We start from the raw sequence: 288,358 nt of genomic DNA on the forward strand, positions 1-288,358 counted from the left end.
AGCATTAAATTGGGGAGGGGAGGGCGGGGTGGGTAGGAGGATATTTGGGGTGATACTTGGCACAGGAACAAGCTCCCATTCCTCTTAATATGCTCGTCACACAGTCCAAGCTCATGGAACTTGTTCCATCAACACTTGTTCAATGAAAGAATGATGGGTAGGATAGCGGTTTTATTGGTGAATTATCATGACTCTGAAACGAATGGGTGGGCAGAAACCAGCTTATTGGAAAAGAATATCTGTTCCTTTTCTATGGAGAGCTGGACTCCCCAGGGGCATTTTACAAGGAGTTTGAGATAGATTTAGTGACAAATTACTCTGACAGGTCATATATGCATGCAGAAATAATAGGAAAAAAATGTATTTTGGAGAAAATCAAACTACATAAACTCAACCTTTATATAATGCAAAAATAAAAAGGATAGGAGACGCTGGGTGAGTGAAAAACATGCCATATCCTCAACATATCTTGGGATAAAAATTTTGAGAGAGGTAGGGTGCTGTAAGGAGCCAGCCATTGGAGACAAGGTTTGAAAACTGGCTTGGCAACTTCCTAGTTGGATGCCTCTGGGTACGTTATTTAACTTTTCTCAGACTTCTTTGTCCTTGTATATAAATACATGCCTATTTATAGGCTGTATCCAGGCACCTCCCCAAGAGTCTAGCATATTAGTAGTCATAACTAAATATTAGTTCCTTACTTCCATACATGTAGGTAAATTCACCTTAAGGAAGTAACTCAGGAGTCGCAGTGACCCATCTCCCAAGTTCCTGTCTTCTGCTAGCTACTGGAAGCCACTCTCTTCCGATTTCAGCTGCAGTGGCTGCCTGATTCTCACCTGTTTCTCATTCCCCAGCCCCAGTTTACATATTGTAGACACCATACTCTAGTGTTTAGCTTACCCCATGAAAAGACAAAATCTCCGTGTGGATATCTGGGTGGCTGCCTGCTCAGCCCAACATCCCACTCCCCAAGGCGACACGACCCTGACAGCAGCCACGGCGTTTTCCCACATCCTTGCCACTCCATACCATACTCAAAACATGGCAGCCGGCCTGCCCTGGAGTGAGTGATCCAAGAGAGTGAGACACACACAAAATGGAAGCTGCAAGGTCTTTTATAACCTAGGAAGTGACGCACCTGGGCATAATCCTGGACTCCATCTCTCTCCCTTCACACTGTCAGGACTACTGATTTGGTTGGCCCAGCTCCTCTTCCCTCCATAAACCAGGCAGCAGAACATCCCAGCCCTGAGACTTTGAATCCTGGGTGAATGTATCTGAGAGATTTGAAATAATTCGAATCAACTAACTTGGGGCATCATTCTAGATAAAACGGCCCCTTGGGCTCTTGAAGTCTCTGAAGACAGGCAGCTCTCTGATTCCTGAATCCTGGGGCTGGTTGTTCAGCTTGCTCTTTGCTTCTGTGACTGTCCCGATAGCCTTCCAAGAAATCCCTTTTTGCTTAAGTTGGCTAGAGACACTTTCTACTGCTCTCTAACAGAACAGAGAAAGAAACACCAACTTAATTAACTCAACACTCAATGAATCCCCAAGTCCTGTCAGTTCTCCCTCCAATATCTCTAGGGTTCATTCACATCCTCATTGTCACTATCTTTGTTCAGGCCACCATCATCTCTCACAGAGCCACTATTATAGCTCCATAATAGGTTCAGTCTGTGGTTTCCTCTTCTACTCTACACGCAGCTCAAGCGATCCTCCTAAAACTAATACATAATAAGGCTACTCCTCTGCTTAAAATCCTTCAGTAGTTCCTCATGTCACTTGATGTAAAGTCCCAAAACCTCACATGGCTCACATGGTCTTCATGGTCTAATTATCTTTGGTTACTAAGCTCCACCCCATTGCACACCAGCTATCAGCCACCCAAAGGATTTCCAAGTTCATTGTGGTCTCCATTCCCTCTGCCACCCCTGGGCATTTGCACTTACTTCCTCTGCTTGGGGTTTTCTCCCATTTACACAAACTCTATCTGATCAATCACCATAGATTCTTCAAGTTTTATCTTAGATGTCACTTATTCCAGGAGCCTACCCTGACCCTACAAGTCTGGGCTTTGTCCCTTCTGTGTGGTTCCATGATGTTCTGCACGTCATGGTATTTCTCAAACTATGTTGTAATCACTTAATTGCTTATATGAAGCCCTGTTTTGATTCTGAACTCTGTGAGGTTGGGCATCATCTCTGTTCTGGATCCCCAGTGTTTGACTCAGCTCCTTGAAACATAGAGGGTACATAATAAACATTGCTAAATGCATGAATGAATGAGTAGATATTTTATTCTTCTTGGATTTGTTCTCCATCATCTAAGGAACTGTGATATCTAAGCATCTTCCCAAGTCCCCATAATGGCAAATACATGTGCAATAGGTTTTCTACAACTCAGCATTAGCAAATTCTATGTTTCAATGCTAGAACTTGAGGAGACCCATTTATAATTCTAAGAAGCTGAAATATTTTGTCACAGGATGTAGGAAAGTGGGTGGCCTCTGAGTGGAAGAGGGCAACTTTCCCACCAATCTCCCTTTGGGATTGGTAGCCACACACATCTGATGGATTGTATATATGCTCGGACAGTAAGATATGGGTGTTGTTATTAAATATTTGAATAAAATCTCAGTTTATCTTTTTTTCCAGAAGATTACTCCCCATCCGTATTGTAAAAAGTTGTGCAACATTTTCTTTTTTAACATAGTTGGCATATTTTACATATTTATAATCTGCTTGATTATAGATATATTTTACATACATATATAAGTAAAGTAATAGTACAAAGGACAAGCAAATATCCATGGAAAATGCTACCACATTGAAAAGTCTGAGGGGAATGGGATGGACCAGAGAAGAGTTAACGTTTGTTACCTGCTTGTCACGCCAGCTGCTGGCATCATACTCAATCGTTAAGTCCAAAAAGAGTAAGACTTGAACAAGGCATCAGCACTCAATTCTGGACCTAAGTGATAGCTCTCTGGAATCTTGAAAATTTCAGAAATAATTTTTCAGTGACCACAGATGGACCAGATCACAGTTTTGCAACATCCCTAAAAGATGATCTCACTTTAAACACTCATAGCTACCACTTCTCCTCTAGGGAACAAATTAAGCACCCATCTAACTAGCTATGCATCCCTACACCGGTTCTGGCAGCCCTTGTTTTTCACAGGAAAGCAATTCAGATAGTAACTTAACTGGTCCAGGTTCTGTGATGAGATCTTAATTAAAACTCTACAAAGCAATCTTTCTGAATTCCCTAAGAGTTCCTTTCTTGGCAGTAGGAGACAATTCGGCTTCTTTAATACAGGTGTGCAATATTAAGCACTCAGAGTGTGTAATCAAACTGTCCCCAAACTTGAGCAATAGATCAAAATGCCTGTATGTACCCAGAATGCAGGCTCCTCACAGCCCATCAATCTATCCAATGAGCAGGGTCTCCGTTTATCTCAGTGCAATTTTAACATGACTGTAAACAATTGTTTTAACCACCATGGATGGGCCTTTATGAGCTCATGAATCAAAACACACACTAGTAATCAAAGAAAATCTTCCCGAGTGGCCCATCTTTCAAACAAGACTATTGTACATGTTACAAAGTGCTTCACAAAAGAAAAAGAAACAAGACCAGTACAAAACACACCGTTTCATCAAAAGATTAATATGAAGTAAAAAATAAAGCTAATTACATGTTGAATTCTAGAAGAGGAAACAAACAAACAAAAACAACATGGATTAGGACATTTCCAGTCAGAGAATTTCAAAGATATTCTTGATGCCACATGTTTTTGGCTGATACTCTGTCGCCATGAGAGTAGGTAAGGATGAGACTTTTGACAGTGCATCCTGTCTGAAGATCAGATTTAACATCATTTAGAAAATAGCATCAAACCATGAAGCAAGCTGAGGATACTGTCTATAGCAAAGTCCATTCCCCACTTTTTTTTTTTTTAAGGCTAAGTATGGAATTTTGCTTGGGTATAGTGAAAACCTTTACCATAGCTGATTAGAAGATGTACCCAGATTGTGCTAAGAAGTAGTAGATGGGAGGCAGACAGAAGCAATAGAACACAGAGGGAACCAAAGGAACAGTCACGGCAGCCTGATTCCAGCCTCAGAACCACGTTGATGGAGGGGAGAGGTAAGGACAGGGGCTCTGGTGTCACAGCAAGCTTCTGGCCTCTACCCTTCTTCAAGTTACTTAATCTCTTTGGATCTGGTTCCTCATGTGTGAAATGGGGATCACAAGAGTACAGGTCCACAAATCCCTTATCCTCAATTCCCAAATCCCAGATGCTCGGAAAGCCAAAAAATTGATTCGTGACCCATTTGGGGGCAAAACTGACCCCAAGTGAGATGTAGATGTTTATTGTTATGTACCCTGCTTAATATGCACATTCACATTGACAGAAAATATTAAGGTATTTTATTATGGAGTGCTGCTAGAGTGGGATGTCACAGGTAATGCATACACATTATCATTTTTTTTTAATTAACAGACTTCAGTTTTTAGAGAAGTTTTGGATTTACAGAAAAACCCATCAGAAAGTACAAAGAGTTCTATATACTCTCCTCCCTTCTTCACTTCCCACCCCCTCAACCCCCCACCCCCCACCCAGGACCTGCTCCCGTTTCCCCTATTATTAACATCTTGTATTAGTGTGGTATGTTTGTTACAACTGAAGAACCAATATCGATACATTGTTAACTAAAGTCCATAGTTGAAAGTTCACTCTTTGTATTGTAAAGTTCTATGGGTTTTGACAAATGCGTGCTGTCATTTATCCACTGTTACAATATCAAACAGAATAGTTTCACTGCCCTGTGCTTTACCTCTTCATTCCCCCTCCACCTCAACCCTTGTTAACTACTGATCTTTTTACTGTCTCTATAGATTTGTGTTTCCCAGAATGTCATATACTTGGAATCATACAGTATGTAGCCTTTTCAGACCGGCTTATTTCACGTAGCAATATGCATTTAAGGTTCTTCCACATCTTTTTGTAGCTTAATAACTCATTTATTTTTACTGTTGAGTAATAGCCCATTGTATGCATGTGTCACAGTTTGTTCATCCATTCACCTACTGAAGGACATCTTGGTTGCTTCCAATTCTTGACAATTGTGAATGAAGCTGCTATAACCATTCATGTGCATTCAACTCATTCAGATATATACCAAGAAGTCTGATTGTTGGTTTGTATGTAAGACTATGTTAAGTTTGACAGTTGTGCCAAACTGTCTTCCAAAGGATGTACCATTTTGCATTCCCACCAGCAATGAATGAGTTTCCCTTGCTCCACATCTTTGTCAGCATTTGGTGTCGGTGTTTTGGATGTTAGCCATTCAACTGGCATATGGTGGTATCTCATTGTTTTAATTTGCAATTCTCTAATAACACATGATGTTGAACGTCTTTTCACATGTGGGCCCAAGGAGTTCAAATAAATTCTGAGGACCCATACCATCACTTCACAGGGTTGCTGTAAGGATAAAAATGGGATTACGTAAGTAAAGCATTTAGCATTGCAGTTGGCATGTGGCAAAAGATTAATTTATTTCATTTCTTCTGGTTATTAGTAATGAAAATAATTAACACATAGCTGTTACATACATACAGCATGGCAAAGTAATTGTTATTTTCATTTTTTGCCATCAGGAAAACTTATAGTATCTTGAAAGGAATTTAAGATAGAGGAAAATACAATATATTTGGACATTTTTCTGTCATAATTTTTTTTTAAGTTTTGGTTCTTAGAGGAGCAAATTTCAGTTATCTGGAAAATTAAATAACATTGAATTTTTTATTCCTGAAAATGCCCAATGACTGAGGTAATTAGGATGCAACAAAATCATCCACATATGGGAAAATTTCATTTTTAAAAACATAAATTTTTATAAGCTTCAGTGACACACACTTGCTTTATCTTATTCCCTGCTACAGGTCCGTGGTCTGGTTGAAAGTTTACATGACTTTTAAAAACCTAGTAGCATGTACTATGAATAAGCCACTGCAATGCCGTTCTCTTAACTCATGCAAAACCAAATCTTTCCTTCTCCCCCCAAAAAAGATTAAAAGTAAAAAAAACAGACAAAAACCAAAATGCCGTGAGGTGGGAATGCTGTCCTCTGGAAGTCTGAAGTTGAACTTGAAATCTGTTCGGTAGCTCCTAGTTGAAGTCAGTAAACGAGGATGTCTCCAAAACAGCCGACTGCCGACCACTTTGGGTACAAGAAGCAAGGGGACGATCCTAAAAATACGGAAGCCTGCCCCTTAGGAACTAGAGCGAAGTCCTTTCGCTTTAAATTCTCATTAGGGGCACATCATGCTTTGTTTTGGAGATCTTCTCTCAGGCCTTTGTTCTCAGAGTAATCTTAACTACCGTTTCGTGCTGTTAGGAGCCGGCGCTGCTTTTTTCACACTGAAACCTGGATGCCTAAAGATGCACACGCAGGTGAATTGAGTGACCATCAGTGTGAAAACCATGACTTTGTTTCCTGACTCGGCTGTAAAACCTGAAATCATATTTCATCAATGCTGATCGTGACTGTCTAATTGGAAAAAAGTGAAGGGGGCTATGGATATAAGAACAAGGTTTAACAGCGGATTTCTCCAATTTAGCCAGGAACAAAGATTTGCTTTCATTTATCTGGGGAAGACTTGACAGATTTCTGGGGGTGGTGCTTTATTCTCAGCACTACCACTTCTCAGCATTTGGTGCAGGATGCTAGCAAAGTTTGACCTAACAGGTGTTTAAGTTAATAGATATTTGTTTAAGCTAAACTCTTCTGGGGCAAAGAGGCATCTGCCTGAAGTTCTTCAAACAACAGAAAGCTGTGCTAAGGAAATTGACAGCTCTGGGTGACGGATAGTGGTCCCGGGGTCTCAGCACGCCCCTGTGGTGTTTCCTGCTGTCAGTCCCTGTCCCGTGGCTGCTGGACCACTGCAGCCACTGCGATGAAGAGGGCACAGGCTCACCTGAATGTTCTTTCCTAGAGCCTGTAGGATCACAAAGCCTACAGCTTTCTACCTTTGACTCCAAGTGTCCACCGTTCACTCATTCTCCTGCTATTTCCCAGCTTCCTGTGGGAGAAAAAAAAGAAATCTCTGCAGCCTAGCTCATACTTCATGCCCCATGACACAAAATATGGTCAGGGTACCAAGGATGGAAGTTTCTTTTAGAAGTGGCTGTGGAAACATCTTAGTAAAGATTTGGAAATGATCAATTGCTATTTGAATCTAGGGAGAAATTCTGGGCCATTAAAAACCATTTGGGCATTTGTTTGGACTCCATCTTAACAGTTAAAAAATTTACTGCTTCAATTTCCAAAACCCAAATGTCTCACAGTACGTCCTAGTACATGTGTGTTATTTCTTACTGGACTTAAGTAAAGCGTTAACATTCACATGAGTTTAAGTCTAATAACATAAAACTTCCATTGGTTTGGAATGTTCCCCTCCGCCCTTGATCTGAAGTTAATAACCTAGGCTCCCTGCCTGAAGGCAGGAAGATGCTGAGGGTCACGTGGAAGGGCAAACTGTTCACTTGCAAGAGGGTATTGCGTGTATGTACAGCTTTTAGTTCACACTCGGCAAACACACCACAGGAAATAGAGGCAATTTGTGTCTTTGAGAGGTTCTGTGATGCAGAAACCTCACCAGTTAATAATCTACGTGAAACTTGAGAGACCAAGTGATGTGGGGGACATATCTCCTCAATCCTCCATTTCTGATTTTGTTCTAATCTGTATAGACTGGACAAAAGAATTCTGGCTGAACTACAAGACAGGAGCACTGGGTGTGACATCTCCTTGGGCTCCTTGTGCCCCTCAGGAGATAGTTTGGGTTGATCTTATCTCATTCTTTGTTCTCTTGTGTAAATTCATGATTGGAACATCCATCCACAGGCTTGCTGTGAGATCAAATTTTCTGTGAAAATACTTGTGGTTATCGTTTTCCTCTGGACTAAAGGCAGCCCTGTGGGAATTCTCCTTCTTGGCAGGCCAAATACCTAAGGTCCCAGCTGAGAATTTCCTTTCTCTGGGGAGTTAGGCATTCTGGAGTCCAGTTCTCTAGGCAATTCCTATCTGGGTCTCACAAGATTGTTACCTGCTGCCACAATCCCAAAGAAAACTGTAACAATAAAAATAGCAGCTTATAATGGAAGAGTTTTTCCTACCACTGATATAGTATTGCTATTAAACTGTTCTAATATATGAGAGGTTTTCTAATGGGCATACGGTGGTCAAAAACAAGGGATTTCTATTGTTGGTTCTGAATGGAAGTTTGAATCAAAAGGCAAAATAAATGCAACACCACCTAAGAACAAGGATTGTTTCAAGTCACTGCTTCCTTTCTGATGGCCCAATGAGAAACTAAGAGCAGCAGGACTCAAAGCTCACTGGTGAAAGCCACTCTGCAGGGTGCCCAAGGGCTGCAGAGCTACAGAAGTAAGAGCCTCCAAGAACATCGACAAAATACATTTTTGGTACCAACATCTTTGTATTTTTGTAATTGCTTACTTAATGCTGGGCAAGGAATTGCAGAAAAATTTCCTTATAACTACCCACAATATGAATTGACAAATAGCATAAGGTGGACATTTTGTTTCCCAATGTCATACAGAACCAGTGCAAGTTAGGCCAGATGAAGGCAGGTGAGAAGTAGCCTGAGTTGACACCTGAAGGTGTCTGATGGGTGCTCACAAGGTGGCCCGTGGACTCAATTTCACCTACTCTTGGCTGTAGTGTCACAGAATTTCATAGCTGTGAGGTGGTTTGAAATAGTTTCTGGATGCCCCATGGCTGCAAGATTCCAACCAGTCTCAGAAGTTTATAGAATGGCAGCTAAAGTTAAACCTTTCCAAGACAAAGCTGCATCTTTCCCAATTGTCCATGAAGCCACCTTGCAAAAGAGTGGCTCAAAAGTGAGGCATGTATCCATGAAACTGGGAGATCTTGGAGTTTGTCATTCTCCTTTTGATCTACCAGGCTCTCAAGGCCTCAGCCTGGGTTTCTTTCTCCTCTCTTCATAATTCTAATTAAATCGATCTTGCAGTTCTGCGCACTCTATTCTCTCACTGGAACCAGGTATTCCGATTCAGGGTGATTCCTGTCTTTGTTGTTTTTCAGACTTTGCAAGACCACACTTGGGACAAGAACTACGGTAAGACTGACAACTAAGTTTAATAATTACTTTTAAAGTTCCAGTTAGAACATCAACTACAAGACTTCTGTGCAAATGACCAGGCCTCAGATTTATATCAAAGAATACAAAAATCTCATCTGATAACCTTTTGGCAATGAGAGGAAATAGATGCCCAATTACTCCTTAGCATTAGGCCTACTTATGCATGCATCTCAATTTTTTACTTAGTTCAACAGTCAATGTTTTGGATTTCTCTAAAGAGAGACTGAAGGGCAACACAGCCTTTTCCCTTCAAGCACCAAACAGGAATTTTAACTCCTGGAGATGGGTACTTCCTCATTTTAGATATGGATATTAAGAGTATGCAGGGGTCATACCTTTGTGCCAAAGCGATTTTTCTTTTACTCCAAAGCTCTATCACCTTTTAAACAATAGAAATCAGGATAGGAATACTTTAGAAATTGAAAGAACTTACATTTCTATGCAGATTCAGCGAACATTAAGTATTTACCATAAGCCAGGTAACAATCTGGGCTTCTGAGGGGAAAAAGTTGAACACAATCCTTGTCCTGGGGAAAGGGGACTAGAGAGTACATTAGCAAAGGCAGACTCTGGGGTGCAGCCTGTGAAGAGCAGACACTTAAACTCTCAGTGACTCTGCTGTCCAATCCCTAGGAATGCGGCTCTGGGATGATCACTACCTTCTCCTCTTTGAAGTCACCCAAAGCAGAAGCACCATTTAAGACAAAGTCTGGTCCACTGTGTCGGCCCCTAAGTCCAGCTCTGCTCTGTGCTTCGCTGGCTCACCAACGCCCCTTCACTACCTGGATGCTGTAAGTTTTCCTGATACACTCAATGCATTAGAACCTTCCTCAGACCACCTTTTCCCCTTGGCTTTCTAAATCTTTGGAACAGCACAGGAACTCAGGTTGTGCAAAACTTAAGACTATCGTGGATAGGTGACCATACAGAAGACAGCAAAGTGCTCTCTGCACATGGCAGATACTCAACCCTACCTTCTCCCCTGGTCCAACAAAAACACTGTAATCCTGCCCTGAGATGCACCTTCAACAATGATCACTTAACCGGCATTAACTGTGAATTTTAATTTTTCAGCTGGCCTTAACTGACTTACATGTCATCATCTGATGGAGCAATGTTTGTATGACCCACTTTTTGAGGTCATATTTCCAAATCCACTGATGAACACTGCTGAACTCTTAACTTATTCTGAACCAAAGAGTCAATAACCTCTTACAAACCATCACTGAGCACACTCTAGATGGGATCCCAACCCCAATCTCCTTCCAGCAGGTCCTTAAAATGTCAAGTTTTTGAGTACCAGCAATTTAAATAATTTAAGCTGCTCCTTTTGCTGAATCTTCACACACCCAATAGCCAAAGGAGCCTGGTGCTTTCAAAGACTTCAGTGTGTTACACTGTAAGGGTTTTCCAAAGCCAAAAGACTGGAAATGGTACTTACAGGCTAACTCTAATGCAGCACTGGGCCAACAGACCTTTCTAGGATGGACTGAAACATTCTATAAATGTGTGTGCTCCAGAATAGTAGCCTTTTAGACATACGGGGCTACTGAACACTTGAAAGGTAGTTCGTGTGACTCATGAACTAAAATTTAAATTTTATTTAATTTTAATAAAGTTACATTTAAATAGCCACACCTGGCTAGTGGTATCCAATTTGGATAGTGCAGCGCTAAAGTATCAAGGTTTTGAGTGTTATGTGACAACTTTGGAGGACAGTCTTTTTTTACAAAACAATGAGGTGCTCAATAAATATCTAGTAGCAACCTTTGTCATTGATAACTTCTACCCCCTATCTCTTTATATATTCTCAAGTGAAAACAAAAGCAAAACAAAAAAATAGCAATAAAACCCACTCTACTTTAACACCAATCTCCCTTCAATAAATCTAGTAATTTTTAATATCCAGCAGTTGCATAGGCAAATATAAAAAACAAACTAAAGCCACAAAAACAAAGAATTGGAAAAATAAGCATATTAGAAGTTATTTATGTTTAATGCTTAAAAGTCTGAACGCACAAACAATCTACTGTTATAGAAGTACTGGTGTTCAATACAATGCATTAGAACTATGTACAATGCACAGTTTAGTATCAAAATCTTTCTACACTGTAGAGTTTTACGAAACTGTTAATGACATCAAACACTAAGCACTTAAGACACCTTTTTTTTTCTGCTACCACATTAGGAACGTCAATGGACAGTCCATTTCAACTTGCAGCATCCATCCATTTCTAGTATGAAATGAAGTAATTTTCTACTTATACAATAAAGTTTATCTACACGGTTCTTTTGATTTTGATCCATAGCAGCAAAGGCACTGTACATCAGCAGATCCACAGACTTAAAAATTTTTAAAGCATTCAAACAAAAATAATAATAAAAAAAGGAGTCACATATCATAGTTTAACAGCAACAACAACATAAAAGATAACACAATGTTTCTGGCACAATGGCACAGCCTGTGTCCATTTCAGGGACATCCAACTAAGACATGGAAAGAACCGGAGGTAAAGAAAGCAAGTCCTCATTCCAGGTGAGAGTCCATTCTTTATATTTTCAGAGGGAGGTCCTTGCAAATCCTCCTCTACTGTCCTCATTTTGTGAAAGACTTGGCTTGCACAGTGGTAGGAATCCTTCCCCATATCTGTGCAATTCCTAAAGAACATGCCAAAAAATAGCCCATAATTTCTTATAACGACAAAACTGCCCAAAGATACATATCGCCCTTTGCAAAGAAATGTGGCAAAAATATCCAGAAGGGATTATTAAGAAGTTGTCTCTTTGAGGCCGATTATTTTGTTCATCTGTCTATAATACAATTTAAAAAGGAATTAAAAACATATATACAAAGACATCTGTCAACAAGGGGGAAAAAAGAAAAAGAAAATGTTCAATTGTTTTTATAGATTATAATCTAAAGCTATAGACATATGGGTTAAATGTGTCCAAATAGACTTAAATGAATATGACTTGGGCTGTCACGTTCTAATTGTTCAGCCAAATTTCCAAACTTCTTCAAAATAAGTAAAAAACAAAACAAAAACAAAAGATGAAAACCCAAAAACACAGCAACATATTGCTTCCATATGTAATTACACATTTCACATCTCTATACAGTCATTAGTCCACATTTTAGTGACATTTTTAATCAATTATTTTAAACCTTTTCCCCTCCTTTGCCAAAAAAAGGGGGGGCAGGATATCAAATACAATGCACCTTCATTATCAGTGCAGGAGCAGACAGCTTTATTAGTCAGTCCTTGTTAGAAAGCCTTCTTTAAACAAAATAAATATATTACAGCTATAATACATAATTAAAGATTCCTTTCACTGTTAAGTATGCTTATTCCATGTTCTTCCAAGTAGATATCTGAAGATTTGGTATCACAGGTTCTTAATAAGTATTCACAATTAAACAGCAAGTAGGAAGTGGGATTAAGGAAGGGGATTAAACTCCACAACTGCAACGAGTATTTGAAATCCTTGGTTTTAGATGAGGGGGAATAAAAGGATGATAGAGCAAAGTGCTACAAGAAGGAGTTCAGTTCACATGAAGATTTGTCCTTAATAAATAACTTCATAAACCGTGGCCTTCTTATCCCCAGAGCCGGTAACAATATACTTGTCATCCACAGAAATGTCACAGCTAAGCACCGATGAGGATTCTTTGGACTAGGAAAAAAACACAAACAAAACTGTTAAATATGGAAAGAAAACCTGAATACCAAGAGGCAGGACCAGGGCACTCTGGACAAAAATGTTCCATTGGCCAAATATGAGCCCCGAACGAGGAAAGGCAGTCACGGTGCTCCTGAGAGCAGCGGAGCTGGGTCCGCTCCCAGGCAGCCCGGGCCAGGTCAGCCTCGTCCACCAGACTGGAACATGCTCCCCCACCGGAGGCTCTTGCACTGGGGTCATCAGGCGGGCATGTAAATTAGGGGCTATGAGCCACTTTTGTCAACTAGCAATGCCCGAGTCCAAATCCTATGCTCCAGACAGTTGAGAGTAGGATGTTATTAGTATGAAGAACACTCAATTTGAGTCAGATGGCTTGGATTTGGGTTTAGTACAAACCACAGGACACATCACTTAGCCTGTCAGGGCCTCAGTTCCCTTAGAAAGGTGAACAGGTAAAGACATTTTACCTGTCTGCCACTTCAGAGCGTTGCTGCAGAGTTTGAGTGAAGTAATATATGGGGAAGGGCACAGAAAACGCAACTTTTGAGACAGGGAAGGTAAAAATAATCCTAGTAAAAAGCCTAATTTTCTCATGTAAGAATGGAATACAAATTTGCAAGGGATGAGAGGTTCAACAGTTAGGAAGAAAAATGCCCCATACTTGAAAGTTTTGGATATTGTGTTCAATTATATGTTTCATATAAACTTCTAATTGAGTTGTGTTCATAAAACAAACGAAAAATCATCACAGGATTTTGACCAGGATTCTGAATACTTTGAACAGTTAAAATAAAAAAAAAGAATGAATAACATGTAGCTGTTTGGTAACACACTATCAGTGTTTCTCAGACTTGTTTGACTGCAACCAATAAAAAGAAATACCTTTTACATCACAACCCAGGATACACATAAGACATAATACTTATACTTATATAAATGATGTACTCTAATGCCTTTTATTTCATTTTTTAGAAAAGTGCTGGTGAGACCATTTAAAACACTGTTATCCACAATATGAAATATATTGCACTAAACTAAAAGCTTCTTGATGGCAGAAATCACCTAGTTTTGCCCTCTTGATTATCTTGCACAATATTTTCACTCTCTATTTTCTGGATTCAATTGATTTAGTCAACTCTATGATGACTTGAATACCACAACTTGGTCAAGAAAATTGCAAGTCTGTATGTTATTCCTAAAAAAAGAACACCTAAAAAATAACATTCTAAATATAGAAGGCTAAAAAGGGAAATCATATTTACCTTGCCTGTGCAACTCTCATGTACCAATAACAGAGAAAGAATGAGAGATGCTTTGTGTGTGCATGTACAATTTCTACTATTTGGTCCACTGACAACTAATAATTTCACAAACTACACAAAGTTCCACTGAGTCAACAGAAAAAATAAAAGTTTATAACATTAATAGAGATTTACTGAATTTTTCCATAAAACTCTTCTTTGAAGAAAAGAAATAATAATACTAATAAGAGTATTTAAACAAACTGATCCAGTTTGAAACATAAAAACTAAAAAAAGACATAGGGAAAAAATGTCCAGAAGACATGAAACTTTTACTCCAGCGTGTACAAAGGGATCAAGGAATGCCCAGCGTGGTGGACAGTGCAAGGGGCAGGGCCTTGGCTCTGGGGTCAGAGACCTGAGATGAACCCCAACTCTATGACCTATCTGGTGGCTACAACACTTCACTTCCTTCAACTCAGTTTTCTCCTACCTCTCAGGACACTTGTGCACATTATTCCTGTGACAGGAGGCTCAAGGAGAGTTGGTTAAGCAATTGCCACACAGTGAGAATACAATAAATGTTACCTGGAATATGCTGGCCCCATAAGGTGTTCTCCAGGCATTCAGAAGGTTGTCCTTTCCAGTGCTTACAAACCATTTGCCTACAGGAAGAGTGTTTTAAAAAAGACAATGTTTGTGTTCCTTTGTGAGAAGCACAAGATCTGCTTTACAGAGCATAAAACTGTTCACAGAAAACCCACCACATTTGTAACAAACATTTTTTTCTTTCCACTTCAAAAATAAAGCCTACTCCCCTAGATTTAATGAGTCATTTGCATTTATGACAATGATGAAGTACAATGATGCTACAAAATTACATGGCATTAGGGAAGGAGGCATATGTAAGAAAATAACGCAACTCACAAGAGGGACACGCCAATGAATTAAAGGACCTGCTTAGAATGAATCAACAGGAAGGCAGAAGGAATAATTCTGGGTGATAGAAAACGGACAGGAGGAGCTTGCTTACCACAGTGGGCAAACTTGAGTGACAGCACACAGCTCTCGTGAAGGTGTAGCTGGTATTTGTCTGGCTTGGTGACATGTAGCACTTCCACATTACTGTTCTCCATCCCTACCGCAAGCCACTCTCCAGTTGGGCAATAGCCCAAAGAAAATATCTAGAATTAAAACAATAATAGCGATGCTGGCAACAGAGGACATAACTTAATTTAACCAGGGAGGTACTGTTTCTTTTGGGGATACTACTTAATATGAAGGAAATCAAGATAATTTGAATTGTGCAGGAAAAAACCAAAGCCATTTGGGTGATTTCCAAAAGCAATGAGAGACAGATCTCCACAATATAATTTACTAATTAATTATGTAAAATGCAAATACACACATATAATAATGGTCTTTGAAATAAAAACCTGCTAAAAGCTTATAATGAGATTTTTTTAATCCTTTACTAAAATATACACTGTTGTATCTTGCCAGAAAACAAGGTAATTTTCATAATCATCCAACTCAGATTCAAAAGTAACTTCATCACAAGGTAAATAGTCCTTTAATTTCTGTCTTTTAATATGTCATATTATTTCATAAAACCATGTCTCCTAAAATGTCACAAGCACACAGACCACACCTGTGAGGTGAAGTCGTGCTGCTGCAGCTGTCGCCCCTCACGCAGGTCCCAGGATCTGACCGTGTTGTCCAAACCACCTGTCCAGAGCTTGGTGCCATCATTGGAAATGTCAATACAGCTGGCCCCATCTGTGTGGCCCTGGAATTGCCTGAGAATGTCAAAATGGGAGGCAAGTCCTTGAAAAGTTAGTTTTAGTTGAACTCAATTCACACTTCCTAGATGATCAATTTCACTGGAAGGTCTAATTTGTAGATCATTCATTTTGGTTTACTGTGATTCCAAATTACTCAAAGTAATAACAGAATATACGCAGAGAGATTAAAATTAATTGAGATGCCGAATTTCCTGTACTTTTAATTTTTGAACACTACAGTTGTTTTCCAGATTACTCTTACAATGCAACATGAATATTGATGGAAAAAAAAACTCCAAGTGAAATAAGCCAAAAAAAACCACATTATGTCACACACATAATGCATATGAACTAATCAAAGATACACAGCCTGAGACCTATTCTATCACTGTCATATGGAAAGAAAGAGAAATAATGAGAAAGTAATAGAAATATTTTCCCTTTTACAATGGCTGGGATGGGCATAGGGAGCAGTAGAACAAATTCTGCCAGTAAGCAACAGTGCAACTGTGGGTGACTGTGCAAAGAACAAAGGCCATACTCTCAAGCCAAGTCCAAGGACAGAAACTCTGTGTGACACAGCTGCCACAGATCTCACCCTCACCTATGATAAAATGTGCAAAAGCCATTGGGGGATGAAGGTATCAGAGGCAGCTCCCAGGAAGAGCCATATGCAAAATGGAGAAGAAAAGTGATGATTGTTTTGTTTCTGCAAAGAGTTCAGTCTGCAAAATATCTAACAGATGGACAGCAAAGGCCAGGCCTCCTCTCTTTACATGCTCACCATGACTTGGAGCTAGATTTGATTAGAACCTTCTCCTGCCCTCTTTAGCTGATCATCCCTCTAGCTTCCTGCTCTCTTAAGTGTTGACGTCTGGAGATTCCTTGTAGAGCTTTACCAACTCAAATCAATCCTACTCAATCTCATTTCTAAACATTCATTGTAGTTTTGTTTATCCATACTTTAAAGTGGGGCTGCAGATAATCTAGACCATTTTAGGGTTAGCAGTATCCAACACAGTATCTGGGCCCCTGGTGGAGTCTCAATAAATATTTGTTGAATGAATGAACATGTCAGATACATTCAGCTCCCAGGACGGTGCCATGCCTGTGAGTTTTCTCAATAACTACCTATCGACAGTTTGTCAGGAAGCACAGATGGTGAATTACAGATGCCTAATGAGCTCATGAGGTCACAGAAACCTTATATACAATAACAATGTCAAAATGATCTCATTTTTTGGTAACCAGCATTGGGGATGTTTAGTATAATGTCAAAGAGAGAAAGGAGGGTAAGGGGGTGGGGACAGAGAGTGAGAGAGAGAGAAAACTCCCTCATTTTATACAGTTCAAACACTATAGGAAACAAGATTTTACATTAATAATTTGTTTATAGTATCTTAAAATGGACCTTCTCTTAAAAGTTTTTAGGAAGATAATTATATTTCATCTATTTAAGCACCCACAACGCACTGTAGCACAATGTGGTAACAGATCGTAAGATCCCAATGACCTACCTCACCAAAGTCTGGTTGTGCAGATCCCACACGGCGATGTTGCCGTCGCTGCAGCACGAGAAGCAGACCTTGGAGTCGGGGCTGATGGCCAGGGCGTAGCAGGCGGGGGCCGACGACGTCAGCTCTGCCTTGATCCGTGGAGTTGGAGCCGCCAGGTCCCAAATGGACAAAGTACTGGCTTCCCCTCCCACAATTAGAGTGCGACCATCAGGGAGCAATCTGCAGGAACGGATGTAGTTATCCCTGTTCTGGGGAGACAAAAACCATCAAGAGATTACTCATGAGGAAAGGAAAACAGCATTAACGTGAAAGCTGAAATCCATAAAAGTATTGTGTTCCCTCATGGTTTTAATGAGCCATTTATACTTATGACAATGATAAAGTAGATTAATGCTAGAAAATTACATGAAATTAGGGAAGTACTTAAACTTGATCTACAAAACTTAGCACTGATATTTAATCTTAATTAGCATCAAAATGCAAAGACCCCTCTCTACCCCCAACCCTCATCACATTCACTAACTGCCTGAGTCATATGCACAGACACACAAGCACACTCATGCGAGAGCACTCACAATCCTGGACTATCCCAAAGTGGGGACCGTGGTAGAGGTGACTGTTGTTGAAAGGCACTGCTACTGCTGCCAAGATTCATCAAGGGGTTAAAGACATTTGGCAGTCTGTTCCTTTTGCATGGCACTGAATTACTGGGCTAAAAGGTATCATGGGTTTGATTGAGCAGCATCAACTGGAGGGAAAACTTGATTAAAGAGTGTTAAATGACAGGAAAAAACTCCTCCTAGCAGTATTCTACTGCTGGTATAAGGGAAGAAAACCAAACCGAAATGTCCTAAATAACTCAAGGACAAATATCAAACAGGTAAGGGACTATCTAGTGTTTTGTCACATGAAGTATTGAGTTACTCTTTGCATGTGACATATTATGATATGCACTCTCGTAGAAACCATTAAGTGGGTTCTTATTTTTCTTAAGCGCTTTATCATATTTAGTCTAGAAAAAAGTGGTTTGCCATTTCCCATTTACCGGGCAGGGTTAATGAAAACTGTACTGGTGCATGTGCCACACATGAAGAACTAGATAATTCTTCCTAAAGGAACTGAAAGAAGATACTCCTCCTTATCCTAGGCCATTTAAACCTCAAAGTGAAAGCCCACAAATCACTGAAGACCAACTACCCATCTGTGATCAATACCGAGTGGGGTTTTGCTTATACAATTCTCTCTCTGCCCCTGCCCCCAACCCCAGCTTCTTTCCCTTCCTATGTTCTGAACAAAGGTGTGAGTCTCATACCCCCAGGTTCACTCACCAGACAGTCGAGCTGAGAGACGGGGCTCTTATTGCCAGGGTGGCTGATGTCCCAAACTTTGACACAGCCCTTCCCACCCGTGTACACGTGCCTCGTGGGGTTGCTGATGGTCACTGCGCACACCACCTCCCCATGGTTGAGGGTATTGATCTGGCGAGCGTGGCGGGGGATTCCGGGTCCAATGAGGGCATCGGGGGGGAAAGGGACGGGCTGCATCTGACCATCTGCACTAACATGGAAGGAATATGCTCTAAGGTAGTGGAGAGGAAAAAATATAGGGAGAGGGGAATGTGAAAAACGTTACTTAACTGCACAGGGTAATGAGATGAAAAATACAACATTTTTAGTGCCACTTAATGCATGCAAGCCAAATTTCCCCAGTATGGTGGAAAGAACACAATTTTCAAAGTCAGAGATAGAGATCAACGATCAAATCTCAGGTCAACTGTTTACTAGCTACTCTGACATCAGTAGTTACTTAACTTCTCTAAACCTCAGTTTTAATCTCTGAAATGGAGAGAATGCTACCTATACCTCACAGAGCTGCTGTGAGAATTAAATAAGACAACCAATGTTGAGTCTAGTACTTATTACTTCAGGGATACTCAACAAAATTTGCATTGCTTTCTACCTTGAGTGGTTCAGAGGCCTGTGATGAGATTTTGCCTACAGATCAAATTCACTCCAATCAAGTGACCTACTTACTCCTAATGGAAACCAAGAAGCCAAAATTAACAATGCTTTAAGGAGTTTGAAAAGTCTCTAGGCCAAAATGCTGAAATGGCAGACAAGCAAAAATAAGGCTTATCTATTTTTTTTAACCCTTTGATCTGATCTGATGATCACAAATCCTACTATTTCCAAATGAAATCAGAATTCTGAGAAAAAGCATATGACTCCCCCAAAGGTCCACCTGCAAATACCTGTCAGGAGCGTGATCTCTAATTCATTTCTTGGGAAAGCCCTCAGGTTGTGAAAGCATTTGGTTTTAAAATACAATTTAAGATAGAGCATCTCCTCCAACAGAACCCATCTCTATTTTTAGGGCACTAAAGTCAGGCACAAGTGAGGCTGCTGTGATGCATTTCAGGTTCCTGGAGGCAGGAGATGTCTGTGGTGGGTGGGAGGGAGTTGAGGCCTGTCTTGGGGGATCTCACAGGCACTTTGGAAATTATGTCATTTACTTTAGTGTGGAGCTTTGGAATGTACTCTATCGAAAGACATTTATGAAAGATATACGTATGGAAAGGCATTTATGGGTGCAGAGCAGATAGGAGCTCAGATCACATTTTACAGGAAAGTTTTCAAGTCAAATTGTACTGGGCTGAATACTGCCCTGCAAAACTTGGGAGACAGGGAGACAGTTGGGAACAGATTTGCGATTCAAAAGGTCAATCTCGCTGAGTGGAGGTTGAGGAGGGTGTGTTGATTTGGGATGCTTGGATTTTGGAGGTGACAAAGTAGGGGTGATGACAAGGTCTTCTCTGTGAGTCTGCAAAGAAGTAACTGAAGTCAAGTGGGGCAGAAGTTCACTAGAGATGAGGTAGTCCAAGAACCAAGAAAGACTACGTGGGGGTTCTCCTTGTGGATATCAAAGGCATCCAGTATGACGGCAGGCTCTGAGTGGAGGAAGATCTTAAACCATGTGTCAGAGTCTTTAATACACTGGAGAAACAGCCCAACAAAGTGAGGGAAAGGGTAGTCTCAAACAGCATAGTTTTCACAGAAGAGTGAAGGAGTTAAGTTCTGGAAGAGACAGGGGTGGGGATATGGGCAATCACAGCTTTTAAACACCACCACTGGCCCTGAGGATTGCAGGATGTGACAAATAACAAACAGAGAAACAAAAAGAACAAAAGAATACCATTTAGAGGGCTGCAGCTGAAGGGGTGACCTTAGGAGAGAGCCAGGTTTCAGTTCAGGCAAGGAGGGGAAAACAGTAATGCTCACAGAGAAAGGCTTAGGTCCTGAGGGATGATGACTGAGAAAACAACTAATTGATTTAACAATTAAGAGGTCATGAAGACTAAATCTTAAAAGGAAGGTAAAGGAAGGTCAATCCAAGTTTAGATGGTGTTATACATTCTTAATGATAATTTATTTGAAGAGACATCCCTCTCTCTCCCCTCTAGAATCACTAAATGGTTTTTAAAGAGTCTTGAGAATTTAAAATACAGGGAAACAATTTCCTTCAAAGTCTCCAATATGATATTCTTCATCTCAACAAAACCTACTATGTACCTAGAACTTCCTTATAAAGGATCCAAATGAATTTCAAGAGCCTACTTGCCTTAAGGACATAATGTGGCCCTCTGTTTGCTGTTAAGTATATGTTAAAAGATACTCAAGACTAGAAAGAATAAGGCTGCAGTACATACATGTTATTAGATTTCAACAGACTCTTGGATGTGAAACTACTGAAGAGTGCTTCTTAGACAATTCTACCACATAAAACATGTTATTCCTTCTACTACATAAAAGCAGTTGAAAAACTGATAATACTCTGGGGCAAAGCTAAAAGAAAGATGACAGCGGAATTTAATGAATGGCCACCGTGTTCCAAACATGGTACTGAACACAATGAATCATCATACTTTCATTCTCACACCCTCCTTGTTGGGGAGCTACCGTCCTTATTTACAGGTGAGCCAAATGAACCTCACAAAGTTAAGCAACTATACATGAAGTCACACTAGCTGGTGGTCAACCTGTGGAGTTAAAAGTTCAAACTTGGGTCTGTTTTACTCCAAAACCCATACTCTGTCAACCACACCAAGTTCTTTTTGGGGTTCCTGGTAAAGTGTCATTTGCCAATCGCATTAGGTGTGACTCTATCACTACCAGAACAAACATTCTCAACAATCCTCCAACTTAACAAATCTCCCTAAAGAATCTCAACATTTTTATTATGCCAAGAGTGAAGACTGGGGAAAAGGAGGGAGCCCAGCTCAAGGCTCACAAGCACCACCTGAATCAGACCAACAGTAATTCCACAGTGGTTTCAACTGACCTGAACTCCCAAACCAAGACTGGTGTTGTTTCTTTAAATACACCTGTGGTGGCCTGGAGCTATGTACCCAAGAAAAACATGTTCTTAATCTTAAGCCATCCCTGTTGGTGTGAACCCATTGTAAACACAATCTTCTGATGAAGTTACGTCAATTAAGGTATGATCCAAATGAATGAAGATGGGTCTTAATCCTATTATTGTAGTCCTTTACAAGCAGAATGAAAATCGGATACAAAGAAAAGCTGGAAGTCAAAACATGGAAGAGAAAAGAGAAGCCAGGAGAGACCATCTGCCATGTGACAGAAAAACCAAGGAACATGGAGTGCTAGCAGCCAGCCCCAGAAGGCCACAGCCTTCTGGGAGAAAGCAGGGCTTTCTTGAAGCTTTGATTTTGGACTTTTCCTAGCCTCAAAACCATGAGTCAATAAACTGCACTGTTTAAACCAACCTACTGCGTGGTATTTGTTTTGGCAGCCAGGAAACCAAAACAACACCTAACACATCTTCACCCCTTGTGGCCTCAGGACAGCAGCTCAGGCAAGAAGCACCAGCTCACCTGTTCTGGTGGTTGTACTGTGGCTCTGGATGCATCTGCTAATGAACTAAGTGGTAATTATACAGCACCTGAAAAAGGGATGGCACCTATTCTCTAAAGATAGGGGTTGGAGTTATTTGATTAATCCTCTGACCTTGTTATTCATCACTGCTTGAAACAGACCAAACTTTCACCTTCAAATACATCAGAGTACTTGGTCAACAAGACTTGTCTGTCAGTCAACAATTATTTGCAGAACACACACACACAGGTACACAGAATTTTATGGAATAGATATTTATACCTTTAACTCCCAAGGAACTCAAAGTCTAATTTGCCTTGTCTCCCTTATTAGTCAATCAAATATTTACTGAGCAACTTGGCTATGGAGCCAGAATTGTGTATGATGTAACAGGGAAGTTTATGGTAGAATCTGTAGAGAAGGTAGAAAAAGAAGAACCAAAAGACGATCCACCAGATGGAAGTGAAGAAAGGGTCACAGTCAGACATGTTCAACACTGGGGGGAGGTCAACGTGGAGAGAAAAACAGGGTAACAACTAAGTGTTGAGGGTGTAGCAGCAAACAAACAAGCAAGTGATGGGAGGCCAGAAAAGGGAGAGATCAACACACATTACCTCACTGAACAAGTAACAACCAGGTACTGTCTAGGCACTGGAGATACTTCTGTGAACTGAATGGGGGGTGGGGGTGGTGGAGTTCTTCTGTTCTCATGGACCTTATATTACAGTGGGGGAAGAGGCAAATGTCTGTAAGTAAGTATAAAAAAGGTAGGAGAAGAGAAAAGAAAGATGGGCTGTCAGGGCAGAATGCATAAAATGACAGGAGATCTGAACTGAGATAGTAAGCCACCAAAAAAATGGTGCAGGACAAGGAACCAGTAAAAGCAAATGCCCCAGGCTAGTCACCAGACAAGCCTTTGGGAGAAGTGGGGTTTGAGCTGCTATTGAGGGTGAAGCCAGGATACAGAGGGTAGGTGAGAAAGCACTGGAGACCCTAGAAGCAGTATATGTGTGATATGAAAAATGACAGAGGGGATGCCAAGAGAAAGAGGGATGGGAATAAATGTGACTAAAAAGGCAAGGAGGGTCTGTAGAGGGTGCTTCTGAAAAAAGGCAGAAAGCAGGCCATTATGTTAAAGGAAGGGCAGATGTTATTTTATAGTTAGGTATTTGTATCTGGGAAGATCAAGACACTTAGCAGAGAGAACTGAGTACAGGAAATAATAAAAAAGTGCACTGGACTAAAATAAAGGATGTGGAAGGAGGTATAGTGAGAGAACAGGACATATGCAAAGAGGATGGAAGAATTGGTGTGTTGTATTCCATTGTTTGTAACTCAAAGACCTCACAGAGACTCCAAATGCCTGTCTCCCAACTGAGCAAGCCATCTTTTCTGGAAACAAAACTGAACATAAGACCACCCTTATTTCTCTTCAGCCTTTGAATCTGGCATGTCTTCTCCCAGCATGCTCAAATTTTGAGTATCCCGAGGTTTAGAAATAATATCCCGACTTTTTCAACAAAAGAATTGCCTTGAAATCAGCAAGAGAAGTAGAGAAGACGTGACTGCTGGAAATGCTTCTGCAATTTGCATTTCCATATTAGAAGCTCAAGATTTTAAATTGAAAATATAAAACACCATCCCACTACCTCCTTCCCTGTGTGCTAAGAGAAAATGAAAAATACATTGCAAGGAAAAAAATCCAAGCCGCAGGGAGCCCCCCAACAATTATCTCATTCCTCTGTGAAAGGCTGCTACCTGTCTGGCAGTGCTCAAAGTTTAAAGGACTGATGAGGGACCAGGGCTCAGTTCACAATGAATATAAAGGCACAACAGCACTCACGGTTTTCCTCCTGGAATGCCTGTCAGGTTTGGAGGTATTGCTGGCACACGCATGTGATGGTGCGGATCAAATCCAACCTAGGGTTTTCCCCAAGCAGGACAACAAAAACAGTTAACATTAACTTGTTTTACAGTAACTTGTTTTATCCTAATCAGTATCTTTGCTAAAACCTGGGAGAAACCTCTTAAAATCTGATTTAAGCGATATACATAGACATATTTATTGATGAAATGTGATGATATTGAAGATTTAAAGTAACAATTGGGGGTAGGATATACATGAAAAAAATTGTACTAATTTATTATTGTAGCTCTTTATGGGAATAAAGGTTTATTACACTATTTGTTCTACTTTTGTAGGTTTAACAATTTTTTTTAAAATGATAGGATATAAAATAAAGAAATGCCTCAACTTATAAAAGAAAATGGATCAGGATATAATTAGATGTAGCTTAATTTACAAATTCACACACGTTTCTCCATAAATAGCTTACATTCCATAAACTATACTGAAAACATGACAATCCTCGGTGCCCGGAAATACACGTATTTTTAAAGGCCCACACACGTACCACGGGTGACCTCCCATAGGCGGCGGCGGCGGCGGCGGCAGCAGCAGCAGCGGCGCTCATTTGGGGGGAGATGTTGTGCAGCCCGGCATAGGCGGCGCCGGGGCTGGTCAGCTCTCCGTTCATCCCGGCGTGGGGCACAATTCCAAAAGGGGTAGGATACGGACAAGGTACAGCCATGGGGGTCCTCAGGCTCGAGGCTACAGGCAAAAATGAAAGGAGTTAAGAGAGAAAACAAGAACAAAGGGGCAATAGTGAAGCCAGACATTCTTAAATAAATTTAAAAATAGAATCCCTGGTTCAAATGAGCTTGTTTTAATCTCAAAAGTCATTCAAGTCTTCCTAGGGTTCATTCATTCACCTTATTTTATTGAGCACCCACTATATGTCAGCATGGTTCATGCTAGGTGCTTGGTTCAGGCTAAAGAACTAACAGCCAGCCGTTCAATGCAAAGGAAGTCAAGAGTACATTTAATGTACTGCATGCTTTAAATTGCCTTAAATTCTTTAAAAACAGAAGCATAAATACAAAGAAAAAACTGTTTTCCTACTAACCTAAGGGATCAACGCCTGGTGGTTTTCCCGAGACAGGCCTCAGTCCTGGAGTTGAGTTACTGCCTGGGGTGGGTGCATCAGTTCGTGGAGTAGGGGTATTCGATTTTGAAACAGGAGTAGTAGATTTTTCATTCTAACAAGAGATACAATTGAATATATCAGCGATTAGAACATGGCTTTAACGGTGATGCTACATATTTAAATTGTAAAGAAAAGAAAAAGGAAGAAGAGAAATAGAAATGGTTCTTCAGCTTACATCTTTATTTTTATTGATTAAAACCAGTTAACAAAGAGAATTCCTTGAGCCCATGGTATCAATCAATGTTCAGGACAACATAAATTTGAAGCTGAATAGGCAACAAAAATTTAAAGCAGGGAATGGATCATTTCTAGGAACTGGTCTGAGTCAGATGGAGACTGAAGGATACTGACAAATCATGACTGCCTGACTGTGACTGACAGCTTGCTGGTAGCTTTGGGTTAAGATTGAGCAGTTTGAGTTCGGCTCCTGGTGGATGTGCTCATGTTACAAGAGGCTTCCTGGTTAGCCGATGCCATGAGAAAATGTTCAAGTCTTAACTGCCATAAAGACTCCGTACAGAGGAGTTTCATTAAAAGAAAGCCATGATATCAAGAGAAAACAACAGAAAACAAACAAACAAAAAACTTAATCCAACCCTCTCTACTTGGCACATCTCTCTAGTTTGTGGACAAATTGAGGAATTTTCTTCCTTTAGCTGTGAATTCAAAAGGTTATCTGAGAGCTGAATTTGTCTTTCTTTTTAAAATGCTGTATTACAAGGAAATAACTGGTGAAGAAAAACAAAGACACAACTTATAAAAATGCAATTAACTACACAGCCAAAAAAGAAGAGGGTGTGGGGAAGAGTATCCTGCCTTGCAAGCAGTTCAATTTTGGATTTGTGACTTGTGATATGAGTCAAGATAGACTTTTGTTGATGACAGATTACTTTTTAGACAGGAAGGCAAAATTATTGCCATCATATATAGCTTGGTAATTCAAACAAAGCTAGCAGCAAAATCACATCCAAGCCCAGAACTAAATTTACCATAAACTGCAGGTGACAAAACCATCTCTGTAACCCCAGTGAATATTTTTTCATTTTCGGCAAATTTCAAGTTCCTCACATTCCCCCACCGCCCCAAGTCCTTGCTCTAAAAATACTTTCATCATTTAAACTTTGATACTGAATGTATAAATATATTTAGAAAAAGTCCCATAGAAGATGGAAAAAACACAAATAAACAAACAAACAAATAAATAAATCTCACTCATTTTTAAACAGACAACACAGAAAAAGATGGTGAAGAACTGCCTACAAGGCTAAGTTCTTTGGATTTGGAGGAAGGAGTACTGCTGGAAGATGCAATAGAAGCTGGACTAATCGGGGCATCTTTCTTGAGCAGACGTGTCTTGTCCAGGCCATTCTCTCTTGGGGAATGTGCTGGGCTCCCTCGAGGGGAAGATGGATCCTGCAAAGGAACATCACAGGGATTAAAGCAGCACAGAGCGTTCAGAACACTGGAGTACTTGGTGTGGATGTTACTAGCCAAAAGCACTCAGTAGCCTACAAGTGCAAAATGTTTGGAATAGATAATAAGATTCGCTGAATCACCAAAGAAAATACTTACTATCAAGGCCAAAGAAAATACAATACTTATAGTACTTATCTTAAAATCAAAAACAAAAATAAAAACCCTATAAAATTGCCAGCATGTTAGTCAATGAGATCTTGGGCTGACCACAAACAGGGCATTCACAGCAGTAGGAAAGGACACCTGACACTTTACAGAAAAGAAGAGCAATACAAAACGCTGTGTTAGCATCAGTAACAGATATAAACTGTTCAGTAAATGAAAATTTCCCCTCAGAAATTAAGAAAACATTTTGGATACTGTGTTTGGACACTAGTCATTGTTACAGCTGGGGAAGAGCAGAAAGCTAAACTAGGTATAAACATACCTCATTGGAAACGTCAACTACCAAGTTGTCATCACTCTTCTCACCATCACTGTCCTGCATTGACAAATTGAGAAGCATTATCTCTTCCAGGAAAAAAAAAAAATCACATCTTTAGCTCGATTTACCCTAGATAAGTCCATACCAATTCCTCACATTTTCAAAAAATGAACTGTACTCTACTAAACAGTGCTGAACACTTTACAACACACTATTTTCTTTAACCTTTGTAATTATAGTATGAGGTAGATATTATTGTTCTATTTTACAGTTTAAGAAATTGAAGCTTCTGGCTTGCTTAACTCTAGATCAGAGGCTGCAAGCTGGCTAAAAATCCAGTCTACAGACTAGTGTGATTTGGTTGGTCAGCATTTTAAAAAACCGAATATGTAGTCACAAGTCTAAAATTGGGACGTTTCGCATGCAAATCAAAATTTTCAGCTTCTCCTGAAAAATCTTCCAGTCAGGTCACACTGGAGGCCTGCAGTTCTGCATGGAAACACCAGAGAAAGCGGAGCAGAAGCCCCTTGTCTCCACACTGTTCCTACCCAGCTTGCCTCCTCCTGCAACCAGCCTGGTCACTGAAGGAGAATGAGCCTCAAACACATGCTATGCACATTCTGGATGTCTCTGAAAGTTATATTCCACAAAACTTGCTAATCACTCAGAACCTGTGCCCTATGCTTTTAAACAGGTTTTCTATGATTTTTACATTTGTCTTTAACATCTCTAGCTGACCAGAGAAAATCCAACCACCTTAAAAATACATCCATAGACACAGTAATCTAGAACACACAATTCTTCTATTAGTTGCAAGATAAAAGCACTCTCTTCTCTGTCATACACATGTACTAGCTCACACTCACCCAGGACTTCAGCCAGCCAATCGAGACATGGCTATATATATGACATATATTTTTCCCCTCCTAAGGGAATTTGTTGTTCTGTGTTCTAGTTTGGGTTGGTTGGTAAGTCAGAAGAGGAAAATGGCTGCTGATAAAATGCAAGGCAAGCTGTTGTCCCTCAAAGTAAAGGTGAACTTACGTAACGAGTTGCAATTTCCTTTTCTTCAGTTTTCTGCTTTTTGCTGTCAGAGGAGTAGTCTGTTGAGTTTCTATGCTTCTCAGCACCTCGGAAACTTGCTGATGGGGATACCGAAGAGCTCTGGAATAGAAGGGGATGCAGGTTTGAGAAATATCCATCTATTTAACAGTGCAATTTTTAAAACCACTTGAGACTTTATGTTCTTTTTGTTTTTTACTACACACTTGCAAAGCTGTTAAGGAGTTAGAGGAAGTGAAAGGAAGAAGAGAATAGGGGTACAGAGAGAAAGACAAGGAGAAACAGAAAAAGGGGAAAGGAATGAGAGAAAAGGGAAGAAAGAGGAAGTAGGATGATGGAACAGAAGGAACAGGAGGAAAAAGGGAGGTGGAGAATAGTTTAAACTTAAGAGAGCAGTTTTGGTCTAAAGGGTATGTTTATCTTATACAGTTGCAGCACTTTTAAAAAGTTGAAAGAAGAAACAGATACAAGAGAAAAGGGAAGGAAGGTAAGAACTTTAAAAAAAAATGTTGATAATGGGAAGTCAGTATTTCAAGCCTCTACAGAGAAACTCTGAAACAATTAAAGAAGAGTCCAGCTTAGGAGATAATTATAATTCTTCAAAGAAAAAGAGGCGAGGGACTCTTTGGGTCTTAAGCAACCAAAACTGGTGATCAAGTGATATAAGAGTCACATTTATAGAACTTTGCTTAGTCCTGCAGCTTAAGGGCCTGGGAGATAGAGAATGGCAAGTAAAGCACACCTACAAAAATGCACTTTATTGCTTTCTGATTCTAAGAGTTTTCAAGAGCCTGACCCATTTTTTTTGGATCATAAAGGCCTGAGTAGCAGCACTCATAGGTGCTACATTAACCCAGGCTGGGGTTAGAAAGAGCTGACCTTGTAGGGTAGTGAAAAGAATACTTGCAGATAAGATGTCTAAGAAAACAAGTTCTAGGAGAAAGAATTATTACCAGTTCCAGAAATTCCAGTTTGAATTAGACTGGACTAAATAGTATGAATATTTTTGCGAGGCATTCAAATAAATTCAGAACTCTGTTCAGTAAAGCGCTTCCTCATTTTTAACTTTATTCATCACAAATAAAACTAATTCCTTGTACTTTTATCCCCCCTTTATCTTAACCTGTCGCTAAAACTTAACATTTATGAAGGTATATGCAATTAACAAGGGTCTTTTAATTAACTATGGGAGCCAGTATATCCGGAATTTGGGGCTCTATATTCCATTTTATCTCTACTGAACCATATGCCACATTCTCTTTTGCGACTAAACTTTCAGAGCATGTTGTTAGATGAAAAGCAAGACGGTTTTCACACTTAGATCAGTATAGCTACCAGGACGCCCCACCCCACACCCCACACTGCCCCAGTGGTTAGCTGTGATGACAGCAACTCCACCAGCAGCTCCCAAGGCAAAAGTGCAGGTGTCGGTGGGGGGTGGATGGTAGGTGGGGAAGATGAGAAGGATCAATGAATAGGTGCCCAATGACAGAGGATGGTTATCTCTAGACCCTTACCCCCTGTGCCAGCGCCTCTCAAGGCTTTATATGAATATTGTCAAATGTATGCATCAAACTTTGTAATTGTCACTATTCAATCACTCAACCTTAAGCTTGGTGGCAGAAAGGTGGCAGACTATTCAGTAAGGTTGAGGATTGAAACTATTTCTCCATTGAGTTCCAAACCTCATTCCCAAACCAGAGACCCATCTTTCCTTTTCTTCCCAATTTGAGAGAGGAGCTGCCTTGGTTCAAATGCTTCTGCTTTGTTTTCGCATCACAGTCCGAACAACACTCTACTGAACCTGTGCATGCAAGTAACATCTGTAAACTACTACCTACCATACTGAGTACCAGAACCCCATATCTAATTTCTCCCCTCTCCAGTATATGCTCCATGTTTCTAGGATTCATAATTTCTCTTTGGAAAGTATCAGAAATCTGATCACTTCTCACTCCTTCTTCAAAAATGACAAGTAGTTTCCCATGGTCCATAGAAAAAAAGTCCAAATTTCTGAGCATGGCTATTTAAAAACAGCCTTCACTCCATGCCTCAATCTAGAACCCTGGTCTCATCATCTACATCAGCACTATGGGACAACCATTCCCCAAGGCTCAGCATATTTGCATTGTCTCTGTAGTATTTTTTTTTTTCTTTAAAGCCCTGGGAATGCTCTTTGCCTTAGTATCTATCTTTTGGAAGCCTCTTCATCCTTTCAGAACCAGTTCTAATGTCACCTTTCAAAGCTCCCTCAAATGCTATCAGGCAGAATCTATCTTCATTCCTCTTTGTTCCTTTATTCCTTTAACCTCTGTTCACCTAACAGCAAAGCACCCATAATACATTTATGGCCATCTGTTTACAAGGCTATTTTCCACTCCAAGTTGTGGGCTCCTAGGGGGTGAGTGCAGTGAGTGCAGAGAACTGCTCAGATGTTCTTGGAACACAAATGATTGTCAACATCCCCTCTGCACTCCTCAATTTGAATCCAAAATTCATGTGAAACATTTCATTTCAGAGGGCAGCTAGGCTGAACAATTGCACAGGAAACTGTTCACTAGATTTTACGTGAACAGTGGCACGCACCGCTTGGAACTGTATAATATGGTAGCTCTGCCCTTTCACTTTCACTCCTTTACCTCTCTCAAGATTCATTCATCCTACCAACTTGACATTTTATAAAAATTAGAAAAAATGAGCATACATGTTTATGTTTAACAACTATGTGATGAGCCTTTTCATGCTGATTCACTCTAGTGGAAGTTATTTCCGCTCTGTTCAAAAGGAAAAACTGATTTCTAAACAATGATGAAATACTTTCTTAAGAATTAATATTAAATATGGTGATGTTTATTGGGATCTTTGTGCCTACTTATTTATTGGAACACTAGTACAACCAAATACCTTTATTTTTCTTAAGATTACTGTCTCTGGTTTTGTGGAAAGTATTTTATTTTTGAATTTTACTGTGGAACAGAGTTATATCATGCTCGAGTTTCTGGAAGAATGATAAAGTAGTTAATTATCACTAACATTTAAAGGTTAAGCTGCACAACGGGCAATGGGACAATCAGCAATGTTCTAATAACATAATTGCTCTGGAATCAAATTAGAATTGTCATGCACTCTCATCATGAATCTTAGAAGTCCACCATTCTGCCACTGAAAGGCCATGTGTTTCTTTGCCGAGCACATAAATAGGAGGAATTAAGTAAATACTGATAAAGCCAAACTCATGCTTTTACCAGAAAAGCTGATTTTTATTTATTATTTTATAAGATTAGCTGGGTTAGATATTTCCCTAAGCTAACTATGTAAGAAAACTTACTGGAGTTGAATCATGTCCCTGTATAAATCTACAAATTTAGAAACATTAAATGTAAGCCTTTTCTCATTACAGTTTGATCATGTATATATATTAGCAAATTTATTATGAGCAGAGAGTCACAATCAGAAGCAATGGCCCACCCAGGGGGCATTGTGAATGATTAGTAAAAAGCTCTGTTTCTCTGGCAACATTTGCATTTTTAAAAAGTAAACACTGATAGTGGAATACTAAAAAAGAATAGGGTATATGTGCTTAATGAAAGGAAAAGTGCGGAACAAACTAAGAAAAATAGTAAAAATTTATGTCTTACTATATGGAAACTCCAATTGCTTTGGAGACAGTTATTCTTAATATTTCAAGTCAAGGTCTCATTTCAAAATGAGTCAATTCTAGATCCCAGTTTGAAAACCTATCTAGAATATTCTGGGGCTACTGACCAAGCCAGCCAGGAAACCGATACCTCCCTCAATTTGAAACCAATGGCCTCACATCTTCACTTTTACACCTCTGCCCACCTCAAGATCAAAGTTGATCAAGTATGTGAAAGAGTTCTATAAAGTATTCCCCAGCTAAAAAAGAAAAATAATGTTGTTAGTTAGCTAATTTTAATAAATAGGTAGCAGATTTTAATAGCAGGTGAGAGCACTCTCTCGAGTCAGACTCCAGATTTGAGTCAGGAGTCTTCAACTTAATAGGTATGTACCCTTAAGGATGTTGCTCAGCTTCTCGCAGTCCTGGCTGCCTGTCAGGAGTCTGAGAAGACAACCCTTTTTCATTGGGCTGCTCTGAGGACTAAGTGAAAATATCCATATAAAGTACAAGGCACAGTCCCAGGCACATAACTGAGCCCCTAAATGCAACAGCAGGTAGGCAGTATCCCTGTACAGCACATGTGATGGTTAGTTTCATGTGTCAACTTGGCCAAGTGATGGTGTCTAGCTGTATCATCAAGCCAGCACTGGCCTAAATGTTACTGCAAGGACATTTCATGGCTAGTTAATAAACCAGAAGGCTGGTTTATTAAATCATCCATCAACTGATTGCATCTGTGCCTGATAACCTCTAGGATCAACTAAAGGAGTGATTTCCACAACGAGAGAATACAATCAGTTGGATTTAATCCAATCAGTTGAAGACTTTTCAGGGAGAAGAGAGAACTTTATTTCTTCTTCAGCCAGCCAGCCTCTTCTGGGGAGTTCATCGAAGACCTTCATTAAAATTGCCAGCTTGTGGCCTGCCTTACAGAATTTGGACTCATGCATTCCCACAGTTGCGTGAGACACTTTTATAAAATCTCATATTTATAGATATCTCCTGTTGGTTCTGTTTCCCTAGAGAACCCTGACTAATGCAGCGTACTACAGCTGAATTTACTACAAAAGAGATTAGGATGGTGAGCTAGCAGGAATTTTCCATTTTAAGGCTCACAAGAACTATTTAGACATTAGTGAAGCACATTCCCCTCAGCATAGATATTCAGATAGTCCAGAACGATAAGAGTTCAATATGCGGCCATTAACCAAAACACATCTCCTTTCAACAATCACAATAAAGTTTTGGTTTGACACTGTACTGAGGCAAGATTATAAGTACCACCTCTTCAATGGACTTTTTAATTTTATTTCAAACGCACATCAAGCTAATTCTGCTTTCTGTTCACATAATTGCAGTGCTCAGATGGATCCATGTGACGTGGTCAGGGACAACCAGAAAGAATACGCTAAAGGGACAGTGGACAACCATGATCAAGTACCCGAAAACTCATCTGACATGGCTTGTTTGCTCATCGAGTATGTCCTTCAAAAACCCCATCTACTTGGTACCAAAGAGTTTATCAGTTCTCAAACAGATAAAGGGGATGACAATGTGGCAGAAGATATCCAGAAAATTTGGCTATGGTGACTGCAAGTCTTGGATCACTCTCATTTTCCACCATAATAATCCAGGCATAATTACCAATAGTGTCCTTTCTTTAACTCTCAACCAAAGCTCAGTTTAAATTATACAGTATATTCTCATTTCAACTATAGTTTATTCAGTATAGGAATACTCAAATGATAGTTTGGATCAGGGTTAGCATTACGGACAAGTTAATGTTTGTTTTTGGTAGGGGGGTGGGGTAGTGAGGAGGGGAGAAGACAGAGAAGGTAGACTGAAAAAAGAGCCCTGTGGACTCTTGACTGATGCCATAACCAAAATCCTCATTTAATTTCCTCTGCAACCTTAAATAAGCAAAAGACCAATGTCCATAACAGAAATAGATACTGATGACTTTCTTCAATTCAGAAAGGCCAAAGTATTGCTGGAGATCAGGAGAAACTCAATTCATTTCTACTTTTGTAGAGGTGACCTTCAAAAGAATGAGCTCTATGATTATGAATCATCCAGAGTCAATTATATTCATTAGTTCTCAAGGCATTTTACATTTTAGAAATATTTTCAACAAGTTTTTAAGTAAAAGTAATAACCTGAATAAACCTATGTATACCAAACTAACAGTACCATATGAAAGTGGCATTTCTGATTAGCTAAGATTTTACTGTACAATATTACACAAAATGTTTACATTCCCATTCAGAGTTCTTTATAACTGATAAAATGTTTTAACATATTTATCTCATTTATAAGGAAACAACCACTATAGATGGAAAAAATAATCCTCAATTGGGAAGAAGTAAATATAAAAACTTTTAAAACGAAAATTATTTTCTAAACACGCAAGTTTTACAGACACTTATTACTCATGCAGATTTATGTAAATTAACTTAAAATTTGTAAAATGCTGCTGGTGGAAAATGTGAATATGGTAGGGTTCTAAGTCAGTCACTGGTGTCAGTTAACTGCTCATTACAGTTAAGACTTTTTAAAATAACATTCCTGATTAAGGAAGTCATTAAAAACACAATCTCTACATAACCCTCATAGAACCTGCTTTTGTCAAATCAACATAAATCAAAATTCACCTTCAAAAATGACTGGGACTTTCTGAAGAACTGTTCTTGTTAAAACTGGATTTAACATAATCTCCATGTAAAGCAGTGAGTCTGTGCTTAATAAATGTATCATCTTGTATAATATTTCCTGAACAACATGTTTCTTAAATGTTAAAACTATCGTCTTTGTTTTTCTGTTTCTCTTCTGGTACGAGAAACTTGGGTCAAGATAAATTTCTTTTGCAGATAATCAAAATACTATCAAACCCTAAATAATTCCTGACAGGGGAATGATTAAGAAGGGAGGCGGGGCCCACAATAGTCATGCTATGGCTACTAGGGTCAGAGAGCCCTGGGTTCAAGACCCGGCTGATCCACACTTGCTGTGTGTGACCATGGACAAGTTAAGATTCTTTCTAAGCTTCCATTTCTCCAGGTGCTAAAATGAGGATTATGTACGGCTTAATTTTACAGAGTTGCTGAGGAACAACGGAGAGGGCAGGTTGTAAAGGACAGTCCCTAGCATCTAGTAAGCCCGCCCACATGTAAGAGCTTTTCTCTCCAACTAATGAGGAAATCACCACATAACCTCAGTCCACTTAGGTGAACTCATTCAACAGGTGTTTACTGAATATTCACTAACTACGGAAATACAAACATGAATGAAATACACACTTTGCCTTCCTGTAGGCTCAGCTGGTTCCACAAGTCAAAATACCTGGAATATAAGAGTGCTACATAATTGTTTTTCATGCAATAGAAAACAACAGCACTTCAATGTTCAGTCATTTATGGTTTATTTTTTCCCCATGACCTCAGCATTATGTATTACGTGGTTAAAATAAAATACCCTAATAATTTATAAGGTATCAATAAAATTGATTTTAAATTAGAACATTATCTTAATGTCCCCTTGGGGTTTCTTGTTATTTTTCTTTTATCAAAATAAAGCCATTGGCTGCACCCCAGAAAATTCAATAAATACAGCTACTTTAGCTGCTGAGCTGTGCTACTGTTACATGACATGTTGACACCAAGGATACAAGTATGATTCCTGTGTGGGTACCCTGGCTTCCCTCTCTTAATAGCCACTGTCTATGTGTGGTCCAAACTGTAGGTCACATGAAGAAGCAACAGGGGGAAATGAGAGGGACAAGTATTACTGATGGAAGGAAGAGCCCAAAGCATAAACTGAATCAATCAAGTAATGTTATTCCTGATTAGAGACGGCATAGTATGAACGGCTTTTAGAAACTGTAAGGAAAGTGGCCAAGCACACATAACTTCATATTGCATAGAAGTCATTTAACTCTTTTAAACTATTTTATCACTCTCAAAGCTATTTCATATCTTTCAATCCAGTGGACCTTCTCAAAGTTTGCACAGCCCAACATTTTGATGTGTACTTGCCCTTCACCAAGTAGTCCTTTTCCTCATTAATACAGATTCTCTACATCTTGTATGCAGACTTTATGTAAATTAGTAACATGCACCTGCCACCATTTCTGAGACTATTTTGTTTCAGTATAACATCTATTAAATATATCCTAACCAATGACTTACAACCAACAACAGTAAGTGTTGCCAGCAAATATGGTGTGGTACCCAAGTTCGACAGCCCTAAAAACAAAGGGTTGGGGGATGCTGGTAAAAATTTCCTTCCTGTACTTTCTGGGAAGGTGAAATGGCTTTAGATCTATTCAGGTACTATGCTCTGTTCTATTTTTTTTTTTTTTTTTCCAAATTAGAGAAGTTGTAGGTTTACAGAAAAATCATGCATAAAATACAGAGTTCCCATAACATCCTATTATTAATACCTTTCATTAGTGTGGGACATTTGTTACAATTAATGAAAGAACATTTTAATAATTGTACTATTAACTATAGCCCATCGTTTACGTTCGAGTTCACTGTGTCATACAGTCCTATATACTTATTTTTATTCTAGTAACATATATACACAGCCTCAAATTTCCCCTTCTTGAATCGAAATATCAACACACTTCTCTTGACAGCTGCTTTGAAAGAAGCTGAAGTAGGGTAGCTGCTCAGAGAAAACAAATGACTCAGCTTTAAGACTTGGCAAGCTATATCTTAACAGGCCAGAATCCTCATTTTAGTAACTATTAAAATTTATTGGAAAAGTCTCTTCATGTTGTCATTTTTTCCAGTAAACTGTTTTCATCTACTTGACAGGCTACGCATTATTTTTCTTTCAAGAGCGTTAACTTCACAGAACCTCATATACATTCTTATTATGTATGCAATATATATCTATCTGAAGATAATTCAGTAGGAACATACATAGAAAAAAACAATAGTTTATCAATTTAAAGGAAAGGTATCTAACAGTTTTAGGGTTATTAGTAAGAAACTCCAGGTTTTCTTCACACTAGCACAAACTGGCTCAAACTAGCTTCACTTGTTCAATTTGGTCTTAAGAGCCTTCATTAAAATATCAAAGAGCGATGAGTTCTAGAACAGCACTGACAAACAAATATGTGACCCACATAAATATTTTACTTTTTCTAGGAACCAAATTAAAAATATTAAAAAGAAACAGATAAAATTAATTCTAATATATTTATTTAATCCTTGTTAAAGAGGTATTTTACATTCCTTTTTTAGTACTAAGTCTTCAAAATCTGGTGTGCATTTTACACTTTAAAGTGCAGCTCCACTGGGACTGGCCACGGTTCCACTGCTCAAAAGCCACATGGGGCTGGTGGCTACCATATAAGATGGTGCTGTTCTAAGAGTTCTCTAAGTCTCAACAGAAATCAACACCCATTAATACAAGCATCTACCAGCACTTAACAGAAGCACAGGCCTGCTCTGACCCCTCTGGAAGTCTCTCTCTAGCTCAGAGTACTGGCCACCCCAAACATGTTCATCCCTTTAGGGCCTTTGTGCAGGTTTCTGCCAGGAATTCTCTTCCTTGGCCCCTGAGTGGCTAGCATCTTTTCATCTTTGATGTCTCAGAAAGCCTTGTTCTGCAATGCTATCCAAGGAGATCCCTTCTGTAAATCTCTTCACAGCCATGCTTACTTCTTTCCTAGCATATCATGTTAACATGATTTTTGATTGTTTATTTTCTTGTCTCCCCTACTGGACTATAAGCTCCAAGAAGAAATGGATCATGATTTTCATCACTGCTGTAAACCCAGCACTTTGTATGGTGCTCAGCACATCACAGACACTCAATTAATGGTTGCTGAACAAATGAATGAGTACAAAACTTGAATTGTTCATGCATATTTCTTGCTTGTTCCCATATTACTTTCCTTGCACTGAAATTGGAGATCATGCATTCCTAAAGACATGTACTGTTGTGCCTTGTATCTTTGAATCCTGCACACTCAATATAATGACTGCCAAGGAAGAACAGCTGTGAGTGTGTATGCATATGTGTGTGGTAAGTGCAGGTGCATGCATGCACATAAAAGGTGGGGAGGAGGCAGCCTTCAAAGTGGTAATACTGAAAGCAATATGTAATAAGACCAATTTTCTGCCCTATGATGAAAAAATATCAAGAGGAAGCAGTGCAAAAAGAGAAGCCAAAACAAAGGTCAAAATGTGTGCCAGGGTGGAGAAGAGGGTTAAAGGTATTGCCCTGTCACTGTACCCGCAGCAATCAAGGATGTAGTCTACATTCCCCAGGTCAGCACCAGGCCTGACCTCTGTGTGGGCATGCAATAAATATCTGCTGTTGAATAAATGTATCGAGGGCTTCCAATTTTTCTTTTTATTCTGTATGACATAAATCTTCAGAATAAGGGAGAGATTTTTCAACTAGTTATCCTTCTTCCTTCTCTCTCATTATGTACTCATCAGCTGTCTGGGGCCAGGGAGAAACAAATCTTACTGAAGTCTGACCACTGAAAAGGCAGGATTTAAATGAATCCTGCCTGACAGCCCCACCATGGGAAGAATTCAGGCATCAGCAGTTTTTCTGTAGCCACTAATTTAGAGAATAATGACCTCTGGGAATCTCCCTGAAATGCTTATCCTCCAAGGAGGCACATGGTAAAAGGAAAGAAATCTTCAGTACTCTTTTTTTTTAAAAAATATGTTTTTTTTTTTTTGGATAATAAGTCACCACAAAGAGGTGATAAAAAACAAAAAGCCAAATAAATATAAGGCAGATAGATACAATACTTGTTTAAGAAAAAGAGCCTTATTTACACTGGCTGATTAAATCAAGCAAGGCTATCTAGAGTTTTATGTCGATTTTTAGTATGTAAAGCAACATATAAGCATTAATGTCAGTTTAACAAAGTGACTTAAGTATATTGAGGAATGAAAACAAATAAACAAATGAGACCGAAGTCTTTAAATTGACAATTTCAAATCACTCTAAAGAAATGAATTTAAAGCAGTAGCCTTCTTATGACCACTAGACCTAAAAATGCAAGGGTTTGATGAAATATATAAAATATTGGGGAAGAGGCTGATTCACCATGTGTCAAGATTATTCTGATATAATCAGGCATAGCACTCCACTAACCAGTGCTGAAACATGGAGAGGCAAGTCAAGTCATGGTCTAATCTCTTGACCTCTACCCAAATGGTTTTAGGTTAGAGAGCTAAATTATAAGGGAACTACAGAAAACAGCTGGAAGCCAGCTCTACTTGCGATCCAAAACAACTGCAAGTGCTGGTCTGTTGTGTGTACTTCTTTGACCTTTCCCTTTACCCTAGTCACCTCCTTTCATTTCTCTCTCCCTTCCCTTTTCCATAATTCCCACCCTTCCCTGCCAGCAATACCTCTGTCAATACTTAGTGTTGCTGGTGACACTGTGGGCTAAAGAGGTTCTTGACCCTTATTCTACCATGTCCTTTTAGGTTAATTACTTTTTATACTTGGTGTACCCAGTGACATTTAATCACTACAGTGCTACTCGGGTAAACAGAGCTGAATGGAGCCAAGTGCAATTTGGCATCGAGCTAAATGGTGCAGTAATAGCAGCATGCTGAAAATGGACTGGAAGAAAATACTCTCACATACTACATTGAGAAATGAGGTGAATACCATTCAATCAATCACTATTTTATTAAAAAGAAAGAATACTAGATCAGTGGTATGCTTTTGCTATTTAATATTAAATATGACTTGAAGGACATCCTGCACTTTGTAATACAAGTGCAGCTCCTATCACAGAATAAATACTCAGTGTTTGCTGAATGAATGAAGACAAAAATAACTCAAAGTATAGCTATGAATTTTGTGGTACAAACCCCCCACCTTGTCAGTTTCTCCCTCCCACTGTATCTCTCTACACACACACACACACACACACCCCTATCACAGGACAGACCTGTGCTAACATAACCAACTGTCTACTATCTTGCCAGTCTTTTGGTATGTAAGCATTCAGGGCACAGTAATCTAGATAAGAAATTCCCACAACCAAGTGTGTGCACAAAAGCTTTCAGGAGCACAGGATTAATCCAAATGCCACATCACAGACCTCTGAGGCTGACTTTCCTCCACTGGGGATGGGGGAAAAGAGGAAGACGGTGATTCTACATAAGTTCTTTTAACAGTAGCTGGTGGATGGAAAAATGAGGCTTTGCATGAGCCTCACACACTATGATGCCAGTCAAATCCTACAACTTTAATTCAATGACTACTATGTGGGGGACAAAAAGAATACTGAAGTCCTGGTTTTACAGTCCTGTGGAATCTAGAGGAAAGGGAATAGAATGCAATAAACATGAGCTTTAGAGTAAGAGTGCTCTGATTTCAAATCATAGCTTCAGTTAATCCTTCTAACAATTTTCTAGTCTCAATTTTCACACCTATAAAATGAAGCTAAGACTATTTGCCCCATAGTATGGTCATGAGGATTAAGTAAGTAACTATGAAGTGGCTGGCATACTGCTCTTCCTTTCACACTTATTTCAGAAACCTGCCCTAAAAGGCAATGGCTCAGCTTTTGCCAACAGCACAATTTGAGCAGCCCAAGGCCCTGAGAGCCACTATAAATGTCTCCTCTCAACCTTTCTTTGAAAGAGCGTACGTAATGGGCATTTCCTCAAGCTTCCGAGTTTGAGGGAAAGCCACTCCACTTTCCCAGGTTCCAACATTCAGCATGTCGTTTGGGCCATCTACCTGCCCTCTTGGCTTGGTGCCCTCTTTAGAAGTTCTGTTCCTTCTCCACAGCTGTAGATTCTTGTAAAATGTGCCTTCTAGGATGACCCTGAGTTAGGGTGGGGTAAGGGTAGACTTGAGGACTAGGAGGACTAGACTTGCAATTCCAGTTTCACTAGAACTTGATGAATGACTCTAAAACGAGTGAGCCATCAAGACTGATGGCAGAGGCAGAGAGGATGCAGCACAAAATCCCTGTTAATAAGAAGGCACCAAAATTTCTTTAGTCAATTATTATACTATTTCCCAGTGTGTACCAGGCACTCTGCTGGGCTCTAAGACACTAGGAATACAATTAAAGGGCAAATGAGGACCCTGCCCTCACAGAGCATTCCTTCTGGCTAGGGGGACATAAAAATCAAGTAAAATCAGAGGGGGGAAAAATAAGTGAAATGATATTACACAAAGGAAATAAACAGGATGCTAAGACTGAGAGAAAGTAGGGATAGGGCAGTCAGGGAAGGCCTCTTCAAAGAGATGACATTCAGGCTGACACCTAAAGTCAACCCTGTGAACAGCCAGGAGAAGAATGTCCCAGAGGGAGGGAATACATGTACATAGGCCTCGAAAAGGAGAAAAAACTTGCTGTGTTATTGGAACAGACAGGAGGGATCTGTGCCTGAGTGTAGGGGGCAAGCCGAAAATGTCCTGAGAAAAGAAGTCCTGATGAAATTTATATTACAGTCCAAGTGCCCCAGAAAGGGAGGGATAAGAGCATATACCTTTTCTAAAAATCGCTCAGGAAACCTTTTAAAAGTTCGGTTAGAGGGGGCCAGAACCAGAGCAAAAATTTTGAAAACCCTTAAGAATTGAAGAGATTATGACGTCTACCTCTACCTCTGGTAACTAAAAACAAAAACAACACTAAGTGTATGATATAAGCCTTACATACACGCTAAAATCAAAATAGCAAAATTTGGTTGCAAAATTCGGAACTGGATCACTGAAACTGAGCTTTCATCACTGTGGGTGTTCTGTTTACCGGTGCTGCCAGTGTGGGCTGAAGTGGGCCTGTCAGGTACGACTGCTTTGGAGGAGCAGGCAGCAAGGAAGCAGGAGGCTGGGCAGGGGCTACCACAGTGGTCTAGGGCAGAGACGCTAGTGGCTTGAACTGGAAGTGGTGTTGGAGAAGGGGAGACAAGGATAGATTTGAGAGATTTTAAGATAGAACTGAGTAACTAACTTCCTACAAACATATGCATGTGTGTAATATATTTACTTGGAACTGAATCAAGTTTATCAATAAAATGATGCCATCCTCATGCATCGACAATCTGCTAGAGGTTCTCAATTGGGAAAGAAAGGGCAGGAGTCTCAGGTATCTCAAGGAAACCTTCTAACCTTAAGAAGCTCATGAGACTGCATGATACATGTGAATGACATCCTCCAAGTTTATGAAAGCAAGAGGAAAACATGACTGGGAGGTTTATAACTACTGCTCTTATCAACCAGAAGTCAATTTCCACAAACTGGAATACCAAGTAATTGAGGCAATGCTAAAGAATAAATCCTGATCCTTATCTAAAGAAAGCAAGACATATTTACATGATCAACAGAACACTGAATTATAAAAGCAAAGTGAGATGTTAATAACAACAGATTTAAGATGTGGTGGGATTTATCCACTGAGATGCCTTATGGGGAGAGGTAGGCCCAGAACTGCTTGGGAAGAAGTGAGCACTGCCAGGGCCCAATTCTGGATGTAAGGCTGCCGCGCTAAGTCTGGGAAGAAATAAAGTGAGCGCAAGACACAGAGCGAAGATCCCAAAAGGAGTCACGTTATCTGGGACTTGTTATGGGCTGTGGAGGCAACCATCTGGCAGGGAGCACAGCATTCAAGGACTGGGCAGTAGCCCTCAACCCTGGCTGCACATCACAGTCATCTGCAGAGCTTTAGAACAAAATAGTCTTGCAGGGAGACCCCACCAAAGTCTGAGCAATTAAATCAGACTTTCTCTAGAAGGGGTGGAATTGGTGTGGGCGATGATATTTAAAGCTCCGCAGTGATTCTAATGTTGAAAGTCTCTGACCTAAGGCATATTCAGATAATCAACAAGCCATTGTGATTACTGCCAATTAGAACTCCTAATCAAGCAGAACTGCCCACCTATTAGCACCAAGTCACCTCCAGTCTTTTCAGAGAATACAATTAGCCCTGCAGCAGTGACAGTATCCTATGGATGATTGCATCAGGATGAACAATTAATGAGTAAGAAATAACATATTTCAAAACCACAGTTTGGAGTTGGGAGAGAAAAATTCAATCATTACCATGCCACAAGATGAGGCTACATGCTCTTTACACATTTCTGAATGCCTGACTGTGGTGTTCTCATGCGTGACTTGACAATGCTGATAAAGTGATGTATTTTGAGTGCCATAATTAAAACAATAATCTCAATAAAGTGGGCATTATGAGATAATTGGCCATCCTCAGGTATTAAGCAAACTGTGGTAAAAGCAAAGGATACTCATCTCAAGGTCAATTACAGTAATTGCTTATCTGAATTAACATTATTGCTGTTGTAAACCCTGCTTGAAGTAGTTAAAAAAACAATAAAAATTGATATAACACATACCACAGGGAAATGACCTGGGAAGCAGTTTTTGTTTTCTTGTTCCTCAATTGGCAGTCATTTAAAAATTTTTATAAACTCGGCAACACCCCATTTACACCCCATCCCTTTAAAAAATATATATAGATTACCTTGGCTTCACAGTCCGAGTTTGTGAAGGAAACGTGCCTATCAGACATTAGTAGAGCAACCCATGGTACCAGATAGGAAAATGGAGTGTTCTACATGAATAATAAAGTTGGAGGGTTCAAGAGAAAAACACCCATTACAATTCAGTTGTATTTTCTTTTTCCATTATTACATTGCAAGGGAAGAGGCTGAGAAGTTGCCACTGACTTTTGCAGAAATCGAGTCTCTCCATTACGGTGGTTTATAGCTTGTATGGGAAGATACTGTCCTCCACATGCCACCGTCAGCTTGTGTAGATTAGTACTCGGGCTCCAGTAACCAATGGTCAACCAGAAAAAATAAACTGGAAAAACTCTGAAGGCTATAGGAGGAAAACAGAAATTTTGACTTTCCTTCAACTAATTGGAATGTGTTTGGCAACTGAGGAGTATAAAACTTCTTTCTAAGTTGTGATTAAACATCAAGACTTTGATGTTTTATACGGTATTCTTCCCCACTAATTAACTGCACTAATGAAGTTAATTAGTGGGGAAGAATGCCGTATAAAACATCAAAGTCTTGATGTGTAATGTCACCATAAGTTCAACTAAACAGTAAAAGTAATAATTTCTTAAAGCGCATTTATGCATGCTCAGCACTTCTATTTACAAGCTCAAATTGTATGATAGGAACATTCTTCAAAATACCCAAAGATGCTATTCACACTGCAATCCAACTGCATTGACAGCAACAACATACCACGTAATGTAGTGTAATTAAGTGGCCAAGAACGCCATATAAAGGAAGAATTGAGACATTTAATCATAGTTATGAGAATGGTTATAAATCTACTATTAGTGCAAGATAAAGGGACCAGGGAAACCCAAGGCAAACAGCCACAGTAAGAAATATGTAACCTGAAGGCTAACTTTAATTATGCGTTAGTCAGTGGGTTTAGCTTGACTCTGAAAAACAAAAATGGGCCAGGCTATAAAATAGGAACTAAAGATAGCAGATACTTTCAAGTGCTATCAGATGGCACCAAGTGTACTCTGAACTGTCCTTTGGTACACAGTGTACAGGGATGCTGGGAACACTGGATTGTGAAGACCAATGGGGTGGGCCTTCTCAAAGTGAAATGCACACTAAGTGTCATTAATAGAGGGGTTACCAGGGCATGGGGCTTTTCTTTTTGAAGCTATGAAAATATTCTAAAATTTGTTGTGGCTATGTAAGCACAGCTCTGTGATTATACTGACAGCCACTGACTGTACACTTTGGATGGACTGTGTGGCATATGAATAAAACTGTGGAAAAAACTTTTTAAATTTGTTCTTAAATATGGAGCACCAATAAGAAAATGTAAAGACAACTTACAAAATGGAAGAAAATATTTGCAAATCATAAATCTGAGAAGAGACTTATTTACAGAATATATTGAAAACATCTAGAACTCAATAATTAAACAAAAATTAACCCAATTAAAAATATGGATAATGGATCTGATAAGACATTATAAAATATGCAAATGGCCAATAAAGACATGAAAATTTGTTTGACATCATTAGCAATCAAGGAGATGCAAATCAAAACCACAGTAAGATCCCACTTCACAACCTGTGATGGTTAAGTTTACGTGTTAACTTGGCTAGGTTATGGTGTCCAAGTGCTTGGTCAAACACTGGCCTAGGTTTTTACTGTGGTGGTATTTTATAGATGGGAGCCATATGTACAATCAGTTGACCTTAAACAGAGGAGATTATCCTCTATTATGTGGGTGGGCTTCATCAAAACAGTTGTAGGTATTAACATCAAGAACTGAGGATTCCACAGATCAACTCTTCCCTGAATTTCCAGCATTCCAGGTTCCCCCTAAGGTACTCAGACTCAAGACTTCAAAGTCACTTTTACCGAATTTCCATCCTTGGCTGGCCTTACAGAATCCTAACTTGCCCCTCCCCCATCCCGTGTGTGTGTGTGTGTGTGTGTGTGTGTGTGTGTGTGTGTGTACGTGCACACACATACAGACATATAGTCCTGGTTCTTCTCTTCCTCTGGAGAACCCTGAATGACACACACCCACTGGGATGGTCATAACAACAACAAAAAGATAAATCTTGGTGAGAATGTAGAGTATTTGAAAGTGCCATTCACTTTTGGTGGGAATGCACAATGGTGTAAGCACTTTGGATAACAATCTTGCAGTTCTTCAAAAAGTTAAACATAGAGTTATTTTATGACCAGCAATTCCACCTAGGTATATACCCAAATGAAATGAAAATGTATACTTCCATGCAAAAACTTGTACATGAAAGTACATAGCCGCATTATACATAATAGCTCCAAAATGGAAACAATACAAATGTCCATCAATTGATAAATGGATAAAAAAGATGTGTACCCATACAATGAAGTATTGCTTAGCTATAAAAATAAAGTATTGATATAGACTACAACATGGATGAACCAAAAACAAACAAAAAAACATTAAGAAGAAGAAGGCAGTCACAAAGGGGTCATATTGTATGAATCCAATGCCAAGAATAGGCAAATGCAGAAAGAGTCGATCTGTGGTTTTCTAGGACAGAGGGTTTGCAAGGGAAAATGGAGAATGATTGCTATTGGGGACCATGTTTCTTTCTGGGATGATGAAATTGTTCTAAAATTGACTGTGATGATGGTTGCACAGCTGTGTGAATATACTAAAAACCACTGAATCAGATACTTAAGTGGGTAAATTGTATGTATCTGAATTATATCTCAATAAAGATGTTGAAAAAAGAAAAAGTGAAACTCACAGCTACAAACAGGCTCTACAATACAAGGCGGGGAAAAAAGTTCTCATCTTGACTGACAGGTAAAGCCGGGAGGAACCGAGAAATCATCTAGTCCCTTGTTACTCAAAGTGTGGCCCAGGGTCAGCAGCATTAGCATTTCCTGGGAGCTTGTTAGAAATGCAGATCTCAGGCCCTACCCCAAACCTACTAAATCAGAATCTGCACTTTAACCAACAAAGATGCTTTCAGATGCTTATTAAAAGTTTGAGGAGTACTTGTCTATTTTGACCTCCTCACTTTACATATAAGGAACCCTTAATACTGAAGGATGAGGTCACCCACACCACGTCACAAAGGAATGATCCTAGGAGACAATCCTCTGATTTAAAGGACTGCCTGTGTTTTAAGCAGCACAGGAAATGATGCCTGAGGTACAGTGAAAAGACAGCAACCTGTATTTACAGCAGCATGGCAACATAATTAAAAGAGGACACAGAAGGGGTCAAGAGAATGACAAAGGGGCTAGCTTTGTTATGTTGGACAGATCTGGGTTCAAATCCACTTGGCATAGGCCAAGAACTCTATCAAACATGTATGAAGTGACAACATAAAAATTCTGTAAATATGAAAGTTGAAAAGTATGTTACAACGTCAAAAAAGAAAAATGGCTCAGGGAAGGAAAAAAACTGTAGTCTCCACTTTGAGATTTTTTTGAAGGGAGGGGGGGTAAGGGAGAAAATTTTGCATCCACAGGCTCACCACATATGACTACACAGGATATAGACTGCACAACTCCAGTGGACACCGTAAATGTAAACATAGTCCATATGAACTGCGCTCCTGCGCAACTGTGTGTGGCCATACTAATCCAAGACCAAAGGCTGTCAGGAGCATGGGCAGATTGTTCCATCACCAACAATTACGATTCGATAGAATAAAAAAAGGAACAAGAATGTAGGCCACATAAAAGCAAAGTGAGGCCATTTCATCAGAATTGTTAACTCTACAATTAATGCGTCTCTCCCCAGTGGAATGTGAGGTCCATGAAGGTTGATGTTTCTTTTGTCTCTTTCACCACTGTATCCACAGTGTCTTAAACCTGGCCAGGCACTGAATGACAGAATTTCAAAAGCATTTAACACATAATAGTTTTGTGGATTACTATATGTAGCTGCTCACAGTATTTAGCATCGTACAGCAACTAGTACACCAGTAAGACAAAATTGACTGATAAACTTAACTCTGGAGAGCCAACATTATAGATGTTTAATGATGTTTAGAAATTGGCTGACTCAGAACTTTGGCAATCAGCCACTAACTATGTGTTTTTCTTGGCTACAAGGAGATAAAACTACAAAAATGTTTTCTGTGGGTTTACCTATTTCCCTGTCCACTTCCCCTGCCCCACCCATCCACTTAAAGCTAGGATCTCTATACAAGTTTTCCCACTCCCTTCTTCTTTCTTTTGAAATCTTGCCTTGTCTCTACCTTTGGAATGTACTTCTCCAAAGGAACAATATTTATAATGCAGAATGATGAACCTGACCTTCCAAAATGTTCTCTGACTCAAGACCTTGCATGAGTGAGGGCTGCAGAAGAGTGGATGTCACAGACCCACAAAAACACTCCTCATGCAATGTATGGGTCCCCCTTGAGACAGTATTATTGGATTGAGGATGAACTAAAAATACATGAGCTTGTTCCTTTAAAAAACAGTTTTTAAAAGATTAACGATATGCCCGTGATGTATATATATACATAAAAAGTTTATATATACATATATACATAAAGTTTATTTGAGAGTCAATTTTTGAAATCAATACAGTCTCAATTATGAAGTTATTTCTGGCTTGAAAATATTTTTGGGTTAAGTAATAAGTAAACTCAAGACATTTTTTATACAAGCCAAAGTAGCTAAAGACCAGAAATCACACTTTTACACATTAATATTCTGCCAAGTAGTTAAGTGTGATAACTGACATTCAGACATATGACCTTCTATTCAATTCATGAGTTATCTTTAGATATTTTGTGACAATGATTCTTGTGATTTTAAGTACCTGATAATAAAATTTATCTTTCATTTTGCTTTTGTTAGGGAAAGACTTGAATAACCCCTAACAACAGTGTTCTGGCAAATACTCTTGAATTATGTAATTCACCAGGTTCAACTCTGCTGGTACAATCACTTTCAAAGAAGATGGTTATAATGCATTATCATTACAGCTCTACAATCCAAGTTCAATTTTCCTTGGCTGAATTCCTAACATTTTAATGCTGAAATTGATCTGTTTTAAAAACATCATGTGAAGGGTTTTTAAATACCATACATGCTCAAGCTCTTTATTTTAAATGCTTTAGAAATGAGCTTACATAAACAGAAAAAAAAAAATCTGTTCTCTAATCTAGCATTAAGCATATTTTAGAGAACAACAGGCATGTTTCCAAACAAACTACTGCAGTATACAAATTACCCAGCAGGGATGAGGCTAACAATGCTTCTTATGTGGGTTTAGAACCTAGAGAAAGCTGACATTTCATCAAAGTTGTCTTGGAAACAATATTCTTTGTTTATTTAAAACACAAGAGGTGCATATTTGGGCATGGGCTATTTCTTGCAAAGCAGCCAGATCATGAGGATGCCAAGATACTAGTGGAGTAATGAGGAATGGGAGCGTGCACTGACATTAGGTATGAACATGTAACCACCAAACTCAAAGCAAGGCTACAATCCAGTTCCCGCTTGGGCAGATTTTTCCTATACCTCTAAGACCATTATGTTAGAATACTGTACTAGTGCTCATAATTTTTCACACTTCCCTGTATTCCCAATTGGTAGTGTCTTATGATACTGATTTAAGACTTCACCACGATTTGCTTTGGTCAATGGCACAGTAACCAATTTGATGCTAAGAGAGGCTCTTTTGGACTCTGCCACTATCAAAAGAACAAATTGGCCCCTTAGACTGAAGTGTTGTTATTTAAAATAAAAATATGTGCTGTTAACAAAAATCAAGAGCAATGTTTGAACATAAAAGCAAGACACACTTCGCAAACTGGCTAGTCTGCTGGAGTTATAAGAGGTAAGTGGAGGAGATCCAGGTCATCCAAGCTGAAAACATTCTAGACCACCCAGGTAACTACAGTCGCACGAGCAAATTCAGCTAAGATCAGCAGAGCCCAGCACAGACAGAACTTTTTCTGCAGCCAACAAGATTAATATGAAACAATAAATGGTTTTCCATTTATACCAGTAAGTTTTGGAATGGTTTGTTACACAACAATAGCTAACCAATATAATCATTGAATCAATGATATACATACATTCTAGGAATGAAATGTCCCTTCCCCTTTTTAAGATATGCATATTAAGGATAGATGAAAGTAATGTAAAAATTTTAAAACCCCATTCCTTTCTAATTCTCATGCTTCTTATAGAATTGCAACTGTTGATACCTTAACAAATGTATAAATGGTCAAGTATCACAACAAAGTCAGTAGATTCTTGAAGACAAAGGAATGAATGGGAATGGTGAAGAAAGGAATTAATCTTGGATAGGGAGTAAGGTTGGGAGTTAGATTAATGGTCTATAAATAGTAAATGCTAGTAAACTTTTGATGTGAACGACCTAATAGTACATAATTTAGGTTTTGGAGGCCATGTAAGGTCTCTCTTGCATATCCCTTTTTTGTTTCTTTACAACCTTTTAAAAATATAAAAATTATTCTTAGTTCATAGGTTATATAAAAACAAACCAGGAAACGGATTTGGCCTGTGGGCTGCAGTTTGCCAACCCACTGGTCCATATAATTGCAGGATAATGGGATGTGGTCCTGTATTGTTTATAAAGACAATCACCCCAACAATCATACTGAGTTTCCAAAATTCTCTTCTCAGGATGCACTCAATAGAATGCAAAAGAGGAGAGATGGTGCACGGTGTGCTCCACAACTACACCCAAGAGTCATTTTTAGCAATTCTGAGATGGTTGAGCATTTTGATGAAAAGGGGGGAAGGTCGTAAGTTGTTAGCCAATAACCGCAGTTATCAATCAACATAGGCTCATGACTTAGTTTACGCCTAGGACACTGGACAGGAAACTGTTGGCTGACTAGTTTAAAAGAGAGAGCATCCCACCCTCCCTTGCCCGATTTACTCAAGAGCCTAACAAATGACTACTATAATAGAGGCACCCTGAATGTTCAAAGCCGAAAAGGACAAGGTTTTGCCCTCAAAGATTCTGCCAATGGAAGGATTAGAGATAGGATAATCACACAACTTCCAAGCCTGAAGACTTAGAATGCATGTCAGAAAATCATCTGGGGCTGGATGTGCTCTGAAATTTGGAACTTTAGGGATATGAGGAAGACAATACAATGCATACAGTATAGCAGGGTCTGGGATGATACTCCATAATCAAACATATTATCTCTATAATCTTCAGGCCAGGTTCAGTTTTGTTACCAAATGAGATGCAAAAAAACTTCGTTTACCATTTTTTTTTTAAATTTTTCAAATTTCAGAGTAGTGGATAAGGGATTGTGGGCCTATGTAATCTTGGAAAAGAGTTTGCAAATTTATTTTCTTTTATCTTTCTCTCTCTTTTAAAATAAAAGTTTTAACTTAAGAAAGCCACAGAATATGGTGCCTCCCGATATAAATTACAACCAATCTTCAAATTCTGTTTAATTCTGGTGGCTTTTTTATGGCACCAGATCTGTACAACTACCACCGCAAAACGTTGTGAGTTAAGTTCAAGCTCATCAAGAACTGACTCTTGGTAACATTTTCTTATGTCATCTAAGACTCATCAAAAAAAAGTCATATTAAAAAATACATACATGAAATAGTCCCTAGGAGGTAGTAAGGAATCTCTTGAAAGTATGCACATGGTTTTCTTAATAAATTACCCATCAAATTACTAAATATTTGTGTCTAGGTGCTAGAAAAGTCAATATGCTTTTAGAAGGACAAGTTTAATGTGGCCTTTAGAAGCTCTCCAATGCCCAAAAGAACCTGTCCCAACACCCAATATATGAAAGCTTCAGCTCTTGTGTGATTCTCAGTATATGTCCTGTCTCCTTATAAACACAGGGTCTGTGCGCCCAATTGACCTTTGCTTCTACTAGAGCAACCTTTATGAAGCTTTCTCTCAAAATTTAACAAATGTAGAAGTTATTTTCCTTCATATATCTAAACATGAACCAAATGCACTGTTCACTGAGTTGGCCGATGATAAATTCTTTTCCAAGGAACATTCTAACTCATCATACATAACTTCCCTTGGATTGAATTCTAGTTTCTAGAAGTAGAAACAAATTTAGAGATCTCCAGCAGGTAAAAAGAACATATCCAAGGTTCTGTAGCTACTGAGAGGCCAAGCCAGGATTAGAACAAGATTTGCTTGTGGTTTCCAACTCAAGCTTGCAATAGAATTCTGCTGATAAACAAGGAAGTTTACCCAATACATTGTAAAGAGATTAAAGCCTCCACATTTTTGGCCTTGCTACATTAGGCTCATCAAGGCATCAGGAATATGAGGAAACAAAGGTTCTACAGGTAAATTCATACACATAATGTGGTGATGACTAAGAGATAATGCTTGATAAGGCTATACACCATTTCTTTTGCAGTTCATTTAATATATTTCACAATGCCAATTCGTTTATCAACTATATCACTCACTACTTGCTTTTGCTAACAAGTTACCAGTTTGTTCTTGTTACTTATATCTTTATAAACAAGCTGGGCAGCACACCCCCGCCCCACCATCACCAAAAAAAAAAAAAAAAAGAGAGAGAGAGAGAGAGAGAAATTATATTAAGAATATTTGGTAACGACAATCTGTCAGTTTCTCCACTCTGAAAGTTTATGAGTTTGGTAAATGCAGTGGCCCTCTTAACACTGCCCACTTCTGATTTTGTGAGTAAAAGAGCAGTCACAGTTTTACATTTATTGAAATTAATGACAAGTCTATAGAATTCAGAGGCAGAACAGGTGTGAAGATGCCACATCTTAAAACTTCTGGAATGATACAGGCTCACTACAAATTTGTTTACAGAAGGGGAAGAGTTAAATCTACCCCTAGTTATATGCAAATTCAAAATACAGAAGCGTTTTGCAAAAGCTTAATGAAGAAGGCCTTCAACAGATCATCAGATCCCACAATTACCTTTTCAAGGGTTTTACCATGCCATCTTGTCCCTGCTATTGTCATAGCTCAGCACTTGTAGGTAATTAAAAAATTACATCTTTATAGAGAAGGAAAGGACATCCTAAAATGAGATAATGCATATAAAGCACAAGGCCCAATGCCTGGTCCCCTGCACATGCTCAAGATGCTCTAGCATTCTAGCTATTAATATTACTGCTACTATGGATGCACTTTCAAAAGGACAGAAAACCATGAAGACGCCACAAACCGAGTGCTAGGGATTACAATGTTTAGCATGCAAATAATGTTTTGAATTAGCCAGACCATTTTTAAATACATGATGCCAGCATTTACTGATAGTAACTAACTATAAGCCAGGCACTTTGCAAGGTGCCTTACAAACAGTCTCCAATTTAACCTTGTAGTAACACGAGGAGACAGATATTAATGTTGCTATTATTATTATAAGGAATATAATTGGGAGAAACTGTCTAATTTGCTAAGTCATCTACTATATAGTCCATGAAAGACTGTGATTTGAACCCACATCTACCTAATTCCAAATCTACACGCCTTCCATTATATCATGTTTCATTCATGGCTAAAACCACCAGTTTCACATGGATTTGGGGTGGGGTGGGGGGATGTACTTTCAAATGTATGATGCAAATTAAAATATCAAACAAATCTTTGATTTATAGGGATGAGGCAGCTCCAACATCTCACTCAGTATACCTATATAGCACAGGAGAATGATGCCTAGCTCCAACTTATACACTGAGACTTTGCAGAGTGAAGTATATGCTATTAAATACTAAGTAAACAAAATACTTCATAGGATTTATCATATAATACCATAAACTGAAGGTTCAAAAGAACCTAAGCAGCCACTGCAATCTGAGCTCCTCATTTACAGAGGAGAAATCTGAGGCTTGGCTAGAACACAGAGCACATACGAGGCTGGATGGTGGTGGGGATCCTCTGAATCTCAATCCAGTGCTCTTTCTACCATATCCCTGTTGGCCTTCTCCTCTTTCTACACATTTTGTTCTTAAAAATAATAAACTCAATGAGCCAGACTACTGAACCAAAATAGTTTCAGTGATAAAAAGCAGTAATTTATTTACTTTATCTATTGTGCCCTTTGCTAGAAAGGCCTTGGGGGCAAAAGCAGTGAAGAATTCCATTAATTAGAGTACCTAAAACAAACATCAGTGGCAATTAACAGACCATCAAACATGGCAGTAGTACAAAATGAGCATAAAATAGTGTTTCCTTACTGCCACTCTGCCAAGGCAATTGCTTTAACTTCTTGCATGATGCCTATGATCCAATCAAATCAAAGTAGCTGGTATAAGATTCTAAGACATCTCTCTCACCTCATTTTAGTTCCCCAGTGCAAAGCTAAGAATTGCATTTTAAAAGAGGAGCACAATGACTATCAGAGCTGCACTGACAGGGCTTAATGAATGAAAGAGGGATCTTGAAAATGATTAACCCCTCAGTCATAAATAGTCCTTAATGATTATACATTCTGGATTTATGGGACAGCCTAATTTCATGCTTTATTTTCATCTTAAATAAAGGTGGTTTTTTAAATGTAGGGTATATGTGATTGAATTTCATGATTAATTATTCTCAAATGGGTTCACAAATCAGCACAAAAATGCTTTTGTCAAGTCATGGGCCCCAATTTGGTGTTCTAAAAGTACTATTCACCATCACATGCAGCCCTTAGATGAATTCCTTAAGTTAACCTTAGCAACTACAACACTGGGATCATGGCATTCCTCTGTGACTTCCGCCTATCTCTCTTAACTGTTCTGCTTTAAAAGTACTAAGTACTTTTGGGGGGGCAGCAGGCAGCAAAGACAGGGAATGGAAGGATTGCAAAGGAAAACTCAAAACAGGCCAAAGGGCCTCTGAAGTTATAACAGTCACCCCAAAATCTGAAATACAAGTGGTAAACTACTTAATCTACATTATGAATCTCCAAAAGTTAGCTAACGGGAAACATTAAAAGCAAGAGCATTTTATTCATCAATTAAGAAAGAGCAGAAAGCATGAATAGATTTAATTAAAATGAACTAAATATATTTACAGTTAAGCTGACTATAAATTATTATAGACACTTAGGATATGAAGTATTATAAGTGCAGTTAATGGTTATGTAAAACAAAACAAAAACCCTACCTTTGTTACTTTATGAAATAAAAACAACATCAAATATAAAACCCAAATTCAGGGAATTCTATTACTGTAAAAATGTTCCTATAAATTGATGAAGCTATAAGTTAAACTCTTTGTCAGATTTTTCATCTGCATAAATCTGAATCAGATAATAGATTCCAAGCAGTAAGAAGAAGATACATCTGCTGGATATGAGAAAGTTAACATGAAAACACACACAGGACTGTGTGATGACATTCCAAAATACCGTGAAGTAAAAATGGCCTTGAACCAGCATTTTGACAGTCCACAAATGTGAAGTACTAAGCACATTCCTTCCCCCTGTGTCACTACTCTCCATAAGCTTACATTCTAACAGCATATGATAGGCTAAGTCACACAAAAAGAATACATTAGAACAACATTTGTGCATACAAATACACAAAATCAGCTACCAATTTAGTTTGGATTTTTGTTGATTTCGCAGACAGGAAAGGGAAGAAGATCATATAATATTTATTAAGTGCCTTCCTAAGTGCCAGGCACTTTGCTGGGTCTTCTCATACATGTCTCTAATCCTCCCACTTAGCTGATACCAAGTAAGACACTATTATTCCCTTTCTACATAGAGATGTGGGTTTAAACTGATTCTAGTTTAGAGATGAAGAAGATAAGCTCTGAAGACTAACCTCGTTCTAATCAGTTCACCACTTACACTCTGGGTGACTGTAGGCAAGCTACTTAGCCTCACTGTGTTAAGTACCACCACAGAATTCTATTATGATGTCTACACACACTGATGGATGTTAAGGACCTGGCCGGCACAGAAAAAATGCACCAACAGTGCTAATTATTTTTATGATTATTGTCCAAGGTTACAATGCTAGCAGGTGGCAGAGCTGTCTCTAGAACCCATGGCAGTTGTTACAAAGCCCATGCTTTTCACTCTCTACTAAGGTGTTTCTGGTGATTTCCATCAACCTTGAGAGAAGAAGTCTTCTATCTGGGAAGGGCTCCCTCTAGGGGAGGGCCCAAAGGCACGTGTCATGGGGGTACTAGAGAAGACCAGGGCAATAAAAAGGACGCAGATTCCAGGGTGATGGGCCCAGGTACAGGCAGAGGCAGGGACCACTAACCTGGACCGCCTTGTCCACACAGCCACCCCCTGAGCAACGCCATGTAGAGCCAGGATTGGAAACAACTGCCACCAGGGCTCAAAGGCAGAAACCACTCACATTTGGCAATGACCACTCACTATAACCGTATTTTGAGCTTGTGTTTTGTTTCATATTTACTACAAGTTGTGGCCTGTGGTTTTTGTGGCTGACAATGAGTAAAATGTAAATTATGCTGCAACTTTAAATATGTTTTAGGGGAAAGTACATGAAAAACTTTCTAGGTATAAAAAATAAGAGAAACTAAAATATGCGAAGTACGGAGTGAGACAGCCACATTTCATTTGGGGTGGTAATCTCTCACAAAAGCAAGTACTTCAATATGGATCTAAGGAGAAAATAATTTGAAAGGTAAACTACTCTTTTAAAACCATAGAGTATATTACAAATATAAACAATCATTTTTGGAATCACTAACTGCCAATTCACTCATATGGATTCCAAGTGGTACATAAATCATGAGAAAAAAACCTCCATGACTAACCTACCTTATTCTGCCTTAATGAAATTGGGTTACATTCAAAATTGTTTTAAGTAAGTGGGCCACTGGTTGGAGTATTGAAATTGTTTGGTTTAGGGATATTTTGTTAAAATAGTATTTATCATAATCAGATTTGATTGTGTATCTCCCAAAACAAATGCTGTGACAAGTTTAAAAAAATTCAGGATCTCAGGCCAAACAAAACTAGCTGTTTAAAAAATTCATTTCTTGTAGAATGAAAGCACTAAAATTCTCTGATATTTATTCTGAATATTTCAGTGACGTATCTTCCATGTTCTTGAAAGCAAAAGGCACATAATTTATAGCAGGGTTTTTGAAAAGTGTGCCCTTTTCACTACTTGCTGGCTTTTAAAGTATGTTTTCACAAATCTTGCAATGTTCTAAGACAATCCAAACTGATTGGAATTACATTTTAAAGGCATTTTTAATTGAGTCCCTGGGTTTAGAGCGTTCTACAACCCTTCCTGCCTTCACTTGCACTTATGTCTTTAAGAGAACTCTAATTTTGATTGTAAAAAGTTCTCAATCCAATTCTCTCGCATTGGGTTTTTCTGAGCTAGAGAAATATGTATTTCTTTCCTTTAGCTTTTTAAATAAAATAAATCTCTACAAAGAAATACAAGTGGTGTTTAGTTTTGGTAATTAGAGAAATGTGAATACCTCTTAATAAATTCCAAACCTGAGCTAAGCATTCAAAAGTGTCGTCTCAGGTAGGCGAGAAAGTGAAGGAAAGAGTAACAAAGATTCAAGAATTCTCAAGCCTAGTGCAGCAGATCTTATGCCAAGGCTTCTTGGGCCTTCTGTGTACAGAGATACCACTTCTCTTTAAAAATCAAAAGAAGGAGGGGAAAGGGGTGATGGATGTTGTAGGTTAGTGATTCATAAGAAGTGGCTGACTCAAACCCATTGATGTTTTTCTACGTCTTCTGTCCCATAGAAACCAGATCATCCAGAAAGATGGCTGAAGAGTCCAAAGTACCTCTAAACATCCAGATGAGTAATTCTCTAGAAAATGAATTGGCTTGAAGGACACCTGCTAAGTCTATGCCAGCCTGTTCCTGGCCCCCGTGGGAAGCTGATATCCTATCTGCTCAGGCGCTCCTTACTGCCCACCCCCAGTGGGAAATACAGTCATGTCAACCTGTTACCCCAGAATCTCATTTGGGAAAACCAAAGTCTCTCCAGGAAGGCAGGCACCACTTCATGCTTGGTGTGTATTTTGCTTCCCTAATCTCTGGTCTGCTTGTTATTCCTTTTAGGAAACTATGGAATCAGCTAGAACCTGGTTGGTGTGACTCTTTCAGCAATCTGAATTTACATTCTGGGTACCCTCTTGCCACTCTGGGAGGGCATCCTCATTTTATTAGCTGGCAGCTATGGAAGATAGCTATGTAGCAGCACTTATCCCTGAAAGCACACAGACCCAAGAAACTAAGCAGGAGAAGGCAAAGCATTATTTTAATGGCATAAAAAGTAGAGGCCACATGAAATCTTCCAGACAGACATTTTTATAGAGAAACGGGTTACTTTCTGTATCGACAAGACAGCAACAAGGTCTCGCACCATGAGGACCCTCCACTTCTTAATAATTCTCAAATACTGGCTGTGGGCACAGCTCTAAACCTCCCCTGACAGACCAAGTTCTGCTTTCACCTCACACCCTGAGTGCTGCAGGCAACCCTTTCCCCCCAGGTGCACCTTTGCCAAGCCCAAACCAACAATGACCCTCAATGTCTTGTGAGATCCCTATGTTAACTCAGCCTGAAGAAAAGGAGCTGTAAATAAATCATTATTATAGTGCAGGGATGTGTGTTCTTTCCCCAAACAGCCAACCTTATTGACAGGGATTAGGTGTATGAGTAGTAAAATAATGAAAAGCAGCTAAGACTCTTTCCTGCTCGACAAGCGTCTATTGGGTATACTCCTTCTCCCCGCACAATTAGAGAAACGCTGTAATTGTTACGGTTTACAACACTGGAGGGAGAAGTCCATTTTACAGATAATCTGACATGAAAATAAAAAAGGCTCTCTGCAAAACACAGGGTAAACTGCAAGACCACAGTCCTCAGGCCACTCATTCAGTGCTTATAAGGGTAGTTACTAGCTCTCCCACCAGCAGAAGCACACAGCACTAGCACAGCAGGTGAATGCATTTTTAAACCAGGATTTGGACTGACAGGAACCCAAAAGGTTCACCTTATTTGGTCTCCAATTTCATCTATATGAGTGGCAAGTGGTTTTGTTGTAAAATACATTTAAGTCACGTTCTCAGCCAAGGTTGAACTGTCCTGAAATACGAACTCCCCTTTGGAATTAAACACGTGAGCAGATCAGCTATAGTTAATTCTCAACCATGTGCACGTACAAGATCCATTTTGCAGATTTTCTGCAACAAAAATTTAATCCCAGATCCTCGATCATGGGACTTGCCCTTATGAAGCTCGTTAACACAAAGGAGAGTCTAAACTTGCATGTAGTTGTGCCTAAGAGTCTCCCCCTGAGTACCTCTTTGTTGCTCAGATGTGGCCCTCTCTCTCGCTAACTGAGCCATCTCGACAGGTGAACTCGCTGCCCTCCCCCCTACGTGGGACCCGACTCCCAGGGTTGTAAACCTCCCTGGCAATGCACAATATGACTCCCGGGGATGAATGTGGACCCGGCATCGTGGGACTGAGAGTATCTTCTTGACCAAAAGGGGGATGCAAAATGAGACAAAATAGTTTCAGTGGCTGACAGATTTAAAATGGAGTCGAGAGGTCACTCTGGTGGACATTCTTATGCACTATATAGATAACACCTCTTAGGTTTTAATGTATTGGAATAGCTAGAAGTAAATACCTGAAACTACCAAACTCCAACCCAGCAGTCTGGACTCCTGAAGACGATTATACACTAATGTAGATTACAAGGGGTGACAGTGTGATTGTGAAGACCTTGTGGATCACACCCCCTTTATCTAGTGTATGAATGAGTAGAAAAATGGGGATAAAAACTAAAGGACAAATGGGGTGGGATGGGGGGATGATTTGGTGTTCTTTTTTCACTTTTATTTTTTATTCTTGTTCTGGTTCTTTCTGATGTAAAGAAAATGTTCAGAGATAGATTGTGGTGATGAACGCATAACTATGTTATCACACTGTGGACAGTGGATTGTATACCATGGATGATTGTATGGTGTGCAAATGTATTTCAATAAAATTGAATTTAATAAAAAAAAAAAAATTTAATCCCAGAATAATTTCCCCTACAGCCTGGCACGTTTCTGGTTTGTGTCTTTCTGCTGTCAGTATGCTCTTTGCTTGTGGAATGCAAGTTAATTTAAATATTAACTCCCAAAACAATAAATGGAACCAAGTTATTTAAAAATTATCCATACTGTGCACTAAAAAAAATAACAAAAATAAGATTCACCAAACACCTATTGTCAGGTACCTTTTAAAATTTACCTTTACTACCCCCATGCTACAACTAATGGAACATGAGAGAAGTAAGTTGCTCCAAATCACCCAGCTAGTAAAAGGCAGAAGACAGAAATTGAAGCCAGCCAATGGACTCCAGAGTCCAAGTTTCTAACCAGTGTCCCTTCACCGTCTCTGGCCTGAGAACTGGCTAGAGTTCACAGACTATTACACGCAGAGAAGTGGATAGGTCCCAACCCATGCCAGCTTCCCAAAACATTAAGAAATGTGGTTCAAACAGAGTGTACAAAGAGCCACCTTGAGTCACCCTTTACAAGGGTGTTATTTTAGCTTTAAGAGCACAGCAAACATGAATACTTGCCCAAGCAGTGGGAAAGGAGGAGGAGGGCTAGAGCTCCCTCCAGGTCTGTTCATGAGATCTAGGCAGATCTGTCTATAAAACAGGTCTCTTCCAAAATATGCTTCCCTTTGCAGCCCTTGCTACTGCCTAAGGGGTGCAGTGCGCAGATCTATTTGTCTTGTCCTATGTAAACTTCTCTTGAACTCATTCCTTTCACTTGTGAGTCTTATATTGTGTTTTGGCCAGACTCTCACAGTTTGGAGTCATGTTGAGTCAAGTCAGAGGAGTCTCTTTTCTTCTAGCTCATTAACAATGAAAAACCTCTTGCCTTACTGTCTTTTCAAGTCTTCCAACTTGCATGGTTTCCCCTCCTTCTTGTCCTAAAATCTGGAAGAAGCAATTGCTAGATCACCTAGATGCATTTATCCCCACTGAGCACCAGTCCTTCCAGGGCTTTCTTCCCTACTTCAGAACTAGGTTCCCACACTTGATCTTCTAGCATTGAATGAAACAAGCAAAATAGCACCTATTCGTTACAATGTGGAGAGCAGTCACCTTGCACTTCTTTTGGTAAATTGTAGAGCACATGAGATACACGAGTGTATCTCATGCCTCCATTTCCACTTATCCATAAAGTCTCTGCCCACCTCCCAAATGATTACTCTTCTCAAAGACGAGAGATGCTGCAGAGATTAAAACAATCTACCATTTCCACTTTCAACATAAACTCAGTACATTTCTATTCTTTCCTACTATGATTCCTTAAAATTTGGTCATTGGAGCCAAAGAACAACTACATTAAGGTACAATCCATTCCTTTTGTCATTAGTTGGAGAGAAAAGAACCCAACTGGATGGGGTCAGAGAAAAGAATATAGAAGAGGAAGCACCAGCTTCCCCCTTGCTCTGAAATTGGGTAAAGTGGTACAGACAAAAGCTCTTACTGATGGTGTCCAGAGGGCTTCAACCCCAAATTAGAGACCACATACAAACACAGAGCTTAATTTTTCTTATCCACTTATAATCTTTTCAATTATCTTATCAATAAAATGCACTGTCCCAGAGATGAATTTTAAACTTCCTAAATACAGTTTCTGTCTATTTTTGTCTATATTTTATAAACATTTTTCTAGCCTCACTACAACTTATTCCAAATCATTTACTTGACAAAGAAAGCAAATTCTGTAACAGTTTCGATCTACCTCCTTGGGTTAAGCTTTGCTGGTGAGGCATCTCCCACAGACCTATTACATAAATTCTTCAGAGACCTTTCTCAGAAGCCCCACCACTGCCACTGAGCAGGAGTACACTGAAAACAAACTCCTCAGCTTTTGAGTCAAAACTCAAAGGAAACTTTCACTTCGAGACATTTTAAAGGGAGAAATATACATACTCTCCTCAGCTGAGAAGCAGAGAAGACTTCGTATTTGGGGTTGTGATAGGGAAAATACACAAATGAAGCCTGAGGAAGACTAAATGCAAAATGAAATCATCGAGCAGAAGGACAGCAGCTTCTCCAACACTCAATCATTTTCAGTCACACTATGTTGTCCAGTAACCTGCACTGATAATTCCTCATGAATAAAATGCCAGCATTATCATCTGCAGCTATGTTGTTGACATGCTTTTGCTATTTCACTAAAAATACCATTAATTTTCTGGCTTCACAACAGCTGAGCTATTCCCCATTTGAATATACAAAAGAGTATTTTGTTTAAACCAAATTAAAAGTGTTCCAGTAAATGACTTTCATTTTGCTAGCTATAATATTTTAGCAAATACTGTTCTTCTTAATCCTCTCTACCTCAATGCTATGCTGTCACCACCCCCAATCCAAAATATTTCCATTTAAAAAAATGGTTTTTAAGTTGGGGAGTGGGAATCCAGAAACTGGTCATTTCTATTATAGTATTCTTGCCCAGCAACATACCCAAAAGGCATGCTAAGTACCATGTGGCTTTTTTAGGGTTATAAAACACGGTGGCTTCTTTATTTCTCTCACCTCTGTGAGCCAAAGTACATAAGCAGGAAACTATTTTCCAGTTTGGGCATCTGAAAAGAAAACAGGCTCGCTCACACACACACACACACACACACACACACACACACACCAAAGCCACCTTCCATTTCCCATTTAGATAAGTTCCGACAACTCCCATTTAAGTCAGAATGAAAACCACTACTCCTGCCAAGCCCTCCTGGCATCTCACCATTTTATTTGTTCCCATTTGTATCTAATGCTTTTGTCAACAGTTCAACAAAAGTCAAAGCAAACAACCCACTGCAAACACTGGGGGTAACAGCAACAAGCATGAATCCTTCACAATTATCCAGCCCAGCTGCTCAGAGCTCATCCGGGCTGCTTTCATTTACAACAATGTCAACAACAGGCTGAAGCCAATAACTAGATGGGTCAATACCGCCACTGTATACCCTCTGAAGGAGGAAATGCTGTTCTCCTTCGTTGCTGCTTTGGCAAACATGCAGAATAATTCAGTCAGATGGACAAGTACTTGTCTAATCATTTGTTATGTGAATTATTCAACGACTTTCCACCTCAACTACTAAACAGGGCTCTTCAAATATTTCTGTGGCACTTCCAGCTGTCTGACTGCAGACGTGCGTAAAAGGAACAAAGACAGACGAAAACAAAATCATGACCTGAGTTAGTTCCTAGTCATAATCTCTAGTCTAAGAAAGCTGAGTGTTCACAATTAATCCTTTTATGTCTAAAATTGCCTGGCATTTTCAATATAGGCCCAAAGCTTTACTATGGACTAGACTGGGGATGGGGCAGAGTGGAAGCCATCTACTCCCATTCACTGCAACCAAAGACTACATAGCTCAGCTATCTTTATTTTGTTCAACTTTAAGTTTCCCCTGCTCCCTTTCATAAGCACTTCCAACGTGTATAATAGGCATTAAGGATTTTTAATGTAGCAGTTTAAAAGTATACTTAGACTTGTATAACGAACTAGAAAGCATACTTTTAAAAGTACTTGTTCTCTAAACACTATATTCTAGAATGTCAATTCTTTGGCCTATTTGATAAAAATATTAACATTTATTTCACGAAGAAGTATTCTGGGATATAACTGTGCACATCCCAATTCCCTTTCTTTCCTCTCAGATTTATGAGGGGCCCTAACCTAGTCCCTGCCCAGGCCCCTCTTCTAGCTGAGCCCTTCTTCATGGGACCAAGGGGACATGCCCACCCATAGACCATGAACTGGGTACCTAGGACCCTGAAATTCCCTGCCCACCTCCAGGGTTTATCCAGCATCTTCCTGGGGTTTCACAAGGGTAGACCCTGGGTTGAGCACGCCTAGACCTAAGGGATGGCCAAAGGGCAGCTTACTGGGATCGGGGTGGAAGGGAGCTTTGAAGTAAGAGCTAGGATATTCACAAGAAAATGTGTGAGGGCCCTCACTGGTTCCAGCATTAAACAACAAGAGGCCCAAGAATTTTAAATTCAAGCCTGGCCTTCCAAGTCATCATGAAGGTTTATTTATTCACTGGATTTATAACTTTTAAATGTATGAGAGCTTCCATTTGTACTCTTTTCCAGGCCCCTCCAACATTAAGGATAGGCCCAACAGGAAAGTTGCATGTACAGTTTTCAGTAGACCATCGTTTGAAACCACTCTTACCACCCAACATTCCACTGCAATACTGTGTATAAGAAAACCACGAGAAAATTTTGTTTCTTACATACTTTCACTTTCATAGATCCACATATCCACAATAATAATTGTGCCAGTTTGGATGTATTATGTCCCACAAAACTCCATGTTCTTTGATGCAATCGTGGGGGCAAATGTATTTAGTCTTGATTAGGTTGGAACCTTGGGATTGGGTTGTTTCCATGGAGATGTAACCCACCCAACTGTAGGTGATAACTCTGATTGGATTATTTCCATGGAAGTGTGGCCCCGCCCATTCAGCATGGATCTTAATTAAATCACTGGAGCCCTGAAAGAGCTCAAACAGAAGGAGCCTGGTGCTGCAGCTGAGAGACACATTTTGAAAATGGCCACCGAAAGCTGACGCTGACATTTTGGAGAACACCATTTTGAAACGCAACCTGGGAGCAAGCAGACGTCAGCCACATGCCTTCCAAGCTAACAGAGGTTTTCTAGACGCTATTGGTCTTCCTTCGGTGAAGGTACCCTATTGTTGATGCCTTCATTTGGATATTTTCATGGCCTTCAGACTGTAAATTTGTAATCAGATAAATCCCCTTCATAAAAGCAAATCCATTTCTCGTGTTTTGCAAAATGGCAGCATTAGGAAGCCAGAACAATAATAAAATTAATTTTATCACTGCTTTAGAAACACAAAAGAATTAAAAACTTAAAAAAAAAATTTCAAGAATGACTCCTGTTTGCCTGTTTGGTATACATACAATATAGTAGGCATAAGGCTATCTGAATGATAAAGAACTTTTCCTTTAAGATTATTTATGTTCTCTTTTCCTTTTCCAGCTTTCAAACATTCAGATCACAAAATTACTGCTTTTAGCAAACTTTGTGAAGCACAAATGAAGGAAACAGCAGAGATTCAAACTGTTTAAACTCATTTCCTCTTCTCACTATAGCCAGGTTTATGCATTGCCATGCATTACTGTGGACTTTTTACTTCCTGCCATGAGTGCTCAAGACTTTTTAGTTCTTGGCATAAGATGTATGCTTTCAAAAAACAAATAATAGTGTAGGCCATAAAAAACACAATTTGAGACTTCTATTTCCTTCTAAAAATCTCTAACAACCCCTGTACCTGTCGTTTTTCAGAGACTGGCATCAATTAACTAGAAAGTTGGTAACTTTAAAAGATAGATTTAAAAGATTTTTTTAAAAGATTTCTAAAAGATTCTTGAAAGAAGAAAATGCCGTCTCAATTGAAATGGGGCTATTTACTATGAGCAGCCACAGAAAACTTATTTTTTTAAATTAAAAACCAAAACCAAAACAAACAAAAACCTGAAAATTAAGTGAGGGGGTGACAACACCTGGAAAATTAAGCTGATAAATTTTCACCTCCATATAGTTCAGCTGGTTTGCTGACTCCTACAAAAGACTATCTGAATGTGAGTAAAAGGAACAAGCCAAGATTAAGATCAGAGGTAACAGAATGTTGCCCCTGGCATTAGTCAGTGTTTACTACAAGTTTGCATGTATTTGCACATCAGCTTGGCAGCTTCCTGGAAAGAGAGCCTTCAGACACTAGTCCTCTAATCATCACTAACTAGTTTTGTATGGACCTTTTTCAAGATTTCAGGACTCACTGGATGCTCAGAGAAATAAAAAGGAATGATCCATTAATATATTTTATTCTACTCAGAAGGCAGCGTATCTCAGTTCCATACTTTAATAGGAAAACTATTTCGGAGAAGGGGCTGTATCTAATCTTTACTATGCACCCCCAACAACGCAATGCAGGCCTATTCCCTCCAGTTGCCAAATCAATACCTACTGACTAACTTTAAATATTTTATTTGGACTTTACTGCTCAATTTTCAAGTCCGTCTATCAATACCAACAGGTTTTGTTGTTGTCAAAATCAGGACCATCTCTTGACTATAGAGATGCAGGTGTGCTTCTGTAACATCCAAAGGAAACCATGTACAAATTGGCAAGCAGTTTTCCCTACTTAAATGCCCCCCCTCGATATTAATGACAATCAAGCAAACCAAATGGATTAGTATACAGCACAGACTTTTAACACATTTATTAAAGACATTTCTCAACCTAAATACTAAAATAACATACAGACTATTATCTAATAGCATGAGAAACAGCATTCATTCCTCTCCAAGAACAGAAGAGGGTAGACTCATAAGAAAAAATGGAGAAAAAAAATGGGGGTGGGCGAGGAGAGAAAAGGAAAAAAAGAGAATTGAAAACGCAAGGGTGAGTAAAACTGTTTACAAGTGAGCATCCAGAATGAGGAAGGAATTGAACACAACGTCTGTAGAGTCCTGCTAATGTCTGGAGGAGGGTGGCAGTCTAACAATGGGGGAAGGAGGGAGCACAAGGAAAGGGGCAGAATAAAAAGTCAATCCTGTTAAGGAGTTGGGGAATAACTATCCAACCAAAGTACTGTTCACAGTTTGCTCAATTTTCCCAAGGGCCAAAAATGTTACCAGCTTAGTTTAAAATTTCGCTAAATAATGTCAGACTAGACTACTACCATATTTGATTATTAAAACAGACTCTGACTTAAGCATCCAATTCAGGAGTCTCATTCAGACCAGCAACAGACCAATATGGTTCTTTTATAATCCCCTGGGATGGGGCAAGGGTATGGAATAACTCAGAGATTTCAAGTCCTGATAACTGTGATATAAACCCAAGTGATTATTTCAATTTTCTCTGCAGATTATTTTTTCAGGGCAGCCCAATAAACCCAATAATGCCCAGATAGACTAGAAAAATTTTTATTCATTTCCCCATGCACCAGAAAGTAAGCTAATAACATCCCACTGAGAATGCTGTCAGGCTAAATCCCTCCACTGCTGAATGCACTACCGGGATAAATCTCCCTTCACTTTCCATTCCACCATCCACTTTAGGGCAAGGCCCTGGGGACTGCTCCAGATTACCCCTCCACAAGTAGTGTCACAGGCACAGGCTGAGTGGTCCAATCAGCACCAAGAAAAGAACAAACTAAAAAAGATTAATTCACAGATGTTCATGCATTTCACATACACTGTGTCCCATGGTCTGTTGCTAGGGCAACGGGAGACCACCAGTGCGAGCTTTATTGGCTTTATGAAGTGCATCTCAGGGACCATAGTCCGAGAAATGCTGCATAATAATAGCATGGCTTTTCTGAAGCCTTGTTTTGTGTTTACCCACATTTAACCCCTCTGAGTATTATAAAGAGCACCGTTATACATACCCTTCAAAAGCCCTATCCCATCTGAAACTGCCTCAACTACTTTCTAGCTAGAAACATTAAAATGCATCCCCTAGGGCACCATTTTGAGGAGACTCATGTTAAACTGCTCAACTAGCTCTGTGAGAGGAAAAAACACTACAGCCATTTAAAGATCACTATATTAGTGCAGCTGACTGTACCCACCATCCCTGAGCAGTATAGAAGCTACAAAACCGAAATACACAATGACCCTTTTCTCCCTACACACTGGGAGGAAACTTGCTTTCGAGTATTAGCATTCAGTTTTAACTAGATGGGGCAGCACAACTGGCAATCCTTGTGAGGCTCAAATCTGCCTCTGTAGAGCAGTGCTATCCACTAGAACTTTCTGCAGTGATGGAAATGTTCTGCATCTGTGGGTTGTGGTAGTTACTACAGCCCCTGTGGATACTGAGCACTAGAAAAGTGGTTAGTGCAACTGAGGAACTGCACTTTTAATTTTATTTCATTTTAACTAATTTAACTAGCCACATGTAACTAGCGACTCTCATACTGGATAGCACAGAGGTGGAGGCTTACCAGATGACTATGTATTTTTTCAAAAGTTCATAAAAAGCTCTGTCTTAGGCTTTTAGTTTCTGCTTAAACCAAAAAACAAACAAACAAAAAACAGAAATTTACGTTAAAACAAATTTAAGGACAGTACTCATGATTGCTGCTGCCACTCGTTCTATCAGTTCCAAACAGAGCTCTCATCTCTCTTCCTCAACAGCCTGGTTCCTCCTCAGCCAGGCCTCTCCTCCCCCATCCCAATCCCCACCCAGGTTAGGAGGTTAAAATCACAAATGTCACAACTCTTATAGTAGCAGCACAGATCAAGTGTTAATCTAAAAGGAGGGGATAGGTGAGAGGGAGCACAGGCTGGCAGGGGGAGGGAAGTGAATGAAGAGGAGAAAAATAAAGCCTGTGAATAGATCAATAGAGGCAACAGCTTACATTCAGATTCACAGGAGAAAGAACACACGGAGACAATCATTTCCTGGGAAAAGCTCAAGACTAATGAGAATTTACTCTGCTCCTTTATGCAACAACTAGCCCTTTTGTGGCACAGGCTTCCTGACTGACAGGAACTCAGGGCCCCTTAATAGGATTTCCATATTATTTCCAACACCTGCCCAGAAGTTATTTGTTTACATTGAAGGAGGCAAGAATCTCAAATCAGACATCTGCTTCTAGTTCAGGCATATCTTAGGAAACCATCTAGAAAGAAGCTTTGTTACTATGGTGACAATTTTATTTTCCTCCTTTAGTTGGCTCAGAACATTAGCATTTCCAATTTTATTTTGTTGTTCAAAAGGCCAAATGTCGTTCAAGAAAACAGGAGTTTAAAAAAAAAAGATAAATGAATAGAATACTCAGAAAAATTTTGGAGTAAGTAAAAGGATCATAAGGAGGAATAAATAAAAATGAGATGCGATACTGCCTCGCTGGCTTCTCTCATTGGGTGGCATCCACTAACTTGTGTACCTTTTCTCCCTCAATCCTCTTTCCCTCAAATTTGAACACTCAGCAATTTGAAAAGTACCAATTAAGAAAAAAGATTCATGAATCCTTCAGGATGTGATACAATTAAAGAATGAGTCCATTTCCATGAAAAAGAATTCCTCAAGCTCACCTATCACTATCACCATTATCTTACAAAGTTCACTTATACAGCAAGAATACTTAAGACATTTTAACTCCCACCTCATGGCATGCAATTCAGAAAAAGGGGAGGGTGGTGAGGGGAAAGGACATTGCAAGCTTTTCAGGAACTTTTAGCGGGTGAAGAGGGGATGGAATATTAACTAGCCTGAGGGAAGAAACGTAGACCACCCAAGAGTGGTTACATGTATGGTCTGTTGTCATTTTCCCTTTTCTAGTGAAGCAAAACTGAACTGTGGAGAGGGGGTACTGAACCACCAATGAACAGCTATCATTATGAGTAAGCAGTAATTTCTTAACAATACTGGAACTTGCAGTCTCACATATTTTTTAAAGGGTATAATTTATAACATGCAGCACTAATTGGGTTGGTTCTGAACAATTAATAATCTGATAAAATTAATGTTACTTACTTTCAATATTTAGATTCAAAGTAAAACAACTAAGCCATTCAATTATAAGATTTAAAGTTTGGATTTGCCAAATATAAGCAGCATTATTTAACCTTGATATAGGATTTTATTATTTTCACTTAACATGTAACAGCAAACATTTAAAAGAATTAAAAAACTCATAAAGTAATACTCAGCCCTCAGAAAAGTTCCCTTCTATTTCTTTTCATGAAGCTCTAATTCTACTCAACCCTGTCACAAACTTGCTGTCATGGTAATAATTAGCTATGACTCTTCCAGTCCAAAATTACAACCCAGTCTTTGAACCCAGAAGATGCTGAGTTACTTTTAACCACCAAAGAACAAAACAGATAAGATGGACAGAAGCACTGCACAAATGACTGAAGAAAAAGAGAAGTTAAAGTATTGAATTTTCCCAGGTAATTTTATGATAAGAGTATTGAACTTTCCTAGGTGATTTAACAATTTTTTCCAGAATGGGTTAAGGGTAAGTGTTACTAAAAGAATCCAAAAAAGATGGTGAACAATTCTTTCGAAGAATTCTTGTGGCAGAATTATCTACATTTGAGAAACAGATGCTTTTGAAACCCAAAAGCCAGTTATAAAACTAAAATAAATCTTAGGCACCACTATAATTTAAAAAAATGTTAAATAATAATATCACAGTGTAATATTTTTGTAAGAGATTAAATGTACTGTAATTAAGACAATTGGAAACATTAAACTTCAGAACGAAAATGTCTGTCTAATAACTAAGAGGGTGGTTTACAGAGGAAAAAATTAACCCTCTCTTGCCAAAATCAGGTAGGGAAGGCAGACCTTCAACCAGCCCACCCCTGTTAATATTTGTTCTGCTTCAGTGATTGGTGGAAGAGGGTGCAGCAAACGAGCATGTTTTCCCCAAACACATCATTAATCCATTCCTGCTCAGCACCTGAGGACCAGCTATGCCCTAAAAACATTTGTTCATCTGTTCAACAAACAAACAATTACAATATATTTTCTGGAATCAAGGCACCTGTTACATTTCACAGAACTAATATACCTAGAGGCAAGTATCAATTAATACTCAACAAATTACTGCATCCTCAACTCATGGAACAAAAGTTCTTAATTGTTCCTTGATAAAATAACCTTAAATAGGGAAATATATGGTATAAACACCTCTATAAAGAATTCTTTTTTAAAGTAATGTCGAAACATTTAAATTCAAATTACCATATTATTTTAGAAAATTGAAAGTTAAATATTAAATGCTTGAAAATCAAATATCTCCCTACCACTCAATCTCTCAAAATTACCATTGTGTTTATTTGGCTGATGATATGCTAAATTTATTGCTGAAACATACCTCATGGTATAAGACTATTTTAAAATTATTGCTAGGAAGGGGCTGAGTAACACATAAACGTTTACATTCCAAATGTTTAAAGAAATGCTTAGAATTATAGCCTTGAGATCCAGAGAGGTTAAGTGACTTGTCCATTGACACATAGCTTACTAGTGGTAGAGAAAGGATTCCTGGCTCAAAGCCAGGACTTAATTCTAATACACTTCCCTTCCTCATTGAATCCTTGATTTGTCCTCCTACACAGTTCTACAAAGATTAAGATTCTTGCCATCAGAAATTAAAAATTTAGTGGGAGACGACCGTACACTGTTCGGCGTGGGGAATGGGGGACACCACCCATCTTCAGACAGGAAATAGATATATCTAATATAGTTTTAAAATACTATTAAAATATTTTTAAAGGCTTATCTTAAACAATACTTAAAGGTAGACAGTGGATCTGGATGTCAAATACACCATAGTTTGTGTTTAAAGGATGCAAATAGAACTCATTTCTGTTTTTTGACAATGCACATTTCTGGATATTTTACTCCATTGACTACTGGTAAACTTCACTTTATTGTTCATTACCAAACATGTACATGCAAACAGAGACTTCATTCTTTTATCCTATTTTTCCATCATGAGATAAAGGCTTTTTCTGGTATGACTGCGTATGAAACTCAAAGCACTACCTATGAAGTATTCCTGACACCACAAGGAAGCACACAGACACATTCAAAAAATGGGCATAGAATTTCTATAGAAAGGCTGAAGCAGGTTCTTCAACAAGTGGCATAGGAAAAATTTTAAAAGTGATTTAAAGGATATAACAATAAAATAGATTGGTTTGCTTGAAATGGGATCCAAATAGCATCCTATCTTTTGTAATAATCAAAGAGATTCGATCATTGGCTGGATATTAGAAGGTATCAGAGTTATTTAAAGTGGATTAAAGGTCTTATTGCTATCTAAAAAATGTCCTTTATTTAGATAAATGTTCATTTTACATTTATGTCAGGGCAAAAATGCATATTTTTTGGGATTTGCTTTAAAACACTTCAGGAAAGAAAAAGAAATAAAATGTGGCTAAATATTGACAGCTCTTGTATTTGGACGGTGGGGGTTTCTTGCACTACTCGTTCTAACTTTTGAGTATATTTCAAACTTTTCATAACAAAGAACATGAGAGTGGGTCACCCCGAAGAGCTTTCCTCTGAGGATGGCACTGGCTGTGTGATGATCTTGGGCAGAGTCTTAACACCTCAAAACCCTTCTTCATTTATGAAATAAGGATAATCATAATAACACCTACCACCTTCATAATTTAATTCTAATCCATGAGCACTCCCATGCACTGGGAGGTGGGCTCAGAGGAGATCAGCAGGGCTGAGTGGATACTACAGACTCACCTTCTTGTTCTTTAGTGTAGACTGGGTAAGTCCAAGTTTCAGCCCTCAAATTAAATAACTCCTGGAAAACAGGAGATAACTGAGGCTCACTACTGTTTGTTTGCTCAGAACACTTTTTTTTTGGTGTTTTATTGATTTCCTCTATTCCTTCCCTTTTTATGCTTTCCTGTTTTTTTTTTGTCTGTTTGTTTTTTACAATTTGCTTTTATAAAGTCTATAGTGATGCAAATTTATCCTACCAAGCTCTGTCCCAAAGGGTAAAATTATAAGCATTCCTTTCTTAAATGGGCCTGGGCGATCTAGTTATCTCCTTTCCTACTTGATTGGCTTCTTCTCTGCCATTCTTCTGCATAGGACATTCAAAAGGATAACAAACATTAAAGGCACACTCCTTTCACATTGATAGTCCTTTCAAACAGGAAAATAGGCAGGGGAAAAAAAGTGCAAAAAGCAAGTCATGTAGGTCAAGGAGAGCCTGGAATAGAACCTTGACCATAAAGTCTTAAGGTGCAAGTGAAGTGGCAACAGAAGCACTCATTCTGTTAATTTAGGCTAAAAACTCACGTCCACCTGTACAGCCAAGTAATAAAGCTTTTTTGGTCTGAATCAAGCTCTTCAACTTGAAAAGTAAGTGGCCTTAGTCTAATTCCTCATTGATAAACCTCTATTGTCAATGGAAAATAACTGGGAGAAACAAGAAGAAAAGCAATGTAGGATGTTCTAGCCATCTACAGAGAATAAACACCAAAATAAAGCTGGGGCAGAAAGAACAGGCATTGCCTTAAACACAACAATTTTATTGCCTTAAACACAACGGATTAAGAAAACCCTCAAATAAAAACAAAATATTTACATAAGAGAAAAAACACAGTATATACCCACACAGAAAAGCATTTAGCTAGAAAATGAATTACATGTAAATAAAAAAATAAACTCCATTATCCATACTCATTATACCAACAAAAAAAACAAAAATTATAAAGTTCAATATTGGTGGTTTGTATGGAAACATGCACAAGGACTGCACTTGGGCTTCTAAATTGGTGTGGTATTTCTGGATATCAATTTGGCAACGCAAAGTCACTAAAAACGATAATTCCCTTTGATGACACATACAGCACTTTGGGAAAGACATTCTAATGAAACAGTGATAAAAAATAACAGTTTAGAGGGAAAAAATGCTTGTACTTAATGCTTTATTTTACAGATAAAAATGGCAAATCCCTCACATGCCTGAGTTCAGGTTACTGCTATCAGGATGAAAAACAGGAGGACCATGCAGATACATAAAACAGACTGCATGATATAATAATGTACTCACAGTAATACCAACGTGAGGGAGGCCAGAGAGCTAATTAACATTTAGTGACCACGATTTTTGCTATTTTAATTTAAGCTGGTCTTCATTTTGCTGCCTATTTTTTTGCTATAAGCTATTAGAACTGTGTAGACATTTGGGGGTAAGAAGACTAATTCCTCAACCTCAGATTCCTGGCAATCTGATTTCTTCATCAGCCTGAATCATTACTCTAATATTTCAGTCACTCAAATGGAAACTGGAGAGTGATATAAGGAGCCTAATGACTTGGGGCAGCCGACTCCTCTTAAGGAACTGGTACCTCCAGGAACTGGAAGCTCCTGGCCGCATGTGGGAATGTCCTCTCTGCCACCACTTTAGAGAATACCAAGTTTAACTCAGCTCTCATGGGAGGGATGGAGAGTGGCAAGATTCCATTGCCTCCAAAGCCATTTCCTTGCCTTCACTTACGTCTTTTCAAGGGATGACAGAAACAGTAACAGACACTCCAGAAGATGGTGAGAAAACCTCCACCCAGGAAGAAGCAGTATAAACATGATTTGTGGGCTCTTTTTGGAGAACTAAACTTGGTCTTTCCATCCTACCATTCAGGATGAAGGTAGGTCACAGTCTGTGTTTCTTGCTGTTTTCAGGCCCCAAATCCAGGGCTTATTGTTGGTCACACAGATTCCCTGGAAAGCCAAGTGACTCACAAGAAAGGCTGCAGGTGCCATGGCCCCACATGCCGACAGCTCCACACACCATTCTATTTTCTCAACACCCCAAGTAAACTGATTCCTGGGCTCCTACAGTGTTTTCTCCTTTAGGTCCATATTTACATTCCCCACCCTTGTTGAAAAGCTTCAGATACAGATCTGCAAATACTAGGCTCAGAAATGAACTTGGCTTCTGGAGCCATAGAAAATAAGATCAATAAAGCCAATGGACTAACTTGACTCTTAATAGCATGTGGTTTAGTGGCCACAGAACTTCCAAGAAGTAAAAGGAAAGGGAGGAAAAAGGTCCAATGATTTAATGAGTGAATTTCTTTCATTTTACCTGACACCTAAAGGTAAAGAACCTTAATTACTTGAATCTTTACAGGTTTAAATTTTTATTTTAGGAGCTATTCTGAAATGTGCCCTGTTTAATAATCTGAAACGTCAAGCAAACATTTTAAAGTGTCTCTCACAATTAAACACATCCACAACCTTGTATAAATCAAAAATTTGCTACCATGTCAAAATGTTACACTGGGGCTGTATAACATTGCCCACATCCTCATTACATGCAACACTAATTACTACCAGCATATTCAGAATTTTCTGCACATTAGAGGCTTTTAGAGGAGCTATAAAAAATTTCAGGCACCATTAATTTAAATTTGTATTGAAATTTCCTTTTGACAGATGGCCAGAAATTACTTATTATTTAGAGTACGAGAGCTGCCTGTTTGCACATTAGAAGAGGAAAGGGAAAAATTAAAAGCAAGAAGGAAATTTATGTCACGTTCATTACCTGTTAAATGTTAAGGAGCATTATCTTGCATGAATAAATTATCTCATACCAGCTCGACTCCAGCTGCAGGCAACTGGCACGCTTTGGCTGATAAAAACCATCTCGAGTCACATGGCATATAATCATAAAAAGCCCCTCTTAACCAGCAACCACTTACAGGAGGATGAAGACGATCGATGGGACAAGCAACTAACTGCTTCTCTGAGCATCAATGAAAATGGTTAGAAAATTAGAAAACTATTTCACCCTGCAAAGCTGTAGGATAGCCCAAAACGTTGACAAAACACAACTTCAAATATGAGAACAGTACTCATCAAAAACATCTATTAATAACCATAAACCCACAATAAATCAAGGCAAAATCATCTGCCTCCCTTTGCTTTTCTTTTTTTTTTCCTTTGGCTTCTGGCTATACAGACATTAACTCCCTGACTTGCCCTGAACGATTATAGATGATTTTAAAATACACCCTACTCTTGCGTGAGGAAATATAAAATGTAATTGACACAAAAGTGTGCAGTGGAGTATAAATATTTTCATAGCCTTCTGGGAGTAGAGCATGAGAGGAAGCTTTTGTTTAGTTCACTGGCCTGCCTAGAGGTATGTATTTATCATAAGAAAGCTGGAAATGTTTATATAATGGCCTCAGAATAACTTGACAGGCTTTCCAAGGACTGCTATCAGCTAATCCTGGTCTTTGCATCTACTTACTACTTCCTAAGTACACATGTGTGGAACCTGCACTACAATCTAAGAATGTCTTTTAATCTAGGTATTGATAGGCATATTATACAACAAAAATACAAAACTGAAATGCATAATTAAATAATTCAGTGTGTACAGTTCCAACTATAAATGTTGACATTTATATGGGTGTGAAGATGCCCTTTCAAATCACAAAGATTCCTGAAAGGTAAAAATAGATACACCCAACTTTTGTTTTCCATTATTTAAAAGCTTTGGGAGAAAATCCTAATTTCCTTTTATTATAAAAGGACAAGGAGTAGAGACATTTAAAGTGATAGCACAGATGGTTTCAGGAGAAAATTGTAGTCTTTATATATACAGTGTCATTAAAGATAGCAAGAGATGTAAGTACCTACCCTAAAAAACATTCAATTGTAAAATATAAGAAAAAGAAATGACAATATCTATAATTTGTCCAATGCCGGAGAACTGTCCTTTCCTACTAATCTGCACTTAATACAATGTCATATTGTTCTGATATTTACATTTTCCCTGGCTCAAAAGAGATCAAAGCCATTTTCATATTTCACTCACTTCCTGTTCTTTTGTTCCATTTTACTTGCTTGCTTACTAAATAAATTCAGATAACCCCTAGCACATCCCATTCTAGTGTTTAACATAAGAATATCCAAACTATTAGGCCTTAAATACTTTTTCCCTTTCCCTGCAAGTTATCTGTAAGAGATATAGAAGGTGGATAAGAGAGATTTAAAACCTAAGGACAACAATTTGCTATACTAGAAACCAAGATGTTAATAAAAAAAAAACATATTACTTCTGCTGAAGAAAAATGGTCTTAAACAAATGATAAAGAGCTTTGATAAAGAGTTTTGTAGGATGGAACTGTTTCCCAAAATATGAGATTAATATGCTCACTCTATTACTATTATAACCACAGCCTAACTGAAAAAAAAAAAGCAGTTATTCTTTCTCACATTGCAAGACATAATAAAATGAGCAATGCAAGCCAGATCTTACGATTCAATCTTGGTCTACAAATCTGATTCTGATAGAGAAATGGGACATTTTAGAAAATCTCAACCACACACTTGAGAGTAATAAAAAAAGCACTTAACCATTATTTGGTAAAGCCCACCAAATCACAAAGATTTATTCAAACCATCTAGAGCCCTTTAAAGCCATTCCTTTGTCGGTGAATTGGAGTCCTACCTTGATGGAGTCTCTGTCTATAGGCAAAACAGCAGCAACACAAGCAGAAAAAATGTGTGAAGAAAAAAAGAAAAATACTAGTTAGTTCACACAAAATCATACATTTATCAAACTTGATTTCTGCTAAATAACAGGTTGCACAGATGTTAAGTTTGCTGTAAAAGTTAATTATTAATTTAACTATTACTCTACCAGACTCACAAAGCACCGATCTACCTTTGACATTTCAGTCAGACCAAAGCTGGATATTCATATTATTTATATTCCTTATCAACTTTTCCACTTACCAAAGTGTTTATAATCATGCCTCAGCTCTGTACCACAGCATTAAAATAATTGGATGACAAATATTACAGTGTTTCCAACATCAGAGATGGGAAATTTATGCTTATGTGATAAAAATCATTTACCCAAGATTATAATTCATGGTAATGACAATGAAATAGGAGATATGAGCTTTTAATTATGAATCATACCCTTCAAATGAATGAACCACTCATGTGCTAAGTAAATTCCCACAATGGAACACTGGGAGAGACTTTATTTGCTTTTCCACACTACAAATAAAAATTATTAGTAAGCACCATTTAATTTAACATAGTCACATCAAAAAGTCTCTGCACCATCATCTACCTTAGTGGAGAGAAGAATTCAACCTAGGAACACAACCGGCCTTTAAATCTATGATTTGCATAAACAATTCTGGTGTTCTTATAGGAAGAAAGTTAATTTCATGCTTCTTTAAGACAGGGTGAGAGAGGTAGTTAAAACAAACAGATTTCACTAATTTGGGCAGCACCTTCTCTATTACTAAGACAACTGAAACTGTTTTCTTACTTGTAAGATTTTCACCCCACTGTACAGGCTGACTTGATTTATGAATAATAACTGATTATATCAAACATCAAGTGAGCCTTTATCAATAAGTCTTTCCCCAAAAGAGATTCAGTCAAAATTAGCTATTAATGCCACTCACTGTTTCAAACACAGAGCACCATGGGATTTCATTATTGATTTAGATTTTGAGAACACAGGAGGTAGTAGCAAGGGATCAAAAGCAATCCCAGGAAGCAGGGCCAGGCACCTTCAAAGAGTGCAGTATCTCTTACCAACCACTAGGATATCACTTGGCAAATGACTGCTTCAAATCATGAATTTACATTCTAGCAGACAAGCTTTGTGTACTCACTGGTAAAAATTAAATTAAGACAGGATAAACACTGGTATTCAGACCCTACCCTCAGCAGCAGGTAGGTTATATTAGGTTGACATCTCAAGAGAATCTCTCACCTCTTTGGTGATCGTTGTCATGGTGCTTCTTCTCATCTTTAATTGGAAGGTGGGACTGACCTCCCAGGGCACTGGAGAGGGCAAGAAGCCCAGCGCTGCTCCCAATGGGTGGGATGGCAGGGGGCTGAAGCCCCGAAGGATGAGGAGTCAGAGGCACTGGCAGACCATGTCCATGTGATAGATGCTGGGCCTGGAGTTGTTGCTGCTGTGAAAAATCAGACACAGATATTGAATTTGTCCCCTATATCTGCCCTTGCCTCCCTGCAAAAAAGACAGAAAGGAAGAAGAGATCATGAAGAATCCAGCACCATTAAGGCTCTTCATGTTTATCCCCTACACATATATTTTTAGAAGGGGGAGGGAGAGAGCTATATAGTTGATAAATGCTCTCTTAGATTTAGGGATTTTGCATATGCACAGTAAATAGCTTAATTTTTAAATAGTGAAATTACCTAAATAACTTTCAATAGATGAAATTCAAACAGATTTAACAAGGCATGTTATTTTTTTCTCAAAATATTTTTTTCTCCCTATGTTACATTTCTAATCAAAACATATAGTGATAACTGTTAAAGCAGTTATGTAGAACAAAAAAAGCTGAAAATTGAGAAAATTAGTGTTAAACAGTTCTCCCAGAATCACTGCACAGCATGCGGTGAGAGTTAATTTGAAAGAGAAAACCTGAATTAACAACCCAGAAAAGGAAACTGGTTGCAGCCACCGTTTTAAGCCCTTTAAGTGTCCTCAGCGGTACTTGAGCAAATTACTAAAGAAAATCTAATGTAGCAAGGCTGGGTCCTCCTGTAGGTTTGCTCAATAATGCTGAAATAATTGGGCACTCTGTGCACGTTTAGTGATGCTCGAATGAAAAGCTCGAGGCCTGCCCTTGTACTCTTCTCTTGCGGCCAACTTGGTGTTGTGACAGGTTTATTTGAGTGGGACTGTGATGCATGCACCAGTAACTGCGCTGACAAGAGTTTAAAGTCGTTTTTACCAGCACGCTGGCAACACAGAGAAAGCCCTAGAGAGCCTGGAATGGGAGTGCTTGACCTCGCTGAGGCTGCATCCAGCTCTGCTACAGGAATCTCTGTGGGCAGGCCTTGTTCCTGCTTCTGAGTGCATGTGGGGGGGTGTCAGGGTGTGGTGGGGGTGGAGAAGGAGGATCTTAAGTTAAACATATCCCTCAACAGAAATCCCTTCAACTTGAAACCCTGTTGAACAATATTCCTATGAGAATGGTATTGAGTCATTCCCAGACTAACTTTAGTGATTTCATTTTAGTTATTTCCTTTAAATAAATCACTTTTCAGGTCTAACCTATGAGAAGCAAATAGATCCTTCTATAATTTTCTTTCCAAATAAATTCCACAAAATAGCTAAAAAGAGAGATTATTTTAGTAAGAAGGATCTTGATATACCTTTTTCTTTTTTTAGAAAATACTTGTTTTAAAAGTGAACAGTTTTTTCTCCTCTCCAAATTACTTTCAATTTCTTCTTCTCTCCTTTCTACATGTCTTCCTGTTTGACTACAGCATTAATTAGTTCTTTTCTCCTATTGACTTGCACCTAATTCATGGCTCTATGCACTTAAAATACTGTCAATAAAGTAAAGTACCAGCACTTTTAAGGCAAGTTTACATATATAAAATGGAAAATCAGAGCAGTGATCCAGATATTCCATTGACCACCCCCCACCCCCCACCTTCACCCCCAAAGCAAGACTCCAAAGTTAACTGGAGAGTTCAAAATAATATATTTCATTATCTGAGTGGTCAAAATCATGTTCGTAATTCTTTACATACTGTTGTGTTAAAAAAAAAAAAAAAAAAAAAAGGCATGAACACTCAATTGTATTTTCTAAATGTGTAGAAAATAAAACCTACTAAGAAAACAATACTTTAGGGACTTTAAGTAAATATATGGCACACTCATTTCAAAATCTTGTTCAAATGAAATAGCCAGAAAATTACTCCAATTCTCCTTCTCCTTTAAACTCCCCTAATACTTCATGTATTACCAGCCAGGCACCTTAGCCACTTTCTATCTCAAAATCAGACATCAAATTGGGAAGCATTTTTTAAGAGCCTGTATATATGACTGGCTTATCTCATTTCCTAGACATTAAGCTCTGTGACAGTCTACATTTGACACAAACTCTGGCAAACTGCTAGTACCGAAACATTCATATAATATCTCATAAATAACAAAGACTACGTCTATTTTATTAGACAATTAAAAAAACACCTAGCCAAAAGCCCTTCCTTTAATGATCCAGTGCTTCACTTTTAATTCTTTTTCTCTCATTGGGCAAAAAATGAGCACTAACAGTCTCATTTTTCCATTCAACCAGGGACTGTTTTTGTTCTTGCTTTTTTTTTTTTTCCTAGCAGAGACTTTTTAAATGTAGAAAATATACCCCCAATCTGTTGCACATGCTATCCACAGTCAACCACCCCATCATATACCTAAGTTATACTTACACATGGTTCACCTGTTGGCCAAAGGCTTCTCCAAACATCCCATGTTTCTGTTATCTTACAGGGCTCCTTGACATATGCTGCCTTGTATAAGTACTGTTATTCATTTTTTTTTGTGGATAAAATATCCTGACTTTCCAACCAGATTCTAAAAGTAGGGAGACCAGCCTCTGGCGTTTTTGTAGCCCTGGCACTTATTTTAAAAAAAACCCTGATACCAATGATAACAAAATGCTTTGTTCTAACACTCCCTTGTTCCAAAAACCAAAAACAACAATAGATCCCTTTTAGCTAAAAATAAAAGTTCAAATTCCTTAGCACTCAAGACCTTTTATAAAATATGATCAGCCCAACTATTCATCCAAGGGAGCTCTTTGCCTGTAACAGTAATATATTTACTGAGGCATCTAAAACCCTAACACTTCAGCTTTACTAATATTCAACACACACACAGTTCTCTCATCTGTCTCTACAAATTTACAACCAGATCTTTTTCTATTGATTTTAAATTTCCCACAGTGCCTAGATATTTCTTGCACTTAGTAGGTATTCAAACAGATAATCAATGTTAGCACATATTTTACAATAAATTTTGGTTCTGTTTTCTTCTGAGCTAATGTCTCAATCTTCAGAATTTAAAATGAAGCCAGAAGAAATGAAGAGCAAGCTGCTTCTGCCGAAATCCTTTCATTTGGACATTAAGATAAGCAGCAGTCATACAAAATGGGCAGGATTGATATTCTAGTGGTCAAACTTCACAGTTTGGTGCCTTTATATAAAGAGTCTGCATTTATTTTTATTATTGGCCTTATAATTTAAAACCATTAATATCATAAATTATAAATGGGCTCAAACACATACACCACTAAATTTCTCCAAACGAATTAACTCAAACTATAGTCATACAGTCATATTTCAAGCTTCTAATTGGTTAAATTCCCACTAAATGTGAAGACCTTTTATTTATTTTTTTATTTCCTTTTAAAAACTTTTTCTTGAAATAACATCATATTTACAGAAAAGTTGCACAGATAGTAAGAGAGTTCCCATATACTCTTTGCTGGGCAACCTAATGTTCACATCTTACATAACCACAGAATTGATCAAAACTAAAAAATTAACTTTGGTACATTACTATTAACCAATCTACAGACTTTATTCAGATTTCCTCTGTTTCTCCAATAAAGTCAATTTTCTGTCCCTAGATTAAATCCAGGATACCACACTGCATTTAGAGAGGTATTAATTTTTCACTTGTTATTGCACCCACATTATAAAGTCCTTTCAAAGATCTTATGAATGGCAACAACCTAATTACAGGCATACTGTTTAACACAACAAGCCTTGAACTTAGGAGAGCCAAAAATTAGAGAGGATATGTTATGTAGACTGCTGGGCTGGCTATCAGAAAGTATTTTAGAAGTCATCCACTATATATACAAAAAAGCATCCTGAAAAGAAGCAATTTTTATCAACATAATTAACAGCACCGAATTACATATGTGAATGTGGTTAAAAGGAGAAATGGTAGGTTGTAAATATCTTACTAGAATAAAAACTAAACAGAAAAAATAAGCATAGGACTGTACAACACAGTGAACCCTACTGTAAACAATGGACTATAGTTAACAGTACAATCATAAAAATGTTCTTTCATGAACTGTAATAAATGTACCACACTAATGCAAGATGTTAATAATAGGGTGGCATATGGGAACTCAGTATGTTATGCATGATTTTCTGTAAACCTTTAACTTCTCTAATAAAAATAAAATAAAACAACGTATAAAACTGAAGATAAAAGTGGGATTAAATAAGTTATCAAGAGGTATATGAAAAAAAAAGCCAGATATATTGAAATATTACAGATTTTTAAATGTTCAAATCAATGTAACACACCACTTTCTGTATTTACGGTTCATTTTTAAGCTTCTTTGTAAGTTTTCACCTTAAAGGAATCTGGTAAGATTAGGGTGGCAGATGTATTTATAATTTATTACCACTCCCGATTAGTCAATAAAACAAATCATTAGAGGTCTTCTTTAAAAAAAAAAAAAAAAAAAAAAAAAGCAGTAAGTTATCAAGAGCTAAACTTAACTTCACCCTTTCCTCCATTAATAAAATAAAAAAAAAAATTAAATTCATCAAGTGTCAAAACTTCAATTAAAAAAAAAAAAAATCCCTTCTTAACCACAGAACAAATTCAAAGCAGGTTCCCTGGAAACGGAGTCAGGTTACTTGGGCTATTGCACAAGGAGGTTGGAACAGTATAATCAAATGCACTACCCCACAAGACAGTGAAAGCTTGCTGAGCTTGCTTTAACACTTTAACATGGTCCTCTAATCTCTGACCCATCTGTGTTAATCACCGAGCAAATGACCTGCAAAGGTTTACTACTTTATCCTTTATTCACATTAAGAAACATAAAACCTCTTGCTTTGTAAGATGAAGGAAGGGAAACGTACATTAAGAATACAGAGTTCAACAATAGTTTGTTACTAAAATAATTTAAGACAAATCACTACTAGTAACATAAGCTAATAAAGCCAAAGAATCAAAGAGGAAGGGCATAGATTTAGACTGAAATACCAAATTAAACAACATTAAAATAAACGCACTCTTATGTAACCATAAGCAGAAAAACCTACTAAGGAAAATAGGCATCATGGAAAATTTCTTCTCATTGAGCTTTTTAAGGCCATTACAATTTTCGGGTGCCTTGTCTCACTAAAAACAAAACAAACAAAAACTCTTATCCCAAACCACAAAACAAAACTCTTTTTCCTGTCCCCTTGATGGGCCATGGGCCATTCAAGAGAATAAATATTAAAATGGAGTGAACTTTAAAACTTAGGCCAGAAAGTTCTCCATTATGGTAATTAATTTTTGGTAATTAATAATTACCAAAAGAGCCAGTAATTATTTCTGAAAACACACAACAATGAAGTAGAAGACCCAATTTCAATTTTGCTAACATTTTACCATATTTTCTGTAATAGTTACTTCTTTCAGTTTCAAATTTGGAAGGTAAGGCAGAACTTCAGCTGAAGAATCAAGTTCACAGGAAAAGTCTTTTGAAATGCTGCTTTTCTATCAGCAAAAAGAGGAATTCTTTCTAAGTGAGGGTCCCAGATCTCTTGATCATGGGGGCCTGATTGTACCCATGACAGCGAAGGTGGGTGCTTACAGATCCTTCAGTTCCCACATGCCCCTAGGAATTCTGAACTTCTCAAATTGGAAGCAAAGCAAAGGTATTTCTGTTTACCACCTCTTGTCTCTATTATGCTCTAAAAGCAGAATAACACTCAAAAAAAGATGCATCTTTCTCAGAAGCAAGGACATCCCTGCAGCATGCAGCACACTTATTGCACAGATCTTGGTTTCTAAAAATAGTTTAAGGTGAACTTGGTACACGGTGGGACAGAAAGCCAGAAAGCTATCCAGACTGATGGAAACCCGTTAAAGGATAAAGAGCCAGCTTGAAGAGGTTCCCAATGGCAAAACTTCAGACAACTGAAGCATCATAAAGAATAATGACTAACAGATTATAACACATTTTAAAAAGTTACCAACATCAGTGTTCATTGCAGCATTATTCCCAAGAACTGAAGTCCATGTGGAAACATCCCAAATGTCCTTCAACAGATGAATGGATAAACAAAATGCAGTATTAGCCATAAAGTGGAATACTACCCAGCCATATAAAGGAATGAGGTTCTGACACATGCTACAACATGGATGAACCTTGAAAACATTATTCTAAATGAAATAAATAAGCCAGACACAAAAAGAATATTGTACGATTCCACTTACATGAAATATTTACAATAAGTAAATTCACAGAGATAAAAAAGTAGATTAGATGGGGGAGGGGAAAGGGGGAATTACTGCCTAATAAAGCGCTTTTGTTTTGAGTGATGAAAACCTTTTAGTAATGGAAGATGGTGGTAGTAGCACAACACTGTAAAAAGATAATTAATACCACTGAAAACTGTACATTTAAAAATAGTTAAAATGGCAAATTTTATGTACATTTCCAGGACTGGAGTTCTTGGTACTACAAGAAAACAGGTGGAGCTGTGGGGCATTCTGAGGTCAGGAACTAGAGAATAACTCCCAGATCAATGCCAGCTCTCAAACTCAGGGCTGGCTCCTAAGCCCACAACCATCTGCCAGCTGGCCAAGATGGGTGTCATTGAGATATGAGCCTTGATCCAATGAGGAAACAGCATTCTAGGAGAGAACAAGGGAGGGTCCAGCAGACCCTGAGAGGAGATAGGAAAGAGGAAGACATGCAGACTCTGAAATGGAGTGGGAAGCACAGGGGGAGGGGGCTCAGGTCTTGGCTGGTTTCTGACTCCTTGGATTGTGAAGAAGCCTTGCAGTCTTGAACACTTCTGCTGACCTGTTTCTTGTCTGTGAGTGCTGAAGCTCTTAGATGACACTCTGGGAAGCATCATAATGAAGTAGTGGAGGGTATGAGCTCAGACATCAGAGCCACCCAGGCTGGAATCCTTACCAACTATGTGACTGAGAGCCAGTCACTTAATCTATCTGAGCCTCAGTTTCTTTGTGTATAAAGTGGGAACAGTTATAAAATATAACTCCAAAGGTTACTGAGAGAACTATATGAAATCATGCATGTAAAGCCCTTAGCACAATGCTTGGCAAATAATAAACACCCAATAAACAGTAGCTGCTATTGTTGGAGGGGGAAAAAAGTATCCAGAAAAGCTCTTTACAGAATAATATTCAGTTAAAAAGAAAGACAAAATGAAAAAAATCAATACTTCACCACTCCAGTGTATTAACTGATTCAGGAGAAGCTCATCAATAGATGCTAAACCACTGGGTAATATGTTGTTGGAAAACAGGTTATTCGTAGTCTCAAATTATTTCTCCACAGATTAATTTCAAAAGGGAACAAAATACCTTTAAAATGGGGAGATCTGGAAGTCACTATCCTAACCAAGCAGTCAAACCTAGCTTCACTGATCACATGATACAATTGGAAATACATAACATCACCTAGGTAGCATTCTTACTAAAAATTAACCTCAATCTAAACTGAAGAAAACAAATCAGAAAATCAGACAAATCCAGATGGTGTCACATTCTATAAGACTGGCCTGGAATCATCAAAATGCCAAAACATCACCAGAGCAAATGGTTTGGGGATTCTTCTAGATTAAAGAAGATTAAAAAAACATGAAAACAAAGACCAAGTTTGAATGTGGATACTGTATTAGGGGAAAATGCTGTGAGAAAAAAAGTGCTACCAAGGATATTTCGTGGACGACTGGAGAAATGTGGTTATGGAAATGTTAATGGCTTCTATGGAAAAACGCCCTTGTTCACAGATAATGCAAGCCGAAGTATTATGGGGTGAAGGGTCATCATGACTGCCTTTCACTTGCACAGCTCAGTACACACACACACACACACACACACAAACACGTGTGTGTACACATATACACATACAACAAAAGTGGCGATATGTTATACTGTGTTTGTTTTACTTATTGTTTCCACTTCCCTGTAGCTATGGAGAGGGGGAAAAAGAAAAAAAGATGTGCCTTTCCTGACTAACAATGGAAGGTCTTGCTTTTAATAAATATCTTATGCAAATTCTAAAGGTTAAGCGAATATACAGAAAGAAGAATAAAAAGAACAAAGGAGGAGCCCCTTTTCAACCTACGCCTATCTGTAAGTCATTCCTGATGATTTGAAACCCAAGACTTACTGTAGGGAAAAAGACCTGCATTTAAAACAATCCAAGAAAAATCATCACTGAAAGGATGTTTCTCATGTATATGAGATATGTTTCTCAAGGATATGTTTCACATTATTTCTGCGGTCCTCAGGATCTCTGAACTGGTCTTTAAAAGACAGCTGATCCTCTGAGTTCCAAGGGTTCCACTGTCATAATCTGCAGTTTAAGTCACGAAGTAGTAACAGTAAGAAAAGGTTTAAAAAAAAAAAAACAATCCTGCTTATTTTCTTAACTCAACACATAGTGATCCTGTTAGAATTTTCTCTGGATTCGTCCACAGTTTACTAAGAAATGTATTTCTAAGCAAAAAATAATGGAAATGAAATTTTCTGGCAGCCTGTTTAAGCTATTTAAGGAAATTTTTAGAGACTTTAACACATTTATTATCTTACTCAAAAAAATGCTTCTATTTTCTGAGCTGTAGTCATTAAAGTCACCAAACTAAGGGACTGTGCTCAGAAAAGGTTTTAGTTACTTCAGAGTACTTTAAAAGAGTTAATCTGCATTTAAAAAAAGCATACTTTACTTTAAATTATTTAGTAACACTGCATTTGATCCTAGAACTTTAGAAGAACAAACCTCAGGTGACACCTAGGAGTTGTTTTCAAATATTCTGACCACAACTTGTGCGTATGTGTGCGCATATTGTGTATTGGCATAGAAAACATACAAAGGAAACAAAACTTTATGAAACCATACCAAACCCTACTATGTGCAATACCTATTGGAATTTTCTGTTATGTTCTATTTCTTTATGGAAAAATGCTGACTATGCCCACTAAATTGATTTTGTGACATACTGAGATCTATGACCCGCAATTTGAAAAACGTGGATCCAGGCCAACACCCACATGCCCAAGGTGAAAATCAGTAGCCGACAGTATCACCATCAAGACTGTAGTATAAGACCTTGTCACCCAGTGCAGTGATTTACACATTGCCTGATCAGGGCCCTTTCTCAACCAGGGAGGTTTTATTATAAGAGCTAAGCAATTGTTCAATTCCTTCATAAGAAATAAATGGAAGCAGACCTTCTGAGGAAGTGACCTTTGAACTGAGACCTGAAGGATGAGAATGAGAGAGCCTCGCAGAGTATAGTGGAAAAAGATAATAAGAGGCAAGGGGAAAGCAGCTGCAAAAGCTAAAGAACAGGAAAGGAGCTTGCTGTGATCGATGAAGAAAAAGGAAGTCTGGTACCCAGTGAGCAAGGGGGAAGTGGTGGAATATGAATACGATGGAAACCAGATCTCGCACAGTAAGGGATTTAGACTTTTACTTAAGAATTATCAGAGTTTTAGGCTGTGGTGAACTTTCTGTTGTTTTGTGTTTTTTTAAAAGCTGAACTTATAATAGCTCTTTAATGGTATAATATGGATCACAATTCTTTTTTGGTGATATATGTTGCAAATTTCTTTTCCCAGTTTCTGGCTTGTCTTTTCAATTTCTTTAAGGTATCTTTTGATGAACAGAAGTTCTTAATTTTAAATACATCAATCTCTTCCTTCTGGCTTGAGTTTTGTGTGACCTATTTAAGGTACACCAAGATAAAAAAAAGGTGCTCTCCTGGGTTTTGTTTGGTTTTGCTGAAAGTTTTAAAGTTCTTTCTTTTTATACTTCTGGAAGTGAATTCTGCATATGATGAGATCTATGGATCCCATTTCATTTTTTTTCACAACAATAACCAACTGTCTGACTAGCAATATTTACTAGTCCCCTTTTTCCCTTCTACTCTGTTTGATCTCTATGACCTTACAGGTGGGTCTATTTCTGAGTATTTTATCCCATTTGCCTACTATTATAGACTACGTATTTTAAGCTAAAGTGCAATATAATTTAAAAAATTTTTAAGACCCAAATGCTAAGTAGAGACTGGATCTAAGAACGGCAAAGATGACAAGAGGGAGACAGGACAGGAGGTGATGCCAGGGTACCACGATATGCCACTCCCCCATCATAAGACAGCTACCACAGCTCCAAGCACTCCATCATAACCTCACACAACCACATTCAAAGGCAGAAAGAGGACTATACTCTCTGCATGTGCCTTTCTGGTAAGGAGCAAAAGACATCTTTTATCTCACTCACCTGGACAGGTCACAAGGCCACGGTCCAACTGTAAGGGAAGCTGTGGAAACCTCCACAGTAGAAGGTCTGCAAGGAAGAACCAACAAATCTGCCTCGACACCCATCTTTGCTCATAGGCCATTTTGAGGCTACTAGCTGAAAGAAACCCAAAAACCACCTCTGAGCTTTCAAATCCAAGTACAAAGCAGCTGAAACTGTTTTTTCCCCTCAACAGCTGCTTCTCCCAGATATTAACTTGTGCAGTGCTGTGTCTACAAATTGCTTTGAGTCAACCCAGAAATACCTTGGGGAAATAAGAAATATAACATGACTGCCACTTTGCTCTGGACCACGGTGGCACTGCCCCTGGTCATCACACAAGACAATCTGGGCCAAAATAAAGTCTTCCATTTTTTACGAATCTACCAAGAAAAGGAGAGGGAATATCATGAGGTACAGATACCATGGAACTGCCTTAAGAAGGGTTCAAGAATATGCCATTTTAAGTTTTTGTTATAAGGTTTACATCATTGTTAAAGTACATGTGCCAATTTGGATGTATTATGTCCCCCCAAATGCCATGTTCTTTAACGCAATCTTGCAGGGGCAGATGTATTAGTGTTGATTAGGTTGGAATCCTTTGATTGTTTCCATGGAGATGTGATTCAATCAACTGTGAGTGAAATGTTTGATTGGATTATTTCCATTGAGATGAGGACCCTGCTCATTCAGAGTGAGTCTTGATTTAATCACTGGAGTCCTATAAAAGAGCTCACAAACAGAAGGACCTCAGAGCAGCTGACAGCGACATTTTGGAGAGCAGTTGAGAGAGGCATTTTGAAGATAGCCATTGAAAGCAGACTTTAACCGATGCTTGGAAATGCTAGCCCAGAGTTTGCTCCAGAGAAGCTAAGAGAGAACAAAACACCCCAAGAGCAACACTTTGAAGAACACAACCTAGCAGGCACCAGCCACATGCCTTTCCAACTAACAGAGGTTTTCCGGACACCACTGGCCTTCCTTCGGTGAAGGTATACTCATGTTGATGCCTTAATGTGGACATTTTCATGGCCTTCAGACTGTGAATTTGTACCAAATAAACCCCCTTTATAAAAGCCAATCCATTTCTGGTATTTTGTAAAACAGCAGCATTAGCAAACCAGAACAGTATGCAGTATTACTATAGTCCATGAAATAGTTGTTATTAGCCAGCAAGAAAGACAAAATTATCTTAAGATGGGGAAATGGAAGTAGAGAAATAGTACACAGTTTATTATAAAGTAACCACTATTATTTCAAAAACAGAACTCTCCAGAACATATCCTCAATCTCTGTGAGGTCAAACTTATTATGTCCACTCTGATTGGTTGCTAGCCTGGGGTGGCACTTAGTTCTCCTATCAGCCATTCTCCTGTCCTCACCCATTGCTGCCCATAATTAGTTCACACTCACCTTTGTGTTCACTGGGTAACTGCTACCCTAATCTGCCTCCCTTGGTGCTTAGTTCATAACCTGATAAAAACACAAATCATCCATCTACAGATCTACTTCTCCCATGAAACTGTGAGCACTAAAGAAGCAGGGACCAGTTCTTACTTATCACTGTGTCCCAGAATCTTTACAGAGTGCTTGATATGTAGAGGAAACTTAAAAAAAAAGGATACCAAAAGAATATCATTTACTTGCCTGTATTTTCTTTTGATATGACTATATGAAGGCAGCTGCTGGCTCCAATTAATTCTTAATATAAACACCATCCCAAGCAATAGCAGTCATTACCAGTAATTCCCAGCTAAAGCTTAAATAGATAATGTGGCTAACTTATTTTCTGTAATACCTACAGTGATATAACAAATGTAGCTGTTCTAACAAACCTGTGAATAGCTCCAAATTAAGAAAACTTCCCCCTAATCCTGGATGATATTTAGAACCAAATTAAGAATAAACCCCTGCTTTCCAGGGTTCTTCAACTACCATGCAGCAATGTTTCCAGATACTGCTATAGACAATTTCTGTCTACATGTATTCCACAAAATATTTTACCATTCGTATCAGAATTTTGCACAATCTTATTCCCATAAGGCACAGGCTCACATTTTTTACATCATGGGAACCTGTCAGTCTGACAACCATAAATTCTCTACTCCAAAAAGTGTACATAGTCCTCCCCATGTCCCCCACCACACACAACTGTGCGAAATATTTCAGGGGGCTAACGAACAGCCGATGCTCAAACATAAAACTAGCAGGTCCAAAGACCTAGGTTTAAAAACACCTGCCTTGGTAGTGATGTTTATGAAAACTTTTGATTCTTACATATAGTAGTAAGTTACAACAGTCAGGAAGAAATATGAGTTAAGAGTATGCAGCTGATCTCTGGAATTACTGCAACTAAGACAACTTAGCTCAACCAATAAGTGTGTGCATCAGGCACATTCGACGCCCACTTTCCGTCCAATGCTCTACTCTGGACACTAGACACTGTACAATCCTTTTAGTGGATCTCAGTATAAAGAGAATATTGATCCTGGTATAAAGGAAAGAAGCACACAGAGTCCAGGAAACAAACAAACAAAAAAAGGGATGAGTATAGCCTAATGGTCACATATGTGAGCTCTGAAAGTCAGATAGTCTGTTTGGATCCCAGCTCTGCCACCTCCTCCCTGTGTGGCCTTCAGAAACATACTTTCCCTTTCAGGGACTTGGTTTCATTATTTGAAAGCTGGGACAAAATAGTACCTTCCACATGGGGTTGAATGACGATTAAACAAAATAATGCATGCAATGCTTAGCACAGCATCCGATAACAAAGCAAAGACTCGATAAAAATTTGCTTCGTTAATCACTCTTGTAGAGAGAATACAAGCCTAGGGATATGAAAAATCTAGAGAAATAACTGACATAAAAAGACACTAACTTTAAAATTAAAATTCCATCATACTCAAAACAGAGTTGTACAATATTAGAACTAGAGAGTACTTTAGTGGCTATCAATATCAAGGGTGCTTTTTACAGATGAGCGAAGTTTTAAGTGAAATTCTTGTGATCATACTCTCAGTGACAGGATTATGTATTTTCTACTAGTCCATGCTTCTGCTCAATCATGGCTCAAAACTGTAGGGGGAAAAGTCCAAAGAAGGGTCCAAAATATAGCATTTGTTCATTTAACAAATATTTAATGAACAAATATTTATTAAGTATTATAAACAAATTACTGAAAATTAACTGAATAGTTACTAAATATTTATTGTACAAATAATTATTGAAAATTATGAACTAGATACTGTCCTAGGCACAGTGGCAATAAAAGTGTACATGAAATAGCTGCTCTCCTGCTAGTGAAAGGAAGTAACAAACATGCTAACAAATAACTGATAAGTGCCACGAAGAAAATGAAACAAGTTTAATGGGTCAGAAAATGAATTGGGTGGAGGAGCTACTATGAACAGGGCTGCAAGCCAGGGAAGTCCTTTCTCAGGAGATAACATCTGAGGCTGACTTTAAAGAGGAGCCTGAGAAAGACCATGCCACAACCTGCAGGAAGGGCACTCCAGCCAGCAGAAGGGCTGGTACGCAAACCCTCAGCCAAGAATATGCTTGAGGAGATCCAGGAACAGAAGAAAGAAGGCCAATGTGGTTGAAGGCCAATTAAATGAGGTGAGTGGTATAGGAAGTCAGAGAGGCAGGTGAAGGGTCAGCTCACAGAGAATCTTATGGGCCATGGTTAGAAATTTAGACTTTATTCTAAGAGAAATCGGCAGCTATCAGAGGGTTTAAGGCGGGGAACAACAAGATCCAATTTATACTGTAGAAAAAGATCACCCTGGCTGTTGTGTACGGAATGAAATATAGAGAGACAAATGCAGAAATAAGAGCCTGTTAGGAGGAGGCTGCAGGAGACTAGGTGAGAGAGGATCGATGTGCCTTGGACCAGGGGTAGATGGAAGATGCAGACAACCTTGAAGGAACAGTTTGGATGCAGAATGGACACTATTTTTAATCAGGAGAGAAAGTTTACATACTGAGCTTGGATTCTTTCCCTTCACCAGTCAGCCGATCTCTAAGTTACTGATAGCAAGGACCTGAGATTCTGAAGAGTACTGGAAAGACGGAAAGCAAGAACAGGAAATAATAAACACAAAAAGCAATGAGGAGTATCAATAGCGAAAGCTAAAGTAATCGAGACAGTATGGCATTGGCGCAGGATAGACACAATGTTAAAAGAACAGAAAGGAGTCCAGAAACATGCCCACACACATTTTTGACAACAGTGCAAAGGCAGTTCAAAGGAAGAAGGATAATTTTTTCAAGAAATGGTGCTAGAACTGTTGGACTGGATGCCCTTCATTAAAAAAAAAAAAAAAAAAAAAAAAAGGAATCTTGACCCGCATCTCACAACATAAAATTTAACTCAAACTGGATCATAGACCAAAACATAAAACTTCTACAAGAAAATCTAGGAGAAAATCTTTGTGGTTTTAGGTTAAGCAAAAATTACTTAGAGGCAACACCAAAAGAAAAATTCACAAAGTAAAAATTTCATAAATTAGACTTTATTAAAATTATAAACGTCTGCTCTTCAAAAGGCACTTTAGTAAAGGAAAAGATAAACTACAGACTTGGAGAAAATATTTTCAAAATACATAAAGGATTTATATCCGGAATATTAAAGAGCTCTCAAAAGTCAATTTAAAACAAAAATAGCTGACTCTAGGGGGGAAAAATGAGCCAAAGACTTAAGCAGACAATTAACAGAAGATATATGGATGGCAAATAAGCATATAAAAAGATGCTCAATATCATTCGTTGTTAGAGAAATGCTAACTAAAACCACAATGAGTACCACTATACACCTCTTGGCTAAGGAAAACAAAACAAAAAAGCTACAATTCCAAAGGCTGATGAGGATACAGAGCAATACAATGGGTCTCTCAGACCCTACTAAGGGGACTGCAAAACAGGACAGTCACTTTGGAAAACAGCTTGGCAGTTACTTAGGAAGGTAAACAAACTTGTACGTGGATATTTATATAGTGGCTTTATTCACATTTGCCCAAAAGTGGAAACAACTCAAAATTCTTCCAAGTGTGAATGGTTAAACAAACTGGTATATCCACATAACGGAACATTATTCAACACTAAAATGGAACTAACTACTGATACACATAACCACACAGACAGGCCAATCTCAAATGCATTATGCCAAATGAAAGAAGCAAGACCTGACAGGCTATGTACTAAACGGTTCCATTTACATTCTTGAAAAGGCACACTTTGGGAGAAAAAACTTTATCAGTGATTCCAAGGGCTGGAGTAGGCAAAGGAACTGATTACAAAGGTGAACAGGGGACTTTTGGAGGTTGAGAGAACTATTAAGTATCTCAACTGTGGAAGCAGTTAAATGACTGTGTGTGTTTGTCAAAACTCATAGACCTGTACACTAAAAAAGGTGAATTACACTTTATGCAAATTATACCTCAGTAAATCTGACTTAAAAAAAGAGAAATCGAAAATATTAATAATGAATTTCTGATCCCAAACTCTGTATTAATCTGCAAATATAAAAAAGATACAAATTTGCAAATGTACGCAGCCTCATTTTTACGTTTCTTATGATCCATCTCCTTATCCTCCAAAGCTAAAGTTTTACTGAAATTAAAGGAAGTTTTAATTACAAGTTGATTATCTATAGTAAAACATAAAACCAAAAAGCTTACAACTTCCAAAACCTTAATGAGATGACTTAAATGTAATCTGAGGATCATTTGAGAATATATGAAAAAAAGAGACATTCAAAATGAAAATAAAATGTTCCTCTTTACAGGATTTGCTAAAGGTCCTCAAATATTGGCTGAATGAATGAATGAGTAGATGTAATCATTAAATCATTCTGAAAGTTCACCAAAAAATTCTAACCTTTTCAAAAAGGCCCTTATGGACACTGAGACCATGTATGCAGTTATAGATAGATTTCTTAGGGAGCTTTGAAGAAGAGGACACACAATTATCCTTAAAACTTCACCAACATGCTAGGCAGTCATGGGCCCTCAGTCACCTTTAGCTGCCTATCTAGGGATGAGCCTGCCTCTCTTAAGGCCTACGCTTCCCTCCTGCCTTCCAGTTCTGAGGGACACAAAGCAGGCTGGGCCAACAAGGAAAAAGGTCTCTGTCTAACTTGGAATTGGTGATGATGCTTGTAGAAACAGTACTTAGCAGAAGTCGTAAGAGAATTAGAAAAGGGGAGGCAAAATGAAAAAACAAAAGCAATACCATAAAAAGGGATGCCCATCTACAAACTTGCATGGTGCCTTGAAGGAAACCGGCTTTTCTGTATGACAGTTTCACCCTCATTCCTGCACAGGACCAACTTGCTGTACCCCTGTACTAATGAAATGCACAGTCAAGGATTTAGGAAATCTCTCAGCAGAAGCCTGAAGGCTGCCAAATGTACCCACCCAGACATGTTCTGCAACTCTTAAAACATTGTGTGGTGAACTCGATCCTAAGCAATGGAAATGCACTGATGGGGGGAAGGGTGAAAAGAGGGATCTTCTGCGAACAGAAAAGAAAAACAGTAGCACTTCAGGTTAGCACCAGTTAAAAAACTAAACCTTTGACTGACTAGCTTCTAGAATTTTTTTCTAGAGAAATTTGTAATAGAAATTAACTAGGTGAGCATCACAAGCACATTAGAAATCCTGTTCCTTACCTAGGGTTTTTGGGAGCCCTAAAGCAAAGGCAGGGTTGAAAAAGTTACTTAAATACATGAGAATCCTTGTTATAAGAGAAGGGAAATTACTGCCTCTTAGAGCCTCATCAAATTGTAGCAGAAAGATTTGATTATGACTAAATCATTCAATAATGAAGTCCCCTTCTCCACTGTAAATGAACCAGTTTATATTAAAAAAAGGGGGGGAGTGCGGGGGGGGGCAAGGGGTAGGCATGTCAAATAACAAAGAGGTATGCACAGACTTAAAATGTAAAATTGCTTTGGCTTAGGTGAAATCATAGCTTTATCATACTTAATGAGAGCAGGTGAGCCAATTTAGAAAGCCAGAATACATCTTAAAGCCAGCCTTTTCCCCTCAACCCCTATCTCCAGCAAACTATCTGCATGTATCCAATGGCCAACACATTCTATAAAGCCTTTAAGCTCCAAGCACACTGATCAGTGACATGAGTAACAATAATCTCTGATAAATACACGAATCTATTTTACAGCTCATTCAAAAATTTATTCCATATAACATACATTTAGAAAATACCAATACTAATAAGTAGGGAGAAGCAAAGCAAGAGAGGGTATAAGTTTACTAAAAAGTCTTTGCCTTAAAAAAATTAAAAAGGCAGGGTTTATTTTTTTAAGGGGGTTTTATTCACAAAAGTCACATCAGAAAACAAACTAAACCAAAAAAAAAAAAAAAAAACAAAAAAAAAACCCCGTGATTCTAACATGTAGTGAGTCTGACTGCCTACCTGCATGGCAAAACCTCCTTAAAGAGCCTGAAGCCTATGAAATCAAATCCTTTGTGTCTACTTCCTGGAAAAGAAGAGCCTGGGACAGGACTGGCCTGTAGTTAGTTAACTTGGAGAGTGATCCTGGAACAGGAGTGGGGGGCAGAAGAAGAGGAGTGGGGGAAGGAGGGAAAATCAAAACAAAGATGTGCTTGGTGCTGGATCCTGCTGGCACCCTAGGAGGAATCGTGTACAAGGATCTCAAAACTGTCCATCTAAGAAACTGGAGAGGGGAGCATTCCACAGACTCCCTTCTCCAGTGGATCCAGAATTACTCCATGGGGCAGTAACTCCCTCACCCTTCCAGGCTATGCATTTATGAGTGAAGGGTGGAGTCTCACAAAGGCCCAAGGAAGCCCTGGGGGGGAGGCAAGAGCTACACAGTTTAGTTGAAAGGAGGTGCTGTCAAGCTATGAGAAACAAGGTATAGAGGCAATGGGCTGGGGAAAGGCAGACCAAGGAGTGTGAGTGGGCCCGAGACAGCACTGTGGGGATATCAGTGCCCCAAAAAGTGTAACAGAATTAAAACGGGTACAGCAGAAGTACTGCAAAATTAATGATACCTTTTGGAAAGCCCTTTATCTAAAAATGCTGAAAAAGTGGAAGTATGGCTCTTGGATGTTTAAGATCTTTGCTTTTATTTAAAAAGTGAAGCATTTTTTATTTTGTTTCAAGTTTTATGTTATTGGAGGTTGTGGGTCCACAGGTGTATACATCATACATACACTTGTGACACATGCACAGATTTATTTTTCTATATTTCTATCTTCCTGTTTTTTTTTTTTTTGCCTAAAGGCTAATTTGTGTATAAAGACGACGAGAAATCATCACAATGGTGCATTCAAATGCCTGTAGAACGTGAAATGGCAGTTTTGAAATCTGTAATGGAAAAGGAGGGACACACATTTTAAAACTGTCATATTGCGAGATCCTCTGCCAGAATGTCAATCTAGAATATATATATTTTGTAATTTAAGGGCCAATCATATGACAAGGACAATAAACAAAATGCTAAGAGAGGGGGAAAAAACTGAAGGTATTGTCTTTCTTTTTTTAAACTAACTCAAACACATAGGACGGTAAAGGCAAAGTAATTTAAATCATTTCCTTAGTAATACAAGTAATATTTAAATAGATTTAATAGTGCTGCTCCAAACCAATGAATTATGGGTTTAAAACCTATTAAAATGTAATGTTTTTTCCCTGAGCTGAGAGGAAAGAGATTTAAATCCACTGAATTTTAATATTTCAGCTTGAGCTGCAGGAGGTAGAGAAAGTCCAAATGAACTATTCCATCAGCACCATTCAAGCATGAACATTTTAATCAGTTTTACTTCCTTGGAGTTCTCTAACACAGTTTACGCTGTCATTCTGAAAGCACTTAACAGAGAGAGTGTGAAAAACCACCAAGGCTTGTTATTGCCTTCACAATTGATGGCAAATAATTTTGCAGACTTCCTATCATTAAAATGTCACTGCTAAAAATTGAGGTTCAGCATTTCTTGTGCTAAACTGCATTTTCCTAGACCGCAGTTGCATACCTGTTCTTAGGAGGCTTTCTGAGGGAGTCTGTGTGGGGGGGTGTTAAAAAAAAAATACATACATTTCTATCATCCTCATAGAGTTAGGCTTAAGGGGGGGCAGCAATTCGAAGGAACTACATTTTCTATTTTTACAAGGCAAACATTTTCTTTTTCAATGTTCATACTAACATAACTTTTTTCTTAACGATAGTTTCTTTGGTGAAATTCTTACGAGGTTCCTTTATTAAGCATAACCACACTCACACAGCATGTACTGATTATATAGTGTAATGGATTTAAAAAGCATTTTAAGATAGTCAGATGACTCAATTTAATAATACAGGAAATGAAAACATCATTTCTAATTAGATCATATTACTGATTTAAAACTACAATTTGTGTGTTGTTCCAACAGTGTGATCTTGCAGAGATTCTAATTTTAAAACACAAGGGCTAGTAGTGTGAGAATGAAATTAAGTTTAGCTTTCACACAGAATAGGTGTGCCTTGCAGGGTGGGGCAGTTAAGAAATTGAAGGTTAAAAAGACAAACTGTAATCCACAGTCAGTCCCCCTGCTTATCCACCCACTATCTACTATCCTTGCAAGGTGGAGACTCAGGGTAGAGGTTCCCAAAATAGCCTCATAACTTGTTACCAAACTAGCCCAGACTGGCTCTAAAGAGGCCTGGGCATAACCATTATAGTCAGGGGTGGAGATTTGTTCCAATGGGTCCTAATGTTGCAAATTTGCCTGGGAAAGGTATTTCAAATGTTTCCAATTTGGGCCAGCAGCATGTTTCAAATTTGCTGGGCTAGTTAGGCTTGTCAAATAGAATGTAACCTCTGGAGTATCCAGCCAATGGAGAAACAAGGGAGGGACTTGCGATTAGGTGTAGGGAATAAATACTGCTGGGTCTATTGTTCTGGGCGCCAACCCCCACATTTTGGTTGGGCACCCGTTCTTGCAAGATCGTGAATAAATTCTTTTCTTCTCCACAATCGGGTGAGCGTTTATTCCTTTTCAGAATAGTGCTTGTTTCTCTCAGTAGGATACATGACAAGATCAAACTAGACAAATAACATCCCACAGCCCAACTGGGGGAACTCAGAAAGCTTCAATAAATGTGAAAAACCACCAGTTCAAAACAAAATACAAAATATTAGCCATAGGAAACAACGCAGGAATTTTTTGGTTTTTTTTCCTCTTATAAATAAAAGATAAATGATATTTAACTTATTTCAATCTATCAACAGTTTTAAACTGAACATGACCTGTGAAAGAAATCATTATAACTGTGTTTCATTCCATTAAACACAACTAGCTTATTGTCAAGAGAACAAGCTGCCTCTCCAGGTTTCAGGCTCACTTCAGCATTCTGCATTTAAACTGCATGGATCACTGGCTTGGCTCATTTACCAATGAAGGTAGAATAATATTGCAGAGTTAAAAAGGTGCTTCATCAGATTTCATTAAATCTGGGAACATTTGTGCTTGTGTGGATGATGTGCATACATATAAAATAGATACATATGTAGTGATAAATAAATGAAGGTATACAGGGGCTTAGTTGGGCCTTTGTCTCTTGGGAGGAAAATTGTCATTCCCTTGGTGCAGAAAATCACTGCTGACTACCTTCTAAAAATCAAGTAACAAAAATCTAAAATTGACCCCTCATCATTTTTGGTAGCTGATCCAAATACAACCACCTCACAACACAGCTGTGCCCAAGGGAAAATGTATTAATCAGGCACACAGGACAGTGAGTGCATTTACAATTATACAACGTTATAACTCTGAAAACTACTGGACACAGGCACTACAGGGGCTGCAAAAGACAAAGACAGAGAACAGCAGCAGGAGAAACTCATCAAGAGAGTTTGTAATTGGGCTCTTCTTTTCTTACTGCTTGGTTTATGGTTCCCTGAAACTGCTGGGTTTGTTTTTCTCTTTCTGCAATCTGTTTTTCAGAACTGTCAGATTATGTCCATTTCCTGCTCAAATACAAATAATTTGGAATTCCCACCAGATCCACCAACTGTCACACATGCTGTTTTGATAACACATAGCTCTGTTGAGTTAGTTCCTCAAGTAAGTTTTTAGGTAACAAAATTAAATTAGTTTTATTTTAATAATTAAACCCATGTATATATACATTATATCTCTCAGTAACTCAGATGTAGTCTAATAAATCGTTTCCCTAAAAAATAGGCAATCTGTCATCCCATTCAAAACAAAGTATGTTAAAATGAAACCCATATAAGACAGTATTGAAAATATACTTGATGTGATGAAGCGAAGGAACTTGTTCTTATTTTATATCTACCCCACATTTAGGCAATAGCCAACACAAAACAATGTGCTTTTGATTTTGATTAATCTATCCACACTGTACAGACAGTAACTAGTAAGACTTGAAAAAGAAACAAAAAAGCATTCTGCTTTCCTAGAAAAGGCTGCCAATCAGATGTAAGGTAGGATGGCTATCTGTACTTTATCAATTCAGAGGAACAATAAACAACAAGCCAGAAATGACCCAGCAGGCTCTCCCATCAATCATCACTCCACACGTTCACTCCAAATCAGCAGAGACACTGTAGTGGGTGAGAAATGAGAAATGTATGTTCCATCCTTTCTGACCCATGGGAGACTAGGCAACACAAATACATATGTGTATCACCCCAACATGAATACCACACACATGTGCACTCACACACACACTCTTCAAAACAAACACAGCTGGTATATACATACATACCTAAACTTAAAAGGAAATCTTTCTCAACTTCTTTCCTTTTAATTTAATATATTGCTATTTTCCGGAGTTTCAGAAATAAAAACTAATTGTGAAATGTACTCATCTCTCATTCCCCACAGTGGAGCATAAAAAATGTACAGCAAATGTTATTCGTGATTCTATATAACTTGTTCTGATTCAGCCTCTTCTCTCCAAGGAGCACTTTGGAGGAAACAAAGGTTACTCTTTTCCCTTTATGACTTCTAATTTACTACCAGTATTTTCCTGTGGTCAGAGGAACACAAAATAGAGCTGAAAATAGCCCATTAAAAAACAAGCTACAATCAGATTATTGCTCCACCTTCAGCAGTGATCCCAGAGTTCTGATTTCCTTGTTAAAAGACAGAGGCATAATTGAAGCAATATCTTCACTTCAGATTGATTATCAAGCAACCCTTATCTGCATCTTCACTCAGCAATTTGAATTTTAATGAAAGTAAATGGAATAATCAGCATTTCAAAGTGTGTTTGATACACCGAGGGGGGAAAAAGAGAAAAGACTTTTGTGTATAATCTATACACAAAGAAAGTATTTGAGAGGGGGCAGAGAGGAATGTATAGTTGTAGTGTCTTCATTAGAATAACCCAAGGAACTGCTTGTACCAGCTGCATAAAGAGATGTGAATACTGTACTCTTTTCAGTTAAGATTTCTCACCTTTATCATTTCTAAGTTTTAACACTCTGTTACTTGTTACCTTCCTCTGGGAGAACAACATTATAAGTGGAGTGGGAGTGATTGCCCAAATCCATGAATTCCAGCAGGATTTCCATACAACATTAATGCTACTAGTGCCAGGAAGGATTATGTAACTGGGCCACTGATTTTTCAAAAAAGTCTAGTTTATCTATTAGTTCTACTACAAATGGACACTAGCCCACAAGAACCACTCATGACAGGGAACCAAGAGTAGCAAAGGAGATATGAAAATAGCCATTTTAGTTCACTAAAAAAGATTTTAAGATGTGTTGCATAATTAGTTGAGGAAAGATAAAAGCATTCAGGTCATTTTAACATGAGGGCAATCTATGTCTTTTTATTGGCATAAGTTAGCAACAGAAGCTGACTGCAAAGGAAAGAAATATTACAAAAAAGAAATATCCATTCTCCTTAGGGGAAGAGTTTTTGGACACGTATCTGCTTAAAATTGGTGAGAATGTGATCTAAAGCTTCTGAAGTAGCCATCAAATTTCACATGAGATTTAATTTCACTTCGTGGTTGATCTATAGTTTTGCCTCTTTGAAGGAACAAAATTTGAAAGAGAGAGAGAGCTGATGACAAACACTAAGATCAAAGCTAAAATGGAAAGGCCACGTACCCCAATGATGGCGTTCAGTTCTGCCATGGTCACCTGCTTGGCCCGTTCCACAGCCTGCACCACTTGTTGCTGGTGCTATAAATGAAGATCAGAAACAGAATACAATTATTTGTTTTCTAGTCAGTCAAGAATAGCTTTTCCTAACATGTCCTCCAACTTCAATTACATGCAAAACAGGATTTAGGGGTCTCCATGTTTCCAAATAAAAGCCCAGGGCGGTGGATGACTAAATGTCTAGGGTGCACGTTGGTCAATAACGCTAAGAAGTAGCTGGGCTTCCAACTGCAGGTATGATCTCCACGCCCCCATGAAGATGCTCTCCTAACAACTGGAAGAAGCAGCTGAAATTTTACTTTTAAGTGAGTGGTGCACTTTGACCAAACATCCTTCACTAATACTAACAAGCAAAACAATACAGTCCATCTGCTTGCCTTTCTTTTTACCCCCTCTTCTCTTTCAACTATATAGAATTAAAAAAATATATATTTCCTAGAAGTACTTAATTTTAAATTTTCTCCTGATATTTGTTAGACACTGAAAAGACATAGAATTCAATGCCTACATTTCTTCTGGAAACTTGAAAAGTGTTAATATTTTAATTCCTGTCATGAAGGGCTGCTGCTAGCAGTAAAGTTGTATTAGGTATATCTGTTATATGTAATAGAAAAACCTAAAACTTGTAAGTCTGAGTTATTTTTCTTTTGAAAAACTAGCACAAATAGTATTGGAAAATCCCTATATCCGTGATCCAGGTCAAAAGAGACTGAGAAAAACTGATGCCAATAATTTTTCTAAGTGGAAAAACTAAGTAGCAGAGAAGTCTTTGCATGGAGGAACAAGCTTACAGGTAGACATATATAGTGCTTATTTATATAAGTACCCCAAAAAGGAAATATTATTTCCAACTAAATACTCTTTATCACTCTGTATAGAGCAATTTAAATATGGTCTAAGCAGGTCTCTTTTGGACTTTCTTCAACTAGGTTTAGTGAATGAAGAACCAAAAGGACTGTGTGGTAGCGCAGGGCTGGAAAAGTACTGTTTTGGTTGATCCCTGGTTGAGAAATTCAGCCAATGTTCTCAACTTATTTGAAGTGAATATGAAGCTCAGCTATCATTTTATTTAATACATACAAAAAGTTAAGCCATCAGTTAAACATGGAATTCACCTTTAAGAACCTGATCCACATTCCCCAAACCCTCATATATTCAGCGACCGAAAATAACTAGGGTGTGACCACTATTTCCATCTCCCAGCTGGGGGGCTAAGGAAGGGAAGGGGTTGGAGGTGGAGAAATTGCTTTAAATTATTATCTACCATGTGGCGTTTCCCTCTTTGTTTCCTAATAGAAATGTGTTACTTTGAGCCTATGACCCATGAAAAGAAAAATGTTAAATAAAAGATAACTGCATGTTAATTTTTTAAATGAACTCTCAATATTAAACTATATATTTTTTATTCTGTTTGTTTGTAGGAGTTTCAGTTTCAAAACAAGGCCTTAAAAAGCAATCCTAAAGTCTTTACAGATGACATCTCTGTCCTTTCTCACTCTTCAATAAAGTGTTCACCAAAGTGAAGTAATTCATTTCTCTTTCTCTGAAGTAAGTAAAAGCCCTAATAAATTGGGAAAACACTAGAAAGAATACAGAAGTATGGTCAATGTAATAGCAAGTAATAGCAATTTTCCTCTGAAGACAGCCTGACCAAGTTTTCTGAGCATTTCTTATGTACCAAGCAGAGTTCATGCTTAAAGATTTAAGACAATCTGGTTCTCGTGGAAGTACATGGAAAACACAAAAAGACAACATGTAGGACTCAGGGATTTATTTAATACTCAACACGAGTGAATTATGGACAGAAATGTTTATGGGATTTTCCATCTTCTACTTCCTCAACACTCAACAATGGTTGCTTCAACTTCCAAGAAACTGAAAGCCAAAGGATCACATTTTCACATATCTAATACACATATCACTCATTCTACTCATGCATTCATTCACTCAACTGAAGTTTTTAAGTTCTTACTCTGTGCCATTTCTCCAGTTTTCTGAAATGGTATCCACTTTATAGTAAGTATTTAAAGAACAGTTCCATGAGACAGAGATAAGAGAAAACACATCTAGTTAGGGTAGGTAGGGTCCTTCTACCATGAAGATCATTCAACTCTTGCTTCATAAACTGGATTCCAATTACTAAGATGGGCTAAGATGCCTGAGGCAGAGGGGATATCTTTTATGGCTCAGCAGTAAAATCAAGTGCATTTACTGAAAAAACCAACTCTGACATCAGATGCTCCTAAGGAAACTCTTGCTAAAATGCTAAAATGACAATGAGAGTCATGATTCAGCTCCTTCCTTTTCTTTGATGGCAATGGCCAAAGGCTAATACAATATCTGAACTATACCTGTAGTTCAAAATTTTACTTCTCTATTTCTGCTTACATCTGTGAATCATTCGCTGTTTCAGGATCTTTTGAACATAAGCTCCCTAAGGCAAAGAATGCCTCCTCCCCCACCTCTTGTGCTTTGAAAGAACCAGAAACATCCTGACATTGCTCACCCAGCCACACAATAACATTAAACCACAGACTGAAGAAGCATACATCAGGTAAGGTGTGAAAATTAAAACTCAGACAGGAAGAAGGGGTAAAAGATCAAAAGAGAGAAAAATGAACACTCCAGGAAGAAGTCCAAAGTACTACTGTAAACTGATAGAGGGAGGCATGTTTTTTCCAGTTTCACATTTTAACAAATAAGCTCTGAGTCAGAAAAAATACAGCATGTTTTTCACATCTTCTTAGAACCATGATGGCTTTCCCTTTATGTCTGCCATTCCTTCCCCTTTTCTTCACCTTCCCCATGTTTCTCTCCACCCACTCTACCCAACATCTCATTTTCTCTCCCACTTCCTGCTTATCCCCTCTGTCACAAGTGGTGACAGCCACTCTAGCCCCAGTAATTCTGCAGAAGGGCAGAGTCCTATTGCTATTTCTTATTGCTCCAGCAGCTCAGTCAAATAGGAGCTCCCAGTTTGCACTTCCACCAGTACCAAGGAATACAATGCCACTGAAGGAGATACTAAAAAGCCCCAGGTGAGAGTGGGAGCCACTAACTGGGATTTGCAAGATAAAAAATGCCCAATTTTTTTTTAGCAATGGTCTGAGAAAAAGGCCAGTGAAATGAACTTCTGTACATTAACCACTTTCCTACTTACTTTCATCACCAGAAAGTTAATTTTGCATTTGTTCAGGAAAAGTATTGAAAATATTTTTCTTCACTAAGAAATACAGTAAAACAATGTAAGTTTATGACAAGCCCAGCAAAGCCTGCTGAGAAACAGACCTTACCAAACCACTAGGCCTTTGTACAGCAAGTGTTTAATCATATGTTTCTCAGAAGGGATTAGGATGACAATACCTGGGAGCTATCCTTCAGAAGATGGCAAAAGATGCACTTCTAACAAAAATGGTAATTAAAAAAAAAAACTATATTACAACTTAGAAACCTTTCAAAAACATGGCCTCCTATTGATAGGGATAGTAAGGGCAAAAATGTGAAGTGAATCAGGATTCTTAAAGAGAGTACACAATTTTATGTAGTATAAATTACTTGGGAAGGTTACAGGAAGGACTGGCCAGCACTTCCTGGGGTATCAGGAAAGGATTCGTTTTTTTAATTCATTCACTCAAATATCTGTTAAGCACCTACTTATGCCAGGCCCTGTGCTGGGCACCGAGGTTAGCGTAATGAACAGGACCGACCGGACCATGGTCCCTGCCCTCACAGAGCTTATGCTTTCTCAAGAAAGACAATCAGTACTCGAGAGGCCACAGAATTACAACTGGAGGATAATTTCCATGAAGAAATTACAGACGCTCTGCAATCATTTATCAGGGAAATCTAATCTATCCTGGGGTCAGGGGAGGATGTCCTAAGGAAACTGACTTGAGGACAACTGAGACCTGAAAGGACTAGTAGGAGTTCCATGAAGAGTGAGGAAAAAAGAATTCCAGGCAGAGAGAACTGCTTGGGGAAGGACCCTGAGGTGAAAGGAGCTAGCCTCCATGAAAGAAGAGTAACAATGTTCGGCTGAAGGAGGAGAGTGGGTGGGGAGACAGGCAGGGGTCAGATTTTGCTGGGGCCCTTCTTGGGGTGTGGTGAGACACACATGCAAAAACTTTAAAGTGCAAAAGGTATCCACAAAAAGAACAACACAGGCAAATGCATGAAGACGGGTAAGTACGGCATAAGCATCTCTATATAACCACTTAGTGGGAAATGCAATCCGTAAAGCAGAGGACACCAAACAACAAAGGGCTTTATAGGACATGTAAAGAAGTTTGACTTCATCCTTGTAGGAAATGAGAAGTTATTAAAAAGTTTTCAGCAGCTGAGTAACATCTGTTCTGCATTTTAGTAAGATTGATCTGGAAACAGTAAGGAAACTGGGTGGCAGGAAGGGGAACCAGATTGGAGGGGAATAGAGGGTTAATGCAATATTCCAGGGTGAAAGATGCTTAGGCCTGAATTTGAACCAAATATCTTTCTCATCAACAGGAATCATTAGCCACATGTTAGTCATATGTACCTAAAAAGCCGTTCATGCATAAAAAACCAGTACTGGAAAGAACCTTTAGCAATCATCAGACCCCATGCCAACAGTACCCCCAAGGCATTTTAACAGCTAAACAATAAACAAAAGACCCTCCATAATTCCAAATGCCTTCATATTTTCTAAATGCCTCCTCGGTTGCGAGGAGAGGGGTGAAGACTGGGGGCAATACCAGTATCAGGCCAAATGGCACTATTCTATCCAATGGACAAATCTCCTGTCAAGTCCTAATGAGCTCTCCTTTAGTCTCTGATCACCTTCTGAGAAAAGGAACTGACAAGCTTTTTCCATTTTGGGATAGAGAGTCCAAATGCTGAACAGCTCTTCCCATTAGACCTAGTTTCACTTCTAAATTCCCCTCTTCAGGACATTTAAAAATGGCATAATGTCTATTTTCAATTTTCTCTCTTCCAGGTTAACCATCCTCAAGTCATTCAACAATTCCTTTGTGTCACTGGACACATCCTTCTGTCTACTCTCCTAGTCTGTTCAACTTACTATTCTGTTCTGACTATTCTGTTCTGACTTGACTGGAACAGAATACTCCAGGTATGCTGAGCAGATCAAATCCAAGGAAATGTAATTCCATGTCAAGTCATGCTAAAATCCTACTAGCCTTTTTCAGCAACCCTATCAAGTCATTGACATGAATCAACTTTAAATTTAACCCATTTCCCCCAAATCACACTTTCCTAAATGGTATTTCAAGAAATGTTAGTCTCACAAGAAAATAATAAAGGCCTAATTTGGCTAACACTTGGTAAGCTGCAGGAACTTCTCAGAGCTTCAAATCACAAATATGCAGTGCTTCCCAAACAATTTTGGCTTGGGACACAGGATTAAAGCTCTTAGGAACATGCTTTGGGAAATGCTGTCCTAGTGTTTTCCCACTGATAAAATTTTAGCCTTGCCTTTGCCATCCTCATCACTTGCGTGGGAACAGCATTCTTCACTGATAGGTCCAATAAACTCTACAAGTCCAGTGCTATCCAATAGAATTTCTACAATGTTGGAAATGTTCTGTATCTGTGCTAATATGGCAGCCACTAGTCACATATGAAGGGATACTGAACACTTACAATGCGGCTAGTGTGACTGCCAAACTGAATTTTTAACTTTATTTAATTTTAATTTAAATCTAAATAGCCATATAGAGATATTAGCCACTGTACTGGACAACGTGTTCTATTCAATCAAAATAACTTAAAGCTTAGCTCCAGAAATAATATAATCACCACCTAACTGAAAGTTAAAGAAATGAATAAGTTTCTCAAATGCACTTTAATTTGAGACACATACAGATTTTCCAAAGGCCTTTAGAAGGACACTCATATTTAAACCTACAGGAAAATAGTTCTATCTCTTGAGAGTCATCTTTCACTTCCTGAGGATAATCAAGCCTTGTAATACCACCATATGGATCCCACCAAACATCCAATTGTTACCAAACCACATGGTTTTGCAGAGCAAGCCAATTAGTCAACTGTGGAACCTGAGACAGGATTATGCTCTGGGATGTTTCATTCAGGATTGTGAGAAAACATATATATGTATTTGTATTTTTTAAATGAAAGGATAACCATGTTCGCACTCACACCTACTATGAAAAATCAGAGAACAGAATCAAATCCTCTTAACGCCCCAATCCATGTATATTATTCATTTCGGGATATTCTTTAGATGTACAGTGCTGTCATAACACATTACCAGCACTGACAAGACAACCCTGACTGGGAAGAAGCATGACATGTTCAGGCTGCTGGCACTGAATGAATGATATCTGAAGGTGGTCTTAGGGGTGTCCTTGCATGCATATCAGGGCATCTCTGGTGATTTCAGCCACGCTCTCCTACATCAAACCATGTTATCATAAGCCATTGATTCCTTACAAAGTTAACAAGCAATAAGATAAGTTAACCTGGTGCCATTATTAAGCGATAATACTGCCACCAGTGCATATAACCACCGTATTTTCTCCCTAAGGCACAATGTGAAAGTGACTGATCACATTTTTCAAGTTCCATTTCACAATTACTTTATACATGCAGAATGTGGTTCAGAGTACTCCGGTACTTTATTAACCTAGGTGCCCAAAAATAGCATTTGGGGATACACCATATCTCATAAAGTAATAGAAGCATTGTTTTCCATCAAGTCAAAATGACCAAATTTACAGCATTTCCAAAACAGAAATTCAGGTATCATTTGATATGATCAGCTATCCTAGCCTACTGGAATTGTAATTTAAATAGACACATATTATCACTAGCTGTAATTGTGTATTCTTTTCTACCGTTTGCAGGCAATCTGGAGCACCCAAATAAATCCACAGAATTCTGCAGAAAAACACTAAGAATTAAGAAGTCACTGGTCAGAAGGAACTGTTTACTATTCTCTCACTCTCTCCACCCAGCAAGGTACATACATTTCAGGTTACTTGAGGCCGTAGTTCGGAAAGTGTGTGAGATCCAAGACATTACAATGGATCAAATTGGATGCTGTAAAGAAATCAATCTGGGCTAATTTTTCTGACATATCTTTAAACGCCATAAAATCAAGAGTGACCTATCCAATATATCTTCATGATTTCCAGGGAAGAGAGGGAAAATTTTTTATGCTATTTCTCCAGGTCAAGGAAAATACATATTCACAAAAGAATATGATTGAAATTCGTAAGGGAAGAAAGCCAATTTAAGGACTTAAGTCTCAAAATGTTCTGCTCATTAAAAGAGACTTCCTTAACAACTTTTCTAGTTCCAAGTAGCATTTTCCTTCCAGCAAGTCTACTACAAAATATGGCAGGACCATGTGTGATGTTGTACCTATCCAATCAACTGAGAAGTTATCTTCAAGAATCTTTTTACTTTTTAAATATAGGCATAAACATAAGCTGTACATCTAGACCTACAGAGCCCACAAGGTCCATAAATGTTTATGTGGTTATGAATGTATGAATGACAAAAAACACTTGATGAGTGATCTCCAAGGTTGTAAGGAACAGAATCTGTAAAAAGAACTGTGTATTATTTTAGATTTTATGTGATAAATTAAAATAACACTTGTGCTGATATTGTCAGAGCTACAATTTTGTCATATAAAGACACACTATTATAGTCCAGTATGTATGCCTTCCCTTCAAATCAACACTAGAAATAACAACCATTTTTTTGTTTTGTTTTGTGCTAAGTGCTATGTCTAGCAGCAATTGCTCGTCATCCCTAATATCCCTTCTCTTATGTAAGTTTTTGGTGGGCATAATGGCCACTAGGCTAAGACTACATTTCTAAATCTTCCTTGAAGCTAACTTTGGGCAGTAACTAGGTGCTGGCCCCTGTAAAGCAAGCAAAAATTGTGTGCATCTTCTACATCATGCCGTTTCCTTTCTCCTTTCTGCAGGGAACAAGAGCCACGTGCAGAACCCAGAGAGGGAAACCATGCTCTAGGAATAAAGAACATCAATATAAATAGGAAACTTTGTTGCCAACATCATGGAGTCACCAAATTAGCAAAGGCTGCTTCCATGCAAACTGTCAGGTGAGAGAGACAAGCTTCTTTCTATCTTAAATCAGTCACTGTTCCTTTGATCTCTCTTAAAGTAGCCAAACACCCATCTAGGTCCTTTACATTTTCACTAATCCTCAAGTAACAACCCTACAGTGAAGATATACCATTACATAAGTAAGGAAACTGAAGCCCAGAAAAGTTAACTATTCTGCTCAACATTAAAAGGAAACAAGTGGCTGAGCTAGGATTGGGTCCTGGGTCTGCCTGACCTTGGGTTCGCATAACACTGCCTCGCTTCTATCAGCGCTCTCCCAATGAACTCCACTTCTAGTTATCAGGGAAACAAGTTTCTGAAAAAAAAAAAAAAAACACTACTCTGGGGAAGGAAGATTTTCAATTCCAACGTAATAAATTATCAACTGCTGGACCTATATACTGTAAGGAGTTCTAAGTTCTCAAAGGTCTTAGGAACACCTTGCTGATCACCAAGAAAAATATCATCCCCTGCCTCAAAAAAATGACCCGTATAATCCAGGGGAAATAAAAGTGCAAAAAACACAACTGTTCTCCAAATCAGGTCCTCAGTTGAGTGCCCAACAGTTAATGCTCGATCCAATAGACTAAGACAAATATTTACTGGTTTACCAAGAAAATAAATTAACTCCTTCCTTCTGGAAGATAATCCGTGCAGAGGTAAGTGCTTGCTGATGGAATCAGCCCCTGTTGCAGCAAGGCCTAGTTGACTTCACAGGAAGACTACTACCAGCCAGCTCTTTCTGAAATACAACTTTGAACCCTTCCCCTTTTTACCTAAGTCCCTTCTCTCCAAATTTCCTGGGATTCCAAAAAAAACCTGGAATAGATTGTATTTCCCTGAAAGTACAACAGGAAAGTAGAAAATAACTGGCATTTCTCAAGGGCCTACAAGTGGGAAACACTGTGCCAAACACTTTACATTTTGATACACTTAAGACACTATAAAGACGTGGTTATTCTGCCCATTCTATAGGAATACTAAGGTTCAGAGAGATCAACTTTCCAAACACAAAGCTAAAGCAAGTAAGAGGCAGTGCAGATCTAATGCCAAATTTGCAGAAATGCTGCACCTTGCTGCCAAGGTGTAACAACTGATGCGTAAGCTTTAGTCAACATTAGATCTGCAAGGCATATTCCTGGAATGGGAGTGGGGGCGTGGAAAGGGCCCATACTGTTACTAGGACACTGGAAACCGACATTCTTCATTTTCGCTGAGGACCCAGCTTTTCTAAAGGTCTTTAAAAGCTATACTCTGAAACAAAAAGCTGATTTAAAAAAAAAAAAAAAAAAAAAATCCATTCATGTTAAACTACTTCTAAGAACAAAAATTTCAGCTAAGCAACCAGTTATTTTGAAAATAGCCAGTCTCCAGCTGGATTGAGAAATTTGTTTTTCTAGATGGTTTTGTTCACGAACCCCACCCAAAACCACTGCTGCTTCTGAGGTGAGCACTACAGGTTGAACATCTGCCATTATTTTGGATCTTTGCTCACTGGTTACGGAGAGACAGGTGTTTGTCAAATTGAAAAAATTCCTGGAGGTAGAAGAGAATCAACTGTGGGGCGACCTAAAGTCTCACTGAGATTTTTAGCCAGTTCAGAGCCCTGGCTTCAGGTTTTAATTTACATTTTTTCCCCTATAAGGGCATTTTGAGGGAAAGAAAACCAATCCACAATCTTCTAAAAGGCAATGGCTAAAAAGTATGGGGGGGAGGGAAGAGTGGGGAGTGAGGGGGAAGATTGTTCCATGTCTTCCCAAAAGGAAACATGAAGCTTTGCTGCTGCTGCTTCAGCAGCTAGTAACTACTGCTAGTCAATATCATGAGATGCTTCCTATGTGCTAAACCGCGTGTGCATAATTCCCAAGTAATCCTCACAGGATTCGTATGAGTTCCATGTTATAATTAATTTCATTATACAATTGAAGAAACTGAGGCTTAGAGAGAAAAATCACTTGCTAAAAGTTACCCAGCTTAACTCAGTTATAGTAATGTGAGAATAAGATTAAGTTTAGCTTTCACACAGGGTGGGGGCAGTTAAGAAATTGGCAAAAGGTTAAAAAGACAAACTGTAATCCAGTCAGTCCCCCTGCTTATCTGCCCACTATCTACTGTCCTTGCAAGGTGGAGACTTGGGGTAGAGTTTCCTTAAACAGCTTCATAAGTTGTTACCAAACTAGCTCAGACTGGCTCTGCAGCTCAAGAACAAAGGAAAGAGGGGTGGAGACTTGTTTCAAATGTTCCAAGTTTGCACAGGAAACTTTTTTTCAAATGTTTCCAATTTGGGTGGGCTACATGTTTCAAATTTGGGCAGGCTAGTTAGGCTTGTCGAATAGAATGTAACCTCTGAAGTATCCAGCCAATGGAGAAACAGGGGAGGGACTTGTGGTTAGGTGTAGGGAATAAATACTGCTGGGTCTATTGTTCTGCGCGCCAACCCCCACATTTTGGTTGGGCCCGTTCTTGCAAGATCGTGAATAAACTCTTTTCTTCTCCACAATCGGGTGAGCATTTATTCCTTTTTCGGAATAGTGCTTGTTTCTCACAGTAAGCCACTGCAATTCTCAACAGGGAAGCCAGGACTTGACCTTGATCCGATTCTATCATTTTGGCATCCCTTTGCTTATGGAACTGCCAATACGGAACAGATTATTTATAGTTCTTCCCCTGCAAATAAGACCCAAAGCTGGATAGAGAAGAGCTACCCACATACTACCTTGAGACTTGTCTTGTGATGAAGAAATTTGGGGGGAATAGAATATAGATCAATCTTATCCATTCCTAAAAGCCAGAATAAAATGGGAGAAAAGAAAAGCTTCAGACAGGTGAGGACTCTCAAGGTTTCTCTAAATTCTTACAAAATATACAAAATACTAGGAATTCTGTAAAATATGAAGAACTGCAAGTGATAGCCAATCACTTGCAAGACAAGAGTTGGCAATACTTTTTGCTAATGCTCTAGACTTCCTAAGTTTTCATGTAAGTGCAACAAGCACATAATTAAAATATATTGGCTATAATTTTTTAAATATTTTAGTGGAATCTAAAGGAAAAATAAATATTTTTTTCTGTAATTCTCATATACAGAAACATTTCAAGTATTTTTGACCAACAATTCTGCAACTTATTTCTAAGAGTCTTGCAGTCTTAAAACTATACTTATTTAATGGGTGTCCTTCAATACTATATAGTAATTTTTATTATTTTTTTAATTTTGCAAATATGGCAAGCAACACAAACAACTGAAGCAGGTAGATTAATTAGGACATGGAGACTAAATTGAAATACTTCAACTAGATGTAGGTAAATTAACTCCTTGTTCCTGTCAAACTCCAAAACGCCTGCCTTCAGATGCTTAAAATTCCTACCACTATCCTGTAGCTTATGCACTCGTCTTTAGGAAATGCTTTCTTTCTTTCTAAATACATCATTTAATTTTTAAATAAAAACAGCTTAAATAAATTCTCATGGCACAGCTGCCGTTTTGGCAGTGAGACTGTCACACAGAGAGCCAGTGTTAAAAGATCAGATTAAGAGCCTTCAGTCCTGGCACCAAGTGACGCTCACAGCCACGCAAGAGTGATTTTCTATGCCTCTGAAGAGACAGGAAATAGAATTCATCTTCCTCTAATAACCTGCCTCCTCCCCTCCCTGCAGATTATAGTCCATCTGGCCTCAGGGCAGAAGCGAAAAGTCTGAGGCTCACAGAAAGCCCAGAAGAGGAAAGCAGGTAAGCAATGTTCAGACACAGACCACCTGAGCAGCCCTGATTTGACAAGATATAAACATGATGCAGCCCACACATTAAAAAATATACACAATTAGTATTTAGAAAACCATGAATTTAAGTGGTGAGATTATGATGCCTATTTTCCCGGCCTAAAGCAGAAGAAAAGGAGTTTCTAATATCTCCCCATAGCTTTCCTCTACGGGGTACAACTTCTTTAGCCAATTAATTCCAGGACAGTCTTGCTCACACCACAATCATTACACAGTCTTCCCTTACTGGGCCTGATCACGCAAACAACTCCACCAACATCCCAAGACCTCCTTTCATTTCTGAACATAACCCCTCAGATCCTGCAGAAATGCCATGGGAATAAAATTCTACCAGTGATTATATATCGAGGTCAGTGCCCACAAAGGCCTAAGTCTTACACTACTCCAGGGGCAATTCAAACTTTCCCTTGCAATTTTGGGGCATGACTCCTCACCCCAGTTACATCTCTGCAGGTTACACACTCTTCCCATTCTCCCTCACCATAAAGCAGAGCTTTATTTACTGGTCTGGATCAGGCAAAGGGCAGCCAGGCTTCCAAAAGAAATGCAAATACACTCCTTGACTCCCTCATTGGTCACTCCATCTGATCTGGTCACAAGCAAATCCTGAGTAGAAATAGCTAAATGGGGATATGATGGGTGGTGGTTTTGTGGTCACAGCTAAAGGGGAAGAAAGGACTATAAACATCCTTTGTTGTTTGTTATCCAGAAGAACATTTGAATTCAGGATGTTAACTACCTTCTGTTGTAAATGAGTGCCCCCATGGGCTATATACCTGATGAAGGGTACCCAAGGTTACTGCAGTCTAACCCATTTCTGACCCAATCAGAAATCACACAGGAATCCACATATCTGTAATACACACGCATGCTCCAGTACTACTGGCTGCAAGCCACCATCAGCACATGCCCACTGTGGGCAGCCAGGTGGATGGCTCTCTGGGAAAGCAGAGACACAACACACTTAAAAGAACAATTGAAAGAGAGTGAGAGAAAAGTGCCTGGGTGACTTCTCAGTCCAAAATACAAAGCACTGTAGCTGTAAGACATGCAGTCTCTATTAGCGTCTTCCTTCGCACAGGTGATCTTACCTGAGCAAATGAAGGAGTCAGTAGTACAGAAGCAAAAATCATCTCTTTCCAGCCCTTTTACCTAAACTTTTTTAACTACCAAAAGCAAGCTACCAAACAAACAAAAAGAAAAAACCACAAGGAAGCCTCTGTGTGCTAGAATACTCACCTCTCCTAACTCCAACAGGCATGCTTTTGGCAGCAGTGTGCATGCCACTGGTGGTAAGCAAGAGAAAGCAAGAGAACATGCACCCTGGGCCTTGGCAATACACGAAGGCCCTGTCACCAAAGCCCAATTTTGAGCATAGTGGTATTCAGAGAAATGAGCACATTGAGTTCATCTGCGACTTCTTTTCCCAGATGCACAGACAATATAAAGACTTAATCAGGTAATAATAAGTAACTTTTTAAAAGCAGCTAGCCAAAAGTTACATTAGTTTGTTTACTATGTAAAGCCTTTCTACTTGATATGCTTTCTGCCAACTTGAAATGCCCAATGACAAAAGTGTAAACTCTATCTTCCTGGCAATTTGTCAATCTACCCTTTTAGATGCCACTATGACAAACATAATTATGAGCAACACGAGGTTGTATAATGACAGCAAAATATTTTAACAACCTAATTTTTCTGAGCTCATTAGAAAGTATACCATTATATAAATGCATTTAAATTATACTCCACCCAATGTTAATGAGGTATAGAAGCTGGAATGAGAATATTGTATCTTAGAAATGTGAAATACAAACAAGAAGGGACTGATAAGAACAGAGAGTCAGTTCCACAATTCCTTTAGTGGCAAAACCACTAAAATGGCAACTTCTAGTCCAGTGCCTAAAACCAACTGCCTTACCTCTTGGGACAGAAAAGGAATGACTTGTGCACAGATAGCATTCAGTCTCTTGACAATTTCTGCCTGCAAAAAAAGGAAAGGAAAGCAATAAAGAGAACAGTCAGCTGGTTACAGATTCCTGAAATATTAACAGGATTATATTAAAACATACTTCTATTCTGGCTGGAGTATTTCGTAGGGAAGAGGAAAACTATCTCATTAGCAAGCCCATTAAAAGAAGGCAGTGACAACAGTACCACATTAAAAGCACAATTTATTAACCAACATTCATCTCAAAAAGTTAACCTTCAAGCATCAGGACAACAAAAATGAATGTAATCTTCATGACTGAAAATCAGTTTCCAAAAGCATTCAACAAGACGCACATTTTGTTGTGGTTTTTTTTTTTTTTCCATAAAGCCCTAGGCCTTTAGAGTTCAGATAGTAAAGAAAAATTTGTCTCTATATCCCAGCTTCTCAAACTAGAAATTCATTGAATTGATTTCTAAATGTGTAGTCTTTGCTTTAAACAATTACTGGGATTTTATACTAAAGTCCTCAACCTACCAGAAGAATGGCATCCAACCAACCCAAATTAGTTAATTCATTCAGATTCTGAGTTGAGAACTGGGATGTTTTCTTCACCCATAAAAATTTCCAAATGTGTCCCAGCAGGGTCTTCAGTGTGTACAGGTCTAAAATATGTTAAAATTTACTCTACTTAGCAGCAAACCATTTGTATACACATGGAGACTGTCCTTGGGAGCATGAAATACCTTTGTACTATAGATCTGCAAAAGTTCCAATAATATCAGGTAACAGTTTATTTTCTAGTAATTTTTGGAAGTACAGAACTTTTACACCAATAGGATGCAAAAAAAGTTTTAAAAAATACTACCACTATATGTTTTCTTTATAAAACCTACCCAGCACTTCACTAGTGTTCATCTTAATTTGTATGTTCAGAGGGCACCTTATATACTTTGGTATGTGATGTGTGAACTGATAATTTTTTACACACATACACACCAAATGGCTTATATTTTAATGATGGGGTGGGAAAAAAAGCTGAGGTGAGAAATGTTGAGAGGCAGAAAAAGTAAAGCAATTACTATTCCTGAGAATTTCTTAAAATAAATTCCATCCAGTGTCAGTTCCTCATTTATGAGAGGACAAAAATGCTCTTTTTCTTGCTAAGTCATTACCAGAATGACAGCGACACTCTACTTGTGCAATCTAGGTTTCCTTCCTTCATCAGCAACACTTCTGACTTGGTAGCTCTGCAACCTTTTAAATGCCAGAACCCTAAAAACTTTGCCAGCTAACGGAAAATACAAATTCACCATGAAGTTTCAAACCTAAGCTCTTCATTCCGGCCTGCATTCCTAACAGGATGGACAAAAACCCAGCATCAATAAGCATCAATGAATAAGAACCCAACTGTGCTGACCTGATTTAATTTACTGCACTGGCCTCATGGAGCATTTAGCTATCCTTTAAGAATGCTTAAACCACCACGAAAAGCTGCAATGGGAATCACCAAGCCACTCTTCACCTGGAGGAACATACCACAGTGGTTATGGGGTGAAATTCCAGGGTGAGCTAAGAAAATAGAGTAGCATTCAGCAGACTGAAAACACTGTGTCTCAAAGGCCTTTGGTTGTTAAGCTTTTTGTAGGGAGAGGTAGAAGGGGAGAGAATAAAAGATAATGAGACACTGTGGGGCAAACCAAACTGATGATTCTAATGCTTAGAACCATCTGCCAGGCATATTTTCCTCATTATGTTGTTTACATAAATAAAATAGTCCCTTGCTAGGAGGGTTGAAAAATGTGTGGGCACACAAGAAAATGGAGTTCTTTAGTTTGCCTACATAATCTAGGCAATAAAAACTACTCTAAGGAAACTTACTCATCTCGCAAACTCAAGACCAAAGGGTATTTGCTCCTCAATTTTGGACCTAGGCTAGTTTAAGTCTGAGCAACTATTAAAAAAAATTCTACATTTTCTTAAAAATAAATTTAAAATGGAGGAAAAACTTTTTACCGATTCATGCATGTTTATACATATAAGAAAAAGGAGGGAGAAAACCTCCCAAACTCTTTTTGAAAGGTCTCCTTTTGTTTAAAAGACTTCTCAATTTCTTTAAGTTGTTATGCCAATGGATTTTCATGGTCAGGATAATTGGCAGCAGGGGGGGTGAGATGTGTGTGTGATTTCATAAAATTAAACAGGTCATTCCTCACTTTGAAAGCTAAAGTTGCCTCGGAAACACTGCTGCTTCCTTGGTCATCTAATTTTGCCTCTTTTGTCCCAAAGGACCCAGCTCTAGGGAGGCATCATTTATTTACAGGCCTTTCCACTGGGCTTCAGTGATCAGCCAGTAATACCATGGACACACACTTCTAATGGCCTATGTTTTGAAACTGAGTTTAATCTAATGGCGTGGGGCCCAAACTCCTTTTCCAGCACAGCCATTAAAGGATGTAGGTTATTGCTGTTGTCACCATTGATATCTGTCATTGTAATGTAATTAGGGCCCTAAAATGATGCATTACAGCCCTTGGCACAGCTTCTATTAAAATCTTTTCTTCTGCTCACTGAACTGCGACCTGCTTTCTGATGAATAACAGACAGACAGCTTTAGGGTAAGGAGCAGATTCATCAAAGAAGTATTTTTCAGCTTTGGGCAAAGAGAGGGGGGAAAAAAGGCAGCCCAGAAGGAAAAGCACTAGGGGAGGAAAAGCCACAATACGCATTTGAATTTCATCTGACCACTTGAAATTCTGATTGCGTCTGATGAATCTTGCTTAGACAATATATTCCCAGTCTCTGAATCACATGGTTAATCAGGGCTCTAATCTGCTATCCATCAGCCTATGCCAGCACTGTAGCATCCCAATCAGATTTATAGGTGATGTGGGCCATGCATCCCTGAGCAAGTACATTCACAGATACCCCATAAACAGGCAGATTATGAAATACTGCTGTTAGGGTTACTGGATGTTAATAATGATATCTGTTGCTTTATGGACACTGTTAAACTACTACCTTCAGATGCTCAGGATATTTCAAAATAGCATCAATGATCCCAATAAAAGGACAACTGTTTATGTCAAAATATAACAAAGGTAATTTTTGTGGCCATAAGTTTGTCAAATACATTAACAATTTTGGACACTTCTATTACGTCTTCCCCTATACAACAAGATATTCATTTTAAAAAGTAAAGTAAAAAGAATTCTATGAAATATTCTGTGAAACACAATATTTTCTAAGCTCACTATCATTCTATTTCCTCTTATAATTTCCCACCTTCCAATAAAAAGAACCAAGAAAAAGAATACCAGGCCCACCCCACCCCCAGTAAAAAAGAAACTCAGTTTGGCAAAATATTTTAGAAAAAGGTAACTTAAATATCCTTGGCATGTGAATGACAAGCTAACTCTGAAGTGGTGATGGACAAGTAGACTGGGAGAATGACCAGTTGGTAATTAAACAGGAAAAGACCAAGAAGAACCTTTCATCACTTTTTCTGCATTCAAAAATCATTGGGAAATTTATTAACTATCATGTATCTTGGGAAAGCAATGCCATACACTGAAAAGAATGCCACAATAAAATCACTAGATTAAAAGGTAATAAATATAAATACCAAAGCATACAATATCCAAATACATATTTTCTTTATCACATAAATTTCACTGGTCATTTAAGTAAGGCAAAAAAAATACTAAGCCTATGCTTGAATTCAATTATATCCCTTCAAATGGTCCTTATAAATATAATAAAAATCCAAATTTTTAATTAGACTATTTCTACCTATTTGGTTTTCTAAAAAAAGAAACATTCTATTTAATGACATAATACACTTGAGAGAAAATGCTGCTAACTTCATTTTTAGTAATAATCAAAGAGATGTATCACAAGCAATTGTTGGCTTAAAAAATGTTTCATGGGGTTTTCAGTCTTTCATCAAAAAAGAACAATACTGCTACAAATGTATTGTTGAAATAAAACAGAATAACAAGACATTATTAGGACACCATTTCAACAGCAAAAACAATAACAAAAAAGCAATTATAGTTTCAGGAAAACATTCTTGAAAAATAGCATTTCACGATTAATTTGTTTTCTATAGCCATTTCTTTGACAAATTTTTTATTAAAAGGATGAATCTATTTTATCAAGAACATACATCCACCTATTACACACAAACACTTTCTTAAAAGGTTAAGAAAAATTCCTACTTATCCTGTTTGGTATTCTTTTTGGAATAAGCACAAGTAAATCTCTGTAATCTTTTTCATCTCCCTCGCTTCACCAGTACAGAACCAAGACTACAATTTTTAATTTCAATCAGAAAATAAATAATCTTGATTTGTTTATTGATTTGTTCCAAATTTTCTAGGCGAAAACAAACTGCCCAAATTCTGGAACTGATACTACCTTGCCCCATATTAAAAAGTTAGAGGGTTAATGAGAAACTCTGACTGAATTAAAAAAAACAAAAAAAAAAACAAAAAAAAAACAACGGAATAAAACATAGAGATTTAAACTGAAAGGTACTGTCAGCATTGCTGGCAAGTTGGAACACCAGAATGCCTAAGTTTCATTATCACATAAATTTCGCTGGTCATTTAAGTAAGGCAAAAAAAAAATACTAAGCCTATGCTTGAATTCAATTATATCCCTTCAAATGGTCCTTATAAATATAATAAAAATCCAAATTTTTATTTAGAATATTTCTACTTATTTGCGAAAATTACTTTCACTGGTGAGCATAACATCGACCTTCACAGAACAAGGGGGAGATGGGTCAAGTGCTAATTTTGCACAAAGTATTTAATACTGCTTAATAAGGCAATAAAATGAAGCAATAACACTACCAGAATCAATTTAATAGGACATCTACCAGTTTCCTGAGGAACTGATTCAAATTATCAAGACTTTTTTGCAAGGTATTAAGATTATTTTTAAAAGCTCTTCCCCTTCTACTCTAAGGGGTGCTCAACTCTTTTGAACCATATGAAAATGCCAATTTATTCAACCATTTTTGATACCTCCCCCACAACAAGTTTAAAACAGTGGTGATATCGATGTTGTAATACCCCAAACAATGTCAACATGCTTTGTATTTTAAATATTTATGTTATTCAACTGCATAGCAAATGTGCCATAAAGTATCCAACACACAGCTCAGTTAATTGAATACCCCCTCAAGTACCCCATTTGTTTGTCCTAATAGGATATGTGTGTGCTATTCGTGGTGCTAGTGTAGGAAAACAAAGAACAATGTCTTTCCTGAAGAGATTCACAGTATACATGGATTTTATGGAACTATTCCAAAGGTGAAGCTTTATTTTACTGAAGCATCTTACAGTGGCTAAAAATGAAAGTCCCTTCCTCTCACATCAAGCTTTTTAGAACGTAGTTTTTAAAGGAAATCCTAGATAGATGCCTATTATCCTAACATACACATTCTGGGCTCTGGTTACTGTGTTTAAATACTGCACACCAAATGTTAAGAGTGACTGAGAGAGCAATATATTATCAAGGTTGAGAATGAAGATCCTTGTGCCAGAAAAGCCCAATTACTCATACAAGGTCAAATCTTCTCAGTCGTCAAGTCTGAAAAACACTGTTACCAATGTTATCTTGGTTATAGACTCAGCTCCACCAGAGGGGAGGAGCAGGGAGAATGGGTGGGGGTGGGGGGGAAGATGGACGGAAAAGTAGAAATAAGAAAAGAAAATTACTTTCACTGGTGAGCATAACATCAACCTTCACAGAACAAGGGGGAGATGGTTAGCTAACCTGATCAATAAGGTATCCAAGCCCTGCAAATGCTTATTTCCTCAGCACTCCTCTGCCAGTAAGTCCCAGCAAGCACTGCCAGCTACTTTCTGGTTTCTCTTTTCTTTGTCTCTCTCTGTTTTTTGTTTTTGTTTTGTTTGTTTTGTTTTTGCCATACTCTTTTCTACTGTCATAAATGTATAGGTGCCTTTGAATGCTGAGTTACAATTAAGTATTTTCCTACTAAGCCACAGTAGTGGGAACAAATATTTCTTGTGCCCATTGTAGGTGAAGATCATTCAGCTTGGTTTTTCCCAGTATAATCTGTGAGATCTAAGTAATGTGAGAAACATCCAAAGACAGAGGAACTTTGGATACCGGAATAAAATGGGAGAAAAAAGAGGACCAATGGTCCTCAACATATTCTCTTCAAGAATGCCTATCTCTGGGAAGCAATATGCCACCTTTTGTATACACTGAGAACTATGCTCCATTTTTCAGTCTATCCTCTTAGGTTGGGCTAAAGGCTCCCTGTCTGTTTACTTTTTACTTATCTCTATTTTTTAACAAATCTTCATCTATATCCACATTCCCAAGCATTTCCTTTTCTCTCTTCCTTTCATGTCTAGCCTTGAATGGTCCCCTCTGCCTCCTCCCAAATATCTAAAATTTCAATTCTTTGAAGCCATCATTGCCAAAATACCCTTCATCCCCTTTAGATTTTTTAATCACTAGGATGAATAGCCAGTTCTTCTCAAAACCTTGGTTTTGATCTTCTCCTGGCTGCCCTCATACTGCACTCTGCCATAACTTCAGCTATTAACCAGGTCCAGGCACAACAGGCAAGTGAATTCATGGGCCTCAGCCTGACTAGAGCAGAAAGCAGAAGACGTAAAGGTCCAACACTGGCATCAATGGGAAAAAATGGAGATGAACAAGACGCTGGCAAGGATCGAGGGCAGAGACCTTCTTCCTGGCCTTTGTACTTGCTGTTCCTTCCACCTGGAACCGTCTTCCATGTGTCTTCCCATGACTCATCCCCTACTCATTATTTAAGTCTCGACCCACAGGACACCTCCTCAGACCCTGTACTCACCATCCTCTATTACTCCCTCTTCTCTCAATCTCAATCTGATCCATATAGCCTTGTCTTTTATTCACAGAAATTACAAATGTTTTTGTTTACAAGGACCAGAGCAGTGCTTCTCAAACTTGAATGCACCTACTAATCACCTAGGAATTTTGTTAAAATCTAGACTGGACGGGGCCTAAGTGTATAGTTTTAACAAACTCCAAGGTGATACTGATACTGCAGGTCCATAGACAACAACCCAAGTAGCAAGGCTTCAGAAATGTAGGCTCAATGAGGGCAGAGATCATCGTCTGTATCTCCAGTGCCTAACACAGTGCCTGGTATGTAAAAGACAGTCAATATATATTTGTTGAATGAACATAAGAAATTGCAGGACAAGATAGGTGGCTGAATCTTCTAAATTCTTTCGCAGTGATGTCAGAATCATTTGTGAATCATTATAGAGAGCATCAATACATTGACCAAAAAGGAATATGCATCTTGAAGACTTGCTCATACTTTGAATTTGGTTTGTTTGCTTTAAAGATGCTATGTTGCTCAAAGAGAATAATAAATACTCAAAGTGGACAACAATAAAAAAAGGCAAATTCACTCTGAACAATTCCTGGTTGGTAAATAAATGATTAAAGCTTCCATTCTGAAACCTCGGCAAGGGGTGTGTTTAAAAGGACTATTCTGGAAATACAATAAAGAAGATATTGGTCAACCTCCTTCCTGAGTTTACTTATACCCACTTACACCAGGTTGCCTATCACCTGACCCAATGGAATTCAGGTATTTGTTAGCACACTGAGAGAGTACCTTGTATGCCAAGTTCATGACAAATCTCTACAAGGGTACCTCTTGAGGTGAACCAATTTGATGACTGTAACAGCTCAAACAAAGACCCTCGCCTTGATATGCCATCATTGGTGTCACAGGAAATAATTTTAGGTTTAGTGGATCACAGGAATTTCATACTACAATATGTGCAGACCAGTTCACACATATCAACATGCTCAGAACAGTCAAAGACAGGCTTTGGGAGCCATGGGCACAGCAGTAGCCTGAGGACATGCCATCCAAATCCCTTCCAAACAAGGTCCAGGAATTGCTGCAGCATCACTCATCACTTCATCCCACTGTAGGAGGATGCTAGTAACTAGAAAGTGTTTACTTTGACAGAGTCTACTAATTCCTTGCCTGTTTCCTGTGTTGTTTTGTTTTGTTTTGTTTTCTCTTGGTGTGGTGTACCCCCACACAAAAGTCCACCATCACTCACCGATTCCTCACCCATACTTCTTTCAATGATTTGCATAGGTGTGATCCCCATACATTGGGGGAAGCCACCTGGGCCAGGCTGGCTAAGAAATTATAAAAAAGAAAAAAAGTCCCTTAATACAGCCTGAGTATGCTATATGAGAAAAATAATAGCATTTTCCCTATAATCAGGCTAACAGCTACTTCTGCTTCTTTTCTTCATTTTTAATACTTTCCTAAGAAGATGGAGAAAATTAAAGGTAAGGGAAACTGTATCATCTATTTATGCTCCTGTTTTCCTAGTAGCTTACTCCAGAGTGGCACTGGGTCTAAGTTTGGAGGAGATAATTAGGGAAGGACAAAAAAAGAAGTGACTTAAAAGATGTGGCAGGAAGCAGCATCTGACAAACATGTTCTATTCAAGTTTTTTAGCTGTTATTAACAGGCATTATGTGTACAGAAGTCTCCCTGAGCAAATGGCCCTCATGCTTAATGTTAAACAGGTTCCCTTCCTGTTGGACATCTCAGAGCCTGTCATTCGATAATGTTAGTTATAAATCTTTGAGAAGGAGCACATAAAATGCAGTACTAAGCAAACTTCTTTACTACAGAACCCTTCTCAAAGGTTTTAGAGATGATATTCCCTGGGTAGCACTGAGCTAGTCAATGTTTCCATCCTGGCTTTACCTTAGCATCATTATAGAGAATCTTTCACTAATATCAATGCCAAAGCCTTACCCCAGTCCAGTTAACTCACAATTTGTAAGGGCAGAACCTAGGCTTCAGTATTTTAAAGCTCCCCAGGTAATTATAATGTGCAGGCAGGATTGAAAACCACTAAGCTAGAGCACAGGATGCATGCAACTCAAGAGTGGAAAATAAGGACACAAAAGATTCACTGGGGTCAGACTATGGAAGGCTTGAATGTCATACTAAAGAGCCTGAACTTTATTTGGAAGGCAGCAAGGACCTATCAAGGACAATTCCTAAGAAAGCTATGATAAATATTAGACAGGAGGTCAAGACACACCAGTGCAGTTCTGCCCTCTAGCTCCTTTCTGCCAGTGATTATATTTAAATGGCTGTGGAAGGAAGAGATTTATAACCACAAAACATACCACAAGAGGAAAGATGGAGGACAAAAGATAATTTTAGAATAGGAACAATATGAATTCCTATAGCACCTTAGGGTTAGGAAATTCAAGAGGACATTTTCAGATATTGGCTTATTCATTCACTCCTACTCTAAGCTAGGAGGTGTGGTAGAAAACAGGTGAGTGCATTTTTGATCTCTATCCTTGAGGTGCTTATAATCTAATAGAAGACCAAGTGAAAATAAATACAATAACAGACACTATGTGCTAAGTGCCAAAGGTGTCACACAGAGGAGCCCTAGAAATCTAAGGTGAGGGTGGAAGAAACCCTTTCTGGCTGGAGTCATTACTGTGGCTTTGGGGAGAGAACAACATCTGATTCATATTAATTCCACAAAGTTTCATTAATTGTTCTGCTATGCTGACAGACATTGCGTGACAGTCTGATAAAATAGTAGAGGATCAAGACAATCTTTATAGAGCCTATGATCTAGCAAATAAGACAGATGTGGAAAAAATATAAAGAATGCAGATATTTTTTAATGCTTATGATGGTGGTACGACATAGTGAATGAAATTAATGCCACTGACTTGTATAATTTAAAGCAGCAAATTTTGTTAGACATAATTTACCACAACAAAATTTTAAAAATAAATAAAAGCTTAACAGAGGACCCTTAACACCTCTAAGCTGAGGAGTCAGGAAGTTTCCCTGAGTCTGAGTAACTAAGGATGAAATGAGTCTGCAAGACAAAGGAGAGAGGGACAGGGAAAAGGGCAAGAACATTCCAAAAAGGGTCAGCCTGCTGCACCAGCATGGGACATGCACATCCAAAGAACCGGAAATGTGAGTGAAAAAGGCTGTGGTAGCACAAAAGGCTGAAGAAGTAGATCCAGAAGAGCCTAGTGGACGAGGATTATCTCCACCCAAGAAAGACCAGTCGACTATTGACTGCATTACTTGTCGTGAGTCATCTTAAATTTCAGGGCTAGGACGCTAATGAAGATGATCATAACCATCCACATTGTCCTTAACATACATGGATTGCTTCCTCTGTGCCAGATATTCCACTTAATGCTCAAAACAATATTAAGAGGTTTAGTTTTGTCCCCATTTTACACATAAAGAAAAGGAAGAGTGAGATGGTTAAGCCATTCACCATAGTCAGAGAGCTGGAAGAAGCAAGGAAATGCAGTAGTGAATTGCGAGTAGATGCCAGGAGACCAGAGGACTGACGGGGTGTGGCTAATGTGCCAAAAGGAAAGGCATAATCACCTGCCTCAGTTTTTGGCTTGGAAAATTGAGTGGATGCTGGCATTTCCTGAGATAGGGATCACTGGACCAAGAGCAGGCTTGTGGAGGAGGCTGTCATTTGGGGACATGTTTAGTTTAAAGTTCCTGTGAGAGAATCAAGGAAAATAAGGACTAGGCAGTTAAAACACCATGGTGTCAGAGAGGCCAGAGCTGGAGAAAAAACTGGGGATCCATCTACTTAGCAGAATGGATGAGATCGCCTACAGAAAGGGTAAATACAATGGGCAGAAAAGAGAACTGAGTCCTGTTGGAATCATTGGCAGGATTTCCAGGCATTTAAAGAATGGCCCAATAACAAAAGATAGGAAAATGTACCCTGAGCCCATGCAACCCAGTTAAGGGAGTTGGGAAAGCTGCAGGTGCAAAGACCAGCCAGGAGACCAGTACCGCAATTCAGGCATGACAATGAAGATCTAATCTGATCAAGAGAGATGGTGACAGCAACACCAAGAAAAGGAGACATGATGCGAGGGTAGAATCAACAGCACAATGTGGCATCACTAGACCTGGACATTGAGAGGAAGTCAGTAATCCACGATTCCAAAGCCAGGATATGGTGCTACCACTCATTAACCCAGGAAAGTCACAAAGCAGGTTTCAGGTATGTTTTATGGGGGCGGAGCTGCAGAAAAGCAACTCTGAAGAATTTAGGCAAAAATGACAAAATATTGTAGAAAACACACCAGATATTGTGACACTGTTCTAAATCCTGGGTTGACTCTAACTGCTAATCCAGTTGAGCCACGACTTTAAGCGAACAGTTGACTCTATCTCCACAGCTATGAAATGGGAATAATAACAGCTGTCCCATCTCTGGTTGGCATAGTTATTTATAAGGATAGACTTATAAATAAAATCCCTTAAGGTAAGTAGCTCTGTTCTAAGACAGGTGGGAGTTAAGACAGTGTTACAAATTGAGTGGTTATATTGTTAGGTATTGATTCCAGCTTGGGCTCTTCCTGCCTTTCAATTAACAGAGCATTCCTCACTAATTTATACAGGAGAAGGGCTACAGGGCCCAAGGAGGCTGTGGGGACAAACCTAAGGTGGTTGGGGAATGCAGTGCAATGTGAGTCACGCCAGACTAACTGGCACAGTAACACTTCCAATGATTGGAAGGAGGAGTGAGGTCACAGACCTGGCCCCAGAAATTCTGCCATTTCTCCACTTTCTTGCATTGTGACCCAGAAAAGACATTCTCAGTATTTATGTTTCACTACGGCAATGGATCTCTCTTCCTCTTTTCTTGGTAAAGAGATACGTGCCCTGGATACAGTAGAATTTATATATAGTAGCAAAGAATACCAGGTTGAGGACAGGGAATAGAGGGGAGGTCAGGCCTAATTTCAAAGCTTCTTTGATAATAACATGGTCATGCAATTTAAGACTAAAGGTAACAGTTCTGTGAGACAGAAATATGTTGTTTCCATTAGGTAGATGGTGAAAAGTGAAAAATAAGAACTCTGTAGAAATTATTGACAAGAATTCATGAGTACTCAAAAGAATTTAAACCAGTTTGGCATGTTAATCTAAGCACAAATGATAATGACTCTTATAGCCTCCTACTTGTGAATCTGTGTCAACTGTCTTGGTTTAACTTCTAACATTGCACATGTCCATACCACCTTGAACTTGATGATCTACCTTTAACTTAACTAGTCTTTAAATTTATATATATATTTTTTAGGTTACACATTCCTGTATTTTATGAACCTCAACTTCAGTGTATTCTTAATTTCTAAAAGCAACCCTGATAAGCTTTTTGATGAATACAAATCTTCTAAAGCAGTGCTACTGAAAGTAGGGGGTCCCCACAAGCAACAAGATAAGGAGCTTGTGCCAGAGTGTAAAACAATTATATCACTGAGTAGTACACTGGTTCTGCCAATTGGTTTTTGTTTTGTTTTTTGTTTTTAACAGTAAAGACTTTCTCAATGAAGGAAGCAGTGCATTGATGTATTCTGACGCAAGCTCCTTATATCATCACCCACCTTGAACAAATAATTCCCAGACCTGTACCACCAGTCCATGGTTCTAAAGCAATATTCATAAATAGCAAACTTCAATTTTCTACTGCCTTGGATTTTAAAATAGGCAATAGATATGTTCTTCATGGCTACAAAGAATTCTCCAACACAGTCCTAAATAACTGGAGCATTCCTTAATTCCCTGCCTGGTGTACTTACAGAATGTCCACACACAGTTATAAAACCACTTAAAAGTAGGTGTAGGCCTAGAAATCAGTTCTTCCAATATCCCACTCAGGGGTCTTTCCACTAGATTATGCTGCCTGCTAGTCTGATGCTATGCTGAAACAAACAAAAATAACGGACCACAAATTACATAATTTTCTTATTTCTAAAAACTACCAAATAACAAGGTTAAAGAACAGCATAACAAATGTTACAGCTTAAATATGTTCGTGCCTCTTCCACAACAAATATACTTCTAAACTGGAGTTCTGCTTGCTTTAACTTATTAAGTTTTCTGCAGAGAATGCACTCACAGAAGCAGCCAAACTTAAACAAAATGTACTTCTTGACTCTTTTTGCCCTTTACCCCAAAATACTGTTTGTTTAGGAATTAGACGTTGATATGAGCAGAATAGCCATTAAAGGACAAAAAGAAAACAGATATGAAAGTCTAAGTACCTATTGGTATGGGGTCTGAGTGAGCAAGAGGGGAAAACTTAACGTAACAGCTCACCCGCCACCAGCTGGACCTCAGACAGTTTACATAAGGGAAGGTACCATTAAAACTGACAATTTGCTGAACTGTTCCAGAAATGCATGACTCTGAACTTAAGCAATAAGAGGTTATGTAGATACCATACTATAACATCAATCTTAACATCTAAATCTGGGGTGTCATTCAAGCAACACATGGATTCCCATATACTACATAAATTACACCAGGGAAATAGAAATAACAGAAACTTCTGGAAGAAATCTGAGATACTACATAGTTCCTTGCTACTTAAAGTGTGATCAATAAACCAGGAGCACTGGCCTCACCTGGTACTTTATTAGAAATGGAGACTCTCAAGCCCTAACACAGACCTGTGGAATCAGAACCTGATTCTAATATGATCCCCCAGTGATTTGCAAGTACATTCAAGTTTTAGAAGCACTGCTCTAAATCACTGGTTCTCAACTCTGCTGCACATTAGAATTGCTCCAGGAACTTTTAGAAAAATACTGATACTCAGGTCCCACCCCCAGATTAGAAAGCCCAAGAACATGCATTTTATAAGAACTACTAATCCAGTTCAATCTCCTCATTTTATGGGTGAGGAACTGAGACTCAGAAAAGTTAAATGATTTACCACCAGCACAGGAAGTTAATGGCTGAATTAGAACTAGATTCAAAAGAAAGTTGAGATTTGTCTTGCCTATTAAAAAATAAAAAAGTTGAAGAAACCGTAAAGTTACCAGTAAGTCAACATTAAATTTAAGAATTTAAGATTTCATTTTATCATATACTTCTTTGTACTTTAAAAAAAAATTGAAACAGTATTTTTCAATGAGGGTGGAAACTAAATCTCCATCAGCCACAGCACACAAGTGGCCTTTTCCTGGAGCAGTAGATTAGAGTGGTGGAATCATGGGTGATCATTTTTCTTTCTAAAATTTCTTTAATGTGAATATATTACATCTTTTCTGCAAAATACAAAGCATTACAAAACCACCTTTTAAGGACCTCAATTAAAGGACAATTTCTAGATTCTGATTTTAAGTTTCCATCAGCACAGAACTAATAAACACACCTAAGACAAGAAACGTTTGCCACAACTGCTGACCCGTTCACTGATTTTGGTGGTTGATGATTATGTCATTACACTCAAGTCATCCATAAATTAGCACTAGATACATAGAAGTGTGGGGAGAAGGAGTGTGAGTGGAATGAAGGAAATTAAAAGCTGTGGTCAGACTTGAAAAAGAAAACAACCCATAAAGCAATGTATGTTTCTAACAGTTGAAGCAGACTGCATGACAGACAGTAAAACCGCATTTCCGCATGCCCTTTTTTTTGGAATGCATCTGTGGCTTTATGCCACTAAGCAATATTTTGGTTTACCAAAATGTACCCTATGGCCTTTTTAATTTCATGTTTACTTAACTTTCCTTACCATTACTGCTGTTCTCACTCAACTACAGCAATTTAAGACAAGTGTTTAAAAGGAAAGAAAAATTTAAAATAACAGAATAGGCCTCAAGGTAGGAAAAAAAAGAACAAAATGAACCACACGCATATAATTCACATTGACTAAAGCATCTATTGTCATTTCAGTGTTTAGTTCATCAAGGATGTAATGAACATTGGAAATTATTTCTTTTGAAAGAGTTGTTTCTCAAGACGATTATAGACTCAACCTCATGTTTACATGAAATTTCTTAACACCAGAAGGATATGGAATCGGTGATCTATCCACATTTATTGGCCAAATAATACAAGAATTATAAAGAAACAGAAGAAGAAGAAAAAAAAAGAATGACTGGAGCAAATGGTTTCAATGGCTGATTAATAATATAGAGGATTCTGTACCTACTTGTAATGCTAAAGAAGAAAAAAGACAAAAATCAAATAATTTGCAAACTCCTACTATTAAGTCTATATAAAGGTAATGGCAATATAAAACAAAATGATTAAGAGAAACACACACACGCAGACGCTCATACACTCACAAAGGTCGAACACCTTCCTTAAAATGGAAAGTCCTAAAACCACTGCCCGCAATGGGCTGCTTGGCAGAGCCCATTGTGGTATGGATACAGAATACATGCAGGAAGAGAGGTCTTGCTGAGAAAGAATCTTTGGCGGGATACAGATTTTGAGGGAGAGATAAAGGAAAGGTCATGACATGAGGTAAAAAGAAGCAAACAACTCACCTTCATTCCTTCTTCCATCTATCACTTCTCCTCCCTAGGTATCTCACCCCCAGCACAATTAAAACCAAGTTCCCCCTCAACTTCTCTTTTTCTGTTAATGGTACCATGATTCTGCCACTTTTCAGAGGTAAAAGTCATAGGGTTTTTCTGCTATGCATTTCCACACCCTTCATGCAATGAACTGCCAGGTCTAGGTCTCTTGTGCACCTACTTTACAGTACCGCTGCTGCCCTGGTTCACACCTCACCTCCTCGACCCTGTTCTCCACTCAAAAATCGTTTCAGCCAACATTTATCTAAGGTTTGCTACCTGCCAAGTCCCATGCTAGCTGCTGAGAATACAGCAAATCAGCAAGACAGGTATGACCCCTGCCCCAGGGTCTGATTACTCTTCCCTTTGCTGTCCTTCACTAGCCCACACCCTAACCAGCACTCAAGGCCTTCTAGAATCCCTCCCAAACCTACCTCCTCAACCACTCTCTTCCCTATCACCCAACTAAGCTGGAACTGCTACCCACCACCTGAATATGCACAGTACTTCCATATCCCTGTGGCCAGGGTTTCCCACTAAGATGCACCTCCCTGGTCTGTACTGGCCTCCTTAATCACCCCCCACAGCCAGAAAGACTCACTCCTCCTCCGCCTATGTCACAACAGTACCCTCAATATGCACTGCGTTTGTATTGCTTACACTGACCCAAAGACAGAAAAAGATGAGAATCTCCCTGGCAGCAAGCCCTCTACCTCTTCTATCTCCCTAGCCATCAAAGCACTCAGCACAACATATGAGGGCAATTAACATCTGTTGCTGAACAAAAGAAAAAAAGCCATCATATTCTCTTGCCTTTCATTTAGGGTGTCCAGCACTACTTTCTCTGAAAATCAAATAACTCTTCTCAACAAAGGAAGAATAAAACAACCTCATGTGGATTATGTTACTTTTCATCTTTAAGTATTTAGGTTATAATCTTTTTAACCTTTGTAGGTGTGGTTCTTCATAGGTCAATTTGAGAAGGTGAATATTTCAACTTAGCATGTTAACTTTTGGTGAGCTTCACAGAAACAGACAAACAAAAATGGCAAAAGCATGCCTCCAAACTGTGAAATCAAAGATTAAAAAAAAAAATTGAGATTTTTAAATCTATCTTGGGAAACCAGCATGAATACAAACTCACAGTCCAAACCCAATAAGGTCTTCACTAGATATTTTTCTACATGCCTCCTAAACGATGCCAAACAACCTCAGAAATCTTGCTTAGATTATATGAAAATCCTTCTTTCAACTCTGCTTAGGTTGGGTTAAAGTAGGTCCTTACTATGGCCTCCAGGGCCATATCAAGCATCTGTAAATGAGTCACCATGTTACAAGCAAGGTTTCTGTACATTTCCCTGACCAACCCTCTCCTAAATGTGACAACTCCTGTGTGTAAGGAAAGGGCTTATGAGGAAGCAGAGCTGCTAAACTGGTTACCTCCATATTCCCAGAAGCTGTGTAATGGTTAAAGATTAAGAAGCACACTGGCATTTTGCAGAGCACAATTTCTCCATTAAGGAGTCCAAACAAGCATTTTGTCTTCCCCAAACTACCCAACAAATGTCCAAGCCAGCAACTGTGAAACTGTTACCACTTTAGGTTAACAATATATTTTTTTTGAGGTTAACCAAGGTAGACATACTTAGAGGTAATAAGCCACACCCCAAAATATTTCTATGCCCCTGCCCCCCAAATCCAAACTCTCCAAAACAGTCACACACATTCATAGCCCTGCACAGAAGAAGGAAGAGGAAGGGGAGGATTGAGCCAAAGTAAAACTTAAGTTCACTAATCAGTGTCCATGCATTTAAAAATAAAAATAAACCCTGGACTCATGGGCTACTTAGAAAAATCAAGATTCCGTTTTATTTATTACAGTGTGATCAGGACTGGACAAAAACAAGTACACTGTACTCTGACCTAATCAAGAGGCTAAATGAAAAAGTAGGAGGACTATTTTGCGGTAAGAACTGCCCAGGTACCTTGGCTGGAATGGGTCACTGACGGTCAAGGTGTCAAGATGAATTCTGAAATGACCAAGTCTATCATAAATATACCTTGCTACTAACCAGATTGGTGTCCTAGAAGAATGGCTGAAATGACCAAGAATGTTCATCTTGGACAAAGGAAGGCTAATGAAGAACATCGCTTTTAAAAGAAGTTACCTAGAAAAGGAATAAGATTAATTCTGGTGCTCTCAATGGGTTGCCAGGACAAATGGGCCTCAGTTAAAGCAAGAAAAGTCTGCTAGTCCAGTATTTCCAATGAGGAAGTGTTCTGCCTTGTACAGTTGTAGCATCACAAAGATCTGGATGGTTCTAGTGGAAACCAAGTATCCAATGAGAAACTGGTTCTTTCAGAAAGTCTGTCTACCCTCCCTTTAGGAAAAAGATGATTACCGAAAGATCATGAAACATTTCTATTCGGAATCTGAAATAAGAACCCACCAACTCTACTCTGATTATCATCATGGGAAAGAGAGAGGGAAAACCTGAGAAGACACATATGGTTGGAGAGTTCCTCAAACCAACTTAACTAGAGAAAACAGCCAAGGCTTATTCTTGAACTATCTCTACTCAAAAAGGTAATCAATACTCCTACATCTATAACCTTCCCTTCTCTTGGCCATAATAAGGTAACAGAAATAGTTTCTTCTCTCTAGAGGACGGTTTCTCAACTTTGGGACTCTTGACATTTTGGACCAGATAATTCTTTCTTCTGGGGAATAAGCAAGTGAGTGTGAAATCATCACCATGTTCAGCAGCAACCCTGGTCTCTATCCCCTAGTATCAATAGCAAACCCCCATGTTGTGTCTCCAGAGATTGACAATTATCCTCTTGAGAAGGAATCATCCAGGTTGGAGACCACTGCTCAAGGGCAGTAGTTCTTATTCGTGAAGTCTGTTTCCTCTTTGAAAAATGACTTCTCTCCAATGAAACAATGCATACAATTTTGCTTGTAATTTCAAGAACTATGCAGACCCCTGAAAACTCAGTCAAGGACCCTCTTCCCACCCCAGGCAGGTACTCAATGTATTTTTAATATTTTTAATATTTTGACTCAAAAAGTCATGAGAACAAAACATAAAGGAATAATTTTGCAAATTAAAACCAAATCTAAAGACCAAGCTATTTCCAACTGATTTAACAAAATAAAAAAACAGAGTGTTCCTTCCTTCCTCTATGAAGTATGGCTGGTGAAGCAGTCAGACTGCCCATGCAGGGAAACACAGAGCAAAAAGCCTCTTACAATTATGAGATGCCTGCTTCCCCTACACACTTCTCAGTAATGACAGGAGGGAAAGAACTAGCTGATTTGAAAATCCAAAGAGCATTTTTGTGATACAAATATATACCCAATGGAGACCCACCAGATATTTATAACATTTAAGCACACTGTGTACTGAACACAGCAGGAGGCTATATACCTACATTTTACAAAGACAAGAAAAAAGTTTACCAGATTAAAACGGTCACTCACTAGGCAGGTATTCCAAGTGGAGGCAATGCAACATGGTTCAGATGTGGCTCTGAAGCCAGACAGCCTGGGTTTGAATCCTATCTCTGCAACCTGCTAGCTGTAAATCCCTGGGCAAACAAACTACTTAGCTTCTCTTTACCCTACTCTCCTCATACACACTGATAATAATCAGATTACTTCTCCAAAAAGTTAAGAATTAAATGAAAATACATCAGACACACTTAAGAATACCACCTGCTACACAGCAGGTGCTTTAAAAATATTAGTTGCTATTTTTGTCACTAATACTCACCAAAGATATACATATGGAAAATGTGTAACTACATGGAGTCACAGATATGTTAGCCTAGAGAAGTACTGGGAAGATGTGACCAAGCCTAAGAAAAGAAGCAACACGGCCCATGGTTACAAATTGTGGAATATTTGACAATGTTAAGATTTTTTTTTAGCTGTCTACTATAGCCTAACATTGCTCAAAGTGAGGTCCTTGAAATAAAATAATAAAATATTAATATTTCCTCTTTTATAAATTGATTCTAAACCTTAACTTACTAAAATGGTCTGCTTCTGGTGTCAAACAATGAAATTAGGGTAACTCTTTTGCTAATGCTAGCCATTTTAAAATCATATGATGTTAGAGCTGAAAGGTATCTTAAAAACAAATCAACACGCAAAGAATACAACCCTAAATTTTAAAAATGCCCAATCACCAGCTCAAGGACCTGTGGCAGAAGTGGGATGAGAACTCCCATCCCTCCACTGCTTATCTAGGCCTTTCTCTGCTCATCAATAAGCTGATTCCTCCCAGCCCAGAAAAGAAACAAAGCTTCTAAGTGGCTAACACTCCAAATGGAGAGTGCTGCGGGAAATGCAATGAAATGGAAAATTAAACCATTCCTTTAGTTGTTCTATCATTCATTCATTCTCTACTATGTTCCAAGCATTGTTTCAGGCACTAAGGGTACAGGAGTAAACAAAAGATACTTTCCTTTGGAACTTACACTTTAAATAGAGGAACCTGATCTCTACTGTGTTCCTGATTCATCACTTCAAAAAGGCCAAGGTTAATTTAAACATTTCTCCCTTCTTTTATTTACCTATTAACTTTTATAAACCACACTGAAAAGTCTAAACCTCTCCTAAATAATGGCCACCTGACAGGGCAATGCAAGAGTCACCTGTTTTATTCCAATGTCACAAGGTAAACCTTAGCTAGAGAAACTGAAATCTCTATCAGATTCATTAGTAATTCTGGACTTAGGAAAAAAAACTCTGAAAACAGGTGTTGAAAGATACTTTATTAGACAAAAAAGCGACATTAAGGTCTCAATTTCTGTTCCTTGGTTAAAGAAAGCAATAAATCATAGCAAACTGCTGATTTTAGACTCAAAGAGCTAAAAGAGATCATAGAGTTCACTTACACTCTAATTTAAAGCTGAGAAAACTGAGTCCCTGAGAAGGTAAGCCACCCAACAAGACCACAGAATCTGTGTCTCTTGACTCAGACAAGTATGGAGGGCGGGGGTAGGGGTAGAGTATGTTGGTGGCAGAATATTCCAAAACAGTATTTGGAATAAGGCCAGAAATATCTACCATAGCCCTGATAGCCAGTGAGTTCAAACCAGGATCAAGCAATTTGCTTAATCTCTCTGTGCCTCAGTCTCCTCAAATGGAAAATGGAAAAACAATAATACTATAATCTCACAGGTTGTTGTGAGAATAAAATATTACCTTAGGAAAAGCTCTCTAAGGTCTGTTATTTGATGTATTATTATTATTACTCTATCAAATAACACAGTAACATCTCCACTAATAAAAAACTAATTTATCTTCAAGTTCCTTCTCCCTTGAAAAAAAACTAGAAGCCTGCATTTTTACTGATTTGAAAGGCAGTTAGCCAAACTCACCACAGTATAGTTAAGATGAATATCTTACCCTCATTCAGACCACACACACACAGTCCTGTTAATAGTAAAATAATTCTTTAGATACACACTGACTAACGATACAGTGATGTTCAAACTGCATTTTAAATTCAGTTAGGAAAGCTTCATGTTTTCATCTTGAAAAAGGTAGACTCAATATGCTAAAATACATACATTCTACTTTAACCATCTTAATCCACTCCTGAAAGACACACCATGTTCAGTTATTTTTACTTCCTCTTTCCCTATGTCCTCTTTCCACAACCTTCTTTTAACTAGTAGGCAACACTAGCCTAAGTATGCTTGGAGACTGTGTCAGTTTGGATGCATTATGTCCCCCAAAACGCCACGTTCTTTGATGCAATCTTGTGGGGGCAGATGTATTTAGTGTTGATTAGATTGGAATTCTTTGACTGAGTGTTTCCATGGAAACGTGACTCAATCAACTGTGAGTGAAACATTTGACTGGATAATTTTCATGGAGGAAATTTCCATTCAGGGTGAGTATTAACTGGATCACTGGAGTACTTTAAAAAGAACCACACAGGCCCAACTCTTGCTACAGCCAAGAGGGACACTTTGAAGAATGCACAGGAGTTGAGAGAGGAACTGCAAGTTACAGACATTCTGACGACAGCTGTTGAAAGCCGAGTTTTGCTGATGTTTTAGAGGTACTAGCCCAGAGTTTGCCCTGAGAAGCTGACACAGAGACATTCTGGAGAACACCATTTTGAAATACAACCTGGGAGCAAGCAGATGCCAGCCACATGCCTTCCCAGCTAACAGAGGTCTCTGAATGTCAATGGCCTTTCTCCAGTGAAGGTACCCTACTTTTGATGGACACTTTATGGCCTTAAGACTGTAACTGTGTAACCAAATAAACCCCCTTTATAAAAGTCAATCCATTTCTGATGTTTTGCAAAACGGAAGCATTAGCAAACCGGAACCGAACCTCAGCATTTGTTACCCACCTGCTCACCCCAAATATGCCCCCAAAATATTAAATTATACATATTCTTGGCTGGCTCTACTTGAATGCAAGTATTCCCTCAGTCTTTAAATACTTCATGAACATCTACTATGTGACAGGGCACAGATCTTAGCACCAGGGATACAGCACAGAACAACAATACAAGCCCCTTAAGTTCTAATGGAAGGGGGAAACAACTGTTAAACAAGCACGTATATATCTAGAACAGTGTATAGAACAGTCACTATGCTGTGTCTGGATAGCATATGTTATGAATGCAGGAAAAAACAGTTTTACTAAGTGTTGTGAAAAAAGTGGAGCTTGGCTTTATATTTTAATTTGCCAATCCTAGACCCTGTGCGGACAGGAGAAGGCACAAGAAGGGACCTGGGGGAGGAGAGGGAGTGTCTATACTCAAACACAAACACACAGATGGGATTTCTAGCTAGAGATGACACTGTAACACCACTTGGACTGCCAGTTGTCATCACAATGCTCCTCATGTTACATAAAGCCAACAGCATCACAGAAACAGCACAGTATTTGCTCTTTGGAAACAGCGTGGTCAGTGAAGGGAAGTCAAGAAAACTACTTCCTCTTCTGCCAGTGACTCTTACCATGCAACCTCGGGCACGCATGCTAGCCGACCTCTGTGAACCCTGGTATCCCCACCTGCATGCTGAGCCTCTTTCACTGTGACACTGGACTAGTCTCTTAAGCCCTTAAGCCTCAAAGTCATCTATTAAAGGAGGCCAGTGGAATGACACTGCTTGGCAAACTGTCGGGTACTCCACTGACAGCAGCTATTTAAATACATGGATCCAAGCTTGTTACCTGCTTTACAGGAACATCAGGAAGATTAAGGAGAACACATAAAATACCTTAAGCTCTCTGTAAAGAAAGGCGTTACAGAGTGCTACTGCTTGTTATTTCTACTATTACTATTTTTCCACGTATTATTTCCTTTCATTTTCCAATTCTTTAACCAAGAATAATCCACAGTCTCTCAGAGGCAGAATACTTAGTTATAAAAAGAGAAAAATACAGAATCCTGATTAAAGTAGTATTAAGTGAAACAAGTTTGCTAAGAAACCAGAAAGTCTTCCTTCAATGCCTCCTTGCCTAAGCTGTGGCAAGCAACAGGCAAGATACACAGCGACAGCTCAGGTTATGGATGGGGCCCTCTGTATTACAAATCTGCAAGCATCTGTGGGCAAAATCTCAAAAACAATGATGACAAGATGACCCACTCACTAGTGGGCAGAGTACTAAGGAGCACGTCCCAGAGAATTTCTCTTTCGCTTCTTTGACATCCCAGCTAACAAAATCCACTCCTTGCCCTTCTGGCACCCTGGATGAAATACCGTTTGTACACTACAGCTCTCTGAAGAAAAGTATTGGCTCAGTGGTACAAAAAGTCTAAGTGAGAGCTTAGCATAAACACTGATTTAATTCCAATGAAAATAGAGAAGGTATATAAATTTGTGTTGATGAATGCCAGCTAAATCCCTCTATATTACAGACATAAAGCAACTACCCTGATAGCTATTACCAAGGCAAAGTCAAAACAAGTCTCCTTTCACTTCTGTCTAAAATTTCTGAGGCCCTTCCCCCTTAAAATAGAGTAATGATTTCATGAACTGTTTGCAGTGTGCTTACTTTCAACAAGTTCTAAGACTTGCGAACTGTGCTGTAATCATCATGTAAATACTCAGTAGCCCACACCTAAATGTGCTGCCTTTTCTTTCTCTCCAACAACTCAGCTTCCAAAGTTGATGATAACTTAGTCACTGGTTTTGCTACCATTGCTACAGGGCTGGAGAGGTTCTAAAAGGGGGCAAAGGGGGATCCAGGGAGAGTGCCTTCTAAAAATCACATCCCTTTCACTTTCTCCATAGTCACTAAATATATCACTGCTTTCTAAAAGTGATAAATCAGACTATCTGGTCACATCAATGGCAGTAAAAAAAAATTCTCATTAAAAACAAGTACAAATAAAAACTTTTAAATGCACATTTTTAACATTTAATTCCCAACTGGCTTCTTCTACCTATTCTACTTGATAGTACAAAAGGGGGAAGGGGTAAAATTCTTTGTAAGGTGAGACATAATGAAGAACGTGAAGAATAGACTGGTGCACCTGTATTAGCTCCTTCACTGAGGCTGCAGTAGTACCTAAAGATGCAGGCATCTCCTTCATCTATTCTATTCCAAATCCAACCCAGCTCAAATGACACCTAGGATACAAAGAACTTTGTCTATCAAATAAATAAATAAAAATAAACAATATCCACTAGGGTTTGAGGGGCAGTAAGAAGGAAATATCCCTTGGTTTGAATGCTGCAAAGCAAATCTTTTAACAGCAAAAGCAAAACATCTGCCTTCATTTAAAAGTTTGACTTGTGGGTGATTTCCTGCATCTAAGAACCTCTTTCTGAACTACAAAGAGGCCACAAAACATCATATTTTCCCCTCCCAGTTTCCCCCTTCAAAACCCACAAGATGGTGATTAACAAACAGCCCCTTGTCTTTAGGCACAGTTTTAGAAGCCACAAGGAAAGATAAAAGTTAATTGGAAGAGCAAGTTTGGAAACAAATGAGAAAGAGGTTGCCTAGGGAGGAAGCAAACTCCATCTTGATAAGCAAGTAGTTCCCCTAGCTCCTTTTGTGGGAGAATCCAAGGGAAAGCTATCCTCACCCTCACCCACTCACTGAAAGCAGGCTAAATGGAGAGCCCGAGCTAAGCTTTCCAGCATTGGACTATGGGCAGAGTTGCAGAGAAGACCCAGATACTCCAGGAGTTCTGGGTATGAACCTGAAGTCTTGTCAAACCCAAAGACAATCCCAGCCTCCCAGGAGCTTCTCATTCCAGGAATGAGCTGAGCCCTGAATCCTCAGCACAAGGCAGACATTGTAAGGCAGACCCATCGCCCAGGAGGCTCCCCTCCAGACAGATTCATCAGAAGTGCTGGACCCCCACCCATTAGCTTTATCACCTCATACAGATCTAATTATCTCTAATCATCTTCTGATTGGACATAATCCCTCTCTTAGAATCATTGAGAGAATTAGAAGAAAGAATTTGGGGACTGTGCCCCCATGAATGAAAAGCACATGCAAGATATATAATAAATGTTCACTTCAATTGGAAGGAAATTCCAATTCCATCCAACAGTCACTGCTTTAGGTGTAAAATCTACCGATATCCTCCTATGGTACCTCAAAATAAATAAATAAAAATAAAAATAAAAAAATTAAGAACTTAAAAAACAATGATGTGCGAATGGAAAAAGTCAGGGATCCCATAGTATCCAGAAGACACTCCTAAACCACATTTATACACTTGGCCTGCTCATAGGTTAAATTTTGTCCTCAGGTCAGCTTCTCTTGCAGGTCCTGTGATAAATAAAAACTCAGTGGGTCCCACCAAGCTCCAAGGACCTGTCATGTGATGTCACCTGCCCTAATATGCTAGCCCCTCTGACAATTTTGGAAACAATATGATTTAATATCTACATCCATCTAGGTTTACTAAACAGGAGTGAAGGTGGGCCCCATATCCCAAGATGCCCAAATGAGAGAGGCAGGAAGAAAAGAAAAACAAACCAACAAAACCCAGTTAATATTAATCATGGAATATTATCATTGGATAAATCTCAAACTAGAAAAGCTTTAAATCTAATGAAAAACACAAAGAACCCCCACCCACACCCACACATACTCCTAATTGTATCTGGAGTTTTTACACAGCCACCAAAATTTCACTTGTAAAATCTCTCTGAGATTTTCTAGTCTAGCAGCGACCAACCACTATTCATACCTTCTAGATTAATATTTCCTAATGTTTATAAAGCACAAGAAAATATTTATTAGGTTTCAGCTAAAACACTCTACCTTTGATAAGATAATGGTTCACTTTCATTTAATCACACACATTTCTGAAAAAAAAAAAAAATCACTGTGTAAGAATATAAAAGACACATTTTTGCCTACATTCTCAAACTCCTACTCCCCCATCTTTTCCTCTAAATCTTTTGTTGAATTTAAGTCAGAAGATGAGCAAGAAACTGGTACTGTTCATAAAAGTTTTTTAAGGGAAATATGGTCCAAACAGAACTTTAAACAAATTGACTTCTACAGCAAGAATTGTCCTCAAATAAATTTATTACACTCTAGAATCATGTACACTCAAGCCTGGAATGTCATGCCAGTCATATATTACTTCAAACTCAATAAATCTCTTCTTACTCTCCAAATCTTAGACTGCTTTCTAAAACAGTTCACTAAAAAGCACCAAACTAATTAACAACAGCTTCCTCTGCAAGAGTGGCCTTGATTTCACTTATTTACACATTAACCGCAGCCTCCTTTTGGACAAGCCAGTCTATTCTCTCTGCCATGCCGAGCCTTTTATCTGCCCTGGACAGCATTTTCTCCAGCAGATGAAGTAGATGCCGATTGATTTGCTGTCGAGCATGGTAAATTAATAGCAACAAATTGCTGAGGGCCCGTCTCGCTGCTCCACCATGCTTCGGCAGTTTTGCTTTATTTGCTCCATGATGGGCAGCAGTCGGCCTCTTCAAGTCAATTTCTTCTTAACAACCTGCAATACTTTTCAATGGTGAAAATAGAGCTGTTCCTTGTAAGTCAGAAATCAATATCCTATTGCCCTTAGAAAATGCTAAACAAGCAGTATTGGCAATCCACTTGGTACTAGAGGGTATCAGATATAATGCAAATCCATACTGCTTCCCTCCTTGTAGTTATTACAGTTTGCTAAAAGGTTCCTAATGTCATTTATCATCATTTACCATCGACCAGAAAGGCTATGATTATGATATCCTATCAGTTGGCAAGGCCCTTTCACGTCTACTCAATTAATATTTTAGCAGCACTCAAATGGTTGTTGCCTAAGTCTTGTAATAAAATTTACATGGCTTAGAGTGAACTAGGAGTTTCCTTGTTTATATTAAAACATATATGTATATATATACACATATACATAATACATTTACATGTAAATGTGTCAGTACTTATACTTCTTTTAGATGCTGAATGTTCCAGAAATCTAAAATTTTCTAATGATTTCCTAAAATTCAAATACTAAGCTCAATTTTTTTAGAAGCAAAAAGACCTTCAGATTATGGAGTATTAACTATGAGAAAGTCACAAGATTTGCTCATTCTCTCCTTTTCAAAATGTGGTATATTCATCTCCATTTATGACTTCTATAAGTTCAGTTCACATACCTATTATTCCTAATATACATCCAATGTTCATGTTTTAAAGTGGTAAATGCTGCTGATTAAATCAGGGAGGTCTTCTTTAATTATAGCATTACAGATGAAAGATGGGAACAAACAGCATTTAGCAATGCTATCAACTGCATGCATCATCCCATTCTGCCCACGATTGCTGACCCATTTAGGAGAAGCCACACTGTATTTATAAAGAGGAACAATCAGCAAAAAAGAAGTAACAACTAAACCCTGGGCCAAATGCCCCATCAAAAAACATGAAACAAAAAACCCACTCAGGGAAATTCATAGGGAATACGGGCCAATGTTCTTTCATTTTTAAAAATTCCATTATGAAGACATCATAATAAAACATTTTCTAACCATGTCCCATTTGTCATCTTCACTTTTATGCTGGGACTTAAGGCAGTGGCAAATCATTAATTCACATTATATCCTAGAACACTCCACCCTTAACTTTTCTGTCCCTCCCACTCCCCAACCCCAGCTTCATCTGCTCAGCTCTATTGACCCTACTAAAGATTACCAGAAATTAGATTCATATTTTATGGTCTAATTCCAAGTCATGTTACCAAGTTTCCTTTAAAAAAAAAATCAACTAATTGTACCAGACTAATGCTATTTACTCAGTTACCAAAATTTAAATTAATTATGTTCTCAAACATAATTGTTAAAAATTGGCAACATTATGCAGGCTTAATTAAGATTAAATCCAATTTACTAAATGTACTTTAATTGGTACTAATTACATTAGCTTTCATTTCAGAATGACAAATTCCCCATAGGTTTCACTTTATAGTCCTCTATCAGAATCAACACAGGGTGACTGATGATGAACATCACACTGAAAAGGGAGGGGAATTAAACCGACCCCCACTCTGTTTGCCGCTACTCTGTGCTTTTATCCTTTTATCAGTTTGCCAAGTCACAGAGTCATGACTCCATCACAGCCATCATTTTCTGTTTCAATGAAAAAGTTCTCTAAAAATAAATACTCTGGGGCTGGCAGCAGTCAAGAAGAACAGGAGCATTAACCAAAAAATACACAAAGGTTTCAAATATCAGGGCCACCAATTACTAGGGTACTTCCAAGGACTCCGGGGACTCCTAACTCTTGAACCCTTGGAGACACAAATCTAATAAGTGAATAAGCCTAACCCGATCTTGAGAACTAGGCCCAATTATGCCGCAGGGCAACTTCCTTGCATTATTGCTGCTTTCCATTACAAGGGCATCCAGTGAGTGCATCTGGAAGAGAGGCTAAGAGGAACCAAGGCTGTCTGCCTAGGAAAACAAATAAAGACAGATATGCCTCTGTGCTTAAGGGGGGAAAAAAGAAAATATAATAAGTAGGTGGTTTGCAGGGCTGTCTGTATTTCATAATGTGATAAACTGCCCTCAGGATTCGTGATATGATTGAATTTAAAAGCAAGAGAAAAAAAGGGAAAATGTACTCCATTCTCAATTTTAAATGGATGGCGTTTGAGGCTAACTGGACAAGATGACAGAATTATAGAGGAAAAAAATGTGTAAAATTAAGGGATCTCACATACCCCCAAAAAAAAAACACAGTCAGCCAAATACAAGCTATATGTCTCTCAGAAATGTAGATGGTATAAAGAAATCTGGAAAGCAAGTAGTTAGGGCAAACAAGAAACAGAAGAAGGAAAATAAAGGGCATTAATCATCTGGTTCAATCTTAAAAAGACACTAATTAATCGGGCGGGAGGCAGGACAAAAAAAAAAAAAGACATGTACAAGATCCAGACCTAAAATGAAATGTAATGAAGATAATTAACAAACAATATCTCTCATGTAATTTATGCCTGTAAGGTACAGCTAAGGGGAATCCATCCATAAACCTGAATGGATTTTGTTTAAGCATGCGATATTTACATTACTAATCTAAACAGAAATGACAAAGATGCCAAAACAAGAATTTAATTTTCACACACAGCCTTCAAACTACACAATGCTAATATTGACATACCAAGTAGCATACAAAGTAAAATAATATCAGAAACAAAATGTCCTCTAACAACTCATTTTTTTCTAACTTTTTTTCAAATACTGTCCATCTGATTGCTTTCATTGTCTAACAGTCATCTTTTAAAGATCTATTATCTGAATGTGTTGAGCATGTAGTAAATAACCATACCCAAAAAAGTATTTTCATAAATAGTAAAAGCCTAATAATAAGCAGTTGTTTCATACTTTCTAAACTTAGAAGGTAATGACATCTACCTTAAACATAAATAAGAGATGAAAGGCATTAAATTTTCCCCTTCTCTTTCTCCCAGCAGGCAAACATACACACCTATTCTGAAATGGTTGATAAGACTTTAAGCACTTTCACTAGGTCACTAAAAATAAATGCTTCCTACTGAAATAATTTTTGCCAAACAATATTCAATGTATACATAGATGCTATTTTTCTGTCTAGGAACTTAAGACAAACCATTTTATTCAGTCTCTTGCAAAAAAGGCTGCTTGAATCATACCTCTCAATGCCTTTGGACTAATCATTACCTTTTTCCTTTTTTTTTTTTTTTTTTTTGGCTGAACTAATTGCTAGATTTCAAGATTTCAAGACCCAGTGTTGAACCTCATCACATCCTTCTATCAGGCTCATTTACTCTACGCAAATTTTGGAGATAACGGTTACAGTTTCTTGTAAGGCCCAACTAAGTAGACTCAGGAGACCAGTACAAGGATTTTACATCAATTTCTTTTGTAGCTCCAAAGATTTCATTTTGATCGTCCCTAGTTCACCCTCCATCCATTCTTTCATGCCAAGCCAATTAACACTCCACACAATTTCCAGTTTTACTTTTTAATATTTTCCAAAAAAAGCTCTTTCATAAGACAAGTTTAGAAAGTAGTAACTCTTTTAAAAGAAAAACAAGATACATTTCAAAATTTAAGCATCCTGGTTTTCAAGGTGTACTAGGTTTAACATGCATTCAGACATTTTTTAAAATCACATTTTAAAATGATTAAAATTAGGATAATATGCAACAAAGGGGAACCACACATGAAAAAATAACACTATCCAGTAATCTTTTAAAATGCAGGTAACTCACAAAAATATGCAGAATAAAACTGCAAAACATAGAATATTCTTTTTAAAGAGCACAGTATTACTGTCATTTAAAATGAGTATAAACAAATTATAACTTACCTGCTTGTGCATTTCTATATTCAACCCATAGGACATTTCATAATACTGTCAAAGAAGGAAAAGCAATTAAATTTGTGCCTTTCATCAAACAATCACCCTAGATTTGTTCAGAATGTCAAGTGTGGTTAAAAAAAAAAAAAAAAAGGCAAATATCCATGATATTTATGCCTTCTAAATCAAGAAGAACACCCAACTACTATCTTTAGCATAATAAACTAGAAGCCACCTTAGGACAAAACTATAAAATAACTCATAAAACTAAGAAAATTAAATTCAAAAATAGCATTCTTAACATCTCTAGTTGTCTTTACACATATCAAGTTGATGAATTAAACAAAAGCCTGATGAAAATTCGGGACCATATGGACTCTCAATTCCTAGGTACAGCGGACAAGTTAATGGCAAAAACATATCTCATACAGATGCTGATGCTTTTAAAGAACTGTTCAAAAAGGTGGTGCTACTTAAGAGTTCAGTTTCTCATTTTTAGTGTCCTTATATTCATGCATTCAAAGGGAAAAAGGCTTGATGGTAAATGAATGAATTACTCTGGAGCCTTTATGAACAATACAAATATACTTCTGAAAAAGCTGATCTCATTTTTTTAACATGACTAGTATAACAGGCATTACAGAAATTCTGGCAGATCAGTTATATAGAAGATCACAACACTCCTCAAACCAACATAATACTACAGAAACTGAAAATACACACAAAGAAACACAATAGTGGCATAAAGACAGGGAAAATTTTTTTAAAGGGATCTGGCATCTGTTCTTATCCATCATTATTTAAAAAAAAACAAAGCACATTAAAAGCTTAACAGTATTCACAAAAAATGTCTGGTTAAAATTGTTTACAGTAAGAGCAATAAAACAACAAACAAAACCACTAACCCAAAAACATTTTGCTTGTGACTCTAAGCAAAACATAAATGAGGTTTTGTTTTTATTTTATTTTTTTCAAACTGGAAAACAAAGCACAGAAAATTATACCCCATGCAGCTGAACTTTTTGGGAATTCAAATCAAAGCTGGTTGTCAAAGGCAAGTTATAACATCCTAGAATTACAGGTTGCAAATGGACACATTACCACAACCTCAACTACACTAGCCCGTAAACTGTGATCCTATTCTGCAGCCTCCACCTATTTGAATATATTCTTGCTTTCAGTATCCCAAACTAACAGGCACTTTGAATCTGTTACACAGTTTTCTTACCATGACATAATGCCGCTGCATCTCTGTCTTCTCACTGGCGAGTTTCTCACATTCCAGCTTCAGACTGTTCAAGACAGAATGAAATCTAAGTACAATGCTGAACTTGACTTACATCCTTCAAAAGTAAAGACACATTCCCTCCTCTAAATCACCACCTACAAACACGAAATCAACAACTTTAAATACCACTGTCATTATTGAAGGGGGATAGAAAAACCGGTGACTGGAAGCAACCTGGACTTGCACTTTCAGTGAGGATCAAATGTGTTTTGTTTTGTTTTATTTTTAAGTTTTAAGGAAAAAAACCCTTCAGCCAATTTTTAATTCCGGAACCTCAATCAGAAATGAATATTCACTAAATTCACTTCATGAAACAGGAACAAGGAAATAAATATCAATTATGCCTACAGATCCAAATACAAGTCCCCCAAAATGTCACAAGGGAGTTTTTCTCTTTAATGTTCCAGGAACAGATTAATAAAAATATGAATCAAGCATGTCTTATGAATGATGTCTTATTTTTTTCCCTCCAAAACACATAGACAAGTTGAATACCACCACCCAGGGGCAACGCGTCGATCTGGTTCAGTGGCTGGTTTTGGTTCTTGAATTTACGAAATAAGAATTATACGCCATTAAAAAACCAGCAGAAGAAAAACGTTTCAAAACCACACGAAGTCTAATAATGGCCTCTTAAAACGAAAACATTTTTTCAGTATAAAAGTAACGAAGTCGCTTACTCGTGACTTTCCGAGGCTCTCAGCTCTTAGTATTTCAGTGCAGTGGTAGAGAGAAGTGAGAAGGGAGCAAAGCCCGAAGTAATAAAGAACCAAGGAAGTCAAAACGCCCCTGAATCTTCCCAACCTTCCATTCTCCTGGCCCCAATAAATCAATATCGAAAGTTCGGCCTCAGCGTTTTCCAAGTCTCCCTCAGTTTCGATTGTTCTGCACCCCCCCTACCTTTTTTTTTTAATTTATTTACAGAAGGGAGAAACGCTTAATTTCTTTACACCTGTCTGAAGGAAAACAGGCCTTTACTTGTTCTTTTTGCTCACTATAAAAAATAACCTTTGGGGTGGCCAAAAAAAAAAGAAAAAAAGGGTGTGTGTATGTGTTTGTTGGGGGGGTAGGTGGGGACAAGAGCTAAGCAAACAGGAGGATCAGCTAAAGTCAACATCATTACCTGTGGTACTGAGCCTGTAAAAACTGAAACTCTTCCTTAATCCGATCACAGGACTCGGAAATTGTAAATTTAAAAGGTTGAGCAGGCTGATGCGGTGCCTAAAGAACAACAATAAAATATTTAATTAGCCCACATCACAGACGAAGCAGGGAGATGGAGAAAACATACCACATGGCGCTAGCGGGGGTGAGGGGTGGGGGGGTCATTGCTCAGGAAGGCAAAGAGCGATTAAAAACTCTCCTCCCGCCCCTTCTCTCGCCGAACAGCCCCGGCAGGGACTGTTTCGGGGTGGCCCGGGACCTCCGCTTCCTCCCACCCACAGCCCCGCGCGCTCGGGACCCCGGGTTCGAGACCCCGCTCGCTCCTAGCCAACCGCGGGTGCCCAGGGGTTGGCGCGCAGCGCCCACTCTCCCCACCCGGAATCGAAACTGGGCCATCTGGGGGACTCGCGCCATGGTGTCGGGCGGTGGTCACACTGGGGGGAGGGGAGGGGAGCAGACGCAACGCGAATTTCACCCTCCCAGGCTCGCTCGCTCGCTCCCTGGGCCGTGGCGCGAGCGGCCAGCTGCCCGCGCTCCCGAGCCGCAGCCGGCCAAGCAGCGCCGCCGCGGAGGCCGCCCTCCCCGCCCCGGCGCGGAGTCGCGCCTCCTTCATTGCTTCCCCCCAACCCCCCCACCACCACCGCGGAGTCGCGGCGTGGGGACGACAACAGGCTCCGCGCGGCTTCCAGGGGCTTCAAAGACAACAATAAGAAAATGGCTACAACTCAATTGCTTCTCCGCACCCCCCACCGAGAGTGCCACCGCGCCGGGAGTAGGGGGGAGGGCAGGTCGTTGATGGCGGGCGGACAGCTCCCGGAGCGGGGCGCGGATTCCCGGCCGCTCTCCACGCCCCTCCGGCCAGGAGACAGAACTCCGCGCGCAGAGGGGCGACGCGGGGAATCCCCGAGCACCCGGCGAGCCCGCGCCCCCGCCGCCTGCACTCACCGGGTGTCTGGTCTGCGGGTACATCTTGCTCAGGTCGCGAATCATCCACACTGATTTAGTTGGCTGCGCTGGGCAGAGCCGCGCGGCTCATTGGCTTTAATGGCCCCGAGGAGGAGGCGGCGGCGGCGGTCGTGGCCGGCCGGGTCCGAGTGGCGGCTCGGGCGGTCCCGGCCCCCGCCGGGTCTCGCGTGACGCGGGCGGCAGGAACGCGCGGCAGCGGCTGGGTCCCGGCGGCCGGGCCGCTCCGCATTCCCCGCGGGCGTCACTGGCCCGCCGCGGGCATTGTCCGGCGCGCGTCTCCCGCGGCAACGCTCCGACGTTCGCTCCGCCGAGGCGCGTCCGCCGAACCCCGCGCCGCAGTCGCGCCGCTCACCCGGCCGGAAAAGTGCGAGCTCCCCGCCCGCCTGCCCGCCGGCAGCGCCGCTTGCTTGCTCGCTCTGCGCCCCACTCCAAACTTTTTTTATTTGTCTTTTAATTGGTTGTTATTCCTCCGAATGAATGATCTCTCTTCTTTTCTAAGAGCAAACACAAACTCCTTTGGTTCGGAAGAGGTCTCGGCGGTGCTTTTTGGTTTCTCTGGAGATTTTTTTCACTTCACAGCAACGATCTTTTAAAAGGCACCTTTTAGCTTCTTTTACCACATCTCATTTCCTTATTTTTCTTCCTTCCTGTTTTCTGGGTTTTTTAAACCCCAAATTGAAGGGGATTATAAAAATAAAAGAGTGAAACGCTTGCGGCTTTTTTTTTTTAATTCTCTCCTTTCAAACTCTGCGAACACCACCTCAAGATAATATACAAGTGTGTGAGAGGGGGAAGAAAGCAGCCAACAGCCCAAACACCCGCTCAGAACAGCTCTAACAACACGCTCTGTGTAGGTGACTTCTTTGACCAAATTTAGCAGCAGCTAATCATTAACATTCTGATACATATTCACAATCTTCCGTGGAGGGACCGCGGAGCATCCCGGGAGATGGAGTTCGCCCACGGCGACTGAGGTTGAGGATTCGGCCAGATTGACTACAATCTCCGGCTCGCCACGCGACCGCTCTGGAGCCCTCTCCAAGTGCCCCGCCCAACCCCGCCGCGGTAGGCGTCTCCAGCAACCAATCAGAGTTGGCTGAACATTAATCGCCGTTCTGTGTTACTGCCCATCATTTCGCTGCTGACAAATGGCGAGCCAGGGAGGAGGAGTCGGCTGGGCTGGAACCCACGTGGGGGCCGAGCGTCGCCCGCGGCTCCGACCAATGAGGTGAACGAGATGGGCCTGGCGGGGGCCGGTCGGAGATGGCCCGCCCAAGGCGGAGCTTCGTCTTGGCTGACTTTCCTGAGCGCGAGCGTTCGAACCGGGGAAACATTTGTTCAGCTGTCAATCAAAGTAACGTGGGGCTGGAAGAAGCGGCTGCTGTTGCTGCCCTGGCTGCATCTTCAGATCTGGGTTTCGTGGCGGTGGTGGCGGCAAAATAAAGAGGGTGGAGGGGGCGGTGAAATTGGGGGCTGGTCAGAAGATCTCCTTCCGAGCCTCGTCCTCCTTCCCACCCCCTTCTCAACCCAAACATCCTCGGCCCCTCGCTCCAGACCGCGCCAGGAATGCGGACTAATTAGGGTCCAATATCTCCTTAAAGAGACAAGCTCGGCCTTGTGTAACGCGCCGAAACCCCTGTTGAGACAAGAGAAGGAGGATCACGCTGATCCCACTTCGTTCGGTTCACATCAATTTTACGCGCCGCTGGAGCCGGCATAATTTTCCGTGTGAACGCTGACTCGGGCCCCTGCCCTTGTTTAGAGACGAAGACAAAACCGCGACAAGCCGGCCCGGGCGGGGGAGGGCGCCTCTCTGAGCCTCGGATGAGACTGTGATGGCCGTTTAACCCTGAAGTGAGGCCACCTCCCCTCGAAGCAACTCAGGAAGGAAGAGCCGGAGATGCTTCGCCCGGGGTCGCGGGGGCGTATCCGTGGAGACTGGGGGTGGGGCCGAGGGCCCGGGGGCGGGGGCAGCCAGATTCTCAGAGAAACTTTGCCGCCCTAGGGGGCTGCCTGCACCTCGCAGTCTGTCCGTCCGTCGGCCCGAAGCAGTGCCTACGGAGTGCCAGCCCCCAGCGCTGAAAAGAAAACGCCCCCTACACTCACTGGAGACGCTCCGGTCCCCAGCTCAGAGGGAAGATGACTGTCCTCTATTTGTCCGCAAGTCCTTGGAGTAGCAAGCCAAGTCTGTCCCCTGTTGAAACAGGGCAGGGGGACCCGCGGGCCCCAAGAGATGGCGGGCCGGCCACCGCGGAGAAGGAGGCTGGGAAGGTGGCCCTCTGGGAAGGCAGCTCCTCCACCCTTAACCCCCGTACCGCTGGGGGCAGTTCCGCAGCTTGAGGGGAGGCCGCTGGGGCTTGCAGCTTCTCTAGTGAGCCTCTGACATTTGGGGGCGGGGAGGAATTCGGAAAAAGTCAAGCTTGGGTTCGGACGGTCGTTTCTGAAATCCTTTTCCTATTCTAGCTTGAGATGTTGGCTGAGAGGATGCTGTTGGTTCAGCATTAGGGGAAAATCTTTCTCGATGATACCGCTTTCCTCAGTGGATGGAATCAAACAATGACTTCATGTCCAACCTACCACATCCTATAGGCCACTCTCCTGCTTAGCACTATGGAGGACTTGTGCAAAGGAAAGCTGTGATGGACCTCACCTACCTCTAGTTCCTTACTAATCACCTGGAACTAGAGCTCACAGTACATTTCAATTCAGCAAGCATTTTCTCCTCTAGCCCCAAAATAAGAGGACATAGGACTTCTGTGGCAGTTTTCTGAATCTCCACTGGCCAATACCTAGACACATGTAGAGGTTGAGCACTTGAACTGTAGCCAGTTCAAATTGAGATGTGCTGTAAGTACACATACACACCAGAATCCAACGAGTTCATACCAAAAAAGAAAACGAAATTCCTCAATAATTTTATGATTTTGAGTATATTGTATGGAGCACAATATATAATTAAACTTAATTTTGTCCACAATTTTAAAAAAGAAAGAGAAATTAAAGAGATAATGACAATTAAATGCAATGCATGATAGTGGATGAGATCTAAGAATGGAGGAGAAAAGACTCAAAAGGACATTATTGGGACATAAGCAAAAATAGGAATATAGAATGTATGCTTATATCAACACTTACATTTCTTGAACTTAATAATTGCATTTAAGGTGATTTACATAAGTGAATATCCTTGTTAATAGGAAATATACATGAAAGTATTATGTGTTCAAGGAGTATGATGTGTGCAACCTGTTCTCAAATGTTCATAAGATGGATGATAGAATGATATCACAAAGGTGATGAAACATTAAAATTGATAAATCTGGGTATCTGGGAAGGTGGGGGCATGTTGGAGCTCTCTGTATGGGGTTTGTGTTATTTTTGTAACTGTCCTATAAGTTTGAAATTATTTCAAAATATGAAAAGTTACAAAAAATTGTTCTCCTTGTTTCTTTTTACTTTTTCAACCCAGCTACTACAAATTTTAAATTACTTATGTGGCTCACATATTTCTGTTGGATATCACTGTTCTAAAACATTCATTCTCAAGGATCAAAAATTAGAAGACTTGAGTGATAACAATTTGTATGCTAGCACAGTGAATTTTCTAAGAACACCAGCAACAACAAATGTTTTATTCTAAGATTGATTATTTGCTTCCACTGGAGCCTTTCAATAATTTGTTAAATCACCCACAGTGCCTCTGTAGGAAGTTCCGTGTTCTCTGTTTTAGCCAGAATGTTAGCAAGTTCCATGAGAACAGGGACTTGGTTGTTTTCCCGACTATAGTCCAGATGCCTAGAATGTTCTCTGGCACATAGTTGGTGCTCAGTAAATATTTGTTAACAACATTAATGAATGAACACCCTATAAAGTCAACATAGAAAGCTTCTGCATCATCCAGGCCATATTTATTGAAATTCTGTGCTGTTATTTCCCAGGACAGGAAGTGAGAATTCTAATTATAGAAACTGGGGAGCTACTGAGAGGGTCAGTGGACAAAGGAGAAACTTTGCTTTGTTAGGAAATATCAAATAGCTTGTAGGAGAGACCTTTCTTCTCTCTTGGCAGTTTGTGTCGACAGAAGCATGGCTGGAGAAATCAGGATATTTCTTTATTTCTTATTAAGTACAGTTTTAAAATACAGCACTTGGACATGTTTTACATTTTGGCCATGTGACAGTTCTATATACTCTCAGCGATAGCTCAGAAAGATGACAAGTGAAGCAGCCGGTGGCCCAGCTCTGGTCTAAACACAGATAGCAAGTGGGGCTTTATAGCTGCTTTTGTCTCCTCCTCTGCTCTCTGCCTGCTCTTCTCTCATTGAGCTTGTCACAAACTGTTGAGCCAAGCTGTGAAGTCACTTAGGGGCTTGTCTTGTCCCTACCACACAGTGGGGCATCAGAATTTTTTGCCAGTAGCAATCATGTTGGAATCTAGGCCTGGGAGTCCAAACTTAAAGTGACATATGCAAAGCAAGCACACTGTTTTCACTTAGGTTTTCTGTTATGAATAATTTATTCCTCAACCAAACATTTTTAGAGCACCTAAGAGGTGCCAGAAAATGGGAATTTTAGCGGTTAATTGTGGAAAGCCGCCTCCCGAATCGGGCCTAGCGTATGCGCTGCAGCCTGCTCTAGAGTTACCCCCGCCCATCGAGTGAGCCAAGATGGCGCCTGCATCCTGTTTCCGCATAGTGACGCATGTATCCGCCACCCGCTCCTACCAATCGAAATCCTGTATACGCGATACTAGCCTAGAAGCTTATTGGTTGTTAATTGTGTATAAAAGGTCTTACCCGGACGGGGTAGGGTGAGACAGCCCACAAGGAGCCGTGCCTGACGGCCACATCGAGGCTGCTCTCCCACGAGGCGCCGTGCCCCGTGTGGGAACCAGTAACACAGAATGTTCATCTAGCTGTAGTAAAGGGCTTGCTTTCACAACTGCCGTGTGGTTCGAGTCGTGATTCATGACCAGGTTAGTTCGCGCAGTCTGCATCTCTCTCTCTCCTTCCCTGTTTCCCCTCGCCGGCCGAGAACCGGGGACCGAGCGGGGCAGCGCCGGACAAGTGGTGGCCCGTACGGGGAAGCTCCTCCTCCTGCCTCGCTCTCGACGGTCCCTCTGTGAGGAGAGCAGCGCTGCGCGTCGAGCTTACGGCGGACTTCCCGCGCCTGATCAACGCGAGAAGGTGAGTGCGTCTTATTACATGATAGTTAGGGCCCGTGGGTTTTCAGGTGACCCCGGGGGACTCGGAAGAGCTCTCCGAGTGACTGAAGTATAGTGCCGACTGCAATCATGGGGCAGTCCGGAAGTTCACCTCTCTTAGCTCCCTTAAAGAACCTTTTGAAACAACGGGGTATCTCGGTCAGGAAAAGCTCCCTTCAGCGTTTTCTTGATGATGTTGATACTTTTGCCCCTTGGTTTGCCTGCACCGGCAGCCTTAGCCTACCCTCTTGGATGAAGCTCGGTCGCGACATAGACCGAGCGCGCCAGACGGGCGTGTGTATGGACCCGATTCTAGTACCCATATGGGAGACCGTCCGTGCGGTCCTTGAACTAGAATCGGCTACCGGCCTAAGCCCGTCCTCTGTCTTGCAAGAAGCACGGTGCGCGCTCCAAGAAACCCAGTCAGTTTCGTCAGCGGACGGCTCCTGTAAGGGCAAACCGCCGGAGTCCAGTGACTCTGACTCAGAGTCAGATAGCGATACTGACGAGAAGGCGGAAGCATCCCCGCTAATTGAGTGGGAGGAGCCTCCCGCCACACCCGTGCGGCCTTCCGCCCCGCCAATGTCTACCGCTGCACCCCCAGGGACACCCCAGCTCCCAACTGACGCCTTGGGCGGTCCCACCAAAGGACCTTGCCGAGAGCTCCCTCTAGTGGCCATGTCCAGTAAATGTAATTATCCTTTGCTGCCAGACCCGGAAACCCCGATGGGTCGGTCAGGGGAGGGGCAACCTTTGCCGTACCCCCCGCCCGAGTATACAGGCCCTCAGGACCCTTTGCCATTAGGTAGTGGTGGGAGACATTTCTGGAGATGGAACCCTTTCACAACATTTAGACCTTTTGGCATGCTGGGTGGCTACCAGCCACTTGAGCCGCAGCCAGTCTCAGAAATGTACCCGGTTATTATCAATCCCCAAGGTGGCAATCGGCACGAATCATATGATTACAAACTATTGAGGGAATTGAGGCAGGCCGTCCATCAGTATGGCCCCAGTGCCCCTTATACCTTGAACATGATCGAGAACCTCTCTGCTCTAAATCATACACCCGCAGATATTTTTCAGCTAGCCCGTGCTTGCTTGCCGTCAGGCCGATTCATAGATTGGAAAGCATGGTTTGAGGAGTTAGCTGAAGAGCAGGCCGCAAGGAATGCGGCGGGGAGACGTGGCGGGTGGAATGCTGACATGCTGTTGGGGAGAGGCGCCCATGCCCAGAACCAAACGGGTTTCCCACAAGAGGTCTATGCCCAGATCTTCCGCTGTTTTGTGGGTGCCTGGAAAAAGCTAACAGGTGAGGGAGAGGCTCAGGCCTCACTCAGCAATATACACCAAGGCCCCACAGAACCATTTGCGGATTTTGTAGCCAGGATGCAAACCGCAGCTGAGAGAATCTTCTCAGATCCAGGAGTAGCAGAGACTGTGGTTAAGCAAATGATTTTTGAGCAGTGCAACAAGGAGTGCAAAGTTATCCTGGCACAAAACAGAGCAAAAAATTTGACAGAGTGGGTCAGGCTCTGTAGAGATGCTGGCAGCCCTTTAACTAATGCAGGTCTAGCTGCCATGCTAGCCAGCTCCCTACAGGTGGCTACAAAAAGCCCGAGAACCTTAGGGGCAAAGTCTAACGGGTGCTATGGCTGTGGCCAATCAGGGCACTTTAAGAGAGATTGTCCCAATAGACGTCAGCCCCCTGCCACTCAACGGTTTTGGCGAACCAGGTGCAGCAACCAGGCCGTGTGGCCGTTGCCACAAAGGCCCCCACCGCGCAGAAGACTGTAAATCGGTTTTCGATGCGCAGGGTAGACGCCTCTCTGGCCGCCCCGAGCAGATTCCAAAAAACGGGAAGAGGGGGTCCGCCCTTTCGACGGACCCCCTTGCATGCCATTCGACAACACAGGATCCGATCAAATTCGTGCGTCCCCCGGCTCAGCAGGACTGGACCTCTGTGCCACCTCCAGACTCGTACTAACCCCCTCCATGGGTGTCCAGTTAGTAGGGACCTCCTTCAAGGGGCCCTTACCGGCTGGTACTGTAGGGCTCATATTGGGAAGAGCATCCACGGCCCTGAAAGGATTAACAGTTATACCAGGACTTGTAGATTCAGATTTCACAGGCCGTGCCCAAGTTATGGTTCAATCTCAGCGGGGCACCTTAGTCATTGCAGAAGGTGATAAGCTGGCGCAGCTCCTGCTCTTACCCAGCTTACATGCAGTCTTTCCAAGCAGAATCAGACAGAGAGGGGAAAAAGGGTTCGGATCCAGTGGAGCGATTTTTGAGGGACTCCATATGTCCCTGGAGTCTCGACCTATGCTAACCATTAAGGTGCAAGGCAGATCTTTCTTGGGCCTGCTCGATACAGGGGCCGATCGGTCTATCATAAGACAACAAGAATGGCCCCCCACCTGGCCAACGAGCAGGGCGGAAGAGCCCATTAGAGGAATAGGCCAAATTTCAGCGCCCATGCTCAGTGCAGCTGCCCTTCATTGGGCCGATGAAGAAGGACACCAAGGCAGTTTCCAGCCTTATGTATTAGCCCTGCCTGTGTCTTTGTGGGGAAGAGACATTCTGACCCAAATGGACGTTACTTTAATTAGCGGCTACTCCCCAACCTCTAAGCGACTGCTAAAAGAAATGGGGTATACCCCCGGCAAGGGTTTAGGAGCTTCACTGCACGGACGTGCGGAGCCTATACAAGCTGCCCCCAAGTCTGACAGACGAGGCTTGGGTTTTTCATAGGGGCCACTGAGGAGAGATTCCCACCCACACCTATAAAACTAAAATGGAAAACCGAGGCTCCGGTGTGGGTGCCTCAGTGGCCCTTGCCACAGGAAAAACTTGCAGCGTTGCACGCCCTAGTATCAGAACAACTAGAAAAGGGCCATATCGCCCCTTCCACGTCACCGTGGAACACCCCTATATTCGTAATAAAAAGAAATCTGGTAAATGGAGACTGCTACATGATCTAAGAGCTATTAACGATTGCATGGAGCCTTTAGGGCCCGTTCAGATGGGACTGCCCCTCCTCTCGGCATTACCGGAGCACTGGTCGATTTTCATCATAGATCTGAAAGATTGCTTCTTTTCTATTCCGCTCCACCCTGAAGACACCCCTAAGTTTGCCTTTACTGTGCCCTCTAGTAATCAAGAGGAGCCCTGTCAACGCTTTGAATGGACAGTCCTGCCCCAAGGCATGGCTAATAGTCCTACCATGTGCCAGCTGTATGTCGCTGCGAAGCTAGCTAGCACTCGGCAGCAGTTCCCTCAAGTGAAAATCATCCATTATATGGATGACATTCTCTTAGCCCATAGAGACACAGATCTTCTTAAAACAGTTTTGTCACATTTAGTCCTTAGTCTTAGAGAAGCTAACCTAGAGATTGCCCCTGAAAAAATCCAAATGACTGACATTACCACTTTCCTGGGGGCGAAAGTCGCACCCACTCATGTTTCCCCCCAAAAGGTGTCTCTCAGGCTAGACAATATACACACTCTCAATGATCTACAAAAACTCATGGGGGATATCAATTGGATCCGTCCATACCTAAAAATACCCAATGTCAAACTAACACCTTTGTTCGACCTGTTGAAGGGGGATTCTAATATAAACTCACCTCGAAGCTTCACTCCAGAGGCAAGGCGAGCACTATGCCAGGTGGAACAGGCGCTCAGTGGCGCTGCATTGAAGAGAATAGACCCTGATGAGCCTTTTGAAGCCTGCGTGCTGCCGACAGAATTACAGCCCACTGCGGTACTGTGGCAGCGGGGGCCGCTGCTCTGGGTCCACCCTGGAGTTTCCCCCAAAAAAGTCCTAGAGCACTATCCTACAGCGGTTGCAGACTTGGCCCTAGAATGCATTAAAAGGGCTGTGCAGCATTTCGGTCAGCAGCCCAAAAATCTCAGGGTGCCTTATTCTTCCCAGCAGCTTGAGATACTCACCGGATGCATAGATCAATGGGCCATTCTCCGGTGTACATTTCTTGGTCCCATTAACAATCAGTTCCCTAAGGCTCCTCTCTTGCAGTTTGTCACCCGGCACCCAGTGATTTTTCCCAAAGTAACCTCTCCTAGGCCACTAGCAGGCGCCCCCACCGTATACACGGACGGCTCCAGCTCTGGAACAGGGGCGTATTGTGTGGAGGGGGACACTCCTAAAACAGTGCTCTTCCAACCACAAAAGCCTCAATGGGTAGAACTGCAGGTTATCATTGCAGTCCTGGAAAGCCTTTCCGAGCCCTTAAATGTCGTCTCGGATTCTGCTTATGTTGTGAACTCTGTACAAATTTTAGAAACGGTGGGCATTGTTAAACATTCCTCTACAGTAAGGACGTTCTTTGCCAAACTACAGGAGGTTATATGGACCAGGCAACACCCTTTTTACATAACCCATATTAGAGCCCACACAGGTTTGCCTGGCCCTATGGCCCAGGGGAACCATAGCGCAGATGTAGCCACTCGACAGCTGCACATCTTTCCGATGCTGGTACCGTATCAACAAGCCCGAGAATTCCATGCCAAGTTTCACATCAATGCAGGTACCCTAGCTAAGCGGTTCAGCATACCACGTGCAGCTGCTCGAGATATTGTCCGAGCCTGCAACAATTGTGCAGAGCAGAGAGCAGTCCCCTCGGTTGGGGTCAACCCTAGGGGTCTCACCCCAGGGGATACTTGGCAGATGGATGTCACTCATCATTCAGAGTATGGTAAGATCAAGTACTTACATGTGTCGGTGGACACATGCTCCCAAGTTTTATTTGCCTCTGCTGAACCAGGAGAAAGAGTCTCCCACGTCATTGCACACTGCCTTGCTGCATGGGCAGCTTGGGGTAAGCCAAAGACGTTAAAGACGGATAACGGGCCTGCCTACACTAGTAAATCCTTCCAAAAATTTTGTGACAACATGGATGTCCAATTAAAACATGGCATCCCCTATAACCCTCAGGGGCAAGGAATCATTGAAAGAGCGCACAGATCTCTCAAAGACTTGCTTAAAAAACAGAAAGAGGGTATAGGCCACGGCCTGTCCCCAAAAGCTCGACTGTCTGTAGCCTTGCTCACATATAATTTTTTAAACGAAAATTCACAAGGAATGACACCTGCCCTGCAACACACCACCCCGAGTCCTCCGCATAGAGGTCTAGTCTGTTGGAAGGATGTCCTGTCGGGGCAGTGGAAAGGCCCTGACCCGGTGCTCAGCTGGGCCAGAGGCTCTGTTTGTGTTTTTCCCCAGGAACCAGGACGTCAACCAGTGTGGGTTCCGGAAAGACTGGTGAGAACCGTGACATCACCTGAAGAAGCCAAGGAACAGCTGTCAGAAACGCCAACGAATATACAACCTGAACCATTAGACCAAGCCTCCGACCCTGCTGATGATGGCGACGACCGACAAGACGATAATAGTAGGACTGACCACCCCGCGGTTGCCCAAAGAGAGGATCGGTAACTCTGTTCTTTGCTCTCCTATAGCAATCCTTCTAATCTGCCTTTTTCTTTTTAGTGGAACTATATTTCCTCCACAAGCTTCAACGAGTCCTTCCCCCTCACCAATGACACACTGATCCTCTCTTTTGCTAACCTCTCTGTCAAGGTTGTCAACACCACAGTTGCGGCGAATGCTACTTGTGAAACTGGTAATGGCGAGTTAAGTAAGGGAGTCTTGCTTGAATTTCTTAACGTTACAGGGAAGAGCCGCCAGTCTTGTGAAGGGATCTTGAGTAAAAAGGAGACTCAAAGGTGCCTTTTCCTTCCAGGGCTTGCTCCTACAGTCTGCAACCGTTCCAAAGACCCGGATGCCTCGCCGCCCCCGCTATCCTAGTGTATCGCCCAAGTTATGTCTGGCTCCCCGTCAAGGCAACCGACTGGGTTGGCCCTGTTTCTCAAGTTGTTTCACTTAACAATATCCCCTTCTCTAAGTCTAGGCGTCCAAGAGGCATAAAAGAATGGCTATCGAATGCTGCCAGTGTAGCTTCCTCTTTGTTTGTCCCAACGATCGGGCAGGCTGTGCTACAAGCATGGACAGATCGGCAGCTCGCCATAACGATGGAAACGGTAAATGGCTTGGTCAACCTTACCCGAGACGTGCTACGCCGCCACAATCAGATGCTGAACTTAAATTTCCAGGCCATTCAGAAACTCCAAGCGGAGATAGATGAACTTGGACTGGAAATAGATGGACTCTGGAGAGTGCTTCAGCAAACATGTGACACCCGGTGGCTTACGGTTAAACTCTGTGTCACTCTTGTCAGGGCCAACGTGACCGGAAGCATTTCCAGAGTCTCTGATTGGCTGAAAAGGTCATATTTTCCTGAATTTGTTAATCTCTCCCAACAGGTGGAATCTAGTTTAGACACAATTGGGGGGATCAAGTTAAAACCCGTTAAAGTCGATCTCTCCGGGTTAGGCGAGGTTCTACAGAAACTATTGCACAGTGTTTCTTCCTGGTTCTCTTGGCCCAATTTAACTAATTGGATCCTCATTGCAGTGGGATTATTGGTGGGATTAGTCGTTGTTAAATGTTTGCTAGAACGCCTGTTTCAAGCGCAGCAGCAATTGCGTGTTACCACTATGATGGCTATGACTCCCACCTCTGTTACCCCCGATAGTGACCGATTTATTAACCATACCCCTTCCTGGTCGCCTCAGGTGGGGCGCTTTGGAGCAAAATTTGTAGCGAATCGCATGGCTGTTTCTCGGGTGTAAAAGGCGACACCAGTAGTCATAATTTTGTCTCAGGTGGGTCTCTAGGGCAGAGTCCTAGTTGTGGCCAGACTGGACCCTAGCCATTGCACAGAGACACCTAGTGACACCCCCGACTCTGGTTACTGCTGTTCCTGCCCCCGTCGTTGTTCCCCAGTTGCCAGGCAAAGCACTGCAGGGAGAGTCACGTTGCTTCCAGCTTACGGACTCTCCGGTCTCCATATGACGTGAGCATTCTGGTTGGTGCTAGAGGCTCCGCCGCTGGATGGCTGAGGCCTAGTCCAGACTCCCCAAAGCACCAAAGAGGTTGTGAACCATTTGGGTTCACGGGAGCACGCTCATCACTGGAGACACTGGGTCAAAAATAAATAAGAAAGGGGGAGATGTGGAAAGCCGCCTCCCGAATCGGGCCTAGCGTATGCGCTGCAGCCTGCTCTAGAGTTACCCCCGCCCATCGAGTGAGCCAAGATGGCGCCTGCATCCTGTTTCCGCATAGTGACGCATGTATCCGCCACCCGCTCCTACCAATCGAAATCCTGTATACGCGATACTAGCCTAGAAGCTTATTGGTTGTTAATTGTGTATAAAAGGTCTTACCCGGACGGGGTAGGGTGAGACAGCCCACAAGGAGCCGTGCCTGACGGCCACATCGAGGCTGCTCTCCCACGAGGCGCCGTGCCCCGTGTGGGAACCAGTAACACAGAATGTTCATCTAGCTGTAGTAAAGGGCTTGCTTTCACAACTGCCGTGTGGTTCGAGTCGTGATTCATGACCAGGTTAGTTCGCGCAGTCTGCATCTCTCTCTCTCCTTCCCTGTTTCCCCTCGCCGGCCGGGAACCGGGGACCGAGCGGGGCAGCGCCGGACAGTTAATGTGTCTATTATTGATTGTCTCTCAACTCCTAACTCAACCTCCTTGCCTGCTCTTTGAAAAAGGATCTGGGCCTTTGAAGCCTTTGAAATATTTTTCTTTGCGAGCTGTCACTGAAGCTTTGTCAGTAGAGGGCTCTGGAGAACCTTGCAGGAGGAAAGGATTTTACTTCCTGGTTCTGGAGCTCTTGCCCAGCAACTTCCTACAGCGCAGGAGGGCAGTTGGCAGCACCCAGCAATCAGCAGTTTCCCCTGGGACCTCCATTGGGTGGTTTTGTAGCAGAGTGCCTCAGATTATATGTGTGCCTGAACAGCTCTCCCCAGCACCCCAGAGGATGGATTTCCAGCAAGTTTTGGGTGCAGGTTTCTGGCAAGTTCCAGAAGGCAGACTTCCAGCAGGGTCCACCTGCACAGCACAGCACCATAATGACTACTCTGCTGATCAGGAAGCCACAGCAGTACCCTCTCCAGCAAGTTCTGGATCTCAGCCCTGGCAGGGGCAGGGGGAACTTCAGAAGGGGAGAGGGTGTTCTTCCTTGAGTGTTCTATTTCAGCCCTGGGGATAGGGGCTGCTCCTTATATCTGCTACTTCTGTTTTCTTTAAAGTTCGTTTACTTCTTAGTAGCCCTAATCCAACCTTATTCTAATTCCCTGTTATGGTTAATAAATCTTGAGCTTTCCTTGTTCAGTGTTCTCTGTGATTTCTCTCGATTGGACCCAGATTGACACAGTAAACAGGATAAATTCTCTTCCCTTCCCATTTGGGGCTTACATTCTAACCTGGGAATGGGAGGTGGGCAGGCGGCGAGACACAAATAAACCAGTAACAGTATACTATATGAAAGTGGCCGTGCTAGCTGGGAAAAGAAATAAAGCAGCATAGGCGGAATAGGACTGACTGGAGTGGTGAAACTATTTCAGATGGAAGGACACGGAAGCCTTCTAGGAGGAGGCAACAATTAAGCAGAGGCCTGAATGCCAAGAAAGAGCAAGTCATGGCAGAGATCATTGACAGATGAATTTCAGGTGAATGCTAAAGCCCCATCAGGGGAAAAGTTGGTAAATACGGAGATTTTCAAAAGGCTGATGTGTGCTAGGGAGAAAGCAGAAGTTTAGATCATAGAAACATCTGAGAGTCAAGATCACATGGAGCTTTGTATGCCCAATAAGGCATTTGTTTCTATTTTAATGGAGAGCCATTGGGAGAAGGGGATGTCAAGCAGCCAAGACAGGATCATTACAAATAACAAAGTGGTCTGAAGGCCTTCTTATTCACACTTGACCTAAGACTGAGAAGTCCTTTGCCATATTGAAGCATATCTGTCATTTTAATTTTAAGAAGTTAATGAAGATTATGGAAGCTCTAACCCTGTCCTCCCCCCGCCCCACACACACATTCCCTTAGCACTAATTGCCTCACCTCCACTAACAAGTGATGGACAAATTTTAATGTGAATTTAGGCCACCTATGGAATTGAGAAATGTCACCTTCTGCTTTGAATATGAAAGTGGAAAAGCAATGACCATGGAGAACCAAAGACATGCAGATCGATTTCTAGATCAGCAATTGATTTGCTCAGTAACTGACTTGTCACCACCTGCCAATTTATAAGATGGAGACAACCAATCAGTGTGCTCCTTATTAAAAAAGATTTAGTGGATCAATGTCAAAGAGAATGCCAACTTTCTAAACTTGTCCAGTGAGGCAGAACTTTATTTTTGCCAGCTGCCTCTATATATAGTAGTGGAGATAACCAGGCCCCTTTGTGTTGTGGATGTACTTCTTGTTAGATAAAATGCAAGTGGGCATCTATTACCTTTTTATTGGAAGGGGGACTTTTGGGCATGGAGTGGACAGATTTGCATAGCGACTAGGAAGGCTCTGGTAGAAAAGAGATGCTACATTATTTTAACCTCTTGAGATTGTCCCTAACTTAAGTCTGCTGGCAGGAATAAAGACCAAGGACTTTCTTTCCCCACTCAGGGGTGAAATGCAGGGACAGTGGGATGTGGGGGCTCTTCTAGGACTCACCATGAAGTCAACAGGTAAATGGACTGGTGATCCAGGTTCAGCATCAGTAGCTGAGTTACCAACGCAGAGAATATTGGCTCTTTCTCATTTTGAAAGAACTCTTGGCTGAAGATAGAAATCCCGTCCAGCTGAGTCACTGAGCACTAATGGGGAGCTTTGGGATACATGGCTGAGTATGTGAGGATGTTCGATGTCTGTATAGAACCTCCTGTCTTTAGTAGTGACACTTTAGTGTCAGCAGTAGTTCTGGGGGTCTGAGAGAGATGCTGGACTTCTGATTAGTCAGAACAATTGTCTTGAATATTGAAAAAGAAATGTGAATTTATTTATACTCCAAGCTGATAAAGCAAATTTCACCTAGGAAATATACTATTAAAAATGGCCATTTTATTTGAGGAAAGCTTACATTTTCTTTACTTTCCTGGAATCCAGAAGGGACCTTTAAGGACTTTTAAGAGATTTTTTTTACCTCCCAGTCCCCTGTCTTTAAGCAAACAAGGTATTATTATCCCCACTTTAAAGATGAATCAGCTGAGGCTCTGAAAGAAGTTACTTGCCTGAGGTTATACAGCTCGTAAGTACTGAAGCAGAGAGCAGAACTTCTGTCTCCTATCTCCTTATTTCATACCTTCATAAACAGTTCCACAAGTGTGTATTCAATTAAAGCATGTAATTTAAGCACTACCCAACTCACCTGCATGACATACTCCTTTTCAACCGGATGTTTTATTGCTTAAAAAAAAAAATAGGAGTGGAGGGTGAATCACCGAGATGACTGTGTTGCAGCTGCCACTGGGCAAAAGCTGAACCTGAAGATTCCCACGATGGCTGGAGCAAAACTCACTCACCCCCTCCCTCTAGCCCCCAACCTTGGAATCTGAAGTCTTGATGAGTGCAGTTCAAGAGAGATGAACAGCGCTGAAGCACTGGTCCTTTTACTTTCAACTAGCAGCAGGGTTCACCTATTCAGCTGCTCTCACCATATCTTCTCATAGGCTTCCACTCTTGCTACCGATCACGACAGCCTGCAGGGTAGATATTAGGAAAGAGAAACTGTGTGCTTACTTTCTGAAATGGGTGGTGTGGGAATGGGATAGGTGTTAGAAAATATAACCAAGTACCATACTGCTTTGTAGGGTTTTCCCTACAAAGGGAAATTTATGAAAGTCCAGTATTATTTTCACCAGAACTGGGGCCCAGTCCACAATCTACCATGAGCTGGTTTAGTCCCTTTCTGACCTTCAGGTCTCTAATCCATTAAAGGAAGTACGAATTCTAACCCATCCCCTTTGCAGCTCTAAAATGTTTTTATTTTATAATTTGGGAGCTGAATTGGTTATGTGGAATGGATATTATTCATGATCCTCTGCTAAGCTTGATCATTTTTAATTCCCCCGTATTTAATATTCCCAAGGAAATGAACTCCTGGAATGAATATTATTTGGGGGGAAGTGGCTGCATACACGTTTTGTTGAAAATTCATTACTTGTCTTACGAAGTGGTCAAAACTGTAAGGGTCTGTAATCTTAATGCTAGTATGTGGACTCCCACTGCTATAATTCAGTTCAGAACTTGTCCTTGATATTATGTAGCCTGGAACAATTCTGGTAAATCACATGATTTCCTTTAATAGAAATCCTTGTAAAATAGTATGAATGAGCCATCATTCGCCCTATAATATCTCGTCCAGTGCACTACTATTTTAGAAAATACTATGACTCTGGACATTTCCTTTCATGGAGAACCCCCCTCTCCAGGTTTGATTTTAAATAGAAAAAAAAAAAAAAAAATTGGAATACTTCTATTATAGGTTTTTAAATGAAATATGTCACCTTATTTCCATATGGGCCGTATTGTTTATGCAGTTCTGTCACATATCATTACTTCATAATATGTAAAGCATCAAGAGAAAGGGAAGGCTGAGATTACAGTCCCCATTTTACAGACCAGGAAACTGCAGTTCAGCAAAACCAAGTGGCCTGTTCATGATTTTACAACTAGTAAGCAAACAAGTTGGGAATCAAGCTTGAGCTTTCAGATTCTACCTCTTCCTCCTCTACTAGGGCTGCCTTTTAATGCCGTTCATTAATTATAATGATCTGTGCTTTACATAGAGCTTCCGCCTGTGTCTTCCTTCCTTACAAAACCCTGTTGGTTAAGTAGAACAGTAGTATCATAACCATCTCACAAATGAGAAAAATAACTCAGAGAAAAGTGACTGTATGTGTGTGTGTGTAAATATAGATACATATCAAATCTATATTATTTGTAAGTATAACAATATATAATACAATTTTAACATCCTAAAATATATGCATTTAGAAATTACATAGAAAGGTGTTATCAGTATAACTCATACATCAGCTAATTGGATGTCTGCAAATCTCCCAGCCTGCTGGATTACTTGTTCTTAGCCCTTTAAACCAGAATGACTCACCTTCAACCCATGCATGGCCAGAAACCTGACATCCTTCTCAGTGGCTCCAGGGACTCTGGCTATTTCTTTTTTCTGCTGAAAGCTTTATCTCCACTGTATGCCTCCTGCTCATGTGTTCATTTCCCATCCCAGGTTATCCTTTAGGGCAACCCTCACTCTTCTGAAGTACCCTTCACACAAGCTATGAGTGGTGAACAGTTTACTGAGGGTTTGGGTGATGAGGGAGTTAACAACTCAGCAGCACCAACATCTTAAAGTAGATTGATTATAAACCATTTCTGTCCCTTGGTCATCTCTGTCCCTTTGAACAGCTCAATGGGAAATCCCTGCCTAGGTAGCCACTGTACAGTTTAGCAACTCTCCTTTTCTCATCTACCCTAAACACACAGAAAATGTACAGCTAACATGGTTAGCAAACTTTTTGCCAGTACAGTTGCTACTGAGTAGCATTTTTATACTAGCGTAGATTTCTGAACCCACTAAGTTTTACAATATCTACATGAAAGAGGGAAACACAAAAATAACACACTCATTCTCCATTCTTGATTGGAATCCAAACTGAGCCATCTTTTGTCGTTTATTCAGCTCGTATTGAAAGAAAAATTTAGACTTTTAAAAAGGAGGCCATGCTGGAAATAATCTAATAATCTCCAGGAGTGACATTTATTAAGGATTTAACAGCATAGACTACTTTTCCTTTACAAGCTGAAGAAATGTGGTACTTATGCTTTCTTGAAAGGGAACAGTTGTTTTAAAACCTTTGGAGGATTTAATATTCTTTGAAATGTTTAAGATATGATTAATCATTTGGAAAATGATTTATTATGATGGTGATTGTCATGTATAAAATATTTTCAATGACTGACAATTTTAAATAAAGAATTGTGAAATACTTATTGTAAATTGTATTTGGAAACATTTCTATCACATTTAGCAATGCAGCAGTCATTGTTCCCTAACAACTTGTTCCCAAAGTGGTAAACATGTGAATCATGTTGTAAAAATTAGTCAGATTCAGAAGACTATACTAAGCTATAAAAATGCTACACAGTTGCAACTGTACTGGCTCAAGGTATGCTAATAGTACATTTTCTATCAGTTCTAGAGCAGAATGTTTACATTAGTCTGAAATAAGCATATTTAACACTTGGATTTTGAAATATCCAGAGAACTTTGTTGAATGAAGTATGTTAGTCACATGCATATTTGAATTATTTATGCAATGCTTAGGAAAGTTTATCATCAAAGTTGCATCAAAGTAAGTTTAATTAAATTTTTATTATCTGTAAATCTATGGCATGAATGACTAGAATTTTACCAATTGTTAAAACCGAATATATACAAAAGTCATAGCTTAAGGAGGAAGAGCTGCCAAATAAAGTACCAAGTAGTCAATTCAACTAGAAATTTAAATACTGATAAAAAGGGATGTGAAATTTTGGTTTTGACATTTTAAGTAGGGTGCAGAAAAACCTCTGATTTCTATTCTGGACTTTGTCCACCTTTTCTGTTACATCCTGTATTTGTTCCATAGCAAGTTTACATTTAATCAACCCCTTCAGTAGCTCATGTTTGTCGAATGCACCCAACACCCTCATACAAATTGTGTAATGCAATGCTTTGATCTTGATCTCAGCTTCATTTTACAGATGAGTTCTTGGGATCTCAGACTGGTTCCCTAACTTGCCCAAGTTCACACAGTCAGCAAAGTGCCAAGTAAGATTCAAATCCAGCACTGCTTCTCTAGAAGATTTTTTACTCTTTTCAAATCACCCTCTTCTAAGTTTGAAAGGAATAACACATTTAGATATGGAATTTTGATATCAAATATCTTTTGCATTCTTCATTTTGTTTTCAGGGAATAAGATGTGGTTAATAATACATTTTAGCTACTTGCATTTTGCAACAGAATTAAAAGCATTCTGAAGCACCTCTTGTTTAAACCCTCATTTACTTTTAAAGGATGAACTAGCTGTCTTAAGAAGAATATTGTAATTTTTACTTATTAAAGTTTACTTATTAAGTTTTGTAAAAAAAAATACATTCTATATCTCTGCCTTTGCAGTGAGACCTTTTTCAGAAGAAATTTTGATGTAAACCAATATGTTTGCTAAATTTATATTTTGTCCACTGAACAAGATAAAATTCTATTTAATTCAAATTATTTGAATAAGTGAATGGCTTATTCTCAAAACCCATCTTTTTATTTTTTATTTCTCAGCAGAGGAATAATCACTAAAATTAAGTGTTAAAATATAGAACTAGACAGCATGCCTGGGTAAGTGTCCAAAACCTGTTGTTAACACACTACCCTGAATTCAGAAATATTTTCAGACATAGCAACATGCAAATATCCAATCATAAGGAAGTTATGGATAGTGGACACACACATACACACAGACATATGCAAACTCCTATGAGTACCAGCAGTTGATTTCAGAGATAATTTCCTGCCTACTGATGAGTGTCCCCGAATCTTTCTTTAATTACAGAGAAAAACTGATAGCACTTAATAATATAGCTTAATTAGCTATATTTCTTATATTTAGATGAATAACCAGTGTTCTAATGTACTTGTTTTGTTAAGATGAAAAATAAGGAAAGCTAGAACAAGGCTCTGTATTGTTTGAGAAGATCCTTGACACATGTTAGGCTAGTACTTTCATAAAGGTCCTCTTTCTCAGGAAGGTTCACTTGGGTAGTGGTCTAAAGTTTAAAGAAAATATTACAATATTCATAACCTTTTTTTTTTGCTAACAATCTTAGATTTATGATAGGCATGAACGTTAGAGAAATCAAAATTTCATATAAAAGTTGAGGAGAGAAATAAGCTGAATTCAAGTGTTTGTCTTCTGAAGCACTGCTGAATATATTGTCTGAATTGTACCAAAGAAGACTGAAAGCAAAACACGGGGTGGGTCTATCAAACAATCCCTGACTCTGTTTATAACAACTGAAGCTGTGCTTTTCATACCAGAGTCCCATCAGAAAGGGGAGGGAGGAAAGAGATAAGCCCATCAGTGAAATAGTATCCTTAAACAACAACCAGTCACTTCCTGCAATCAAAACCATGCTAGCATGTGGCTTGTTCAAATAAAAATTACTGGACTGGAGCCAAACAAGGAAAAAGTAGTTGATAATGTGGTTTTTCAGAAACCATCCATCCATCACATGTGTCAGTCCTTCATAATACTTTATTTCCCTTCTGAACAAAGATCTTTAAAATTCATTGTGTGCACTTAAAAACAAAGTGTCCTTGTGCCGGTTTATAAAGCTTCTCTTTTAGTTTTGTTTTGTTTTGTTATTTGATTACATTCCCTCCCATCCTGCATTTTTTTTTCCCAGATAGTTGCTAGAAATTTCTGCATTCTTAAACAAAGCATCTTTGTGCTATATCAGCTTGCATTTTCCTTGGATTGTGTTTGGATGATGCCTTTTCACTGACTTCAGCACTGGAGTATTATAGCCATAGCTTTAGTAGGTAGACTGTAACAAACAGATTCACTGGCCCTTTTTGTGTGTTGCATCTTATTAACCCTTTTGGTGCGAAACACTGCTCAGAATAAGGCCCAAACAGTGGGAAAATCCAGTGAGGAAATCTCGGGTCACACTTGGAGCTAGAGAAAGCCATAACAGTTAGTTATTACAAAAACAATAACAACAAAAACAAAAACAAACAAAAAACTCCCTTTCTAGTAATTGCTCTAGCACATGCAAAAATCTTTTAAACTTTTCATTCATTTTAGGATCCTAAATATCAGCTTGCAAAACTCACCACCAATATCCAAAAGAAATGTCTGTAAAGTCAATTTCAGCATCATTTGCTCACTTCTGATGACTTCCATATTAAAGACTCACTAGAAACTTAGTGGGGCATATACACACACGCGCATACACAATTGTGGCCCTGAGTGTAGTAAAGATCACACTTCAAAATGCGTACTTAAAGAAATGTGGTAGTTTCTCCAAAATTAGATTTTAAATGACAGTTATATGGTTAAAACCCTGCAAATGAAAATACAGGAAATAAGCAATTCATGAGGCTTTGGTGAAGAAATAAATGAAGGAGAAAGTCCATGTGATTAAGGAAGTTTGTCACCTCTTTCAGCTCCTTATTTACAAGTCAATGCAATTGTATTATGATCACTTTTGTTTACTTCTGGTACTATCAATTATTGCCCTGCCAATTTCTCTAGAATTATATTTAGATGTTGTCATCAGTGTCTTGGGCCATGTAGAAAAGCTAGCAAGGAGCCAGGCCCCTTTAACATTGTATCTCATACAGTCAGCTAAGTCCTGGCCACAGAATCCACTCCTCAATAAAGTTAATTGTTAAAGAATGCCAGGGGGAAAAAAAAAGCTTCAGTAGCAGCATAAAACCCCTACATTACAAGTCTTATCCCTGGAATTTCTCTTTTGGCTAACTCCACAAAAATACTAAAAAAAAGTCACATTCACACAAGATAATAATAACTTTCACCTATAACCTCTGTTCTGCCTATGAGATATTAATACTAGAATAGCAAAAACAATCAAATGTTCACTCCTCATCTAAAGATTGCAATACAAAGAAATACAGAAGAATCAAGGGTTCCAGAGTGATTTTTGGTGGGAGAGAGAATACCATATGGACATGGCAAAGAGGTCAACTGCTGAGTTGGCTTGTACCTGGAGTCCCTTGAAAATAAGATCTGGTTTAGTTTTTTTGTGGGAAATTACCATGAAAGTCAAGGATTCAAATTCTGCCTTCAGAAGTCCTCATAAAAAGTAGGGGGAATAAATAGGAATATTTTCATTATTTGTTTTTAGTTTTGCCCACTGCTCCAGACTAGGTATTGTGGGAGGATACAAATTAAACAGAATAATTTTCTGTAATATATGAAGGTGCATTGATTTTGTTTTTGTATTTTTTATGCTCCCCATTCTGCCAGAGACTTCCAAAAAGCATGCTTCAAAGAAGTTTAGGAATGTTATCAAAATGTTTGAAAAAAAGTTAATATTCGATTTCTAATATTCGAAAGAGGATTTTGTCATGGGTCAACTTTCTAAATTCCTCATATCAGGAGCTAGGCATGGCTGACTAGATGAGTTTCGTCCACGAGTGAGAGGAAGTTAGGTGGTGACTCTTGCTTCCCTGGGGCAGAGGGAGGACAGGATGGCAAGAAATGAAAAGCCCAAAGCTTATTCTTCTTGACCTGAGGGATTGTTGGGAGATGGAATCAAGAAAGGAAGGTTATAAGTGGTCAGGCCTTTCTCTTTTTCCTCCTGGGAACACCGTTCTTTAGGCAGGGATGTGTGTTGCACACATTAAATCTCTGCAGTGATTTAATACACATTTTTCCCCCCACTTTTACATCTCTGAAATCAGGATGCATCTTACAAGTTTTGGTATGTCATGGCTTATTGGGTGCTGTTTTGTTTTTGTTCTGTGGCACATGAAACAATGGTATGTCTTAAAATCAATGGCATCTTAGATTCAATGAAACGTAAGTTGAGGAGAAAGGCAAAGGGAGAGGGGTTTTTGCCTTCCTCTCTGCTTGGACTCTGTGAGGACAGAGCCTTGCAGATAGCCCCTCAGCAACTGGGAATGGCCTTATCAAAGTAAACTCACAGATTTCATGTGGTGAGGCAGAAGGTATGCCTCCTGAACCAGTATCTGCTTCTCTGTGGCATGAAGGAGAGTCAGAAGAGTCAAGAGGCATCTGGAAAATTAAGAGTCTGACAGGAACTTTCTAGAAGGGTTTGTGGGGGTGAGGAACAGCCATTGCATTAGGGACGGCATTTGAGAACTGCCAGACAGAACTATCACCAGGGAGATGACCAGGTCCAGGTCAAGCTGAAAGAGAAATCTGACCACCAGACTCCAAGAGTAGTTCCCAGCAGAACCTCCCAGAAGGAGATCCACTAACCCTCTGTGGTCCAACCAGTTCCCAAACAGAGCCCAGGCCAGCCCCTCTGCAGCAGACCTTCTGGAAGATTCAGTATTTACACACTGCTCATCTGACCACCCTGTCTTCCCCTATACCACAAAGCCACCTCTGTCCCACGCACCCCAAGGCCATCTTGGGGAAGAACAGGGAGAAAACAGAAATCTGAGAGACAGAGCATTTCTTCCAAAATGGACTGAGCATTTAGGAAAGGAAACTAAAAAATCATGAAGAGGATGAAATTTTCTGGGTTGAAATAAATGTAGTTTTTCTTTTTCCCTTACTACCCAGTTAGGTGAGTCTTCAGAAAAGGGAGTAGTTAAAAGAAAAGTAAAGAAACTGTGTTTTCTGCAAATATCTGAGTGGTAGGATATGTAAACATATGACTCCAGGACCCCAAAGGAATGCAGACACTGCCCTTGAGAAGTCTATAATCTAAATAGTGATAATATGAGAGTCTACATAAATTCAGCATAAGGTACCCATCAACATAAGAATCTATGAGAGATACCCCATCTATCCATTCTGCATAAAATAGCACACTGTACTTCCGTGACCCATATGCAACATTAACGGTGTTTTAATTGAACCAAAGGCTACTGTCTTTATTAAGATTAGGCGATGTCAATACTACATACTCCTTGATCCTAGTTAAGAAAGAAGACAGATCCTATGGATGGATTGCAAACCCCTACTGATATGACAGTCAAATACATATGAAAACAGAAGCTTCAGCATTGGAACAAATGATCAATTGTCTGCTTTTGGAGGAAATTTTCAAGAAATAATATAAAACAGCAGGATAGAAGAATTAGTGGGATACAGGACATATGACCAAGTGCATTTTGAAGGCCTAGCAAGATAAGTGTAGAAGTATCCATTGTCGGAGGTGTACAGGATTTGGAAAGGGATAGAAATAGCACTGTGGTTCCTTCTTGGACATAACAGCTCAGTGACATGTCCCTGGCATCTTATATCCCTACCTTGACCTGTCGTTGAATATCAGGGTCTCCCCATGGTCAGCAGGGTCTCAACATCTACTGGGAAATGCTTCGTTGGGCACTAACTATTGTTCGCTTTATCCTTCCTTCAGCCTCCATCCCACCCCCGAATGTGAGGTGTGCTGGATGGACAGTGCAGGAGAACCCAGTGGGTGGACCACTCTGTCACGGTGAGACAGAGCTCACTGGAACATCCTTTTAATTTAAATGGCTTCGCTCTCTGTAAAGTTATGCTTATTGACCAAAGACCATTATCATGGTGAGACCGAATGAGAGGAAGCAAGCAGTTAAGCAGCTCTTTCCCCCCTTTTGTGTTTATCGCTACCCAGAAATGAACATCAATATTTAAATATCTGAATTATCTTAGGCTTGTAAAAAACCAATTAGCTACTCCTTGGGACCCGTGGTTGGAGCCTCTGTGGGGATATAATATGGGACTGTTTTGTTCTTGTGGTCAAAAGCATAGTGCTCAGGGAGAGGTCAGTGTGGCAAGGGTCATTGCTGGGTTAATGGGGTCTCGTGGGATGTTATATCCTGAAGGGGCAGCCCAGGACTGGGCCAGGAGTCTGCAGCAGGCCTTGTAAGGCAGTCAGAGAAGCATTCAGCAGGACTGTTGGCAACACCCGGAGAACTTGGCCAGAATAGCTGCATCACTGAAACAATGGCCGTACTTGAGCTTTTAATTCTGGGCATTTAGGGCTATCTGCCTTCAGGTTGTGTGGTGGATTGGAATCATGTCCCCCACAAAATCATGGTCGAGTCCTAACCCCTGGTCCAGTGGATGTGAACTCTTATAAACAGGATCTTCAAAGGTCCTTTTACTTAAGGTCAGGCCAAACTGAATCAGAGTGGGCCTTAATCCAGTATGACTGGAGTCTTTGGGAGCAGGGGAAATTTGAGAAAAGTAGGGGGAGGAAGAGACAGACGGGGAGAGAGACGGCCAGGTGACAGAGGCAAGGGTTGGGTTATGGATCGCCGGCCAGTCACCACCAGACCACTACAGACTTCAATAAAAGCATGTTTCTGCTGACACCTTGATTTTGGACTTCTGACCTCCAAAGCTGTGAGATAATAAATTCCTATTTTTTGAGCCAACCAGTCTGTTGTACTTGTTATGCAGCCCTGGGAAAGTAAGACAGGTGGAAACCATTAGGCTTTTAAGATATTGGTCTACTATAGCATTTCTGGTTCCTCTCCAGCCAGAGCCTGCATGTTTGAATCTGAAAATAGAGCCCCATCTTCAGGCTTAACGGGCCCTGTTCAGGAACATCTATGCTTGGCCTGGGCCAGAGAGGGTGGAGCACGGGGACCAGGGTTTGTATCCAGCAGGAAGGTTTCTAATTTCCTTTGTGGTGCAGGTCCCATGGTCTCTAAGTCTTGGAGGGCCTAGATTGTTGCCTATTTGGTACTAATTTTTTTTCTTAGAGCTCCTATCTTGCAGACACCATTAGTTGCCTACCCAATATCCATTTATCCACTTCCTCCCTGCTAATGGAAGCCCAAATCTGTTTATGACAGCAGTGGGCTCAGCCCCAGATGAGAGACATGATTTTGCAAACTCTGTGGAACCTGGGGGTGTTTATATGACAGACCAAGGGTTGTAAGCAGAAGTTTTCTGGGCAGTGGTTTCAGCAAAACTTTTACCTCCCTCACCAAAGAGGACAGACTCAGCTTGAATTTGGCCATGTTGTCTGCAGCTTTACTGGAATCAGCAGCTGGCTAATTAGAGCACAGAGATCACAGGCCACTTCTACTTGCATTGATTTAACAATTATTTATTAAGCACCTGCTGCATTTTGGGCTCAATGCATAAGACAGACCCAGTAAAGAAAGGGGTACACTTCTATTGCTCCTATCAGGTTTGCATCATTCAGAGCCCTGGTTGCAATAGAAAAGATTATTGGTTTAAAAAATAAATACATTAAAAGATAAAATAAAATGGGAGAGGGAATTCATAGAAGATATTGGATATTCAGAGTTTCAGTGCGAGACTAAAAAACATGGCTCAGAACATGTTCAAAGACAAGGAGGTTCAGCAGCAGGAGGCACTGCCAACGTCACCCCTGGGAATGGTCAAGTCAGAATCAGGCTGCTGACCCCATCACAGCCCCCACTGCACTGTGACCATGTCACTGCTGCTGCTGACTTTTGCCCATATTCAAGGGCCAATATCCTAGGAGCAAGCATCAGATTCTCTGGTGCTTTCTCATATGCCTATACATCGGCAATTCCAGGGAGTGAGTGGGGGCAGGATCTGACACCTCCAACTTGACCTATTTTTTGTGGATGGTGGGCACTGGGATAATCCTCCTGTCAAGGCCATACTCATAGGAAATTGGAGCACTCTGGAAGGAAGAACCAATGCTAGGTGGCTGGAAATTTTAAAGTGCATAACGGTACAAATAATTTATGTAGAACATTTACAAGTATAAAACAGTTAAAAAGTAACTTCCACAGAGCATTTTTAAAGTTTTCAAAGCATATCTGCTCTTCATTAGACTGAGATGCAAGCAGAGCTGGTATTATATCTGAGTCTCAAATAAATTAAGATTATTTTTATAGAATGTAAGTTGCTCAGTTATTATCTGGCCTTTTGTTTAAAAAGAACAAGATGTGTGACCTTAAATATGTGAGGATTTCAATTGGAAATGAATGTAGCATTTTTGGAATACAAACAAAATCTGTCAACAGCATTGATTTACATATACAAATGAACTAGTTTTCTAAAAAGTGAAGGTATTCTGTTGGGAAGCAAAGATGACCATTTTTCATATTATTTAGACTTTTCTCAAATTTTATCTAAATTTTTATCAAATTCTCAAATGCTTCTCTTGTAAAGAGAAAGTCACAACAACAGTCCTGATCTTAGCTTAATTGGTATAGAATAAGGATGACTAAACATGACATATATCTTGTTACTGTCTTATCTCTTGACCCTGGCAGACATAACCAATTAATCATGGCATTCTTTCATGCAGATTCCAGTCATGGCCTCAGAAGCCTTTTCCATGCAGCAATGTAAGCTGTCCCTACCAATCAATCAGAATTGGCAGCTAAAGAGAAGTTGTAGTTGTAGTCGTGGTCGTGGTTGTGGTTGTGGATTTGTTTTATTCATCCAGAATCTTGGCCTTCTGGAAAGAGAACCCTTCTTCTTCTCGAAAAAAGGCTCCCAAGCATGTGGTTCAAATATGGGGCTATTAAGAAGTTATTGGTTAAACTGTAGGCTGTGTTCTCTTGGAATTCAGACCACATGTTCATCAAGGCTAACGAAGTTTTGGAGGACATGACAGAAAAACATCCTGATAATGTAGAGTGGGGGCTACTTCTCAGGGCTGCAAGGGAAAGACATGCCTTGCCCCATACCGAAGTAGACCAGCAGGAGAGATAACTAGCTTTGTAAAGAGAATCCCTTTCTGTTATTTGGAAGTGGTCCTATACACCTGAAGGTCTGGTATTTGTGCACTGGCAAATTACAAAAGCCTATTTTCAGCTCAAGCTAAAGTGGGATACCAGGGAAAACCCAGGGGAATTAGGAAGACTGATCTCCCAGGCCCCCCTTAAGCATAATGTGGGGGAACGGGAGAGATCTAATTCTTTAATCTAAGACTTAGGCAGACAGAAGCTAGGAGAAAAAGAGTAAGGATGATGTTCAGTTCAAATACCAGGCTGGACCACATTTCTGGCAATGGTGACTAGGCAGTTGCGGTGTTGCCAGAGAAATCCCAAACCTGAATACAGGAGCTGGTGATGACTTAAGCCCCAAGATAGTCCCCAGGCCACTACACCTGCACCAATTGTAGATGGGTTGGGCCGTTGATGTATTCAATCTCCCCAAAGCCTCTTTCCCTTCCATAAGGGTCAATGCTGAAGAAAATGGAGGCGGGAAATCACCCAGCTGGCAGTACCTAAGCTACCAGATTGGCCAAGTAAAGAGCTCAATATACTGCCAGGGAAATGATTCAACACACAGATGCCAATGAGGCCTACTAAAGCCATCATTTATCTTATTATCCCTGTTCATCAGGGTATGGTATTTGCCCCTGTGTGTAACTTTCCTTTTCCCCATTTCTAAGTAAGAAGTTTTGATTGGAGTTATCCCAATTTTCTACCACCATTAAATATTAGTGTTGGAAAAGTCATACCTGCACCTAATTGAGAGGAATGGAGAGCACCCAGTATGCAGGGCATTAAGCTTTTTGCATTGAGGTGGGGGTGATTTTCTGTGTGGTTAGATGAGGGATTACTGCATTTTATAACCTGGAGGTTATATTGGTTATCTATTTTCACAATAATGCTATTAACAAGCAACCACAAAATCTAGTGGTTTAAAACAATTTTTTTAGCTCATGGGTCTGTGGGCTGGTTGGATTGTTCTTCTAGTCTTGGCTCTGTTTGGCTAATCTTGGCTGAGCTTGCTCATGTGTCTGCACCTCAGCTGGTAGGTTGGCTAGGGGCTGGCTGGTCCAGAATGGCCTAAACCGGAACAACCTGGCTCTGCTCACAAGGTCTTGCATCCTCTAGCAGACCAGCCTGGGCTTGTTCTAATGTTGGTGGCAGGTTCCCAAAGCCACACAGCACCTCTTGAAGCCTAGGCTCAGAACTGGCCTGCCGTCACTTCTGTTCCGTTCTATTGGCCATAGTAACTCATAAGGCCAGCCCAGATTCAATAAGTGTTGTGGGGAATTGGAGCCATTTGTGCAATCAACCTCAGAAGCATTTGGGAGATTGTTGAAATAGGAAGAAAAGGAGGCATGAAAGCTGAGTGGCAAGAGACAGACACTGGCGGAGATTTATCTCTAAGTTCTGCCCAGCACCCTTCCTTGCTTTTATAAGCAGCACTTTTATTCTCTCTTCTGAGAAATGCTTATTTTAATGAGAGGACTTGAATGGGAGTTGGCATCTGCCTATAGACTACTTCCTTGGCCAAAGTGATTGGCCAGAGATGGGCACCTGACCTAACCCAGGCCAATCAGAATACCCCATATCTTGCCTCAGGGATTGGTCTAACAGTGGACAAGGCTTACTCGGGAACTGACACCAGCTGTGGCAGCATGGGCAAATCAAGCCTGGCATGATGAAACTGTCACCTAGAGAGTAGCAGAGAGGACAGGAGGAGAAGAGAGTCTTGGGGATATTCCAGTTCTTGTACAGTTATCCCTGCCATATCCCATCCTTTCTATGGGTTTGTTTAGGAAGGCAACTCTTTCCCTTTTCTAAAATAACTCAAGTTAGAAGCCTGTCCATTGCAAGCAAAGTATTCTAATATAGATGTGATTTGGGAAATAGTCTTTCTGCCTCCAAAATATTCTCTTACAATGCTTGCAATTTCCTCTGTTCGCAGTTCATTTTTTGTACTAAGAAAGTGTGTGAACTGGAGGAAGCCATGCATTTTGACACCCCCAGGCATGGTCTAGAAGGCTTTCCCAGCCCCGACCTTGCAAACTTGTTTTACTTTTCAACACTCAGCTCAACATCACCCACATTGTGAAGTACTTTTTCCTCTCTTTTTTCTGCCACCTCCAAATTAATGTGTTTTTTTTTGGTTTTGTTTTTTTTAAACCTGGTGGTCCCAAAATACTTCTGACATATGTCAAGGAAACTGCTCACATACCACTTTCAGCTCTATGCACATCTCCTTAGTTAAATTATGATTCCTTCCTTGAGGTCAGACTTTTAAAAAAATCTTATTTATCTTTGTATTCTTAGAGCATAGTATTGCATTGCTTTTAATAAAAATGCAAATATTCTTAAAGGTTAGTCTATTAAAACTTTAAGCCATTAATACCTTAGCTTGAACTCGTTGATAAACTTTATCTAGGAACATACTCATTCACCCATTAGTAGTTCTAAATCTTGGCTGCACATTAGAATCACCTGGGAGCTTTTTAAACATATTGATGCCTGAGCCTCACCCCAGACCAATTAAATCAGAATTTCTGGGATTGGGGCCCAGGCATCAATATTTTTAATAGATTTCCAAGTGGTTCTAATATGTAGTCAGGATTGAGGACTACTACTGCCCTATATGCGGTTTCTGCTTATTATAGCTGAAGAAAAGATTCCATTTAGGTGAGAGGAAGGCTTCACGCAAGCAGTAACTTTTGAATTAGACCTTAATGGATGGGTAGAAATTCAGCAGGGAAAGAAAAGAGTAGATAATGGAGTAAGTAAAGGCCCAAAGATGGGGAGTACAAGCTGTGTATAGGAAATGATGCATTCAGCTTATAAGAATGCAAGATAGCATTTACTGAGTGTTTACTCTGTGCCTGGTACTGCGGTAAGTATTTTGCACACATTTCCTCATTTAATCCTCACAATTACCTTCTGAGGAAAGAACTATTCTGTGGATGAGAAGACTGAGGCACAGGTAATTTAAAATTCTTGCTTAAGGTCATACAACCAGCTGGTGGTAGATCTGGGTCTTAAACCCAGGTCTAGCATTGGTTTCCAAACCAATGCATGCAACCCTGCCCCAGGGCTAGAAGGTAGGCTGTGCCTGTTAGTCTCTATCTTTACTTGCCTGTGTTTTCTCCAGATATATCTACTAACGTGTTCATGGAGAAGGCTTAGAACCATTTTACTTCATGAGTAAATGTGGGGCTCAGCATTGCTGTTCTCTAACATGTGCTCTGGTGGCCCAGCCACATGGCTATTTGCCTGCCTTCCTCCCTCCAACAAGATCCAACAACTGGACCAAGGGAAACTCAGCTGGCCCCAGAGCCACGGTACCACTACTCTTTTATAGTATACTCAGATCTCCCAGAATGATGTCTCTGGAATATTTTTATACCTGCGACCTCCATCTATATTTTACTTCAGATTTTAAAATTGACCACAGGGCACTATTTCCAGACAGTAAAACTGCCTTTTCCCCAGCAGGCCATGACCACCTGAGCCCATCCCATCCAAGTCCTATTTGGAGCTCACTCCCAATTGACCTCATGCTGCTATGCTACATGCTTGTGCCAGCCAAGTTAAGGCAGTGCCTGTCAGGCTAAGTGTTGAAGATCCATTATTAAATGTGCTTTATCAGAAGAGTGCTAGATGGAAAGGGAGATCAATAGGGAGAGTTTTCTGGAGGAGCTATAAAGTGAGGCTTTTTCTGGAAGAGCTATAAAGTGATAAAGTTAGGAACTTTATCAGTTAGCTCTCCCTTATTGCATGTGCTTGAAAACCCAATTCAAATTCAGGTAAGCAAAAAAGAAGGATGTATTGGCTAATATGACTGAAAGTCTAGGACTCATGTCTTCAGGTATGGTTTGATCTAGGTATTCAAACAATGTTATCAGGCATGGACTTTGTTCTTGAACTCCATGTGGGTGCCCTATAGCCCCCAAACTGTAGCATCTATAGTGCTCAGAATTCTAGCAGAAAATATGTCTTGGTTATACCCTCCCAAAACTCAGATTTAATTTGGGCTTAAATGCCCATCTCTAAGCCAATCTCTGTGGCCACAGGGATAGTATTTAGATGCCAGGGCAGGCCTGGTTCATGTGCCCACTGTGCCAGTTTGGATGTATTATGTCCCCCAAAATGCCACGTTCTTTGATGCAATCTTGTGGGGGCAGACATATTAGTGTTGATTAGGTTGGAACCTATTGATTGAGTGTTTCCATGGAGATGTGACTCAATCAACTGTGGGCAAGACCTTTGATTGGATAATTTCCCTGGAGGTGTTAGCCCACCTATTCAGGGTGGGTCTTAATTGAATCACTGGAGTCCTATAAAAGTGTTCACAGACAGAAGGAAGTGCTACAGCCAAGAGGGAGGCTTTGAAGAACACACAGGAGCTGAGACAGGAGCTGGAACACAACCTGGGATCAGCCAACACCAGCCATGTGCCTTCCCAGCTAACAGACGTTTTCTGGACACCATTGGCCTTCCTTCGGTGAAGGTATAGTTGTTGATGACATAGCTTGGATGCTTTTATGGCCTTAAGACTGTAAGTTTGTAACCAAATAAACCCCTTTATAAAAGCCAATCCATATCTGTGTTTTGCATAATGGCAGTATTAGCAAAACAGAAAACCCACTAACCAATGTGGCTAGGGAAATTCAAGGCTCTCTTTGCCTAAGTGTGGGTCACATGAACCACCTCAAAACCACGTGATCTGAGATTTGGGGTAGGGTAGTTTCCCAAAGGAAATCTAAAGTATTGTGAACAGAACAAAGAAGAATGGATACCAGAGAGGCAAAAACTATAAATGTCCATTTCAGAAAGCTATTCCAGAAGCCCAGGCCTGGCTCAAAAAGCCTCTCCTTTGACAAGGGGTATATAAAGGTTGTCTTCAGCAGCCTACAATTCCCACATCCGTACCAGCGCAGAGTGGCACACAGCCACAAGCCAAATCAGATCAGTTTGGAACCAACGAATTCTTTCTCATCTCTTCTGCTAAAGATGGTTTAGGCTACGGGGCAGTCCAAGCTTTAGGAAATTTACAGCAACTTCTCAGCCTTCCAAGCTAATGGATATATGGGATAATTGCATCCTGCCTTTAACCTCCATATGTCATTTTACATAAATATTTTAATGTCTTCACCAACCTTTTTGTCAAAGCTGTTAAGTCATTAAATTGACCTACTGGGGTTCCATTTTTATGTATTTTTCTGGACTATCATCTGGTAAATAGAAAAATGGGCCAAGTGGTTCAGAGATGGAGAAGTATCAAGCTTGAATAATCTTTCATTGTCTATTTATCCCTTGATATTCCAAAGTAGAATTATAAAGTTTTCATGTTTTCCATATTGAATTCTAAGTAATATGGATAACCCCTGAGTGTGGTTGATCAGTATGTTTTACAAAATGAGCATGGAATCAGCTGAAAATGTTAGCATAGCAGGTTTGCTCTGACACATGCTATGCGGCAATATGCACATTACATAATTGCATCACATTTCAAAGATTTCATTGAACAAAGCTGACGTGGGATAAGTTTAAGGCCTCTGGCAAAACTATTCTATTAGAGCTTTGTCTGGACTCTCATATAGATTCTACAAAATGATCAAACTTAGTTCCCAAGTGTTCACAGCAAACATTTAGGAAAGGGCAGGACAAATATTTTTGATCCAAAATGGAAGGACAAATATTTTGACCAAATGGCAAGAGCCATTCACTGAGTATTTACTCTGTGTCTGGCATTGTGCTAAGCATTTTACACACATTTCCTCATTTAATCCTCACAACTACCTTCTGAGGAAGGAACTATTTTGTGGATGAGAAGACTGAGGCATAGGTAATTTAAAATACTTGCTTAAGGTCATGTAACCTGCTGGTGGTGGGTCTGGGACTTAAACCCAAGTCTAGGTTTTCTGCTGGGTTTCTTATTTATCTTCTATATATAACTGAATCATATACACTTTACTGACAGAAAGTTCTGATCTGTCAATCAACCCTTCTTCCACTCCAACATGTTAAAAACAAATATGATATTTTTCCAAGTTCCATTTACATAACTACTGCTTTGTTTCTATAGACCCATAAATGAGAGCTGTCTTAATTAACTTATTTTAAATAATATAATGCATACTAATAGTGGAAATACAATATTAACAGAAATCAAAATGAATTTCATCACTTTGCACAGTAATTTGCTTTTAGTTCCTTTGTCTCCTTATAGGAAAGATATACTTTCTATTATTCTTATTTCGCATAATACCATGCATTTCCCCCATATGCTTAGTTTTAAATGTTTTTTTAAATTATTTTTCCATTGAGAGCAGGCAGTGTGACTTTTTGACATTTTTTTCTTCTCACATTATCACAAAGGTTACAAATTATTTTTATGTAGGGATTGGTATGAAATTTTATTTTAGAACCAAATATGTTACTTTGGAAACAGGTTCAAAGAATTCATTATTGGACTCAGATCTCATAATTGGAAACAAATTCACACGTATCAAACTTCTTAATTAGCACATGCCAAACTCCTTCTCCTTGTCATTTTTGGAAGTAACTTCACTAATACTGTTTTTATGCTACTGGAAGCTCATCTCCTCATGACCTTCCTACCTGATCTCACAACGCCTTTATATTTTGTTGAAAAAAGTCTGCTCTAGAACTATTGGGGTAGGGAAGATGATCTTGAAACAGGCCAAAGAAGTTAAAGAAGTTACAAATTTTAACTAAGAGAAAATAAAAGAAAGAAAAATGGAAAAACTTTTCCCTGGAAAGAAAAAAATTTGTCTTTAGTTCAGAGCATATAGGCAACAACTTTGCCAAAGTAATCCCTTCTGCTGGAGATGAGTCAGATACTATTAGTCAGTGTCTTTATTGAAGATCCAGTCCTTGTATTCAAACTCCTAAATTGGGAATTGCCTGCACGATGAACCCGTAGGTTTTTCTTGTTAGTACACATGTCTCTGAAGACATTGGGCAATACCAAGAACTTCTGAAATCACCCACAAATTTCCTGATCTGAAGCAACAGGTTTGGATCATTTTTCTTTAAACATGTAACGAAAACATATTTGCAATTATATGTCCTTATCTACCAATGTGCTAAGTGTCTTAATCATCATTGCCTATTATTTCTTTAGACTCTGTATTATCTAGATCTTTGCCCCTCAAAGATGGGCCTGTGGGCCAGCGGCATTGATATCAACTGGAAACTTGTTAGAAATGCAGACTTTTAGGTCCTACTTCAGATCTTCTGAATCAGAATCTGCCTTTTAACAAGATTCCCCAGTGGTTTGTTTGTACATTAAAGTTTATGAAGCATGGAGCATTCTTACGTTTGTCTAATAAATGAAAAAGCGTGTTTCTTACTTATTTTCTGACATTTGAATCATAGATGCTCAAAAGGACTTTAGAAAAGCTCTGGTCCTGTACTTCCCCCTGGAATGCTTATTTCATAGAATGTCAGTAGGGGTTATGCTGAAAAAGTTTAGGAAATACTGCCAGTTAATTAATACAAATAGTTTTCTTTACTATAGGTAAATATTAGTTTACTATTTTATTAAACATTAGTTTAATAAACTAATGTGTATTGTGACTTTTCAAGAAGTAGAAGGGTAAGATAGTAAAGATAGTAAACAATGAGTACATTGCAAACAAATTTGAACACAGAACATTATTTTCACCATTTATCTTACAGGACTAGTGTATGCTCTGATACATTTTGGGAAATGTTCACCTAATTTAATTCTCTCATTTAACAGACTCATATCCTCTATTTTTATCTTCTTATTTGACACATACAAGGTAATTTACCTTAATTCCATATTGATTTTTCAATAGGAATGCGACTGCTGTTTTACTGGTTAAGATAGGCCAAGCTGCTATAAAAACTCAGACCCGAGATGTAGTGGCTCACTCACATAACATCCAGCATGTTTCAGGGAGGGAGAATGAGGGGCTGTTCTACTGCACACAGTTGTTCAATGATGCAGACTGATGGCTCTGCCATTGTCAACAACAGTGAAGGGTCTGTAATTTAACTCTACTTGTGAGCTCACAAGTTAGCCTGTCTTGGTTCCAAGGAAGCTGGCTGAAGACATGAAACACCTGGGTCAGAGACAAATGCCTTAATTATTCCTGCCATCGCAAATAGCATAAGCTTTATGTTTGTGTCAGTTTCCCCACGCCCCTTAAGTCCCACAGGGGAGGGGTGGAGGGTCCTGGTGAATGCTGCACACACAGTGGGTTTGAGTCACAACTGAGGATTCCTGAGCTTAGAAAACCCAAAACTTTTATAATGAGCTGCAGGCAAACCTGCCTCTTATCCCAGAGGGAGACATTATCTTTATTATATTGCACAATGACTAAACTTGCCCTTTGCTCCTGAGGGAGACAGTGTATCTTCCAAGGTTGTTCACTATGTAACATTCTTGAAAAGATAGTCTGGTGCAAAAGCTGTCAGGGCCTCTGCTCATAAGAAGTGCAGAAACATGGGTGATGCATGGAAAATTGTCTTCCAACATTTCTGGGGGTGGGTCAGGGGTTCCACTGCACAGAGTTATTCTGATGGCGACTCTACCATGTTCAACATGTGGCTTCTAAGGTCACTTGGGTCTAGAGTTGGGTATTAACAACCCAGAGAGCTGTAAGGGGAAGAGTATGGAGGATACGTTGGAGATTTTACGAGCCAAGCTTGGAAGTGGTGCACACCAGTTGCTAACATTCCATCTGCTAGAACTTGGACATGTGGCCACACCTCACTGCAGAGAGAGATGGGAAATGTTACCTAGCTCTGTGCCTAGGAAGAAGAGGAGAATAGATTCTGGAACACCTAGAAGGCTCTACCACATCTACTACTTTTGAGAGTGATGGTTTAGCTTCAAGTTTCTTTGTTTTCTTCTGAAGAAAAAATGACTAAATATACACATACATGCCTTGGAGGTAGAGCTTTATATTTCACAAAATCATAGAATTTTAGAACTGGAAAGACTCTTAAAATCTTTAGTTGCAGCTTCCCATCATCTCCCTTCATTTTAGGGATGGAGAAACTGAAGCTCAGAAAGGTTAAATGACTTAGCTCTGTGACTTACTAAACATGGCTGGTAAATGAGCTGAGTTGAGATCTTCAGACTTCCATTCTGCTGCATTTGAATCTACCAAACTTGCAAGCGTATAAGACCCTCTTGTATTTTAAGTTATCATTACCCAATTACCTGATTTTATACTTTGGAATTTTGATTATTGGGATTTCTTAAATCACTGCATATCTACTTGCACTGTTCATTTAATTTATTTATTTGAGAAATATACGCTGAGACTTACTGTGACCAGACACTCCTCCGGTTGCTAGTTATACCATGCAAGGCCCCTGCCTCACAGGGCTAACACTGACATGCAGTCCCATGATATTTAGAATACGATTGATGTTTCAATGTGAGATAGATTATGGCTAGTTCATGATTTAAGCTGTTATGTATGGATTCCAAACAATTTTTGCCTCTTCTTGTCAGCAGAAATAAGGTAGCACAGACTTTATGGCTTTTAGTTGCTTTATAATTAGTTTATATCAAGATTCCCTTTGCATTTTATATTAACAACCAACCTTTTAAAATAAGCTCTATACATTGCTTTTATAACAAAATAAGTTATAATTATTTTGTTGCTGCCTTTGGGCTTACAGATTTTATGATGTTAAAAACAGAGCTTTATTTTAAGTCTCAAAACAGATTGGAACATTTTCAACAGAAATCTCACTCTCATGTTTTGATTTATCAAAGCATTTTATGTTTACTTAAAAAAATTTTCTTTCTGCTCCCTAGAGAAGTCCATAATGTACTCAGCACAAATTGAACATCAGAAATATAATGTAATCAAATGACAGAATAAAATTCAAGAGAAACTGCTGAAGCTTTGCTCTTTAAAAGAAAAATCTATGTTACTATGTTACATTGTGTGTAGGCATTATGGAAATAGGTGAAAGACACATAGCACCCCATGCACAAAAATATCGTACATGAACAAGTATGTATAATGCAGTTTATTGAAAAAGGGTTCAGTTTAAAGTAATAGTGCATGAAATAAGCATAGCTTGGCACGTTAAAAAGGTCTGGATTGTGAGTCTCAAGAAATAGGATCTAATCGTGAGAGTACTGTACTGGTTTGTATATATTATGTCCCCCAGAAAAAGCCATATTCTTCAATGCAATCTTGTGGAGGCAAATGTATTGGTGTTGATTAGATTGTAATTCTCTGAATGTTTCCATGGTGATAACACCCAACTGTAGGTGATAACTCTGATTAGATAATTTCCATGGAGGTGTGGCCCTGCTAATTCAGTGAGGGCCTTGATTAGTTTACTGGAGCACTACATAAGCTCAGACAGAAGGAGTGAACTTGCTACATCCAAGAGGGATACTTTGCAGAACGCACAGGAGCTGAGAGGGGAGCTGCAGCTTACAGAGACATTTTGGAGACGGCTTTTGAAAGCAGACTTTTGCTCCAGAGAAACTGAGAGGACAAACACCCCAAGAGAAACTAAGAGTAACATCTTTGAGGAGCTGCAGCCTAGAGAGGAATGTCCTGGGAGAAAGCCATTTTGAAACCAGAACTTGGGGCAGATGCCAGCCACGTGCCTTCCCAGCTAACAGAGGTTTTCCAGACGCCATTGGCCATCCTCCAGTGAAGGTACCCAATTGTTGACACCTTATCTTGGACACATTATGGCCTTAAGACTGTAAATTTGTAACCAAATAACCCCCCTTTATAAAAGCTGATCCATTTCTGGTGTTTTGTGAAAAGGCAGCATTAGCAAACCAAAACAGGTACTTTAAAAAACTAAACAATATAAATGTCTGTGTAGCACTTTATGATTGATAAAGTTTTCTTTTTAATAATAGCTAACATTTATTGAGCACTTGTGCCAGATGCTGTGGTCTCATCTTATTCTCAAAATACCTGGATGAGGTAAGGTTACTCCCTCTTCAATATCCCACTCCACGATCCCACCCTCCTCGGTGGTTATAAGGCAGGTTGATTAGAGCAACTCATTATCTGGAGACCTCTAATCCCAGACTGGGGCACTAGGCAAGTGCCTCTGTATCCTTCCAGTACAATATTCTCTCCGTCACAGTGCTGACTAGTTGGTAGAACAGGGGAGGCAAACCGGATATACAGGTATTTGTTAATTTCAGTATCACAGGGACAACTGGAGAAGTGAGAGGTCCACAGTTTCCCCAAAGTTCCAGGCATTCATGCTTAGCTTTTTGTATCTTCTACAGCTCTTACAAACCCTTTGTAATTCCCTCACCGCTTCTGACTTCACCCAGTTGCTGGCTGAGAGGCAGTCCGTACAGCATTCAACCTGGGGGGTCCCAGGGCTGCCTCCTTCTATACCCAACTTAGAATTGCATACCTACTACTTCTGATTACCACGCCATTATAAGACAGGGAATTGTTTTGAGTTCTCAGCTACATTATTTGACACCAATGCATGCCTTCTTGGGAAGCAACCCCAATTCTATTTTCTTTAATTTGTGTGTTTACTTCCAAGTGTGTGCAACTGTTTTTATGCTTTCTTGATCAAAACTGTGCAAAGATTGAGGTATTTACTTTCTATGATATCTTCACTTTCTTTCTCTATTTTTGCCCTGTCCTCATATTGTGTTTTGATGCCACTCTGATTTTCATCACTTATGTCAACTTGTTTCTCAATCACTGTTGGATCTCTTTTTATACTGCATATTTTTTCCTTTGAGTAAATACTACATTACATTGAGTCTAAGCTGCACACTTTTCACATTTAAATATCTCTGAATTCAGCATGTACCTCACAGCGGATGACATCTTACAATTAATTGCAGCACTTTTGACATTTCTTAGTGGAAAATAAAAAAAATGGCACATTTTAAACTATCTAAAGCCTCATAGATTTGATGAAATCAAGTCATTACAATTACAACCAATAAGGAGTGTGCAGTTTAGAGAGGGCAGCCAACGTGCCTGGGCTCGTACACCAGGACAAGGTGATGCTGACAGGGCCTCGTCCCTGAGCAAGCTGACTCCAGAGCCTCTGCTTTGTGCTTTCATGGGGGAAAGGGAGGTTTCAGAGAGGCCAAGTGACTTGCCCAAGGGCCCTCTGCTGCCAGGTGCCAGGATCAAGATTTGAATCTAGAGCCTTCTCTTTCCACTGAAATGGATTAGTTTGTTTTGTGACCTTGAGAGTCATTACATTTCTCAGTCCTCAGTTATACCATCTTAAATTCAGGAATTTTGCCAAGACAAAGACAATCTCTAAGGTCCTCTCTACCTCCTACCTCTAATATTCTGATTTGAATAGGGTCTATTTTTTTTTTAATGTTTAATTATGAAAAACATATTGTTTAGTGAAAGTAATGTGAACATGTGGCACAAAATTTTTAAAGTAGCAAAGGAGTTATAAAGAAAAGTAATTTTCCATTCTGTGCCTCAGCAACCCAGTTCTATTCCCCAGAGGTAAACTTTCTTGAGCATATTCCAGAGATATTCTACGCATAGATGGCATATATATATATATGCCATCTATGCATAGAATATTTATATAAAGGCATATATATTCCATCTATGCCTAGAATATATACATATATTAATTAAAACATTTTAAATTAATTAACCAAGAGTTTGCACTGATATCTCCAGTTCTGATGTTGCAACACATGGCTCATTCTAGTTTTCTCCCTTAACAAATTTGTAGCTCCCTTCTCCAACAGGAAAATTTGGCTCACACTGTCTTCACTATAGTTCCTTATGTGATCAATTTCCTTCTATATAACCCATATCCGGGACAATCATCCCTTTCTCCCTGGATTGCCCCTCTCATCTTGCTGCACTCAGGCATCCAGTGCTGAGTTACTGCCACCTGCACCCCTTTGCTCATTTGGATGCCTCCCCCTTCTAAACCAGACACTGACATCCCATGCTGGTAGAATAGGTAGATAAAATATAGGCAGCCCTGTTAAATTTCAATTTCAAATAACTTTTTAGTATACATATGTCTCAAATATTGCATGGGACATAGTTATAGTAAAAAAAATTGTTATCTGAAATTCAAATTTATGTGAGAGTCCTGTATTTTTATTTGCTGAATCTGCCAATCCTACATCCTGGGACACTACTACCCCAGTGTGGACATTTTTCTCACCTCACTGGAGTTCCCACAACTCAAGCTCAGTGCCCACTCCCTCCACAATGTCTGCCTGGCTTAGTCCTACCTTCTGGACTGAATTGTTCGGAGAAGGAAGGGAAGGCCGAGGGAGGGAAGAGGAGGGAAAAGCAGGGAAGGGGAGGAAAGAGAAAGCAGGAAGAAGGAAGGGGGAAGGGGACAAAGGAGAGCAAGACGGAGAGTGCAATTTTATTTTCTAAAATCTAGTTTCATAAAGATTTTAAATCATTTATGAAAATATATCTCACTCACTTAAATCTAAAACATATACAGTGTAATGATTAAAAAAAAAACAACATGGACAAAAATGCCACCTAGAGTCAAGGAATACTAAATTATGTCAAATCTCAATCAACTAATACTACGTCAGTGAACGCTGCACTGGTGAAGGAAACTTTGGAGTTTGGAGGAGTATCAAGTCCTGCTTTGGGAAAAATTATGTGAGTAAACTTTATAGTTGGTGTTTACTAGCTCCTGCATTAAAAAAAATTATATAGAAGAAAACACAAGGGTACTCTCTTTCTTTTGATTATTGCAATAGGGGAATACATGCATTGTAAACAACAAAGAATTTATAAGACCCTTCAAGTAAACCTTTGCTCAATTTACAGGTTGACTATTACCTTTAAAAACAACAACAACAAAACATTGGATCGAGATGTTTCCTGTGACCCAAAACAGGCAACTTGTTTTTTTGCATCCTTATTACCTGTAGAGAAAATAATTAATCGCAAAACACAGGTATATTCAAAGGGAATCTTTTTCCTGATGTTCTTTCATCCCTCCTGTACCAAAGTGGACAATCAGCAAGTGAAGATGCTCAGACAAATGAACCAAAGTCAGGAACAGGGTTTGGTAGGATATCCACAGCTTGTGGAAATATTTAAAAAGGGAAAGGGAAAGACCCACACAGAGCACAGCTGGGTGATTCCATATAAAGCCACCTGAGAGTGCTGAGGGGAAATAATGCAAACATCAGGGAGGCTAGAGCTCCTTGGCAAAGGCATCAAACGCAAGATGTGCAGGGGCAGAAAATCAGTTAAATTTCAATTTCAATTTCAGCTAAATAACGAGTAACATTTTAGTATGTTTTGTCTCAAATATTGCACGGGATATACTTATACTGAAATAAATTGTTATTTAGTTGAAATTTAATGAAGAGTCCTGTATTTTAATTTGCTAAAGGGTTTCCAGGAATTACTTTGTATACAGAGAGGTTGATATTTGTTTTGTACCTCCCTCAGGGGAAATGTAACAGAAGAGCGACTGCACATGTAGTATCTGGAGATAACCTTTTGGGCCATAGTTGAGAGACTACTGCTCAAGGAGTTGAAATGGTTAGTGGAGAGGGGAAAAAGTTTCGGGGTACAATACACTCCTTTAAATTCCATCCTCAACTTAAGAGCTATGGACAGTTTGGTCACTGATGGAAAGGAAAGAGCTGGGAGCTCAGCCTCTCCTGCAAAATGTCTCAAGACGGCTGCGCAGGGAAAGTGTATAACATAGGAAAATGTGGGTGTTGAAGCTAAACAGATCCTCACTTCAAACCCAGTTTTGCTTCCTACTTACAAGTGGTCGCAGGGGCAAGTTACTTTATTTTTCAGTAACTATTTCTTCTGCTTTTGAAACAATATTACCTTGCCAGGTTACTGAGAGGCTTAAAGGAGATTAAAAATAGGTCACTGGTTCTCAAAATGTGGTTCCTGCACCACCAGCATCAGCCTCACCTGAGATTTTGCTAGAAATGCAAATTCTTGGCCCCACACCAGATCTACCAAGTCAGGAATTCTGATTCTGCAGTTTAATGAGCCCTCCAGGTGATTGCAACACTTGCTAAAATGTGAGACCCATGGAAATAGAAAAGGCCTGCAGCAGATAAGCAAAAGCAGTAACTACCTTTAGAAGCATGCTCCAACTCCATTTGCTGTCTTTCCATTTCTCCAATTGTCCCTCTACTTTCTTGTTGTTAGAATATATGAGTGTTGCCCTTTGCTTTCTCTGTTATAAGGCGGTGGAGCCTGAGAGGGCAGACCTTGGAGAGAGTCTGAGCTGTTGCTGTCAGACTCAGGCCTCAGGGATCCTGACGCTCACCCCCTGCTGCTTTGAGTCTCTGGACTCCTGTGAAATGTCACCTCCCCTGAGGCTATGCACCAACCAACCAACTCCTATGAAATTCCAAAGGAGAGACTTTGCTTGCAGGGAGAATTGTTCTCTTCATCTGGCATTTGGATCTGTGGCATTTCCATTCTAATCTATCCTCCTCACTGCAGCCAGATCATCTTCCTAAATAAACATATCTAAAAACCTTTGTAGCTTCCATAAGACTGCCTGAACAATTAAGCCAAACTCCATACATAACGTGGAAGGCCCTTCCGAATCTGGTCCCAAAAGGATCTCGTCAGCCTCATCCCCTGCTTCCTGCACTACCCTCCTGTAAGAATGAGATTAAGTTTAGCTTTCACACAGGGTAGGTGTGTGTGTGTGTGGGGGGGGGCAGTTCAAGGATTGGCAGAAGGTTAAGAAGCCAAGCTCTAATCAATGGTCGGTCCCCCTGTTTATCTGCCCACTATCCTTGCAAGGTGGAGACTCGGGGGTAGAGGTTTCTAAAATAGCTTCATAACTTGTTACCAAACTAGCTCAGACTGGCTCTGCAGTTAAAGGACAAAGGAAAGAGGCCTGGGCATTAACACTTATAGTCAGGGGTGGAGGCTTGTTTCAAATGTTTCAAGTTCTCCAGGGAAACTTATTTTGAATGTTTCAAATTTGCATGGGCTGCATGTTTCAAATTTGCGGGGCTACATGTTTCAAATTTGCACCAGCTGTGTGTTTCAAATTTAAACCGGCTAGTTAGGCCTGTCAAACAGAATGTAACCTCTGAAGTATCCAGCCACTGGAGAAACAGGGGAGGGACTTGCCAGTTAGACGTAGGGAATAACCAGTGCTGGGTCTACTGTTCTGGGTGCCAACCATCACACTTTGGTTGTGCGCCCGTTTTTGCAAGATAGTGAATGAATTCTTTTCTTCTCCACAATTGGGTGAGCATTTATACCTTTTTAGGTATAGTGTTTGTTTCTCACACCTCCCTCCTCCCCCTTTCCATTATCTATCCTCCTCTCTCCACCCCAAATACACATAGGCACACTTCACATGCCTGGTTTGGCTGGATGGGAAAGCCAGTGGTGAGACAAGGCCCCCTGGAGGATGTTATCCTTGAAGGGAATCATGAGGAAACTAGAGAAGGATTTTGCAGGCAAGAGGCCCTCAGATGTGAAAGAGCATGGAGAACTACAAGGTGGGATGAAGGGGATTATTTCTAATGGGTAAATTACTAGATGAGGTGTGGAGACAGGTGAAACTGGAAAGAACACTCCGATCAGGTCCCTGAAAGCCTTCGCAAAGATGCGAACTAACGTGCCCAAGAAAAATCAACCAGTACACTCATATGCAAATGTTGACAAGTAAGAGGCTAGTTAACATATACTGCTGGGTTAGATTCTTTTTGTTTAGATTTTGGATAAAAGTAGGGATTATAATCCCCATCAAACAGCTGAAGAAACCGAGACTCAGGGAATGTAAATCTTTTGGCTCAAGATATGCTCGACTGTAAAATGGTGAAAATATGATCCAAAGCCATTGCTATGCTCTCAACCACTACGCTGTTCTACTTTCAGGGTTTTGCCTGGCCCTGTAAAAAAACAGAGATTGACTTCGAATTTGGATTGTAGCTCTAGACTGAACCCAAACTATTTTCACCAAAGTCCTCACTTTAGAGGAATAATTTTTTTGACCTAAAGAGATAAATTTCCTTCTGTTCGTTGTCTTAATTGTTTATTGTTATTTATTCCTAAGAATGCTGGTTAGGAATATTGTGAGACTTGCACATTACTTATTTTGTGGAGCTCCTTGATAAATTCTTGTTGGAGAGTGTCCCCTGTCTGCACAGCTGGTATCACATCCCTAAAAGACCATTTATGCACTTTGTCAGCTCTGTAAGTGTCAATTTCCTGGAGTGGATGTCTTTAGTGGCCTCCACTTATGTTTGAAAAATTTTTATGAATGTATTTACTTCTGAATTCTCTTATGAAAATATATGGAAAAACAACCTTGAAAATAATATTTTGTTCTTGAAAAGATGGGCTACTGTTCTCTACCATTTTTCAGGAGATGGCTGCCAAAACTTAAATGCAAGAAAGCACAGTGAAACATAGATAATAGAGACAAAACAGAGGAATCAGTGTGCTAAACTGCAAATCACCATAACATTGACAATATTAATTAACAGTCATATTAATAACAACACTTAGGCTAAGTGATTTTAGTAAAGTATCTAAAACTATTTCAGGGTGTTCTTTTCATGTTGGAAAATTTTTATATGTACCTTAGGAGAAAAGGGTTATTCATTTTTTTCCCCCGCTTAAAAAATAAAGTCAATAATAAGACATACCTTAAACTGGAAAAAAAAATAAATTAACTTCAGCCTGCTAAATCTCCCAAACTTTTCTGTCCTTTGAAGGAAAAGATTAGAGTTGTATTCCTAGTACTAATATGGAGCTTGCTCCAATAAGTATTTGTTGAGTCAATGAATGAAAGCATTATTAAACCAGCTCAGTCAACCTAAAGTTGCTTTTAGTAAATATTTTGTCATATTGCATTGTGCATAATGTATTTTTAATGTGACTTCCATTTAAAATCAGTTAAAATCGTTTCTGCTTTTAAATATTTATTTTACAGATAAACTGGCATATGTGCAAGTTGGCATAAGTATAGAAATATCCATTGCAGCACAGGTTGTAATAGCATAAGAAGATAACAGCATAATCTAAATGTCTATCAATGGAGAATAGTTCCATAAAATGGAATACTATGCAACCATTACAAAGAATTGGCATCTGTTCTGGTGTGCTAATGCTATCATTATGCAAAACACCAGAAATGGATTGGCTTTTACAAAGGGGGTTTTATTTGGTTACAAAGTTACAGTCCTAAGGCCATAAAAGTGTCCAAATGAAGGCATCAACAATAGGGTACCTTCACTGAAGAATGGCCAATGGCCTCCGGAACACCCCAGTCAGCTGGGAAGGCCCATGGCTAGTGTCTTCTTCCTTTGCTCCTGGGTTGTGTTTCAAAATGGCTTTCTCCAAAATGTGTCTCTCAGCTGCAGCACAGAGCTCCTTCTGTCTGAGCTTTTATAGGGCTCTAGTAAACTAATCAAGACCCATGCCAAATGGACAGGGCCATGCCTCCATGGAAAAAATCTAATCAAAAGTATCACCCACAGTTGGGTGAGTCACATATCAATGGAAACAACCTAATCCAAATATCCAACAAGATTGGATTAAAAGATCATGGCTTTTTCCTGGGGGACATAATATATCCAAACTGGCACAGCATCTCTACATAACCATTAAGTGAAAACAGCAGAAAAGTATTTTTTTTGAAATCATCACAAACTTATAGAATATTTGTAAAAGTAATACAAAAAAAAACTTTTTTTATTGAATCATTTGAGAGTAAGTTGCTGATATGAAGCTCCATCATCTCTGAATATTTTAGATTTCCTATTAAAAGGGAATTCTCTACACATCACCAATGCAAACATCAAAATCAGAAAATAAGTGTTTACACATTCCTGCTATCTAATCGTCAGACCCCATTCAAATTTTAATTATCCCAATAGTGTCCTTTATTGCGAAAGGATCCAGTCCAGAATCATGTTTTGCATGCAGTTGTCATGATTTTAATCTCCTTCACTCTGGAATAGTTGCTCCGTCTTTTCTCAACTTTCATGAACTTGACCCTTTTGAAGATTGCAAACTAGTTAATTTGTAGAATGTTCCTTAATTTGGACTTGTTTGATGTTTCCTCATGATTACATTTAAGTCATGCATCTTTGTAAGCTATTCTTGCTCTCTTCTTATGGCATTTTATCAAGTGGCACATGGTTTCAATTTATCTCATTACTGGTGATGCTAACTTTGATCACTCAGGTTAAGGTGAGGCCTGCTGGGCATCACCACTGTAAAGTTATTCTTTTTCCCACTGTAATGAATAAGAATAAGGACAGAGCTGGGATATGTATACACTTAGTTACCTCTATATTTATGGTGCAGTTAGGGATACCCTGAATAGAGCATAGGCTTTGTGTCCAGATACAATTTCACTCCAGCCAGGTGTAGATACCCTGTTTGCCTTTCCCCTCCTCACATGTGGCATCTAAGGAATCACACCCCACCTCAGTTTGCCAGGGCCACTATCACAAATACTATGGGCAGTGGGCTGGAAGAATGGGGATTTACTGTCTCACAGTTTGGGAGGGTAGAAGTCCAAAATCAAGGCGTCAGCAGGAACATGCTTTCTCTGAAGTCTGTAGCCTTCCGGTGGTGGCTGGCCAGCCATCTGCGACTCACTCTCCACCTGTGTCCCATGGCCCTCTGCCTCCTTGTGTCTCCTCCTCACTCCTACTCCCGTTGCCCATTTCCTTTGCTTATAAGGACTGCAGGCATATTGGGATAGGGCCCTTATTCAGTTTGACCTCATCTTAGTAGGCTCTTCAATGACCCTGTTTATAAAACAGTTCACATTCACGGGAGCAGGGGTTAGGACTTGAACGTGTCTTTGTGGGGAAAATGATTCAATTCATACGCCCCCTAAAAATTCCATTTTCTTGTTTTCATATAATTTTGTCCCCCCCCTTCCTTCCTCTTGTCCTTGGAGGAATATATTAAAGCAAGATCACCTAATAAGACAATGCGTAGGTTGTGAGCAGATGCAATATACCTTCAACAACTGATAGAACCCTCACACCTCTCAAAATATACAATTTCATACTAATAGATATAGCAGTCATTATTCCATCTACCTTCTGGGCAACTCAGTAATCATTTCTGATCTCCTCCTTTTTGCTAACAGAACTCTGTTTTGTTCAGGTCAAAGATCCCTGGATCTCTGAGAGAATTGGCTGCCACCCTCAGGAAATACAATGATTGGTTTAGATGAGCCAAGACGAGTTTATTCCCCCTGGCCTGTGATTGGTCTAGGAGTGAGCACGTGACTCAGTTCTGGCCAACAGGATGTAGTGGGAGGACTAGCGGATGGGGCTTTCCTTCTTGAATAATATTACAAAGTTGCTTAAGGAAGACGTCTTTTTATTCCCTCCTCCTTCCTGCCTGGAGTGTAGATAATGCCTAAGGATGAAATAGCCATCTTATAGGTGCAAGGTAAGAACAAGAGGATAAAAGCCAACTTCCATGAATGCTAGCCAAGGAAAAACAAAGAATGAAGTCCCTGTTAATTGTCAAGCCACAGAGCCTATGCCAGAAACCACCTACCTTGGAGTTCTCGTTTGAGAAGAATAAATGCCTATTTGTTTGAGCCCTGGTAAGTCAGGTTTTCCCTTATCGGCAAACTGTATCATTTCTAATTGACACTGATTGAAGAATTCTGTTCCCTAGTCCCAGTCTCCACTAAGACAAAAATCATTGCTAGTATTCTATCCTTCACTGCAAATAGGAACTGGAGAATTTAAGGGAAAAGGTAAGGGATATCTTTAAAAAGGCAGCCAAGTACATCAAAGTAAAGAAAGGTATCTGGATGCTACTCTTGTGTATAAAAGGGATTAAATAAAAATGCATCCTTATTTATTTGTACTTGCATTTAAAGAACACCTAAATGATACACACAAACACACACACATAACCAAATAACTAAAGGGACAGAGCAGTCAATTATGTCATCATATCCAAGGGCTGCCATAAAATTTTTCCAACTGGATATCCTCATCTGGACAACTTTATAATGGGTTATTGGTGGCACATTTGGAGACAGCCTGGGCATGGGTCAAATTAAACAATTTCCACTTGTTTACAAAGCATTGAAACTGTTCATACTACTTAATACTGAAACCTGCCCTCCCTTCCCCTTGTTGGACCTTCCTGATTCCTTTTACTCTGCTCTACTTTATCTTTTTTCCTTAGCTCTTGCACCTTCTAATATCCAAAATGAGTTACTTATTAATTATGCATAGTGTTAATTATCTTTCTCCCCACACCAGGCTGCACACTCCATGAAGGCTGGGCTTTTTGCTTTGTTTACTGGCATAGAGGGGGCACCCAAATATTTCCTGAATGAGAGAATGCATGTGGCCATGGCAGTGTGCCAGCTTTGCCTCAACGTCTACAGGAGATTGTCACGATACTTGGGAAGAGCAGCATGCAGGAGAGCAAATGATCAGTTTCAAATATTGGTTGTTAGACAGTTTGTCAGGAAAATACACAAAATCATAGTTGTTTGTTTTTTTCTGCCCCATCCTTCACAACAGCTGGTTATGAAGTAAAAGTATGGACCTTAAGAACCAAGTAAATACTTATTAAAAATAGAGTGTCCTCTTCAATATTAGTGTTAGCCCAAGTTCATTGGGTGCCAAGAGATGTGAACCTGAGAACAGATCACTTTGAGGCTTTACTCCTAAGTCCCAGAACCCAACAGCTCCCACCACTCAAGGAGAAAAACTCAGCCTGTCTGCTGTCTTGGGTCTCAGTTTGGGTTTATAAGAAAGGTTTCCTCCTGAGAAATTCATGCCACTCCCTCAATCTAGGTTAAAGTTTAAGGTGGATTCATGTACAATGTTTTCCTTATCTCATGAATCAGTGTTCCCTTTCCTTCTAGTAGTTAGTGAGGCTGCCCTCAAGTACCCAGTTCTCAGTTTCTGTCTGTCGCTGTGTGTCTTTTTGTCTCTGTGTCTGTTTGTCTCTATCTTTGTCTGTCTCTTTGTCTCTTTCTGTGTCTGTCTGTCTTTATCAGTGTCTCTGTCTGCCTGTCTCTCAGGGACTCCATTGCTATATGTGATCTGGCTTCCATGGCTCCAGTGCTCCACACACGTGTCAGGCATGTCTGTAGATATCTGAACTACAAAAGAAGACAGGATTAAAATTCTTTCGCATTTCCGGTTTCTATGAAAATCCAGGTGATGTAGCAGGTGTGTGTTGATGGACGGGCCAGGGGGAAGAGGGCAACCCCCAGTTTAGTAGATTAGTGGGAGAGAGACAGACAGCCCTGGGTTTGGAACCTAGCTCCACCTCTTACTTGTTCTGTCACTTTTGGTAACTTACCTGTCCTCTCTGGAACTCAGTTTCTTCATGTGTAAAATGGGGTGAGTGATAAAATATAAGTCAAAGGGTTATTTTACAGTTTAAATATGCTAAGGGAATGTGACACTTAAAGCAGGGCCTAAATAAACTCTCAAATGTTAGCAACTATAATCAACATCATTACCAGCATCATGTTCCTTCCCTTTCTTCCTCCTTCTACATCACCAACACCATCGCTATCACCATTATCACCACCAGCATCATTTTGGATCTAGCTGGGACCTCTGTAACACTAATTCCACCAAAACTCAATTTTCTTATCTTCCCAACACGGCAAACACCACATTTCATTTCTTTGGGGGGGGGGAGAAATTTTTAACTTCCTAAAATGTAGTTGCAAGTAATCAAGAATTTAAAAACTTAGAAGAATGTGACACAGAAAAAGGATTGCACTTTTCCTGCCATCTTAAACTCAAATAAATATTGAGACTTACTAAGATTCCCTCTCTAGAAAAATCACTCCTAGAAGATAGTCTTAAACTTTAATCATGAAACTCAACATCTAGAATTAGAGAAAATCACCAAGAAAACACACGATTTTTGTATTACAGAAGCCCTATCTTGAAAAGAACCATCTCTAATAATATTCCACTCCCTGCCTACTATCCAACCCTCCTCCTTTAAGTCCAAACCCCAGTGGGGAAGAAAGAGATCATTTTCAGGCACAATAACTCAAATTAAAATGCTTGGTATTGTCTAGGAATTGTCTAGGCTTTTAAAAAAATCTCTCTTTTCCTACATGGAGAGACAATGGTGTGTAGTCTTATTGAGAACATTTATAAAGCTTCAGACAGGATATTTGGAAGGTGGCCGTACTGAGAAATATTGGAAAGGGATGCAATCTGTGAAAGTGATTCTCTGAGAAACTGGAAATCAATACATTGAAATGGAGAAAAGTGCACATAAATTTCAAACCCAGAATTTGAGATCCACCTCCTGGGAGGCAGAAATAGGTTATATAGGCAACTATTTTTCCTTGCCATAGGTTAATACAACCCTGAATTATTTTTTGGTGGTGTCTCCTGGGCCAGTGCTGCTGCTTTTGTCGTGTGTATTTATTTTAAACATTGGTTTTATGCACCTTCCTTTTTTTTAAGGTCCAGGAATAAAGTTTTTTCTTAACTTGTAACTTGAAATGATTTCAAACTTACCAGAAAAGGGGCAAAAAAGTTAAAAGATCTCTGCTATAACCTTCAATCAGGTTCCCAAATATTGACATTCTACTGTTTACTTTTTATCATTTCTCTCTCTCTCTCTCTCTCTCACACACATACACACACACACACATACACATGGCATACATGTGTGCATATTACGGTATACTTTTCTGAACCATTTGAGAGTAAGTTGTAGACACGATACCCTATTACTCCTTAACATTTCAGGGTGTATTTCCTACAAACAAGGACATTTTCCTGTAGAACTACAGTGCAAACTTCAAAATCAGGGAATTGACATTGATAAAATATTGCTAATCCATGGACACAATTCAAATATTGCCAATTACCCAAATAATGTCCTTTATAAATCCAGGATTCAATCCAAGATCACATGTTACATTTAGTTGCCACGTTTCTTCAGTTTCCTTCAATCTGGAACAGTTCTTAAGTCTTTCCTTATCTTCTGTGACCTTGATATTTTTCAAGAGTTATTTTGTAGAATGTCCCACAATTTTGGTTTGTCCAATGTTTTCTTGTCACTTATGCATTTCCGGCGGAAGTACCATAAAGTGATGTTGTGTTCTTCCCAGTGCATGATTTCTAGCGGTACATGAAGCCAGTGTGTTTCATTCTTGATTCTGTCAATTCTTATCACTTGGTTTAAATGGAATTGGCCAGGAATTTCTGCTGTAAGGCTATTAATGTGTGTTTTATACTTATTCATTAATGAGTGAATAATAAATAATTTGTGGGGAATACTTTGAGACTATGTAAAGAACCTGTTCCTCTTCAAACTTTTACCCACCAGTTCTAGCATCCTATGATGAATCTTGCCTGAATCAATTATTTCAATAGTGGTTTCCAACTGGTAACTTCTATCATTCCTTTTACATTTATCAGTTGGCATTCGACTGTAAATTGGAGCTTTCCCTTCTTCATTTATCTATGTGTTTATGTATCATCTATTCTATTTATCATCTATCTATATCAGATTCCTTTTTTACTGAATGGGTTATAATCCGTTATTTTCATTATATATTGTGATGATCAAATTGTCCCAGGCTTTGCCAATGAAAGCCCCTTCAAGCTACCTCTTATGTCTCTTCTACTTGTTCACCGATTCTTTGAACATTTTCTTAATTTCTAGCACAAGATGTTCCAGGATCGTCTTGTTGATTCCCTGCCCGGGCCCTGGATTCAGCCATTTCCCAAAGGACCGTTGGTTTCTTTTATTAGAGTGTGCTACTAAGACATCAAGATCTAGGCCCTTTCCACAGACAGAGCTAGGGAACATATGCCTGTATACACATGCTCATGCATGCATACCTGTAGCTACAACGCTTTCTATTCATGTATATTAAAAGCTGTGATTCTGCACTGACACTTCCAATTCCAAGCCAGTACTACAGGGTTAATTCCAGCATTCCCTCTTTCCATATTTTTAATTCCCTTCTCCAACAGTGAGAAAACTGGCTCCCATTATCCTCCATTTAGTTGCTTACTTGTTCAACACCCCTAAGGAACCAATATCCTGATCCTCAGCCCCAACCCTGCCCAATGTCCACTGCCCCATTGGGTGCACTGCTGACTGCTCATCTCCAACCAAGGGGAAAAAGAAGGAAGGAGGAGCTTTATATCCTCTGCATTATTCATTAGCAACATTACCCAGATACAGGATGGAGAAAGAAAAACATGAAATTCTAGTGAAAAATTTTCAGATATATCAAATGTTAAACATCAAGTGTTAAAAATATTTTGCCTGATTTATAACAAGCATGATATTTTCCTCATTATATAGACTTTGGTGCTAGTCTACATTTATATAAATCTTCAGGAGCAGTATAAATAGCAATTTAAATACATTTAAATAAATGCTAATAATTTTATAATCAAATTTATCGTGTATGATTAACAGATGGATTTGGGGGTGGCAAAATGTATTATTTCAGTGATTATGAGAGCTGGGCAATGTAGGCATGCCACTTTCTCCCAGAAATATGTGGGGGCTACCGAAGTTGCCTGGTTCTTCTTTCTCCTCTGAATCAAAGAAACCTACATCATAAAACTGAAACTTGTAATTCTACCCTTGCCTCTCTCTTCTCTCAGAAAGGTTATCTTTCTTTCCAAGCATATAGTGCACTGAAGGATAGGAATCATCTTCTTAGCGTATCTGGGTTCCAAATGTGCTTGAGTCCCTCTGCTGTTAATAAATGGGGATGAGGCTCTTACTTACTAATGCTATTTTCCTAAGGGGGGCCAACAGATTTAAGGAGAAAAAATATTTTCCCATCTTTCTCTTCCTTTCTTCCTTTTAGAGTGATAACATCAGGACCATGAAGATAGGATATAGAAACTTTGGTGAGTAAAGGATTGTATCACACAAGCAAATCTATAAGGTAAATATTTTTTGCAAGTCCACCTTTCCAAATCATAGTCAAAATAAGCTGAAAATCTTAAGCACATTAGAGTGACATGATGCTCAAGGGCCTCTAACTAAATGATCATTTTACAGAAGATTTTATAAAAGTCTGTTGACAAAATTTGTTGTCATGTGTTCCCAGTCTTTACCAAGAGAATAATTACACTGAAGTAGTTTCATCCTGCAGTGTCATGATGCCTTTTAAACTAGTATAAAAATCTGTTTCAGACGAAATATAATAATGATCCCACATCCTCACATTCAATGACTATTATTTATCCAGTCAAATCTGTTCCAACAAATTGAGTCCTCAGAATAGGAATGAAAATTACTGAGTTTGTTATTCTAATACTTGACTTTTCATGATTTTATATTTTTCCTGAAATCCCAAGAACCCACTGGCTATCTGAATTGGGAAATCTAGCTCTGGGGGATATATAATTATCCTCAAAGAAATTAGTCTAAATAATTACAAACATAATGGTAAAATTTGGACATTGTCTATTTTAACATCTACAAACCATTATTTTTTTTCAGTACTCTGGTAGCAAGGAGAATTTATGCTTTAAACCTTTGCTAATAGAAAATCTTTCTGGAATAGATTAATTGGTGTCCAGGAAAGGACTTGGAGATCTTTAAACAAAGAGAGCTCCAGATTGATTATTTGATGGCAAATAGACTCCGAATGGTCAGTACAGAAATGTTCCATTAGTCAAGAAACAATAGACTTTAGAGTCAGTAAGGCACTCTTACCAATCAATGGAAGGGAATTAGATAGGAATATTATCAATAGCTTTTATTTAAAACATAGCACATTTTATTTTGCTTTCATTACTTACAATAATAATCTAATGTTAGTATACACCCTGTAGTATAAGGCACTTTCATATTCAATACCTTGTATAAATCTGCATAGGCATATTTACAATAGGAAAAGTAGGCTAGATCCTTCAAATTCAAACAGAAGGATTCTCAAAAGTAAATGATAATGTCTGCTTGAAAACCTGGTGAAAATATAAATGTTTCCTAGTGTACAACACATGAAACAAGGCTATAAGATTTGTCACAAAAAATTCTGCTTTTTAAACATTGCCTGCTATTTTTAATTTTTTTTCTTTGTGGAGTGGTGCTTTCTTGGAGGGCTACTTTAGTTTCAGACAAAGGGTAAAGTGTATTTGACTTCCAGAAGGAGAAATAGATAATTTTTCTTGGGAATGCTAGAAGAATGAACTAAGTGAGTGTTGTATTTAAGTGAATGTTAAAGAAACTTTTCCTCCATAACTGCTGTCTTATGGCTGGCAGTGGCCCTACTTTAAGTTTTGCCAAGGAAGGAGAAAATCAGACTACACTAGACAGTGATATTGTGTTCACAGTGCCAGAAAGTAGACTGGGAAACTAGCTGGTTGATCTTTTATGAAGTCTGGTTCAGATTTGAACTGCAGCCGAGCAGCCCTGGTGTAGAATAATTGGGTGGGACAGACCTATAGGCAAAATTTTAAGGAAAAGATTTTACAAGTTTAAATTGTGGAGTTGGTTCTATTTTTATTTCACTTATGGATGTCTGGCTTCCTATCCCTTGTGCTGTAAACAAGAGGCTGCAAAGTTTTCCAATTAAAATGGAATATGCTCAGGCTGAGTCTATAGAGCACCAAATAATTGAATGAGAACTCTTCTCACCACAGAGCTCAGGCCACGTCCTCTCACATCCCCAGAATGTTTTGTCCATAAGCAGCTAAACGCTGGGCTTTTTGGAACATTGTAAATGTTTGAATGTTGCAGTTTCCAGGTAGCTTCTGTCATTTTTGGGTCCAAGTTGGAGGGTTGGTAGAAATCATTTTATACACACATGCACACACACACACACACACACACACACACACGACTTAGGTATCTTCAGTTCATCTGTTGATCGTATTCCCTTTACATCTTCTCAATTCTACCAGCTAAACTAGTGGTTCACAAATTTTCTGATCTCAGGATCCTTTTAAACTCTTAAAAATTATTGAGAACTCTAGAGAGCGTTTTTGTCTGTGAGTTTGATCTATTGATAATTACCATATTAGAAATTACAGCTGGGAATTTTTCAAGTATTTATGAATTATTATAAAACAGCAATAATAAACCCTTTACGTATTAACATAAATGACCCCATGTTTTTATCAACATAACTCTACTTTCTCAAGCAAAACACATTTAATGAAAAGAGCGGCATTGTTTTACATTTTTGCAAATTTTGTTAATGTCTGATTGAACAAAAGACAGCTTTTCATTCCATCATGTAGCCTCTGCAAATCTCCACCATACTTTCATGAGATAATGAGAATGGAAGAAGCAAGGTTATCTTAGTATTATTACAAAATTAGTTTTGACCTCATGAGTCCCTTGAATGGGTTCTGGAACCCCTAGTGGCTCCTGGACCAACTTTGAGAACCGATGAGATAAACAAATCTGAATAAAATTATGATCGGTTTAAGTGGTCTGGTTCAGAACTGTGTAAGAGCTGGAGTCTTGACTGGCTCCTCACTCTGTAGGAGTCAGTTTAAATGTCATCACCTTAGAGAGGCCTGCCCTGATAATCTCTGTGAAATAAGCATTCCTATTCCTAAAATTCTAGAGCCACATACCCTGTTTTTTTCCCTTTATGTTACTTATCTCAATTTGTATTTTAAAAATTTACTTCCTTTCCCCCTTTATGTTACTTTGGCTGTCTCCCCACTAGACTGTAAGCTACTTGAGTTTTTCTATTTTTGTCCATGGTTGTATCTCACACTTCTAACACTGTGCGTGACATGGAGTTGGTATTCAATAATTATCTGCTGAAGTAATTAATGAATAGATTAGTGGCATTTGTGATTTTCTTTTTCTTTTTCTTTTTTTTTTTTTGGTCCTTAGTTCTTATACTCAGATGCTCAGTGAGCATAGGAGAATTGTAGTAAATAGATTTTCATTCATTCATTCACCCATTCAATTCTAGAGTGCTTCCTGTGAGGCAGCCAAACTTACAGGATTAAAAAGATGAGTAAAACTCAGTATCTATCCCCAATGATACTCTTATATGACAAGGCACACCCAGAAACGAGACTAGCTAAATGGTAAAAAGGAAAAGTAGATGCTATCAGGAGAAAAGCAGGTCAGGATTTCCAAGGTGAGTGAAAGCTTGGCATATTCAAGGAAGCGCAAGGAGGTCAGTGTCTTAACCATATAGATTAGAAGAGGATTGGCAGAGGTTACTGGGGAAGAGAGTGGAAGTTAAGGTTAGAGAGCCGGGTAGATCCCAGAACCCCAGAGACCTTGGGTTGCCTGTTAAGGAGTGTAGACTTTATCCTGAAACCAGACCATTGCCTGGTTCATCATACTCATCAGCAAAAGAAAGCTGTGTGTTCAGAAACATGTCCACAGAGCCCAGAGCCCAGCACCTCCATTCCAATTCCTGCTATAAAGATCCAAGGCCCAGGAGAACTCATAAAATTCTTAGCTGTATGTGCTCATGCGTGTTTAAGCCTTAGTATTTTATAAGAGATGTAACACCAAATTCCAGTTCTCTGGTCAAAAGAAGTTATTTGGCTGCTTAATAAAACATCCATAGGAAGTCACTCGATGCTACTAATTCAGAACTAGGTGCTGATTGTTTTGCTGACATATATCTCTTATTTACACGGCCACAAAAAATTCTAACCATAATATTTGCAAATTGAATCCAGCAACATAAAAAAGGATAATGGAAAACAAGTTAGAGTTTTCCAGGAAGGCAAGGTTGTTTTAACATTTGAAAATCAATAAATGAAACTCACTACATTTATTGAATAAGGGGAAAAAAACATAGATGTATTAATAGGATTTGATGAAATCCAACATTTATTCATAATTTAAAAATCTTGGTAACATAGGAGTTAAAAGGAACTTCTATCTGATAACGGGTATCTTCAAAAACATACAAAAATATTATGGCTGAATTTTTTACCCACGGTTTGGGTAAGGCATAAAGATGTCAGCTATCATCATTTTTACTCAACATTGAACTGGAAGCTGTAGCAATCATTTAAAGTAGGAAAAAGGAGAGTATAATGATTTTAAAGGGGAAAAAAACATCACTATTTGTAGATGATGTGATTGTGTACATAGAAAATCTAAAAGATGCCATGGATAAACTATCAAATATAACAAGTGAATTTAGCAATTCACTGTAATTTAGATGTTACAGGGATAGTATCTAAAATATTGTATTTAAATATATTAGTAACAAACTATTAGAAATTAAAATTGAAAAAAGCACCATGTACAATAGTATAAAAATTAAATACCTAGGGATTCATGTAACAAAGGACATAAACAATTTCTGTACAGTCAACTAAAAAACATTCCTGAGATAAATTTTTAAATACCTAAATAAATGAAGGGGTATGCCATTTTTAAGGATTAGAAGACTCATCATTTTCAATATGTGAATTCCCCTTAAAATTATCTAGAGATTCAATGAAATTCCAACCAAAATCCCAGATATTTTTTGTAGGTGTTAACAACTTGATTGTAAAATTTACATATAAAATGAATATACCAAGAATAATATAGATAATCTTGAAGAAGAAAGTTAGAGGTTTTATATAAGTATTTAATAAGACTACATTATTTAAGTCAGTAGTGATGCAAAGATAGATAAACAGATGAATGGGAAGAATAGAGTCCAGAAACAAGTTCACAGTAAATACTGAGTTATAACAAAAGAGCCACTTCAATGCAATGTAAAACAATGGACTTTTCAAAACACACGCTGGATCAATTTCATATCATTTTTAAAAATTAATGACTCTTGTTCCCTAACTCACATCATATACAAAAATCAATTCATAGAACTAAAGGGAAAGTTAAAACCATACAAAAGATATGGGAGAGATATAGGAGAATATCTTTTTGACCTTCATTTATGCAAAGATTTTGTAAATAGAATGCAAAGAACACTAGCTACAAAAGGAAAGACTGATGACTTGGACTGCATTAAAAGTCAGAATCATATTTCATCAGATGACATAATTCAGATAGTGAAAATACGGGTGGAAGAATGGAAGAATATATTTTATATATATATTATTTATGTATATATATGTATATATCCAACAAAGGACTCATATCCATCCATCTACATCTATTAATAATCTCCTGTGTATTTCTAAGGAAAAAAAATGGATAACCTAAAACAATGGGCAATAATTTTAAAAAGAATTTTTCTGAAAAAGGATAGCCAAATGATCAATAAGCATATGAAAAGTTGCTCAACATCATTAGGCATCACTGAGCTAGCACTATATATCCCCCCCAAAAGGGTGTAAAAACCAAATCCTCAAAGCCCCAGAAAATGCCAAGTGTTGGATGGGTGTAGAGCAATTGAAATGCTCATACAATTTGGGAAACTGGTGATACCTCCTAAAAATTAAAAACATGTTTGTCCTATAACTTAATAATTTCCTTCCTAGATATATACCCAACAAATGATTCCATACGTGCACTAGAAACGTGTACAAGGATGATCATAACAGCATTATTCATAATAATCTCAAATTGGAAAATAATCCAAATATCCACTAATGAATGGCTACATAAATTGTGATATACTAATACACTGGAATACTCTACAGCAATGAGAATGAATGAACCTGCGACAACATGGATGAGTCTCACCGATAAGACAGAACAAAAGCAGACAGACACAGAAGAGGCCATTTTATATGAAGAATCCACATTATCTAATACATTTATAAAAAGTGCAAGTAGACCACGGAATCTTTGGTAATAGATTCTTGAGTTCTTTTGCAGTTCTTTTGTTGCTGGGTGGGAGAGAGGTAAGTAATGATTGGAAGGAGGAAGGAGGGAGGCTTCAGGTTGGCTAATAATATTCTACATCTGGGTTGCAGGGCAGTTCTGGGGTTGTGCTTCCTTTGTAAAATTCATCAAAATGCATATTTTAGATTTGTGGTAAGTATGCGCTTTATGGTACATACACTATACTTCAGTAAGAGTAAAACAAAACAAATCTGTTGTTTTCTAACTAGAATACAGGCCTATATTAACACTCCTCCTATAATACTGGCTTATTACTTTACTCTTTGTCTCAGAAATACTTGTATTTAAAAATGTATTCACTGAATAGCGTAATTCATACATAATTTTCTTACGATGGGGCAGCCAGTGCAGAAGAGAGCCCATTAAAAGGCTAGGCTCTGCCAATGAATGGAATTTGCCTCGAGATACTTCACTCATTTTGAACGGTGTCCGTAAGTTTGTTGACGTTCTTGCATCTCTAATTCTGCTGTCACTTGGGGTTAGGCTGAACAACTTTGACTCATGATAGCTGGTAAAAAGCGTGTTACAAAACATGCCAGAGGTGGGGCAACGGTTCAAATAAGGCTATCGGGTGGGATTTTAAAATGTGAGGTTGATGCTGACTTGAGATCCCTTCAAGGGAAAAGCCCACCACATAAACATCCCTGCAGCTGGGGAGACAGACGAAATCCCTGTGACTGATACCCAGAAGGCATGTGCTGATTTTGGGAAAGTCGAAGTGAATGGACAATCCATTCATTCATTCAACAAATATTTTCTGAGTGTCTGCTCTCGGACAAGGACTGTTTTAGGCACTGTTAATGACTGAAAATATGCCATGCAGGAACCACAGCCCCACATAGTCTATGCCATCCTGAACGTGTGATGCTGATTCACTTTGCCTTCCCATTTCCAGAATGAATTTCCTGTGCTAGTGAGGTTATGCCTTTATTTATCTTTAAAAAAAAGTATCATTTTTATTTGTAAACAACATCTTGTACAGAGGCATGTTAATGGAGCCTTGATTGATTCATTCATACTGTATCTAGTATCTCTATAAGCAACATTATGTTATTTGTTAAGAATTTTGGACAGTAAATAGTGACCATGAGTTTTAGTAAAACGCATCAGCTTATACGTGACTTGTACCGATGCACTGTGAATGCAGGATTTGCCTAGATAGCATGGCATGAATTATTCAACAATTGTGTGTTAACTGGCCATTTTTGGAAACTAGTCTGTATAATTGAGGTTTTTGTATTTTAAGTGGTGGACTTAGTTTGCACTTGTCCTGAAATTATTGTGTCATTCTGACACGTTGCCTTTTTCGAAGCATGTATTCGTATGCATAGAAAATACATTTTAGAATGATGAAATGGCTCTCTTACATATGCCTGTGCACACACACATTTTACACATATACAAACACAAACTAACTGATATCAGATAAGCATATTGTGGCAATCCTGTGCACACTGCAAACTCTGAAATATTTTCATCATGACTGAAGATCCAGAGATTTTGCAAGTAAAACATAGGCTAGGATTGCTGTTGTTTTTCACTAAAATATAAAATACATGTGTGTGTGTAAAGATGTGTAGAAGTAACACCTAACCAAAAAAAATCAGTGTAAGGCTGGACTTGCAGTCAGAGTTGAGTGTGGCACTGGAGTCAGCTACTAATTAGCTGTGTGGTCTTGGGCAGTTTATTAACCTTGCTAAGCCTCAGTTTCCTTCTCTGTAAAATGGTAATTATAATAGTACTTATCTCACAGAGTTATTGGGAAACTTAAATGAGATACAAAATTTTTGTCTTACATATTTAAAAAAGACTGTTGATTTTTAGGAGAAATGTCTATACCAACCAGCTTTTTAAAATAGCTGCTGATTTTAAGTGCCTCTCCTGCTTTAAGGTCCAGTTATGGCGGAACAACACTGCAGGAGATTTTCACATTTCCCGGGAGAGGATGGCTGCTCCTGCTCGTCATGTCCCCTCTCCTAGCGTGAGTCATCTTGGGCATCTCTGTCTCGTTTAAATTAAAAGAGAAGGTTTTATACCATCATATAATTTATTTAATCACTAAGTGAACTGATAAAATAGGTTGAAGGGGTTAGAAACATTGGGAATTACAGTTAATCAAAATATACTCCCCATTGCTGTCTTTGGTAGTTAAAGCCTTGAACTTCTTAGTAGGAACGAATTACATTGTGTGTGTGTGTATGTATGTATTTATATATATTTTAGTTTAACAATTCATTTCTGATTTAGAGTCCAGAGTTGGGCATATATGTAAAATTTAGTTGCATGTTTCCCCCCCCGCCCTGGGGCTTAATTGTGTAGCCACAATACTCCATCCCATACTGTGCCTTTCCATCCAATTTGTATGCATCATTTGAATTATTGCATCCAGGATGACTATTTGGATCCTAAATGAAAGGGGGAGTAGAAATCCATGTTTCAAAATGAATTCTGCTAAATTTATGTAAAACTTCTATATGCTTTCTGTTCAGCCTTTTCAATCTAATTCCTTTCTTTTCCTGCTACAGGAACTCAAACCAAGCTTTCTCTTCCAAGGTAAAGAGTGTTCTTCATTCAAGAGTCCATAGAACCCCTTGGTAGTTGGTTGAAGTCTGGGAACATTACAACAACCTCTCATCCAATAAAAAGGCAGGGGGGGGGGCATTCAATAACTTATTTCTAGGGCTTCTCTGAGAGTATCCCTGTGCCAACAGAAGTACTGTTTTTAGGAATGTGGTCACCCTGTTTGCTTTCTTCAAGTTTCCGCTTTCCTCTGGTAAAATAAAACAGGTTTTAAGTCCATCCCACCACTAATACCAGCCCCATCCCCACCACAATGAAAAATGATAATACAATTATTAGCACACCTACGTGCTCTACACTCTTCAGCTTGTTGGACAGTGGAGAAGCAGGGGGACACACAGATAAGGCTATGCTTTAAATAAAACTGATTTTCATCTAGCCTAGGATTTGTCAAATTTGATATATTCTTTCTCTTGCTCATATTCGCCCTGAGTTTTCTCTGTGGTTGGAAGATTACCATTCAAAATGCTTTTTGAGTGATGTAAAGTCAGCCCTGTATCCAAAGTAGGCTTCATGTTTGTCAGGAAAATTCTGGCATGCTGGAATTCTAGTATACAAAATTCTGGCGTGCAGGTTTCTGTAGACCATGAACAACTCTTACTGCAAAAAAAAAAAAAAAAAAAAAAAAAAAGGAGCAAAATTAAATACAAAAAGAAATGTCTCTGATAAAACAAAAATAATTACTATCTTTTTTGAGGGCTCTTATGGAAGATTTTTCAACTCTTCTTCCTTAGGAAATATGCAGGCCTTAAATTTAGTTCTTATTTCAAATAGAACATTTATATGTCTACTGCAAGAAATATGTAGAGCGATGCGGTTGACTTCAATATCTTATTGAGCAATGTGACAAGAATTTGAAAATGTACAAACTATCCACGGGATGACCTTTCAGAACTGAAATGCATAGGTGTGGATGACATTTTCTCATTCAATTACTTATTTTGAAATCTAAATTAAAGCACATACAACACCAAATTAAATATCTTCTCCCCAGAATGAATATCCCAATCATTCACATCTAAGCATCTTAAACATCTAGTAATCAACAAACATTAACATGTAAATACTTTGTTTTAATAAACCATAAACATTAATAAGCACAGGGTGGAAATTACTCCTGCTGAAATTATTCATCTGCAACCCCAAATCTCAAATAAGGACTGGAGAGAAATAAAACTGTTAAATGTGATTCTGGAAACATTTGTGTGAGTTTGCATAAATCCTCTTTATTTTCTAGTGGATTTTTTCAAGATTTTTTTTTCCTTCCCCCTGCTAGGAGCCTTATGAAACTGAAATGTCAAGTGAGGGTTGCTTTATATCATGTTCTGTCAATCAAAGAAAGGGAGGCTTTATGCATCTGTTGCTAGTATATTGGCACTTTTTGAAGAGTGTTTCGGTGGGAGCGAGAATAAATAGAGATCCTTCAGGCACTTTCTCATTTATGGATGAGGAATCAAAGCAGTCTGAAACTTCATTTTCAGCCTGATACCCTGAAGATTGTGGGCTGATAATTCTGGATGGAACAGCTTATCTTGGAGGATTAGGGAGAACATGGCCTTCCTATTACTTCTGGCTTCAGCCTATTCAGCTGGGTAGACTTTGTCACACAGTATCTGGGCCTTTACATATGTCACTAATCTTATCTCTATCTTTTCAGCTCCTTCTGTTGGAGCTGCGGTTTCCCGTGCCTAAACCTCCCATTTCTTCATTACACCAGCTGTATAGGCATTAGTCTTCCCTAACAGCCTTTCTGCACCATGTCATTCAGTAAGGTTGAGTTTTTGCAGACATTTTTCAGACCCCGTGAACAGGTTGGGGTACGATTTTTATCCCAAATCTTGAGTCTGTCATGTCAGCTAAATTAAAAGCTCCCAGTAGTCCCCAAACAAATTTGTTTTCCCCCTTTATCAAATCCACTTAACAAAATGAAATAATCTCCACACTATGTTATGTTTGCAACCATCAAAGATAAACATGTGCCTGCAGGTTATTACTTCTTTCTCACTGCTCTGAGACATTTGCTCCCCCTTGAAATAAATATTGAACCCTTAGTGTGTGCAAGACATCAAGAGGCCACAGACTTGATTTGAAAAGCCACTCTGTCCTCAGGATGTCTACAATCTAGTGGGGGCAATGGGAACTCACACTAATAACTGTGATGAAGGGCAAAAATGATGTCTACCCAAGGGAGGTACATAAAGTGCTTGGACAGTTCAAAAGGCACAGATAACCAAGAGGAAGCAACTGAGAAGGCCAGGTGAAGGAGGTGACATTGGAAAACAACAAGGATTTGAACTGTTGTGATGGAGGTCAGGAATTCTTCCAATGACCCAGTTATTTTCTGAGTGGGGCATGTAAGTCAAAAATGACTAAGGCCTGAAGAGATCTGCATCAAAGAATGCTCCTTGCACATCAAAGAACCATTCTTCACTTTACTCTTAAATTAACCTCATATTTACCTGGGCACATGTCTGCCCTGAATAAAGCCAACATTGTCAACCACCCTTGCAGTTGTGTGTGGCCATATGTCTGAGGTCTGACCACTGAGATGCAAGCAGAGGAAATGTTTTTTAAAGGCAGGCAGTGAGCTAGCCCCTTCTTTTCTGCCTGCCTTGTGCTTGGAAGGTGGGTATGTGAGGGCTGGATCTCCAGCAGCTATTTGGAACATGAGGATGAGGACCACGTCCTAGGGATGGTAGAGTGAGAAGTTGAAAGAAGCCTGGGTCTCTGAACAAGGAGACTCCACACCAGTCCTGCCCTGCTGATATCCAACCTGCTTCTATATAAGAAGGAAGTAAACATCTCTCTTGTTTTAAAGATTTTTTTTTTTTTTTTTCTGAGCTCTGTTACTCAGAGCTAAGCTAATCCTCATCAATATGGTCTCTACCTGTCGCTAAAATCCTGGTCTAATGAGAACCTAACATGTAATAAAACCTGATAAAGTTTTTAGTTTCCCAGTATAGCAATAAAAAACATGATGCATCAGTCACAAAATATTTATTGAGTTCCTGCTATGTTCAGGGCATTTTTCTAGGCAAAAAGGAACAAAAAGTATAGGCCCTGATCCTGCTCTCATGGAACTTAGATTCTGTATGGGGGGGTGGGGGTGGGGGGCTTAAAAAATACCTGCAAAAAGATAATTAATTATGTAAGGTCATTAAACACAAATCCAAAGAAGGAATTCATCTCATAATATCATAGGAAGTGATGGAAGACCACAAATCCTTAAAGCTGGGGTTGTGTTTCCAGAAAAAATACAGGACTCCAATTAAAGTTGCATTTCTGATAGAAAACATATATTTTTTTTAAAGGAAAACTATTTGCTAAACATTTCATGAGAATACTTATGCTAAAAGATTATGTTGTTTATTTGAAATGAAACCCCAGAATAAAATTCAAATTCTGAAACTCAAATGTCCCAGATATTGCACGGGCTCTGCTTAAATGGAAAATTTATTTATTGTTTATCTGAAATTCAAATGTAACCAGGCATCCTGTATTTTTATTCACTAAGTCTGGCAACCCTCAGCAACGATGACACCACACAGGAAGTGGGGACTGACTGAAGGATGAGGGGAGTCAGTGGAGAGGGACGGATGGGGACACTGCACAGGCCAGAGCCCAGGCCTGGGCACTAGTAAACATGACGCATTTTCTTACAGTGCCAATTTTACTCAAAGATAAACAACCACTTGTAGAATCATATTACATTGACCACTGAGTAGAATGAAAAATTTTCATGAATTTTAATGTACAGCAGGGCTTCTCAACCTCAGCACTTTTGACATTTGGGGCTGGATAATCCTTTGTTTTGGAGGGTGGGGGGACTGGCCTGTGCTCTGTAGGATGTTCAGCAGCATCCCTGGCTTCTGCCAACTAGATGCCAGTGGTAACCTCCCTTGAGTGGTGATAACCAAATATGCTTCTAGACGTTGCCAAATGTCCCTGGGCAGCTGTGGGGCACAATCACTCCTGCTTGAGGACCACTGATAAAAGGCACGAGGCTTCCAAAAAAAATCTGTAGTGTGTTGGACCATTTGGGCTTTGTCTTCAGAGTGTCAGTCATTTGTATTTGTTCTCCTCCTCTCTGGGGTCCTTTGGTGGACAATTTTGAGCTGCACCGGAAGAGGGCATTTCCGATGGTGAGAGAAGCTCGTTAGTGCCCATTTAAGTCAGGATGTTACTTTTCTTTCCAACTTGTTCGTTTTCCCCTCTAATTTTCCAGAATATAAAGTCCTTGGGGCAAACACAATTTATCTCCCAAAGCACCTAGGACTGAGCACATGACAGGTAGTTCATGGATGTGAACTGAATTGTGGAATAAAGGTTTTTATTTTCTGTTTTAAGAATCCCAGGGATCAGTGAGAGGGGTCAGGAAGTGGCCGTTGAAAAGACCTCAGGTAGACAGCTATGTGAGGGCCACACACTCAGTATGAGCGACATGTAGGATTAAAGTCACGTGTGGGACTTTAACATGGACTTGCAAATAGATTTCCCAGACGCTTTCAAACCACTGTCAGCGCTTCCTATTTACAACTAGAAAATTTCCAGGCTCTCTTCACTGAGTCAGAAACAATATTCCCTGTAAGCTGTATGCCACTGTAGTTGCACCAGCCCTCAATTACCACTAAGGCCTCTATTTGAAACCTGCTGCCCATTCTGCTTTCCTGGCAACACAGACACCTAAAATGAAAATAAGCCTCCAGGCCAGAACAGAATACAGATAAGAAAACAGTTCAAGCCTTCGGCTCTGAGGCTGCACAACTAGTTCCTCCACGGTGACAAGAAAATCCAAGAGAAGGATGATGGTTCTGAAAAGTGTGAAGATCCAAGTGGAAGCAACTCAAATGGTGTTAAAAGACTGTGTGTATGTGTGTGTGTTTCTGTGAGTGTGTGTGCGTGTGGGACTGTTGTCACGTACGTTGAGAGAACAGTGCTGTAACTCCATAGTTTTTCCCCTCAGACCTAGTTTATTTAAAGGTTGTCCTCACCAAGACTATGGGCATAAAGAATGGCTTTTCCAGGCATGAGATGTCATGCCTGGAAACAGGTCCTCCTGTTCAAATGGTTCTCCCACTCTTTCCTCGTTTCCATTTCCCTCTTTCTCCAGTCCGTTCTTTTCAGTGTTGTTTCTTTCTGCCCCACACTTGCTTTCAGCCATGAACTCTCTCACATCAAACTAGGAAGGATGTTCTCACTGCACCGGGCCACTGTGGTTTCATGCCCCTTTGTTTCTTGCGATCTTAAAGGTTCCTCTCAGCATCTTTGGCCCCGAGGGCTAATTCTCCTTAGGTCTGGAGAGTATCCAGTGATACCTTCTCCAAACCATCCCAGGTGAGGGAAGACAGATACCTGGCCCAGAGTAGACATAGCTCAGCCTTATTCTAAATACAGCTCCCCTAGCAACCAGTGACCTCAGCTGGAGTTGGCACTCAAGAGAATAATCCTTTGCCATCCCTGTCTTAGGTAATGGGAAATGGGAAAGAGAAGGAAGAAGTCACCAAAAATGTGAGGGGTGGGTGGAACAAGGAGCCTTAGGCCTGAGGCAGAGGGTGAAGCAGATAGGAAACTGGCTGAGCAGGGAGCAGACCTTAGACATTTATCTGTAAATGAGCATGCACCGCTTTGGTATGAATTGTGCTCTGTGTACACATGTCCCTATGTGTGATGAGGCTACAATTTTGCAAAATATTAGGGAAGATAATAAACATTGACATGGTTATAGACAATGGTAAATGAGTAAAGAAAAGAAAAATTGCAAAACTTTGGCTTTGCTACATAAGATGAATAATAATTATAGCTATGCACATAAACTACTTATTATCTTTTTTTTTTTGACCAAGCAGCATGACAATTATGAAGCATATTAGGAATGGTGTAACAGATTACCTTTGTTATATATTGTACTTGATGACATTGAACTCACAGAATCCATGATCTCAAACAAAAATCATTTATAGTTCTCTTTATTTTGCTAATGACAAAGCTTTGCTTACTTTAGTGACTGGGGTGTTACCATCTGCTCAGTTTACATGGCCACCAATATACAAGCTATAAGAGATTAAAATATGTTATAGAATATCTCATAAAAAGGGGAACATGAGATGAAAAACCTAATTTTCTGCAGTTGGCAATCTAGCCTGTGATTGCTAGTGATGAAATACCCACACCATGAGTCCATCTTCTCGTTTTTACTGAAATTTCTTTTGAATTTAGTCTGATTTTCCCTTACTCTTTCCCAGCGGGACACTGTTAACATTTTTGGTGAACTGACTGTGATTTAAGAAGATCAGATGAGGGCTTTCTCATTCCACTGAAGATGCCACAGCAGCACCAGGAGGCATGGGGGGAGAGCAGGCACGGGTGCCTCCAAAGGGCTTCAGTCTTCCCCTGCAGGGGAAATAAAGGGTTAAGGCCACACACCCTTCAATTCATGGACAGGCCTCTTTTTTTTCTTTTCTTTTTCTTTTTTTAAAATTCGGTTTTATTGAGATATATTCACATACCATACAATCATCCATGGTGTACAATCAGCTGTTCGCAGTACCATCATATAGTTGTGCATTCATCACCCCAATCTGTTTTTGAACATTTTCCTTACACCGGAAAGAATAAAAATAGGAATGAAAAATAAAGTAAAAAAGAACACCCAAATCATCCCCCCTGTCCCACCCTATTTTTCATTTAATTTTTGTCCCCATTTTTCTACTCATCCATCCACACTCTGGATAAAGAGAGTGTGATCCACAAGGTTTTCACAATCACACTATCACCCCTTGTAAGCTACCTTGTTATACAGTCGTCTTCAAGAGTCAAAGCTACTAGGTTGGAGTAGGTATTTACTTCTAGCTATTACAATACATTAAAACCTAAAAAGTATTATCTATATAGCCTGTAAGAATGTCCACCAGAGTGACCTCTTGACTCCATTTGTAATCTCTCAGCCACTGAAACTTTGTTTCATTTCGCTTTACCCTTTTGGTCAAGAAGATGTTCTCAATCCCACGATGCCAGGTCCAGCATGAACCATCCTCTTTTAAATTTCCATTTCTTCTTCTTCCCCAATTCAGATTTTTTTTTTTTTTTTAACTTTGAAGAGTTCTTTATCTCTGCCTCTAAGCTCTCATATTTCAATCGGACAAATTTGCTCAATGCCTACTGAATTTCAGGCACATGCCAAACTCAGAGGACACCATAACGAATCAGATGTGGTCCTTGCCCTCAGCTGTCTTATGGTCCCTTTAGAAAATAGAAGTATCAATTAATACTTCCACAGAACTTGAAAAGTGATAAAATAAGAGATGTTGTGGGAGAACAGAAATTTCATCCAAACTCAACTTGACTTCTGGCTCAATTTCCCATCACATACTGCTTCTTTCATGGAGGCAGAGCCTGCCAGTGGCCAAGCAACCGGTTCAATTCAGTTGTTCCACTTCCTCCTTGCTAATGGAATTATGATTTTGTTTGGGCCAATGTAACTATTTCCAGGTGATAAATCATGATTGATCTAAGCCAGTCATGACTGGAAATTTAAAAGAGGATGGTTCATACTGTCGCATTTTCTTTTATAATGCAAAAAAGACCAGAGATGGATTGGCTTTTACAAAAGGGGGTTTATTTGGTTACACAGTTACAGTCTTAAGGCCATAAAGTGTCCAAGGTAACACATCAGCAATCGGGTACCTTCACTGGAGGATGGCCAATGGTGTCCAGAAATCCTCTGTTTGCTGGGAAGGAACGTGGCTGGCATCTGCTCCAAAGTTCTGGTTTCAAAATGGCTTTCTCCCAGGATCTTCCTCTCTAGGCTGCAGTTCCTCAAAAATGTCACTCTTAGTTGCACTTGGGGTATTTGTCCTCTCTTAGCTTCTCTGGAGCAAGAGTCTGCTTTAAATGGCCATCTTCAATATGTCTCTCATCTGCAGCTCCTGTGCTTTCTTCAAAGTGTCCCTCTTGGCTGTAGCTTCTCTTCAAAATATCACTCACAGCTGCACTGAGTTCCCTCTGCCCTTCAGTTCATTTATATAGCTCCACTGAGCAAGACCCACCCAATGGGCGGGCCAACACTCCATGGAAATTATCCAATTAGAGTCATCACCCACAGCTGGGTGGGGCACATCTCCACAGAAACACTCAAAGAATTACAATCTAATCAACACTGATAACGTCTGCAGACACAAGATTACATCAAAGATAATGGCGTTTGGGAGACACAATATATTCAAACTGGCACACCGTGTCACTCAGTTTTGGCAAAAAGATAGTTTGATACAGGGCTTTTGAGAAACCATTTTCTTCCTGTCAAAAGGAACTGATAAGAAGGGAGAGTTTGTTGGTGAACAATCTTCCCCTTCTTTCATGCTTGGGATGCTGTGTGAGGGCATGATGCTTGGAGACTTGGCAGCAATCTTGTGACTATGAAGTACAGAGCATAAAAATGGAAAACCAACACACTGAAGCTGGATGGAAAGGATGGAAAGAGTTGGGGTCACTGATAACACTGTTGAAACTCTGAACACACCCTGGAATCCCTACATTTGGATATCTTGATAAATATACAATAAATGTTCTTATAGTTCAGGCAGATATTAGTCAGATTTTTTGGTTCCTTGCAATCCAAAGCACTCCAAACGAATCGAGTTTTATAATTCTTTTGCGAAGAACTTCAGTGACATAGCATTGCCTCTCAAGCATTATCCAAATGAGTCAACCTGGGCTTCACCTGGGCCATTTATAATTTTTTCACTGCTCTGAAACAGGGATTGACAATCTATGCCCAATGGGCCATATCTGGTCTATTGTATGGCCCAAGAACAAAAAATGACTATTAGATTTTTATATGAGTGAAATAAAAATTAAAAGAAGGAGCATATTTTATGATATGTGAAAATTAAATGAAATTCAAATTTCAATAAGATTTTATTGGAATGCAGCCACACCCATTCACTTATGTAAAGTCTGTGGCTGCTCTCGTGATACAGTGGAAGAGTTGAGTATGTGAGAAAAAGACCAGATGGGCCACAAAGCCTCAAACTTTTACTCTCTGGCCCTTTCTCGAGAACATTTGACAACCCCTGCTCTACCACACAAATCCCTGCTCAAGCAAGTGTGATGTTGACTGTATTTTAGATATGGCACTCTGTCTTCTCCTGCCAGTGCCTTTGAATATGCTCTTTCCCCCACTGGAATTTTCCTTCCTCTATACTCTCTGAAACTCTCACATTTGTTTATTGCTAAGTTAAGTCCCTAAAACACTTTCACACATATTAATTCATTTAATTATTACAAAAATTCTGTGAAAAGGTAGGGCAGAGATTATCATTATTCTATAGAGAGGAACTGAGTATCAGGATACATCCCAGTATAAAGAAAAAATAATGACTTTGGGACTAAACTCCACTCAATTGCTGTGTGACTTTGGGTAAATCACCTGATTTTTCTGAGCATCAGATTTTCATCTGTCAAATGTGGATATAATACTTGCCATGCTCTATTGTAAGCCAGCACAAGTTTTTAGAACCAGGAAGAGCTAAAGCTAGAGTTGGAATCCAGTTGATAATCTCAAGCCACATACAACTCACAGGTGGTTATGAGAAAGATAGCTTTAGGAAGATAAATACCTCTTTAAGTATGAGTAGGAAAATATCCTGGGATTTCCATTTCTTAGTTTGGAACTGAAAAAGCAGTTAGGAAACTACTTGCCTGTCTGGAAAAAATAGTATCTTAAGAAAAGAGAAAGAGAAGAAGAGAGGAGAGAAAATACAGTGTTATCTTTTTTTTTTTAAATTCAATTTTATTGAGGTATATTCACATACCATACATTCCATGCAGTTATACAAAGCATACAATCAATTGTTCACAGTACCATTATATAGTTGTGTGATCATCACCAAAATTAATTTTTGAACATTTTCATTACCACACACACAATAATAAGAATAAAAATTAAAATGAAAAAGAACAATTAAAGTAAAAAAGAACACTGGGTGCCTTTTTTTTTTTTTTTTTTGCCCCCATTTTTCTACTCATCCATCCATACACTGGACAAAGGGGAGTGTGGTCCATATGGCTTTCCCAATCGCATTGTCACCCCTCATAAGCTACATTTTTATGCAATCGTCTTCAAGATTCATGGGTTCTGGGTTGTAGTTTGATAGTTTCAGGTATTTACTGCTAGCTATTCCAATTCTTTAGAACCTAAAAAGGGTTGTCTATATTGTGCGTAAGAGTGCCCACCAGAGTGACCTCTTGGCTCCTTTTGGAATCTCTCTGCCACTGGAGCTTATTTCATTTCCTTTCACATCCCCTTTTTGGTCAAGATGTTCTCTATCCCAAGATGCTGGGTCTAGATTCCTCCCCGGGAGTCATATTCCACATTGCCAGGGAGATTTACAACCCTGGGTGTCAGCTCCCACGTAGGGGGGAGGGCAGTGATTTCACCTGTCAAGCCGGCTTAGCTAGAGAGAGAGGGCCTACAGCATTATCTTTTAACCAAAGACTGCATGCCTCAGTTGAATCAATCAGTGGTCTTTAGTTAGTGGGTTTCAAAATGGTGGGAATGCAAGACCCTCCAAGGCTTTCAACTGTCCTTCTTATGCGGTTGTTCTAGTTCAAAATACAGAAAAATAAAAGAGCTGATTCACACAGAACTCCTTGGCCCCAAATCTCTTTTTTCTTGCCTCAACTGCCTTTCTCTGTCAGCCTCTGGCTTGCTCCTAACTCCCACAGCACATTTTGAAATCGCATATTTCAGTCACCTATATGTGCTAACCGAAACTGAGTAATGAGTGTCTGGAAGGTTTGCACAAGGTTATTAAAAGTTCCTTAATTTGCCACCAACTTCTCTTTTAATACTGTTTGTAGATTTCCTAAAGCACAGGAATAAATTCCCTTGACCCTCTTACTCATTAACTTGGAGAGTATGGCAGAAAATCAAAGGTAGGAGGCTGGTAGGGTATTTTGTCCCTTTTAATAAACTTACCACTGTGGTGCTGAAGTGATAAGGCTATCACCACTGTTGATCAAAAAGACAGGAAAAGTCAACTACAACACAGACACATCATTAGGCAAATAGTGGTTTAAGACCATTGCCTCTCAATTCATTTTCCTAATTGTATCTTTTAATTAGGGGACATTTTAATTAAAAACAGTAAGAAAATGGCAACTTCAGATGTCTTTATAAGGGGGACATGGGAGTGACACTTGGATAGGAGGATGATAAGGGATTCACCTTAAAGGGGTGTTTGTCTAGCAATCACATTGTTTTTACTGAGATTCTTTCTATTACGTGAAGAAAATAGGAAGAGGTGAATATGAAAGCAAAAGAATGGGCTTTGTTTCTAAATTCCATCACTTTTAAGCTGTGAGCACTTGGACAAGGCATTTAATTGGGGAGGGGGCTCCAATTTCCTCATTCATAAGTTGAAAATAACAATACCAAAAATAAAAATAATAAGTGTTTCTTCCCTGAGCACCTACCATGTGCTTTGAGTAATTTAATCCTTTAGCAAGACTTTGAACTATTATCCCCATTTTACAGATGAGGAAACTGAGGCTCAAAGGGTCTAATAACTAAGCCTGAAGTTATATGGCCAGTAAGTGCTAGAGTCAAGGTGTCAACCCTGAGCCTATAAAACAGGGTTGATATGAGGGGCTGAAGAAACCACTTAGAGGGTGCTTTTCCAACCTGAAATTGCCGAGCTGTAGGTTCTTTTTCAAAAGCATCCTCCAGAGAACTTGCCTAGAATATAAGAAGAGAAGGTGGAAAAAAGACAAGTGATCTAAATGCACTCATATTTTGAGGCATGAGGGAAGGGAGATCTGTGTGTTCTTTTAAATGTGTAACTAATAAAGAATAAATAGAACATGTCCTTTTGGTTTGTTTAGTTTTACTCTCATTCCAGAACAATTTGCAATAAAAACCGCTTTCATTTTTAAGTGATCAAAGCGGGGCATGCTCCAGTCAGGTCAACAACTGCAACAAGCCAGAACAATGCAAACACGTCTAAGCTCCCTGTTTACTAAAGATGTCCCCAGAAGATAATAATGTGCATGTCCCAGGATATTTAAAGAAAAATAAACACATCCAGAGGAAACCAATTTGAAGATGACTCGGAGGCTGGCCATCATCTGAAATGTGCGATTGTCATTTATTGCCTTTGTTCTTTTAATTGTAACTGGGAGGAGTAGTTGAAATTTATTATTTCTTTTTTTTCCTTCTCTCCTCTGGAATTTCTCTTCCTTTCCCCCAAAGGGCAGTTTACCGCTGAGGAACCTAATTTTCTTTGAGTCATAGAGGCCTTTCCTGGCCCTTGGAGGAAAACTCTTGCATATTAACAAAATGCCCTGGCTTCTCACGTGTCCATTTGGTGTCAGAGGTCAATAGGACTCAGCGAGAAGGTTAAGCAGGACACAAAGAGCTCAGCTCGAAGCATTTTATTTCTTAGTCACACCAAATTCATTGGTTGCTGCCCCAGAACAGGAATAATGGTCACAGTGTGCATGCTTGCCGAGTACAAACAATGCTGGTCTGTGAAAAACAGAAGTAAAAATGAACTTACAGGAGGCTGTATTTTTCAGAATTTTGAATCAAATCCTTTCACGCAGTTGCATTTTTGTATTCTCGCCTGTCCCTTTCAGAAACATTTTAATTCATAGTCAGCCTGTAATGATGGCAAGTTTAGACCGAAAGGGCCATCAGAGATGGCTTAGAGACAATGGATGGAAAGGGTCAGGATAACGCCTGGCTCTCAGAAGGCCCTTGACCAGCGGTTGTCACTATTCTTATACTATATTACAGTTGCTTCTATTTGCAGTGGAGGAAACAGAAACTGAGCAAAGTGAGTGGCTGGCCAAGATTATAGGCTGATAATTACAAGAACCTACAGGATCTGCATCTTTTATGCAGGTATCACACTTCTTGTTATATTTTTCCCTGTAAATCTTTTATTTTAAAATTGTTCTCTTTAGATACCATAAAGGAATCACTTTGTGAATGAAGTTACTGGGAAAGATGAGAGTTCTGGTTTGCTAAAGTTGCCGTTATGCAGAACACCAGAAATGGATTGGTTTTTATACAGGGGATTTGTTAGGTTACAGAGTTACAGTTCTAAGGCCATGGAAGTGTCCAGACTAAGGCATCAACAAGAGGATACCTTCACTGAAGAATGGCCAATGGTGTCCGGAACTGCTTTGTCACCTGAGAAGACAAGTGGCTGGCGTCTGCTGGTCCTTTGCTCCCGGGTTGTTTTTCAAAATGGCTTTCTCCAAAATGTCTCTGGGCTTCTGTCTTAGCTTCTCTCTCTCAGCTCCTGTGCATCCTTGCTTCTTCCTCCCAGGGTATTTCTCCCTAAGCATCTGGGGTCCTCTCTTAGCTTCTCCAGAGCAAACTCTGGGCTTTAGTTCTTAGCTTAGCATCTCCAAATGTCCTTCTGTCCACATCTCTAAGCATTTCCAAGCATCAGTATCTATGTCAGTTCTGGGGTTCTCTTAAGTAGTTCAGTGAACTAATCAAGACCCACTCTGAGTGGGCAGGGCCCACACCTCCATAGAAATAATTTAATCAGAGGTTCCACCCTAATCAACAGACTAATCAGTCTGCTCCCACAAGATTGCATTAAAGAATATGGCTTTTCTGGGGACATTATATATTCAAACCAGTACAATGAGGTAGAGTGTCTATCATTCATTTTCATCATTGGACCATTGTGAAACCTTCCCACAACAGTACAGCCTGGAGAGTATACTCAAGAGGCAGGAGAGAACAGTTGTCAGGGCCACGGGCTCTGGAGTCAGATTTGACTCTCAGTACTGCCACTTCTTGTTAGCTTCACAACCTCTGCTGAGTTGTTGAACTTCTCTCTGTCTCAAATTCCTCCTCTGCTAAAGGGGGGAAAGTAAAGACTCCATTATAGGATTAAATGGAGGATTAAATGAGATGACATAGAGAGAGAACTTGGCATAGAATGTGAAAAGTAGTAAAATGCTAATCAATGGTGGTTTCTATTAATATTAGTTTTGTGGTTATTTTAGTCATTATTGTAGAATCACATTGATTAAAGTGGGCCTATTCAAGGGTTTGGTCAGATAAATGCCAATATCACCACTTCATGGGGTCTTTTACTGATAACCTGGTTTTCAGCATCAGCTCATGACTGTCAGAGTTTCCAGTGTCCAGTAGGTAGTATTTCCAAATGTGACCAAAGCAACTAGACAAATGAAATCAACAGAGGAATCAAGAGGTTTTTAGGGGATGACAATGGGCAGTATTTACGTATCTGGAATTGGGAGGTATTATTTCTTTAGGGAAAGATTGTGGGAATGAGTCCAAAGTTGTCTCTATTACTCAAGACTCTTTCTATTGAAAAGTTAAGAAGAAAAAAAAGGAGGTGGTGGTGGTGATGATGGTGGTGATGGAATCTATTGACTCACGTAACCGAGTAATCTCGGCTTTAGGCATGGCTGGATCTAGGGAATCAAATGATACCATTAGGGGACCTGAATATTCCTCTCCATCTCTCAGGTTTTGTTTTTTGTTGTTGTTTTTGGTATTTGTTTTTTTGTTGTTGTTTTGTTTTTTTCCTGAATGTTTGTTTCTAGTTCATACTTATATGGCAAATCAGTCTTAGAGTTCTGACTGCTAAAACAAATACCATATAATGGGTTGGCTTAAATGACAAGAATTTATTGGCTCACATTTTTTTGAGGTTAGGAGAAGTCCAAAATCCAGGCATCAGCAAGGCAATGCTTTCTCCCTGAAGAGTATAGTGTTCCTGGGCTGGTTGCTATCAACCCTTGGTCTTGACTTTTCTGTCACATGACAGTGCACATGGAGATATCTTCTCCTTTCTCCTCCAGTTTCTGTTGACGTCTAGCTTCTTCCTCAGCTTTTTCTCTGTGGCCTTCTTTATGAGGCCTCCAGTAGTAGGATTAAGGCCCACCTTGATTCAGTTGGCCACATCTTAAGTAAAAATAACATTTTCAAAAGGTCCTATTCACAATGGGCTCACACCCATTAGAATGCACTAAGATTAAGAACGTTTTCTTTTTTCTGGAGTACGTTACTCACTCTACCGTATACTCATAGCCTCAAGTCCAGCAGGAATGAAAAATGTCTCTTTGTTTCAGAAAAATCCTGGAGTTGATAAAATTCTGATTGGAGCACGTGCCCGTTGCTGAACCATTCAGTAAGGCCCAGGGGAGTCCAGGTTGTCACTTGCGAGGCCTGTGTCTCAAGACTGCCCTTGGAGCTGGATCTGGAATTGGCCTTCATGTACCAGAAGTATAAGAGGGGTGGTTTCCCAAGGAAAATATAGGTTCTGCTGTAAAAACATGTATTCTGGATAGACAAAAATAAGACATGTCCACTCTAGTGTCCCAGATGGGACAGGTGTGCCAGTGGGCATGTCCCGGGTAGATAATATATTACCATTTTCTTTCCACTCCTGGTAATTCCCCCAACATTATATAGATGAACTCTTCAAGGTGCCTCCTTCTACAGCATCTTAATCTACACAACTGTCAGACCTTCAACATTTATTCTATAGCTATCACTATTTCAACTGTTTGTTAGCAGAGCACACATTCATTACATGCTTTACTAGATAGATTCAATGAAGCAAGAATTTCAGAAACAGATGTTGCTAGGCTAGTATGAGAAGGGGAAAGCCTTAGCTAGTCAGTAAACCTAGCTGATCATCCAGCATCCACATCTCATGTTGTCTTCCACTCATTACATATAATTTTGGAGCTTGAGGGGACTCCAAATATAGTAACTTTTCTTGCTCAAGTTTAGAATGAACAGAGAGAGAAAGAGAGAGAGACAGAGACTGATTCAGGACTCAAGCAGATGGAGATCAAAATGTCTATTTTTACTAAAGGTATATGAGATGCAGATGTATGGTCTTGCTATCATTCGCCTGATTTGAACTTATATCCTCAAACTCCAGACCTTATCTGTGTATGGCAGATCCTGCCCCATTAATTTTATCCCATGGAATAGAGCAAACAGATGGAAATGTGTGTTTTTCTATAGGCAGGTAAATTGCAAAGAGAAAAAGAAAGGGTCTGATTTAAGAATTCTCAACTAGTCCTAAGGTTAACATTATTCTAAATCTCCTTAGATCAGGGTTTCTTAACTTGGCACTATTGATTTTGTGCTGGGAAATTCTTTTTGTGGGGGGCTGACCTGCATATGTAGGATGTTTAGGAGCATCTCTGGCCTCTACTTACTATGTGCAGTAGCAAGTCCCTTTCCCCCAGGGGTGACAAATGTCCCTAGACATTGCCAAGTGTTCCCTTGGGGGCAAAATCACCCCTGGTTGAGAACCACTGTTCTAGAGTACAAGGGAGGGGCCAAAAGTGCATTAGTCTATTAGACGTTCCATGTGGAAGGAAACTTCAGAGGTGGGAATCACATGTAGTAACTATCATGAAATGCACAAAACAAAACCAGCACCCACTTTCTTCTTTGTGGGAAAATTGCCTTCCAAAGAAAGTCAACTCTTGGTGCTGGTATGGAAACAAACAAGTATAAGAAAGCATCCAACAAAAATTTACTGAGCACTTGCTAACTATCCAGCCAATGCCAAAATTACTAATTGAGCACTATCTAAACTTCAAAATTTAAAATAATGGTTAATTTGATGTTGTGCCAGTTTGAATGTATTATGTCCCCCCAAATGCCATTTTCTTTGATGTAATCTTGTGTGGGCAGATTATCAGTGTTGATTAGATTGTAATTCTTTGAGTGTTTCTGTGAAGATGCTCCCCACCCAGCTGTGGGTGATGACTCTGATTGGATAATTTCCATGGAAGTGTTACCCCACCCATTCAGAGTGGGTCTAAATTAACTCACTGGAGCCACATAAATGAGCTGACAAACAGAAGGAACTCAGTGCAGTTGAGAGTGACATTTTGAAGAGGAGCTACAGCCAAAAGGGACACTTTGAAGAATGCACAGAAGCTGAGAGAGTAGCTGCAGATGAGAGACAATTTGAAGATGGCCCTTGAAAGCAGACTTTTGCTCCAGAGAAACTAAGAGAGGAAAAACGCCCCAAGTGCAACTGAGAGTGACATTTTTGAGAAACTGCAGCCTAGAGAGGAACATCCTGGGAGAACGCCATTTTGAAACCAGAACTTTGGAGCAGACACCAGCCACGTGCCTTCCCAGCTAACAGAGGTTTTCTGGACACCATTGGCCATCCTCCAGTGGAGGTACCAGATTGTTGATGACTTACCTTGGACACTTTATGGCCTTAAGACTGTAACTTTGTAACCAAATAAACCCCTTTTATAAAAACCAATCGATTTCTGGTGTTTTGCATTCCAGCAGCATTTAGCAAACTAGAACAGATGTGAAGATATGTCCCAGAAATGTAGGACTCCCAACAGAGGAGCCTGCACTAACATTTCTGAATCCACAGATTTGGGGGTTCCAAAGGTCTCAGTCTGTATCATTCACAAATGTCAAGTGTCTACTCTAATTTCGTATATTTATCACCATATTTTTATTTATTTATTATTCAGATTTCAATATTGCTATGTTTTCTCCCTCACCCTTATTCTTATTGCTTTTTAACAAGGGTTCAAAGTATTTCACAAGATCATCTGTGGTTAAAACCCAATAAAACTATTATCACGAGAAAGTCTAGGATAAAAGAGATATCATCTCAGCTGTCAACACTGTTTTTTTTAAGTTGGCAAATTACTCTGAGGTTTGCTACTTCTAGCAACTTCTGATGAATATGGTAACCCTGGCAAGAGGGAAGACTTTTGTTTTTTTAGGAAAAACACTGGTTTCCTTCAGGCTTGCCATCTGAAGGAAAATGAAGGCCTAGGGCTTCCATTACTTTTTCTCTTTAATCTGCAAACCCCTAACACTCCATTCTTGAGACTTTCTCACTGTTTGGAATGGGTACTGATTCTGTAGAGTTGGTAAAAATAAGTATTATACCTCATGCTTCATTGAGGTATTAACTTTTCAAACTGATTTTGTGTCTACTTGAGCTTGTATGCATCCAGGATAGGGTATTATTATCTTTATTTTACATATGAAGAAACTGAAGCTCAGAAAGGTCTAAGATTTGCCTAAGAGGCCACACAACTAAGATGACTTGAAGCTCCCAAGACCTGCTACTCATATCAAAAAGCATTTTCAAGTACCTCAACTTCTTCCTGTCAGTCATATTTAAGTTCTACAGCAAACCAAGGCTATCCACGGTGAGGCCCTGGATGAGGGGCAAACTCAAGATGATGGTCAGAAGAAACCACTTTGTGGGTGGACACTAATGCATTTAGTCATTCTTTTATTTAGTAAATATTTACTGAGCAAACAATTCCCTTCTAGGTATCTCAAAAACACACTACCACAATCTTCAATCTCTCCATGAAAGCAGAAGATAACATCAGCCTACAACCTGGGTTCATGACAGTCAGAAGTAGGTAGCACATTTTGAATAATAGCCCATGAAGTCTGTTGAGTCTCACAAAGTATATCCATTAGGAGATTAACAATGTGTAAACCTAGCATAATGTGGAAAGAAATTTCTCACCATAGATTGGTTAGTATTCTCAGCCACCTTCAAATTCAAGAGCAGCAGTAATTATCTATGGTTCTGTAATTGGCTCAATGGAATGATATTGTATTTGCCAAATGGATATTTAATACACTGGTGAAACAACTGGAAAGCAAATTTGCCAATACATGTCAAAGACCTTAAAAATATGCATACCTTTTGACTTATTTTGTTTTGTTTTAATGTCTGGGAGTTTATCCCCAGGAAATAATTCTAAATGTGGAAAATCTATTTGCATAAAGATGTTATAGTGAAAAAACTTTACAACCTAGTTATCTAGCAATAAGGAAATGGTTAAATCATTGTTTTCCAAAGTGTGCTCTGGAAAACACCAATCTTGTACAATGCTCCATGGTTAAAATGGTTCCATGTTTAATTAAGTTTGAGAAATGAGCACACTAAGCTCCTCTTTGGGAGCTTCAGCATACATAATAGTACAGGGGAGGTGTTGCTATAAGGTAGCATCTTGAATTGTTTTCAACTAGGTGTATTCCAATCTATTTACTTTTGGACTCTGTTTCTTAAAGTAACATATGTTAATATTCTATGGACTTGGTGCTGGGTTAAATAAATTATAATGCACTCAGAAATAATATGCAGGCATTAAATTTTATTTTGTAAAGCATATAATAACACGAGAATGATGAAAATATAATGTTATGGTTAAAAGGTAAAATAGAAAATGTGGGTACCTATACACATAATTACCATTAGGCAAAAGGGCAAGGTTAAAAAGAAAAGAACAAAAAACGCAAAAGGCCTACACCAACGTTCTTATGGTAGTCATGTTGCTTTTATGTTTGGATGCTTTTTTCTTCTCCTTTTTCTCTACCTTCCAAATTTTCAGTAACATGGGTATTTACTCTTATGATTAAAAAACTCTTTTAGCCTCAGGAATAAAAGTATTTAAAAAGCTCCAATATATTCCTTGGCCAAGCTCAAGAAAAAATTTTGCAAAGTTAATGTACAATATGTGTGGGTAATAAATCAGTAGACTAAGAACTTAAATGCCCATATACATATGATACATAAATTTGTTTATTTTTGGTTGAAAACCAGCTCATTTCACTAGCTGAAATTTAGGTATGATGTATACATAAAGCATAGTCAACCAGCTATAAGTTGAGCTGAATAGTGCTTTACATATGCCCACCAAGGGGCTACGTCTGGTTAATTTTATTCTCTTTTCTTTTCCCCACCCCTCCATCTTCTCTTCTTTTGCCATTTCTCCTCCACTTCTTTTAGAATCAACAAGCATTTGTTACCAAATGGCTACACTGTAGCCTTCCAATTAGGACCCAGTTGACTGTACTTATACAGTTCCTTTGTTTTAACTTTGCACATGCTTAGAACTTATAATAGAAAGAACAGGATTCAAGATGTTTGCTTTTTCTAGTGTGAAAAAATAAAACAAGAAGACAATCCAAAGGAAACCATAGTGAGATCGCCAGTAGATAAACATTTCACAAGAGAAATGATAACCACTATTATGAGAAGCAAACACAGCTTTTTTTTTTCTTGGCCATAGAACTTTAAAACAGTCTCTGAAAACATCCCGTTATCCCTCAGCTAGCAGACACACATCTTCCAATATTTGACAAATACCATCTTGAATCTTTCTTGGTGCAGGTGGTGCTAACTATGTCATGCTGTTACTCTCTCCTCCAAGTCGCATTTCTTTTTCAAATTCCTTCTGCTCAGCAGAAGAAAACCTTAGCAGATGGATTAGGGTAAAGGAAATGGTACATAATGAATCATATCTGAAACCCCAGCATGTAGATCAATATATATATATATATAGTCCTCCTCCTCATCTGTGTTCAGTGAATTTGAGTGTTTCGAAAACACAAGAGGCCAGAATCCTGCTATGTGCTGAGAAAGCTTCTCAACGCAGCTATGCCTCTGTCCTTTAGATTGAGTTCTTATCCCCCTGGCACTGTGCAGGTACGTACTAGAACCTCCTAACCCAAGTCCTCTGAAACTCATGGAAATCAAGGCCAGAATTCTCATTTTCTGGAACCCTCTAGGAAAATTTTCCAATTTTCTTCTTTCTCACAGGTATGAGAGGGGGTGAGTTAAAGTGACTTAGCCAAATTCACAGAACACACCAGGAGAATAAAGCCAAACTCCAGAATGGAAATTGTTCATTAGACCAAACTGAATCACACCAAAGAACATCATTATCTTTTTTCCCCTAAAGATTTGCTGCTTGTAATCACTGCTTATTTTTCCTTGCAGTTCAACCCCAAGGTAAGTGAGCTAGAAACGTTCCTTAATAAAAAAGCATGAAAGGTCAAATCTTCAGTCACCTCACAACCTATGTACCCAGTATCCTGCTACCTGACTAGAATTTTGACATATTGGATTTAAACACTAGTAAGATTGTCATTAGCAAGCTATGTGAGGTCTAACCTTGCATTTTAGGGTTAATAGAACTAACTTTTAGGTGGGAGCAGCTGCTAAATGGTTCAATTTGTAGAATCGCAGCGTTTGGCGTCAGCCAATGGACTAGTTTTCGAGCATCTACTGTTTGCTCAATGCTTTACTCTTATTACAACCGAGGATGAAAATGTACATGTGTATAAGGAAGAACAAGAACTGTGGTGCATTTTTTTTAATGTAGAAAAGCAATTTATTCCATTGTAAGCATGTACACAGTTAGTCATGAAGAATAACAGGGCTGCTGGTGAAAAAGGTCATCCAAAAGGGAGATGGTACCAAACTATTGGTCAAGGACTAACTCCTAAAAAAGAAGAAGAAGAAGAAAAAACTGGAACTCTTATCCAGGATTAACTTAATTTTAAAAACAAGTATCAGCTATTGAGTCATTCTTTTCAACTTAACCGGAAAGTCTACCTGTGGTATAACTGTCAGGTAAAAACATACATCTTTACAACTTGGTGGTCCCAAGTTTTAAAAACAACCATTTCACAGAAAGGAAAGAAATAATATGAAACAGCTCAAGAAATACACTAATGAGAAAAAATATATGGGGAAAGAGGAACAAGTAAACTAAAGTTTTGACTTAACTGAAGAAACTGAGAGACTGGTCTACATAGGAAAATGTGTACCCTGGAAAGTTAGGCATGATGATTTTAGAATAGGAATCTGTATGACTTGAATCCCTCCCCTATTTCCTGAATAAACGCATCTTGCAATGTCATACTTCATGGCTCAGAAGCCTATTCAATGTGGTGCTATTCATTATCCACTCTAACCTGAATTGAGGCATTTTTAATAAGAGAATAAAAAGAGAGTTACAACCACTGACATCAATTTGATGATTAGCTGTATTCAGTTCTTTAATTTTTAGATTTTACAGTTAAATGAAATGTTACATTCTCTCCTTTTTATCACTTTCACACGAAAGTTTTGCAACTACTTCAAGAGGTCTGCCATCACTTTTCAACACTTTGGAACAAGGCTTCTGGGAAAGTTAGAATTTGATTTCTATCTGACTGCAACATACCAACCAATCTCCATTAGAAGCTGTTTTCCAACCTCTCTGACTCAAATGCTCTGAGTCAGGAGAAACTTGCCAATTTCTTTCTACCAGGAGTTACCAAATAGGCAGCAATGCTGATGATGGGTACACATGAGGAAAGTATTCTCCATGATTAATAGTTTAGAAGAAACAGTCTTCATGCTGAAGTAGATAAAGTTGTGAGAAATCTATGACTTCCAGGGTCAGTGGTAAAGCTGAAGGTAATTCTTGCTGCATATCTTACCAGTAATCAGCAGAGAGATGGAAATATGTCAGGAAGTCAGGATTGTGGATCACCATTTAAAGAGTTGTGGGCACAGAGGTGGTCATAAGGATAAAATACCGCATTAGAGAAGCTCCTCCAACAGAGAATGTGTTCTTTTCATCCTCGTCCTCAAACAAGATTTGAATATCAGACAAAGCTGGTAAGATGTTAAAGCGTGCACACGCACACACACACACACACACACACACACACACACACAAACAAAGAGCTCCTACTTCTTTTGTGAGTATACTCATAACTAATGTTAAGGAAATCTTCAACAGAAGCGGGTAGGCCCAACATAATTATTTTCCCCCCTCACTCCCACCCCAATGCTCTATTCACTTCCCCCAATCCAAATCACTTTTCTCAGCAACCTTAGTATTTGGTTGAAAAGTTACCCTGAGTTTCTCATAGATAGGGTATTTTCCCATGGAAAGCAAGTTGAAAAGCATAGAAAAAATGACAGGCTGGGGTAGTCCAATACCTGATTCTTTCAAGGCCTGTTAAACACGAGTTGAGCTGGTACTTCTTTGCATGTCTGTGTAACTGCCTTTTTATAGTTCTAATTCGGTAGCCCTCGTGTCTTTACATGTTGAAATGGGAACATTTTTGGCAATGCCAAAAAACAAAACAGGTGATAGTGGTGGTAAGTTTTCAGGATTGGTTGAAGAAGAATAATGAGAGGTTTGACAATTTGTAAATTCTAGAAACTGGGATATTTTTATGAAAAGAAATAAAATTTTTTGTTTCCAAGAAGTACTTCTCCTTCTAGGATTAAGGGGTGGTATGGATGATAAGCAATGAGGCTGTGAAAGCCAAATAACAGGATTGCTACAGCTGAGGTCAGTCATTCTTAGGGGTAATTTTGTTTAAATTGAACCTCCAGTTCTTGATAGCAATGTGTTGGTAAATTTACCAACTGGCTTTCAGGGGCAGGGGGATAGGAATACATATGTGTACTTATATTGTATCTTATCCAAAGAACACAAGGAATATACCAACCAAATACTAATGTCATTACTAGTTTTCATGAGCAAACATGGTATTGTGGCAGATAAAAAGCCTACTAGAAAGCAGGTATAAAACATGGGTTCGAGTTTTGAAGTCAGAAAATTCTGTAGTCAAATCCTACAGCCAAATCATTTGCTAAACATTTCTGAGACTTAATTTTCAGGTAGGTAAGATAAAACAGTACTTCCTTCGTATACAAGGAGAAGGCTGAACAATAAATCAAGTCTTGGTTTGTATCCTTTGTGATTTCCATGATGTAAATACCCTCATCATGACTGCTTTCAAGCCACCTATGACGTCACTGAAAACAGAGTTGGAAAGAGATGCTCAACCACCCACCATTATACAGCCATTCCACCATGTAGATCTGATAGACACAAGTAACCTCAAGAGCACAGATAATGACAAAATGTTTAGGAAGTGATGAGTTTTGAGTATTTATTACCTTTGTTTTTAGTATAATTTCTTTAATTAGGAATTTGCACAATTTGACTTTTACTAGTAGCTGTATTTAACAACCAGCTTGTAAAATTTCCGAACATTTTGACAGTTGGCTCCCATGAACCTGGAGCAGACTCTCACACTCCACTGGTTCTGGACAAACGGGAATCTGCTTATTTTTGTGGAGGAATATGGTGTCAATGGGAGCGTCAGTGCTGCCTGCTCAGGGACTAGGCTCGGTTGGCCTAGCTCACATGTGTTAATACTTATACAATTAGCTTCTTCAGTTTAAAAACAACAGTCCCAGCCATTCCCTCAGGCTGTACTCTAAATCCAAGTTCTGCCAAACCTTACCCAGATGCCAGTAGCCCATAATTTATGGTGGGATTGGGAGTGAGGGTGAAGAAAGTTTCCTTGTGAGTTATGATTGTGAAGACCACACACACACTGAAAAGAGACATGTAAAAATGAAAGGATTCCCAGCTCATCGGTGATGAGCAAAGTCAATGGGCACTTCCTCTCCTCTCTGTAACTCCACCTAGGGGTGTCCAGTTTGCCTTTTTTAATCGAAAGCCCATCAGTGAAATGTCTTAACAAAAATCCCAGCAACTGACAAAGTTCTTGGGAACCAGCAGTTGACAAAGTTATTACATACCCTGTCAGGTAGGCTGTTAAAGGAATCCAGCCCTGGTGACAACGTGTATTTTCATTCTGTGTAAATGATTAAGTTAAAAAAAAAAAAAGAAAACCATGCAATGAATCATGGTAGCAAGGCCAGACTTGCTTTGATTAACTACACTGGTATAATGAAACCCAACAGAGCAATCATTGAAACATTTAGCTCCAAATGTAAATCTTCTTGAACTCTGCAAAAAAAAAAAGCATGTTAGGCAATGAGAGTTGGTGTATAATACAGCCATCTTTCATATAACGAAAGTGGAGGCAGTTGTAAAGAAAAAGGAATGTTCAAAAGTTGTTATGCTTTGTTTGGCAAGAATGAGTCATTTTGAAAGTGTCAATCATGATAATCCAACATATTTTTAATCTAAAGGTCAATAGAAGCAGTTTCTAAGGTGGTACAATAGTTATTCCAAATATGAAACCAAGCAGTTATAAGATGATTTCAAGTGTTAATACTTTACCATAATGTGTCTTGGAGAATTAATCTTAGCTCTAAACTGAAGAGCATGGATTGATCAAGGTGGAAGAATTTTTATTAAAAATGTACTGAAATAACCGGCAAAACTATCATTCCAAGCAAACTGCTCTGTGGAGTTCTAATAATTGAGACGTGGCTCAGTGAAGGCTGTGTGGTATCCTCTGTGGTGTGGCAGTGTTCTCTTGGGGTTAGGACTTCATCTGCTAGGGCCCAGTGTCTACCAAATGACATCTTTTCTTTACACCTGCCTACAGGTTCTTTTCTAAAAAAGCAAGGGAAACACATGCCTATGAGAGAGACAGTCAGTGTTCTGTGATGGAATGGCCACTCTTGACTAACACAGAGAACCATTCAAATCCCTGCATATTTTCAATTTGTCCTTGAACAGCTTTCAGATATACCTCAAATATTCTTGGGTCATATTGCCCACTTAAGTATTAGAAATGTTCCATGAGAGGAAAGTAAAATTATATTCTGCCTTTAAAGTTCATGGGAACATGTGATCTTCCTTATAATACTACCTTGGCAGTACTAGGCTTTCAGCTCATGAGTTTCATATGCTCAGGTTAAACATAGGAGAAGTTTTAGAAGGCTCTAGAAAAGGTGCCAGAGAAAACAATCCAGAAGAGGTCCGAGCTGTAGAAAGACCACTAAACACATTCAATTTCACGAGAAAGTTCTTTCCAAACTTATTAGATTGCATAATTCAATTTATGTTATCCAGGGGAAGCTTGGGACCAACAATCTGTATAGGTTATAGCAATAATTCTACATACACACACCCAGGTTATGCAGAATCTCTCCCAGAACCTGCTTTAGACTAGACTAGAGTAGTCCCTTCTGTTAATCCTCGTAAACCTAATCCACGATTTGTTTGTTACTACATGAATTGAAAATACTTTTATAGTTACAAATACCTAGCACAGAAGGAACTACCTGAGACTGTCAAACTGCAACCCAGTAGCCTTGATTCTTAAAGACAATTGCATAACTTTGTAGCTTACACGGTGACTGTGCGATTGTGAAAACCTTGTGGCTCACACTCTCTTTATCCAGTGTTTGGACAGATGAGTAGAAAATGGGGAAAAAAATTAAATGAATAATGGGGGGGGATGGGATGTTTTGGGTGTTCTTTTTTACTTGTATTTTTATTCTTGTTTTTATTTTTTAATATTTTCAAGTTTAAAAATTTTTTTGGAGTAGTGAAAATGTTAAAAAATTGATTTTGGTGATGAATGCACAACTATATGATGGTGCTGTGAACAACTGATTGCACATTGTGGATGATTGTAGGGTATGTGAATATATCTCAATAAAATGGAATTAAAAAATAACTAGCACAGGCATATGTAAATATATGTCACTCTTTCTGGTAACCTCTTAACAGCATTTTCTACTTAAATGTTTATAGATCTTTAGTTGTGTTTTCAGAATGCTTTTGGTAGTTTGGTCAGAGAAACAAAAAAATCAAAGATGAAGGAACTATCCTATCAACATTCTGTCCTTTTCCTAGGACCTTTGTCTGTGGGAGAAAATGATTATGCAGACATTATTGTAATACCCTAGGAGGTAGACATTTGACCCTGTTGATGCTTCTCATTGTTCCTTTGTTGCCTTTGTTTTTTCCTTCCTTAAACTATTAAAGTATGTCATTCATCTTCAAGGTGTGAGCCTCACAACCATCATTCCAAGTAGCTAAAAGTATCTATCCAGAATTTCCCTACCATCTATTTACATTGTATATTAGAGGTGGGGACACAGCACATTCTGTTGCTTTTTACTTTAAATTTTTTTCTCAATATAAAAACAATTCATGCTAATATTTTAAAATTGGACAAGCAGAAACAAAGAAGAAAACTAAGATGATATATAACCTCACCTCACAGAGAACAAATTTTGGTGCCCATTTATCTGGTGTTTTAAATGCACACACATATATACACACATTAAAAAATAAATTTGGGATTACATTGTGCAGAGTGTCCATAAACATATTATCTATGTTAATTGTCTATGTAATATTAATATTATTAGATTTGATAGCATTAGTAAAGATATGTTAATATTATTTGATATTTTTTGTTTTTCTTACAGATCAGAGGTGTCCTTGGCTTTATGGACAACCTCTACATGAATGGTATGTACTTCTAGACAGATTTTTTTCTGCCCTGTAGCGAGTTCCAATCCTGGCATGACACTTAAAGGTCTTCAAATGACTGATGTTTGCAAATGTAGAAACATTCATACCTGTTAGTACCAGGGACAACACATTTCACGATCCTAGATTGTTTTTCTAAAAGGCCAATTCACAACTACTCTGCAGAGTTGGCAGTTTCAGTCTCACTGACCACAATAGAGAAATACAGTTGGTGAAAATCCAAAGACTGGAGACATTAAAAAGGAGTATATTTCCTTAGACCCCCTTACCTGTTCCAAACATGAATATCATGGAAAATTAAAAGAGAGGGGTAAGAAAAATGTTTCAGCCTTAGCCTTAGCGATCTGTTACACAGCTAAAACATGAACAGGGAGAATAGCAAAAAGGAAGATGCTATGAAACCCATCCCCAGACGGGAGTTCAGTTATATTGACTTTTACCAGACATGTCTGCCCTGTCATGCCAATGAAGTTATTAAAAATTGAAATTTGAACTTATTCCAGACTCATATAAAACAGCTGCCCCATCACCTTCTGGAAAAAGCCTTCCCTTTCTTTATATGGAGCTAAACTGCATTGATCAGAGAGATGAAAGACTTACAGCATCAGTATTTCAGAGCCTCATCTGTCCCAAAGTTTCTCTTTTCCAGAAACGTCTCTTTCAAAAAATGTTGTTATTATTTTCTGAGTGGCTGCAGTTGCAGATATGATCTTTTGTGCCATGTGTCCTTTGGATGTAGTTTGTAAGTATTCCAAATTTGATATTGGGAAAAAGCTTTAGCATGTAATGGATTCAAATATTTTGTGCTATTCTAACTGTGTGAGGCATAAATTTTATAGGGCATGCTCATCACAGCTGAAGAGACAGAAATGTTTTCAGATATAAAATGGGCCTATTCCCTGCTATTGTACTGAGCTGAAAACCTAAAACAATGAGAATAGAAGTATCTTACAAAAAGTTGTCTAGAAGCTGAGTATCTGAAATGTAAAGATGCCCCTCTGTAGCTTGTGCTGAAAAAGGAATTTTTTCCCCAATTTTATTGAGTTACAGTCACACACCACACAAACCATTCAAAGTATACAATCCCTGACTCACAGTATCATGAAAGAGATATTTTAAAAGTTCTTTGAAGTCACATGCAAGAACTCTCTTTTATTCACATAGTTTTGAAGTAAGTATAATGTTTTTGAACTAGGCCAATTTATATTCCTTGATGCGTAAGTCATTTCTTTCCCCATAGATGGACTCAGGAAGCAGGAAGGACAGCCATCGCACTCTGAAAAAGAAGAGACTGACCATCTAGGGGAAAGCTCTTTCTCCCAGCCTGCTGATTTGGGAAGGCAAGCGAGGAGACTGAGGCAGGGGAAGGATAGGACCAGAACTAGTTCCTTGATAGACCAGTTGGATTGAGAGGTCTGGTTTGCACTTCGAGAGGAGGAAACATGGAACTGAACATTAGAGGGTTTGTTTTGAGGCCACTGTGATGGCACAAAGGAATCCTGCATCAGAGGCTAGGCTAGGACAGGGCCTTCAGAACGGTCAGCCAAGGGGTTGCCAAGCGAGCCAGCAGGGCGACTGGTCTTCAACAGAGACACAAAAGAATAGACCATAAATTCAATACCTGCTGACATCATCAAACAGAGTCAAAAAAAAAAAAAGAAAAAAAAAAAAAAAGACCATGAATTCAATAGCTGCTGATATCACCAGCACAACTCCCAGGGATGGGAATGGGCCAGACATAACAAGGCAAGGCCATCTAACATGTACTCAGACTGCATGAGGTCTGAGCCACATTTCCTCAAGGTCATAGAACTCAGTTCTCCTTAAATTTTAACGTAGATTATGAATCACTTGGGGGATCTTATTAAATTGCAGATGCTGATTCAGTACATCTGGGTTGGGACTAGAGATTCTGCATTTATAACACTTTCCTGTGTAGAAGCAGATGCTACTGATCTGGGGAAGATACTTGAAGTACAAAGGATATACGCCTCTGCCCATATCTAGATGTGACTTAGAATCAGGGAAAGGAGGACCATTCTGGAAGACTAAAAATTATTGCTAGAACCTGAGTTAAATCTAATGAGGCTGCTGAACTATTGGATTGGATTAGGTCTTCAACTGGATTAGACTGCAGTTAATCCTTCTTCCCTTCACTTGCACGAAGAACATTACGGCGTTAGGGAGCAGATGATCCACGTATTCTTTGCGTATCTATATTGAGTGTGAATACTTTCCCAACATCATTTCATTTTCTTATGGTGAAGTATGGGACAATTTTCCAACATTTCCCAAAAAGTTCATTTGCCTTTGTTTCTGTTATTCTTGGTGCCCTAAGATGTCAGGCCTTCCTCCCCCTTCTATTTTCCAGTTACTTTTCCTTTCATCCACTGACACCTGGCTGTTATACTAGTTCCTTTCCTTTCCTTTTTTTTCTTTTTTTTTAATTAGAAAAAATCTAGGTTTACAGAAATATCATGTGAAAATAAAGAGTTCGCCCTATTTTTAAGACTTTGCATTATTGTAACTTTGTTGCAATTGATGAAAGACTATTAAAATTGTACTATTAAATGTAGACCATAGTTACATTAGGGTTCACTGTAAGTGTTATATAGTTCTATGGTTTTTCTTTTTTAAATTATTATACTAGGAATATATACAACCTAAAATTTCCCCTTTTAACGTCATTCAAATATATAATTCAGTGGAGTTAACTACATTCAAAATGCTGTGCTAACATCACCACCATCCATTACCAAAACTTTTCCATCACCCCAGACAGAAATCCTACACCAATTAAGCATTATTCCCTATCCTCACCCCCTGGGCCCTGGTAAACTGTATACTAATCTCTGACTTTATGATTTTGCTTATTCTAATTTCATGTCAGTGAGATGATACAATATTTGTCCTTTTGTATCTGGCTTATTTCACCCATCATGATTCTTCAAGACTCATCCATGTTGTCGCATATATCTAAACTTTATTCTTTTTTATGGCTGAATATTATTCTATTGCATGTATAGCACAATTTGTTTATTCATTCATCCATTGATGGATATTTGGGTTGCTTCCATCTTTTGGTAATCGTGAATATCACCACTATGAACAGTGGTGTGCAAATATCTGTTAGAGCCCCTACATCCAATAGGGATTGCCTGGTCATATGGTAAGCCTATATTTACCTTGCTGAGGAACTGCCAAACTGTTTTCCATAGAGGCTGTACCATTTTATATCTCACCATACATTAGTTTCTTTCTGTGGTTTCCTCCAACCTACCCTTTCATCAGTATTCTGAGCATGCAGAATTCCCTTATTTGGGTTTTTTAATTTTGTAATTTTTATAGTGCTAACATACATAGTTCAACTCAAAATTTCCTGTTTTAACCACTTTCATGTGTACAATTCATTAATATTAATCACACTTGCAATTGTGTGCTAGCATCACCACTACCCATTACCAAAATGTTATCATCATCCCAAACAGAAACTCAGTACTCATTAAGTAAAAACTCCCCATACCCAGCATGTTCACACCCAAACAGCCCCTGGTAACCTGTAATCTAGTTTCTGACTCTGTCAATTTGCTTATTCTCATTATTTCACTTCAGTGACATCATATGATATTTGTCCTTTTTGTCTGGCTTATTTCACACAACATGATTTTTTTTAAATTCAATTTTATTGAGATATGTTCATAAACCATACAGTCATCCACCATGTATAATCAGTCATTCACAGTACCTTTATATAGTTGTGCATTCATCACCACAATCAATTTTTGAACATTTTCATTACCACACACAAAAAATAAGAATAAAAATTGAAGTGAAAAGGAACAACCCAAAACATCTAATACCCCCATCCCTCCCTCTTATTCATTTACTTTTTGTCCTAATTTTTCTACTCATCTGTCCATACACTGGATAAAGGAAGAGGGAGCCAGAAGGTTTTCACAATCACATGGTCACACAGTGTAAGCTATATAGTTATATAATCATCTTCAACATCAAGGATACTGGATTGCAGTTCCACACTTTCAGGTATTTCCTTCTAGCTATTCTAGTACACTAAAAACTAAAAAGGGATGTCCATATAATGCATAAGAATAACCTCCAGAATGACCTTTTGACTTCATTTAAAATCTCTCAGCCACTGAAATTTTGTTTTGTATTATTTCTCTTCCCTTTTTTGGTACAAGAAGGCTTTCTCAATCTCACAATGCCAAGGCCAAGCTCACCTCTGGGAGTCATGTCGCCCATTGCCAGGAAGACTTATAACCCTGGGAGCCATGTCCCACATAGAGGGGCGGGCAGTGAGTTTACCTGCAGAGCTGGCTTAGAGAGAGAGGCCATATCTGAGCAACAAAGGTTCTCTGGGGGTAACTCTTAGGCACAATTATAAGTAGTCCTAGTGTCTCCTTTGCAGTAACAGCTTCATAAGGGCAAGCCCCAAGATAGAAGGCTTGGCCTTCTAAATTGGTAGTCCCCAATGCTTGTGAGAATCCCCAGGTAGGGAAGTTTAATATTTCCACATTTTATCCCAGTTACTCAAGGGGGCTTTGCAAATGCATTTTTATTCCCTGCCCAAATTACTCTGGGATGTATCAGGGCTTCACACTAACCTGTACAAACCAATCAGATCGCACTCCCTATTCAAGGTTCCATGTAATTATGTTGTTTGAATAAACTGTCCATACAAATTAAATTATATAGTGTGCTACAAAAAATACAGATTTTTCACCTCATAAATATCTCTTCCTTTGGTCTCACACAGAAGTTGAAATTTTAAAATGCAGTCAGCATCATCCTTTACCCTTTAGTCTGATTTACCTTAGTCCTAACCAAGTCCATTTCATTCATATCTCTAATTGAATTCTGTTCCCTTTTTCAGACTTTTTAACAGTTGCTGTACGGGGTAATGCTGACATACATAGCTGCCAGTCTCTGGCTCTGAGTTTCAGGTGTCACACAGATACCCAAAGTTCCAGGGACCGGCCAGGTTATAACACAAAGAGGTCAGCATCTCAGAATTTAGAAATAGCCATTAAAACTCAAGAATAGAAGTAACTGCTATAAGAGCTTACCACCTAGATACTTTAACAATAAGCCTCCCCTGATAACCTATGCTCTCAGATTCAATTCTCCAAGTTTGCACATTATAGTTAATCCATATTAATGAGGAATTATAATGTTTGTCTTTTTATTTCTGGTTTATTTCACTCAATATACTGTCCTCAAGGTCCATTCACCTGGTTGCATACCTCACAACTTCATCCCTTCTTGTAGCAGCTCAATATTCCATTGTGGATATACACGACAGTTCACCATTCCATTCATCCATCAATGTACCCTTAGGCCACCTCCATCCACTGTGAATCATGGATACTGCCACCATAAACACTACTGTGCAAATGTCCATTCGTGTCCCTCTTTTCAGTTCTTCCAAGTATATACCCAATAACAGGGTTGCAGGACCATATGGAAACCCCATGCTTACTTCCTGTGGAACCACCACACTGCCCTCCAGATGGGCTGCACCATTCTACTTCCCCACCAACAGGGAATAGGTACATCCCTCTCTCCACATTTTCTCCAGCACTTGCATCCCTCTGTTAATTTTTTAGACAGTTTTATTCACACACCATACATTCACTCTAAGTAAACAATCAGTGGTTCCCTGTATAATCATATAGTTATGTATTCACCACCACTATCTATATGAGGACATTTCCATTTCTTCCACAAAGAAAGAGGAAGAGGTGAAAAAAAAAGAAAAAGAGAAAAAAAATGACAAAAAAAAAGAAAAATGAAATTAAAATAAAATAAAAAGTCAGACAACAATGCCAAGAATCCCATACCCCTCCCTAATATCCCCCTCTTATAGACATTTAGCCTGGTATATTGCCTTTGTTACAATTAATGGAAGCGTATTACAGTGTTAATGTTAACTATAGACTCTAGTTTGCATTGACTGTCTTTTTTCCCCAATACTATCCCATTTTCAACACCTTGCAAAGCTGACATTCATCTGTTCTCCTGCATGTAAAAACATTCTTATATTTGTACATTTAATCACAATCATTGACCACTCTAGGTTTCACTAAGTTATAACATCCCAGTCTTTATCTTCTATCTTTCCTTCTGGTGTCCTACATGCCCCTAACCTTCCTCTTTCAACCGTACTCACAGTCATCTTTGTTCATTGGACTTATAATATTGAGCTACCATCACCCAGTATTGTGCTATCCATTTCTGGATCTATACAATTGGTGCTCTTGAATATTCTATACTCTTTCAGCATCAAATGCCCAATCTTTACCCTCATTCTGTCTTCTTGTATCTTCATTTCTACACTCTTCTCCAAACTTCTCTCTCCTGTCTTTTCTTATCTGTCTGTAGCACTCCCTACAGTATTTCTTGTAGAGGAGGTCTCCTGTTCACAAATTCTCTTGGTGTCTGTTTTTCTGAAAATATTTTAAACTCTCCCTCATTTTTGAAGGACAGTTTTGCTAGATATAGGAGTTTTGGTTGGCAGTTTATCTCTTCAGTATCTTGAATATATCATACCACTGCCTTCTCGCCTCTATGGTTTCCACTGAGAAATCTGCACTTAGTCTTATTGAGCTTCCCTTGTATATGATGGATTGCTTTTCTCTTGCTGTTTTCAGAATTCTCTCTTTGCTTTGACATTTGATAATCTGATTAGTAAGTGTCTTGGAGTAGGTCTATTTGGATCAATTCTGTTTGCGGTACGCTGTGCTTCTTGGGTCTGTAATTTTATGTCTTCCATAAGAATTGGAAATTTTTCATTGATTATTTCCTCTATTATTCTTTCTGCCCCCTTTCTCTTCTCTTCTCCTTCTGGGACACCTATAATATGTACATTCCTGCACTTCATGTTGTCAATCAGTTCCCTGAGTCCCTGTTCATATTTTTCCATTCTTTTCCCTATCTCTTCTTTTGTGTGTAGGATTTCAGATATCCTGTCCTCTAGTTAAGTAATCCTTTTTTCTGCCTCTCCAAGTCTGCTGTTGTATGTCTCCATTGTGTTTTTCATCTCATCTATTATGCTTTTCATTCCCATAAGTTCTGTCATTTGTTTTTTCAAGCCCACAAATTCTTCCTTATGGTCACCAGTGTCTACTTTATATCCTTCATCTCTTTTGTCACATTTTCTTTCAACTCATTGATTTGATTTAGAAGATTTGTTTGAACATCTTTAATTAGTTGTTTCATGTTTTTTTGGCTGTCTAGGTATCTGGTTTTCTTGATTAGTTTATTCTGGAGGTGGTTTTCTCTCTTTTTCTAGGGGTTTCTTGTTGGTTTTCTTTGATCTCTGTATTTCTTTGTTTCTCTTGCTGGCCAGTTGTCAGATTGGCTGTGCCCCCAGTTTTCCTCCAAAATCAGGCACCTACCATGGCCTGCCACAGGGATGAGAGGTACGCACTGGGCATCCCAGCAAGTTCGCTGTGTGTGGTAATACAAATCTGTCGGCTTCCAGTGGTGCTCTGTTTTCTGCCAGCCAGCAAGACCTGGGTTTGTTTTAGAGACCTGCTTTAACAGTTGGGTTGTCTGCATTTCTCAGCCAAAACCAGGCTTGGCCTCTGTGCAGGGTGAGTACACCAACTCCTGTGGTCCTAATAAAGGATGTGGAGCATCTTTTTAAATTTTTTTTTCTATTCCCTTGCACTTTCTGGCCTGTCAAGTTCAGTAACTTAATTGTCCTCAAAGGCTGCCTTGCCTCTAAGCACAGGCTGTGTCTATACAGGTGAGCTGAAACTGAGGGATTCCTATGCCCTCATATTCCTGGCCAAAATATGGCTTGATGTCCACCTGTAGCAGAGGACTACCTCAGCTGACCCCATACTCCAGCCTTCCTCCAGGCAAGGAAACGGCTGCCAGCTGCTGCTTCCCTCAAGGGTGGGGGACAGGTTTTCAAACCCAGTGCTGGAAATATGGTCTCCATTCACATTTTTCAGTCTCTTTGTCCCTTACTGATCTGGGCCTTGAAAATCTTTCCCTGTACCTCGGGTCTTCCAACAGTGGGGGTACGTCTCTCTGCTGTGAGAGATTTTTAAATCTGTGTCCCTGGTGGGAGGAGTCCTGTCTGCTGATTCTGTGCCTTTCCCGTACTGAGCCTGAGTGAGGCAGAGGGTAGAGGACCAGCTGGTCTGGGTCAGATTTCTACCTGGTATTTCTTTTCTTTCTTCAATTTGGCATCTGCAGGGTCCTTCTCCAGCCTATATCCTCCTCTAGACTTTCAAACAATTCAGAATTGTCCTTTTCTTCATTCAGTCTCTGGAGAGGAGTTTTCAGTATGGTTTACATTGCCCTGTTGATGATGTCACCCCCTCAACATAATTTTGCAAGGCTCATCCATGTTGTCACATGTATCTGAACTTCATTCCTTTTACAGCTGAATAATATTCCATTGTATGTATACCATATTTTGTTTATCCATTCATCCATTGATGGACACTTGGGTTGCTTCCATCTTTTGGCAGTTGTGGATATTGCTGCTATGAACATTAGTGTGAAAATACCTGTTTGAGTAAAAAAATACCTAGAAGTGGGATTACTTGATCATATGGTAATTCTGTGTTTAACTTTCTGAGGAACTTCCAACTGTTTTCCACAGAGGCTGCACCATTTTACATTCCCACCCACAATAAATGAGCACTCCTATTTTTCCATATCTTCTCCAATACTCATTATTTTCTGCTTTTTAAAAAATAGTATCCATTCCAATAGATGTGAAATGGTATCTAACTGTAGTTTTGATATGCATTTCCTAATGGTTAGTAATGTTGAACATCTTTTCATGTACTTTTTGGCCATCTGTGTATCTTCTTTAGAGAAATGTTTATTTGAGTCTTTTGTCCATTTTTAAATTGGGTTGTTTATCTTTTTGTTGTTGAGTTATAGGATTTCTTTATATATTCTGGATATTAAACCTTTATCAAATATATAGTTTCCAAATATTTTCTCCCTCTCTGTGGGTTCTGTTTTTACTTTCACAATGAAGCCCTTTGATGCACAAAAGTTTTAAATTTTGATAAGTCCCATTCATCTATTTTTTTCTTTTGTTGGTAATGCTTTTGGTATCAGGTCTAGGAAACCATTGTCTAACACAATCCAGTTTTCCCAGCACCATTTGTTGAAGAGATGATTCTTTCTCAATTGAGTGGACTTGTCACCCTCATTAAAAATCTACTGGCCCTTTTATGCGAGAGTTTATTTTTGAATTCTCAATTTTATTCCATTGGTCTATATGTCTGTCATTGTGCCAGTACCATGCCATATTGATTGCTATAGTTTTGTAGTAAGTTTTACAATTGGGAAGTGTGGGTTGTTCAAATTTTTTCTTCTTTTCTCAAGATGTTTTTGCTATTCTGGGCATTTTACCCTTCCATGTAAATTTGATGATTGCTTTTCCCATTTATTCATAGAAGGCTGTTGGAATTTTGATTGGGATTGTGTTGAATCTGTAAATCACTTGAGATAGAATTTACATCTTAACAACATTTAGTTTTCCAATCCATGAACATGGAACGGCCTTCCCTTTATTTAGCTCTTTAATTTTTTTCAGCAATATTTTATAGTTTTCTATGTCCAAGTCCTTTATCTCCTTGGTTAAATTTATTCTTAGATATTTGATTCTTTAAGATGCTGTTGTAAATGGAACTTTTTTTTATCGAACTCCCTTTCGTTTACTAGTGTATAGAAGCACTACTGATTTTTCCATGTTGATCTTGTACCCCAGTACTTCGCCAAATTTATTTATATGCTCTAGTAACTTTGTTGTGGATTTTTCAGGATTTTCTTTATAGATAGGGTCATGTTGTCTGCAAATAGGGAGAGTTTAATTTCTTCCTTTCCAATTTGGATGCATATTATTTCTATATCTTGCCTAACTGTTCTGGCTAAAACTTCCAGGACATGTTCAATAACAGTGGCAACAGTGGAAATAAACATGGATAGTCCTAATATGCCCAATTTCCCTCAGGATTTTCATGGCCTTTCCTACTAGTCCTGGATTATTGCATGTCTCAACCAGTAACACTTTGCTCCCAAACCTGTGGTTTTATGGATTTCTCATTGCATTTTATGAGCCATGCTTGCTGTTTCTACATCGAGTAAGTTCTGGGACCAGCAATCCAGAGAAGGGCTTCTGTATCAGTTCTTTCTTTAGGCTGCCACCAGATGGATTGGTACAGGTATATGTGCACCCCAACCTGTGCATTAGGATACTCTGCTACCTCTGGAACCCAGGGTCAGGGGCCCACACTGGCTGCATGGGTTGGTGCTGCACTGAGTTGGGGAGGAAGCAGGAGAAGGGTCAGTAAGGTGCCACAAGATTTCCTACCATTTTGAAGTTATCTCTTTTCTTGACTTGGCACTTTTCCAGTTAACAGCGATCCCTTAACTGTGTTTCAGAGCTCCGAGAAAGTTGGTTCTGCCAGCTTCTGCTGGTTTTTCAATGTTGCTGTGGGGAGATAGAATCCTGGAGTTTTTCACTCTGCCATCTTGCTTGAGGAATCCACCTCGCTTATTGTTTTAAATTCCATCTGGTATCCAATTTATCAAGTAGTGTTCAGTTATTCACTCAGAGATATTCCTGCCAGACTATGGACTCATGTCCCTGATAGCAGGAACCAATGACTTGATAGTAGTCTTACCACCATTAGAGGGCTAGGGATAAAGGAGGTTCTTAACAAACACTTAAATGAAGAAACATTGAATGAATGGATATTAGAGAACTTATCCACACTTTGAATCTGGTATTTTTTATTTGTTGGTGCATATGTCTTTCCTCTCCTACCATAATTTGTATGCTAAGAAGACATAGCTTAATCAATAGCTTTCAAACTGAAGAAAATGTGAAAAAATCTGACAAAAAAGTTCTGTGCTATTCTTCTGACTGAACACATGCCCCATGTTCAAAGGAATGAAGAGAGAGCTACAGATAATAACAAATAAAATCTCTGATAACTTTAATAATCCCAAAGCTCCATTTTAGTTACTTAATTCCCCTTTCAATTTTTTCTTTTTTAGTAATCTTGGCCTTCCTGTTGATTAGATCAATGAGAAAAGAAGGACAAGAAAAAGGATAAACACTAATTGTGTGTGTGTTTTAGTTTCCTGGTTGCTAAAGCAAATACCAAGCAGTGGATTGGCTTAAATTTATTTATTGGCTCACAGACATCGAAGTGATACTTTCTGTGAGGAGACTGTGGAATTCTGGGGCTGGCTGCTGATCATCTTCGGTCCTTGGCTTTTCTGTCACATGGCAATGCACATGGCGGCCTCTCTGGCTTTTCCCTTCTCTTCTGGTTTCTGTTGACTTTCAACTCTGGCTGCTCCCTTTGGCTTTCTCTCTCATTGTGGCCTTTCCTATAAAGACTTCAGTAATAGGATTAAGACCCATCTAGATCAGCTGGGCCACACCTTAACTGAAATAACCTCATGAAAAGGTCCTACTTACAAGAGTTCACACCCATGGAATGGCTTAAAATTATGAATGTTTTTCTGGGGTACGTAGCTACAAACCACCAGTGTGATTCATGGGGATTATACAGATTAACTTATTTAAGCTCAGGAGAGTTCGGACAAGTAAGTTCCATTATTCCCATGTCATAGAGAACTAAACAAGATCAGAGAAGTTAAGCAACTCAAAATCACATATAGAATGAATGGAGGAATAAGAGGCAGAACACAGTTCTCCTAATGCCCAGTCCAATTTTCTTTTCACTAGAATGCGTTTCCTGAGACTAGAAGTATCTTAGTAATTGAGATTTGGCTATGCAACCTTTAAATCTTAAGTCCTCATAACCTCCACTGACATAGCTGATACATAGTTGAAGAAACTGCTTCTCTAGGTTACAAAGCCACTGAAGTACATCAAGCAAAAATGAGTTCGTAGAGCACACTCTTTGCTTTGGAGAACACATCTATGCACTTTCCTTTTGCTTCAGTGACAGTTTTCATCTCCAGCACATTTCACAGATTTGAACACTTACTTGAATCTGTTGCATAAGGGGGCCCCCAAAAACGTCTATTAATCCCGAGGACCATGTTTGTATTGGTGAAAGCCTACCTAGCAAAGCAGATGGCCTCTGAGCAGACAATGAGGTGTTAGTTTCAGTTTCCCTGGAGAAGAAAGTTGCACATGGGGTTGGATTTTATGTGAGGAGATATACTGGGGAGAATAACTCTCTCTACATCAGGAGAACAGGTGGTCCCTTGGATGTTCTAACCAGAAACTATGCTGTGAAGCTGATGGTATAAACTAGAACACAAGGTACAACCAGTGCCAGATTTCCTTTTTATACATTTTTAAATTTGGGGGCAGGAATATACATTTTCAGCAAGCAGTTTTTGCTCTGTCCAAAAGAGCTGGCAACCCTCCCAATGGGACCTAATTCTTCACTGAAGAGAATCTAAGAGAGACATCTACTGGCTGAGTCCCAGGCTTCCAGACAGTTTCTGCTGATCACCTGTGACTGACCAGCCCCACATCTCTAAACTTGCCTGAAAGTATTGCTTCAAAATACTTGAGAATGATGATGATAATAATTATATTTGCCCACACAATATATTAGTTGCATACCTGGCTGTATGAAAAGATTGAAAAATTCAGAGTTCTGTATGGGTGGTGTTGGTAAAATATTAGCCCTTTGCACATACAATTTTTAAAATTTCATGCCCACATCTGACAGAGGAATGGTAAAGATGTTTTGGTTCCTCCATCTAAACAAATTCAGGAGTTGAAATTTGAGTCTAGAGTATAACGAATAACTGTTTCTCTGCCTTGGAGGACCAGCAAATTAGATGAAGAGAAGTACACAAGCAAAATACAAATTCCAGCAAGATAAACCTTGCAATAAATTCTGAGGTGCTCCAGTGATGGTTTCTTTTCTATATCAAGCACCAATTCATAGGGCAAATTTAAGGTGCTGGTGAATCTGTACTGAGAGGAGAAATAGTTCCCATGAACAACCTAGCAGATAATGTTGTCTTCCGGCATTTGTGTTGCATATCTGCTTCTCTCCTCCCTCTGGCAAGACCAGGCCAATATCTGCGACATTACGATTGGGCCCCTATTAATCAAAATGAACAAACCTTCCAGTCTTTCTATGAGGGATCAGGAACTGGAGGACTAAATATAGGCAAACAAATCCAATAACTAAACCCTCACAGGCAAGACATAAGCAAATATAAATCCCACTTGTGTTATTATAATGCCTTCCAACCTAATTGAGAACACATTCATTTTAAGCTAAATAAATTACCGCTACAATTACATAACCTTGAGGTCACCTCCTTTAGGAGATGGCCGACACTTGTATTAACTATTCCTAACTTTACTGTAAGTGGCCTCCGCCAATCAATGCCAGCTGAGTGCTCTAAAATATGCATTTAATTAATTTGGTCCTTCATTTATTTGCTATTTTAGCCTAGGGATGAAGAAGAAAGTGACGTTAAATTGCGTGCTTTCTCAAATAAGACTTCAGAATGGAGAGCTTTTCCTTCCCCAGTCAAAACACTCCCTAGTCAATCTGGCCAAGAGAGAGCTTTGCTCAGACTTTAACGGTATGTACATCCATCTGAAAAATGGGGCTTTGCATGTGTCATTTATAACCCCACACTCAAGGAAGCAACTCTTTCATTCTCCTTAGAGAGATGGATTTACAAAATATCTTTTGCACTGATGGTTCAATCTCTCTTGGACTAAGAGCAATTATTATAGTACTTTTAAGGTCATATGGATACAGTGGCAATTATATCAACAACATGGATTCATGTATTACTTTATTGTTTTCAAGTTACAGGGCTGCTTTTGGCTGTATTCCAGAATATTCTGCTCTCTCTCTTCCCCCAGTGTTACACAAATAATTCTAGCAGTACCTACCTAGTGGGTAATATTCTATACCAATCTAATTGAGAACATATTTATTTTAAGATAAATACATTTCTGCTATAATTATACTGCCTCCTTTTAGTTTTGATGTGGCTGCTGCAGGTATGTTATTGTTTGTTGAATATCTATCTGTGCCCCCACATATTCCAAGCTGCTTTGCATTTAGTTGGAACCATGTAGCATATGGTGGTGAGCAGAAGTAACGTGTTTTACTTCTAGGCTGGAGGATTTAAGAGCTGGAGCACAACTTTCTACCTCTCTATTTCTATTCCATCATGGTGCTCCTAAAGGTTGAAATGCTAGAGGTATAAGATGGAAGGAGCCCAGATTGCTGAGTTACTGCATGGAAGACAACTGTTTTGAGATAAACCTTGACTTGCATTGCATTTTGCATGAGCAAGAAAGAAATCTTTGTTTTACTAAACCACTAAGACTCAAGGTTTGTTTATCACCATATAATCTAGCCTATGCTGACAAATATACTTGGCTTCCATGCTAATAAACAAATCCATAATCTATAGCACTAAGTAACCACCTAAACTGTAGTAATTTGGATCTAATTCGCATGAATATTAATTATTTTAAACAGGAAAGGAAAATGATGATATTCCACAGACCTCCTACCTCTAGAATAAACAACTTGTTCATTAATTTTTAATGAGAAACATTCATTATTATAAATTCTTTGACAAGACTTTGATTTTTTTTTTTTTTTTTTTTTTTGGATATGATGACCATAATTAAGTTCCTCATAATGAACACAGCATTTTTAAGCAGTACAATTTATATAATGTTTCTCCTCCAGGAGGCTTAGTTTTCTTAATAAAAAGCAACAGTGAATATATAACTAAGTTATCATAATGCATGAGGATTTGTAGTCATCATTTCATTTACTTCTGCTTTCATTCATTCATTGTTTGATGAGTATCCTTTCTGCACTATTTTTTTTTTTTTTTTTTTGCAGAACTGAATTTTATAAGACTGAATTTTCAAAAAAAGAAACTTTAAATAAATTACAGAATGTTGGGTTACTGGTAACAAAATTTTTTTCTCCCCTAAAGGGCTTTTCTTGTTATTACTGGCTTAATAGCTTTCTTCATTTATGTAGTTTAAAACTCCTAAAATTCTGTCATTCACTTATACAACATAAAAATGTATTTACAAATACTATAGTGTTGATCATTAATTAAAATACTAAAACTAATTCTCAATAGCATTTATATCAGGAAGTAAGCATCTTATCCTAGACCACAGTAGAAAAAGAATTTGCAAGATGATGCTTGTCTACACAAAATAACCATTCTGTAGTTCCCCGCCACAATGTTCTGGAAACTTTTAGCAGCACTGCATTGCCCATCTCATCTGAAGTAAAGAAAAATAGAAAGAGACAAGTGTGAAGATATAAAAGCCCAAACTGGGCAGGATCCAGCTGACATTAACCCATCATATTCCTTATATTCTACCAACTTGACAGGCCAGATGTCAAACAGCATCTGAATCCCAATGAATTTTCACATAGTCATCATTTTCATTCACAAACTATTTCCTGTAGGTAAAACTTAATCCTTTTTAAGAACTTTTACCAGTTGAATCCTTTACTTCTCTGCAATTTAATATTGCATTTCTTCTTCCACCCACCTCACTTTGCATTCTTGATGCTCCTAAGCCTACTCTATTTTTTCTCCCATAGAACTTTCCCCTTTTAAAAATAACATACAATTCCATGCAAGCTACAGGCAAAAGAAAGCAGGAATAGCAATATTAATCTCAGATAAAATAGACTTCAAATGCAAGAATGTTATGAGAGACAAAGAAGGCCACTACATACTAATAAAAGGGGCAATTCAACAAGAAGAAATAACAATCATAAATGTTTATGCACCCAATCAAGGTGCCACAGAATACATGAGACAAACACTGGCAAAACTAAAGGAAGCAATGGATGTTTCCACAATAATTGTGGGAGACTTCAACAAATCACTCTTTCCTATACATAGATCAACCAGACAGAAGACCAATAAGGAAATTGAAAACCTAAATAACCTGATAAATGAATTGGATTTAACAGACATAGATAGGACATTACATCCCAGATCACCAGGATACACATTCTTCTCTAGTGCTCACAGAACTTTCTCCAGAACAGATCATATGCTGGGACATAAAACAAGGCTCAATAATTTTAAAAAAATTGAAATTATTCCAAGCACATTCTCTGACCACAACGGAATACAATTAGAAGTCAATAACCATCAGAAACTTAGAAAATTCACAAATACCTGGAGGTAAAACAACATGCTCCTAAACAATCAGTGGATTAAAGAAGAAATAGCAAGAGAAATTGCTAAATACACAGAGATGAATGAAAATGAGAACACAACATACCAAAATCTATGGGATGCAGTAAAAACAGTACCGAGGGGGAAATTTATAGCACTAAATGCAAACATTAAAAAGGAAGAAAGAGCTAAAATCAAAGAACTAATGGATCAACTGAAGAAGCTAGAAAATGAACAGCAAACCAATCCTAAACCAAGTAGAAGAAAAGAAATAACAAGGATTAAAGCAGAAATAAATGACATAGAGAACAAAAAAAAATAGAGAATAAATAACACCAAAAGTTGGTTCTTTGAGAAGATCAACAAGATTGACAAGCCCCTGGCTAGACTGACAAAATAAAAAAGAGAGAAGACCCATATAAACAAAATAATGAATGCAAAAGTTGACATTACTGCGGATCCCGAAGAAACTAAAAAAATTGTAAGAGGATACTATGAACAACTGTATGGCAACAAACTGGATAATGTAGAGGAAATGGACAATTTACTGGAAACATATGAACAACCTAGACTGACCAGAGAAGAAATAGAAGACCTCAACTAACCAATCACAAGCAAAGAGATCCAATCAGTCATCAAAAATCTTCCCACAAATAAATGCCCAGGGCCAGATGGCTTCACAGGGGAATTCTACCAAACTTTCAAAAAGGAACTGACACCAATCTTACTTAAACTCTTTCAAAACATCAAAGAAAATGGAACACTACCAAATTCATTTTATGAAGCTAACATCAATCTAATACCAAAACCAGGCAAAGATGCTACAGGCCTATCTCCCCAATGACTATAGATGCAAAATCCTCAACAAAATACTTGCAAATTGAATCCAAAGACACATTAAAAAAATCATACACCATGACCAAGTGGGGTTCATTCTAGGCATGCAAGAATGGTTCAACATAAGAAAATCAATCAATGTATTACAACACATTAACAAATCAAAAGGGAAAAATCAAATGATCATCTCAATAGTTGTTGAAAAAGCATTAGACAAAATCCAACATCCCTTTTTGATAAAATCACTTCAAAAGGTAGGAATTGAAGGAAACCTCCTCAATACGATAAAGAGCATATATGAAAAACCCACAGCCAGCATAGTACTCAATGGTGAGAGACTGAAAGCCTTCCCTCTGAGATCAGGAACAAGGCAAGGATGCCTGCTATCACCACTGTTATTCAACATTGTGCTGGAAGTGCTAGCCAGGGCAATCTGGCAAGACAAAGAAATAAAAGGCATCCAAATTGGAAAGGAAGAAGTAAAACTGTCATTGTTTGCAGATGGTATGAGCTTACATCTGGAAAACCCTGAGAAATCGACAATACAGCTACTAGAGCTAATAAACAAATTTAGCAAAGTAGCACAATACAAGATTAATGCACATAAATCAGTAATGCTTCTATATGCTAGAAATGAACAAATTGAAGAGACACTCAAGAAAAAGACACCATTTTCAATAGCAACTAAAAAATCAAGTAGCTAGGAATAAACTTAACCAAAGATGTAAAAGACTGATGCAAAGAAAACTATGTAACTCTACTAAAAGAAATACAAGGGGACCTTAAAAGATGGAAAAATATTCCATGTTCATGGATAGGAAGGCTAAATGTCCTTAAGATGTCAATTCTACCCAAACTCATCTAAAGATTCAACGCAATCCCAATCAAAATTCCAACAACCTACTCTGAAGACTTGGAAAAGCTAGTTATCAAATTTATTTGGAAAGGGAAGATGCCTCAAATAGCTGAAAACACTCTAAAAAAAAGAAAAACGAAGTGCGAGGACTTACACTCCCTGACTTTAAAGCTTATTATAAAGCCACAGTTGTCAAAACAGCATGGTACTGGTGCAAAGATAGACATATTGATCAATAGAATCGAATTGAGAATTTGGAGATAGACCCCCAGATCTATGGCTGAGTGATATTTGATAAGGCTCCCAAAGCCACTGAACTGGGAAATAGCAGTCTTTTCAACAAATGGGGCTGGGAGAGTTGGATATCCATATCCAAAAGAATGAAAGAGGACCCCTACCTCACACCCTACACAAAAATTAACTCAAAGTGGATCAAAGATCTCAATATGAAAGACAGTACCATAAAACTCCTAGAAGATAATGGAAGGAAACATCTTCAAGACCTAGTATTAGGCGGCCACTTCCTAGACCTTCCGCCCAAAGCACAAGCAACAAAAGAAAAAATAGATAAATGGGAATTCCTCAAGCTTAGAAGTTTCTGTACCTCAAAGGAATTTGTCAAAAAGGTGAAGAAGCAGCCAACTCAATGGGAAAAAATTTTTGGAAACCAGGTATCTGACAAAAGACTGATATCTTGCATATATGAAGAAATCCTACAATGCAATGACAAGAGTACAGACAGCCCAATTATAAAATGGGCAAAAGATATGAAAAGACAGTTCTCTGAAGAGGAAATACAAATGGCCAAGAAACACATGAAAAAATGTTCAGCTTCACTAGCTATTAGAGAGATGCAAATTAAGACCACAATGAGATACCATCTCACACCAATTAGAATGACTGCCACTAAACAAACTGGAAACTATAAATGCTGGAGAGAATGTGGAGAAATTGGAACTCTTATTCGTTGTTGGTGGGACTGTATAATGGTTCAGCCACTCTGGAAGTCAGTCTGGCAGTTCCTTAGAAAACTAGATATAGAGTTACCCTTTGATCCAGCAATTGCACATCTTGGTATATACCTGGAAGATCTGAAAGCAGTGACACGAACAGTTATCTGCACGCTAATGTTCATAGCAGCATTATTCACAATTGCCAAGAGATGGAAACAACCCAAATGTCCTTCAACAGATTAATGGATAAATAAAATGTGGTATATACACACGATGGAATACTATGCGGCAGTAAGAAGGAACAATCTCGTGAAACATATGACAACATGGATGAACCTTGAAGACATAATGCTGAACGACATAAGCCAGGCACAAAAAGAAAAATGTTATATGCTACCACTAATGTGAACATTGAAAAATGTAAAACGAATGGTTTATAATGTAGAATGTAGGGGAACTAGTGATAGAGAGCAAGTAAGGAAGCAGGAATGATAACCCAATAAGAACAGATAAGCTATCGTGGATAAATTTAACATTCTGGGAATGCCCAGGAATGACTATGATCTGTTAATTTCTGATGGTTATGGTAGGAACAAGTTCACAGAAATGTTGCTGTATTAGGTTATTTTCTTGGGGTAGAGTAGGAACATGTTGGAAGTAAAGTAGTTATCTTAGGTTAGTTGCCTTTTTCTTACTCCCTTGTTATGGTCTGATGGAAATGTTTTTTTTTATTGTATGTTTTTTAAATTTTTTTTGATTTATTGATTTAAAAAAGTTAATTAAAAAAACAATAAAAAATATGAAAAACAAACAAAAAATAGCATATATTTTGCTTACTCATTATGTTTGCTACACTAGAATAGAAGTTCCATAAGGGAAATGATTTTTTTATATCCCTGATTCATTGTTGTAAACACTGGCACATAGGAGGCACTCAATAACTGATTTTTGAGTGAATGAATGAATGAATGGAAGTTTTCCTGGTTCCCCCCCCAACCAAAAAAAAATCGATATATTCCTAATACTCCCTTTAACTTATCCAAACCCTATTTTGTCTTTGGTCATCTTGTTCCTGAATCTCATTCATTCTTCAACTGACCCTGTCAACTTGTCACAAGGTTGACCTTCTTTACAGTTCTTCAGCTTTCCTGCTTTATTTCTTGACCCTGACCCAGTCTCTTTTTTTCTGGCATGATGTCTTTCTGGATAGAAGATCTTGGTAATTTCTCTGTGTTTCTTTCCCAGGGTCAGCTTTCACCAGAAACGGAGAGGTCCCACAAGGATTTTGGTGAATGTTACCAATTTTATTCAATTGAAATGATTTAAAAACTAATTTTAAAAGTTATTTTTAAAACATTTACTAGTGTAAAAGTAATATATGCCTAATGTGATTTAGAAAAGAATAAAATAAAATCACCCATGAGCAAAATCCAATTATTTTAAATAATATTATATGTTATTTTTCTTTTAATTGAACTGACTGCTTCAGGAAAACCAACCAATTAATTCATAAAAACAGAGTTCAAGTGTTCACATTTTATAAAATCCTCCAAAACTTACAAATGGATAAAACAAGAAAAGGATTAGAAAATAGGATGTTTTGAATTAGGAAAAAAAAGGGTTTCATGAATGAAGGGCAGACTTGCAAAGAGTTCTCTGACCCCAAATCACTATTAAGCAAGTGGAACTAGAGAATGCACAGCCCATAGCTATAAAAAAAACTTCAGGTGGAAATGATTTCAGAGAAAGTCATGGTTGTGAGGAAGAAAAATTTAGGCCAAATCATGTGCCCTACTGAGCAGTGCTAGGATAACCAACTATTCCAGTTTGCTCGAGATTCAGGGTGCCAGAATTTCAGTACTAAAATTTGGATAAGCTGGTCACCTTGGCAGCATCCTAAGGAGGCATGTAGGGAAAAAAAAATCTATGCATGTTTCTTTGCATATAATATTTGCCTTAAATAACTGCTTATATTTGGTCAATAGAAATGTTAGGAAATTCTTCATAATTGACATTTTAAAAAACAAAATAACACAATAACCAGTGAATGAGGGTAAAAGAGGACTATTTATTAAAACTAAATCAGAAGCTAAGGTGGCCCACGACGATGTTAAAAGTACATAAGTACCTTCATGTCATTCAACTTTAGGCAATCAGTGCTTATCAATGTTTTTGCATCTGCCAGGCAGAATCAGCAATAAAGGAAGAATGTAATTCAAGTGATTTAGATTAACTGACAAGCAGGAAAAGCCCCCTCTTCTCAAGACCCTGACAGGAACATAATGCTCAGCTGTGGCATCCAAAGTGGGCTTCAGACAGAGTCAATCTTGAGTCAATTAAAAAAAGAAAAATGCTTGCACATTTTCTAAGAAACTTTTTAAGACAACAGTACCGTCCCTGGATGTTGTGTAAGAGAAAAGCAAGTGGGAAGGGAAAATTCCGAACACTCACAATGACTTCTTTTTTGCTTTTGTTTTCCAGTGTCCATCAAGAAAGTGACTTTCAGAATGTTCTACACTTGCCACCAAATTAAGAGCAACTAAGAAAAGACAAAGCTAGAAAAAATTTTTCCAGCATTTTAGCAAAAATGATAGGACTGAGATTTGGAATTTAAATTGAGAAGAGATTTCCCCAAAGTCAAAATTTCAAAGGTTAAAAGAAAAGAAGTGTTTAGTGTTATGTCACTGTCATTACTGAAAACTTTATAAGAAGGATGAAGTTTTTGAAGTAATCTAAACATTAGTTTTATATTTGATGGTATATTGGATTCATATTAGATAGTACTGGATTAGAAGTAGATAGTATATTAGATTGTGCTTTTTAAAGGAAATGGGAACTTACCTGTTGTGTTAAGGAAGTAGTAAAGAAGCCTGTCTTCACTTTATGACTGCAAAAACTCTCTTGAGCTATCACAGTTGTACTTATCACTTACAATCAATAAAACACTAAGGGAAACTCAAACACAATAAAAGCACAAAAATCAAACAGATTACCCAATCCTACTGAGTTCAGAATACCAGTTTCCTCCTTAGATAATTTTAGTTACTCATATTTGAATAGCACTTTCAAATTAGGTCTTCCAACCACGCTGTGATTTAGGTGATGATATTATTCCCATTTTACATACAAGGAAACTTGTATGTAAAGATATTTGTGGCTTACTCAAGCTTTCAGTGCTACAAAGTTCAAAGACCAGGATGACACTCAGGTCCTTTGGCTTAAAATAAGCTCTTAGTTTAATCTCATAATCTTCATACGATTAAGGAGACAGCACCCTTTTCAAGATTACATTAGTAGGCATAGAAATTCCTGGTCACTCCATTCTCTTCAGCAATTGCAGTGGCCAGAGAGTTATTACTTTCTTTGCATTGAGACACTCATGAATCCTCAGGGGTTGCAGCTGAAAAATCAATGCCAGATGGCTGTGGAGTAGACACTCCTGGAGATTCCGCTACTGTCAAGGCACCCCAACAGAAGTGTCCTCGATGCTGATAAAGATGGAGGTAACATGCAGGCCATCTGTTCCAGCCACATGGTTTTCAACAAGGAAAATCTCTTAGGGTGAAATGAATAAAGACTAGATACAGGCAAAGGAGCATCTAGACACATTCCTGCTTGTCTGTTGGTCATTAGCTAATTATAGATGGAGATAATTAAGACAAGCCTTGAAAAGTTGCCCCAATTGGCAGGATTAACTACTATTGCTGAACATGGAGAAACATGTTGAAGTATGAGAAATCAGTTTTGTTGGCAAATCTGCTTCAGGGAAGTCCTAGTTAGATTCACCCTAATTTTTAACTGGAATATATTACTTGACTTTTCCCCAAAATATTTAAGGTGGCTTCTAGTAACAGGCATAATTGAGTAAAACTACTAGAAAGACAAACCCTGAACACGATCAGAAATGATCACTGCAGGCAGACCACATATTGCAATCAGCTGGTTCAGAACAGGGATTGTAACAGGGGATGTTTTAAATCAACATAAGTTCATTTCAGGCATTTCACTCTGTCTTACGATCACGAAAGAGCTTAATAATATACCACAAAGTCCAAATCACTACTTGTTCTCTTTGATAGAGACCTATGAAATCCATACATAACTTCTTTCCATGGGTTTCGTCATGACATTGCAATCACACTCAACTCTGGAAAGCAGGTTTCCAGGAAGATGGGTGAGGTAATGAAAATGCTTACCTGAAGGTGCCTGCATGGGAACGCCCCTCAGAGAGCAGTAATTGTTGCAGGTGCATTTGTTGGTGCTTCATGGCAGGATCAGAAATGTCAAGGCTAAATGGAAATTTGTTTAGGGCTTCTGCATTTGGTTTGCTTTATAATAGAATGAGAATTTCTCAGTATGATTCCAAGAAGCAGAGCAACTGATAGGTGACTCTTTAATATGCTTTAGATCCATTACTTAAATAAAGGATGTATTCTAGTTGCAGGTTGGAGGGTCATATTCAGTTGCTCAGCAGTGGTATGTCTGCGTAGACTTGCCCTCTCTGCTGTTGTTCCACTTTTGTCATAATAGGATTTGTCCCTATCATCACTGTCAGAAGGTGTGTTGGGGCAGAAATAACCTGGTCCAAAACAAGCAGGCTTTCCACAACAATTCCTTGCGGGGACTCAAACCACTTTTATCAGGGCTAGGACATCCTAGGCGTAAGTGCTCAAACTTTGTCAGTTCGTGGAGACCACAGTGTCTCAGTAAGTTGTCCATGGCGAAAGGAAATACCTGGCAGCTGTTTATTAAGTACTGAGGTCAACTCAATATTATTTATGTCCTAACAACCTAGTAACCGTAAGAAAAAATAATATGCATACACTGAAAGAAAAAAAGTACTATATTTATTTTATCCTTAGGTAACCAGTTACCTGTTAATGGGATGTGTGTACATCTTGGGCACTGCACAACTCAAACCTGGCAATAAAATTGGACACCGCAACCTTCATTTCTTGATCCACCTGATTTTTCACGCAATACTTGCTTTATATCTCCAGTAACCACGGAATACCCAGCTACCCCAAGATATGATAACATCGAAAGAAATATAGTGTGATCTAAGGTTGAAACTGTCAACTTCCTGGAGATAGTTGTATGCACAGTGATACTACAGTGATTGAGTGTTGCTCTTTGCCCTCAACACTTTACAACACCTTTGGAGTTCACTGCATCATGCACAGGACCCCTTGGTGGACAATTTGGGAACTGCAGTTCTAGAGAGTTTCAGTAATAATACCTTTGAGTAGAAATAATATTATTATTGAGATATTGTACTCAAGAGACTGACCAAATTAAAAGCAAAAGCCACTTTGTGCATGTTGCCACAAGTGACAACTCGTATGGATTAGAGAGAAGGTGGGCACTGGGATGGCACTTGTGTGAACCTTGGGAACATTTTTGTTCTCAACCAGAGTAAAGCGACTATAAAAGAACTGTGTTTGTAGGTGGCCTGACGAGCCTGGCTTTCTAGAGGGCAACACGGGGAGTGCAGTGGAAGTGGAGCAGAGTATGAACACATCATCTGAAGTTTCTAAGCAGTGAGCAGGGAGCTCTAATCATGCATGTTCCTTCTCTTTATCTCTTTCTTTATATGATGTCTCAATCTCTTTAGGTGGCTATTCTGTATACATAATTATGGTTAATTGCAAGTCTAGAAATTTGGCTTTCTAAATGTGCTAGTCAGGAACATCACCATTGCCTGTTTGATGATTCTGGGGCTCTTTGAACAAATGATTCAGCAGTGGCAACTCACATTAATAAGGAAGATCAAAACAATAAAAACCGAATTGCTGAAGTCTAGACATTCAGGCAAGTCACAGACTAATGAGACCTCATTGTGTCTACCTGTCACTCTGTCCCCATTTTCTAAAGATCTTCGGGGCAAGACCTCAGCAATGATTAACACCTAAACTGGTTCTTTATTTTAAAAAAAGCTTCACAATAACATGTTATTTAGGAGAGTTTGCTGGGTCTCATGGATGTGCGGGAAGGCAGTGCATTTTGGTGTGAAGGGATTTAACTTTTTGCTCTGGTTTAACTCTCAATTAGCTGTGTGGTCTCAGGTCAAAGCTAACTTGCCCCCCTGGCTGTCACTCCCCTCACATTCATGTACAATGTTGAGGGTGGGTTAGATTTCTCAGGGTTTGGGCTCTAAGGCCCTTAAGTTCCAGCACTGAATATTCAATGAACTTGCCTGCCAAAGGGGACTTTTGCTTTTTTAAGAACTATTTTGTCTTCTGAACAGCATTAAGTATCATTGACCCAACCAGTTATATAGTTGAATTAAAGGCTGAGGGCATTACTACTGAGTTTTAAAGGAGAGGAATGCATATTTATTTTCCCCCAAGCCCAAGGAAATGACAGAACTGTCAATAATCTTCTGATTTCATCAGGAGTTTTTAGAGGTAAAGGAAGTAGGTCACGAGGGTGCTTAAACTTCATTCTGGGACACCCATGGGAAGATTATTTGAAATATCATTTCCAGATGTGTCTTAGGGCTAAAATATATTTTCTTTTGTTTTATTACTAGCCATTAAAGGAAACAACAGGGAAAGAGAAAAACAAAGTTTTGTCTTCCAATATGTGAAAGGTTTTTACCATCGGGACCGTTTTATCGTGAATCTGAATCTCCATTGGCAAGTCTCATTTTAATTAGTTACAGATCCAAACCTTTGTGAAAAAAGCCTCTCAAGGATTTAAAAATTTTAGTCCCATTTATTATTATATCTGTCCCACTTCAAAAGTGGTACATAAAAGGATATTAAGGTCTGTGAATAATTTATATGTCTAAGTCAAGTCTGACTATTTTAAAAGCAATAGACTCAGAACTTTACAAGGAAATTAAAAAAAATTATGAAAGGAAGTCACTCTTTAAGACAGATTAAGACTCTTACCTTTAGGTGTTCAAAACTAATTAAATACATCGTGTGCATATTTTTTACTTTAGAAGTAGTGTAGTATGGCCTATTCCTGAATCCACTTCTGTACTTCCCATATTTGCGTTTTGTTTGTTTTTGAATATTTTGCTACCTCAAGCATTTTCTTTTCTAAGCAGGCTATATAAAGCTCTTGTTGAGTGCATCTAGAAAATCTTTTAATGAAGAAAGCCTTTTAGCATCACTGACAATATTTTTTAACTTACACATAAAAATTTGGAAGAAAATGTCATCAGGGAAATCTATTCCAAATGAGATGTTCTGTTTGATAGGAAAAACAAGTTCTATTTAAATAGAGAAATAAATCACTCAGAGTCCATAATTTCCATTTTCCTGATCCTGTGATGGATATAGGTACACAGATCCCAGTAAGCATTATCCAGTTTGAGCTCCATATTTAAGACCTTTAAATCAACACTGTTCATGGAAATGTCACAGGAGCCATATATGTAATTTAAATTTTCCTAGTAGCCATACCAAGAAAGTAAAAAGAAACAGGTGAAATGAATTTTAATCATGCATTTTATCGACTCAGTATATCAAAAATACTATTTCAAGATGTAAGCAATATAAAAATTATTGAGATAATTTCCTCTTTTTTTGGTATTAATTCTTCAAAATCCTGTGGATATGTTACACTTATATCTCAACTTGGATTGGTCATATTTCAAGGCTCAATAGCCACATGTGGTTAGTGACTGCTGTATTGGGCAGCATACATAGCTTAAAATGATTATTTCCATTAAAATATGTGAACTGTCTGGGCTTTGTTAACTGTTTATAAAAATTTTTATTTATATGTGCAATTTATAACATTTATATTTATCTATGCAATTCTTAATGTTCCAAACTTTTAAAAAACCCAATATTCAGACATTGAGAGGTAGCTATTATCCTACTAAAAGTTTCTTTATTTCACAAAATGATTCATCATAAGTTTCCTCTGAAACATGAGAATTTTGGGTTTATTTTGAAAGATTTAATTTATAGAAATTTAAATTTCAAACAAATTTTTAAGAGCAACACAAATACTATGTAAACCAAGAAATACTTGTAAATCCTTACAATAAAGGAATCTAATTGGAACTCAAATCCCAGTCCTCCCGTGTAAGAAAGAAATGGTGAAAACTGAATCAGGATAACTTAACATCTGGAATATCTATTTATGTGGTCCTCTCTTCACCGTGAGAGAGCAATTGCTTTACCTTTACTGAGAGATTTAAAAGGTACTTATTTTATTTAGATCAGGGCAGGGGGTTTCTTATGTCCAAAGTGTAAAAAGATGTATTTTTCCTCCAGAAATAAATTGTAACACCTTTGTCTACTTTATATTGTCCACATTCTTCTCTTTGATTCCAGAATCACACAGATACATGCTCATTAAGTTGAACAACATAAATAAATGTAAGCGTATATGTTATAATTTTCTGCTTCTTTACAGAGAAAATGATAGAGTGTAAAACCTGGCTTTTATGGATTTTCTATTTGAACTCCCTGAATTTTACAGATGTGGAAAGACCAAGAATGACCGAATGACTTGTAGAACACCATCCACTTAGGCTCTTCAACACCAGAGAGAAACCTGTTCCCTGCCTGGTTCTTCTCATCACCCAGCTTTCTCTTAATCCAAATTCTTCCTTCTCTCAATGTCAAGCCCTCTGGATAGTGATCGTTATCTATTGGGATCGTTTTCGGTTTGGTGAGTTATCTCAGCTTAAGTCTCATAATAACTCTTCATTTGTCTAATTACAATTGGCAATTTCTGATATCTGCTAAGATATCCCAAATATGTTCTAATTTTTCTAAAAATGTTAATTAATCAACAAGTGTAGGCAGTGGGACCTTGTTAGGCAATTAAAAAAAAAAAGTGCAGAGGAAGGGAATTCCCAGAAGAGATAAGCAAGGAGGTATAAAAATACTTGGCACGTTGAAGAAAGGGCAGAGTCCAGTGCCAGTGAACAACTGGGTCTGTGTCAATGCAGGGTGACACAGCCTGGGAAGATGGAAGGGACCAGTTATCAAATGGTCTTGACTGCTGGATTAACTACTGCCTATATTCTGTAAACAATGGGGAACCAACCACTGATCTGTGTGGGTGTATGGGTTTTGAGCGGGATGGTGATATGTTTAGGCTGTGTTCTAGAAAAATAACAGTTAACAATATAGCAGAACATTTTGTGACAAGAAGGCCAGATAAAAACTGCTTTCAATAGACCAGAGGACAGCTAATTTGTATAATAATTGGTCATAATAGTATCTAACATTCATTGCAATGTGTTTTAATTGTCTCCTTTAACTCTCACCACAGCACTGCAAAGAAGGTTCTGTTATTCCTATTTACAGGTGAGGAAACTGGAGTTCAGAGAAGTTAAGTAATCAGTTCAAGGATGTGTAACTTGTCTATGTCAATAGTGTCTAAACATTCTTTTAAAATCATGTACCCTTTCAGTGAAAAAGTTTTGAGCATGCTTCTCCAATATATGCGTGCTAATTTATAAATTTACATATGTATTACTGTCAATCCACACATTAAATATTAATAAAGGATTGTTATTCTTTGCAGCTCAAAGGATCATTTGGTGTACCCGCTGGGTTGTATTCATCCCATTTTGGGGACTATAGGTCTACATAATTGAATTTGAATGTCTTTAGACATTGCATGGCTCTCAAGTTGATGTCAGACCCCATATTTAGATGGTAACACTTCACAAATTGACATAAACTTTTTAGCCCTTGAAGGCATCTCAGTTTGAAACTCTATATAAAACCTCACCATCAAACAACAGGACTAGATGTGCATCTGACCTACCTCTAATCCTGTTTTTGTTTGTTTTGCTTATTTTTTTTATTTGTTTAACTGTTTCTTACATATCAATGTTATAGAACCATTTTTAATTGGTTGAGCTTAAAGTTTCTCCTAGAGATAATTTAATTCACCTGGCTTATACTACAAGTGAGGAAAACGAGGCACAGAAAAGTGCAACAGAATAGCTTAGGGGTAGAATTAGCTCAGTTAGAGGAAGAGCCTGTTAAAGGCTCTGGATGAGAACTCAGACTTGTGATGCTCAGTGTTGTCCTTTCAGATACCTGGGCTACCTCACTGGTGGTTTCATGTGTAAATGTCTTGAGCATCCAGATAGCATTTTACCCACTTGCTAGTGAACTTGGTACTAGAGTCTGATATATGATTACTAAGGACAGTGGCTTGAAGCTCTGGCCACATTAAAATCACTGCGGGGAGCTTTTAAAAAATACCAAAGCCCAGGCCATCACTTTTTGAGATTCTTTTAAAATCCTTCTGGGAATTGTGATCAGGCATCCATATTTTTAAAAAGCTACTCTGGTGATTCTGATGTGCAGCCAGGGTTCAGGGTCCTGCTAAGGACCCACTGTGATTGAGTGCCTGTCTTAGAGCATCGGGGAGACACATATGGCTGTAAACATCAGGCCTGAAATTGCTATGAAATTGTTTTTGAGTCATATTGTATAGACAAAAGATAGATAAGATACAGAGAATTTGAGAATTATAACTTGCAGGATTGATTTAACGATATATATTTAATCTTGTACTTTGTAACCAAGAGAATACACATTTAGTTTTGAAATGACTATGCAACATATAAAAATTATCATATTCTACTTTTTCAAAGCAACATAAATATAAGTCACTTTGTAATAAATCCAAGAAGAACTATGTGAAACCAGCAATGAAGACCACCACAAAACTTTTCTGATGGACATTAAGAGGAGTCTAATAAAAGGAATATTCCATGTTTCTAGATGGAAGTGTACAATATTCATAAGTTACCGACTGACCCCAATTTATTTTTAAAATGTAATTCAATTCCAATCAAAATGACTTTTTTTTTGGCTGGAAAATTGCCACATTGATTCTAAAATTAGTACAGAAAAATAAGTAAGCAGGATTTCAAAGAAAATTTGGATATAAAAGAAAAGAATTGCGGAAGTTAAAAAGTACTATACAGTTTTACAAATTAAAACAGCTGGTACTGGTATGAGAACAAACAGATAGATCCATGGAACCAAATAGATATTACAGGAAAAAAACTTCTACATAAAGGATTAGTGTATGTAAAAGGCACTGTTTCAAATTAGTGGATAAAGGATTATTTAATACCTGTTCTTCGAAATTGGTTAACAATTTTGAAAAAAATAATTTATACCTGTGCCTCACATGTTATACCAAAATAAGTTTCAGATATTTCAGAAAGTTAAACATAGGAAATGGAACAACCAGACAATAGAAAAAAGCAGCAGTGACAGTTATTAGTAAATATATAGTCATTTCTAAGCACAAAAGTCAAAGTAGAAAATAGTTTTAACAGCCTAATATATAAAAACTTCTATATATCCAAGGAATAGCATAAATGAAATTAAGGAACAATAGGCGAAGTATGAAAAATCTTTGCAACAAAGATGTCAGAGGATATATAAAGAGGTTTGCAAATCAGTAAAATGCAAGTATCTCACCAGAAAAATGGGCAAAGAACAATAAAACTGCCATTCTCAAATAAGAGATAACCAGGAGATAGGTAAAACACACACACACACACACACACACACACACGCACACACACAAAACACACACACACAAAAACCTCTATTGTTGGGCAAGTGGAGGTTGAAGTTAAAAAGGGCACTATTGCAATATCCTGCAATTGAGAAGATTAAGTGGTACATTCCTTCTGGAGGACAATTTGGCAACGTGAATAAAAAATTATAAACTATTCTTTGATCCAGAAATTCAAAGAAGCAGTGAGAGATGAGTAAAAATCATATCTTTTAAGGAGTAAAAGAATGCTCATTACAATGCTATTCCTAAGAGCAAATATGAGAAGACTCTAATGTCCAACAAATTATGGGATCATTACATAAATTATGGTAAAGTCTGCTAAAGAATAATTATAAGAAGGTAAAATCAGGAATCTCAGGCAAATGTAAAATGCATAATTTTTCTTAAAAAACCACATTTGCAATTCTAAAAGTCATTGAAATTTGTGGCATAGATGACTTCTTGGGTACATGGAAAAACATTCACAATATTTTGTTAAATGGTGCAAAAGGGGGGTTAATAAAGGATTTTGTACAGTTTGGTCATAATTTTAAAAACAATGAGTAAAACTTTGTAAAATATGCACACAGAAGAACATGAACCATACTCATCAAAATGTTAAATGGTAGGGCCTTCAGGTTTCAACTCCTACAGGCAAAGAGTTTGGAAGTCGTCACTTCCCTTCTTACAAGAAAAAGCTGAACAAACTGACACAACAGAGAACCGAGGTTGAAACTGAAGTTGCAGGGCAAACCGTTACCCTAAAATCCAGAGATCCAGAGAGTCACAGTTGAGATCTGCTTACCTGGAGCAGGAGCTGCTGGATCCATAAACTGGCAGGACCCTCCAAGGGTAATTTTGACAAATTGCTGGAAGCTGAGCATGGGCTAGTGTGAGAATGAGCAACTCCTGCCAAGGTCTTGGGGCTGGGTTTTCATGAGTTTTACTTCCAGGAACCCCACAGGTCCTTACAGTGCAGATCCAAGAGTGATCCACCTTGTGGCTCTCGCAGGAAAGGGGACAAGTGACCCTGGATAAATAAGCCCAGAGAATTTTCCATAACAAAGTACTACTCTCTAGAGCTTTTACCAGAGTTTTACTAGAGCTTTGTTTCAGCTGAGGGAAGGGGTTTCCTCTAATTCTAGCCACCCCTCTCCCACGAATTCCTATCGCACCTAAGAGGGTAAAAAATCAAAAGCTATTCTCACTGAAGAAACACTTATGAAGGTCACAGACCAGAGAAAAAGGCCCACTAAAAGACTGAGATTTAATCATAAGATTATAGAACACTTTCTCTCCCCCAACACCTTACTTCCAACCACACCAAAAGGCTCCAGTATAAAAACATTGGATTACAGCTGAAAGAGGTACTTAGGGAAGTACGAAGTCAAGAGGGGAGACAAAAGCAAGATTAGAAGAGAAATTTGATGTCTCTGGCATCTATGGCTATAGTAAATACTAAATACAGCCCAATTCCTAGCCAGATTAAAATAAATACTAACACTAAAGGCCTATTTAGCTCAATTCCTATTAACCTACATATGTCTGGCTTTCAACAAAATATTACAGCATGCAAAAAGGCAAGGGAAAAAATGTCTGAAGAGGAAAAGCAAGCATCAGAACCAAACTCAGATATGACACAGATATTGGAATTATCAGGCAGGGAATTTAAAACAACTATGATTACAATGTTAAGGCCTCTAACAGAAAAAGCTGCCAACATTTAAGAACAGATGGGTAATATAAACAAAGTCATGAAACTCTAAGAAAGAATCAAAAGGAAATGCTAGAAATCAAAAACATTAAAAGAAATAACGAATGCCTTTGCTGGACTCATAGGAAGACTTGAGATGACTTGAAAATAGATTAATAGAAACTTCCCAACAGAACAGATAATCCAAGAACTGCTACACTAATTTCAATAGGTGTAACATGCATGTATTGGAATACCAGAAGGCAAAGAGAGAATGGAACAGAGGAAATATTTGAAGTAATATGACCAAGAACTTTTCAAAATTAATGACAGACACCAAACCACTGATACAGGAAGCTCAGAGAATACTAATCAGGATAATTACCAAAAAACATACACCTAGACATATCATAACCAAACTTCAGAAAGCCAAAGATAATGAGAAAATCTTGAAAGAAGCTAAAGGGGTGAGGTGTAAAGGAACAAAGGTGAGAATAAAAGCATAGTTCTATCAGAAACAATCAAAGCAAGGAAAGAGTGGAGTGAAATATTCAAAGTGTTGAAAGGAAAAAATTAACAACATAGAATTCTATATCCAATCAAATTATCCTTCAAAAATGAAGGAGATAGCCAGGTCAATTCAGCAGGGAACAGAAACAAAAGGCATCCAGATTGGAAAGGAAGAAGTAAAACTGTCTCTATTTGCAGATGATAAGACCTTGTATGTAGGAGATTCTAAGGAATCCACTAAAAAACTATTAGAATTAATAAACAAGTTTAGTAACATTGCAGAAAACATGATAAATATACAAAAATTAATCATATTTTTGTATATGTGTAATGAACAATCTGAAAATGAAATTAAGAAACCAGTTCCACTTACAACAGCATCAAAAAGAATAAAATACTTGGGAGTAAATTTAACAACAGAAGGGCAAAACATATACTCTGAAAACTACAAAATATTTTTGAAAGAAATTTTAAAAGTCCTAAAAAAATGGAAAAATATCCCATGTTCATGGGTCAGAAGACTTAATAACATTAAGATGGCAGTACTTCTCCGATTGATCTACAGATTCAAGGTAATCCTTATCAGAATACCAGCTGGGTTCTTTGTACAAATTGACAATCTGAATCTGAAATTCATATGGAATCAGAAGGGATCCAGGATAGTAAAAATGATCTTGGAAAAGAACAAAGCTGAGGGACTCATGCTTCCTGATTTCAAAACTTACTAGAAAGCAGCAGTAATCAAAACAGTATATACTGTCATATGGATAGACACGAAGGTCAATGAAATAGAACTGAGAGTCCAGAAATAAACATATGTGTTCATGGTTAATGGGTTTTTGACAAGGGTGCCGAGATCATTCAATGGGGAGGGGTAGTCTTTTCAACAAACGGCATTGGGACATCTCAACAGCCATAAGCCAAAGACTGAAATTGGACCCTTCCATTACACTGTATACAGAAATGCACTCAGAATGGATCAAAGAGCTCCATGTTCATCAGAGAAAAAAGTCCTTCCTAATATTAACAAATACATATTTAGTTAAAAAAAAAAAAGACATTATTTCAGATTCTTGCATAGATATTTACTTTCCCTTGTGTGGTAGGTTAAATTATGTACCCCTGAAAAAAATGTTCTTAATCTTAATCCATTCCTGTGGGTGAGAACCCATTGTCCTAAGTAGGACTTTTGAAGATGTTATTTTTAGTTAAGGTGTGGCCAGTTGCATCAGGATGGGTCTAATCCTATTACTTAAAATGAGGGCCACAGGGAGAAAGCCACATAGGGATACTAGAAGCTGGAAGTCAACAGAACCTGGAGGAGAAAGGAGAGGACATTGCCATGTGCATTGCCACCTGGCAGAAAAGCCAAAGACCAAGGGTGGTTGGCAGCCAGCCCCAGAATGCCCCAGAATGCCACAGTCTTCTGGGTGAAAGCGTCACCTTGCTGACACTGATTTTGGGCTTCTCTTAGCCTCAAAACTGTGAGCCAACAAATTCCTGTTGTTTAAGCCAACCCATTTTGTGGTATTTGTGATTGCAGCCTGGAAACTAAGACACCCAGTTATATGACTGGCTTCCTGAGGGTAGGAAGAATTTTTTTTCTTTTCTTTTGTTCTCTTTCCTCTACCAGCTCCTCATCCCCATAATATCTATCATTGTGCTCTGCTGATAGTACTAGGTCAATAAATTCATTTTGACTGATATTAACTATTTTTTTTTAACTTAAATCATTATACTGACTTCTGTTTGTTTTGTATTGTTGTTCAATTTTAATGAGACCAACTACATGGTCAAAATATGCATGAAGAAATAAGTCAATAAAACGAAAGAACTCAATTAAGAAGAAATCCAAAATGGATAATTATTAGAGGCCTGTGGGCCTGGCTTTTGTTTAAAGAAGGATATCTAATTGTTTGAGGGTTTTATCTTTGCCAACTTACTTGGCCAAGTTGCACTGTATGGTGAGTTATGTCAAAAATCATAAAGAAAGACCCCCAAAACTACTGTTTCGGCAAGAGTTAGCTTTATAGTCTTTGGAGGAGCCAATCCTATAGCAAGCATAAAAGGATTATTTCAGTATAAATCTTATTTTTCATTGATAGTAAAATTTGGGACCAAATCCTTTCACCCTAGCCCAGCGTTAACTCCTTCGTCCCCCTTTCTGAGGACAGAAATTCTGTGCAAAACACTTCGGGGCCATGTTTTGGTTATGTAAGCAGGCCGAACCAAACTTCAGTCACAGTTGTCTTTATTTTATGAAGATTTAAAGCCAGTGTTGCCCTCATGGCCCCTCATCAGTGTCTACAGAAAAGATTGCAGCAACAGCAGGAGGCCCAGACACAGCAAGGCCACCCAAATTCCGCCTGCTGCTAAGGAGTGGTGAGAGCCTACTTAAGAAGTCCTTCAACGTTTCCTTCACACCCAGGAGCATAATGGTAAATGCCTCAGGGTTCAGGGCTGTGCTTTGTATGTGGATATGTAAAGTAGCCTGCAGCCTCTCTGCCCCCGAAATGACCCTTCTGCACCATCCCTTTATTTGTAGGAACTAGATGCAAACAGGGAGGCTGCTCTCAGCCAGGCTATACGCACATGTTTATGAGGCTTGGATAATTGCTTGCACCTGTTTGGGAAAGAAACGCCTAAACATTCCCTGTGTTTTCCAGAGTACTCTAACTTTGGTTGCATTGCTGCCCCCAGACCCCCCAAACTTGGCATATGGAAATAATAGTTGCTAAAGGTCCTAGTATCCTTTTCTTTTCCAGAATTAAGTTAGTTGAGCTATAGCCCCCTCATCTCCAACTGATGAAAAAAAGAAATTGAGCAAATGCCTTTATCTTTTTATTATGTGTGTTGATACAATCTAAGATACAAAGTAATTTGCTGTAAGAAAACAGTACAAAGTAAATGTCTGTGCCATATTTGAGACACGGCATACACAAAGCTGTTCACAGGCGCTCGAGTTTGTTAGCCCACTACAATATTCTTTTCTTTGATGCCACACAACTCGTTTCTCTTTGAGTTCTATGCCTTACTGCTAATTTTCTCCCCCATTCAGCTTTAGAATTTACTTGTTAAATTAATCTCATCTTCATTTATTTTACAGTGTCTTCATGTTTAAACACTGATTTTATGAACATCTGTTTCAATCACAGTTGCAAACCCATTACTTTTATGAGCTGTACATATTTTAGAGAGATTTACTGCTGACCTTTGTTGGGGAATTGAATGTTTTTGTTGTCAGTAACATTTCCGTAATTGATGCCATTGTTACTGTTACCCAAAAAGTGGTTTCAACTGAGATATGTTTGGGGGAATATTTTTGCTTAAACACGTTAAATCAGACAGACTTCACTTTAAAATTGTGTGGCTTTGGTAGAAAGAAGTGTGTTAAATCTTGCAGCATGAGGCAGAGGTAAAAAGCTGCTCAATTTTCTTCTACTTTGAAACAAAGTTTCATATTTTAAAAGTGATTTTTTTTTCTCCCCAGCACTTGTCATTTAATAATACAATTGAGGGAGCTGCACTACTTACATAACTGCTATGTGACTATTGATAAATCCATCAATCAAAGAGAGATGAATTGTGCATTCACTTTTCCACTACTTAGAAAAAATATTGTTTTTCACAGTCAGATAGTAGAGCAAAACATCACCTATGTGGTCGACCTCCAGTCTCCAGGGAGACATTTTGAATTCTCTTTTGTGTCAGGGATCTAGTAAAAAGGGAAGGAAATTTTGTCTCTCACAGCAAGTTGACGAAAGTGGCAGGATGTTCAAAATATCTCCCAAATTAATGAGTATGTAGGCTGAATCCTCCCTTCAGCCTGGAAAAGGTAATCAGAGTTGGAGTACCTTGAAGGCACAGGGTGAAAAAGCCATACCCATAAAAATGACACATTTATTCTCTAATCTGTCTTAGAGAAAACTTTCCTTTATTTGGTTATGATCATTCCAGTTCTCTCCCTAGTGACGTATTTCCAATTATGGTACCAGAAGATTTTGGTTTTTAAAATCACCCACAATTAAGTGTGAAATTGTCTGTGTGAATCTGGAATAAATATGCAGCCTTCTCTACTGAACAATGCGTTTTCTTTGTTTCCTTCTGGGAGTTTCTTTAACCCTTATAAAACAAAAGAGTCTTTGATTAGCATATAACAAGCAGCTAATTGTCATTTCAAGACCTCACATGATGAAATAATGTTATTAAAGTCCAAAAGTACATAGTAGTTATAATGTAACATTATTCAAACATATATTTAAATTGAATTTTCCCTTACCAATAAAATATTGGCTTTTCTCTCTTCATACTCCAAAACACAGAATGATAATATCTTCATTTCAAGCACAGGAAACAACTGTAAATCACAATTATTGTAATGCCGGTGTCATGTGTCTTTTAGCATCTGCATTACCTGATTAAAAAAAAAAGGTATTTTGGACTTGCCTTTAGTCTTGCTGACCAAAGTACTTTTCCCTCCCACTTCCTGGTTATGAAAATAATATATACTGATTGTAGTAATGTTAGAAGACATAGAAAACCATCAAAAATAAATCAACATTATCCATCATTTTTCCAAACAAATGTAGTTACTTCAAACATTTTGGAATATTTTATTTCGGATAGGGTTTTTAAAATCTTGATTTTATCACTATACATTGAATTGTATTTCCATGTCATTGTAAATTCTAAAAAAAGATAAGTTTTGATGTTGTGCATTATTCCATCAGAGGGTTTTATAATAATAGATTTAACTCTTTACCTAGTTTTTCACATATATATTGACTCTGATTTCTTAAAGTTTCATAAATAATATTGTGATAAATATATTTGCATATAAATCTTTTTGCATATAGCTACATTTTTCCTCAGGATAAATTCCTGTGGGACTTATAGAGTAATAGGGTAATTCTTCAAAAGGAAATATATACCTGAAAAATTGTCTAAATTCCCCTTGAGTACATATGTACTGATTTACAGTCCTATTAGCAGATTATGAGAACGCTCATTTTACATGTTCACTTATTCTGGCCATTGGATCTTTTAAAAATGGCTGAAAAAATTTAACTATTGTTTTAATTTGCATTTTAAAAATTCTTGAGACTTAGCTTCTTTATGTCTTTATTGCCATTAGTATATCTTCTGTTGTGAATATATTATGCCTTTTGCCCATTTTTCCATGGGTTGTTTCTTATTGAATTGTAAGTCTTCTTTATATATTAAGGATACTAACCTATTTTATATTTATGTGGTAAACATATTTTCTACATGTTACCTGCTTTTTTATGTATATTAGTATTTTAGTATTATGTCACCAAATTTTTTCTTCTTTTGCTTATAAGCTTAGAGAGCCTCTGGCACTCAGAGATGATCTAATTGTTTTATTAATATCTTCTTTTCATCTAAGTCTTTACTCTATCAGGAATTTACTTTGGAATATAGGGTGAAATAAAGATTTTATTTCACTTTTTCCCAAAGAGCGAGTTTCATTTAATTTTTCCTGCTCAATTTGTTTACTACCCTCCCTTCATGATTCCATCTTTACCATATACATACTTCCTACATATACCAAGTCTGTTTGGGGACCCACTAGGTTGTTTCCTTGACTCTTTCTTTGTCTCCATGAAAGCTCATTATTTTTCAAGTATTCTTATCACATTCTTGCACATGATCTGATTATGGGATTATTAATTCTCATCACTCAGGTAATTATAGTAGTTGGACTCAGGCAGGAGTCTGTGGTTGAAACCAATTTTTGGCATAGGTAACATTGAGATAAATTAGGAATTTATCCACTTTATAACTGTTAATCCAAATAAAAAGATTTATCATAAAAAGTAAAAATGTTAATGTCAAAAAGCAAGTTTCTGAAAGAAATATAAACACTGAATCTGCTCTAAGTTACTGTGAAGCCTAACCTTGGTTTAGCTCTAAGCTTGACTTGACTGTTTCTTTCAACTTGAATTTGTAAATCAAAGTCTCCTTGGTGTATGTACATAGTCAAGGATTCTGGGCTTTGCTGTCTTTCAAATGAAAACTTTGCCTGCATTTTGTAAATCAGAGACAAAGCCTTGATTTTCCTTTCCCACCCTACTACTTAACAAACTGCTGCTTTAAAAGGAAAGAACAACCATATATGTTACAGATAAGATGGGGATAAAAGAAATACATTACAAGGGTTTTCAACCTCTCCCCACCCGTACAAAGCATCTCTAAAAAGGGAGACAGGGATTTTTCACTTCTACATGAGCTCCTAGGATTCATTTGATAAACAAAGCCTGGTAAAGGAGGAACAGGGGAATTGAAAGAAGTCAGAGAGAATAAAATGAGCTACATATGAAAGTGGCTGTGTCAGAGACAGATCACGGAGGATGCAAGAGAAGGTGCCTCACGTGGGCTCATAGCCAGCCTTGGGGCTTGTTGGGGATTGAATCAGGTCTTCCCCAAAAGGCAGTTTCAGGCCTCAAACCCTGGTCCTGTGGGTTCTATTTGTAAATAGGACCTTTGAAGATGTTAGTAGTTAAGGTGTGCCAAAACTGAGTGAGGGTGGGCCTTAATCCAATATGACGTCCTTATAAACAAAGGAAATTGGACACACAGAGAGAAGCCAATGGGAGCAGCCAGAAGCAACCACTTTAGCTCATGACTTCTACCTCAATAGTGTTATCCTATTAAATACCATCACTAATACCATCCCTGATATTAGTCAAGAGAACCCAGAAGGGAAAGAGAAGATGCTGCCATGTGCACTGTCATGCAACGGAAAAGCCAAAGGACCCCAAGGATCTCTGGCAGCCAATCCCAGAATGCCAGTTCTCAGGGAGAACACATCACCTTTCTCATGCATCGATCTGAGACTTCTCCTAGCCTCAAAATTGTGAGCCAATAAATTGCCATTGTTTAAGCCATCCCACCGTATGGCATTTGTTTTAGCAGCTAGGAAGCTAAAACAGGGTGTTTGAACTATAAGAGTCAGTAGTGACTTGGGGACAGCTGTCACTTGCAGAAGGAATATACAGGATTGGAAAGAGAATGTTTCAGAAGTTTCTCCGTGCATTCTGGATGCATTCCACATTTGGCATTTTAAAGAAATACTGTGGATGAGTAGAAAAATAGGGGAAGGAAACAAACAGACAAAGGTACCCAGTGTTCTTTTTCACTTCAATTGCTCTTTTTCACTCTAATTATTATTCTTGTTATTTTTGTGTGTGTGCTAATGAAGGTGTCAGGGATTGATTTAGGTGATGAATGTACAACTACGTAATGGTACTGTGAACAATCGAAAGTACGATTTGTTTTGTATGACTGCGTGGTATGTGAATATATCTCAATAAAATGAAGATTAAAAAAAAAGAAATACTGCAATAAATATTTACATTTTTTCAATTATTGTGGATGCTGGAATAAGGCTTCTTTAATGTGAAATTATTCCCTCAAGGGGCCATGAGGTGATTGGGCTCAATGTATGGATAATACATTTTTTGTGTGTGTGAGGGATTGTATTAGTTAGGGATCTCTAGGGAAACAGAATCAATGAGAGGTGTCTCTGACTATCAGATTTGTAAAAGTGACTCACGCAACTGTGGGTATGCACGAGTCCAAATTCTGTAGAGCAGTCAGCAAACTGTCACCTCCAAGGAAGATGTCCCGTGAACTCCTCAGGAAACGAACTGGGATCCTCGACGAACGTGTTCAATGAAATCCTCAGGAAATAAACTGGCTACTTCGACGAACTCCTCGGGAAACGCTTCACTGGGCGGCCAAAGAAGTGAAGGTCCTCTATCTGTCTCCCTTATAAGTCTTCAACTGATTAATTGGATTAAATCCAGCCAATTGCATTCTCTCATTGTGGAAGACATGCCCTTTAGTGAGTCATCAGTCACAGCTGCAGTCAATTGACTGATGATTTAATAAACCAGCCTGTTGGTTTATTAACCAGCCGCAAACGTCCTCACAGCAATTGTTAGGCCAGTGTTTGCTTGACCAGACAGCTGGGTACTATCACCTGGCCAAGCTGACACATGAACCTCACCATCACAGGGATGGATGGAATTGACTTCAAATTGCTCCTCATCTTTAGCTATCTTAGACCTGTTTGTGATGCTTCCCTTATCTACAAGCTATATAATACATAGTAAGCTATTCAAACTAGGTTGGTGAGATTGAAACTCAAGAATGACCCAGCAAAACACAATATGCAGGTGTAAGGGGTGGCAGAGCTCACCCTTCCAAAGTCGTTCCTTTCGACTTTTCCATTCTACCTCATTCTGTGAACACTTTTCCATCCTCACCTATCTCCAATGGTATAGCAACCACTTTAGCTCATGACTTCTACCTTAATAGTGTTGTTCTATTAAAAACTGTCACTAATTCCATCCCTGGCCCCTGTTGATTGGTGTAATTTCTAGTGACCTCTTAACCCTGCTGGATGTTAGCTTTGGGACTTGTCACTGAATTCCCATTCCTTCACAGCCACTGTTCTCTGCCAGCTTCTCTGTCTTGGCTTCCTTATTAGGTGGCAGGCATACAGGCTCTCTTGGATTATTACAACTGCTTTCTATTTCTTTGCAGTCTTTTGAACGTGCTTGTGGTAGAAAGAAACAAACAAAGGCAATGCTTACTTTCACTGGAAATGTAATCCAGTAAGATCTGCTCTCTCACAGAACATTTTATCTAGAAACAACAAATAAACAGAACTTTATAGGGCTTAAAATAAAGTTACATAGTGTTGTTACTCAATCATTTGTTTTTTTAAGTCAATGAACAAGTAATTTGATATGTATTTGCATACTAAGTTAAAAGCTAAAATTTATCATTTCTCTGAAGGTTTAGTTAACTTTTGGGTTAGGACCAAACCTCCCATTGCAATCACATAAATTTGGCAACTGCACAATGAATATGGCCAATGGATTGGGTTTTGAGGAAAAGAATGGGGACAATCATTTATTTTATTATCATTAGGTATCTACCGAGATAAAAGAAACTCTGGCTTCTTAGTAAAAAGTACTGTTCAATGATAAGAATTCAATCTTGAAGGCAGTAATATCTTATCAGGAGGCAAGTGAAATCATAGTGAGTTTTTTAAAGAAAAATTTTACCAAATATTGAGGAGGAAGGTGTGCATATATATTTCACAGTGGTTTTTATTGCGTTACAAAGTTTGTGAGTGAGAAACGTGTCGTAATATACGGTTACGTTTGTCATGGAGACAAGATGCAGTCATATATCTGAAAATCTCTCATCAGCACATTGTGATGGGGAGGGGGATGTGATGATGTAAGATGCATTCCTCATATCTTGACTGTATATATGGGAAAGATGATTGTTCAAGCCTCTAACTTCTTTGTGAATAACTCACTGCTTGGCTTTTTTTAAAATTCAATTTTATTGAGATATATTCACATACCATACAATCATCCAAAATATACAATCAATTGTTCACAGTACCATCATATAGTTCTGTATTCATCACCCCAATCTATTTTTTGAACACTTCCCTTGTACCAGAAAAAGTGAAAATAAGAATAAAATATAAAAGTAAAAAAGAATACCCAAATCACTCCCCCACCCTATTTTTCATTTAGTTTTTTGTCCCCATTTTTCTACTCATCCATCCATACACTGGATAAAAGGACTGTGATCCACAAAACTTTCACAATCACATTGTCACCCCTTGTAAGCTGCATTGCTATACAATCGTCTTCAAGAGTCAAGGCTACTGGTTTGTAGTTTGATAGTTTCAGGTATTTATTTCTAGCTATTCCAATGCATTAAAACCTAAAAAGGGTTATCTATATAGTGCATAAGAATGCTCACCAGAGTGACCTCTTGACTCCATTTGGAATCTCTCAGCCACTGAAACTTTTTTTGTTTCATTTCACATCCCCCTTTTGGTCAAGAAGATGTTCTCAATCCCACAGTGTCGGGTCCAGATTCATCCCCAGGGGTCATATCCCACATTACCAGGGAGATTTACCCCCCTGGGAGTTAGATCCCACGTAGGGGGGAGGGCAGTAAGTTCACCCACCAAGTTGGCTTAGCTAGAGAGAGAGGGCCACATCTGAGCAACAAAGAGGTACTCAGGGGGAGACTCTTAGGCACAATTACAAGCAGGTTTAGCCTCTCCTTTGCAGTAAGGAGCCTCATAAGGGCAAGTCCCTTGATAGAGGGCTCAGCACATCAAACCGTCAGTCCTTAATGTTTGTGAGAACATCAGCTACAATCCAGGTGAGGAAGCCCAACACCTCTGCATTTTCCCTCAGCTCCTCAGCGGGAGCCTGCATATATATTTTTATTCTCTGCCCAAATTTTTTTGGGATGTGTCGCTATTTCACACTAACCTATGCAAACCTACCAGGTCTCACTTCCTATTAAAAGTTCCATGTAATCGTGGTATTTGAACAAACTGTACAAGTTAAATTGTTTAGGAAATATAGATCTTGCAACAACTAAACACTGCTTGGCTTTTAAAGATTTTAAGTAGGGGCAATTAAAAAAATAACAAATGAGCTCCTGATGAACACACATGTACACAATTGAATTCATTAAGACTGATAAAAATTCTAATTGAAACAAAATTTCATTGAACATGATCACCTTTCTCTGCATCTCCAACTCACTGTAGTAAGAATTGTCTTGTTCCTTTCTAGCAGGATATTTAGAATATCCCATACTTTTGGATGAGAGAGATAGAGAGAATGAAGAATATCAACAATAGGACAGGGAAATGAAGTCAACTCTTAAATGAAGTCAACTCTCAATTACCTGGGCTACTGGGGTGTGGATAAAACAAAATGGCACACAATCAGCCTGAGGGTTTTTTTCTCACTGCCACAACAATTTCTTACTCTTAGAGATAGGAAACTCAGATGGTAAGAGAGGTGGGAACTGAGAGGCAATCTGGAGAAAGAGTTCTAGGAGAGTGGTTAGGAATCAGATGTTCTTTTATCTGTCCCTTTTAAAAATTAGTCAAGAAATTTTCTTCCTTTAGTAGAAAAGAAAATAAAATGGTCTCCTTCAACCTCGTTTTCCTGATGCATTCACGCCCCTGCCCCAACCCTACCAAGTAAAGGAAAGGAAGGAGTGGGTCTAGCAGACACGGTTCATAGATCTCCATCAATAACAATATAAATTGTCACTGTTGTAAAGTTCCTTTATTACAATGTTTGGAAGAATATATAGGAAAACACATAAGAGACAACATGGTATTTGAGCCTAAAAATGTAATTCTGACCATATAATCCTAAATAAACCCAATGAGATAGGGAAGGGGGAAGCAATTACAGATACCAGTATGTTGGTACAGGGGATTCTCTGGGGATTCGTATTTTAAAACAAAATGTAGACAAGAGAGAAGGAGGGCCAGATAATCAAGAGGAATACAAGAGAGCAGTGTGAAGGCTAAAGCTAGAGAGAAACAAGAGGTTCTCTAACCATTTTATTTGGAGAAAGAAAGTGAATTCATGCAGTGGACATTTATTGGTTGTCTCCCTTGCATTTATTCCCTACTTTTCCTGCCAATAGTGTCCCCTTTTTCCTTTGGAGAACTCACTTGCATACATGAAGTTTGTGCAGAAATGACCCTATCTTCAGTTCCAGGGAAAGGCCCTGATTCACTTAAACCAATCCTTTTATCCCTTCCCTCTGGCTGATGTGATTAGTTCAGGGATGGACATCTGACCTAGTGAGGGCTTGTCTTAGTTTGCTAGAGCTCCTGTAACAAAGTGCTCCAGACAAGCTGGCTTAAACAACACAAATGTATTGTCTTGGGATTCTGGAGGCAGAAGTCTAAAATCAAGGTGTGAGTAGGGCCCTGCTCCCTCTTAAAGGGGAGAAACCATTTCAAGCCTTCCCCTGGCTTCTGGAGGTGGCTGCCTATCCAAGGCCTCCCTTGGCTTATGGTGGCATAACTCAGTCCCTATTTCTGTCACATGGTGCTCTCTGTCAGTTTGTCTGTCTCTCACCCTGTGTCCAGATTTCCTCTTCTTAGAAGGACCCCAGTCATATTGGATTAAGGCCCACCCTAACCAGTTTGGCCTCATCTTAACTAATCACACCTTCAAAGATTCTATTTACAAATAAATTCACATTATAAGACAGGGGATTGGGATTCGAACATGTGTTTTGGGGGGACACTATTCAATCCCTAACAGTGCCAGTGAGAAAGTATGAATGCTAGGACCTGTGGGAGAGCTATCAGAGGCTGTCTTTCTCTTAGATGTCTGCTGAGAAGATGTGAGGTCCTGGAATGCTCGAGCCACTTTTTTTTTTTTTTTTTTTTTTTTAACCTTGGTATTGAACACCATGTAAATCACAGGGAATGAGAAGTCCAGTGTGTTACTAGGGATACCTCACCTGAAGCCAGAATTACTTCTGGAATTTTAAGTTTTGTGATAATAAAAACACTCTTTATTATTAAAGACTATTTGAGTTGTTTTGCTGTTACATGCAATCAAAATATTCTTAACTGACAAGGAAACAATATGTCTCTATTCCAGCAAAGATGGTGTGAGTTAACTGGGACCTTCATTTTTGGGGGTAACTGTTATTTCTTGAGCACTTTCATTTTCTAATCCTTATAGCATCTCCAAGAGTAATATAGCAATAGACTTCAGCAGGCCAGATGCCTTCATTTGAGAGAGGAGGTCTGCTTGGGAAATAATTAAAGAAAATGAAGGAATAGCTGCAATGAAGAAATAACTGCATATGCACATCAAAAGGACCCCTGTGTATTGGGAAATACCTTATACTGCATGATCTATGTTGAAGCATATTCTGGTAAAGCCATCAAAATTTAAAGTTAAAATAATTTTTTTAAATTAAAAATTAGGCTTCCATAGAGAAAAATTAGGTACAAGTGGAGAAAATTGGTCTGGCTTCCATCTTCTTGATAACAGTCTTCAGGACCAGAAGTACTGTAGGAAAACCTTCAGGTCTCTGAGGGGAGGCATGGTTGAACTGAATGTTAAACTTAGCTGAGCTATAATTCTAGCAAGAAAGCAGGAGGAAGATATTTTCAAAAGTGAAAGGAGTTGGAAACACAGCATCCGTGGACCCTTCTTGAAAAAATTTCACAATGATGTTATCCATCCCACTGAATGAAGAATCAAAATAAACAAATTAGAAGAATGAAGACTTTGCAGTAAACTTACTAGAGAATCATTACTTTGGGAGCTGTTGAAAATTGAATGGTAAGGAAGAAATTGGTGAGTGTTCTGGTTTGCTAATGCTGCCGTTATGCAAAACACCAGAAATGGATTGGCTTTTATAAAGGGGGTTTATTTGGTTACAAAGTTACAGTCTTAAGGCCATAAAGTGTCCAAGGTAACACATCAACAATCGGGTACCTTTACTGGAGGATGGCCAATGGCATCCGGAAAACCTGTTAGCTGGGAAGGCACGTGGCTGGTGTCTGCTTGCTCCCAGGTTGTGTTTCAAAATGGTGTTCTCCAAAATGTCAGTGTCAGCTTCCAATGGCTGACTTCAAAATGTGTCTCTCAGCTGCAGCAAGCATCTTGGCCTGTGTGGCTCTTTTTAAAGTACTCCAGAAACCAATCAAGATCCAGGCTGAATGGGTGGAGCCACGCCTCCATGGAAACAATCCCATTAACAGGTCACACCCTAATCAAAGTTGTTACTAGTCACATCTCCATGGAGATAATCAACCTAATCAACACTAATACATCTGCCCCCACAAGATTTCATCAAAGAACATGGCTTTTTCTGGGGGACATAATATACCCAAACTGGCATAGTGAGTAAGTGTAAGAGTCATTTTATCTTGGTATGGAATCAATTAATAGTTAAAAAGCACAATTTTCAAAGACCTAAACATTACAGCCAAGTCCATAAAACTTTGAGAAGAAAATGTAGGGCACTATCTTAAAGATCTTGTGATAGGAGGTAGTTTCCTAGACCTTACACCCAAAGTGTGAGCAGTGAAAGAAGAAATAGATAAATAGGGTTTCCTCAAAATTGAACATTTTTTTACATCAAAGGACTTTTTCAGAAAAGTAAAAAGGCAGCCTTTGCAATGGGAGACAATATTTGGAAACTACATATCAGATAAGGATTTAATATCCAGAACAGATAAAGAGAACCTACAACTCAACAACAAAAAGACAAACAACCCAATTAAAAAATGGGCATAAGACATGGACAGACACTTTTCTGAAAAGGAAATACAAATGGCTCAAAAACTTATGAAAAGATGCTCAACTTCACTGGCTATTAGGGAAATGCAAACCAAAACCACAATGAGATATCACCTCACACCTACTAGAATGGCCATTATCAAAAAAAAAACAAAAACAAAAACAAAAAAACAAAATTACAAGTGCTGGAGAGGATGTGGAGAAAGAGGCACACTTATTCACTGTTGTTGGGAATGTAGAATGGTGCAATCATTCTGGAAGGCAATGTGGGGGTTCCTCAGGAAGCTAAGTAGAGAATTGCCATATGATCCAGCAATCCCAGTACTAGGTATATACTCAGAGGAACTGAAAGCTAAGGCATGAATGGACATTTGTAAACTGATGTTTACAGTGGCATTATTCACAATTGCCAAGAGATGGAAACAGCCCAAATGTCCATCAATGTAAAAGTGTATAAACAAACTGTAGTATATACATATGATGGAATATTATGCAGCTGTAAGACAGAATAAAGTCATGGAGCATATAACAACATGGATGAAACTTGAGGACATTATGCTTAGTGAAATTAGACAGAAAACAAAATGACAAACACTGTATGGTTCCACTAATGTGAGCTAACATTAATGAGCAAACTTTGAGAGTTAAAGTTGAGAACACAGGTTATCAGGAGATAGAAAGAGGGTAGAGATTGGGCATTTGATGCTGAAGGAGTATAGAGTGTTCAGCAGGATTAATTGTATAAATCCAGAAATGGATAGCACAATACTATGTGATGGTAGCACAATATTATAAGTACAATGAACAAAGGTGAGTGTAAGTATGGTTGAAAATGGAAGGCTAGAGGCATGTATGACACCAGAAGAAAAGATAGAAGATAAAGACTGGGACTGTATAACCTAGTGAAACCTAGAGTGGTCAATGATGGTGATTAAATTTACAAATACAAGAATGTTTTTACATGAGAGAGACAACAAATGAATGTCAACTTTGCAAAGTGTTGAGAATGGGATGGCACTGGGGAAAAAATATAATCAATGCAAACTAGAGTCAATAGTTAATATTAACATTTATTGTAAAAAAGGCAACATAACAAAGCTAAATGTCTGTAAGAGGGGGACATAAGGGAAGGGTATGTTTCTTGGTGGTGGTGGTGTTTTCTGAAAATTTTATTGCATTTTCTTTTTATGTTTTCTTTTATTTTTTAGTTGTCATTTTTTTCTTTTCTTTTTTACTTTTTCTTTTTTAATCTCTTCTTCTTTATTTTTGGAAGAAATAGAAGTATCCTCATATAGTTTTGATGGTGATGGATACATAACTATGTGATTTTACCAGAAATCACTGATTGTTTACTTAGGATGGAATGTTTAAAAAATAAACAGAGGGATATGAATGCTGTGGATAGAGGGATGTACCTAACCCCTACTGGTGGGAAGTAGAATGGTGCAGCCCATCTGAAGGGCAGTGTGGTGGTTCCACAGGAGCTAAGCATGGGGTTGCCATATGATCCTGCAACCCTGTTATGGTATATACTTGGAAGAACTGAAAAGAGGGACACGAATGGACACTTGCACAGAAGAGTTTATGGTGGCAGTATCCATGATTTGCAATGGATGGAGATGGCCTAAGGGTACACTGACTGATGAATGGAATGGTGAACTGTGGTGTATACATATAATGGAATATGGAGCAGCTGCAAGAAGGAATGAAGTTATGAGGTATGCAGCTAGGTAAATGGACTCTGAGGGCAGGATGTTGAGTGAAATAAGCCAGAAATGAAAATACGACATTATAACATGTCACTAATATGGACTAACTATAATGTGCAAACTCTGAGAGCATGTCCCGGCCCGCGGGACGTTCAACGGAGGCTCCGAGTCCTGTGAGGGAGGAATGGTATGGGACAAGAGACACGAGGAATGACAGCAAGACAGGTTTCTGATCAAGCTGCAAAATTTTATTGAAGAGGCAGGGTATATATACTCTAAGGGTGGAGGGAGTGGCTAGTAAGGACGGGTGGCGATCTAGGATTGGCTGCTGCTGTTGCTAGGGTGGAAGGCAAACGTAGGGGGATTGGCGGTTGCTGTTGCTGGGGGTCTGGGATTGGTGGTAGCTGTTGCTGGGGTTGATGGCCAATGGGCGGCTACTGTTTAGGCACGAACTAGCTACTGCTTAGGCGGGAACTACTGTTACTTCCTTGAAGAAGGCTAATTATAGCTTAGGCTGTTCTTGCATCAGCCCTGGTGGCCATGTTGCATGTTACTGGTATCGCTGAAGGTGAATATTATATATGCTACCTTAATTGTCACCAACAAGAGCATAGGTTATCAGGGGAAGGCTTATAGTAAAGGTTCCTAGATTGTAAGCTGTTACAGCAGTCACATCTATTCCTGGGTTGTAACGGTTATCTCTAAATTCTGAGATGCTGAGCTCTTTGTGTATAACTGGTTGGTCCCTGGAACTCTGGGTATTTGTGTGACACCTGAGACTCAGAGTTCAGCAGCTATGAATGTCCGCATTACCCCATACAGCAATTGTTAAAGAAGCTGAAAAAAAGATCAGACTTCAATTAGAGATATGAATGAAATGGACTTGGTTAGGACTAAGGCTAATCAGACTAAAGGGTAGAGGATGATATTAACTGTGTTTTAAAACTTTAGCTTCTGTGTGGGACCAAAGGAAGAGATGTTTATTTGGTGCAAAATCTTTATTTTCTGTAGTGCGTTATATAATTTAACTTTATGGTCAGTTTATTCAAACACAATAATTACATGGAACTTTGAATAGGGAGTGAGATCTGGTTTGTTTGTGCAGGTTAGTGTGAAACCCCAATATATCCCAGAGTAATCTGTGCAGAGAATAAAAAAGTATTTGAAAAGCCCCCTTGAAGGACTTGTGAAAAATGTGGAAATATTAAACTTCCCCACGTGGGGAATTCCTTATATTCTCACAAGCATTGCGGACTACCAATTTAGTAGGCTGAGTCCTTGATCTTGGGGCTTGCCCTTATGAAGCTTGTTACTGCAAAGGAGAGGCTAAACCTGCTTATAATTGCACCTAAGAGTCACTTCCAGAGAACCTCCTTTGTTGCTCAGATGTGGCCTCTCTCTCTAAGCTAACTCAACAGGTAAACTTGCTGCCCGCCCCCCACATGGGACATGACTCCCAGGGGTGTAAATCTCCCTGCAACGTAGGACATGACTCCCAGGGATGAGTCTGGACCCAGCATCGTGGGATTGAGAAAGGCTTCTTGACCACAAAGGGGAAGAGAACTGAAACAAAATAGAGCTTCAGTGGCTGAGGGGTTTCAAATGGAGTCAAGAGATCATTCTGGAGGTTATTCTTATGCATTATCTAGATATCCCTTTTTAGTTTTTAGTGTATTAGAATATCTAGAAGGAAACATCTGAATCTGTTGAAGTTCAATGCAGTATCCTTGATTCTTGAAGATGATCATATAACTATATAACTTACACTATGTGACCGTGTGATTGTGAAAACCTTGTGGCTCACACTCCCTTTATACAAGGTATGGACAGATGAGTAGAAAAATGGGGACAAAAAGGTAAATGAATAATAAGGGGGATGCGGGGGATGGGGTGTTTTGGATGTTCTTTTTTACTTTTATTTTTATTTTTATTCTTATTATTGGAGTAATGAAAATGTTCAAAAAATGTGGTAATAAATGCACAACTAAATGATGATACTGTGAACAACTAATTGTACACTTAGGATGATTGTATGGTATGTGACTATATCTCAATAAAATTGCAGGAAAAAAAAAAGTGTCAGAAGCCCAGAAATGAATAAAATATTGTTCAGTGAACATGGCCACCAAGCAGTGACTTGTCAGTTTCAAGTGGTTTCATATTCCTCAAAAACAGGTCAATGTGCTGTGATATTAGGCTACTAATTGATTTGGAAATTTCAGTTGCTTCAGGT

At 39.0% G+C, this 288,358-nt stretch overlaps 1 protein-coding gene across 4 annotated transcripts; it reads right to left on the bottom strand.

Annotated features, from left to right (window-relative positions):
* Positions 1-11,178: 11,178 nt before the first annotated feature.
* On the bottom strand, positions 11,179-149,574 carry TLE4 (TLE family member 4, transcriptional corepressor). 4 transcript variants are annotated; one of them, XM_037798699.1, is made up of 20 exons: positions 148,682-149,574; positions 147,696-147,793; positions 146,513-146,576; positions 145,294-145,338; positions 115,041-115,103; positions 101,190-101,264; positions 77,724-77,928; positions 76,434-76,450; positions 28,311-28,430; positions 27,270-27,323; positions 26,627-26,779; positions 25,286-25,418; positions 24,734-24,930; positions 24,163-24,239; positions 18,753-19,002; positions 17,425-17,672; positions 15,775-15,922; positions 15,157-15,307; positions 14,712-14,788; positions 11,179-12,876 (listed from the first exon to the last, which is right to left on the bottom strand). In XM_037798699.1, exons 1-20 carry the CDS (start codon positions 148,724-148,726, stop codon positions 12,769-12,771), a joined length of 2,328 nt encoding a protein of 775 aa, XP_037654627.1. In that variant the 5' UTR covers positions 148,727-149,574; the 3' UTR covers positions 11,179-12,768. The 4 variants fall into 4 exon arrangements, with proteins under 4 accessions (XP_037654627.1, XP_037654628.1, XP_037654630.1 ...); XM_037798700.1 differs by having other exon boundaries at positions 77,724-77,925; positions 148,682-148,726; XM_037798702.1 differs by lacking the exon at positions 101,190-101,264 and having other exon boundaries at positions 77,724-77,925; positions 148,682-149,573.
* Positions 149,575-288,358: the final 138,784 nt, after the last annotated feature.

The sequence above is a fragment of the Choloepus didactylus genome, chromosome 10 (genome assembly GCF_015220235.1).
Source record: "Choloepus didactylus isolate mChoDid1 chromosome 10, mChoDid1.pri, whole genome shotgun sequence".
NCBI lineage: Eukaryota > Metazoa > Chordata > Mammalia > Pilosa > Megalonychidae > Choloepus > Choloepus didactylus.

Bases quoted from the DNA above. Each gene is read 5' to 3' on its own strand.
- TLE4 (XM_037798699.1), bottom strand. From the start codon at position 148,726: ATGATTCGCGACCTGAGCAAGATGTACCCGCAGACCAGACACCCG. The intron at 25,419-26,626 runs GTAGGCAGTTCT...ATCTCTTGTTAG, and splicing joins AATCCAAAGAACTTAGCCTT to AATGAAAAATCTACTACTCC. The intron at 15,308-15,774 runs GTGTGGTCTGTG...TTTTAATTCTAG, and splicing joins AGCACGACTTCACCTCACAG to ATATTTTCTTTGGGCTATTG.